Below are 286,145 nucleotides of genomic sequence, written 5' to 3'. Positions count from 1 at the left end.
CCGTATGTTTCAGTTTTGTTTCGACCATTACAACAGTCACCCAGTTTCGTGAACGCCAATTCTCATCCAATTGTTATTTGTTTATTTCTCATGTGCTCTTTTAAGTTTGAACTTAACTGTATTTTTTTAACTGTAATATTTAATGGCATCATATAGTTTGATAACTATGATTTCTTGTTTTGTTTTAGATTCAAATGAAATGAACCCATAATGGGTGAAAAAAAGCAAAGGAATATTTTGCATTTCTTTAGCAATGTAAAAGATAATGTTACTAATGATAATAGTAACAACAACAATATGTGTACTTCACTTAACCGTGAGCTGATCAATGAATCAGAGCCTCCACAATCCTCATCAGGCACCATTAGGAAGAACATTCGAACTGGAGGTGGAAAGAAAAAAAAACTCAAAGTATCAAGAAAATATGATTCGAACTACTTGAAATTTGGATTTATTCAAGAACCTGGTAGTGAGCTGGATCCACGACCGCTTTGTGTTGTGTGTTCTGAGAGTTTAGTAAATGATGCCATGACACCTTTGAAACTCAAAAAACACTTCCAATTAAAACACCCAGATTTAGCTAAGAAACCGCTGGAATATTTTCAAAGAATGCATGAAAATATGCAAAAGCAAGTAATTCCTTTAACAAAAATGACCGTTGAAGATAAGTCCTTAGTAAAGGCTTCTTATCTGACAGCACTTCAGATCGCAAAAAATAAAAAGTCGTATACGATTGCAGAAGAATTAATTAAGCCTTGCATGTTACAAGCCTGTGAAGAGGTTTTGGGAAAGCAGGCTGTCCAGAAACTGAAAATAATTCCTATGTCCGCTAACACTGACAAGCACAGAATTGAAGACATGGCTGAAGATATTGAAAATCAAGTTATAGAAATGGTGAAAAACTCACCATTTTATTCAATTCAACTTGATGAATCAACAGACATAAGTAACAAGGTTCTTCTCCTTTGTTTTGTGAGGGTTGAGTGTGAAGGAGAGTTACAGGAAGAACTACTTTGTTCACTCAACTTGCCAGGTAGAACAACTAGCTCTGAGATTTTTGAAGCACTTAATAGTTATTTCCTGGAACATGGAATTGAATGGAAAAAATGTATTGGGATATGTACAGACGGTGCCTCAAATATGACTGGACATCTTTCAGAAATTGTTGCAAAGGTAAAAAATGTTGGTCACCCAGACATTTTGTCTACACACTGCGTTATACATTGTGAACAACTTGTGGCAAAAAAAATGTCCCCAGAACTACACGAAGTGTTATCAGATGTTATTAAAATTATAAATGAAATTCAACACAAGGCACCCAATTCTCGAATGTTCGAGGAAATTTTTGAAGAAATAGGTTCTGAGTGTACTCACCTTCACACTGAGGTGAGATGGCTGTTAAAGGGCAAAATACTAACCCGACTGTTTGCTCTACACAAAGAAGTCAAATCATTTTTCCAGCAGCAAAATAATCTGAAATTTCAAAAACTCTTGTCCAATGATGAGTGGGTAGCCAAGCTTGCATACCTGGCAGATATTTTTTCGCAGTTAAGTGATCTAAACATATCTTTGCAAGGACAACTTAAGGATATATTCACACTACGAGGTAAAATTGATGCGTTTCAAGAGAAAATATTACTGTGGCAAATGCGGTTGGCTGAAGAAGATCTGCAGATGTTCTTAAATTTTGATGACTATATGAGAGAGAAAGATGTCAATCGGCAGGTGGTAACCATTGTTCAACAGCACTTGCAATCACTCACAGAATCTTTTGGTCGTTATTTTCCAAAGAAAGAAGATCCCAGACATGGCAATATGTGGATAATAGATCCATTTGCAGCAAAAATTGAAGATTGCAATTTAAGCATGAATGAAAAAGAAAGTCTCATTGACTTATCATCCAATGACCGTCTCAAAGCTAAATTCCAATCACCCATATCAAAATCTCATTTTTGGCTCTCTGTAAAAAGTGAATACCCATTGCTGAGTGAAAAAGCAATGAAAATTTTGATTCAATTTTCAACAACATATTTATGTGAAAAGACATTTTCATCTGTCACAGCAATTAAAACTCAGTACAGTTCTTGGCTTGAAATAAAAATGGCTCTCCGTCTTGTAGTAACATCATTGGAGCCAAAAATCCATAAACTTATTTTAAACAAGCAGGAACAAATATCATACTAAAATGTGTAATACTTAAATAAGCTTCAATTATTTTGTAATAATTAACTTTAATAATTTTGTTACAATTAGACAACCTTTAAAGATTTTGTTATGATTAAATAAGCATTTACTACTTTGTCATAAATAAGCATTTATAATGTTATATTAAATAGGTGCATTTCATATTAATAAAATGGAAGTTCTCTGATAATTATTTTACAAATGTACGTATCTTTTTAAAACAATCATTAGTGATCCACAGGATTTAAAATTATGAATTTAGTGGTGTGAAAGATTGGCAACCACTGACGTTGAGGACTCCAATCCATCTCGGCATATATTACTCTATCTGAGCTGGAGGCAGATGTTGGTTCCACCAGAAAAAAAAGATGTCTCAACAATTAGTACAGAAAAAATAACCTTTGTTGTCATTTTTTTTATTGTGAGCACAATGGCATACATTAAAAATGAAATTCTGTTGCCTCCTCTCAAAAGAAGGTATATATCTACCTATACACATAACATATATATAGAGAGAGAGAAGGAGTGGGGGGGAGCGCAACATTATCATACTTCCAGCAGATAAAGGTAATGCCACAGTAGTAATGAAAAAAAAAAAGACTACGAAATAAAACTGGCAGACCTACTACAAGACTCCACATTCTAACCCATAAACACTGACCCAACCACATATCTAGAAAAAATAAGAAAATCATAACCAGCAACATTAGCAAAGAGATCCAACAGAAGATCATCCCAAGAGAAAAATCTTCCAGATGCCCCAAATTATACGGCCTCTCCAAAATACACAAAGGCATACCTCTTAAGACCCACAGTCAGCTCCATAGGAGCACCACTACAAAACCTGGCCAAATACCTAGCAAAACAGCTACAGCCCCATGCTGAAGCAGCAGCTTCACATGTACAAAACTCATACCGCTTCTTAGAAATGATCAAAAATCTACATGGAACAAAGAGACCTGCTAGTAAGTTTTGATGTTTCACTATCACCCAAGTCCCAGTGAAAGAAACCCTACAAATCATCAAATACAAACCACCCAAGCACCTCATAGAACTAACTGAACACTGCTTAACCAACACATATTTCATATACAAAGGACAAAGATACAAGCAGATCGAAGGAGCCCCCATGGGATTGCCACTGTCACCCGTTATTGCAAATCTGTTCATGGAAGAATTCGAATCCAGAGCCCTGGCAAATGCCACTCACAAACCCAAACTATGGCTAAGATACATTGATGACACATTTTTTATTTGGCCCCATGGAAAAGAAAACCTAAATAATTTCCTAACACAACAATACATCCCCCAAAATCAAATTCACCATGGAAACGGAAACAAACAACTACCATTCCTAGATGTACTAATCTACAAAAAGACAGATGGCACACTAGGACACACCATATACGAGAAGAAAACACACATCAACTGCTACCTAAACACTCAGTACCACCACCACCCAGCACAAATAAACTCCTTAGCCAAAACACTAATTACCAGAACCAAATGCCTGGCAGACAAGGCACACATAAAGACTGAAATATGCACCCTGACCAAAATACTGATAGCTAATGGCTCCCACAAAAACAAAATCACGTGATCCACAAAAACACACTGAAACACAATAGGGACCAGAAAATGAACAAACCTATGGAACAGCTGTCCTGCCCTACATAAGAGAAACAAAAGACAAAATCAGCAAAATACTATGCAGGCATCACATCAAGACTGCCTTCAAAATGGACAAAAAAATAGCAGCCATCCTAAGAAACCCCAAAGACCGAGAAAACCAAGGCATATATGAAGTACCCTGTGCATCATGCCCTGCCATACATAGGACAAACCAACAGAAGGATAAGTACCCGCCTTGAAGAACACAAGAATGCAATAAAAAAGCTGGAACACACTTCCTCACTAGTCCAACATACAAAAGCCACAGGTCATAGCATCGACTTCAATGGCACCAAAACCCTAGCTACTATAGAAAACCCAGGCTACAGAATCATCAGAGAAACCATAGAAATTGATAAAAGACCTAATAGTATGAATAGAAGAGATGACTCCACCAGACTATCAATCATCTAGAAGCCTGCACTCACAAACAAAAAAATCTCTATACCACAATCCAGGCAAGCACCTGGACACAAACAAACCCCTCCTAATACCTCCAGCCCAAACATGCCCCAGCCAGCTACCCCAATAAAACCTAGCTTCCTAATAAATATCGGCCATTCACAAGAAACCAAGCTGCACTAAGAAACCCCAATGCACAAAACACAATGTTGCCAACCAATCAAGAACCCAGCAACTCGAAGACCAATAAAAACAGACCTAGACTCCCAGCCAATCAAGATGAGGAAAAAGCCATTCAAATAAAGCAGAAAGCCAGCACCAAATTCAAACAAAAAATGCTGCTAAGCCTGACACACAGGATTAAAAAGAACCCACTAAACAAGCCTGAGGATGGCAGATGAGATTCTGCTGAAACGTCACAATTAAAAAAGCACAAATATTAAGATGTGAGAAAATACCTGAAGAAACCTAAATACCATACATGTAAATTCCCATGAAAACATAAGAAAACACACACACGTGTATGTATGTATTTATATACACTGCTCAAAAAAATAAAGGGAACACTTAAACAACACAATGTAACTCCAAGTCAATCACATTTCTGTGAAATCAAATTGTCCACTTAGGTAGCAACACAAACAGATCCCCCCGATACCTCCAGTTCAAACACACCCCAACCAGGCACCCAGATGAAACCTAGCTTCCTAACAAATGATAACTGTCCATTTACTCGGAGCCAAGCTGCACTAAAAGCCTCCAATACCGGAACACAATGTTGCCAGCCAATCAAGACACACAAAAAGCCACAAAACAGACAGAACATATTAGAAACACCAATCAAGCAGAACACAGCAAACTCCAAGACCAATAAACACAGACCAATACTCTCAACCAATCAGGATGAAGAAAAAACCATTCTGGCACAGCAGTAGGCTAGCCCCAAATTTAAAACTGAAACAACTGTAAAAGTCTGACTCACAGATGAACACAATACAGAAGCCTGATGATGGCAGATGAGATTCTGCCGAAACATTGCTACAACTTTAAAAGCACAACTATAATGACGTGGGAAAATACCCGAACAAAGCTGAATACCATACATGTAAGTACCTGCGAAAACTTAAGAAAACAAACATATATATGTATATGCATATGCATATGTATATGTATATGTACATACACTGATCTCTTGTCTATTTTGAATACATAAGGGAAAGGAAACTTAAATATTCACAAGGTTGATACTATATGGAACAAAACTGACAATCTAGATGTTCTGCTTCAGACAAGTCTCCAGAAGGTAACAAGGATAAAAATGTGAAGAGGATGTATAGCATCCCAGACAGTACTGCTGACCTGTACCATCATCCTCTGGGTCAGACAAAGGGGACAGAAGGATAGTTCTTTTTTTGAAGCTATTAACATCTGGGGAAGTATTGAATAAAATCCCTTTCAGATTGAAGCTACTTATGTAATCCTCTCGTCAGGTGACTTACATGTTTGATTATGCTGGGAAAGCCCTATAAATGGTATCCCTGGGCAGGGATTTACTTGATTCCTCCTTGCCTTTGAACCTTATGCATCCACATAGATGAAAATTCCCTGCATTGGAAGAACAGTGAAGAAGAAAGGGAAATTTGAAGTTTTCCCCTGGCAAAGGAGGCATTCTCATGTACCACCAACAGTCTGTCCACTCCATAAATGGGGATAGATAATGTTTTCAGAAAACAATTTTTTTCCATAAGAGGAGCTCTAAAAGCAAGGAATTGAGGGATTGAAATAATTCAAGAAAAAAGTTACTTCTTGGGTGAAATGTTCTTTCATCTGTTTGTCCTTGATGTGGCCAGGATGAAGCCTTCCATCAGAGCCATCACCTGGGGACTAGATTCTGCTCCAGCCTTCTGGAGACAGCTCTCCAACTCTGGGATCTGGATGCCCATGCTCTTAATACTTTAGTTTGGGTGACGATCTCCATGAAGATCTCATGAACCTAAAATAGCAGCCAAGAGAAAAAGATAACATTACTGCCCCAACTTTATAGTCCTGGGATGGTGAACCTATGGCACTCGTGCCACAGATGGCATGCAGAGCCATTTGTGTGGGCACACGTGTCTCAGCCAAACTTACCCGCGTGCCTCCCAGGTGATTTTTGGCCCGTTTGAAGCTGTTTTCAGTCTCCCAGAGGCTCGAGGGAAGCCTCTGCAGCCTTGGGAGGTCAAAAAATGGGCCTGTTTTTCAGCTTCCTAAGGCTGCAGAGGCTTCCCTCGAGCCTCCGAGATGGCGAAAACGGCCTCAAACAGGCTGAAAATCAGCTGGAAGGCATGTGCATGTGCAGTGCAGGTAAGGAGGTGGGGCAGGGATGTGCATGCATGCGCAGGGAGGGGCAGGGTGCATTGCATTGTGGGTGCTGGCACGCGTGCCCTTTCAGCACACCACAACAAAAAGGTTCGCCATCACTTATAGTCCCTCTGGAAGAAGGATCTTGGCTTTCTACATGTTCTTGGAAACCATTAGTTGAAGGACGTTGGGATTATTTAAATAACAAGGACAAAATTGTATTAAAACATCCTGATTATATAAAAGTGCAATGATTTTAAAGAACCTTGGTGGTGCAGTGGTTAGAGTGCTGTACTGCAGGCCACTTCTGCTATCAGCTGTCAGCAGTTTGGCTGTTCAAATCTCACCAGGCTCAAGGTTGACTCAGTCTTCCATCCTTCTAAGGTAAGTAAAATGAGGACCCAGATTGTTGGGGGCAATATGCTGACTCTGTAAAACGGCTTAGAGGGTGCTGTAAAGCACTATAAAGCAGTATATAAGTCTTAAGTGCTATTATTATTGCTAATTAAGAATTATTTTTATAATCTCACCTGATGACTTTGCTTCTTCATCTGCTTCATGCCGCCTTCCGCCAGGGTGATTTCCTGGGAGCTAGTCTTTGCTCTACCTTACCATAACTGGCCCTCGAACTCGGGGCAGGATGGCCACGGACCGCTGCAGGACTACCAAGTCCAACACCTGAAGTTTTGTGTGGGCTTGGCTCAGCCACTGATCATAAAGATGGTGGAGTTGACTGCATATTTCTTGGGAGTCCCTCTATCCCCTCGTAACAGTTCTCTGAAAGGGCAACGATGGACAATGCAATGTGTGGCTGCTGCTTTCAGAATGTTCTGCCGGGTTCATAGTGCTTGCCCAACCAAAGGCTCTTCTGAATCTGCAAACCAACTTTCATTGATGGGAGCAGAGTAGAACGTGCACCCATGGCATGAGATTGTAAGCAAAAAATTTATTTTGCGGAAAAAGTGGCACACAAAGATCTCTCTCAAAGCGTTTATCCAACCAATGTCCACTGGTGGGTTTCATAGAGCAGGGGTCGCCAACCTTTTGTAGCTCAGGTACTACCAAACTCATAATTTTAAATCCTTCAGACCACTAATATGAACATTGAGTGACAGTGGCGTGCTGACATTGATGGGAGAGAGAGAGAGAGAGAGAGATCCGATCTAACCTTGGAGGGCTGGTGGTGATATCCTCTCTCTCTCTCCCTCCCTCCCTCCCTCTCTCATTGTCTCTCTCTCTCTCATTGTCTCTCTCTCACTCACACACACAGGTCCCTCACACACACACACACCCTTCAAGGCAGCCACATTCCTAACCTCTTTTCAGCTCCGTTATCAGGGAGAGAGAGAGGGTATCCTGCGATCCCAAATAAAGAACAATAGATCAGTAGGAAATGGGGTGGGGGATTTTCCTGCAAACTTTTGGGGATTTTCCCAGGGTCTCTGCAGAAAAACAGAAGCAGCCTGGATTAATTACTTTGGGGAATGCTTTGTGGGTGACATTTCTCTGTGGACCACCAAAATTTTCTCGCAGATCACCAGTGGTCCCTGGCCCACTGGTTGGTGACTACTGTCATAGTGCATTTCCTATAGTTTACAAGCCAGAGTCAGAAGGTATTTCCTCATCTCCCTTGACAGTAATTCCTTCCTGTTTTACGCTGTAGAAAGTTAGCACCCGCCCCTCTCCTAGAAGAATGAAATATTCTAGAAAATATTAAAAAGGCAGAATATTACATTTCCCTGGATGAGAAGGAAACATATCTTTAAAGCAGTTTCCTGCAGCTCCCTGCCCCCCTTCAGCTCCAGGTTGATGGGATTAAGACATGGCCCTCAGGAAATGATAGGCATGATATGGCATCTGGGAAGATTGCATTAGTCAGCAGGATTCAACCAAACTTAGCACACAGACAACCTACAAAGCTAGCTATGACCTCTGACAGCAACCAATCAGGATACTCTTCCTGTGCCCCAGGAAGTTCAAACCCAGAGAGGGCATAAAACCCAGGGACTCTCAGCATCTCTTCCCTTTTCGCTCAGGAGCTCCAAGGCAGTTGGCCCTGTTCGTCAATAAACCTTCTTTCCAAGCAACTTCCATGAATCCAGTGTCTTTTTCCCATTTGGAACGGAACCCAGAAGGATGTTTCTTCCAATCCTTTCTTGCCACAGTTGTTAAGCGAATAATAGCAGTTAGTAATACAGTTAAGTGAATCTAGTTTCCCCATTGATTTTGCTTGTCAGGTGTTCTGACCCAAACCGTGTTCCAAGGAAACAAACACGAAACAGAGGTAACAGCAAAACCTTTTTAATGATTCTTTACGAATTCCTTCACGGTTAAAAGGCTGTTTCAAATTAATTATCTCTGATAAGAACGAGCCTTGCCAAGGTTGTGCAAAGCTGCCAAGAACACTAGATAAAGTTACTAAGAAATATTTCAAACACAAAGAGTCTCCAAACACCAACCAAGACATTCCGAACATCCACAAGGTTTGAGTGCAAAAACTTCTTTGCTTCCTGCAAAGAACTCCAGTTTCTCAGCTGGCTTTTATCTCTTGAGGGAAGGGCCATTACCTTGCAGCCTTACTCCCAAGTCTCCCATGCTGATGCAGCTGCTCTTTCCTTCGAGCAATCTGCATGCACGTGCACTGGACACAGGCTCCTGGAGGACCTCTTCATCACTGCCGCCAGCCTCCACAATCTCCGAAGGCAGCACTCCACTCCCTGATGGTCCTGGCCCCATCCCTGCATCACACACAGGCCCCTCATCTGTGTCCTTGCTCTCCGAGACCTCAGCCATCTGGACCTGCTGTCGGCAAACCAAAACACCAGGTCACAAAAAGTGATCATATGACCCCAGGACACTGCACCTGGCATAAATATATGCCAGTTGTCAAGCAACCAAATTTTGATCACATGACCATAGGGATGTTGTAATGGTTGTGTGAAAAACAGTCAAAGTCACTTTTTTCAGTGCCATTGTAAACATGATCACTAAATGAATGATTGTAACTTGAGAACTACCTGTAAAATCTTGATTCTCATGGCAACACGAAGCCACAATGGAATTTACTAATATGTGGTTTTGTATCGTATAAGAATGCATCCAGTAATGCCTTACTTGGTAAATCATGCTTAAAGAAACTCTGGGCTCAGGGAGAAATTCTGAAGAATATTTACCAAAATCAAGATTTAACATTTAAGGTAGAACAACAGAGTTGGAAGGGACCTTCTATCTAATCTAACTCCTGCTCAAGCAGGAAACTCTATACCATCTCAGACAAATGGTTGTCCAATCTTCTTGAAAACCTCCAATGTTGGAGCACCCACAACTTCTGGAGGTAAGCCGTTCCACTGATTGAATTGTTCTGTCAGATAATATCTCCTTATTTCTAAGGAGGGTCTCCATCCGTTACTACTTCTCCTACCCTCAGGTTGAACCCTTTTCTTTATGGAGAGGGTTAGGGCAGTTGAGAAAATGCGGATGTTGGCAAAGAACTTTCTCTGGCCTCGCCTAAAGTGAACCCCTGACATCACAGGACTCTGAAACTTCCTACTTCAACTGCTTTTGTGATATTTGGAATATTCTGGAAGGAGAAGGTTTGAAGGGGTGGAGCTAACAGTTACTCCCTGCTTGTGGGGAACATATAATGTAGAAAAACAATGCTGTACTTCTAGTAAAACAGTCCAGTAATCCCATGTGACTCTCCCCAAGAGGACTTTTCCAGTTTTTGTACTGAAGATACTACGAAAGTTTTATTGAGGAACAGCCCCTGGTCTGAGGGGATAAAAGATGGTGGCTGTGGCATCCGGTGTGTAAAGATGTGGGAGAGCAAACAGGAGATCCTGAAGGAGGAAACAAAAAATACTGAAGGAAATCATGTTGCTAAATGAAAAAAATGCCAAATAACCAAGTTTGAAAACAAAATTTCCCTCAGGAAACAGAAAACTGAAGAAACTGAGATGGCAATTTCCCCTCAGTGAGCAAAATACAGGAGCAGTTTTATAAAGGAATTTGATAAGAAACATCCATATGAAGGGGAATTAAATAGAGTTAAAAATGAACTTCATAAAGTATGAAATTAAGACAAGATTAAACCGAAAGAGTTTTTTTTTTAGAATCCTAGACCATCTACACAAAATGCATCCATGTTTTCTTCGAAATAACCACAAATTGGTGCCTGGCAAATTTGATTTCCATTGCGGACAACTGAACTATATACCTTTCTTAGTTTCCAGAAAGTTTACTATGCAAGCAAAACTAAACGGATACTTCTGAAAGCAAGATAGAACCCAGTGTAAATAAATCTAAATGGAAGACCAAATGGAAGACCCAACCGTATTGACCAGGGGTAGTCAACCTTTTTATACCTACCGCCCACTTTTGTACCTGTTAGTAGTAAAGTTTTCTCTAACCGCCCACCGGTTCAATAGTAATGGTGATTTATAAAGTAGGGGACAAAACCCCTACCACCCACCATGAAAACTGGAACACCCACTAGTGGGCGGTAGGTACCAAGTTGACTACCATTGGTATTGACTGAAGAGATTGATGACAATCATAGCATTTCCTTATGTTACGAAGCGCTTCGCTGTCAGAAAGACCTTCTTTGTTCTGTTCTTGATCTCCTTCATTGGATCCTCAGACACTAATACCTTGTGAGGCTTTTTTATGTCACTTTTTTTTCAGAGGTTTTATATATCTCAATCAGGTTCCATGCCCTGCTGCCTTTTTCTAATTAATTCTTTTAACATTCTCAAACATTTCATCCATTTTCAGAGGGGTTCAAGACTCATCACTCCTACAATGCTCGACTGGACCTTTGTGCTCCATTTCTTCAATCTCAAAAATATCTGTGGTTTCCTCACTTAACAGTATTCGTTCCTTTTTCATTATATCCTTCACTCTTTGCATTCCATGTAGGAGTTTCATCCCATTTTGTATTGGCTCATATTCACCTCCATGCATTGAAATGTAACATTCTGCTTATTTACTGTATACTTTGTGCATCTTTAGAGACCCTGAAATTGATCATATAACTTTATCCCTGTATTTGCATTCAATATCTATCTTTCATACCCTTACCTGCCCCACCATTTACTTACTTTGGGGGGGGGGAATAAGGTTGCCCCCTCTCCCCCATTCATTTAAAAGTTCCTCAGATCAGGCTTTCACAGCACCATTCAAATGTTCATCCTAATTCTTGGGAGGTGTAGCATATCACTAAAATAAACAAGAACATTTGTGGCTCTGGGTTGAAATGAGGGATCCTTGATGCTTTCTGAGCTTGGTTGTTTTCTTGCAAATGGTTCATTACCCAAACTAGGTAACATCATCAGTGCTAGTCTGCACGAAAACAACCAAGCTTGGAGTGCACCAAGGTAGAATATTATTGCCTGTATGCATGTCACAACTGAAGACTCAAAACTATACTGTACATTTATCAACTTGGTTACCACTTCAATCACCTAAGTAAAGTAGGTGAGGTCAATAACTTCCTACTACTGATATGTAGTCTGTTGTTTGTATCCAGTATTATTTCTCTTTCTAATCCATATCTTTCAAACTAGGGTAATAGTTTTACCTGAAGCTCTTTCCACCCTGTATGCAATGTAGGGTTTCTTAATAATGTGGATCCCTTTATGGCAAGCTGATCATTTTGAGTATACTGTAGCTCTTTTAATATTTTTATAGGACTCCCTCCTATGGGAATTCTTTATGAGACATAAGAGTACTGGAGAAAATACTTATCAAATCCCTAACATTTCATTATGAAACCTTTATTATGAGAATTCTGAGGGCCTCAATTTATTACTTTACAAATTCAGAGTATACAGTAGCATTGATACCCAAAGCAAATGATTGATAGGAGTTGCCCTTTCACAAACGGATGGCAACGCAGAAATGACCAAATTCAAAAGAAAAAAAATTAACCACAAAGCCAGGTGGTTAAATCGTTCACCCAGACAATTCCTGTCTTATCACAATATTTACCATCAATATCTAGTTGAATTGACATTTTTCTGGAAAAGTAGAATGATACATTGAACTGAGCTATAACTATATATATATATATATTTTAAATTTGATCATTAAACTTGATAATTTGAAACCAAAGAAAATTGCAGAATGGGCTGGAGAATGAGGACAAATGGAAGGAAATTAAAAGCGATATGATGCAAGCAAGAAAAAAACTGAAAGAGGAAAGCAAGATTAAATTTTAAGCTGCAGAATGTGATCAATTTGTCAGTAAGGTTTTCCTTGATTCACTGACTTTTTAAAGCGTGTAAGCCAAAAGTTGAGTTGTAAAGGAATTCCTCTTTCAATTTTCACTTGAAAGCACTCATGGTGTTCCATTTGCCTCAGTCATTGCAACAGAAAGAATAAGACAGTGCAGTCCAATAATTTTAATTTTTCCTTGATCAACTTTCCCATCCTCCACAGCATTTTAAATCATGTACACCACCCAGAATTCTTTACCAACAGTAGTAGTAAGATTTACAAAGGCTTATTTGGGGAAAGCTGCATTTGAAAAACTTGCCTCACAAGCAAAAAAAACCAACAGGGTGTTTTTTTAAAAAAGATAATTCCACATTTCTCTTCTAGAGCTTTGGGAACTTGAATTAAAAGCAAGTCCTGGACAAAAATAAGCAGGCAGCACAACACTGATATATTAAAAATGACTGTGTAAAGCAGGGGACTGTGGCCTGTTTAGAACCGGGCTGCACAAGTGGTGAGATGCGTGCCGCGCTTCATTCATGCGAGTGGCAGGCAGTTGCGCTCACATGTATAACTCTACTTGCATGAGTGGCAGGCACCTGTGCTTGACTGCAAAGCTCCACTTGCACAAATGGAGCTGTGTGCATGCCTGCCACTTGCATGGAACTATACCCTTTTACCCCGCCCCCACCCCCCCGCAATGCTGGGCAGACAAAAAGGTTGGGGACCACTGCTGTAAAGTCACAATAAAGGTAAATGTTCCCCTCACACATGCGTGCTAGTAGTTTCCGGCTCTTGGGGGCGGTGCTCATCTCCATTACAAAGCCGAAGAGCCGGCGCTGTCTGAAGACGTCTCCATGGTCATGTGGTCAGCATGACTAAATGCCAAAGGCACACGGAACGCTGTTACCTTCCCACGAAAGTGGTCCCTATTTTTCTACTTGCATTTTTTACATGCTTTCGAACTGCTAGGTTGGCAGAAGCTGGGACAAGTAACGGGAGCTCACTCCGTTACGCGACGCTAGGGATTCGAACTGCCGAACTTTCCAATCGACAAGCTCAGCGTCACAATATGGAGATATTAAAAAACATGGAGATATTTAAAAAAAAAACCCACCACTGCCCAACAAATCAGATATAGTTTTAACTATAATGATGGGGATTTTTTTGGCCAAAGTTAATTTGAGGTCACTAGTTATTCAATTAAAAACACAAATACATGTACTGGAAGGAATTTTCTGCCACATTTTGAGCAAAGAATCCTGGCCTACCATGTTGAATCCTTCTTGGCAACAGATTGGCCAAATAAAAATTGATCCTTGATTATTTACATATCTTTCCACTGAATTCATGGAATCTCTTAAAATGAAGCATTAGGCGATCACTGGAACTCTTCCCACCTTTCAGTCCATATTACAGTTTAATATGATTCTTCCCCATCTACGCTCTACAATTTAATACGATTCTTCCCCTATCTACATTCCCTGATGTGATGCAAGACTTTTGCTAGGACTGAAGGTTATTGTGAGATATGGGACTGTTTGCATCGATTTTCACTTCCGGGAATTGCTTGATGCTATTTTAAGCTGGGATACTTCTGCGCATAAAATATGTAGCTGTCCTCTGTTGGAATTCAACCTTTTAAGACTATCAGTGAGATTCACTGCCAAGACTAAGCGCTTTCACTTCTTATTTTGAGGCAAGTAGAAAGAACAGTAGGAGGTATTGAAAATTTATCTTAAATCAGGGCTGTCAAACTGGATTTCTTTGAGGGCTGGATCAGTATTGTAGTTCTCCACTGGCCAGGGGAGATGGAACAGATGCCTCCTGCAGCACCCTGCCAGCCGAAACAGAGCACTGGTGTGTGTGTGTGTGCGCGCGCATTCCCCCCCCCCCATGCCCTGTTTTCGGTCTGGATGGTCTCCTGCACTTTGATGGCCAAAACGAGGCATGGGGGAGCCCACAGGTGCACCTTAACCCTGTTTTGGCTGCCAGAGGCAGCGTGGACCACTCCTTTGTTATTTTAGGACAACCCCACGAGCCAGATTTAAGCACCCCGTGGGCTGAATCTGTCCGACGGGCCTTGAGTTTGACACCCCGATCTAGATGGTAATCGTGGCCGTGTGATCTAAATTCTATGGTGTTTTTTTAAAAATGCGATTCCTGTTCAGCACAGGTTAAAAGGGACAGGCATTCAATCACATGGCCACGGTCCTCATTTTGTCATTTTTAAACTCCAACTTCTAAACACCCCTGGATAGATGTGAAAGGCAGGATCCCACATCCAACAATATCCATCCCGCCCGATCTTACAGGCTGCACGTTGCACTTTAAACTCAGTCCTTGGGCGCATTAGAGAGTTCTTCCCCTCCATGAACCCGCTGATGCAGTTTAAAGTCTGAACTGTTACTGAATCGCTTGGCACACAGGGAACATCGATACGGTTTGCTTCCCGTGTGGATTTTTTGATGCGCTTTCAGGTTCATGCTGTACCGGAATGTCAGCCCACAGTCAGGACATTTATATGGTTTCTCCCCCGTGTGAATTCTTTGATGGGTCTTCATATTCACGCTGTGAGTGAAGCTCTTCCCGCATTCCGAACACTTAAAGGGTTTCTCTCCCGTGTGGGTTTTTTGATGTGTTTTCAGATTCATGTTGTAGCTGAAAGTCATTCCGCATTCGGCACATTTATACGGCTTCTCCCCCGTGTGGATTCGCTGGTGTGATTTCAGGTTCATGTTGTAGCGGAAATTCTTCCCACACTCGGAACATTTGTATGGCTTCTCACCCGTGTGCATCTTTTGATGTGACTTCAGGTTTGTGAAGTTCTTTCCACACTCTAAGCACTTATAGGTTTTATCTCCTAAATGGGCTCTCTGCGGTTTAGGAAGGCTTACCCGCTCACTTAAGCCACCTCCAAAGTCAAGGGATTTCGGAGGTTTTTCTCTACTGTGGCTTGTATTTTTCATTTCTTCGTTACAATCTTCTAGTTTTGGAATTTGAGAGAAGTCAGCCTCTTCAAAAGGGACAGCTTTCTCTCCCCACTTCTGTTTTTCTTCAGACTTCAGTTTATCCTGTTTACTGCTTTTTCCATCATCTGAATGAAATCAATAAGAAGAATCAGAGAAAACTTTACTCTCAACCTTGGAAGAGCTGTTAGATGCAAAGAGACAATGCCTTCAACCAAAATGATACTTAACCACATGATGACTTGAGTTTTATGTTTGCGCAGACACTATGGTTTGTAAATCATTATTTTATACCTTCAACAGTTTAGAACTGTGGCTTATTCTTTAAACCATCACAAAATAAATCCAAAATGACTTGGCACAAACACTGACATGATGTGCATATATACAAACCAAAAGTTAGTATCAACAATGAAGCTGATCTGACCGAAGCCATCTTGACAGCTTCAGCGTTGGGATTTTGTCAGTATATTCATGAACTGGAATGGAGTTTAGTAACAAGGTCAGCCAATGAATAGGCATAGCAACTAAGTCAGCCAACGAGGACTGTTTTGGAAAGTGAAACTAGCAGTAGCCTAGGCTGGAAACTGAAACTAAAAGAAGTTTAGGCATGACTATATGTTAAGCTCTGCAACTCTGCAGCTATGTTGAGCTCTGAGTCAGTCTATTGAAGATGAAACTAAACTTGCTTGCGTGCTGAAGACTGGAGCTCTGCTCTGAACTTGCAACATGTTTCTGTTTGAGTTTTGCTCCATGTTGGAGAAATCTACAACTGGTTTGTACAATCTACTTATGTTTATAAAGATGTTAAATGAAGCATCAGCCATCTGTGTTTATTTTTCTGGCGCTGAATTATTGCTGCAAAACTCTCAAAAGATTTGAGATAGCTGGAATTTTGTAGCCAAAACAAAATACTTTCTCTTGGGAACCAAGGACGTTCTCACACCTGGTCAGAGAAAGGCGGAGTCATGTCACCAGGCAACCAGACAGTGCCGTGATTGGACCATGTGATTGATTGTTTTCAGAAAGTGACAAATGTTTACTTTTAATTAGGTGAAAACTGCGAGAACCTTCAGAGTCGGTTTTCTCCAGATCTGTGCCAATATTTAGAATAGAATAGAATAACAGAGTTGGAAGGGAGCTTGGAGGTCTTCTAGTCCAACCCCCTTGCTTAGGCAGGAAACCCTACACCACTTCAGACAAATGGTTATCCAACATCTTTTTAAAAGCTTTTAGAGCTGGAGCATTCAGAACTTCTGGAGGCAAGTTGTTCCACTGATTAACTATTCTAACTGTCAGGAAATTTCTCCTTAGTTCTAAGCTGCTTCTCTCCTTGATTAGTTTCCACCTATTGCTTTTTGTCCTCCCCTCAGGTACTTTGGAGAATAGTTTGACTCCCTCTTCTTTGTGGCAGCCCCTGAGATACTGGAAAACTGCTATCATGTCTCCCCTGGTCCTTCTTTTCATTAAACTAGACATACCCAGTTCCTGCAAGCGTTTTCCATATGTTTCAGCCTCCAGTCCCCTAATCATCTTGGTTGCTCTTCTCTGCACTCTTTCTAGAGTCTCAACATCTTTTATACATCATGGCGACCAAAACTGAATGCCGTATTCCAAGTGTGGCCTTTCTAAGGCCTTATAAAGTGGAATTAACACTTCACGTGATCTTGATTCTATCCCTCTGTTTATGCAGCCTAGAACTGTGTTGGCTTTTTTGGCAGCTGCTGCACATGGCTGGCTCATATTTAAATGATTGTCCACTAAGACTCCGAGATCCCTCTCACAGTTACTACTATTGAGCAAGGTACCACATAGACTGTACCTGTGCATTTGATTTTTCTTGCCTAAAAGTAGAACCTTACTTTTTTCACCCCTGAATTTCATTTTGTTAAATAGCGCCCAATGTTCAAGTCTGTCAAGATCCTTCTGCATCTTAAGCCTATCTTCTGGCTATTCCTGCCAGCTTGGTATGATATGTACAATATGATATTGTACAGGAGGAGTCTTCAAACTTGACAGCTTTTAGACTTGTGGACTTCAACTCCCAGAATTCCTCCTCCAGTCATGTTAGCTCAGGAATTCTGGGAGTTGAAGTCCACAAGTCTTAAACTTGCCAAGTTCGAAGACCCTTGTACAGCTTGGTACAATATGATATATCCAATAAAGCTATTCTTTGAGGAATCCACCTGCCTCGGAGTTTTGCTTGCTATGGGTCTGTTACTTGGAACCCTGACAGTTTGTTTAGGTGGGCATAGTGTGGTTTGTGAATCCACCTGATCATAATTTATTCAGCAAACGTGGCTAAGCAAACCATGGCTTAGTGCTATGTGTGAACCCATGACTGAAGACTTACCTGCTAATCTGTCTTCTTGAGAATCCTTGATAGATGAATCCTCAGTTACTTCCTGCCATGACGTGAATTTAGTTTGGGGCACTGAAACGAAGTACCAAGAAAAGAAAAGAAACAAACAAAATTACTTCAGGAGCATTTTACAGTACCAAACCATTATGGCTTTAAATTTGGCCCTTTGCTTAATTACAAGTTAAAACACGAATGGCAAGTATTTGTAGTTCTTACACACCAAAGAGCAACTAGGTTAGCTGGAGAGTTTGAAGGTTCCTATAGAAAACACACAGGTAATCTTGGACAAGGAGCTTGGCAGTCAGTATGAATTAAGCTATTGTTGGTTTTTATTTATTTCTATCCTGCCTTTATTATTTGAGTAGCTAACACCCTTGAAGAATATGACTAGAATATGAAGAGCTAACACCCATGAAGATAGGCTCAAAATCCAGATGGAATTTTTACAGACTTGAACACTGGGCCCTATCTAACAAAATGAAATTCAATGTAGAGAAAAGTAAAGTCCTACACAGAGGCAAGAAAAACCAAAAGTACACATATTGTCAGCTGGTGCTCTGTTCAAAATCCAAGAAAAAAATACTTAGACTCTTGTAATTAGAGAAAAGATATCTTTTACTGGAAGTCAAGTGGTAGCAACAAGAGAATTCTGAATCTGAGGAAATAGGCATGTACATCACATATATCAAGGGATTGAAATGTTCCCACCCCCAATAGTTCAAATGGTCTTCCAATTAAAAGTTGTGAACCTCATCATGTGGACATCTTCAGGTGGTGATAATTAGTTGACCTTGGCTTACTCAGATAAAGGTTTGCAGTTGCGCAGAGAAGAGAAAGCTAAGCAAGAAACAGAAACCCACCCCAGTTTATACAATATTAGTTAGTAACACCTCCAGCCCACTTCCCATACTTTTCCCCCTTCCACCCCCCCGTTACTCATGACAGCGAGAAAGAAGCAAAGCAAAGGAAGAAGATCTTGAAAGCTGACACATATAGATTGGGTGAAATCAGGTTTAATAGCAGTAACTGTGAGAGGGATTTTGGAGTCTTAGTGGACAACCAGCTAAATATGAGCCAGCAATATGCAGCAGCAGCCAAAAAAGCCCATGCAATGCTAAGTTGCATTAACAGAGGGATACAATCGAGATCAAGTGAGGTACTAATACCACTCTATAAAGCCTTAGTAAGACCACACCTCGAGTACTGCATCCAGTTTTGGTCACCACACTATGAAAAAGATGTTGAGACTCTAGAAAAAGTACAGAGAAGAGCAATGTGTGAATAGAGAATAAGGGACGTGATGGCTCAGTGGCTAAGACGCTGAGTTTGTCGATCAGAAAAGCCAGCAGTTTGGTGACCTTTGCGTAACGGAGTGAGCTCCTGTTACTTGTCCCAACTTCTGCCAACTTAGCAATTCAAAAGCATGTAAAAAAATACAAGTAGAAAAATAAGGACCACTTTGGTGGGAAGGTAACAGCGTTCCGTCCGCCTTCGGTGTTTAGTCATGCCAACCAGATGACCACGGAGACGTCTTCGGACAGTACTGGCTCTTTGGCTTTGTAACCGAGATGAGCACTGCCCCCTAGAGCCGGAAACGACTAGCACGTATGTGCAAGGGGAACTTTTACCTAATACTCTGTCCTCTTCCTATTTTCCCCACAACAACAATTACTGGCTCAAACTCACCCAGCCCGCTTTCATGCCTTGGCAGGACTAGAACTCACGGTTTCCCAGTTTCTAACGTGTTACCTTAACCATTAGGCCAAATTGGCTTTCTATTCTCACTGCCTTCCACGCTCGGGCACAGGGGTCTTCAAACTTGATAGCTTTAAGACTTGGGGACCTCAACTCCCAGAATTCCTCCTCCAGTCATGTTAGGTCAGGAATTCTGGGAGTTGAAGTCCACAAGTCTTAAACTTGCCAAGTTTGGAGACCTCTGGTTTACCACAATGGATGGCAGTCATTTCTGATTTCTGGTTATCGTAACCAAGACAAAAACTTACCCAGAGATGGCACCATCCCGTAATTCTCCTCTAGAGTGTCCATCTGGTTTGGATCTAATGGAGTCCTTTCCTCCGTAGCCACTTTGCTAAAAGGCCCTGAGCCCTGAAAGAAGAGGGAAACCTGTTATTCTATTAGCCAACATTTTCTCAGTGGCCTTTAAATTTCTTAGCGGAGAGAAGGTGACAGGACTAATACATCATGCAAAGCCAAAACACGATTCTTTTACTTAATACAAAGGCAAGGCAAGAGGAATTTGTTGAACACCTGACAAAGTTGTTCAGATTCCTTTCCAGTTGGGACCTGTGGGTGTCACAGGTCCATTAGGGAAGGGGTCACCAACCCCCAGTTGGTGGACCGACACTGGCTGTGAGCATGCCAGCAACCGGGCCCCCGCAAACAAGATTGGCAGATAATCAGAGTTGGAAGGGACCTTGTAGGTCATCTAGTCCAACTGCCTGACCAAGCAGCAGACCCTACACCATTTCTGACAAATGGCAGTCCAATCTCTTCTTGAAAGTCTCAACTGATGGCGCTCCCACAACTTCCGAGGGCAAGCTGTTCCATTGGTTGATTGTTCTGTCAGAAAGTTTCTCCTTATTTCCAGGTTAAATCTCTCCTTGTTCAGTTTCCACCCATTGTTCCTTGTCTTGCTTTCGGGTGCTTTAGAAAATAGCTTGACCCCTTCCTCTCTGTGGCAGACCATCAAATATTGGAAGACTGCTATCCTGTCTCCCCCGGTCCTTCTCTTCCCTAGACTGGCCATGCCCAGTTCCTGTAATCATTCTTCGTATGTTTTAGTCTCCAGTCCCCTCATCTTCTCTGCACTCTTTCTAGAGTCTCAACATCTTTTTTTATAGTGTGGTGACCAAAACTGGAGGCAGTACTCTAGGTGTGGTCTTACTAAGGCTTTATAGAATGGTATTAGGACCTCACTTGATCTTGATTGTATCCCTCTGTTAATACAACTTTGGATTGCATTAGCTTTTTTGGCTGCTGCTTGCTGCACACTGCTGGCTCATATTTAGCTGGTTGTCCACTAAGACTCCAAGATCCCTCTCACAATTACTGCTATTGAGCCTGGTTTCACCGAATCTGTAGGTGTACTTTTGGGTTTTCTTGCCTAAGTGTAGGACTTTACTTTACTACTCTACATACATTTTCTCTACATACACATCTCTATATACAAGAGAAATCCCCATCAGTGGTATGCAGGCAGCATGCAAAGCCATGCCTCCCTTCCTGTCTGTGGAAAAACCTTTCTCCACGGAACCGGTCTCTGGTACCAAAAGGTAGGAGGCTGCTGCGTTAAGGACTGGAGACTAAAACATACGAAGAACAGTTGCGGGAACTGGGCCTGGCTAGTCTAGCGAAGAGAAGTAGTAGTGGGGACATGATAGCAGTGTTCCAATATCTCAGGGGCTGCCACAAAGAAGAGGGAGTCAAACTATTTTTCTAAAGCACCTGTAGGCCAGACAAGGAATAATGGATGGAAACTGAACAAGGAAAAATTTAACCTGGAAATAAGGAGAAACTTTCTGACAGTGAGAACAATCAACCTATGGAATAGAAGTTGCCTTCAGAAGTTGTGGGAGCTTCATCATTGGAAGCTTTCAAGAGGAGACTGGACAGCCATCTGTCAGAAATGGTATAGGGCAGTGATGGAGAACCTTTTGGGCCCCGAGTGTTGGTATGATACCCAAAATGCAAGGGGCTCCCTCATGTATGCCTATGCCCCCCCACGCATGCGACCTGCCCCCTGCGCCTGCACAGCAGAGACATGAAGGCCAGTTAGCCAGTGGAAAGCGCATGTGCATGCATGGTGGAGCTGAGCCATTTGTGCCGGCACACGAGCTGCAGGCAAACTTACCTCACTGCGCATGCGTGTACCTCACAGCTGATTTTCGGCCAGTTTGAGGCCTTTTTTGGACTCCCAGGGGCTTGAGGAAGACCTCTGCAGACTTTTCAGGCCGAAAACTAGGCCCGTTTCGTCACTTCCTGTTTTTCTGGAAATGATGAAATGGGCCTAATTTTCATCCTGAAAAGCCTGCAAGAGTCTTCCTCAAGCCTCTGGGAGGCTGAAAAAGGCTTCAAACCGGCCGAAAATCATCTGTGAGGTGTAGTGCAGATAAGGGGGCTGCAGCAGCATGGGGAATTGTGTGTGCATGCATAGGGGGCGTGCATTACTTTCTGGGTGCTGGCACGCAAGCATGATCGTGCAAGCACACGCACAATTTTTGGCACAGGAGCCCAAAAAGGTTAGGCACCACTGATCCAAGTGATGCTGTTGCTGCCCTCTTGCAGTGCTTGGAGGCTATGGGGGTCTGGATGGGGAACAAGAGATTTGTAAAGAACAAAAGTCCAGTCAAAGGTTTTTGCAAAGTGGCTTGTTCCTCAAGCTGTTTTTGTTTGATAGCCAAGTTTCTGTCATTCTGATGAAAGCTACCCATCCTGCGGACACCTTTACTCACGCGCTTCCCTGCACAATCCTTGTCTTACCTGATCTGACTGCAGAGAAGCAGTGCCTCTCCCACTCTCAACGGCCCCGTGGTTTTCTGTAGGTTAAAAAACAAAGACAGATTTTACACTTTGTATCTTTTCTCATGGGATCGTGAGAAAAGGCGATTGACTCAATGAGACACCATCCGCTGATCTTTACCTAGAGAAGTGGCCTTATCATTCAGGATTTTCTCAAATGGCAACCTTGGATTCGCGGTGGCTGATAAACTGTCCGGGTCAGGAAACTCTGAGGCAGGTCTGGCCAGCATCCCTTGCGCCTGGAACCAGGAAGAAGAATCCATGCAAAGGAAATTACTCATCATTTTTGTGGGTTCAACAACTTGTTCAGTTGTTTTAAGTTAGTAACAGGTTGTTAAGTGAATCTGACTTCCCCCTTGAGGTTGTTGGTCAGAAGGTCACAAAAGGCCATCACATGACCCCGGTGTCAACTCATAAAATATTTCTATGGTCTTTTTAGAGTTGCCAACAGAAAGGGAGATGGGAGCAGTGGGCAGCTTGCATCCCATAAATGTTTTCAAAGATAGTTTCTAGGTGACCGAAATTTCTGCTGCACAAAATTCTAACTGGAGAGCATGATTGATGACTCTTGGCTATGGATGTGTCCTATTGGAGAATATGAATTAATGATACACCCAGGGGGTGAGGGAAAACCAGGGTCAAGGGTGACAATGAATGATGTATCTCAGAGTTGGCTACACCCAGGCAGCGCCGGCATGTGTACTCCTAATAAATCTAAGTTTTGGAAATTTGGCTAGAGACTCATGATTTAAATGGGGGGTAACTGCCGGAGCCCTGACAGCTAGCCGACTCTGAGACACATCAGTCCCTGACACCCAGGACTCTACAATTATCATGAGTCGCTTGCCAAGTGCTTGAATTTTGATCACGTGACTGTGCGAAATGCTACAACCGTCGAGTGTGAAAAAATGGTCATAAGTCAGTTTTTTCAGTGCCGTTGTAACTTCAAACGGTTTCTAAGCAAACTGTTGTAAGTCAAGGACTACCTAAGTAACAGGTATGTAGAAATAAATGACTGAATTAATTCATTAATGCTGGAACATGGCAATGAGAAATCACTTCCTTTTTGTGGTCAATAAAACTACATGGATATGACAGCAAGATCTTCATGGGATAGCATCTAATTGAACCTGGCTGATTTTGAAAAAGGTAAGCAAGGCCCAATCTGGCTAGGACCTAAGGGGTGGGCCATTATACAAACCAAATCAATTAGCCAACCACCACCAGGGTATCTCAATCCTCATCTTTTAACAACCTCATAATCCCTCGCGGGGTGGAGTCTGGGCAATTGAATGGAACTAGCAGTGTTTTAGTGGCTGGATGCCCTTCCTGTCACCAATGCAGAGTTTTGTTCAGCAGATAATATTCTCAATAAGCCCAGAGAGAGAAATATCACCTCTACCTAGGATCAAACTCACAACCTCCTGATTGTGAGGTGAGAGCTCCACCTTTAGGCCACTGCACTACTTGAATGTTCCTCTGAATATGAGATCTAATTTAATATTTCAATATTTTATTTACTATTTCAGTCTTTCAGCAGTCCACTTTGACCCCTCTTCACCAATTTCTTTACGTGATTCCTGCCAAGACGTTGACAGTTTTCTTAAAATACTGGTGAACTGTGTTCCTCAAACATATAAAGGTTTATGGTACAGGTAGTCCTCGACTTACGATAACTGAGCTGAAATTTTCTGTTGCTAAGCGAGATCGTTAAGTGAGTTTTGCCCCATTTTACGATCTTTCTTACTACAGTTGTTAAGTGAATTTGGCTTCCGTACTGACTTGTCAGAAGGTCGCAAAAGAGGAATCACATGACCCTGGGACATGCCAACTGTCATAAATATGAGTCAGTTGCCAAGTGTCCGAATTTTGATCATGTAGTGGTGGGGATGCCGTTGCGATGGTTGTAAATGTGAAAAACAATGTCACTTTTTCCAGTGATGTTGTAACTTCGAGCGGTCACTAAAGAAACTGTTGTAAGTTGAGGACTAGCTGTATTTCTGTTCTTGCTGGCAACTGCCCAGACTCTTTTAGAGCTTGGGAAGAATTCTTAATAATGATTTCTATGAATTGTACGCTTGATAGCTCAGTGTGTGAGGTGATCCAAGCAATCACACTTCGTTTGATAAACTGTAGTTAAGCAAACCCTGCTGTAGTTTAATAACGTGTGAATAGAGAATGTGTGAATAGAGAATAAGGGACGTTGTGGCTCAGTGGCTAAGAAGCTGAGCTTGTTGATCAGAAAGGTCGGCAGTTCGAATCCCTAGCACCGCGTCGTTAAGTATGAAAAATGGTCATAAGGCCCTTTTTTTTTCAGTGTTGTAACTTTGAACAGTCATTAACCGAAATGTTGTAAGACAAGCACTAATCTGTACTAACAGAACTGAGGAGATGCCATAACCAATCACCTTGGCCTCATTTTCATTTCCTGGTTTTAATTTATTTATTTTCTGCCTTTATTATTTTCATAAATAACAAAATATATCTAATACGGGGTGGCTAAGTGGCTAAGATGCTGAGCTTGTCAGTCAGAAAGGTTGGCAGTTCAAATCCCTAACGCCGCGGAGTGAGCTCTCATTACTGGTAACAGCTTCTGCCAACCTAGCAGTTCGAAAGCATGTAAAAAATGCAAGTAGAAAAATAGGGACTACTTTGGTGGGAAGGTAACAGCGTTCTGTGCGTCATTGGTGTTTAGTCATGCCAACCATGACATGGAGACGTCTTCGGACAGCAGCGGCTCTTCAGCTTTGTAACGGAGATGAGCATCGCCCCCAAGAGCCGGGAACAACTAGCACATGTGTATGAGGGGAACCTTTACCTTTACTTACACACACACACACACATATATGTGTATGTCTGTGCGTGCGTGTTGTATATATAGAAAATATGACTTTAGCAACAGTAGTCAATATCTGGAATGATTTACCCGAATCCGTCGTTACAGCCTCAAACCCTCACAACTTTAATCTCAAACTGTCTACCATGGACCTCACCCCATTCCTAAGAGGTCCTTAGGGACGTGCATAAGTGCACCAGTGTGCCTACTGTCCATTTTACTGTCCCCGTTTAACTGTAGTTATGTCAGCTACATGACCACGGAGACGTCTTCAGACAGCGCTGGCTCTGTAACGGAGATAAGCACCGCCCCCTAGAGCCGGAAACAAGTAGCACGTATGTGCGAGGGGAACCTTTACCTTTAGAAAATGTCCACTTGCTCAAGATTTCTGCCATCCTGGAATTGGCTATCCCTTTCTTGGGTAAAATCCAGAAAAGGACGGCTTTTTGGATTGCTTTCCAAAACCGAACCAACAGTTTAGGAAACCCGACGATAATGCACTTACTTGTGCGCCCTCTATCTCGCTCAGAAGGAATCCTTCCGCCAAGGCGACGGCCTCCGAGCTGGTCTCCGGCCCGCACTCTCGAACCCAGTTCCCCATCTCTGGTGGTAAAATTTTCAGGAACTGCTCCAGAATCACCAGATCCAAGATCTGAGCTTTCGTATGCCTTTTGGGCTTCAGCCATTTGTGGCAAAGGTCGTGAATCCGGCTCCAGACTTCCCGAGGCCCTTCTGCTTCTTGGTAACAAAACTCCCTGAACCGTTTGTGCTGTTCTGACCAGCAAGTGTGCACCCCGCGCAGGATATTCTGCACTTTCTTCCCCCAGAATTCTGCCCCGTTTGCAACATCCAGGACATCGAGGCTCCTTCCAGCTTCCAGGCTGGTCAAATCCTGGTCTTCCATCTCTGAATTCAACCCCAAACAGGTTAGAAGATCACGCTGCTGGACAGCCAAGTTTCTTCCGGAGATTCAGATGGTTGAAACTCTTCAGCCTTAGAACTTGCAAGAAAAGAGATAAGATGTGGATTGTCATTTTTTTTTTTTACTGTGAACACATTGGCCCGCATTAAAAATGAAATTTTGTTGCCTGCACTTAAAAGAAAAAGCATATATCTTATCCATACCCATCTGTAACACACATATACACATGCTATATACATATAAGGGGATGCGGTGGCTCAGTGGCTAAGATCAGAAAGGTCAGCAGTTCAGCGGTTCGAATTCCTAGCGCCGCGTAACGGAGTGAGTTCCCGTTACTTGTCCCAGCTTCTGCCAACCTAGCAGTTTGAAAGCATGTAAAAACGCAAGTAGAAAAATAGGGACCACTTTGGTGGGAAGATAACAGCGTTCCATGCGCCTTTGGTGTTTAGTCATGCCGGCCACATAACCACGGAGACGTCTCCGGACAGCACTGGCTCTTTGGCTTTGTAACAGAGATGAGCACTGCCCCCTAGAGCCAGAAGCAACTAGCACATGTGTGCAAGGGTAACCTTTACCTATATACATACACACACACATATGTATATGTGTGCGTGCGCCTGCATGTTGTATATATCAAAACTATGACTTCAGCAACAGAGTGGTAAACACCTGGAATGCCCTACCCGAATCCATTGTTACAGCCTCAACCCTTCGCAGCTTCAACCTCAAATTGTCTACCTTGGACTTCACCCCCTTCCTAAGAGGTCCTTGGGGGGGGGAGTGCATAAGCGCACCAGCGTGCCTACCGTCCCTGTCCACATTTATCTTATTTACTTCCTTTGTTCCTGTTTATGTTCATACCTATACTTGTTATCTTGTACATGTTTGACAAACAAATTATATACACCACACACACACACACATTAATCACTGTCAATTTTGAATATGTAGCAGAAAGAGGAAACTTGGAGAGTTCACAAGGTTGATGCTATATATAGAATACTGGGGAAGGGGAGATGGGTCAGACGCCTCCTGCTGGCCAAAATGGGATGCAGGGGGGCCTCGCATAGCTCCCCGCATTCCGTTTTCGTCCAAGATGACCAAAATGGGGTACGGGGGGATGTGCAAGGGCCCCCGCACTCTTTTTGGGCTGCCAGAGCTACGGTGGATTGGTCCTTTGCTATTTCCAGGCGGGCCTCCAGTTTGACATCCCCAGTATAGGGTTTCCTGCCTCAGCAGGAGGTTGGATTAGAAGACCTCCAAGGTCCCTTCCAACTCTGTTATTGTATTCCAGGGGTGTCAAACTCAATTTCATCAAGGGCCACATCATGGTTGTGTTTGACCTTGGGGAGGGGGTTGGCAGTTTGGGCGTGGCCAGGATGCACAGGGCCAGCTCAACGCCACTCGTTTGGGGCGCACCTGTGTGATGACTCGGGGTGTGGCACAAAAGCAACACAGTCAAATAAGCAATAAGAGTCCCTTTATTATCTCCAACTTTGCCCCCAATGTCCAGGTTACCTTTGGATGGAGAAAAACTCTCCCAGGAACAGCCTTTAACCATAGAAAATTCAGTCCAAAACAAGGTACATAAAAACTGTAACTAAAAATCCAAACAAACCAAGCCGAAGTAATTAACTTGACAGGGCAGGAGAAGGAATTTCAGACTTGAAAGCACCGCAGAACTCAGTTGGGAAAACGCCAGGAACAGATAAGCTACAACGATACCAGATAAATTCACGTTTGCTCCCAACCACTTGCTGTGCACAGCTTCCTCTTTTATACACTGTATTCCCAGCTGCAGCTAATGAAGGGAATCAGGGCCCTTTCCTCCCCCATAAGCCACGCAACTCACATTGCTCCCTTCTCTGTTCCTCCCTGCGTGCCCTAGGACAGGGGTCCCCAACCACCGGGCCGCGGACCGGTACCGGGCCGTGGAGCACTCTCTACCGGGCCGCAAAGATTTTTTTTTTAAAAAATGGCGGCTTTCTTCACCTTCGGTGAATGCTGCTGGGATCGGGGATCAAGGACACAAATGAAAGAAGGGGAGGGAGGAAGCAACCGAAGCCTGTCCTTCTCTCTGGGTCAGCTCTCTCAGTCGCTCTCTCGCTCCTCCACCAGCCCAGGAAGAAACTGCTTCAAAGAAGCGGGGGGGGGCTTTTCCTGTCGCCGCAGCGCCTCCGAAGCGCCCGTTTCTCCCCCACCCCCACCCCGCCCGCCCGCCCGCCGCGCGCGCGCGCGGGGTTCAACCCAGTGCTCCGTTCTGCCTGCCTGCCTGCCTTCGTTAATGGTTGAATCGGAACAGCTTCGGCTGAGTAAAAGAGGCGAATAGTTATTATTCTCAGCCGAAGCTGCTCCCAAACAACCAGAAACTAAGGCAGGCAGGCAGAACGGACACTGTGGATTGAAGGCGCAGGCGGCGGGCGGTGGGGGTGAAACGGGCGCCGGAATAGCTGCGGCGACAGGAAACCCCCCCCCGCTTCTTTGAAGCAGTTTCTTCCTGGGCTGGTGGAGCAGCGAGAGAGCGAAGCCTCCTTCTCTTCTCTCTCCCCCCCCGGTCCTTGCAAAAAATTTCTGCTTGAAACCGGTCCCTGGTACAAAAAAGGTTGGGGACCACTGCCCTAGGATGAAGAGGGAGTGGGCCTGGTTCTTCCTCTGAACTCCCTCTCCCTTGTTCTACCTCTCTCTTGCTCTGCCCAGCCGGACTTGCCCTTCCCCAGTTTCCTCCACAGCCAATGGAGCCATACTCCCACTCCCTGTCAGCTGTTCGGCTTCCCCTTCGGAGTCAGATTCTGACAGCGGCATGACAATCTGTGGCCGCCCAAGTGCATCTGCCACTGAAAACAGGCTCCCAAACTCCATTTTTGCTGGCAGAGGCACCGCGGGCCAGTCTTTAGCTGTTTCCAGGGTGGCCCCCACAGGCCAGATCTAGGCACCCCATGGGCTGCATCTGGCCCGTGAGCCTTGAGTTTGACACTGCTGTTCTATTCTACATGGAACGAAACTGTGACTGAATCTAGATGTGCTTTGGATACCACGAAGACGACAGTAACAAGGAAAACAGGTCGTGAAGAGGAGGTGTAGCATCCAGGCAATCCTGCGGTCCCTGCTCAAGCATCATTTTTATGCCATGTCCCGGACAGAAGGAAGTGAACTACCCATAACGTTTTCTGCCGTCCTCACCACTCTCTCCACCGCCTTCTTGTCTGAAGCAAAATTACATTGCCGAGATTCAATGGTATTTTTTAAAATCAGGCAGCCGGATTAGTTTCTCCCAGGGGATTTGTAGACTATGGTGTTACAGCAGCAGCAAACTGGTCATAAGTCACCTTTTTTCAGTGATGCTGTAACTTCAGTCACTAAATGAACAGTTGTAAGCCAAAGACTACCTAGGGCTAGCCAAATCAGATCTCCTTTCCACTCTTTTTAACCCATTCCATCCTTCTTTCTGAGGTTAGTAAATTGAGGGCCCAGATTGTTGAGGGCAAGATGCTGGCTCTGTAAAAACCACTTAGAGAGCGCTGTAAAGGACTGTGAAGCAATAGATAATTCTAACCTAGGGGTCTTTAAATTTGACAGCTTTAAGACTTCTGGACTTCAACTCCTCCAGTCATGTTAACTCAGGAATTCTGGGAGTTGAAGTCCACTAATCTTAAACTTGCAAAGTTTGAAGACCTTTGGTCTAAGTGCTATTGCTAATGATCTATCACTTGTCGTACTCTGTACTATGACCATGATTTATCATTTGTTGCTTGTATGTACACTGAGAGACAAATTGCAATGGAGACAAATTTCTTGTGTGTCTAATCACACTTGGCCAAAAATGAATTATACTCTTTTCTATTATATTCTATTTTCTATTCTATTCCATTCCATCTATTCCATTTCCATTCTTCTACTTCTATTCTTCCATTCCATCCTATCCCTATTATTCTATTCTATATTCTATTCCATCTATTCTATCCCTATTTCTATTCTTCCATTCCATCCTATCCCTATTCTATTCTATATTCTATTTCATTCTATTCTATTCCATTCCAGCTATTCTATTTCTATTCTTCCATTTCTAATTCTATTTCTACTCTTCCATTCCATTCCATCTATTCTATTTCTATTCTATTTCTAATTCTATTTCTATTCTTCATTCCATTCCATCCTATCCCTATTATTCTATTCTGTATTCTATTTCATTCTATTCTATTCCATCTACTCTATTCCTATTTCTATTCTTTCATTCCACCCTATTCTATTCAACATTCTATTTCATTCTATTCTATTTTTATTCTTTTATTTCTATTTCTATTCTTCCATTCCATTCCATCCTATCCCTATCATTCTATTCTATATTCTATTTCATTCTATTATATTCCATCTATTCTATTCCTATTTCTATTCTTTCATTCCATCCTAACCCTATTCTATTCTACATTCTATTCCATTCCATTCCATCTATTCTATTCCTATTCTTCCATTTCTAATTCTACTTCTATTCTTCCATTCCATTCCAATCCCTATTATTCTATTCTATATTCTATTTCATTCTATTCTATTCCATCTATTCTATTTCTATTCTTCCATTTCTAATTCTATTCTTCCATTCCATCCCATCCTATCCCTATTATTCTATTCTATATTCTATTCTATTCCATTCCATCTATTCTATTTCTATTCTTCCATTTCTAATTCTACTTCTATTCTTCCATGCCATTCCATCCTATCCCTGTTATTCTATTTTATATTCTATTTCATTCTATTCTATTCCATTCCATCCATTCTATTTCTATTTTTCCATATCTAATTCTACTTCTATTCTTCCATGCCATTCCATCCTATCCCTATTATTCTATATTCCAGTGATGGCTAACCTTTTCCACTTTTGCAGCCAAAGGTGCGCTCCCATCCCTGCACCCACGATGCAATGCGCGTGCGACTCCCCCGCCACCCCCACATACGACCCCCTGCACGCCACGCCTCTGTGCATGCACACGCAACCCCCCACACGCCACATGCCTCTGCACATGCGTGTGCATCTCCCACATGTACGTCTCCCCCCACGCATGCGTGGCAGATAATCAGCTGGCTAGCGGGGGGAGCGTGCCCACCTGCGCAGTGGGGCTCTTCCGGGCGACCTCTCACGTGCCAGCAGAAGTGGCTCTGTGTGGCACTTCCGGCACACTTGGCATAGGTTCGCCATCTCGGCTATATTCTAGTTTGGAAGCAGATAGATCCCACCAACTATTGGAAGAATAAGTGGAGAACGCCTTTGTCCAGGATATGCACCCTGGAGGTGCGTTCCATTCTTCCACCTACGGGGCGGGCATTAAAAGGAGCGTCCTCTCTGGGGCTCCAACACCCAGCCGCCCACCTCCGTGGCCCTTCTCCACCTTCACCTTCCACCCAGAGTTCTAGCCAAATTAAACCACAACACCTCTGGGGGGTTTATCCCCACCCACCCTGAATTTTTTGCCTTTGCTTCCTTCCTAAGGCCTTAAGTCCTGAGCCCTTAAGTCTTCCTCCAAGAAGGGGAACAAGAAAATTAAAACATTGTGGAGGTGGGGAGGAAAAAGACCAGCACTCACCTCCCACAACAGGCCCAGTTTTGGCTTTTTTCTTTTTTTTAGCAATCACAATTCTTTGCCCATACTTGGTTTCCCCCGCTCCCTTGAATACCCCCAAGAAAAGGATTTTTTTTTAAAAAAAACAAACACGTTCATCCTACGAGCAAAAAAATAAAATAAAACCCATGCAAAATGTTTGCGTATTTTGCAAAAAAAACAAAACCAACCCACCTCCCTTGTGGATCCCATCCCTTCTAAATCCGGGGGATTCCACCAACCCCACCATACTGGATCCTTGTATGTAAAGGGAAGGGGGGATCGCTTGTGGAAGGGCGGCGGGAATCTCCCTTGGAAAGATCCCAACGGATCCCAATGGTGGTGGTTCTCCCATTTTTTTAAAAGGGGAGATTCTGCCCCCCACCTCCTCCCAAATCTCTCTCTCTTCTCGCCTTCTCTTTCCAAGGAAGCAGGGGGAAAATCAGAAATCAAGGATCTACTTACTCTCTCTGGGAGGGGCCTGGGAGGGGACGACACGGGAGGGGAGGGAAATAAATAGAAATCGGGAGGGGCCGAAAGCAAGGACACGAGCCCCCGTGGAAAGCGTGGAGAGGGGATCCGCGGTGCAAAAGATGGGAGAGGAAAGGAAGGAAGTGCCTATGGTGGTGGGGGGGTTGAAAAGAGGAAGCGAGGGAGCCAGCCACGTGGGAAGCTGCGGCAAAGCGGCTCCTCCGGGGACAATGGGAGTTGTAGTGCAAGCCTCGGAAGGGGTGGATGGGTCCAGGGTTGTGGGGAGGGGGCGCGCGATCATTGCACCCGTTTGCAATCCTGCAAGAGCTGAGCGTTGCAAAGAAGGGACTCACCTGAGGCACGGATCTCCTATCGCGGGGAGGGTGGGGGAAGGCAGTGACGGAGGCTTCCCTTTGTGCTCCGCTTCCCAGAAAGAGGAGGAGGAGGAGCCAATCCGGGTGGGGCGGGTCGAGAAGAGGGAGGCGGGCCAATGAGAGGAGGCCTGGACGGGCAGGCGGCGCGGGGGGGGCGTTGTTTGCAAGGAGGAGGGAGAGAGTAAATGGGGTTGCAAAATCCGGACGGCCGCCAGAGGGCAGCCCAAGCCGGGCTATGAAAAGGATGCGCTGTTGGGCGGCTGTGGTGCAATGGTGTCTTTGCAGCGGGGCTCCCAAGCCGTACAAACCTCGGGGAAAGAATGAAAGGGGTTGCTTGGCTGCCCCCTGGTGGCTGCCGGGGTATGCATCGGTGTGTGTGTGTGTACACACACCCACACACCCACACACCCTGCATCCTTCAGCTGGATGGTCATCTCGGGTTTATTTAAAGCAGGGGTTGCCAACCTTTTGGACCTCAGCTACCACCAAACTCATAATTTAAAATCCCAGGGACCACTAACTAGTTCTGTGGGTGTGGCCTAATTTGTGGGTGTGGTGTGGTCATGTAACTGGCTGGGCATGGCTTGTATATAAATATTATAAATATTTATATAAATATTGATTTTTTTTAATAAAAAAAGAGCAACTTTTACCCAAAATCACGCAAAGCAGGCAACCAGACTGAGTTGCTCACAGAATCATTCAGTGATCTATCTATCTGCCATCGGCTAGCTCAGTCTGTCACATAAAATTTGCTTGCCGTGAGTCTGCACTGAATCATAGAACCTTCAGTCCTAAGACAGGTTCGGCTGTGCTTAAAAGCAGAGCCGAAGATCTAAAGACTAGCTAGAAAGCAAGAAATCCAACCATTTCCTGCTTTCTAACTAATCTAAATCTCCCAGCACAGCAGAACAGCTGATGGTCAGAAAAAGGAAAAATAGCAATTTAGCAGGCAAGTTTGCGAGGTAAAGAGTGAATGGGCGGGGAGGGTTCCCACGGGCTATGTGGGCGGCACAGCCTTGTGTTTCTGCGCAGCCTGGATTAATTGCTTTGGGGGGGGGTGCTCTGGGGGTGAGATTTCTCTGAGACCCACCAAAAATTTTCTCATGGCCCACCGGTTGGCGACTGCTGATTTAAACCAAGGGTCTTCGAACTTGACCGCTTTAAGACTTGTGGACTTCAACTCCCAGAATTCCCAAGCTCACATGACTTGGAGGAGGAATTCTGGGAGTTGAAGTCCACAAATCTAAAAGCAGTCACATTCGAAGACCCTTGATTTTAAAGCAAGGGTCCCCAAACTTGGCAACTAGATAGAAGAGATTAGCATAGAATAGAAATATTGGAATGGAATAGAATTCTTTATTGGCCAAGTGTGATTGGACACACAAGGAATTTGTCTTGCTGCAAATGCTCTCAGTGCACATCAAAGAAAAGATATATTCATCAAGAGTCAAGAATCATCAGGTACAACGCTTAATAATAGTCATAGGGTACAATAAGCAATCAAATCATAGGAAATGGGAATGGAATGGAAAAGGGAATAGGATAGGACAGAATAGGAAATAGAATGGAATAGAAAAGGGAATAGGGAATAGAATAGAATAGGAAGTAGAATAGAATAGAAAAGGGAATAGGGAATAGGGAATAGAATAAAATGGGGAATAGAATAGAAATAGAATAGAATAGAATTCTTTTATTGGCCAAGTGTGATTGCGCATACAAGGAATTTGTCTTGGTGCAAATGCTCTCAATGTACATAAAAGAAAAGATACTTTAGTCAAGAATCATAAGGTTCAATATATTTTCTGGAATATATTCCTTCTTAGAGAGCAGGAATTCTCCCTTGTGATGAAATCATAACCGTACCTCTAACGGCCTTTGGAGGAATGCAAAAAGAGGAAGAAACAAACTTTTAAAATTTGTAAAGGAATATTATCTTTATTGCCATTTCCTGTGGTAAACTTGTGGTGCGGTTGTATTTATTGTGCCAGGCATATAAATGTGTGTCTGTGTGAGAATATGGGCAGGTACTCCCCAACTTAACAGCAGTTCATTTAGTGACCAAAAGTTAACAACAGCTCTGAAAAAAAAGTGACTTATGGCCATTTTTCACACTCATGATCCCCAGGGTCACGGGATCAGAATTCAGACGCTGGGCAAGTGACTCATATTTATGACAGCTGCCGTGTCCTGGGGCCATGGGATCCCCCTTTTGTGACCTGACCGGAAAAATCAACGGGGAAAGCCAGATTTACTTAACAAGTGTAGTGGTTCACTTAACAATTATGGAAGAAAGGTCGCAAGATAGGGGGGAAATTCACTTAACAACCATCTCGCTTAGCGGCAGAAATTTTGGGGCTCAAACGGTGGTCATAAGTCGAGGACTCCCTGGCTGAACTCAACTAGGTGGTCTGGGATTTTGTCATCCTTGCAAAAACTGGGGAGCTGGACCTGCAACACCCCAAAAAAACCCACCAAGGAAACCCAATGAAAAAACAGTCCACGGGGAGAAAAGACCATTAAAACCCCATGATTTATGGGAGAGCACCCTGAGGCCCAACTTCGACACTGGTAGCCCCGAAGGATCCCTCTCTTCATACTCTACATAAATGACCTCTGTGATCATATTAAGAGCAACTGCGTTCTCTTCGCCGATGATGTAAAGCTGTTCAACACCACCAACAATACTGCTACCCTTCAAAAAGACCTCAACAAATAAATGCTCTGTCTTACATATTGGCAAAAAGAAAAAAAAGAAAAGAAAAAAAGGAGAAAATAAAATACAAGCTGAATAGTCAAGACCTTGTTGATGATCCAAACTCTGTCAAGGACCTTGGAGTACTCATCTCTAATGATCTAAGTGCTAGAGCCCACTGTAAATACATAGCCAAAAAGGCATTAATCCTGCGTAGCTTTTCCTCTGGTAATATCACACTACTAACTAGAGCATACAAAACATTTGCTAGACCAATACTCGAATACAGCTCATCAGTCTGGAATCCGCATTATGTATCTGATATTAACACAGTTGAGAAAGTCACAGAAATATTTCACAAGAAGAGTTCTCCTCTCCTCTCCTCATTGCAGAATACCTTATGCCACCAGACTTGAAATTCTAGACCTAGAAAACCTAGAACTATGCTGCCTTCGGTCCGATCTAAGTATAGCATATAAAATCATACATTGCAATGACTTACCTGTCAATGAATACTTCAGCTTCAACCATAACAACACAAGAGCAAACAATAGATACAAACTCAAGGTTAATCGCACCAAACTTGATTGCAGGAAATACGACTTCAGCAATAGAGTGGTCAATGTCTGGAATACTCTCCCTGACTCTGTGGTTTCTCACCCAAACCCCAAAAACTTTAACCTGCTTAGACTGTCTACTATTGACCTCACCTCTTTCCTAAGAGGTCTGTAGGGGGCGTGCAATAAGCGCACCAAGGTGCCTACCGTCCCTGTCCTATTGTTTCTTTTATTTTTCTTATATGTATCCATTTCATGTATTCATAACTATGTTTATACTTACACCTGTTATCTTATAATCACTTGACATAAAATAAATAAAATAATAAAATAAAAAGGATCGCGGACGGGATGCAAATAAAATGGGGCAGCGAGTCGCTCACTTGGCGCAACTGGTGGGCGGGATCCACCAGGTGGCGCTGCCCAGCAAGCGAGCGTTATGCTTCCCATCGATGGGGGGGCATCATTCGAGAGGCCTCTCTAGGAACAATGAGTTTTTTCTGTTAAGATTACCTGCAGAAGAATGCGCAGGCGCGATTCTGCTCTTCAATTCCTTAAGGAGGAGGGCGGAGCGCGCGTCCTTTCCCAACTGGAGAGCTCGGAAATACAGGTGGGTGGGAAGAGCCTGGAGCTGGGGACGCTAAGGCTTAATTACGTCCCCAGAAGAATGCGCAGGCGCAAACGTGCTCCCCAACCCTTAGTGGCGAGAGCGGAGCTGCGAGGGGAAGGCGGAGCGCGCGTTCTTCTCCAGGTGCGGTGGGTGGAGCTTTGGAATCCCTGGTCGAATGGGAGGAGTCTTTGGAGCTGGGATTCTACTTTAACCCTTTAGATGCCTGCAGAAGAGTGCGCAGGCGCGAACAAGCTCTCAACGGTGGAAGCGAGAGCCGTTGCGAAGCGGGCGGAGCTTGGAATCCCGGGCGGGGTGGGAGGAGCCTGGAGCGCGGGCGCCGGAGGATCCCTTGCAACCCGTTGAAGGTTTCAGGTGAGGCGATTCTTCTCCGGATCCTCCTTCCCCTCCTCCTCCTCTTTAAGGTTGGGGGTCTTTTAGATTAGGATGCTTTTATTCCCCCCCCCCAGAATAAAAGGCTGGGGGGAAGGGAGGAGAGCCAGGCAGAGCTCCTTGGGACTGCTCCCCCTCTATCCCCATCCCACCCCATGACCCCGTTTCCCACCCTGGGAGGGGAGGGGTCCTGGCGGGTGGAGAGCCTGGCCCGCAGAAAGGAAGACAACCCCATCCCCCAGAAGTGGCTGTCCATGGTTTTTCCTGTCCAAAAACCTTCATTTGGGGGTGCTGGAAATAAAGCCAGAGGGGTTTGGGGGTGAAGGTGCTGGAGGAAAAGCCAGAGGGGTTTGGGATGTGTCCCCCCCACCCTGCTCCAGGACCCAAGCTAAGTGCCAGCATTGGAGGTATCTCCAGCTTGGAAGCTCTGGGAATTAATCTGCCCTTTGCAAAGTTACCCAGGTGCTGAAGTAAAGAAAAACTCTCCAGGACAATGACTTTGCTTGTCCTAAGAAATACAAGTAATCCTCCTCGAATTACAACCATTTGTTATAGTGACTGTTCAAGGTTACAACAACAGCCCCCCCCCCAAAAGAAAAATGCTTGACAACTGGCATGTATTCATGACAGCTGCAGAGTCCCTGGGTTACACCCGATCCCCTTTTGCCACCTTCTGACAAGCAAAGTCAATGGAGGGACGCCAGATTCACTTAACAACTGTGTAACTGACATAAAACAAAGGCAGTGATTCACTTAACCACTGTGGCAAGCAAGGTTGCAAAGTGGGGCAAAACTGTCTTCCTTAGCAACAGAGGTTTTTTTGACTCAATTGTGGTCGTAAATCATGACCTACCTGTACTTTCTTTTTGAAAAGTGATTGTGTGTGTTTTGTTTGTATGTGCTTTTAAGAGCAGTGTGTCAGGATTCCAGCAATCGCCCTAATTAAATCATGATTCTTGAACCAACCTTCAGAAAATTTCAAAGGATTCATTAGAGGCAACATACTGGCACTGCCCTGTATGAAGCCATCTCTGGCATATGTAATTTACAGTCACCTGTGACCCTGTTTCCCCCCTCCCCCCAGGTGTCTTGTAAACTATGGTATAGCATAGTGGTGGCCAACCTTTTTGGGCTCGCGTGCCAGCACCCAGAAGGCAATGCGTGCACCCCCTCATGACCCTGTGCATGCGTGCACAATCTCCCCCCTCCCACCATCCCCTTACCTGCACTGCGCCTCACAGCTGATTTTTCAGCTGATTTTTCAGCTGATTTGAGGCCTTTTTCGGCCTCCCAGAGGCTTAAAAAAACCTGCAGGCTTTTCAGGATGAATAATAGGCCTGTTTCGTCACTTCCAGTATTACAGGAAGTGACAAAATGAGGCCTATTATTCATCCTGAAAAGCCTGCAGAAAGTTTTTTTAAGCCTCTGACAGGCCAAAAAAGGCCTCAAACCAGCAGAAAAAAATCAGCTGTGAGGTGCGCGCATGCGCAGTATGGTAAGTTTGCCTGCGGCTCGTGTGCCAGCAAAATGGCTCTGTGTGCCATAGGTTTGCTGTCATGGGTATAGCACGTTCACAGGCTGGGTGTCATCATTCACGTTCTCCAATTAAATATATTTGGAGCAAACCTCTGGTAGCTTAGTTACAATCTTTTAAAGATAAGAGTTGGAATATACTTTTGTTTTCAACTGCTCTTCCTGATTTCGTTCCTCCCCCCCTTCTTTTGGCAACTACTAAAACAAGCATAGGAATGTTTTATGAGTTGACACACCGTCTTCTCAGTCTTCCCTTCAATGAATTTGGACAAGGACATCCTATCGAAGTCTACGAAGGCAGCTCTCTTTTTTTCCTGACTTTTTCTTTCCTTTTGTTCCTTTCCCTTAGCTTGAAAACTGAAAGCATTTTCATTTTTTTGGCTGGAAGGATTCTTATCGTTGGAGGCTCAAAGTTCCACATCTCCCAAAATGGCTCACAGTGCCTCTTCTTGCCATTCTGCTCCTTTGACTGAAAGTCCTTTTGCAAATCCAGGACAGACTTCGGACGGATGTGAACCAGTCTCTCGGTACACCCCAAAAACCACGTCACAAGACCCAGAAGGATACGGATCCCATGTTGCTTTGCATAGGTCTACTGAGAAGTTCTGGAGAAGAACGAGGAAGGACAACGTCCTGGAAGGAAGAACCATCAGATGGGCTGGAAAACATCAACTTTGCCAGGAGTTCTACAAAGAAACCGAGGCTCCCCGAGAACTTTGCAGTCGGTTACACCATATTTATCGTCGATGGCTGAAGCCAGAGAAACACACAAAAACTCAGATGTTGGACTTGGTGGTCCTGGAGCAGTTCCTGGCCATCCTGCCTTCAGAGATGGAGAGGTGGGTGCGGGAGTGTGGAGCAGAGACCAGTTCCCAGGCGGTGGCCCTCGCGGAAGGCTTCCTCCTGAGCCAGGCGGAGGAGAAGAAGCTGGCAGAAATGCAGGTGAGACAAAAAAATCATTGTGTAGCTAATCCTTGACTTAGCAACAGTTCACTTAGTGACCATCCAAAGTTACAACAGCATTGGAAAAAAATGACTTACGACCGTTATGAATGTTGACTCAGCCTTCCATCCTTCTGAGGTCGGTCCAATGAGGACCCATATTGTTGAGGGGCAAGATGCTGACTCTGTAAACTGCTTAGAGAGGGCTGTAAAAGCACTGTGAAGCAGTATATACCATAATTTTTGCACTATAAGATGCTCCAGAACTTAAGACACACCTAGCTTCTCATAATACTGCTGATCAGCTCTTCCTGGCGGCGGGGATCATCTCAACCATTTGCCGCTGCCTTGAACAACTGATTGGTAGTATTCCAGGAGGCTGATCCAACCGCCAATCAGCTGCTTGGCAGCGAAGGCTCCAGCGGTCCCTGACGGGGTTGAGAAGCTTCAGTGGTGAAGTGGGTATGTCTAGTTTCATGAAAAGGACTACGGGTGACATGATAGCACTCTTCCAACATCTTAGGGGCTGCCACAAAGAAGAGGGAGACAAGCTATTCTCCAAAGCACTTGAGGGCAGGATAAGAAACAATGGGTGGAAACTAATCAAGGAGAGAGGCAACTTAGAACTAGGGAGAAATTTCCTGATTGTGAGAACAATTAATCAGTGGAACAATTTGCCTCCAGAAGTTGTGAATGCTCCAATACGGGAAGTTTTTAAGGAGAGGTTTTACAACCGTTTGTCTGAAATGGTGTAGGGTTTCCTGCCTGAGCAGGGGTTGGACTCCAAGGTCCCTTCAAATGTTGTTCTAGTCTACCTGTATGTGAGAAGCCCTCTCTTTTTAGAGAGAACCTGGTTGCAGTGGACCTTAAAATCCTCGTCCTTTTTTTCCCTTTGGACAGGTTCAGGATCCCTTCATGGAAGTGGGTGCAAAAAAGCCCCGAGCACACACAGACCTGTCACCTCTCTCTCAGGAACTGGCCTTTGAAGGGATCTCCCAAGAGGATCCAGCTCAGATCACATCCGAAGGTAATAAATTAGGTTCTTCATTCGTTAAATGTTTATATTGCTGTACTCCACCAGGAACCGTAACAGGGTGCAGCTGAAAATGAACATATTACAGAACGTTATCCATTCATTGATCATTTTGGTTCAGCTTGGAACCTTAGTCCAATGTTTCTCCAGGGTCCCAATAAGCAAATCCTTAACCAACAAAGGCCCCTTTGAGCTGCTAGCATTCCCAGGCAGAGATGCCCCCTTTCAAGGCATGTAACATCATCTCTCCCAATGAGACATTGAGCACCCTGATCCAGCCAATCAACTCCCACCAAACTCCCAAATAGCAACAGCAATAGCACTTGGACTTATATACCGCTTCATAGTGCTTTACAGCCCCCTCTAAGCGGTTTACAGAGTCAGCCTATTGCCCCCAACAATCTGGGTCCTCATTTTACCCACCTGGGAAGGAGAGATGGCTGAGTCAACCTTGAGCCGGTGAGGATCGAACTCCTGGCTGCGGGCAGAGTTAGTCTGGAAAAAAAAAATTGAACCACCACGCCACCAAATGAATCGGATAAGGCAAGATTGTAAGTCCCGTCTAACGGAAATCGTACTGTTCAGCACCTGCGCACTTCCTTGAAGTCCTGGGAAAATCCTCACCGACTCAAGGTTGACTCAGTCTTCCATCCTTTAGAGGTTGGTAAAATGAGGAGCCAGGATCGAACTCTTGGCTGTGGGCAGAGTTAGCCTGCAATAATTTCTAACCACCACGCCACCACAGCTCCAAATATAAGGCAAGAGTATAAGTCCCGTCTAATGGAAATCGTACTGTTCCTCAGCTGCCCAATTCCTTGATGTCCTGGGAAAAAGTGAATGCAAGACACAATCTTAAAATCTCTATTTCAGTAGACTCTTAAGTCCAGACTTAAGGAACCTTAATTCTTCATATCTTCACGGGGCCTTCCGTGGATTGACAGAGCCCTTCCATCTCATGACCAGTAAAGTACCTCCAAGCCTAACTCTTCAGCCTCTCTATTTCACTCCTCACCACCTGTTACTCAGTTAATCAGAGAGGTTGGGCCTCTGGCCACAGTCTCGCATCCCCAGATCAGTGTATGCATATTTATTGCGATGGTGGCACAGTGGTTAGAATGCAGTATTGCAGGCTAATTCTGCCAACTGTCCACAGTTCAATCCTGAGCAGCTCAAGGTTGACTCACCCTTCCACCCTTCCGAGGTGCGTAAAATGAGGACCCAGGTTGTTGGGGGCAAAGTTGCTGACTCTCTAAATCACTTAGAGAGGGCTATCAAAGCACTATGAAGCAGTAGAGAAGTATTAAGTGCTATTGGTAGTGCTATTGCTAACACCACAGTTGCAACCTAAATTTCTAAGCAAGACAGTTGTTAAGCGAGTTTTGCCCCATTTTATGACTTTCCTTGTGACCGTTGTTAAGTGTCCATGGAGACTCTCAGTCATCCAGGTAATAGTTGTCCCAAAATTGTATCTGCCTCTTGAAAAAGCAACTTTGGGACAGTTGGGAAGTGAATTACTTCCGTTCTTAAGTTGGCAACATGGTTGTCAAGGGGATCTGGTTTCCCCACTGGCTTTGCTTGTTGGAAAGTTGTATGATCTCAGGACACCGTTGAATGTCATAAATGCATGGCAGTTGCTGAGCATCTGAATTTTGATCACATGACCATAGGATACTGCAACTGTCGTAAGTGTGAATAATGATCATCATTATTTTTACCTGCCGTTGTAACTTCAAACACTAAACGGTACAGGTTTTCCTTGTTCTTATTCCTCCTGGATCCTATGTGGATACAGATTACACCCAGGTCTTTATTTTTTATTATCCCTCTGGTGTTCCCTATCAGCCCACTCCCCAATATTGAACTTGGAATTAATATTTTTAACCTTGGGTTGTTCATACCATGTACAGTTCTACTGTCAGGATTCCGGTAGTTACCCCAATTATATCCTGAGTCTCGAGCCAAACTTCCAAAACTTCAAAAGGATTTATTGGGAGTTTAAATGTCCGGCACTGCCTGGGTGTAGCCAACTCTGAGACACATCATTCACTGTCACCCTTGACCCTGGTTTCCCCCCTGCCCCCCAGGTGTATCATAATTCATATTCTCCAATGGGACACATCCATAGCCAAGAGTCATCAGTCATGCTCTCCAGTTAGAATTTTGCTTGGCAGAAATGTCAGTCACCTAGTTACTATCTTTGAAAACTATTTATGGACTGCACTTTTGGTTTCCAAGCTGCCACACAGCTCCCCGCTCCCTTTCTGTTGGCAACTCTAAAAAGACCATAGAAATATTTTGTGAGTTGACATCTAACTTGCTTCCCATGATGCTCAGTGTGCAGCATAAAACTGTTGGGGAAGATTATTGGGGGGCAATATGCTGACTCTTTAACCTGCTTAGCAAGGGCTGTAAAATACTATGAAGTGGTATATAAGTCGAGGTGCTATTGATATTACTTACTTGCACCCTCACTGGTGTGAAAAAAATGCTCCTTTTATTTTTTTGGGTATAATTTTTCTCAAGAATGCAGTAGGAATGTTTTCAAAATGCCTTCCTCCATTTTTGTCTTCTTAGGAAATGGAGCAACCCTGCGGTTTCCTGCAAAAATGCCTCTGCTTTGTGGTGGACCTGAAACTGCTGTGGTCATTCCAACTCAGGTAGGAGGGATCAAGCTCATGTAAAGTGTTAGTACCAATTTATAATGCCTTGGTAAGACCTACAACTTGGAATATTGAATCCAGTTTTGATCGCTGCAATATAAAAAAGATGTTGAGAGTCTGGAAAGAGAACACAGAAGAGCGATGAAGATGATTAGAGGACTAGAGGCTAAAATATATGAAAAATGGTTGCAGGATTTGGGTATGTCTAGTTTAATGAAAAGAAGGACTTGGGGTGACATGATAGCAGTGTTCCAATATCTAAGGGGCTGCCACAAAAAAGAGGGAGCTGTTGTACAAAGCACCTGAAGGTAGGACAAGAAGCAATGAATGGAAACTAATCAAGGAGAGAAGCAATCTAGAACAGGGGTCTCCAACCTTAGCAACTTTAAGACTTGTGGACTTCAACTCCCAGAATTCCTCAGCCAGGAAAGCTGGCTGAGGAATTCTGGGAGTTGAAGTCCACAAGTCTTAAAGTTGCTAAGGTTGGAGACCCCTGATCTAGAACTAAGGAGGAATTTCCTTAACAGTGAGGAAAATTAACTAGTGGAATAGCTTTTCTTTAGATTTTGTGGGAGCTCCATTGCTGGAGGTTTTTAAGAAGAGACTGGACAACCAGTTCTCTGAAATGGTAAAGGGCCTCCTGCAGTAGTGTGGAGCTATAATTATTTATTTGTATAAATAGATTAGATACCACCCACTTCACTCTCAAGAGTGACCTTGGGTGATTTTCAGATGGTACAGGTAATCCTCAACTTACGACCTCAACTACAACTTGGAACTTTACATTAAGAGAGATGGGTTTGTTTGTTTTTTGTTGTTAATTTCAGAATTGTATGACATTTGAAGATATAGCCGTATTTTTTTCGGAAGAGGAGTGGGCCCTGCTGAATCATGACCAAAAATTGCTGTACAGGGAGATCACGTTGGAAAATGCAAGGAACATTACCTGCCTAGGTAAGAGTTCTTTTTCTACTTTTCTGGTCAGACGTAACCAGCTTACCCGTTTCTGAGAAAATGCTGGTCTGTTCCTTTCCTACAGTGAATGCCCTTAACAGCATTGAGACCCTCACCAGATCAGGCAGGCAGGGCTAAAACTCTTCATGCTGTTTCTTCTCAATAGAAGGGAACAAACACACACACACACCCCTTATTGAGTTTCTCTTTTGGGTAGGGAGTGCCTTCCATTTTTCTGGAATTCAGAAACCCTAATAGGTCCGAATTCCATGCATCACATGAAGTGTTAATACCACTTTATAATGCCTTGATAAGACCACACTTAGAATACTGCATCCAGTTTTGGTCAGCATGATATAAAATAATGTTGAGACTCTAGAAAGACTGCAGAAAAGAGCAACAAAGATGGTTAGGGAACTGGAGGCTAAAACATGCTGGAATTAGGTATGTCTAGTTGAATGAATGAAAAGAAAGACGAGGGCTGATATGATAGTAATGTTCCAATATTTGAGGGTTTGCCACAAAGAAGAGGGAGTCAAGCTCAGAGGGAGCTGCTGCCGGTTCGCACCGGTTCAAGTGAACCGGTTGTTAAGATTCAGCGCAGTTCACTGAACTGGCAAATCCCACCACTGGCTGGCCCCATCCCGCTCGTTTGACCTTGAGCTGGCCAGAATCGAACTTCTGGCAGTCAGCAGAGTTAGCCTGCAATACTGCATTCTAACCATTGTGCCACCATGGCTCATAAGTTCAGAATTACATGTAACCCTAATAGGCCCAAATTTCATGCATCGCATGAAGTGTTGATACCACTTTAAAATGCCTTGATAAGGCCACACATAGAATACTGCATCCAGTTTTGATCACCACGATATCAAATAATCTTGAGGCTCTAGAAAGATTGCAGAGAAGAGCAACAAAGATGGTTAGGGGACTGGAGGCTAAAACATGCTGGAATTAGATATGTCTAAGTTTAATGAAAAGAAAGACTAGGGCTGACATGATAGTAATGTTCCAATATTTGAAGGTTTGCCACAAAGAAGAGGGAGTCAAGCTCAGAGGGAGCTGTTGCCGGTTCGCACCGGTTCAAGCGAACTGGTTGGTTATAAAATTCAGCGCAGTTCGGTGAACTGGCAAGTTCCACCACTGGCTGGCCCCTCCCGCTCATTTGACCTTGAGCCGGTCAGAATCGAACTACTGGCAGTCAACAGAATTAGCCTGCAATACTGCATTCTAACCATTGTGCCACCATGGCTCATAAGTTCAGAATTACATGTAATGTTCAAATATAGGATGTGACAATAGAGCATGATCCCTGAGGGTACCTTACCTTGGGGCTAGAGCATCTCATGAAACTCACCTCTTTGTTTCTTCTTTTTGTCTCAATCAGGTGAATGGTGGGAGAAAGAGGACTCTAAGAAGGAGATGGTAGAGAACTTGCCAATAGTCAAAAATGAAATTGGAGAAACGATGTTCCAATGTCAACGGGGAGTTCAAAGTCCTGAGGAAAACCACCTAAACGGAGAGCCAGTTAAAGCCCTCGCTTTTCATCAGGCAGATAACAATGTGCTCCTGGCTGAAAAAAATCACCAAGAAACCGGAATGTGTCCAGGGTGTGGAAAAATATTGAAGGAGGAATCAGGATTGTGTGGAAATTGCAGAAGGCATCCTGTCGAGGCACAACCTGAAAATAGGGAATGGGCCTTTCCTCTTATTTTAAATCAAAATATATTGTTTGGGGGAAAATTATATAAAGGTGTGAAATGTGATGAGACCTTCAGCCAGAGTAGCCATCTCAGTAACCATCAAAAGATTCAGGTCTGCAGGAATCCATATCAATGCATGGATTGTGGGAAGAGCTTCCATCAGAAAAGTCAGCTTATGACTCATGAAAGGATCCACCGAGGAGAGAAACCACATGCCTGCACAGAGTGTGGAAAGAGCTTCATTAGGAGAAGTTACCTGACTTCCCACAGGAGAATCCACAGCGGGGAGAAACCCTATCAATGTACGGAGTGTGGGAAGTGCTTCTCTCAGAGAAGCCACCTTGCCTCCCATAAGAGGATCCACACAGGGGAGAAACCGTATCAGTGCCTGGAGTGCGGAAAGTGCTTCAGAGAAATAAGTCGCCTCACTTCCCATAAAAGGATCCACACCGGAGAGAAGCCCTATAAATGTATGGAGTGTGGGAAGAGTTTTAGTGTGAGCTGTTCCCTGACATCCCATATGAGGATCCACCGAGGAGAGAAACCCTATCAATGCGTGGAGTGTGGGAAGTGCTTCAGTCAGAGCAGTTACCTGAGTTCCCACAGGAGAAGCCACAGAGGGGAGAAACCCTATCCATGTACGGAGTGCGGGAAGTGCTTCTGTCGCAAAAGTGAGCTTACTTGCCATCAGAGGATCCACACAGGGGAGAAACCGTATCAGTGCCTGGAGTGCGGGAAGAGATTCAGTGTTGCAAGTTACCTCACTTCCCATAAAAAGATCCACACCGGAGAGAAGCCATACCAATGTCTGGAGTGCGGGAAGAGTTTTAGGGTAAACAGTTCCCTTACATCCCATAAAAGGACTCACACAGGGGAGAAGCCATACAAATGTACGGACTGTGGAAAGAGCTTCACTGTAAGCAGTTCCCTTAATTCTCATAAAAGGATCCACACGGGGGAGAAACCGTACCACTGTGTGGAATGTGGAAAGAGTTTTAGAAAGAGTAGTTCTGTGACTTCCCATAGAAGGATCCACACAGGAGAAAGCATATGAGTGTACGGACTGTGGAAAGTGTCAACTCATAAAATATTTCTGTGGTCTTTTTAGAGTTGCCAACAGGAGTGGGGAGGAGTGTGGCAGCTTGAAACCGAAATTGCAGTCCATAAATAGTTTTCAAAGATAGTAACTAGGTGATTGAAGTTTCTGCCGTGCAAAATTCTAACTGGGGAACATAATTGATGTCTCTTGGCTATGATGTGTCTCATTGGAAAATATGAATTATGATACACTCGGGATGGGTGAAAAGCAGGGTCAAAGGTGACAATGAATGATGTGTTTCAGAGTCGGCTACACTCAGGCAATGCCGGACATGTTAACTCACAATAAATCCTTTTGAAGTTTCGGAAGTTGGGCTCGAGACTCATGATTTAATTGGAGTAACTGCCGCAATCCTGACAGAAAGAACTTCAGAGACCCCAGTTCTGAGGTTATGATCCCCGTACAGAAATCCTCTTTATGGGCCAAGTGCGATTGGACACAAAAGGAATTTGTCTTTTTTCATACAAGGAATGTCATGAAAATGGATTGTGGGCTAAAATGAGCTGGTATGGCTGAAGGAAGGAAGATGAGGAATTATCGCCCCATATCCCTCTATCAGGGAGATGGGTGGTTAAGAAATTGGATGGATGGATGGATAGATATATCTTTCCATTTCATTTTATAAGATTTAAGATGATAAGAAATATGGATGAGCTCAACTAGCAGTTCTTGGAAGAGTTACAACTAATTGAGTCTGTCGTTTGTACCTCATTAATTGTCTGGTTTGGCCAGGACAGGTACAGACTTCAGTGGACAGTTAGGACTGCAGAAAAAGCAATCACAACCAGCCTGCCTTCCATTGAGGATCTGTACACTGCATGAACTAGAAAAAGAGCTGAGAAAATACCTGTAGGCTCCTCACAGCCTGGACATAATCAATTTTATCCCCCCCTCTCCAAGGATGCTGCTATAGGGCATTGCATACCAAAACATCCAGACAAAGATAATTTTGTCCTTCCTCCCCCATGCCATCACACTTTATTTCCACAGCACTGTCTTATTTTTCATTTTTTCTCATCTTTCCAATTATCTTCTCCTATTGGTTTCTTAGGATTTTGTCAGTTGTTTGTAACTTATGATTAATGATTGTTACTATGATTTGTGATCTATGACCTATTCATTGCTTTTTATATGTACACTGTGAGCTTACGCACTAGAGACAGTTCTGTTGTACTCTACTCTACTCCCATTCCCATTATCCTGTCCCAGGTGTTGGCAATCTTAAAACACTCAGAGCCACAAAGGTACTAAGCGGAAGCCCCCTGTTCAATTCTGGAGCCAACTGGAAGTCTGGTTTCCCCTTCATAGAAACTACTACTAGTACAGAGTCCTTTTTCCTCTGCTGATTGGAAATCTGGTTCCCCCACCACCATAGAGTCTCTTCCTAGCATGACATCCTTTTTCCTCTACCTGTCCTAACCGAAAGCCCTATCAGTTGTGCCATAGAGTCTCCTGGCGTGGCGTGCCATGCTTTCCTCTCCCTAACCGGAAGTTCCTCTCAAAATTTTGGCACCAACTGGTGACGGAGCCACAGCAGTGGCATGAAAGAGCCACATGCGACTAGAGCTGCGGGTTGCCGACCTTTGTTCTGTCCTATCCTACCCTACCCTATCATTATTGACAAATACCTATAAACCTGTTCATTACTAGAAAAAGTAGGTGTAGGGAATAAGATGGTGGATCCAAATTACTGTAAGGTCTTGGAAGAGCTATAGGTTATTACAGACAAGTACCCATACATCTGATCACTAGAGGCAGTAAATGGAGGGATAGTAGGACTTGGTACCATCTGTCGTCTCTCAGTATCTTTCTCATCTCTTTCTCACTCATTGCTCTCATCTCTTTCATCTCTCATTGCTATCTTTCTCATCTCTCTCACATCTCTCCTCAGTATCTCTCATCATCGCTCTCTCTGTATCTCATCTCTTTGTCATTGCTCTCATCTCAGTATCTCTCATCTCTTTCTCTCTCATCGCTCGCTCTCATCTCTCATCTCATCTCTGTATCTCTCTCTCTCATCTGTCTCATCACTTTCATATTTCTCTCTCCCGTCTCACTCTCATCTCTCTCAGCTGGGCCAGCCAGTGTTTTGGGGCAGAGAGGAAGTTGCGCGTCTCCCAGTTGCGCAGCACCAACAAGGGCCAGAAGAAACGCCCGCGAGACCCAACAAGAGATGAAGCTTCACTCCCGCTGTGGAATATGGAGCGAATCTCCATATGGAGCGAATCTCCCTTCTCGGGTGAGGCAAGGAGTGATTGTGAGGGGTCATCCTGCAGCAGGTCCTCCAGCTGGGTGCACAACAGACCACCAAAATTTTCTCACAGACCACCAGTGGTCCACAGAGCACCGCTTGGTGACCTCTGATCTAATCCAGCCCCTGTCCAAGCAGGGGACCTTACACCATTTCTGACAAATGGCAGTCCAATCTCTTACTGAAAGCCTCCAGTGATGAAGCTCCCACACCTTCTGAAGGCAAGCTGTTTCACTGGTTGATTGTTCTCACTGTCAGAAAATTCCTCCTTTTTTCCAGGTTAAATCTCTCCTTGTTCAGTTTCCATCCATTGTTCCTTGTCTGGCCTACAAGTGCTTTAGACAATAGCTTGACCCCTTCCTCTCTGTGGCAGACCCTCAAATATTGGAAGACTGCTATCATGTCTCCCCTGGTCCTTCTCTTTACTAAACTAGCCAAGCCCAGTTCCTGCAACCATCTGTATGTTTTAGTCTCCAGTCCCCTAATCATCCTGGTTGCTCTTTTCTGCCCTTTTGCTAGAATCTCAACATCTTTTTTTATAGTGAGTAGAGTACTGGATGCAGTACTCTAGGTGTGGTCTTACTAAGGCTTTATCGAGTGGTATTAATACCTCAATTGATCTTGATTGTATCCCTCTGTTAATGTAATTTAGGATTTTTGGTTTTTTGGCCTTCTCTGTTTGTATATGCCTTGTATGGTATAGAATCTCAAGACATTCATTTGATTTAGTACTTAGAGCCTTGAAAGCACAGTGGTTAAGAGTGCAATTCTGGTGACAGCCAGTTGCCTGCAATTTGGCAAATTGAACCTCACCAGGCTCACTGGTTGACCCAGCCTTCCATCCTTCCATCTCTTCCATTCCTTCCTGGGTAAAATGAGGAACCAGATTGTTGAGGGCAATAGTCTGACTCTGTAAAAGAGAGAGCTGGTATCCAGCAGGTGGCATTCAGCAGGTTCTGACCAGTTCTGGAGAACCAGTAGTGGAAATTTGGAGTTGTTCGGAGAACTGGCAAATACCACGCTCCGCCCCCATCTATTCCCTGCCTCCTGAGTCCCAGCTGGTTGGCTGAATCTTCTTGTGTTGCCCTGCCCAGAACGGAGCTGGAAAGCAGGTTAGCAGGATGGGGAGGGAATGGAGATTTTGCAGTATCCTTCCCCTGCCACGCCCACCAAGCCGTGCCATGCCTACCAAGTCACACCTATAGAATTGGTAGTCAAAAATTTTTGAATCCCACCACTGGGCAGGCTTTATTTATTAATGTAAATCGTGGACTACCTGTACAGGGTGTTATCAGGACAGTCTATAAACCCCCATGTTCTTTCTCTAGCCTGCTAGTTCCTGCCCACACCCACCCCAGGTGATACAGCTGTCAACCATACATAGCTGCCAATCAAACAGCAATATGATCCCTAGTTGCACAGAGGCCTTATTGTGATGGTGGCGCAGTGGTTAGAATGCAGTATTGCATGCTGCCGACTGTCAGCAGTTCGATCCTGACTGGGTCGAGGTTGATTCAGCAACCATCCTTCCATGGTGGGTAAAATGAGGAGCCAGATTGTTGGGGGAAACGTGCTGATTCTGTAAACTGCTTAGAGAGGGCTGTAAAAGCACTATGAAGAAGTATATAAGTCCTAAGTGATATTGCTATAGCTAACATTGAGCAGGCAGGGGAACAGGAAGAGAGACCAGACTGGGACCGGATCCTGTGCTGGCTGGAGTAAATATTTAGCTTACGAATTAAGGGCTGTCCCCTTAAGGGAATGCTTCATGGGAAATGTAGTTTTATGTCACACAGTCACATCTGTATTCCTGATTGGCCACTGGGTTAGTCTTTAGAGGATGGGGGAGTGGAGACAAATTGGCGATGTGCAGGAATGCATTTGTCTGCATGAATTCCAGCACTGAGAGGGAGCTTTCTTCTGCTCCTGCACAATGGGGATATCATTTTTTTGCTCCCAAGCCATAGGCCCGTGATGGTGAACCTATGGCACATATGCCACAAGTGGCATGCAGAGCCATTTGTGCCAGCATGCAAGCTGCAGACAAACTTACCTCACTGCACATGCACGTGCATCACAGCTGATTTTTTGAGTTGGTTTGAGGCCTTTTTGGCCTCCCAGAGGCTTGCAGAAAGCCTCTGCAAGGCTTTTCAGGACGATAGGCCCGTTTCGCTCACTTCCTGTAATACCAGAAGTGACAAAATGGGCCTATAATTCGTCCTGAAAAGCCTTGCAGAGGCTTTTTCCAAGCCTCTGGGAGGCCGAAGGCCACAAACCAGCAGAAAAATCAGTTGTGAATCACAGTGCAGATAAGGAGGTGGGGATTGCACATACATGTGCAGGGGGCGTGGGGGGCACGGATTACATTCTGGGTGCTGGCATGTGAGTGCGTGCGCGCTCACCTGGCGCACGTACAAAAGTTGTCCAGTTGATCTGTGTCTTACAACCACGATGGAATTTCCTCCATTGCAGGAGAATGGCAAAGAAGAAAACTAAATATGCAAGAGAACTGGTAGAGCTGTCGAACCTCAATATTTCTTTAATAAATAGGAGGTAGTATATATATATACATTTTTGCAACCCTAGGTTCTAAGTAAATTCTAAACAGGAGAGCCAATATGTAGATAAATGCAAATTAAGTACTCTTTTTGGAGAGATCAAGTGACCCAGAGGCCAACAATGAAAGAGAAAGAATTGGAAGTCTCCTGTTTGACCATGAAGCTGGACTAGAAGACCTTCAAGGTCCTTCCAACTCTACTACTCAGACCTGGTAGGTGGAAATGTGCAAATTCAGTATTCCTATGCAAGGAAAGACTAAAGTGCCAAGTCCTACTAATCGTCCCTCCATCTACTGCCTCTAGTGATTGGATGTATAGCTACTTGTCTCTAATAACCTGTATCTCTTCCAAGAGCTTACAGTAATTTTGATCCTGTCCACCATCTTATTCCCTACATCTATCTACTTCCTCTAGCAATGAACAGGTTTATAGGTATTTGTCAATAATGATAAGGTAGGATAGGACAGGACAGAATAATGGGTAGGATAGGACAGGACAGAATAAAGGTAGGCAACCCGCAGCTCTGGAGTCGAATGTGGCTCTTTCATCCCTCTACTGTGGCTCCCTGTTGCTGATCCGCACCACAATTTTGAGAGGAACTTCCGGTTAGGGAGGGAGCAGCATGCCAGGATGAGACTCTACAGCAAGAGGTGGGCTTTCCGGTTAGCTCCACAATTGTGGAGGATAGGACAGGACAGAATAAAGGTAGGCAACCCGCAGCTCTGGAGTCGAATGTGGCTCTTTCATCCCTCTACTGTGGCTCCCTGTTGCTGATCCGCACCACAATTTTGAGAGGAACTTCCGGTTAGGGAGGGAGCAGCATGCCAGGATGAGACTCTACAGCAAGAGGTGGGCTTTCCGGTTAGCTCCACAATTGATAGGGCTTTCAGTTAGGACAGGTAGAGGAAAAAGGATGCGGTGCTAGGAAGAGACTCTATAGTGGGGGAACCAGATTTCCAGTCGGCAGAGGAAAAAGGAGACCACAGTAGGATGACTTTCTATGGAGGGAGAACTGGACTTCCGGTTGGCTCCAGAATTGAATATAGGGCTTCCAGTTAGAACCTTTATGTTTAAGATTGCCAACCTCTGGGACAGGATACTGGGAATGGGAATAGGAATGGGAGTAGAGTAGAATAGAGTAGAACAGAACAGAACTGTCTCTGGTGCATAAGCTCACAGTACATATAAAAAGCAATGAATAGGTCATAGATCACAAATCAAACTTACAATCATTAATCATAAGTTACAAACAACTGATAAATTGTAGGACACCAATAGGAGAAGATAATTGGAAAGATGAGAAAAATGAAAAAAGACAGTGCTGTGGAAATGAAGTGTGATGGCCTGGGGGAGGAAGGAGAAAACTATCTGGTTGTTTTGGTATGCAAAGCCCTATAGCAGCATTCTGAGGGGTGAAGATGAAATTGATTATGTCCAGGTTGTGAGGCCCCTATAAGTACTTTTTCAGCTCTCTTTCTGGTTCATGCAGCATACAGATCCTCAATGGAAGGCAGGCTGGTTGCGATGTTTTTCTGCAATCCTAACTGTCCGTTGAAGTCTGTACCTGTCCTGTTTGGTTGCCATGCCAAACCAGACAATTCATGAGGGACAAACGACAGACTCAATTAGTTGTAACTCTTCCAAGAACTTTCAGTTGATCTCATCCACCATCTTAAATCTTATAAAATGAAATGGAAAGATATATCCATCTATCTAATTTCTTAAGTGCCCATCTCCCTGATAGAGGGGTACGGTGCGATAATTCCTCGTTTTCCTTCCTTCAGCCATACCAGTTCATTTCAGCCCACGATCCACTTCCATGACATTTCCTTGTGTGAAAAAAGACAAATTCCTTTTGTGTCCAATCGCACTTGGCCAATAAACAGGATTTCTGTACAAGGATCATAACCTCAGAACTGGGGTCTCTGAAATTCTTTCCACAGTCCGTGCACTCATATAGTTTCTCCTGTGTGGATCTTTCTGTGGGAAGTTACAGAACAACTCTTTCTAAAGCTCTTTCCACATTCCACACAGTGGTACGGTTTCTCCCCCGTGTGGATCCTTTTATGAGAACTAAGGGAACTGCTTACAGCGAAGCTCTTTCCACAGTCCGTACATTTGTATGGCTTTTCCCCCGTGTGGGTCCTTTTATGGTATGTAAGGGAACTACTGATGCTAAAACTCTTCCCGCACTCCAGACATTGGTATGGCTTCTGTCCAGTGTGTATCCTTTTATGGGAAGTGAGGTAACTTGCATCACTGAAGCTCTTTCCGCACTCTAGGCACTGATACGGTTTCTCCCCTGTGTGGATCCTCTGATGGGAAGTAAGCCGGCTTTTGCGACAGAAGCGCTTCCCGCACTCCGTACATTGATAGGGTTTCTCCCCTCTGTGGCTTCTCCTGTGGGAACTCAGGTAACGGCTCTGACTGAAGCTCTTCCCACACTCCACGCATTGATAGGGTTTCTCTCCTCGGTGGATCCTTTCATGAGTCAAAAGCTGACTTTTCTGATGGAAACTCTTTCCGCAATCCATGCATTGATATGGATTCCCGCAGACCTGAATCTTTTGATGGTTACTTAGATGGCTACTCTGGCTGAAGCTCTCATCACATTCCACACCTTTATATAATTTTTCCCCAAACAATATATTTTGATTTAAAATAAGAGGAAAGGCCCATTCCCTATTTTCAGGTTGTGCCTCGACAGGATGCCTTCTGCAATTTCCACACAATCCTGATTCCTCCTTTAATATTTTTCCACACGCTGGACATATTCTGGTTTCTTGGTGATTTTTTTCAGCCAGGAGCACATTGTTATCTGCATGATGAAAAGCGAGGGCTTTCTCTGGCTCTCCGTTTAGCTGGTTTTCCTCAGGACTTCTGACTCCTTGTTGACATTGGAACATCCTTTCTCCAATTTCATTTTTGACTATTGGCAAGTTCTCTACCATCTCCTTCTTAGAGTCCTCTTTCTCCCACCATTCACCTGATTGAGACAAAAAGAAGAAACAAAGAGGTGAGTTTCATGAGATGCTCTAGCCCCAAGGTAAGGTACCCTCAGGGATCATGCTCCATTGTCACATCCTATATTTGAACATTACATGTAATTCTGAACTTATGAGCCATGGTGGCACAATGGTTAGAATGCAGTATTGCAGGCTAATTCTGTTGACTGCCAGTAGTTCGATTCTGACCGGCTCAAGGTCAAATGAGCGGGAGGGGCCAGCCAGTGGTGGAACTTGCCAGTTCACCGAACTGCGCTGAATCTTATAACCAACCAGTTCGCTTGAACCGGTGCGAACCGGCAACAGCTCCCTCTGAGCTTGACTCCCTCTTCTTTGTGGCAAACCTTCAAATATTGGAACATTACTATCATGTCAGCCCTAGTCTTTCTTTTCATTAAACTTAGACATATCTAATTCCAGCATGTTTTAGCCTCCAGTCCCCTAACCATCTTTGTTGCTCTTCTCTGCAATCTTTCTAGAGCCTCAAGATTATTTGATATCGTGGTGATCAAAACTGGATGCAGTATTTTATGTGTGGCCTTATCAAGGCATTATAAAGTGGTATTAACACTTCATGCGATGCATGAAATTTGGGCCTATTAGGGTTGCTGAATTCCAGAAAAATGGAAGGCACTCCCTACCCAAAAGAGAAACTCAATAAGGGGTGTGTGTGTGTGTGTTTGCTCCCTTCTATTGAGAAGAAACAGCATGAAGAGTTTTAGCTCTGCCTGCTTGATCTGGTGAGGGTCTCAATGCTGTTAAGGGCATTCACTGTAGGAAAGGAACAAACCACCATTTTCTCAGAAACGGGTAAGCTGATTATGTCTGACCAGAAAAGTAGAAAAAGAACTCTTACCTAGGCAGGTCACGTTCGTTGCATTTTCCAACATGATCTCCCTGTACAGCAATTTTTGGTCTGGATTCAGCAGGGCCCACTCCTCTTCCGAAAAGAATACAGCTATATCTTCAAATGACATACGATTCTGAAATGTAAAAAAAAAAGAAAAACCCATCCCTCTTAATGTAAAGTTCCAAGTTGAGGTTGTAGGTTGAAGATTACCTGTACCATCTGAAAATCGCCAAAGGTCACTCTGAGTGAGATGGGTGGTATCTAAGCTTGATAAATAAATACAAATAAATAATTATAGCTCCGAATTCATGCAGGAGGCCCTTTACCATTTCAGAGAAATGGTTGTCCAGTCTCTTCTTAAAAACCTCTAGCGATGGAGCTCCTATAAAATCTAAAGAAAAGCTATTCCACTAGTTAATTTTCCTCAGTGTTAAGGAAATTCCTCCTTAGTTCTAGATTGCTTCTCTCCTTGATTAACTTCCATTCTTTGCGTCTTGTCCTGCCCTCAGGTGCTGTGGAGAATAGCCTGACCCCCTCTTTTTTGTGACAGCCCCTGAAATATTGGAACATGGATATCATGTCACCCCCTAGTTTTTCTTTTCATTAAACTAGACACCGAATTTCTGCAACCGTTCTTTATATGTTTTAGCCTCCAGTTCCCTAATCATCTTCATTGCTCTTCTCTGCACTCTTTCCAGACTCTCAACATCTTTTTTTATATTGCAGTGATCAAAACTGGATTCAATATTCCAAGTTGTAGGTCTTACCAAGGCATTATAAAGTGGTACTAACACTTTACGTGAGCTTGATCCCTCCTACCTGAGTTGGAATGACCACAGCAGTTTCAGTTCCACCATAAAGCAGAGGCGTTTTTTCAATAATCTTCAGGGTTGCTCCATTCCCTGATAAGACAAAAATGGAGGAAGGCATTTTGAAAACATTCCTGCTGCATTCTCAAGCAAAATTATACAAAAAAAATAAATAAATAAAAGGAGCATTTTTTCCACATCAGTGAGACTTCAAGTAAGTAATATCAATAGCACCTAGACTTATGTACCATTTCATAGTGTTTTACAGCCCTCGCTAAGTGGGTTAAAGAGTCAGCATCTTGCCCCCAATAATCTTCCCCAACAGTTTTATGTTGCACATTGAACATCATGGGAAGCTAGGTAGATGGCAACTCATAAAATATTTCTATGATCTTTTGAGAGTTGCCAACAGAAAGGGAGGGCGGAGCAGTGTGGAAGCTTGGAAACCGAAAGTGTAGTTCATGAATAGTTTTCAAAGATAGTAACTAGGTGACTGGCGGGGGGGACGGAAACCAGGGTTAAGAGTGACAATGAATTATGTGCTATGGATGTGTCCCATTGGAGAATATGAATTATGATACACCCGGGGGGCAGGGGGGAAACCAGGGTCAAGGGTGACAGTGAATGATGTGTCTCAGAGTTGGCTACACCCAGGCAGTGCTGGACATTTAAACTCCCAATAAGTCTTTTTGAAGTTTTGGAAGTTTGGCTCTAGAATCAGGATTTAATTGGGGCAATTGCCGGAATCCTGACAGTAGAGCTGTACATGGTATAAATGACCCAAGGTCAAAAATATTAATTCCAAGTTCCATATTGGGGAGGGGGCCGATAGGGAACACCAGAGGGATAGTAAAAAATAATGACCTGGGTGTAATCTGTATCCACATAGGATCCAGGAGGAATGAGAACAAGGAAAACCTGTACTTTTAGTGTTTGAAGTTCAACAGCAGGTAAAAATAATGGCCATTTTTCACACTTGTGACCGTTGCAGTACCCCATGGTCATTAACCTTAGACTGTCTACTATTGACCTCACCCCTTTTTCTAAGAGGTCTGTAGGGGGCGTGCATAAATGCACCAACATGCCTACCGTCCCTGTCCTATTGTTTCTTTTATTTTTTTAATTTTTTTTATATATATCCGTGTATTCATAACTATGCTTTTACTTATACCTATTATCTTGTAAGCAATTGACAAAAATAAATAAATAAATAAATAAATAAATAAAAATGTGACCGAAATTCAGATGCTGGGAAACTGCCATGTATTTATGACATTCAACAGTGTCCTGAGATCATGCAACTTTCCAACAAGCAAAGCCAACGGGGAAGCCAGATCCCCTTAACAACCATGTTGCCAACTTAAGAACGGCAGTAATTCACTTCCCAACTGTCGCAAAGTTGCTTTTTCAAGAGGCAGCCGCAATTTTGGGACAACTATTACCTGGATGACTGAGCGTTTCCCATGGACACTTAACAACGGTGGCAAGGAAAGTCATAAAATGGGGCAAAACTCGCTTAACAACTGTCTTGCTTAGAAATGTAGGGTGCAACTGTGGTGTTAGCAATAGCACTACCAATAGCACTTAATACTTATCTACTGCTTCATAGTGCTTTAACAGCCCTCTCTAAGTGGTTTAGAGAGTCAACAACTTTGCCCCCAACAACCTGGGTCCTCATTTTACGCACCTCGGAAGGGTGGAAGGCTGAGTCAACCTTGAGCTGCTCAGGATTGAACTGCGGACAGTTGGCAGAATTAGCCTGCAATACTGCATTCTAACCACTGCGCCACCATCGCAATAAAGATGCATACACTGATCTGGGGATGCGAGACTGTGGCCAGAGGCCCAACCTCTCTGATTAACTGAGTAACAGGTGGTGAGGAGTGAAATAGAGAGGCTAAAGAGTTAGGCTTGGAGGTACTTTACTCTTCATGAGAGAGAAGGGCTCCTGTTAATTCACGAAAGGCCCGTGAAGATATGAAGAATTAAGGTTCCTTAAGTCTGGACTTAAGAGTCTACTGAAATAGAGATTTTAAGGTTGTATCTTGCATTCACTTTTTTCCCAGGACATCAAGGAATTGGGCAGCTGAGGAACAGTACGATTTCCATTAGACGGGACTTATACTCTTGCCTTATATTTGGAGCTGTGGTGGCGTGGTGGTTAGAAATTATTGCAGGCTAACTCTGCCCACAGCCAAGAGTTCGATCCTGGCTCCTCATTTTACCGACCTCTAAAGGATGGAAGGCTGAGTGAACCTTGAGCTGGTGAGGATTTTCCCAGGACTTCAAGGAAGTGGGCAGGTGCTGAACAGTACGATTTCCATTAGACGGGACTTACAATCCTGCCTTATCCAATTCATTTGGTGGCGTGGTGGTTCAATTTTTTTTCCAGACTAACTCTGCCCGCAGCCAGGAGTTCGATCCTCACCGGCTCAAGGTTGACTCAGCCATCCATCCTTCCGAGGTGGGTAAAATGAGGACCCAGATTGTTGGGGGCAATTGGCTGACTCTGTAAACCGCTTAGAGGGGGCTGTAAAGCACTATAAAGCGGTATATAAGTCCAAGTGCTATTGCTGTTGCTATTTGGGAGTTTGGTGGGAGTTGATTGGCTGGATCAGGGTGCTCAATGTCTCATTGGGAGAGATGATGTTACATGCCTTGAAAGGGGGCATCTCTGCCTGGGAATGCTAGCAGCTCAAAGGTGCCTTTGTTGGTTAAGGATTTGCTTATTGGGACCCTGGAGAAACATTGGACTAAGCTTACAAGCTGAACCAACGTGTTCATTCAATGAATAACATATGTTTCTTTTCAGTTGCACCCTGTTAGGGTTCCTTGTGGAGTACAGCAATATCAACATTTAACAAGTGAAGAACCTAATTTATTACCTTCGGATGTGATCTGAGCTGGATCCTCTTGGGAGATCCCTCCAAAGGCCAGTTCCTGAGAGGGAGATGCCACGTCTCTCTGTGCTCTGGGCTTTTTTGCACCCACTTCCATGAAGGGATCCTGAACCTGTCCAAAGAAAAAGAGGGAAGAGGATTTTAAGGTCTACTACAACCAGGTTCTCTCTAAAAAGAGAGGGCTTCTCACATATAGGTAGAATAGAACAACATTGGAAGGGACCTTGGAGTCCAACCCCTGCTCAGGCAGGAAACCGTGCACCATTTCAGACAAACGGTTATAAAACCTCTCCTTAAAAACTTCCAGTGTTGGAGCATTCACAAATTCCAGAGGCAAGTTTTCCCTCTGGTTAATTGTTTTCATTGTCAGGAAATTTCTCCTTAGTTCTAAGTTGCTTCTCTCCTTGATTTGTTTCCACGCATTGCTTCTTGTCCTACCCTCGGGTGCTTTGGAGAATAGCCTGACTCCCTCTTCTTTGCGGCAGCCCGTGAGATATTGGAACACTGCTACCATGTCTCCCCTAATTCCTTCTCTTCACTAGACAAGACATACCCAGTTCCTGCAAGCATTTTCTATATGTTTCAGCCTTCCGTCCCCTAATCGTCTTTGTTGCTCTTCTTGGCACTCTTTCTACCTCACGGCGATCAAAACTGGATGTCGTATACCAAGTGTGGCTTTTCCAAGGCATTATAAAGTGGTATTAAGTAGTTGTCCGTGACTTACAATGACAATTGAGCTCAAAATTCCCATGGCTAATCGAGATGTCCGCTAAGTGAGTTTTGCTCCATTTCACGATGTTTCTCGCCAGAGTTGTTAAGTGAATCACTGCAGTTGTTAACTTAGTGATCTGTTTGTTAAATGAATCTGGCTTCCCCACTGAACTTGGCTTGTCGGAAGTTCGCGAAAAGAGATGACAGAATCCTAGGACACCATAACCGTCATAAATTGGAGCCAGTGACCGAGCATCTGAATTTTGATCACCTGACCTGGCAATGCAACAATGGTCGTAAGTGTGAAAAATGATCAAGTCACTTTTCCCCAGCGTGCTGTTATAGCTATGAACGATCACTAAACGAAAGGTTGTAAGTCAAGGATTTCTACCCTGGGAAATCAGTAGGAAGGGCCACTAAGAATAAACTCAACGATGGAAGGATTTTTAGTAATTATAAGAAAAATCTTATTGGTTCCCAGAGTTACTGTCAGGGCTCCAACAAATCCACCCTCATTCAAACCAAAATTCTCTATCCACATCTCAGGGAAAAGTAAATTAGTTTATTAGGAGTGGCCATGTTGGCGCGTGGCTGGGTGTAGCCGATACTGAATTACATCATACATTTCCCCCTTGATCCTGGTCTTTCCCCCACCCCCTGGATGTGACTTCTCCAATGGGACACATCCATCTCCAAGAGTCATCCATCATGCTCTCCAATAACCTTCTTATGCTCTGACAACTTTGGGCTGCCAAAGTGATTATCTAGGCATTTCAGGAATGCCTTGTTTTCCCCCACTCCAGTGGTGGTATTCAACCGGTTCGCACCGGATCAGGCGAACCGGTAGCAAGAATTTGGTGTGGGTCGTCGAACCGGTAGTAAGTTCTGGCTGGTCACGCTCATGATCTGGTTGCCCTCCCGCACAATGCTCACTTACCCGCCACTTGACATTCGCCTAAGGTATTTCTTTTTTCTCCCCCTCCCGACAAACAGCTGTGTATAGATCAGCTGTGCCGGGATTCCCCTTGCTGAGGCCCAGGAAAGCAAAAAATGAAGGGAGGAGCTTAGCCCCCTCTCCATTTTTTTGCCTTCCAGAGCCCCAGAGGAGGCTTAGGGGAACAAAAACGCCTCCCCAGAGGCTTCTTTGAGGCTAGGAAGCTCTCAAAATGGAGCTTGGAGTGGTGCTGCGCACCCTTCCCATGCTCTATTTTTTTCCTTCCTGAGCCTCCGAAGAGCTTTAGGGGAGCAAAAAGCCACCCCCCCTCCCCGAGGCTCCTTTGAGGTTAGGAAGCTCCCAATCTGTGCGATGTGGTCGGATCCAGCTCGCAGGGCCGTCCTGGAAAATGTAAGGGGCCGTCCTGCATCGCTTCAGACCAGCCTTCCCAATGGGAAGAGGAAACATGCCAGCAGTTTGGGGAGTGGGGTCAAGCTGGCCACACCCACCCAGTCAGCCACACTCAGCTATCCCTGCCTACCCAGTTGGCCACATCCACCCAGTCACCCCCTTCCCCACCCCCAAGGTCAACCATAGCCCTGAGGCGGCCCTCAATGAAATTGAGTTTGACACTCCTGCAAGAGAGCTTAGACTTACCGTATTTTTTTGCTCTCTAAGACACACTTCAACATATAGACTTGAAGCCAGAGATCTTTTTATTGGGTATCTTGCCAGAAGGATACAGTAGAGAATTGTCATATTTGATTATTAATATTTTTAACAGCAGCTAGAATTGTCTTTGCTCAAAATTGGAAAAGTGAAAAAAACCTCGATAGAAGAGGTGATAAAAAAATAATAATGGAATGTGCAGTAATGAGTAGACTGACATTGACAATTAGAGCAAGAAGAAAAATAATATTATAAAATACAAATTTACATAATATGAATTTTAATTTAAGGTTAGGAGAGAAAGATTGTTAATATTGTGCACAAGAGATATGTAGCAACCGACACACACTGTGCAATGGAAAGATGGTTTTATTTGATGTTTTGTGTTTGTGTTTGTCTGTTTGTTGTCAAAATAAAAAATTCTTTTTTTAAAAAAAAAATACACTTCCCCCTCCAAAAAAGTGGGTGGAAATGCCCATGCGTCTTACGGAGCTAATACTGCCGGGGGGAGGGGGGAGAAGGGGAGGGTTTGGTGCAACAGCTGCATTCTCTATCGATACCTCTCAACCCCGTCAGGGACCTTGGAGCTGATTGGCAGTTGGATCAGCCTCCCGAAATACCACCAATCAGCTGTTCCAGGCAGGAGCGAACGGTGGAGACAATCCCTGCTGCCTAGAACAACTGATCAGTGGCTGCATTTGTTTTTCTTGATTTCCTCCCCAAAATCTAGGTGCGTCTTACGTTCCGGAGCATCTTATAGTGCAAAAAAATACAGTATATACCTCTTCACAGGACTTTTACAGCCCTCTCTAAGTGGTTTACAGAGTCAGCATCTTGCCCCTCAACAATATGGGTCCTCATTTGACCGGTCTCAGAAGGATGGAAGGCTGAGTCAACCTTCATAACGGTCGTAAGTCATTTTTTTCAATGCTGTTGTAACTTTGGATGGTCACTAAGTGAACTGTTGCTAAGTCAAGGATTAGCTACACAATGATTTTTTTGTCTCACCTGCATTTCTGCCAGCTTCTTCTCCTCCGCCTGGCTCAGGAGGAAGCCTTCCGCGAGGGCCACCGCCTGGGAACTGGTCTCTGCTCCACACTCCCGCACCCACCTCTCCATCTCTGGGGGCAGGATGGCCAGGAACTGCTCCAGGACCACCAAGTCCAACATCTGAGTTTTTGTGTGTTTCTCTGGCTTCAGCCATCGATGATAAAGACGGTATAACCGACTGCAAAGTTCTCGGGGTGCCTCAGTTTCTTCGTAGTACTCCTGGCAAAGTTGATGTCTTCCAGCCCATCTGGCGGTTCTTCCTTCCAGGATGTTGTCCTTCCTCGTTCTTCTCCAGAACCTCTCAGTAGACGCATGCAAGGCAACACGGGATCCATTTCCTTCTGGGTCTCGTGAGGCAGTTTTTGGGGTGTACCGAGAGGCTGGTTCACACCCGTCCAAAGTCTGTCCTGCATTTGCAAAAGGACTTTCAGTCAAAGGAGCAGAATGGCAAGAAGAGGCACCATGAGCCATTTTGGGAGATGTGGGACTTTGAGCCTCCAACGATAAGAATCCTTCCAGACAAAAATAAAAATGTTTTCAGTTTTCAAGCTAAGGAAAGGGAACACAAGGAAAGAAAAAGTGAGAAAAAGAGAGAGCTGCCTCTGTAGGTTGTCCTTGTCCTAAAACAGGGGTCGCCAATTTTTTGGATCTCAGGGACCACCAAACTCATACTTTTAAATCCCGAGGACCACTAATACAATTTTTAAAAAAAGCTAATATATTTAATATAATTTTTTGTTAATTATAAATTTTATATGTGTGTGTGTGTGTATCTTTGGTTATTCGGGTTTTCTCCCACGTAAAATTGGAAGTATCTAGGCGATGTTTCGATGAAGTCTCATTCATCATCTTCAGGCTTGTGTCTTCGGCTTTGTGCTTCTCGGAGTAATGTGAGCTTACAAATACCCACGAAAACCTCAGAAAACAAATACACACACACACACACACACACACACTTACTTATTTAATTATAACAAAAATGTAAATGCTTAATTATAACAAAATAAAACGTTCTGGGCTGGAAGCCTTCCTCCACCTGGCACCTTCCAAACAGACAGAAGAGCGGGTGGTGTGTGTGTGTGTGTGTGTGTGTGTGTGTGAGCTGAGGGACCTCGGGGCAACTGCCGCTGGGAGAAGCAGAGGCAAAAAGGGGGCTTTGCTCTCCTTGAGGGGCAGCACCCCTTGGCCACCACTCCAGGGGCTTCTCAGCAGGCATCTGCCTGCTGAAGGACTGCTGTCCTTATTGATTAATTGGGGAAAGGGAGGGGGAGAAAGTGGGAGCTCCTTTCAGATCGGGGGAGGGGGGGCAGGATTGAGAGGCTCAGATCTGCAGCTGAGGAAAAGCTGGGGGGGGGGGTGTTCTTCCAGCCTCACCTGGAGACAGGCAAGGAAAGCTGTCCCTGGGGGCACTTCGCTGCCAAACCCAGCCATAGCAAGTGATTATTTGGGGGCGGGGGAGGGGAGAGAGAGAGAAAGAGAGAGAGAGAGAGAAAGAGAAAGCATCTCTAGCATTACCCGGGGAGGAAAGGAGGTGAAATAAAACTCACTCTTTCACTGAGACGTACAAAACGCCAATCTACCCTGTTCCAGGAGTTCTTCGAAATCATCAAACTTGCAGTTCCTGTGCCTCCTGTGGGGATGCTGCAATGGTCGTAAGTGGGGAAAATGTTCACAATTCACTTTTTTTCAGGGCTATTGTAACTATGAACAGTCACTAAACTAATGGTTGTAATTCGAGGACTACCTGTATTTCTTATGGCAAACAAAGCCATTGTGCCGGAGAGTCTTTCTTTACTTCAACACCCAGGTAACTTTGCAAAGGGCAGATAATTCCCAGATCTTCCAAGCTGGAGATGCCTCAGCTCAGGGCCAAGGAGGGGAAAGAAGGGAGAAAGAGCTTGCACAGAACAGAACTGTTTATTTACAAAGTAGCTGATAACCCGGCGTTGCCCGGCTATTTATTTATTCTAATCCTCTATTAGACAGGAAAAGCCCTGATTTCGGTGACAATCCAGAACAAATGTTATTTCTAATGTTGGAATTTTCCCCGGAGAGAGGGGGGGGGAGAGGGAGAGAGAGCCCCCTTGTGGAGTACTCTGAAGCCATTACCATGGCAACTCCACAGCACTGTGCAGTAGAAGCCATTTTAAGGCAGTACGGTAGAAGCCATTTTAGGGCACAACAGGCTGTATTTTAAGAGAACACAAGAATACACACACCCCCAGGGGGTGTTAGGGGTGTCTTACCCCCCCCCCCCAGTATTTGTTTCCAGAGAGTTAAGTCATCTATGTACCAAGTGTGGTTGGAAATTGCCCAAGGCGGTCCAGAATTATGCTGGAACACACACACACGCACACACCAAATAATTAAAAATTATGTATGTATGTAAAAGTAGAAACTGACATGCTGCAATCTCCAGAACTTAAAATTACATTTAATGTACTTACTGAGCTTTCATCAGCCTCTGCTGACATAGTCAGAGTATTAAGCTACCATTACAGAGATGTTTGCCTTTATATAACATTAACCAATTTAGCCCTCGCAAGTGTGATAGGCCCTTTCAACTGCCTCCCATCCATAATTAGTTCTGCTGTGTTTACCTCCATCATGTTGGTCAAAGGAAGCTTATCTCTTGTTATTGTTTCCTCCTGTGCCTGACCCAGTCTGGAATGTTTATCTCTAGGAGGTGAGGTTAACAGCTAGCTATCATAATTTGTTGTTTTGCTTGAGACCAAGTTCCTCTGTATTTGGACAGGCCTGGCTATGCCTTCGTAGGGTGAGTCCACATGCCCAAAGATGGGGGGGGGTGTTGCCCAATGGGAGCAGGGACAGAGATACACACATATACATATAATTATACATACAGTACTGCAAGCTACTTCTGCAGCCAGCTGCCTAGAGTTTGGCAGTTCAAATCCCACCAGGCTCAAGGTTGACTCAGCCTTCTGAGGTGGGTAAAATGAGGACCCAGATTGTTGGGGGCAATATGCCGACTCTGTAAACCACTTAGAGACGGCTGTAAAAGCAATGTAAAGTGGTATATAAGTGGAATTGCTATTGCTGTATAGTTTCTGCTGAGGGTAGATCCTTTTATGAGAAGATGACCATTCTGAGCAAAGCTCTTTCCACAATTCCCTGAAGTGCTATTGCTATAGATACATATACATATACACACACATATATAAAACATAATATGTAATACAATATAATATAAAAATAATAACATAATATAATAATAATAATAATAATAATAATAATAATAATAATAATAATAATAATAATAATAATAATAATAATAATAATAATAATAATAATAATAATATAGAAGATAACTTTTTCCTCCAGCAACCCCACCCCAAAATATCCTCTGGGTTTTTCTCCAGCACTCCCAGCACCCCAAAACGAAGGCATTGGATAGGAAAAACCATGGACAGCCACTTCTGGCGGGGGTGCGGGTTGTCTTCCTTCCTGCAGGCCAGGCTCCCCCCACCACCACTCGCCAGCCAGGACCCCTCCCTCCCCAGGGTGGGAAAGGGGGTCATGGGGTGGAGCGGGGGATAGAGGGGGAGCAGTCCCAAGATTGCACATTGGGGGGGGGGGCATTGGACGCTTCCTCCTTCCAGGGAGGCCAGCGATGAAAGGGCTTTGGAAGCCCCGCGGGGCGTCTGCCAAGAGGGCCCCGCCTCCTAGGGGTCTGCTCTGCAAGGGGGGAAAGGCGACCCTGAGCTGAACCGGACGGAGCTCTGCCTGGCTCTCCTCCCTTCCCCCCAGCCTTTTATTCTTGGGGGGGCATAAAAGCATCCAAATCTAAAAGACCCCCAACCTTAAAGAGGAGGAGGAGGGGAAGGAGGATCCGGAGAAGAATCACCTCACCTGGAACCCTCAATGGGTTGCAAGGGATCCTCCGGCGGCCCCCGTTCCAGGCTCCTCCCACCCCGCCCGGGATTCCAAGCTCCGCCCGCTTCGCAACGGCTCTGCTTCCACCGTTGGAGAGCTGGTTCGCGCCTGCGCACTCTTCTGCAGGCAATCTAAAGGGTTAAAGTACAATCCCAGCTCCAAAGGCTCCTCCCATTCGACCAGGGATTCCAAAGCTCCACCCACCACACCTGGAGAAGAACGCGCGCTCCGCCTTTCCTCTCGCAGCTCCGCTCTCGCCACTAAGGGTTGGGGAGTACGTTTGCGCCTGCGCATTCTTCTGGGGACGTAACAAGCCTTAGCGTCCCCAGAGTCAGGCTCCTCCCACGCACACCAGTATCTACGAGGTCACCGCCCCACCGACCTGGGAAAGGACGCCCTCTTCCCACTTAGGGGGTTAGAGAGCAGGTTCGCGCCTGCGCATTCTTTTGCAGGCAATAGAAGGGTTAAAGAGAAAAAAGAGGGGCCTAGAGGGGCCTCTTGAGTGGTGGGCCCATCCCTCGCGGTGGAAAGCGTAGCACTTGCCCGCTGGTTAGCGCCACCTGGTGGATCCCGCCCGCCAGTTGCGCCAAGAGAGCGACTCGCTGTCCCGTTTTATTTGCACCCAGTCCGCGATCCGTTCAGTTTCAGATCCCGAAATCGGGCCTCGCTCTAGTTTTGCGTTTGCGGTCGGTGGGCAAAAGGGATCCCTCGGGGCTGCCAGCGTGGAAGATGGTCCTCAGGGCGCTCTCCCATAACGTTTCTTTTTAAAATGGTCTTTTCTTCCCTTGGACTGTTTTTTCATTGGGTTTTCTTGGTGGGTTTTTTGGGGGTGTTGCAGGTCCAGCTCCCCAGTTTTTGCAAGGCTGACAAAATCCCAGACCTCCTAGTTGAGTTCAGCCAGGGAGTCCTCGACTTATGTCCACTGTTTTGTGGCCCAAATTTTCTGCCGCTACGGTTGTTAAGTGAATTTTCCCCTATCTTGCGACCTTTCTTCCATAGTTGTTAAGTGAATCACTACAATTGTTCAGTGAGTAACCCCGGCTGTTAAATGAATCTGGCTTTTCCCGTTGATTTTGCCGGTCAGGAGGTGCAAAAGGGGGATCGCGTGGCCCCAGGACACGGCAGCCATCATAAATATGAGTCACTTGCCCAGCGTCTGAATTCTGATCCCGTGACCCTGGGGATCATGAGTGCGAAAAATGGCCATAAGTCACTTTTTTTTCAGAGCCGTTAACTTTTGGTCACTAAATGAACTGCTGTTAAGTTGAGGACTACCTGCCCACGTTCTCACATAGACGCACCTTTATACTCCTGGCACAATAAACACAAACACAAATACATCACAAGTTTACCACAGGAAATGGCAATAAATATTCCTTTACAAATTTTAAAAGTTTGTTTCTTCCTCTTTTTGCACTCCTCCAAAGGCCGTTAGAGGTACGGTTATGATTTCATCACAAGGGAGAATTCCTGCTCTCTAAGAAAATATATTGAACCTTACGATTCTTGACTCTTGATGAATGTATCTTTTCTTTTATGTACACCGAGAGTATTTGCACCAAGACAAATTCCTTGTATGTGCAATCACACTTGGCCAATAAAAGAATTCTATTCTATTCCATTTACATTTCTATTCTATTTCTATTCTATTCTATTCCCTATTTTATTCTATTCCCTATTCCCTTCTATTCTATTCCATTCCATTCTATTTTATTTCCTATTCCTGTTTCTATTCTATTCTATTTCCTATTCTGTCCTGTCCTATACCCTTTTCCATTCCATTCTATTCTATTTTCTATGATTTGATTGCTTATTGTACCCTATGACTATTATTAAGCGTTGTACCTGATGATTCTTGATTCTTGATGAATGTATCTTTTCTTTTATGTGCACTAAGAGCATTTGCAGCAAGACAAATTCCTGGTGTGTCCAATCACACTTGGCCAATAAACAATTCAATTCAATTCTATTCTATTCTAATTTCAATCCAATATTTCTATTCTATGCTATTCTGTCCTGTCCTGTCCTGTTCTATTCTATTCCATTCCATTTCATTCCAATATTTCTACTCTATTCTATTCTATTCTATTCTACTCTACTCTACTCTACTCTACTCTACTCTACTCTACTCTACTCTACTCTACTCTACTGTATTCTATTCTGTGCTGTGCTGTTCTGTTCTGTTCTATTCTATTTCATTCCAATATTTCTATTCTATGCTATTCTGTCCTGTCCTGTCCTGTTCTATTCTATTCCATTCCATTTCATTCCAATATTTCTATTCTATTCTATTCTATTCTATTCTATTCTATTCTATTCTATTCTATTCTATTCTATTCTATTCTATTCTATTCTATTACATTCTATTCTATTCTATTCTATTCTACTCTACTCTACTGTATTCTACTCTATTCTATTCTGTGCTGTGCTGTGCTGTGCTGTGCTGTTCTGTTCTGTTCTATTCTATTTCATTCCAATATTTCTATTCTATGCTATTCTGTCCTGTCCTGTTGTTCTATTCCATTCTATTCCATTCCAATATTTCTATTCTATTCTATTCTATTCTATTCTATTCTATTCTATTCTATTCTATTCTATTCTATTCTATTCTATTCTATTCTACTCTACTCTACTCTACTCTACTCTACTCTACTCTATTCTAAAAAAGTGTGTGAGTCTATTGGTAAAATCATGAGACAAAAATAAAAAATGGTTGTAAGAACTCGGTTTGGCTAGTCTGGAGGAAAGAAGGACCCTAAGGGGAACACGAGAGCAGTGTTCCAGTATTTGAGGGTGTGAGATTTAAAAACATTCCAAATCTTATTTTATGCTCACTAATTTGACAGACAACTCTGATGTACAAACATAGAAAGTTTATTAAAAATGCATTTGCAAAGGCAGGCCTTCCCAGAGTGGATTGAGATCATGAAGCGCAAAATCCAATATTCAAACCATACATTTTATATCCTCTACACCAGTGGTCCCCAACCTTTTTTATGCCGCGGCCCGGTACCGGCATCAGCTGGGCGCCGCCATCTTGTTTTGATGAAAAAGTGCTTCCGGTGAGCTCACCGGAAGCACTTTTTCATCAAAACAAGATGGCAGCGCCCAGCAAACCAGCGGCCCGGTAGGATTTGTTCCACGGACCGGTACCGGTCCGTGGACCGGTGGTTGGGGACCCCTGCTCTACACAATGCACGCCACGCCTAAGAAGCCCTCCCCACTCCCCTCACTATCATTACGTCATACTATAACCGTGATGGCGAACCTATGGCACGCGTGTCAGAGGTGGCACGCAGAGCCCTCTCTGCGGGCACACGAGCCATCACCCCAACTCAGCTCTGCCCCGCACGTATGCGCGCCTCCTGCTGGCCAGGAGGGGCCTTTGCCGTGCATGTGTGGGGGCAGAGCGTATCTGGGAGATGCATGCACATGCGCGGGGACAGGATGCATGTGCAGGGATGCATGGGGGTGGGGTACATGCGCAGAGGGTGTGCATGCATGTGTGGAGGGTGGGGTGCATGCACAGGGATGCGCACACATTGCATTTGGGGGTTTTGCGCGCATGCAGACGTACTTTGTGCACTCGGTGCTGAAAACGCTAGCTTTCACTGCCCTATACTATTTGAAACAGGAGTCCAGTCTTTTCTTAAAAACCTCCAGTGATGAAACACCCACAACTTCTGAAGGCAAGCTGTTCCACTGGTTAAATGTTCTCAGTTTGGAAAAATCTCCTTAATTCCAGGTTGCTTCTCTCCTTAATTACTTTCCATGCATTATTTCTTGTCTTCCTTTCTGGTGATTTGAAAAATAAGTGGAACCCCTCTTCTTTGTGGCAACCCCTCAAATACTGAAACGCTGCTACCATGTCCACCCCTAGTCCTTCTTTTCTCTAGACTAGCCATACCCAATTCCTGCAACCATTCTTCGGTATGTTTTAGGCTTCAGGCCTTCAGTCATCCTAGATCAGTGGTGGCTAATCTTTTTGGGCTCCTGTGCCAAAAATTGTACATGCACTTGCGCACGCGCGTGCCAGCGCCCCCCCCCCAGCCCCTCTGCATGAGCGCGCAATCCCCCCACACCACCGCCTTACTTGCACTGTGCCTCAGAGCTGATTTTCCGCCTCCCAGAGGCTTGAAAAAAGCCTCTGCAGGCTTTGCAGGCCGAATATTACGCCCGTTTCATCACTTCTGGTATTTCCGGAAATACAGGAAGTGACAAAATGGGCCTATTATTCGTCCTGCAAAGCCTGCAGAGGCTTTTTTTCAAGCCTCTGGGAGGCCGAAAAAGGCCTCAAACCAGCAAAAAATCAGCTGGAGGCACGTGCATGCAAAGTGGGGTAAGTTTGCCTGCGGCTCACGTGCTGGCACAAATGGCTGTGCATGCCACCTGTGGCACACGTGCCATAGGTTCGCCATCACAGCCCTAGATGCTCTTTCCAAAGGAAATCAACGTTGATTTCCTTTCAGATCGACTGATCTGATCTCCTGGATTCCCAAGAATTCTCAAGCGTCTTCTCCAACACCACAATTTGAAACCCAACAGTGCTTTTTCAGAAGGCAACTAGACTTTTTTGGTTTTCTTTTGAAGACGTTTTGCTTCTCATCCAAGAAGCTTCTTCAGGATCGTGGGGAAAGGAAGGATTTCTACTTCTTGCAGACAGATGGTCGTTTGCATCCTTTTCAGAGGGTCGTTGAAGTTCTTGGAGGTTTATTTTATGTTTTTATGTTTATTTATTAGAATTGGTCAAACAAAAATGAGAACAAGAATAAAAGAATAAAAATACAATGACAGGGACAATAGGCATGAGAGCCGATAAGAGAGAGATGAGAGAGAGAGAGATGAGAAAGAGGGAAATGAGAGATGAGGGAGATACATACACAGAGAGAGAGAGAGAGATATGAAAGAGATGAAAGATAAAGAGAAATAGAGATACACACACAGAGAGAGATGAAAGATACAGAGAGATGAGAGAAAGATGAGATACACAGAGATGAGATACACAGATACACAGAGAGATGAGAGAGAGAGATACAGAGAAAGATACACACAGAGATGAGAGATGAGATAGAAAGAGAGATACACAGAGAAATGAGAGATTTTATACGTACATACATACATACATACATACATACATACATGATGAGGGAGATAGAAAGAGATAGAGAAAGATGAGAGAAAGATGAGAGGGAGAGATATAGAGAGAGATACAGGGAGAGAGAGAGAGAAAGAGAGAGATGCGAGTGGCTGCACGGGATTTAAATTATGAATTTAGTAGTCCCTGAGGTCCGAAAGGTTGGGGACCCCTGGACTAGAAGACCTCCAATATCCACCCCCCCCCCCAACTCTGTTCAAGGAAGCCTCCTTTTACTGCTTACCCCAGTTTCCTTCCAAAAGGGGGATTCCCTTCTAAAACTGCTGGTTCGCATCCCCTCCCCTCGTCCCGTCCCTGGGCTCCGTCCCCTCCCTCTCTCTCCCGTTTCTTTGACTGCCTCGGGGTTGGACTAGAAGACCTCCAAGGTCCCTCCCAACTCTGCCATTCTGTTAAAGAGCGATTCCCTCCTAACTTTACTGCTCCGCATCCCTTTCCCTCCCCTCCTCTCGTCCCGTCCCTGGGCATCGTCCCCTCCCTCCCCCCCCCCCGTTTCTCTAGCTGCCTGGGCCAAAGAAGCAACGGCCTCCCTGCCCAACTGACCCTCCCACCCGGGACCGATTCCCCCATGGCAAAAGGAAGGGGGGCAGGCAGGGGAACCCTCGAAGGGTCAACGCTCCCCGCTCTGCAGAGAATGGGAGGAGCCATAAGCGCTTCCGGCTTGGGCTCTGCAAACTCCTGGCGGGGATCGTTCCGGGGAGGGGGATCCACGTGCGTGGCCGGGAAGGAAGGGAGGCCGGCGGCGATTGCGGATCTTTTCCTGCCCGCATCTCTCGGGGAGCAGAGTCCGGGCGAGGAAGAAACCGCCTCTTTTCTATTGAGAGCCAGGTTAAAAAGCTTCTTCTTCCTTCCTCCCTCCCTTCCTAACTTCCTTTTCCTTCGTTCGTTCTTTCCTCCCTCCTTCCTTCCTTCCTTTTCCTTCCTCCCTCCCTCCCTTTTCCTCCCTCCCTCCTTCCTTCCAGGGAATGCCAGGACAGATGAGCCTTCAATGCAGCTTCTTGGGGCGCTGCTAAGATCGCTGCTGCCGTCCCCACTTTCTCCAGGGGGAGATGATTCTTATTCTCCTTTCTTTTTTGCCGGCCCTTCCTGACCGTTTCCCGTCGCTTCCTTTGTTCTGCCGCCGTTTCAGATCCAGGAGGCTCGGAGTTAAAGGGCTGCGAAACCGGCGGGGAGAAAAGGGGGCGATCCCTCCCAGGCGCTGCATTTTCGGGGAGCTGCTCAAGACGAGCCCCCTCCGGAGAGAGCATCGGCTCAAGGCTCCTCCTGAGGCCCATCCATCTCTTCGTCCGCCTTTCTTTCCTCCCGGAATTCGGTTCCATCCTTCAATTGAAATGAGTTTTTTTAAAGTCTTCTGTGCATTGAAAAAGATGCTGCCCTTTGTTTCTCAACCTTGGAAACTTTATCACATGTGGGCTTCAACTCCCATAAGTGTGTTGAAGTCCACAGATCTTACAGCTGCCAAGATTGAGAAACGTTGCTGTCAGCCAGGGGTGAGGAAGTTATGGCTCTTTTATGACTGGTGGACTTCAAGTCCCAGAATTCCCCAGCCAGCTGACTCAGGTATTCTGGGAGTTGAAGTCCAGGGGCATTATCTCAACTTGGCACCTTAGATTTGTGGGCTTCCAGCTCTGAGAATTCCCACGATTTCTTGTAGTCTCCACTTGATTATCTCATAAGGAAGGTTGAGAAAGTTGTAGCATCCGGGTGAGGAAGTTATGGGCTCTTTTATGACTGCAGACTTCAAATACCATACTTCCCTGTCCTAGTTGGCTCTATTCTTTTGGGATTCTGTAAGTCCAGGTCATGTATTCACAACCTATGTATCCCACTTATGTCCCAGCTGTGAAAAAAATTTGTACAATGATTCTATAAATAAGGAAGTGAACATTATAACAACATAGAATAACAGAGTTGGTGATTTAATGCACACATTCATGGCTGAGATAATCTGCCTCTGAATCCAGTCCCTGGTTCTTCCACACCTTTCGGTTTTCCTCTCACCCAGGATGAACTTCTGTGTGTTGTTGCTGTGGCTGCAAAGGACTCACCTAAAGAGGTTCCCTAGTTAATCTAGAAATAGGCTAAAATCAGCCTTTTGCACTGGATGCTCAAGAATATCCTTAGGATGTTTGATAGCCAATGATTCCTTTGCTGTTTGTTCCCCACTCCTAGACCCTTTCATGGCCATGGCTTCATCTCCCGGAACCCCAGTTCTTTGTAGTAGAGGATCAACAGCAGCTGAGCTTCCAATGCAGGTAGGAGGATTCTTCCCTCCCCTCATGTGCCAATCTCCCAATAACAGAATATCACAATTGGAAGGGATTTAAGATCTTCTAGTCCATCCCCCTGTTTCAAGCAGGAGACCCTATACTCTTTCAGACAAGTGGCTGTCCAGTCTCCCCTTAAAAACCTCTGAAGGCAAACTGTTCCATTGGCTAATTGTTCTCACTGTCAGGAAGTTTCTCCTTAATTCCAGGTTGCCTTTATCCACCATTAGTTTCCATCCACTGTTTCTTCTCCTGCCTTCTGGTGCTTTGGAAAATAAGTTGAGCCCCTCTTGTTTGTGGAAACCCCTCAAATATTGAAACACTGCTATTGTGTCTCCCCTGGTCCTTCTTTTCTCTAGACTGGCCATATCCAGTTCCTGCAACCGTTTTTTCTGTCATTTAGTCTCAAAGCCTTTAATCCTTGGTTGCTGTTTGCACTTTTTCCAAAGTCTCCACATCTTTTTTGTAATGTGGTAACCAAAACTGAACTTGGTATTCCAGGTGTGGTCTTTACTCTGGGTTTTTTTAAAAGCAGTGAACATGAAAGCCCAAAGTAAAAAGTAAAGTCCAAGCTTGGCTTTTGTAGAGAGCGCAGCAGCTGCCCAGATGAAGTTGGAGACTCTGACATAGACTTGGAGAGTTTTATATAAACATAAATATACTTAACATTGAAATTTATAGCAGTCTTTGTCACCATCCAGAAAAGGAAGAACATAAGATAGTCAGGAAAACAGAGGAACATCGTGAGGTAAATCTAAGCTTAGCATCATGCAGAACACAGAGAGGGAAAAAAGGAGGGAAAAAAGGGAAACGCCCCCTTTCTACTTACAGCAACCAATCATAGCGTAGATTGGATCCTGCATGAGTCAGCACTCTCACTAATCAGATAGACTTTACTCTTTCAGCTACCAAATTCAATATCCTACATGCTCCTTTGCCCTACTTGGAAGCTGTGGAGGTTTTTCATTAAGAAGAAGACTTGCATATAATTCATTAAGGTGTTCATTGTTAGGAATATTCATGGAATACATTGTTTTTTTTCTCCCTTCCCTGTGTCAGGATTTGGTATCTTTTGAGGATGTAGCTGTGTTTTTCTCCGTGGAGGAGTGGGCCCTGCTGGATTCTGAGCAAAAAGCCCTGTACCGAGAGGTCATGCTGGAAAACAAGAGGAACATGGCTTCCTTAGGTAAGGGATTCTGTTACTGTAGTGTAAAATATTTTTTTTAAATTAATGCATGTGCAATCCTCCAGCATTATTATTCCTGTTTTGTTGCTGTATTCTTCTCTAAAGTGCTGGTTTTCTAATTTGCAAGCTATTTATCTGAGGTTTTCATCCTTTTCTATGAAGCCTGGCTTTCTTCACAAATGGACAGTAAGGAGAGTATTGGCCTTCACAATTCCCTCTCTCCCTTTTGTGAAGAATCAAATTCAATCTTGCACATGCTGTGCAGGAAGGGAAGAAATAACCAAGTGGAATAGGTTAAACACAAAGATGGAGTATATAAACCACAGTTTAATACAATATTGTAAATAAAAGACTTTCAAATACTGTGCTCTCTTCTCTCCCTCTTTCTCTCTCCCTCTCCCCCCCCGCCCTCCAGGACAAGATACAATCCTTTTCTATCAACTCTTTCTTAAGCTAGAAGTGTCTTCCCAAGGAAAGCGACCAAGCTCTACTCTGGCTCAACATGGAGGTAAGACACAAAGGAAAAGTATCAATTTGGACTTGAAAATGAAAATAATTGAAGCCCATGAAGAGAGGAAGAAGGTAAAGACCTTAGGAGAAGGAGGAGGACTGGCCTATGCACAATCCTTAAGGGTAAAGAAAAGATAAAAGAGGTGATTAAATCCGCTCCAGGAGCCGATGCCATAATCACGAGAAATACGACAGGCCTCTTTTCAAAAACAGAACAGATCCTTGTGCTTTGGATTGACAATCAGATCCCAAAAAGAAGTCCCATTAGTCTTCATCCTATTCAGGGAAAGGCACGGAGCATTTTTGAAACACTAGAGCGAGCAGCGGGTGAGAAGTATAATGAGACCTTTGGAGCCAGTCGTGGCTGGTTTGCACCATTCCGAAAACGATTTAATTACTATAACTTACGAACAACAGGTAAAGCTGTGTGTGCTGATGAAGCTGCCCAAAATTTTACAGACCAACTGGATGAAATTTTACTGTAAATATATATTTACAGTGTGTGTACATACATACATACATACATACATACATACATACATACATACGTGTGTATGTGAGTAATATTAATTTATATCAAGTTTAAGTCGGCTTCTCTGACTTCATTTCAATACCTATTGACCAACTCCCTGACAGGTTTTTTCCCCCTGGTCTGAAAGGGTGGTGGACGTGAGCAGCTCACATAAAAGACTTAATTTGTTTGATGTATGCAGTAGATAACAGTGTCCTACTTTACATTTCTACGCCTATTTAGTCTGATAAAATGGCCTTAAATCTCCACACTCTCTCCATGAAGTTTCTCATCCTAGTCTGTTTTCGATCCTGCCTCTCGCACTTGTTTTTTAGAACTTGCTTTCATTTTTTTGCTTTTGGTCTATATTATAGACTGATGACACTTAAGAGCCCGATAAGAATCCACGTGTTTAACACAAGGATTTATGCTCCTTGCAGTTATCTGATTGGAAAGAGTGCTTATGACCAAATGACTGCAAGGATTATCAATCCTTCCATCCTCCACCGTTCAATCAGAACTGAAGAAGCTTCTTGGATGAGAAGGGAAACATGTTCAAGGAAAAATTCCAGTTTCCTTTAGGAAAAAATCCTTTGGGATAAAGAGGAATGAACACCCCAGAGTGAGAACCAGTTTTTTTTCAAGAAAAAACCTCTTCATAGAGATTGTTAAGCCTGGATTCCCCAACGGGTGTTAAGGAAAACAAACTAAACAGAACGTGCAGTGAAGTCAGATAGGAAGACAGGTAAATGTGTGAGATAAGTTTTCTAGTTAACACGCAGTAAAAATACAGATACGCTTGTGCTATCAAAAATATAGTTTATTCCATTTAAGAATTATAGCATAGTCAAAATAAACGGTCCATTAGTCATATATCAATTTCAGTCAAGTCTTGTCGGGGATACTCTATTTGCAAAGTCCGTGTTGAATAGCCAATGTCAGTACACTTACAATAAATCAGTCCAATCTTTATCTTCTCTCCGTTGAGAAATATCAACACTCCTTTTTCTCTCCCCGTTTCAGCAAAAACGCAGTCATCAATCCATCCAGTAATTAGGGATCAGTAAGCCAGAGAGAGAGAGAGCTGCAATTGCCTCGCTTCTTATATAGTGCTTTTACAACCACACCCTTAATTACATTCTTGCAGTTAAAGTTACACACACTTTAACTAACAAACCATGATACCATATTTATTATTTTTTACCCAAACCAGTTAGGGTAAACAATGTTATCCCTAACAGAGATGAGGATGAACCTCATTTCCCAGGTCGAAGGACCTCAACATTTCTACCTTCTCAGATTGAAATTGAACCAATAGGTTCTCCATCATCAAGTCTATTGTTTATTAGTTAGGACTGAGTATTTGTATTTTTACACTATTGTTTGTATAGTTTTTATCCTTTTAATATAATAAGGCATCAAGGGATTCCCTATGGCAAGCTGGAGGCCAATAAATGTAATGAATAAATGAACAAATGAATGAATGAAGGCCTCTCTTAAGTGTCCCTTCTGCTTCCTTTGAGCTAAATCTGAAGCAGTAGAGCTGATGGTTCTCCCCCCATAAAATTTAAATGATCTTATCCAAGATTTTCACATTTTCATTTTGTACCACCGAGGACAAGAGAGAGCCGAAGGTCAAATCTTATATCAACTTAATCCTAAGCATCGCACCATGTGTCAGTAACAGACCCAAAAGAATCAAAACTCTGAGGTTTGATGATTCCTCAAAGTATAGATTTATTAGGCAAGTCCTATTGGCACAGCTGGTAAAAAGTCTCTGACTCCGAAGGCCCAGAGGTTTTCCCCACCCAATTCAAAGTTCTTCCCCCCAGTCCACTCATCCATCACATGGTCCAATCAGGTCGCAGTCTGAGTCCAGCTGTTTTCCTCATGTGCCTCACCAGGTGCTGATGAGAACATCCTTGGTTCCCAGGGAAAAGAATTCTATGTTAGCTACACATGCCCAGCTATCTCTATTCCCCCCTCCCATTCCCACAGCTCTACCCAGCCTCGCTGAGCCAACCCAGAACACGATACAAAATGGCTTTAGGAATGACACCATGTTTTGAACCAAAGTGATTTTGGAGGAAGTTTGATACTGTTCAAATACAGCAATGGTGCTTGAACCCTTTCGCACCTAAGTTTGTGTTAACTTTTCTTTTTTTATTGTCACAAGCAGGTGACGGTTGGCAGATGGAGGATTCTGGCCAAGGGGCAGCTGTACCTTTACCAACAGACAAAAAGGAAGTTGCAGAAAAGATGTATGGAAAGCAAAGTTTTAAGCAAAACCAGCTAATGGGGGAGCTGGAGAATTGCTCTGGTTTACCTTGTCCAGATACCAATGTCTTACTGGACACTGATGATTGCCATGAAAAACAAGTGTGTTCAAGGTATGGGAAAACACTCTATGATGAATCTGGATTATGTGACTGTGGTGAAAGCCCTGCTGGAGAGAAACAAGATGAAAGCAGGCAACACTCCAGAAGGAACCTTCCTCCTACTTTACATGAAAGAATACAAGGAGGAGGGAAACCATACAAATGTACGAAGTGTGCAGAAAACTTCGGTACAAGCCACTCCCTTGCATTGCATAAAAAGATTCACAAAGCAGAGGATCCACACAAATGTCTGGATTGTGGAAGGACCTTCAGGCAGAAAAATCATCTTAATTCACATAAGAAGGTCCATGAAGAGAGGAAGCAAGATCAGTGCATTAATAGGGGAAACAGCTTTGGAAGCAGCGCCTCCCTTATTTCCCATCAAAGCCTCCACAGAGAGAAGTTGCATCAACTCAGGGAGTGTAGAACGAGGATTACTCAGAGGAAGAAACTGAATTTCCAGAAAAAAAGCTCCACTGTGAAGAAATCATATAAATGCCTTGAATGTGGGAATTGCTTCCGCTATGCGAGTGTCCTCACTTGCCATAATAGGACCCATACAGGGGAAAAGCCGTATCATTGCACAGTGTGTGGAAAGAGCTTCAATGCAAAAAGTAGCTATGTCATACATAGCAGAATCCACACAGGAGAGAAACCATACAAATGCCTGGAGTGTGGAAAGAGCTTCAGGAAAAAAGATTATCTTAAGTCACACGAGAGGATCCACACAGGAGAAAAACCATTTCAATGCATGGAATGTGGAAAGAGCTTCAAAGCAAGATATGGATATATTTTACACAGCAGAATCCACACGGGGGAAAAACCATTTCAATGCCTGCAATGTGGAAAACGCTTTTCCCGTTCTGATAGCTTTCGTGCCCACGAATGGACCCACACAGGGGAGAAACCATACAAATGCCTGGAGTGTGGAAAGAGCTTCTGTAAATCCAGCATCTTAACTTCCCATCAAAGTATGCACAGAGGAGGGAAACCAAATCAATGCACCGAGTGTGGGAGGTGCTTCAGTCAAAAAAGTCATCTTAATACCCATAAAAGAATTCACACAGGTGAAAAGCCCTATAAGTGCACCGAGTGTGACAAATGCTTCACCAATTCATGGGGCCTCACTTGCCACAAAAGGCTCCATACTGAGGATAAACCATATGAATGCCACATGTGTGGAAAGAGCTTCAGTGCAAAACAAAGCTATATCGTACATAGCAGAACCCACACTGAGGAGAAACCCTATGAATGCTTGGAGTGTGGAAAAACTTTCAGCACAAGCAGCAGATTAACCTTACATAATAGGATCCACACCAGAGAGAAACCCTATGAATGCGTAGAGTGTGGAAAATGCTTCAAGACCTCCAATGCCCTTACTTCCCATAAGAGGATCCACACAGGGGAGAAACCCTATGAATGCTTGGAGTGTGGAAAAAGCTTTCGCAACACCTCGAATCTAGCCTTACATAATAGGATGCATAAAGGGGAAAAAGCTTATAAATGCCTGCACTGTGAAAAGAGGTTCAGTCAAAAAGGCCAACTTAAGCTACATGAGAGGATCCACACAGGGGAAAAACCATTTCAATGCATGGATTGTGGAAAAAGCTTCCGTCGTTCTGCAACCCTTACTGCCCATCACAGAAGCCACACAGGGGAGAAGCCCTTTCAATGCCTGCAGTGTGGAAAGCACTTTGCTAGTTCTGGTGGATTTCATGCCCACAAACAGACCCACACAGGGGAGAAACCATACAAATGCCTGGAGTGTGGAAAGAGCTTCAGTCAAAAAGGTCAACTTAAGTCACACGAGGGGATCCACACGGGGGAAAAACCATTTCAGTGCCTGGAGTGTGGAAAGAGCTTCAGTCAAAAAGGTCAACTTAAGTCACACGAGAGGATCCACACGGGAGAAAAACCATTTCAATGCATGGAGTGTGGAAAGAGCTTCAGTCAAAAAAATAATCTTAATTCACACGGGAGGATACACAGGGGAGAAAAACCATACAAATGCCTGGAATGTGGAAAGAGCTTCAGTCAAAAAGGTCAACTTAAGTCACATGAGAGGATCCACACAGCAAAAAAACCATTATAATGCATGGAGTGTGGAAAGAGCTTTGGTCAAAAAGGTGAACTTAAGTCACATGAGAGCATCCACACAGGAGAAAAACCATTTCATTGAATGGAGTGTGGAAAGAGCTTCCGTTTCCCTGCATCCCTCACTGACCATCACAGAATCCACGTGGGGGAGAAGCCCTTTCAATGTGTGGAGTGTGGAAACAGTTGCAGCAGCAGTTTAAGCTTACATAATAGGATCCATACAGGGGAAAAGCCCTATCATTGCAAGGTGTGCAAAAAGAGTTTCGCACACAAAGGCAATTTCAATTTACGTAAGAGGATCCATGCTGGAGAGAAGCCATATAAACGTGCAGAGGGTGGAAAATGCTTCAGGATCTCCAATGTCCTTACTTCCCATAAGAGGATTCACACAGGGGAGAAACCCTATAAATGCCTGGAGTGTGGAAAAAGCTATAATGATAGTGGCAGTCTTACCTCCCACAATAAAATCCACATGGGAGAAACCATTTAAATGCATCAAGTGTGGGAAGAGTTTCAAAGATGGCAGGAATCTTATGCTGCATAAAATAATCCACACAGGGGAGAAGTCCTATCAGTGTGTGGAGCGTGGAAAGAAATGCAGAACTGGGAGTGATCTTAATCAACATAAGAAGTCATACAGTAGGAAAAAACGTGAATTGGTTCCTGTTCTCAAAATTTGCTTCATGAATTCATGAATTTGGATATTAGATCTTTGTGCTAGAGTAGAGTAGAATAAGATTAGAAACAATAAGATTAGAAATGGAATAGAATATAGAAATAGGAATGGGGATGGGAAGGGAATTATCTCATTGGTCAAGTGTAATTGGACATACATGGCCTGTGTCTCCAATGGATACGTTCTCAAGTGTACGTAACATACAACAAATGATCAACTTTTGTCAATGTGAATAGCAAAGGAAGGGGGGGATTTGGGAACTAACACATCCAGATGTCTGTGAAGATTCTCAGTCATATAGGCTGCGGTTCTCCCTCAGTCATATAGGCTGCGGTTCTCTCTTTCTTCTTGAATAAGAAGCGAAATGTCTTCAAGGAGAAACAAAGTCCAGTTGACTTTTGAAAAAAAGCACCTTTGGGATAACACCTTCAGACAACATAAGTCTGCAGAAAGCTGGCTTAGAATCTAGAGATAATGCTGAAAGATTTCAAGAGGAAACATTGCAATCTAAGTGGTGAGGTCCAGACCTGGTGGTGTTGACTCCCCACATTTCCCTAAAATTGGAAGGAATCAAGCAGTGGATCTACTATACCCATGTGAAGAAAATCAGGCCAGGACAAAGAGAAGCAGGATCTCCAGTGAGCTCTTCACTGGGAGAAAGTGACGGAAGAGAATGAACTCTTGGATTACTAAGACTCGAGAGTTGTGTCAAAAGTTATAACTGGAGGGATGGCGCTGTGTGTCTGCACCACCTTTAACCTTGGTTGTGTTTAACTGATTTCTAGTCTGACATACAATATTGATTGTGCTTGATTTTTATGAATGCCCTAAATTATGAAGCGGCTTAAGGCTTAGCTTTCACATCTCAAATACAGGCTCTTTCTGGTGGGTAAATTGGACAATTCAGGGAACCAGCTTCAGAAAATACAGGTGGCCCTTGACTTATGACCACAATTAAGCCCCAAATTTCCATGGCCGAGCAAGACAGTTTTTAAGTGAGTTTTGTGCCATTGTACAAGTTTTGCCTCAGTTGTTCGGTTAGTAACATGGTTGTTAAGTGAATCTGGTTTCCCCACTGACTTTGCCTGTCTGAAGGTCCCAAACGGGGATCCCTGGGATACTCCAAGTATCAAAAATATAGGCCAGTTGCCAAGTGTCCGAATTTTAGTCACATGACACAGGGATGCTGCGGTTGTGTGGAAAAAAATCATAAATCATGTTTTTCAGTGCTGTTGTAACTATGGTGGTCTCTCATGAATGAAGACACTGAGGCAGTCGTCTTGAAGCCAAATCGGGATGAGAGCCCAGGGCAAGCTCTGACACCCTCTTTTATTAGAAGCAATCTTTGTTAACGTTTGCAATTTTTGTTAGTGTGTTGTTACAAACTCATTACATCACACAAAATACCATATGAGAATACAAAGCTGTAAAGTTTAAGTTTGCTACAATTCTGGGTAAGAAGTGGCAACATTTCGACCTTGTCCTCGCCTCGTGTTACAAACAACTACCAGAAGGCCGTTGTCCTTGCTACGCGCGAGGAAACAGATAACAATTCCCACATCTCCTCTGTTTTTTTTTTTTAAAAGACAGGGAGTGTTTTAGTTCCAACAGCAGCCTTTGTTAGGCACGTAGGCAAGAGTGCTGTGTATGCTGATGTTATCCATATGCGTTCAGGACTTCTTCGACCATCACAAACATCTTGTCCTCGTCTGGGTCATCACAGGTTGGCTCTCCCATTTCTTCTTCGGATGGCAGTGGTTAGTTATTTGTTGATTCTAGAGAGCCATTACCTGTGCAGTGGCTTTTTCTCAGCCAAAAGGGATAAACTGTTAGAAATAGTGTGTACAAAGATAGGTAATACACAAGGCAATATAATACATCCCGCAGCAATCATACCAATAAGCGCTACAATAGCTTGCAAACCAGGTAATTTTGGGAACCAGGATCCAAACATGTCTCTAAAATCAGGACCATTCCATGTTTGTACAGGTACATGTGCAATCTTGATCATTCTATCAGTAATTTGTTGAATAACTTTTCCACTATCATCTATTTCAATACAACAATTACTAAGGTTAAATTTTCCACACACTCTTCCTTCTTTGGCAAGAAGATAATCTAAAGCCAAACGATTTTTCATGATATATGTTCTAGACAATGCACTTTCTTTAGCTAGTGTTTTCAAAGCAAGAGAAGTTTCATTGGTTATAATTTCTAATACAGCTTGCAACCTTATAATTCTATTGAGCATATATATGTGGGGGTATGGTACCCCTTGTTTCAGGTAAGTGAGTGTACAAGCAAATAGGATTACATTTGTTAGTGGTACATGAAGTAGAGCTTGATTTAACAGTGATATTAATATTTTGAGGGCCTCTTACTTGAGCAGAGTCAATAGGTGGGGTGTATCAGTAGTTGTAAACAGTGGTGGCCCCCACATTAGTCCCGGACACCTTTTGGAAGAGATATTTCCTTTCCTGTAGATAAGATCTTTGCCAGCTGTGTGAGCCGCAGGTGACTCCTGCAGCGTCGTTAGGACCTTGACCTTTGTTGATGGCAAAACAAGCATCAAAACACAGAGAAGTGTTGGTATCCCCAGTGACATTATGGGCAATGTACCCATTTTTTGCTTGACTGGTAGAGAACATTGAGGCAAGGTCAGAGCTGGATCCTCCTTTGTAGGCATAGACATACAGTGAGGCGGTGATGGGCCCCACAGCCTTTGGTTCGTAGCATTGGATACCTTGTTTGGTGTAGCATCGTGCATATTGAGTGTTGTTATGCAGACAAGGGGAGACCGTGTGGAGTTGCACTCAGGCTTCAAAGTATGATAGATCAGGGTGGACTGGGTCTTTGTTCCGCTGCGAGTAGTTTTGATGCAGGCATCGCAGGAGGATGGGGTGGCTGTTGTATTGGCAGGAATGATGTGGAAACCCAGGAAGCAAATGATGAATGCAGCGGGCAGCTTCATGATGCTGATGTAGGCAAGGCTGGTTTGGGTAGAAAAGGCCTTCGTGTCGTCCAGGGACCCAGATGGTGTTGTTGTTGTAGGAAACAGCAGCGTACCCTGCGTCCCCAGGTTATAAGTTCAGCAGGACCTTTCCACTGAGGATCTGGAAGCTGATACCGTTGGTCTGAGTTCAGGATGAGGCGAGGCGAAATGACGTGATGCTGCTGTGCATGGGGGATCCGGACTCATTGAGGAAGTTAAGAGTAAACAAGCAAACATTCAATGCATTCTGGAGTCCTGGCAACCCTGTGACATTTTTAAATTTGAATTTAAACTGTCTGGCCAAGGCTTTTTATTTTGATGAAAATAACTATGACTGTCCCAGGGTGTTTGTTGTGAAAGAATCATGCAAGAGATGGCGCTGTCTGCGGTTGCAGCTGCAGCTGCCGCATCAACCATATCATTGCCTTCCTGGAGAATTCCTGGGAAGGGTTGGTGGCTGCGAATGTGTGCTACAAAGAGCGGGTGCTGGTGCTGTGCAACAAGGTGTTGCAATGTAACAAAAAGAGAGAGAAGATTTTTAGAGACAGAGACTGAAGTGAAGGATAGGCAGTAGTTGAAAGCATTTTATGCGTATGGAGTTAGTACTTGCGATGAAATCAATCTGTGTTCTCTGGAAAGGCCAGCCCATCAGGGTCGCCCTCCCATTTCTTTTTCCTTGCTACTTTCTTGTTTACTTTCAAACATACTTTGCATTCACAGAAACCACCTTCACCCCTTCTCAGTTTCCCAACTCATCTTTCTCTTTTTCCTCAGGTTTCCAATCCTAACAACTCACATTTCTGCGCAGACCATGAAGGAAGGGAGGGAGCCCTTTTATGACCTCCCCTGCTCCTATCATGACTGCAAATCCTGATTTCCTCTTTCCTTCTTCAACCCTGCTTGACCCATCCACCTACTTGCAACAAACAATCATGGTCCTCAGTTCCCACGATTCTGCAAGCCTTTAGATAGTCCGAGAGGAAGCCCCCTCGGGCAGATAGAGGCTGCAGAATCCTCTTTCAATCCTCATTTGCATTTTCAACAATCAGTTTTAACAGACTAAGAGATTTTTTAGGAGTGTTGAGGAAGATGTATCCATTCTAAGATAAGGAGGTTGCTAGTGTGCTGAGACTTTTGGGTTAATACAGCAGTAGGTAAGGAGGGGTGTATTGAGCAAGATTAAGGAAATAGGAGCATTGTTGTGACATCGGTTGACCCACCTTTTCTGCATAATGTGCTATATGTCCTGGGTGATTTTTAATTGATGATCTGTAATGGTAATTTTATCCCCTGGAGTGGTTCCTCCCTTTAACACATCAAACAGGGGTTGAGCATGTGTGTAGTGATGCCAAAATAGGGACGGGTCCAATTAATAGCCCCTAGATATTGTTGTAATTGTACGAGGGATGTCTACACAATGGCATCACGTGTGGATGGACTGAAACTTGTATATCAAAATTTAAAAAAGAAAAGCAAGGCGGGGAAAGGTGTCCTAGGCACTCTTTTCCAATATTTTACAAGGAGAAGCAAGGGAGAAAGGAAGAGATGAGAGGCCTTAAGCAAAAGTTCTCTAGAGATAATAGACAAATTCCACTGAAAAAGGGATTTCAGAAAGGCACACAAAACCGCACTTCTACACCTGCATCCAGAAATAACCATAGAAAACTGGAAACAACATGCAATTCAAAATGTGACAAAACACTCAGTATAATCTAGTGAAACCTTTGCCAAGAAAAGGAGTACTGTAATGAAACAATGATTTAAGACATGGGATGTGGGGGTGGGGAACAATCCCGGAAAGCATAAGTGTTTCCACAAAGGCATGATATCTAACCGAAAGGGGTAAAATGTTCAAGACATAAATGATTGTCAACATCAATGATTAGACTATGTTATCCCAGCGAAACCTTTTGTGAAATGAGAGACCTGAAGTAGGAGAAGGGGGAACACTGCAATGAAATAATGATCTTATAATATGTGATGTGGTTTAACTGAAATGCACCAAATGTTCAAGACACAAATGAACATCAACACTAATGAATAACAATACTGCACAATTTCAGAATGCACCAGATAGAATCCCAGTGCAAATTATGTGTTCTATATTAAGTATTACAAATATAGGGGAAAGAGTTAAAGGCATCACACTCCATTCAGTGCACAGGAGAAGTTTTTCTTCAAAGAAGAAAGATAAATGGATAGCTGGAAATAGAACAAAGAATAACAAACTATGATTCGAATTGAGAGGAGATAAACAAAATAAAACCGAGAAAATTCAAAAGAGAGGAGAAGCTATGTAGAAAATTGAAAATGCCAATAAGATGCCAATGGTATGCAAAATGCCAATGGTATGCAAAATGCCAATGGTATGCAAAATGAACACGAATCTGAATCTGTGTCTGTACCAAGAGTTTTGACCTGGGACTAAGCAACTTTCAGAAAAGAGATTTTTATGCTTTTATGTTTTGTGTTTCTGTGTATCCATGTTCTGCATGTCTTTAAAAATTAACAAAGTTTGTTAAAAAAAAGAGAGAGAGAGAGGGCTGAGAGTTTTGAGGAAGGATAGAGCAGATCGGGAACCACAGAGATTCCTTTGAGAAGGGCATGAGGGTGAGATTGTAAGAGCAGTTTTATCGGAGAAGAAGGAGGCAGAAGGAGGAAGCTGTGTGCTGACAGAGATGGGGAAAGGATATGAACACATCTTCTGTCATTGATAATTCATACACAGTGGATGGTATATGGGCAGCCTTGGGAGAGAGGGCTAGCTGCCGGCCCCTCTACTGTCGAGCATCTCTGCTGGCGGAGGGCTTTGCTGCCCCCCGCCGGGCTTGACATTGTGATTTAAAATGACCAGGCTTCCCACAATTGTAACAATTATCAGATGGTTTATTACCTCTGGTGATAGCTGCAGCCATCATTTCGGAAGTGTCTAAAGAGGCTTTACTGAGGGGTTTTCAAGAGAGCCCCCTCTTTTAAAAAGGAAAAATTTCGTTTGGTTGATTCTCTTAGTTCCTCAATGTGCAATTTCTGGTCCCGAGAGAATCCTCCACCCATACTCACGAGGGATCCACAGCGATCGCCTGCGATCGAATCAGGGATGAGGTATACCAAGGCTATGCCAGCCGATGAGTATGGATGGTCAAAGACGTACCACCTACGCAGATGATCACGTCGGGGTCACCAGTTATGGTGGTCTCTCATGAATGAAGACACTGAGGCAGTCGTCTTGAAGCCAAATCGGGATGAGAGCCCAGGGCAAGCTCTGACACCCTCTTTTATTAGAAGCAATCTTTGTTAACGTTTGCAATTTTTTGTTAGTGTGTTGTTACAAACTCATTACATCACACAAAATACCATATGAGAATACAAAGCTGTAAAGTTTAAGTTTGCTACAATTCTGGGTAAGTGGCAACATTTCGACCTTGTCCCTCGCCTCGTGTTACAAACAACTACCAGAAGGCCCGTTGTCCTTGCCTTGCGCGAGGAAACAGATAGCAATTCCCACAGTAACTTCGAACCGTCGCTGAAGAAATGATTGTAAGTTGAGGACTAATCATAAAGCAGCAATTGATTATTTGTTATTAAGGCAGTGAAGGAGTATATGAGTCAAACTAATATTGGTTATTTGCTTTGAATGTGAATTGCTTATGCTACTATATAATTGTTCCTGATTAAACCAATATTTGCTTCTGATACGATATATTGCTAGAAATCATGTGTTATGAATTGAGCTTTGTTATTGGCTCCTGCTTATATTATCATATCCTGTCAGAAATTGTTAGGAATTAATTCTAGTGTCAACTCAAAAACATTTCTCTGGTCTTTTAGAGTGGACAGCAGAAAGGGAGTGGGGGAAGTAGTGCATTCCTAAAATGCTTTCATAGATTAATGGCGAGGCCACAGAAGCTTCTGGGGCGCAAGATTATTTTATTACTGGAGAGCATGATTGATGACTCTTGGCTATGGGTGTGTCCCATTGGAGAATATACATCCAAGGGGTGGGGGGAAGACCAGGGTCAAGGGTGAAATGAATGATGCAGAGTCGGCTGCATCCAGGTAACACAGGCATATTCACTCCTAATAAATCTTGTTTGTTTGTTTTGACTCTGAGAGATGTGGCTAGAGACTCATGTTTTGAATTTGGGTGGATGCCAGAGCCCTGACATCTAGCTGAGTGAATTGTAGCCTTAATGAATGGTTAGCATTAGTACAAAGTTTCTTATCTTGTTTCTGTCTCTCGCTTCTGTCCTTGGCTTCAAAGCTAGCCACATCCTTGAAAATATAGAAGAAACTGTTACCCAGGAATATCAGGAACCCAAATAGGGAGTTTCCTGCCTCATAGATTCTGAATCCTGAAACCATTTTCTGCTGAATAAACAACTTGGCCAGGGAGGGAAACCTCCCCTATAGGAACGCTCCATAGATAAGGTGGGCAGAGACAGGGACATGTACAAAAGAAGCTTTGAAGACCACATTGTCTCTCATTGGGTAAATTTTGATTCTAACGGGGTTATAATGTGTATAATACTCTGAACCACCCTTGCAGGGTGTGACTATTCCTTACATGCATTTTGACTGTATTTTGTTTTGGATATAGTTTTGTCACCCAGCTTTTGCTTTGGCCATAAATAAAAGCTGATGTTTTTTGCAAACCCTCGTCTTGAGTCTCACTCTCTTTGGCATCTCAGTGGCTCAGGGAAACTTCTGGGACCTTATAGCAGAATCATGAACGTAAAGAAAGTTTTGTTTCAGTCTAACTGACCATTGTCAATTCACTGAAACCCACCTTGGAAAACATAAGGAAGGAATTTCTTCACATCAAATAGGTCAGGGCCTAGACTAGGGGGTCTCCAAACCCGGCGATTTCAAGGCTTGTGGACTTCAACTCCCAGAATTCCTCTGGCACATATGTTGCCATACAGGCAGGGGAGTTCTAGGAGTTGAAGTTAAAAGTTGCCAAGTTTGGAGACCCTTGGCCTAGACTTATAGAATTATGGTCTGTTTTTATTTATAGTGCCTTCCTGCTGTAAGGTATTTCAACGTCCAGCACATGGGAAATGGAGAAAAGAATTAGGGTCTATATTTCCTTGCTCTTCCAAAAAAGGATTACAAGCATTACGAGACTCCAGAATCTTCTAAATAAAAACTTAAAAACTCAAAATGTACTATGGGAGAAGGGACAAGGCCCAAATAGGAGATATTTGAACACCTTGAAAAAGAAGTAGGCTGTAAATAGGAAATATCATGGAAAGATGTGCTGTATTACTACCAAAGCGACATTTACAAACACATTGAGGTTTCTCTGTGCACACATTAGGATAGACTTAAATCACTTAGTTGAGCTCTGTATTACATATTCAGGAAGGCTAAGGTGTGAGTGTAAAACAGGCAGGAATTACTGTAAAGGGAGATGAGAAAATTCCTTCTGACTTGTAAACTGGGTGGTAAATGCTGTGTAAAGCCCTCCAGTGAGTGTTGGTGGGGTACAAAGGCTTTCAGGGAGATTTCCTTGTGTTACTTTTTCTGTGGAATAAAGTTTTTCCTTACAATCTTGGCTTCAAACGTGTTCAATTTGAGGTTGGGCACATCTGGCAAAGCGCCTGGAGCAGGAAAGGGGAGGAAAACCAAAAGTGCCTTTGAGTTCAGAAGGATCTCTTCCCTTCTTTCAGCCATTTTGGAAGCGCAATTCTTGAGGGGGAAATGGGGAATCCTCCAGGAACCCCCTCTCTGCAAGTTAGAAGCAGGCTTCATTAGGCTTGGAGACGTTTGACTATAGGAGAAGAAGCAATGCACTCGCTGCCCAGGATGGGGGGGGGGAGATGGGCAAGCAGGGGGACCCCCGAGTGGGCGGCGCTCTCCGCCCTTTAGGAGAATGGGAGGAGCTGGACGGAGAGGGGAGGAGCTATAAGCACTTCTTGCTTCGGCTGTCCAAAGTCCTGGTGGTGGATCCGCGTGCATGGCCGGGAGGGAAGGAAGCGAGGCCAGCTGAGCTCCGAGGAAAGCGGATCTTTTGCTGTGCGCAACTCTTGGAACGAAGAACAGCCGCCTTTCCCTGAGGGCGCCAGGTAAGAAGCTCCTTCCTTCCCTCCTTCCTTCCTTTTCCCCACCTGGCAATCCTGGAGGAAAATACTTGGCTGGGGGCGTTCCGGGGAGGGGGATCCACGCGTGGCGATTGTGGGTCTTTTCTTTATTTTCTTTATTTTCTTTGGTTTGTCAATTGCTTACAACATAATAGATATAAGTAAAAACATAGTTATGAATATATGGATACATATAAGAAAAATAAAAGAAACAATAGGACAGGGATGGTAGGCACGTTGGTGCGCTAATGCACGCCCCCTGCAGACCTCTTAGGAAAGGGCTGAGGTCAATGGTAGACAGTCTAAGGTTAAAGTTTTTGGGGTTTGGGGAAGAAACCACAGAGTCAGGTAGAGTATTCCAGACATTGACCACTCTGTTGCTCTTGGGAAGCGGAGTCCGGTGGAGGAAGAAAGCCGCCTCTTTCCTATGGAGCACCAGGTGAGAAGCTCCTTCCTTCCTTCTTCCCTCCCTCCTTCCTTCCCTCCCTTCTATCCTTCCTCCTTCCCTCCCTCCATCCCTTCTATCCTCCCTCCCTTCTATCCTCCCTCCCTCCTTCCTTCCCTTTTCCCACCTGGGGAAATGCCTGGACAGGTGAGCCTTCAAGGCAGCTTCTTGGAGTGCGCCTAAGATCGCTCCTGCAGCCCCCACTTTCTCCTGGGGGAGATGATTCTCCCTTCCGATAGTTTCCTGTCACTTTCTTTTCCCCTCTGGGGCTGTTTCAGGTCCAGAAGGCTCAGGGTTGAATGGCTGCTAAAGTGGCCAGAGGGAAAGGGGGCGATCCCTCCCAGGCGCTGCTGTTTCGGGGAGTTGCTCTGGATGAGCCCCCTCCGGAGAGAGCATCAGGCCCTTTAATCCTCAGGATGGACTTTCTCTGAGTTTCTTTCATTCCTGAATTCACTGTTTCATTTAACTGTGTTTTTTAAGCCTTGTGTGCATTTAAAAAGGTGTTGCCCTTTGCCTGTAGACCAGCGTGTCCCAACCATGGCAACTTTTAAGATATGTGGAGACTAACTACCAGAATTCCCCATGGGAGTTGAAGCCCAGATATCTTCAAGCTGCCAAGGCTAAAGAAATATTGCTCTAGTCCAGGGGTGGGGAATGAGGGCCCCTTTTATCACTGGTGGACTTCCACTCCCAGAGATCCTGAGCCAGCTGTGTCAGGAGTTCTGGGAGTTGAAATCCACCAGTCCTAAAAGGGGCCATACTTCCCCACTTTTTTTTTTTTTTTTAAACAAGTTTTATTGATTTTCAAAACACACAAGTCATCATTATCCATTACATGTTTAAACCTTTTTTCATTATAAATTTAACAAGTCAGATAAACTATAATTCTGTTTTAAACCATTTCGGAAGAGCCATACATACTTCCCCACTTTTGTTCTAGGCTATTCCAAAGGGAAAGTCCCAGCTGGGAAAAAAGAGTTTTTGTCATCTTCCCTGATTCTCTGATAAGGGAGGGTGGACATCTAGATTCTTCCACTGAAATGGCTGAAAGAAAGGAAATCTGTCCTGAGTGAAGGGAAGGGTGACAGAGAAACCACAACAGGCTTGCTAAAAGTAAATATACAAATATTGGTTGGAGGTGCAAGAAAGAGGTTGGAACAAAAAAACATATGTGGGGGGATTGTGATAGTGCACAAAAAATATGGGAAATTGTGTTTAGAGAAATTAGAGCACTTTTGAATATAAATTTAGATATCTCACCGAGAATTGTATTGCTGTTGGTGGTGGAAAAACAGGATATAAATGAAACAAAAAAGGAATTGATTGTAAATTTGATAATGGCAGCTAGATTAGTGATGGCTAAATATTGGGGATGTAATTGGGATATTGAAAGAAATGGTATAATGAAATTTGGAGTATGGCCACAAATAATAACTTAACAACATAAATTAAATTTTAAAAAGGGATGATTAAAGCAAACAATTATAATGAAATATGGGGTGATTTTTATAAAAACAATGTTGGTGGAAGGCAAAGGGAATAAACCTACTCAAGAATATATGTTGTTTTGGAGGGGATAAGGACACAATTGGAATATATTGTATATCTTTTAGTTGTTATAGAAGAAAAAAATATAAGAAAAAAATGCCTCCGTGGGTGGGGTTGCACTGTAATATTTGTATTCTTCATTTTACCTATCTGGCAAGGATGGAAGGCTGAGCCAACCTTGAGCCTGATGGGATTTGAACTGGAAAACTGGCCTGCAGTACAGCACTCTAACCACTGCACCACGGAGGCTCTTAAATTATGTGAATTTAGTAGCTGGAACAGTAGAGTTTGTACAAGGAGTCAGAACACATTACACCTGATTGGTTGGAGGGAGCTTTCTCCTGCATGAGGCAAACTATGCTGTGATTGGTCAATATGAGTGTAAAGTGTTTCCCGCCTTTTTTCCTCTGTGTGTTCTGTAATTTTACCTCAGGATGCTCATCTTAGCCTGATTATCTTGTTTATTGTAAGTATTGATGTAAACATATCAATTTTACTGCAAACATATTAATTTTACTGTAAATATATATATAGTGTGTGTATATACCATATATATATATATAGATATTAATGTATAAAACATTAATTTATATAAAGTTTGTGTCAGTATCTCTGACTTCATTTGAGTACCTACTGAGCAATTCCCTGACAGGTTTTTCCCCCGTCTGAAAGGGTGGTGGATGTGAGCAGCTCAGATAAAAGACTTAATTTGTTCGATGTATCAATAGATAAAAGTGTTCTTCTCTACATTTCTACTCCTACTTAGTCTGATAAAATGGCCTAAAACCTCCACACTGCCTCCATGTCTCCCATCCTAACCTGTTTCTGATCCTGCCTCTCGCACTTGTTTTTTAGAAGTTCCTTTCATTTTGTTGTTTTTTGGTCTACAATGACGACACTTAAGAGCCAGATAAGAATACACGGGTTTATCAGAAGGATTTATACTCCTTGCAGTCATCTGAAGTAAAACAAGACAAGACATCCGATGTTCACCTTTTAGCTTATAGTTTAGCTCATCGTATAGTTTCAGATAATAAGGGGGAGTTGGGAGGGCTTTTTAGGCGTGGTATGCATGGTGCAGGGGGTATAAATGTATTAGTTTGAAAATAGGACTTTGTTCTCCTTGTACTCAATCCACTTGGGAAGGGTCTTGGAGGCCGTGCTTGCAACCGCTTTCTTTTCTAAACGTTTGAAATTGTGAACCAGACATGTCTTCGTATTGTGCGTATAAATTTATTAGGGGTCTTACAACTCACACAGGCATCTTAGAAACAAGTAAAGTAATAACTAGCAGTCAGCACGGGTGTGTTAAAAACAGATCATGCCAAACCAATCTTATTTCATTGTTCAACATAGTGACAAAATTAGTTGATCAGCAAAATACCGTGGACATAATATATTTAAATTTCACCAAGTCATTCAACAAAGTAGACCATAACCTACTTCTTAATAAACTAGAAAAAAGTGGAATAGATAGCACCACCAGTAGATGGACTCGCAACTGGCTGACAAACCATACTCAACGAATAGTCCTTAATGGGTCTAAATCTACATGGAGAGAAGTAAGCAGTGAGGTGCCACAAGGTTCTGTCTTAGGCCCAGTACTCTTCAATATCTTCATTAACAATGTAGATGAGGGAATAGAAGGGGAACTTACCAAATTTGCAGATGATACTAAGCTGGCAGGAATAGCTAACACCCAAGAAGATAGGCTCAAGATCCAGATGGCTCTTAACAGACAAGAACACTGGGCCATGTCTAACAAAATGAAATTCAATGTAGAGAAAAGTAAAGTCCTACACTTAGGCAAGAAAAACCAAAAGGACACATATAGACTGGGTGAAACCAGGCTCAATAGCAGTAACTGTGACAGGGATCTTGGAGTCTTAGTGGACAACCAGCTAAATAAGAGCCAGCCGCGTGCAGCAGCAGTCAAAAAAGCTAATGCAATCCTAAGTTGTATTAACAGAGGGATACAATCAAAATCAAGGGAGGTACTAATACCACTCTATAAAGCCTTAGTAAGACCACATCTAGAGTACTGCATCCAGGTTTGGTCACCACATTATAACAAGGATGTTGAGGCTCTAGAAAAAGTGCAGAGGAGAGCAACCAGGATGATGAGGGGACTGGAGACTAAAATATATGAAAAATGGTTGCAGGAACTGGACATGGCTAGTCTAGTGAAGAGAAGGACCAGGGGAGACATGATAGTAGTGTCCCAATATTTGAGGGGCTCCAACAGAGATGAAGGGGTCAAGCTATTTTCTAAAGCGCCTGTAGGCCAGACAAGGAATAATGGATGGAAACTGAACAAGGAGAGATTTAGCCTGGAAATAAGGAGAAACTTTCTGACAGTGAGAACAATCAACCAATGGAACAGCTTGCCCTAGGAGGTTGTGGGAGCGCCATTACTTGAGACTTTCAAGAAGAGATTGAACTGCCATCTGTCACAAATGGTGTAGGGTCACCCACTTGCTGGGTGTGTGTGTTGGACTTGTAACTAGATGATCCCCAAGGTCCCTCCCAACTCTTATTCTGTTAAAGAGTGATTCCCTCCTAACTTTGCTGCTCCGCATCGCTTTGCCTTCCTTCCTCCCGTCCCTGGGCCTTGTCCCCTCCCTCTTCCCCCTGTTTCTCTGACTGCCCGGGGAGAAGCAGCTCTGGACTCCCTGCCCAGCTGACCCTCCCACCCGGGACCGATTCCCCCGCGTGGGCGGCGCTTCCCGCCCTGCGGAGAATGGGAGGAGCTATACGCGTTTCCGGCTTGGGCCCTGCAAATTTCTGGCTGGGGTCGTTCCGGGGAGGTGGATCCACTTGCGCGGCAGGGAAGGAAGGAAGCGTGTCCAGCGGCGATCGCGGATCCTTTCCTGCCCGCATCTCTAGGGGACCGGAGGCGAGGCGAGAAAGAGCCGCCTCATTCTTATCGAGAGCCAGGTAAAAGGCTTCTTCCTTCCCTCCTCCCTCCTTTTTCCTTCCTTTCTTCCAAATGCCGGGACAGGTGAGCCTTCCAGGCAGCTTCTTGGGGCGCTGCTAATATCGCTGCTGCCGTCCCCACTTCCTCCTGGGGGAAATGATTCTTATTCTCCTTTCTTTTCTGCCGGCCCTTCCTGACCGTTTCCCGTCGCTTCCTTTGCCCTGGGGCCGTTTCAGATCCAGGAGGCTCGGAGTTGAAGGGCTGCGACACCGGCGGGGAGAAAAGGGGGGCGATCCCTCCCAGGCGCTGCTGTTTCGGGGAGCTGCTCAAGACGAGCCCCCTCCGGAGAGGGCATCGGCTCAAGGCTCCTCCGGACGCCCTTCCATCTCTTCGCCCGCCTTTCTTTCCTTGTTCAATTGAACTGCATTTACAAAGCCTTTTAGGGCATTTAAAAAGGCGTCGCTCTTTCCTGTGGGCCATTGTTTCTCAACCTGGGCAACCTTGTGTTTTGTGGGCTTCAACTCCCAGAATTCCCCACGTGTGTTGAACTCCACATATCTTAACACCTCACAAGATTAAAAAACGCGACTGTAACCCAGGGGTGAGGAAGTTACGTCCCTTTTATGACTGGTGGACTTCAAGTCCCAGAATTCCTCAGCCAGCTGGCTCAAGTATTCTGGGAGTTGAAGTCCAGCCGTCAAAAAAAGGCCAGTAGTTCCTCACTTCAAGTCCCAGCTGTAAAAGAAGAGTTTTTGTAGTCTTCCTTGATTGTCTCATAAGGGAAGGTGAACATTATAGCAACGTAGAATAACAGAGTTGGTGCTTTAATGCACACATTCATGGCTGAGATAATCTGCCTCTGAATCCAATAGCTGGTTCTTCCACACCTTTCGGTTTTCCTTTCACCCAGAATGAGCTTCTGTGTGTTGTTGCTGTGGCTGCAAAGGACTCACATAAAGGGGTTCCCTAGTTAATCTAGAAACAGGCTAAAATCAGCCTTTTGCACTGGATGTTCAAGAATATCCTGAGGATGTTTGATAGCCAATTATTCCTTTGCTGTTTTTTCCCCCCACTCCTAGACCCTCTCATGGCCATGGCTTCATCTCCCAGAACCCCAATTCTTTGTAGTGGAGGATCAACAGCAGCTGAGCTTCCAACGCAGGTAGGAGGATTCTCCCCTCCCCTCCCCTCATGTGCCAATCTCCCAATAACAGAATATCACAATTGGAAGGGATCTTGGAGATCTTCTAGTCCATCCCCCTGTTTCAAGCAGGAGACCCTATAGCCTTTCAGACAAGTGGGTGTCCAGTCTCTCCTTAAAAACCTCCAGCCCATAACTTCTGAAAGCAAACTGTTCCATTAGCTAATTGTTCTCACTGTCAGGAAATTTCTCCTTAATTCCAGGTTGCCTTTCTCCACAATTAGTTAACATCCATTGTTTTCTCCTGCCTTCTGGTGCTTTGGAAAATAAGTTGAGCCTCCTCTTCTTTGTGGAAACCCCTCAAATATTGAAACACTGCTATTGTGTCTCCCCTGGTCCTTCTTTTCTCTAGACTGGCCACATCCAGTTCCTGCAACTGTTTTTTGTGTCATTTAGTCTCAAAGCCTTTAATCCTTGGTTACTGTTTTGCACTTTTTCCAAAGTCTCCACATCTTTTTTTGTAATGTGGTGACCAAAACTGAACTTGGTATTCCAGGTGTGGTCTTTACTCTGGGTTTTTTTAAAGCGGTGAACATGAAAGCCCAAAGTAAAAAGTAAAGTCCAAGCATGGCTTTTGTAGAGAGTGCAGTAGCTGCCCAGATGAAGTTGGAGACACTGACATAGGCTTGTAGACTTTTATATAAACATAAATATATTTAACATGAAAAATTTACAGCAGCCTTTGTCACCATCCAGAAAAGGAAGAATGTAAGATAGTCAGGAAAACAGAGGAACATCCTGAGGTAAATCTAAACTTAGCATCACGCAGAACACAGAGAGAAGAGGAGGGGAAAAAGGAGGGAAAAAAGGGAAACGCCCCCTTTCTACTTACAGCAACCAATCATAGCGTAGATTGCATCCTGCATGAGTCAGCACCCTCTAACTCAGCAGTTGGCCAACGGTGGGCCGTGAGAAAATTTTGGTGGGCCGCAAAGCAATCTCACCCCCAGAGCACCCCCACAAAGCAATTAATGCAGGCTGCGCAGAAACACAAGGCTGCGCAGCCCACATGGTCCGTGGGAACCCTCCCTGCCCTCTCACTCTTTACCCGGTAAACTTGCCTGCTAAATTCCTATTTTTCCTTTTTCCGACCATCATCTGTTCTGCTGTGCCGAGAGATTTAGATTAACTAGGAAGCAGGAAATGGTTGGATTTCTTGATTTCTAGCTAGTCTTTAGATCTTCAGCGCAGCACAGCCGAACCTCCCTTAGGACTGAAGGTTTGCTTGCAAGCAAATTCAGTGCAGACTCACGGCAAGCAAATTTGAGAGACTGAGCTCGCCGATGGCATATAGCTAGATCACTGAATGATTTTGTGAGCAACTCAATCTGCCTGCTTTGCCTGATTTTGGGTAAAATTTGCTCTTTTTAAAAATAAAGAATCCAATATTTACGTGCATGGTGTGTTGTGAGTTAATTTTGTGAGTTTGCTTGCAAGCAAATTTTATGTCACAGACTGAGCTAGCCAATGGCAGACAGATAGATCTCTGAATGAATCTGTGATTCTGTGAGCAACTCAATCTGCCTGCCTGCTTTGCCTGATTTTGGGTAAAAGTTGCTCTTTTTTATAAAAAATTCAATATTTATATAAATATTTATAATATTTACATACAAGCCATGCCCAGCCAGTCACATGACCACCAAGCCACACCCACAAATTAGGCCATGCCCACAGAACCGGTTAGTGGTCCCTGGGATCTAAAATTATGAGTTTGGTGGTCCGTGAGGTCCAAAAGGTTGGCGACCCCTGCTCTAACTAATCAGTTACAAATGTGTTCCGGCCTATTGTATACTTTACCCTTCCAGCTACTAAATTCAATATGCTACATGCTCTTTGGCCTTCTTGGAAGCTGTGGAGGTTTTTCATTAAGAAGACTCGCATGTAATTAATTGAAGTGTTCATTGTTAGGAATCTTCATGGAATATGTTGGTTTTTTCCCCTCCCTGTATCAGAATTTCGTATCATTTGAGGATGTAGCTGTGTTTTTCTCCATGGAGGAGTGGGCCCTGTTGGATTCTGAGCAAAAAGCCCTGTACCGGGAGGTCATGCTGGAAAACAAGAGGAACGTGGCCTCCTTAGGTAAGGTATTCTGTTATGATACTGTAGTACAATATATAGTACTAGCCTTCACAATTTACTCCCTCCCTTTTGTTAAGAATCAGATTCAATCTTGCACATGCTGTGCCGGAAGGGAACAAATAACCAAGTGGAACAGGTTAAACACAAAGACTGAGAATATAAACCACAGTTTAATACAGTACTGTAAATAAAAGAGTTTCAAATACTGTGCACTATATTGCTGCTAGCAGCTACCATTGCTATGCTTTTGTCAAGGGAAAGAAATGATCGACAGAGAAGAAAGACATATTCCTGCATTACAGTACTTCCTCCCCACACCATAACATTGATTTTACTAAACAGCTCTGAGCCACCCTCTCTCTCTCTCTCTCCCCAGGACAAGATACTGTCCTTTTCCATCAACTCTTTCTTAGGCTAGAAGTGTCTTCCCAAGGAAAGCAACCAAGCTCTACTCCGGCTCAACATGGAGGTAAGAAACAAAGGAAAAGTATCAATTTGGACTTGAAAATGAAAATAATTAAAGCCCATGAGGAGGGGAAGAAGGTAAAGACCTTAGAAAAAGGAGGAGGACTGGCTTGTTCCACCATATGCATGATCCTTAAGGGTAAAGAAAAGATAAAAGAGGCAATTAAATTAGCTCCAGGAGCCGATGCCATAATCACGAGAAATAGGACAGGCCTCCTTTCAAAAACAGAACAGCTCCTTGTGCTTTGGATTGACAATCCGATCCCAAAGAGAAGTCCCATTAGTCTTCATCTGATTCAGGAAGAGGCATGGAGCATTTTTGAAACACTAGAGCGAGCAGCGGGTGAGGAGTACAATGAGACCTTTGGAGCCAGTCGTGGCTGGTTTGCGCAATTCCGAAAATGATTTAATTACTATAACTTATGAACAACAGGTAAAGCTGTGTGTGCTGTTGAAGCTGCCCATACTTTCCAGACCAACTGGAGTAAATTTAAATATATATTTACAGTATGACTCTCTCTCTGATATAAAATACATTATATAAAGTTTTTGTCAGCAGCTCTGACTTCATTTCGATACCTACTGAGCAATTCCCTGACAATTTTTCCCCCCCTGGTCTGAAAAGGTGATGGACATGAGCAACTCATATAAAAGACTTAATTTGTATGCACTAGATCAGTGATCCCCAACCTTTCTTATGCCGCGGCCCGGTATCCCCAACCTTTTTTATGGCGCGGCATCAGCTGGGCGCCGCCATCTTTTTTTGATGAAAAAGTGCTTCCGGTGAGCTTTCTACCCGGAAAACCTCACCGGAAGCACTTTTTCATCAAAAAGATGGCGGCGCCCAGCAAACCAGCGGCCCGGTAGGACTTGTTCCACGGACCGGTACCGGTCCGCGGACCGGTGGTTGGGGACCCCTGCACTAGATGGACTCGTAACTGGCTGACAAACCATACTCAACGAGTAGTCCTTAATGGGTCTAAGTCTACATGTATTCCCTCCATGTAGACTTAGACCTTGTGAAGTGCCACAAGGTTCTCTCTTAGGCCCAGTACTCTTCAATATCTTCATTAACAACTTAGATGAGGGAATAGAAGGGGAACTTACCAGATTTGCAGATGATACTAAGCTGGCAGGAAGAGCTAACACCCAAGAAGACAGGCTCAAGATCCAGATGGATCTTGACAGACTAGAACACTGGGCCGTATCTAACAAAATGAAATTCAATGTAGAGAAAAGTAAAGTCCTACACTTAGGCAAGAAAAATCAAAAGTACACATATAGACTGGGTGAAACCAGGCTCAATAGCAGTAACTGTGAGAGGGATCTTGGAGTCTTAGTGAACAACCAGCTAAATATGAGCCAGCAGTATGTAGCAGCAGCCAAAAAAGCTAATGCAACCCTAAATTGCATTAACAGAGGGATACAATCAAGACCAAGTGAGATACTAATACCACTCTATAAAGCCTTAGTAAGACCACACCGAGAGTACTGCATCCAGTTTTGGTCACCACATTATAAAAAGGATGTTGAGGCTCTAGAAAAAGTACAGAGAGGAGCAACCAGCACAATTAGGGGACTGGAGTCTAAGGCATATGAACAACGGTTGCAGGAACTGGGGATGGCTAGTCTAGTGAAGAGAAGGACCAGGGGAGACATGATAGCAGTCTTCCAATATTTGAAGGGCTTCCGCAGAGAGGAAGGGGCCAAGCTATTTTCTAAAGTACCTGGAGGCCAGACAAGGAATAATGGATGGAAACTGAACGAGAGATTTAACCTGGAAATTAAGCAAAACTTTCTGACAGATCAACCAATGGAACTGCTTGCCCTCGGAAGTTGTGGGAGTGTCATCACTTGAGAAAAAAGTGATTCAACTGCCATTTTTCAGAAATGGTGTAGGGTCTCCTGCTTGGGCTGGGGGTTGGACTAGATCAGCTACAAGGTTTCTTCCACCTCTGATTATCTGTTATTTTTTATTGCACTACAGTTTGTGTTAACTTTTCTTTTTTTATTGTTGCAACCAGGTGACAGATGGGAGATGGAGGATTCTGGCCAAGAGGCAACAGCACCTTTGCCAAAAGACAAAAAGGAAGAAAAGAGATATGGAAAGCAAAGTTCGGAGCACAACCAGTTAACGGGGGAGCTTGAGAATTGTTCTAGTTTACCATGTCCAGATATAAATGTCTTACTGGACGCAGATGATTGCCATGAAAATGAAGTGTGTTCAAAGTGTGGGAAAACACTCCAAGGTGGATCTGGATTATGTGACTGTTTTCAAAGCGGTGCTGGAGAGAAACAAGATGAAAGCAGCCAACACTCGAAAAGGAGCCTTCCTCCTCCTTTACATGAAAGAATAAAAGAAGGAGAGAAACCATACAAATATACGGAGTGTGCAGAAAGCTTCGGTATAAGCCGCTCTCTTTCATTGCATAAGAAGATTCACAAAGCAGAGGATCCACAGAAATTGTATAAATGCCTTGAATGTGGAAAGAGCTTCCGCTTTGCGAGTGTCCTCACTTGCCATAATAGGACCCATACAGGGGAAAAACCGTATCATTGCACGGTGTGTGGAAAGAGCTTCAGGCAGAAAGATCATCTTAAGTCACATGAGAGGATCCACACGGGAGAAAAACCATTTAAATGCATGGAGTGTGGAAAGAGGTTCAATGCAAAAAGTAGCTATATCGTACATAGCAGAATCCACACAGGGGAGAAACCATACAAATGCCTGCAATGTGGAAAGCGCTTTTCCCGTTCTGATAGGTTTCGTGCCCACAAACGGACCCACACAGGGGAGAAACCGTACAAATGCCTGGAGTGTGGAAAGAGCTTCTGTACATCCAGCATCTTAACTTCCCATCAAAGTATGCACAGAGGAGGGAAACCAAATCAATGCACCAAGTGTGGGAAGTGCTTCAGTCAAAAAAGTCACCTTAATACCCATAAAAGAATTCACACAGGTGAAAAGCCCTATAAGTGCACCATGTGTGACAAATGTTTCACCAATTCTTGGGGTCTCACTTGCCACAAAAGGCTCCATACTGGGGAGAAACCATATGAATGTCGCACATGTGGAAAGAGCTTCAGTACAAAACAAAGCTGTATCATACATAGCAGAACCCACACTGAGGAGAAACCCTATGAATGCTTGGAGTGTGGAAAAAGTTTCAGCACAAGCAGCAGATTAACCTTACATAATAGGATACATACAGGGGAAAAGCCGTATCATTGCATGGTGTGCGGAAAGAGCTTCGCACGCAACGGCAATTTCAGTTTACATAAGAGGATTCACACTGGAGAGAAGCCGTATAAATGCACACAGTGTGGGAAATGCTTCACGACCTCCAATGCCCTTACTTCCCATAAGAGGATCCACACAGGGGAGAAACCCTATGAATGCTTGGAGTGTGGAAAAAGCTTTAGCAACACCTCTTCTCTAACCATACATAAGAGGATGCATAAAGGGGAAAAACCTTATAAATGCCTACACTGTGAAAAGAGGTTCAGTGAAAAAGGTCATCTTAAGTTACATGATATGATCCACACGGGGGAAAAACCATTTCAATGTATGGAGTGTGGAAAGAGCTTCTATAACTCTACAAACCTTACTGCTCATCACAGAAGCCACACAGGGGAGAAGCCTTTTCAATGCCTGCAGTGTGGAAAGCGCTTTGCCAGTTCTGGTGGCTTTCATGCCCACAAACAGACCCACACAGGGGAGAAACCATACAAATGCCTGGAGTGTGGAAAGAGCTTCAGTCAAAAAGGTCAACTTAAGTCACACAAGAGGATCCACACGGGAGAAAAACCATTTCAATGCATGGAGTGTGGAAAAAGCTTCAATGCAAAAAGTAGTTATATCGTACATAGCAGAATCCACACGGGGGAGAAACCATACAAATGCTTGGAGTGTGGAAGGAGCTTCAGTCAAAAAGGTCAACTTAAGTCACATGAGAGGATCCACACGGGAGAAAAACCATTTAAATGCATGGAGTGTGGAAAGAGGTTCAATGCAAAAAGTAGCTATATCGTACATAGCAGAATCCACACGGGGGAGAAACCATACAAATGCCTGGAGTGTGGAAAGAGCTTCAGTCAAAAAGCTCGTCTTAAGTCACACGAGAGGATCCACACGGGAGAAAAACCATTTCAATGCATGGAGTGTGGAAAGAGCTTCAATGCAAAAAGTAGCTATATCATACATAGCAGAATCCACATAGGGGAGAAACCCTTTCAATGTGTGCAGTGCGGAAAGAGCTTCAGTCAAAAAGGTCATCTTAAGTCACACGAGAGGATCCACACGGGAGAAAAACCATTTCAATGCATGGAGTGTGGAAAGCGCTTTGCCCGTTCTGATACCTTTCGTGCCCATGAACGGATCCACACAGGGGACAAACCATACAAATGCCTGGAGTGTGGAAAGAGCTTCTGTACATCCAGCATCTTAACTTCCCATCAACGTATCCATAGAGGAGGGAAACCTAATCAATGCACCGAGTGTGGAAAATGCTTCAGTCAGATAAGTCACCTTAATATCCATAAAAGAATCCACACAGGTGAAAAGCCCTATAAGTGCACCGAGTGTGACAAATATTTCGCCAATTCTGGGGCCCTTGCTTGCCACAAAAAGCTCCATACTGGGAAGAAAACGTATGAATGCCGCACATATGGAAAGTGCAAAAAAAAGCTGTAACTTATATACTTACTCCACACTGGGGAGAAACCCCATGAATGCTTGGAGTGTGGAAAAAGTTTCAGCACAAGGGGCAGTTTAAGCTTACATAATAGGATCCATACAGGTGAAAAGCCGTATCATTGCACGGTGTGCGGAAAGTGCTTCAGCCGCAATGGCAATTTCAATTTATATGACAGGATTCACACTGGAGAGAAGCCCTATAAATGCCTTGAGTGTGGAAAATGTTATAATGACAGTAGCAGTTTTACCTCCCAAAATAGAATCCTCACAGGGGAGAAACTGTTTAAATGCATCGAGTGTGGGAAAAGTTTCAAAGATGGCAAGAAACTAATGCTGCATAAAAGAATCCACACACGGGAGAAGCCCTATCAGTTTGTGGAGTGTGGAAAGAATTTCAGAACCAGAAGTGACTTTTAATTAACATAAGAAGACACACAGCAAGAAAAAAATGATATGAATTGGTTTGTGTTGCTTCTCAAAATTTGCTTCAATGCCCATAGATGTTTTGCACGAGTTCTGTAGAAGTGCATGGAGTAGGGCTTCCAAAGCAGCAGAAACGTCTTGATCCATTAAAAAGAACAGTTCCCTTGTAGAACTAGGAATTAACTTTTCGATAGTAGATCTTTGTGCTGGAGTAGAGTAGAATAAGATTAGAAACAATAACAATAGAAATGGAATAGAATATAGAAATAGGAATGGGGGTGGGAAGGGAATTCTCTCATTGGCCAAGGGAGATTGGATATACAAGGCCTGTGTCTCCAATGCATATGCTCTCAAGTGTACACAACATACAACAAACGATCAACTTTTGTCAATGCGAACAGCAAAGGGAGGGAGGGATTTGGGAACTAACACTTCCGGATGTCTATGGAGGTTCTCAGTCATCCAGGCTGCAGTTCTCCCAAAGGTGCTTTTAACAAGGCAACTGGACTTTTTATTTCCTTGAGGAGATTTCCCTTCTCACCCAAGAAGTTTCTTCAATTCTCTTTCTTCTTTATGAGAAGTGAAATGTCTTCAAGGAGAAACAAAGTCCAGTTGACTTTAAAAAAAAAATACTGGTTTTTAAGACAAACATAGACAAAACATAAAAACATCAAGCCATCTTCCATATATATACATACAGTGTGTCGGTTTACAAATTGTTTTGTGCTTCCATTTCGTAGTCTTCATTTACAATTACATTGTATATATTCTCACATTTTCAATCAAATATTAAATACATTAATATTGTTAATCATTTGACTATACTTTTATTCATTCATGTTTTACGAAATAATCCATATTTTACTGAATTTGTTTTATGACAGTTCATATGATAATCTCAAATCTATCCTACAATCATTCATATGATAATCTCAAATCGATCCTACAATCATTTTGTAGATATAATAATAAAAGAATACATCTTTATATATTTATTATTTTCTAAGAATCTACATATTTCATTACCATATTTTATTGTCTAACCATTGATAGAATAGATCCCAAATTTTATAAAATTGTTTATCATCTTGTTCTCTGATTTCAAATGTCAATCTACTCATTTCAGCACATTCCAATATTTTCTTAATGATTTCCTCCTGTAATGGTATTTTCTCATTTTTCCAGTTTTTGGCAAATACAATCCGAGCCGCTGTTAATACATTCACAATCAGGTATATCAATTCTTTACTATATATTTCAGGTAAACTTCCCAATAAAAATATCTGGTTTCAAGTCTATATGCTTTTTTGTCATTTTTTCCAATCACGTGTGGATTTTAGTCCAATATTTTTTGGCATCCACACAAGTCCACCACATATGGTAATATGAGCCAGGTATCTGATGACATTTCCAACATTTTTCAGATTTGTTCTTGAACATTCTTGCTATTCTTATCGGGGGGAAATGCCACCTGTAAAACATCTTATACAAATTCTCTTTATATGCTGTTGACATTGTCATTTTATAATTTTGAGACCACAATTTTTGCCATTTCTCTAGATCAATCCCATATCCAAAATTCTTCCCCCAAGCAATCATAGTTTCTTTAACTTGTTCTTCTTCTAGTTTAATTTCTAATAAATATCCATACAATTTTTTAATCACCTTTTCATCAGTACCTGTCAAAATCTTATCGAAGTCAGTCAGTTTATCATAGAAGCCTGTTTAGAATTTTTGTCATACCTTGAATGTATTTGCGCATATGAAAACCAATTCATCTTTATACCTTGTTCCTCTAGTTTTTGCATAGATTTAAGTTCACCCTTTTCATTCAATATTTCAATATTTCACCATATGTATTATCCTATAATATATTTTTATATATTATAGGATAAGAAAATGCTTCAATAGCTGATAGCCAGACTGGAATTTTCAAATAACATTGCCTTTTAGTCTTCTCCCAGTTTAACCACAGAGACTCCCGTATATAATGTCTTCTAAAATATCCCTGTGTTTTAGTTCGTTTCTACCATAGAAAAGCATGCCACCCCAACAACAGATCATGTCCTTCTAATATCAACAATCTAGTATTTCTTAATGTTATCCATTCCTTAACCCACATCAAATTTGTAGCTTGGTAATACAACTCCCAATTAGGCAAACCAAATCCTCCTCTTATTCTAGCATCTTGCAAAAGTTTTTACTTTATTCTCGCTTTCTTACCTTGCCATATATATTTCAACACAATTTTATTTAAATCTTCAAAATAATCTTTTCCAAGCCTAACTGGAATTGTTTGGAACAAATATAAAATTCTGGGTAGTATATTCATCTTGACTGTTAATATTCTTCCTATTAATGACAGTTGTAAATTTTCCCATTTCTCCAAATCTAGCACTATCTGCTGCTTAAGTTTGATATAATTATTCTCTTTTAGTGTACTACATCTTGCTGTCAAATGTATCCCCAAGTACTTGATCTTATTCGTGACCTGAATTTTCAATACATCCGCCAGTTCTTCCTTTTGTCTTGATAGCATATTCTTTGTCAAGATCTTTGTTTTATCTTTATTTTCAAACCAGCCACCTGTCCACATACCTCTATCTTTTCTATCAATTTTGATGCTGTTTCTAGTGGGTCTTCTAAAATGAAAACCAGATCATCTGCAAACGCTTGCAACTTAAATTCTTCCTTTTTAATTTTCATCCCTTTTATAACCTTTTCTTCTCTAATATTTCTGTTTAACACTTCCAATGTTAACACAAACAACAAAGGTGATAGTGGGCACCCTTGTCTTGTTCCTTTTCTTATATCAATAGAGTCTGTCAGTTCTCCCTCTATCATTACCTTTGCCGTTTGGTTATGATATATAGCTTCTATTGCTTGAATAAATTTTTTACCAAAGCCCATCTGTTCCAGCTGTAATAACATGAATCACCAATTCACATTATCAAATGCCTTCTGTGCATCTAAAAATATCAAAGCCATTTGTTTTTCAGGGTGTGCCTCGTAGTATTCCAAAGTATCCAAGATTACTCTCATATTGTCTTTAATTTGTCTCTTTGGCAGAAATCCATTTTGATCAGGATGGATAAAATTGTTTAAGTATTTTTAAGTCTTTCTGTCAGTATTGAAGCGAAAATTTTATAATCTGTGTTTAGTAAGGAAATAGGTCTATAGTTCTTGATTTGTAATGGATCGGCCTCCTCTTTTGGGACAAGTGTAATATAAGTTTCTGACCATGATTTGGGTATCTTTTTCTTTAACATAACTTCATTCATAACTTCTAGCAATGGAAGGTTCAACGATTCTTGAAATGTTTTATAAAATTCTGCCGGAAGTCCATCTGGGCCTGGTGCCTTTCCATTGTTTTGCTTCTTAAGTGGTTCAGTTAACTCCATCATTGTTTCAATCTCTTTAGGTATCTGGGGTAGATTAGCATTCTGTAAGTACTGAAGATGACTAGAAGGGAGTCTCTAACCTAAAATATAAAGTCAAAAAGGAAAGAAAGAATAGGTGGAAGAAAAAAAACACCAGCCCAGTTTTAAAATATAAAATCATGTGTAAAAAATCCAGCAATCAACATCAAATTCCACCAGAAGAAATGATTATTGAAAAAATCTCAAAATGCGCAGAAATTGATAAATTGACTTTGGCGCTAAAAAACAAAGACACTTCACTATACTGTGATAGCTGGAATTGTTGGTATAATTGGATTGACCAAAGATAAATTATATATCATAAGGCATAAGAGAAAAGTATTAATCCACAATAATGAGGTAGCGATATAAGTAAAGAATAGGTGTGGTTACATGACACAAGTTAAGGTTATGGGAAAAAAAAGATCTTGCAAACTGTAAAAATAAGAATGCTTTTAACCTTGTAACCTCCTTTTTTCTTTCTTCCTTTTTTCTTTTTCTTTCCTTTCTCAAAATTCTTTCCCTCTCTTCTCCTCCTCTTTCCTTTTGTTTCTTTCTTTTGCTTATTTGTGTGTGTACTGTGGTTGGTTTTAATTGTAAAAATTAATAAACTATATTTAAAAAATAATAATCCAGCAATCAGAAAAAAAAATAAAAAAATATTACTTTGACTTCCTGTTTAAAAACGCCGCTTAATCACTTCTGTCAAAACTTTTACAGTTTCTTTTCCTTAGGGTGTTCTTTCAAATCTTAAAGTAAAGAAAAAATTGTCACCAAGCTGGCACACTTTCTCTTTCCGTTCTCTTTCATTTCGGAGCTGTCCCAACTTCAGCAGCTTTAATGGCTGCCTCTTTGCCACTGGCAAAAAGAGCTTCTCCTGGATCTACCAGGGACTTTGCGGTGTCCCTGGGATCTACAGGATGCGCTCTTTACATTCACCGTCTCTTCAGGACGGTTTAGATCCGTTTGGACTGTCCAGGAGCAAAGACATCGGCAGCGATCTCAGACCTCCGAGATCGCATGCTGTATCGTCGTGACGCCAGCTCCGCCCTCCCAAAAGCTGTTTACGTCCAGTTGACTTTTGTAGAAAAGCACCTTTGGGATAACACCTTCAGGCAACATAAGGCTGCAGAAAGCTGGCTTAGAGACTAGAAAAGATGCTGAAAGATTTCAAGAGGAAACATTACACTCTAAATGGTGAGGTCCAAACCTGGTGGTGTTGACTCCCCATATTTCCCTAATGCTGGAAGGAATCAAGCAGTGGATCTACTACACCCATGTGGTGAAAGTCAGGCCAGAACAAAGAGAAGCAGGACCTCCAGTGAGCTCTTCACTGGGAGAAAGTGATGGAAGAGAATGAACTCTTAGATTAATAAGAGACTCGAGAGTTCTGTCAAAAGTTATAACTGGAGGGATGGCGCTGTGTGTCTGCATCACCTTTAACCTTGGTTGTATTTAACTGATTTCTAGTTTGAGATACAATATCGATTGTAGCTTGATTTTTATGAATGCCCCAACTTATGCAGCAGCTTAAGGCTTAGCTTTCACATCTCAGATACAGGCTCTTTTGGTGGGTAAATTGGACAATTCAGGAACCAGCTTCAGAAAATACAGGTGGCCCTTGACTTATGACCACAAATTAACCCCAAATTTCCATGGCTAAGCAAGACAGTTAAGTGAGTTTTGTGCCATTTTACAAGTTTTGCCACAGTAGTTTAGTTAGTAACATGGTCGTGAAGTGAATCTGGTTTCCCCTTTGACTTTGCTTATTTGAAGGTCTCAAATGGTGATCGCATGATCCTGTTATTAAGGCACAATCATGAATGTTAAAAATGTGTTTTTTCAGTCTAACCGACAATTGCCCATTCCTTGAAACCAGTCTTGGAAAACACAGGGAAGGAATTTGGTAACATCAAAATAGGGAAGCGTCTAGACTAACGTATTTTAAGACTTGTGGACTTCAACTCCCAGAATTCCTCTGGCCCAAATTGTGCACAAATACACAAGTAGGACCAATTTGCACCTGTACAACCATAAAAAGTATGCGGTTAGAAAAACAGAAAGCGTCACGGAAAGCTAAGCAACATTTATGGAAGTGTTGAGGTTTCCTTTTGAACAAGTTAGGATGGCTTTAAATAGCTTGGCTGAGGTCCGGATGGCATGTATGTAGGAAGGCGAAGATGTTAGTGTAAAGCAGGAATTACTGTAAAGGGCGGTGAAGAAATTCCTTCTGACTCTGAAAAGTGTAAACTGGCAAATGCGGTGTAAAGCCCTCCAGTGGGCGTTGGTGGGGTACAAAGGCTTCGAGGGAGATTTCCTTGTGTTACTTTTTCTGCCGAATAAAGTTTTTGCTTACAATCTTGTCTTCAGTGTGTTCAATTTGAGGCTGAGCACATCTGGCAAAGTGCCTGGAGAATGAAAGGTGAGGAAAACCAAAAGTGCCTTTGAGTTCAGAAGGATCTCTTCCCTTCTTTCAGCCATTTTGGAAGCGCAATTCCTGAGGGGGAAATGGGGAATCCGCCAGGATCCTCTTCTCTGCAAACTGAAAGCAGCTTTATTAGGCTTGGAGCTGTTTTAAGTGGGAGAAATATTTTTTAGATGTCGTTGACTTACAAGCACAAGTGAGCCCCAAATTTTTGTTGTTAAGTGAGACGTTAAGTCAATTTTGCTCCATTTTGTGAGCTTTCTTTCCTCAGTTAAGTGAATCACCTGAGTTGTTAAATTAGGAACATGGTTGTTAAGTGAATCAGGTTTTCCCTTTGGTGTTGCTTGTCGTAAGGTCGCAAAACGGGATCCCCTGACCCCGGGACGCCACAACGGTTATAAATGTGAGTCAGTTCTCAGGTGTCTGAATTTGGATCACGTGACCATGGGGATGCTGTAATGGTCGTAAGTGCGAAAAATGGACATGTTACTTTTTTCAATGCCGTTGTAACTTCCATCACTAAACGAATGGCTGTAAGTCGAGGCTGCCTATACGGTTTAGTCATTTTTCTTCTGAAATTCACAGACTTTTAAATATTTCCCGCCTCAGGACTTTTAGATAGTTAAATATATTAAATATTTCTTAGCTCAGAGGTTTTCTTCAGCTTCAGAGGGAGAAAGTTAATGGGTCTCCCTTATGGATCATCAGGGGGTCCTTTGGTTCCGCATTTATTGGGGATAATATTGGAAAAAAGCAGATTCTGTGGGGATTTTTCCCCCCTTTCTCTTTATTCTCCTCTTTGGGGGCAAGGGAGCCACTTCTAAGTTGTGTCGCTGTTCGCCATGTCCCACTGACCCTTCAAATACAGGCAATCCTCAACTTACAACCACAATTCAGTCCAAAATTTCTGTTGCTAAGTGAGACATTTGTGAAGTGAGTTTGATCCCATTTTATGCTATTTCTTGCTGGGGTTGTTAAACGAATCACTGTAGTTGTTACAGTTGTTGACCAAATCTGGCTCCCCCATTCACTTTGTTTGTCTGGAGCTTCCTGTGATCCTGGGACATGGCAACCATCATAAATATGAGTCAGGTGTCAAGTGGCAGCATTTGTATCACGTGACCATGGGGATGCTGCACCTGTCTTTAGTGGGAGAAAGTTCACGTTTTTTCAGTGCCTTTGTAGCTTTGTGCACTAACCCAATGGCCGTAAATTAAGGACTACTTGTAAGGCAGCCACTGATTGTTATTCTGGCACAATCATGAATGTCAGTCATTGAAGGGAATAGGTTGTAAGTTGGGGACGATGCTAAGGGGATAAGAGAAGCTCCTTTTCCTGCCAACCTTTGTCCCCTCCCTCTCTCCCCTTTCTCTGACTGCCCGAGTGTTGGACTAGAAGACCTCCAAGGTCCCTCACACCTCTGTTATTCTGTTAAAGGGCAATTCCCTCCTAACTTTAATGCTCCCCTTCCCCTTCCTGCTCCCGTCCCTGGGCCTCGCCCCCTCCCTCTTCCCCCTGGTTCTCTGGCTGCCTTATTGTTATAAGGAAAAAGAAGCCTTTCCCTTTAAGGAAAGGCAGAACTCTTTCCCTTTGGGAATTCAAATTTCCCAGATGGGAGATTTACTGCAAAGTGATTGGAAGTCAGCTGCATTGGAGGGGGTGGGGAGGGGGAATGGGCAGGCAGGGATACCCGAGTGGGCGGCGCTCTCCGCCCTGTACAGAGTGGGAGGAGCTATAAGCGCTTCCGGCTTGGGCTCTGCACACTCCTGGGGAGGGTCATTGCGGGGAGTGGGATCCACATGCGTGGCCGGGAAGTAAGGAAGCCGAGTCCGCCCGAGGAAGAGAGCCGCCTCTTTCCTATTGGCGTGCCAGGTAAAAACCTACCAACCTACCTACCTTCCTTCCTTCCTGGGAAATGCCGGGACAGGTGAGCCTTCCAGGCGGCTTCATGGGGCGCTGACCGTTTCCCGTCGCTTCCTTTGAATTCCTCCCGGAATTTGCTTCCATCGTTCAACTGAACTGAGTTTTTAAAGCCTTTTAGTGCATTTAAAGAGGCGTCGCCCTTTTCCTGTGGGCCATTGTTTCTCAACCTTGGCAACTGTGGGAATAACTCTGACTCCAGTATTGAGTAATGATTAATCTAAGACCTTATACATACATGTCTGCCTAAAGGTCACCTAGATAAAACAAGGAAATTAAAAGTAAACACCAGAAACAATCATGCAGCTCAGACAATTGTAAATAATTCCATGTATTATGTTTAATTATTATCCACAATGTGAATGCTTACTATGTGTAAAATTCTCAATAAAAAGGGAGCACTAGAAATTGCTCTAGACTCCCATCCCGAGTTCACTCGCTTGTGTCTCATCCTTTCCATGGGAGTCCACCACAAGTGGTGACCCCGACGTGATCCACTGCGGGTGGTACGTGTCCGGACCTCTGTGTTTCCTCGCCTGGAATAGGTAAAGTACGTACTTAACTATTGCTGGACAATAGGATTTTTTCAGGGAGCATGGGGGGGAAACTTTCTCAGCCACAGGAACGGCATGTTAGTGAGCTGCTGAGGTTAGTCAGGACAAACTTCTTTATCTTTAAACCCTCTGGTGGGGGGGAGCAAATAGTTCTTTCAAAAGGTAATGTGAGAGAGCTCCTGCAAGAGATCTGGTGGCTATGTCCCTGGTATCCAGAGAAGGGATCTTTAAAGTTAGACACGTGGAGGAGAATTGGAACTATCCTTCATGAAGAGCCACGGGCAACAGCTGAAATTTTGATATATTGGAAGGTTGTTATGACTGCTTTAGAGACACAGCAGCAACCTCTTTTAAAAACTTTAGTTGAACCTCCTCCTTATGAAGGAGTTGTGTTGCACCCCCCAATTTCTAAATTGGAATACGCCTCCTCAACCCCAACAGCGCTTACGCCTGTAGAGGAGAAAATCCAATCACAAACGGGGAAAGTTCAAGCAATGATGCATCAGGCTTTCAATGAAGGGAAATTAGAGCCTGACGAGATTACCCAGATGAATTTGTTTCCAGTTAATAGGCAAATAAATGCTCAAGGTAATCTGCAAACTGAATGGATTCCGATTCCTTTAGCTGTTCTTAGGGAAATTAAAAAAGCAGTTAAAGATTATGGTATTCAAAGTCCTTTTACTAAGGGGCTTCTGACAAGTTTGGCTACTTCACGCATGATTCCTAGTGACTGGAAAGATTTAATGAGAATGATATTGAGTTCTACTCAGTATGTGGTCTTTGACTCAGAATACCAAAGAGAAGCTATCACTAGGGGAAGGAATTCAGGGGGGGCTGTATACGCCAGACCAAATCTATGGGGCAGGCTTGTTTGAATCCACTGTTGATCAAGGTGCTAATTTGCCTGATCACGTATTTCCAGTGGTTATGGCAGCTGTCCTTGGGGCATTGTCCCGCATCCAGGATGTGGGAACCCCAGCACAGTCTTTTTCTCAAATTAAGCAAACAGCATCTGAGTCTTATAATGATTTTGTGGAAAGGCTGCAATTGGCTATTACCAGACAAATATCTAATGAAGAAGCAGCAAAGGAACTTTTGCTGAGATTAGCAGTTGAAAATGCAAAGTATTTTACAGCCTTTGGTGGCTAGAGGTGAGGTTACTCTGGCTGATTTGTTAAAGGCATGTGCAGTGGTGGGTTCTCAGGCTTACAATATGGAGACTTTGGCTATGGCATTACAAAAAGGGATGAAACCTACAGGAAATTGTTTTAATTGTGGGAAGCCTGGCCATTTTAAAGCTCAGTGCTGTGCCCCTGGGGGGGGAATGGCATTTAACAAAAATAAAAATAGGGACATCCGCCCGAAGTCAGTCTGTCCAAAATGCAAAAAAGGGTTTCATTGGGCAAATCAATGTCGCTCTGATCAGAACCAAAATCCGGGAAACTAAATTTGGGGCGTGCAGCTAGCCCCGCACCCAAGGCTGTCACAAAAGCATCGCCTGCAATTACTGGGAGTGCAGGTTTGAGTTTAAAAATGTTGAACTCAATTGATGTGACTTTTCCTAATCAAGTGTACATTGAGGACACTCATTTGCATGGGCCACTGCCAGAAAAAACAGTGGGATTGGTACTTCCCAGGTCTTCTGCATCAGAAAAAGGGTTTTTTTTTATTCCAGGGGTTATTGATCAAGATTATAAAGGGGTTATTAAGATACAATTGTACACTGATACTCCTACATCATTAATGGCCGGTGAATCTATTGCCCAGTTATTATTGCTTCCATACATTCCTATAAATCCTTTAATTGGGATCCCACGAACTGGCGGTTTTGGGTCCACTGAAATGGCCAGTTCTCCAGTTGCTGCAGAATTGCTAACACTGACAAAAAATTTGACTACAGACCAACCAAAAATGACAATTGAAATTCAAGAAAAATCATTTTCTGGCCTTATAGATTCCGGAGCAGATGTCTCTGTGATACGCCAAAAGGAATGGCCAAATGAATGGGCGCTTGAGGACTCTCCGGCTGTTCGTGGAGTGGGTGGTATGCAGTTTGCAAGAAGTAGTGTATATTGGTTGAAGGCATTGCATAGAGAAACTGGTGAGACTGCAAGGATTCAACCTCTTGTGTTGCCCTTGCATATAAACTTGTGGGGTAAAGAGTTGCTGTCTCAATTTCGCACAAAAATTGTTATTGGATAATGGAAAAATTGCAATTGTTAACCTCTCAGCCAGTCTGGATTGACCAATGGCCACTTCCAAAGGAAAAGCTTATAGCTTTACATCAATTGGTAGCTGAGCAGCTACAATTAGAACACATTGAGCCAATTTCTAGTCCATATAACACTCCTTCATATAAAAACAAAAACGGGGGAAGTGGATGGATATGGCTTGCCTTACATACAAAACATTCTTAATATTACATTATATACTTAAAATTTTCTCAACATGACAGCTGCTACGGCAGCCAATAGGCATTTTGCTTCCTCCCCTTCTGCAGGTACGCCAAGACCGAAAGTTTGGTATAGGAGACTACCAGATCCAACGTGGAGAGGACCTGTCCCGCTGATAACTTGGGGCAGAGGATACGCTGCTGTTGAAGATGAGGGGACAGTTGTTTGGGTTCCTGCTCGCTGTGTGTGTCCTTATCATCAGCCAAAGGGGCAAGGGGGTGGATTTGGGGGAATGGAAAAGAAACACGTTGATCCAGGACATGGGGAAGCTAGCAAACCTTCATAATAAAACTGATTGTTGGATATGTATGCACATGCCAACTCACAAAACATCAGGGCTTCCAATGGTTGCAGTACCTCTGGCCGAAGGTGACTGGTATAAGGGACAATGTTATGGTTGTTCGGGGACGTGGTCTAGCAGTTGGACTAAAAGTAACATAAATACCTTACACCTTGGAAGCCGGATCCAAGAGGTGGCAGGTATCTGCTGGACCCACAATGAGACAGTAGAGAATATGACTTACTTGGGGACATATCCGTTTTGCAACAAAACAATTGTTATTAGCAATGGAAGTCGGTTTTATTCTAATGATATGAAAACTAAAAATCTCACTTACTTTGTACATAACATTTCTCGATATGATATCACATCTTTGATCAATGAAAATAGGTGTCCATATATTCCTGCCACATGTTGTCCCACCACGAGAGAAAACCAGTTGTACAGATGTGCGAATGGGAAATACGCACCATCATCCACTTATTTAGCTATGTTAATGGAATCCTTTGCAAAATTAATCTATGCTGAACCAAATACGGTTGGTCATCTCCTGGGAGCAAATCTATGGTTGCTGTGTGGACGGATGGCCTATGATCGCATGCCAGCACGATGGAAAGGAGTCTGCACCTTTGGGAAAGTAATCCCATCTCATTTCATTCAAAAATCATTGGGGACTGCTCATATCCAGTATTGGGTAATGATTAGTCTAAGACCTTATACATACATGTCTGCCTAAAGGTCACCTAGATAAGCAAGGAAATTAAAAGCAAACACCAAAAACAATTAAGCAGCTCAGACAATTGTAAACAATTCTATGTACTATATCTAATTATTGTAATCCACAATGTGAATGCTTACTATGTGTAAAATTCTCAATAAAAAGGGAGCACTAGAAATTGCTCTAGACTCCCATCCCAAGTTCACTCGCTTGTGTCTCATCCTTTCCATGGGAGTCCACCACAAACCAGATGATTAGGGGACTGGAGACTAAAATATATGAAAAACGGTTGCAGGAACTGGGCATGGCTAGTCTAGTGAAGAGAAGGGGAGAAATGATAGCAGTCTTCCAATATTTGAGGGGCTGCCACAGAGAGGAAGGGGTCAAGCTATTTTCTAAAGTGCCTGTAGGCCAGACAAGGAATAATGGATGGAAACTGAACAAGGAGAGATTTAGCCTGGAAATAAGGAGAAACTTCTGACAGTGAGAACAATCAACCAATGGAACAGAAGTTGCCTTCGGAAGTTTTAGGAGCGCCATCACTGGAGACTTTCAAGAAGAGATTGAACTGCCATCGGTCACAAATGGTGTAGGGTCACCCACTTGGGGGTTGGGTTGGACTTGTCACTAGATGACCTCCAAGGTCCCTCCCAACTCTTATTCTGTTAAAGAGTGATTCCCCCCTAACTTTGCTGCTCCGCATCGCTTTGCCTTCCCTCCTCCCGTCCCTGGTCCTTGTCCCCTCCCTCTTCCCCCTGTTTCTCTGATTGTCCGGGGAGAAGCAGCCCTGGACTCCCTGCCCAGCTGACCCTCCCACCCGGGACCGATTCCCCCGGAACAGAAGGTAGGACCGATTCCCCGAGTGGGCGGCGCTCCCCGCCGTGCAGAGAATGGGAGGAGCTATACGCGTTTCCGCCTTGGGCCCTGCAAATTCCTGGCTGGGGTCGTTCCGGGGAGGGGGATCCACGTGCGTTGGCCGGGAAGGAAGGAAGCGTGGCCGGCGGCGATCGCGGATCCTTTCCTGCCCGCATCTCTGGGGACCGGAGGCGAGGCGAGAAAGAGCCGCCTCATTCTTATCGAGAGCCAGGTAAAAGCTTCTTCCCTCCCTCCTCCCTCCCTTTTCCTTCCTTCCTTCCTGGGAAATGCCGGGACAGGGGAGCCTTCCAGGCAGCTTCTTGGGGCGCTGCTAAGATCGCTGCTGCCGTCCCCACTTCCTCCTGGGGGAGATGATTCTTATTCTCCTTTCTTTTCTGCCGGCCCTTCCTGACCGTTTCCCGTCGCTTCCTTTGCTCTGGCGCCGTTTCAGATCCAGGAGGCTCGGAGTTGAAGGGCTGCGAAACCGGCGGGGAGAAAAGGGGGGCGATCCCTCCCTGGAGCTGCTGTTTCGGGGAGCTGCTCAAGACGAGCCCCCTCCGGAGAGAGCATCGGCTCATGGCTCTTCCGGACGCCCTTCCATCTCTTCGCCCGCCTTCCTTTCCTCGTTCCCATCGTTCAATTGAACTGCATTTACAAAGCCTTGTAGTGCATTTAAAAAGGCGTCGCTCTTTCCCTGTGGGCCATTGTTTCTCAACCTGGGCAACCTTGTGTTTTGTGGGCTTCCATTCACAGAATTCCCCACGTGTGTTGAAGTCCACATATCTTAACAGCTCCCAAGATTGAGAAACGTTGCTGTCATCCAGGGATGAGGATGTTACGGCCCTATTATGACTGGTTGACTTCAAGTCCCAGAATTCCTCAGCCAGCTGGCTCAAGTATTCTGGGAGTTAAAGTCCAGCAGTCATAAAAGGCCTGTAGTTCCCCATTTCAAGTCCCAGCTGTGAAAAAAAATATTTTGAAGTCTTCCTTGATTCTCTCATAAGGGAAGGTGAACATTATAGCAACATAGCAACAGAGTTGGTGCTTTAATGCACACATTCATGGCTGAGATAATCTGCCTCTGACTCCAATCCCTGGTCCTTCCACACCTTTCAGTTTTCCTCTCACCCAGAATGAGCTTCTATGAGTTCTAGCTATGGCTGCAAAGGACTCTCATGAAGGGGTTCCCTAGTTAATCTAGAAATAGGCTAAAATCAGCCTTTTGCACTGGATGTTCAAGAATATCCTTAGGATGTTTGATAGCCAATTATTCCTTTGCTGTTTGTTCCCCTCTCCTAGACCCTCTCATGGCCATGGCTTCATCTCCCGGAACCCCAGTTCTTTGTAGTGGAGGATCAACAGTGGCTGAGCTTCCAACAGAGGTAGGAGATCTTCTAGTCCATCCCCCTGTTTCAAGCAGGAGACCCTATACCCTTTCAGACAAGTGGCTGTCCAGTCTCTCCTTAAAAACCCCCAGCCCAAAACTTCTGAAGGCAAACCCTTCCATTTGTTAATTGTTCTCACTTTCAGTAAGTTTCTCCTTAATTTTAGGTTGCCTTTATCCACCATTAGTTTCCATCCATTGTTTTCTCCTGCTTTCTGGTGCTTTGGAAAATAAGTTGAGTCCCCTCTTCTTTGTGGAAACCCCTCAAATATTGGAACACTGCTATTGTGTCTCCCCTGGTCCTTCTTTTCTCTAGACTGGCCATATCCAGTTCCTGCAACTGTTTTTTGTGTCATTTAGTCTCAAAGCCTTTAATCCTTGGTTACTGTTTGCACTTTTTCCAAAGTCTCCACATCTTTTTTTGTAATGTGGTGACCAAAACTGAACTTGGTATTCCAGGTGTGGTCTTTACTCTGGTTTTTTTTAAAGCGGTGAACATGAAAGCCCAAAGTAAAAAGTAAAGTCCAAGCATGGCTTTTATAGAGAGCGCAGTAGCTGCCCAGATGAAGTTGGAGATACTAACATAGGCTTGTAGATTTTATATAAACATAAATATATTTAACATGAAAAATTTACAGCAGCCTTTGTCACCATCCAGAAAAGGAAGGACGTAAGATAGTCAGGAAAACAGAGGAACATCGTGAGGTAAATCTAAACTTAGCATCACGCAGAACACAGAGAGAAGAGGAGGGGAAAAAGAGAAACGCCCCCTTTCTACTTACAGCAACCAATCGTAGCGTAGATTATATCCTGCATGAGTCAGCACCCTCTAACTCAGCAGTCGGCCAACAGTGGGCCGCGAGAAAATTTTGGTGGGCCGCAAAGCAATCTCACCCCCAGAGCACCCCCACAAAGCATTTAATGCAGGCTGCGCAGAAACACAAGGCTGCGCAGCCCACATGGTCTGTGGGAACCCTCCATGCCCTTTCACTCTTTACCCGGTAAACTTGCCTGCTAAATTCCTATTTTTCCTTTTTCCGACCCTCAGCTGTTCTGCTGTGCCGAGAGATTTAGATTAACTAGGAAGCAGGAAATGGTTGGATTTCTTGATTTCTAGCTAGTCTTTAGATCTTCGGCGCAGCACAGCCGAACTCTTCCTTAGGACTGAAGGTTTGCTTGCAAGCAAATTCAGTGCAGACTCACGGCAAGCAAATTTGAGAGACTGAGCTTGCCGATGGCAGATAGCTAGATCACTGAATTATTTTGTGAGCAACTCAATCTGCCTGCTTTCCCTGATTTTGGGTAAAATTTGCTCTTTTTTAAAATAAAGAATTCAATATTTACATGCATGGTGTGTTGTGAGTTAATTTTGTGAGTTTGCTTGCAAGCAAATTTTATGTCACAGACTGAGCTAGCCAATGGCAGACAGATAGATCTCTGAATGAATCTGTGATTCTGTGAGCAACTCAATCTGCCTGCCTGCTTTGCCTGATTTTGGGTAAAAGTTGCTCTTTTTTATAAAAAATTCAATATTTATATAAATATTTATAATATTTACATACAAGCCATGCCCAGCCAGTCACATGACCACCAAGCCACACCTACAAATTAGGCCATGCCCACAGAACCGGTTAGTGGTCCCTGGGATCTAAAATTATGAGTTTGGTGGTCCCTGAGGTCCAAAAGGTTGGCGACCCCTGCTCTAACTAATCAGTTACAAATGTGTTCCGGCCTATTGTATACTTTACCCTTCCAGCTACTAAATTCAATATGCTACATGCTCTTTGGCCTTCTTGGAAGCTGTGGAGGTTTTTCATTAAGAAGAAGACTTGCATGTAATTCATTGAAGTGTTCATTGTTAGGAATCTTCATGGAATATGTTGTTTTTTTTCCCCTCCCTGTATCAGAATTTCGTATCATTTGAGGATGTAGCTGTGTTTTTCTCCATGGAGGAGTGGGCCCTGTTGGATTCTGAGCAAAAAGCCCTGTACCGGGAGGTCATGCTGGAAAACAAGAGGAACGTGGCCTCCTTAGGTAAGGGATTATGTTACGATACTGTAGTGCAATATATAGTACTAGCCTTCACAATTTACTCCCTCCCTTTTGTTAAGAATCAGATTCAATCTTGCACATGCTGTGCCGGAAGGGAACAAATAACCAAGTGGAACAGGTTAAACACAAAGACTGAGAATATAAACCACAGTTTAATACAGTACTGTAAATAAAAGAGTTTCAAATACTGTGCACTATATTGCTGCTAGCAGCGACCATTGCTATGCTTTTGTCAAGGGAAAGAAATGATCGACAGAGAAGAAAGACATATTCCTGCATTACAGTACTTCCTCCCCACACCATAGCATTGATCTTACTGAACAGCTCTGAGCCACCCTCTCTCTCTCTCTCCCCAGGACAAGATACTGTCCTTTTCCATCAACTCTTTCTTAGGCTAGAAGTGTCTTCCCAAGGAAAGCAACCAAGCTCTACTCCGGCTCAACATGGAGGTAAGAAACAAAGGAAAAGTATCAATTTGGACTTGAAAATGAAAATAACTAAAGCCCATGAAGAGGGGAAGAAGGTAAAGACCTTAGGAGGAGGAGGAGGACTGGCTTGTTCCACCATATGCACGGATAAGGATAAGGGTAAAGAAAAGATAAAAGAGGCGATTAAATTAGCTTCAGGAGACGATGCCATAATCACGAGAAATACGACAGGCCTCTTTTCAAAAACAGAACAGCTCCTTGTGCTTTGGATTGATGATCCGATCCCAAAAAGAAGTCCCGTTAGTCTTCATCCGATTTAGGGAAGCATTTTAACGCAGCAGCGGGTGAAGAGTACCGTGACACCTTTGGAGCCAGTCATGGCTGGTTTGCGCGATCCTGAAAACGATAATTACTGTAACTTACGAACAACAAGTAAAGCTGGGTGTGCTGATGAAGCTGTCCAAAACTTTCCAGACCAACTGTAGTAAATATAAATATATATTTACAGTATGACTCTCTCTCTCTCTGATATAAAATACATTAATTTATATAAAGTTTTTGTCAGCAGCTCTGACTTCATTTCGATACCTACTGAGCAATTCCCTGACAATTTTCCCCCCCTGGTCTGAAAGGGTGATGGACATGAGCAACTCATATAAAAGACTTAATTTGTATGCACTAGATCAGTGATCCCCAACCTTTCTTATGCCGCGGCCCGGTATCCCCAACCTTTTTTGGCACGGCCTGGTACTGGCATCAGCTGGGCACCGCCATCTTTTGATGAAAAGTGCTTCCGGTGAGCTTTCTACCGGAAAAGCTCACCAGAAGCACTTTTTCATCAAAAAAAGATGGCGGCACCGAGCAAACCAGCAGCCCGGTAGGACTTGTTCCATGGACCGGTACCGGTCCGTGGACCGGTGGTTGGGGACCCCTGCACTAGATGGACTCGTAACTGGCTGACAAACCATACTCAACGAGTAGTCCTTAATGGGTCTAAGTCTACATGTATTCCCTCCATGTAGACTTAGATCTTGTGAGGTGCCACAAGGTTCTGTCTTAGGCCCAGTACTCTTCAATATCTTCATTAACAACTTAGATGAGGGAATAGAAGGGGAACTTACCAAATTTGCAGATGATACTAAGCTGGCAGGAAGAGCTAACACCCAAGAAGACAGGCTCAAGATCCAGATGGATCTTGACAGACTAGAACACTGGGCCGTATCTAACAAAATGAAATTCAATGTAGAGAAAAGTAAAGTCCTACACTTAGGCAAGAAAAACCAAAAGTACACATATAGACAGGCTCAATAGCAGTAACTGTGAGAGGGATCTTGGAGTCTTAGTGAACAACCAGCTAAATATGAGCCAGCAGTATGTAGCAGCAGCCAAAAAAGCTAATGCAACCCTAAATTGCATTAACAGAGGGATACAATCAAGACCAAGTGAGATACTAATACCACTATATAAAACCTTAGTAAGACCACATCTAGAGTACTGCATCCAGTTTTGGTCACCACGTTATAAAAAGAATGTTGAGGCTCTAGAAAAAGTACAGAGGAGAGCAACCAGCACAATTAGGGGACTGGAGACTAAGGCATATGAACAACGGTTGCAGGAATTGGGGATGGCTAGTCTAGTGAAGAGAAGGACCAGGGGAGACATGATAGCAGTCTTCCAATATTTGAAGGGCTTCCGCAGAGAGGAAGGGGCCAAGCTATTTTCTAAAGTACCTGTAGGCCAGACAAGGAATAATGGATGGAAACTGAACAAGGAGAGATTTAACCTGGAAATTAAGCAAAACTTTCTGACAGAACAATCAACCAATGGAACTGCTTGCCCTCGGAAGTTGTGGGAGTGTCATCACTTGAGACTTTCACAAAGAGATTCAACTGCCATTTTTCAGAAATGGTGTAGGGTCTCCTGCTTGGGCTGGGGGTTGGACTAGATCAGCTACAAGGTTTCTTCCAACTCTGATTATCTGTTATTTTTTATCTGCTTTTGCACTACAGTTTGTGTTAACATTTCTTTTTTTATTGTTGCAACTAGGTGACAGATGGGAGATGGAGGATTCTGGCCAAGAGGCAACAGCACCTTTGCCAAAAGACAAAAAGGAAGAAAAGAGATATGGAAAGCAAAGTTCGGAGCACAACCAGTTAACGGGGGAGCTTGAGAATTGTTCTAGTTTACCATGTCCAGATATAAATGTCTTACTGGACACCGATGATGGCCATGAAAAAGAAGTGTGTTCAAAGTGTGGGAAAACACTCCAAGATGAATCTGGATTATGTGACTGTTGCCAAAGCCCTGCTGGAGAGAAACAAGATGAAAGCAGCCAACACTTCAGGAGGAGCCTGCCTCTTCCTTTACATGAAAGAATAAAAGGAGAGAAACCATACAAATATACGGAGTGTGCAGAAAGCTTCGGTATAAGCCGCTCTCTTTCATTGCATAAGAAGATTCACAAAGCAGAGGATCCACACAAATGCACAGATCCACAGAAATCATATAAATGCCTTGAATGTGGAAAGAGCTTCCGCTTTGTGAGTGTCCTCACTTGCCATAATAGGACCCATACAGGGGAAAAGCCGTATCATTGCACGGTGTGTGGAAAGAGCTTCAGGCAGAAAGATCATCTTAAGTCACATGAGAGGATCCACACGGGAGAAAAACCATTTAAATGCATGGAGTGTGGAAAGAGGTTCAATGCAAAATGTAGCTATATCATACATAGCAGAATCCACACAGGGGAGAAACCATACAAATGCCTGGAGTGTGGAAAGAGCTTCAGTCAAAAAGGTCGTCTTAAGTCACACGAGAGGATCCACACGGGAGAAAAACCATTTCAATGCATGGAGTGTGGAAAGCGCTTTGCCCGTTCTGATACCTTTCGTGCCCACGAACGGATCCACACGGGACAAACCATACAAATGCCTGGAGTGTGGAAAGAGCTTCTGTACATCCAGCATCTTAACTTCCCATCAACGTATCCATAGAGGAGGGAAACCTAATCAATGCACCGAGTGTGGAAAATGCTTCAGTTAGATAAGTCACCTTAATATCCATAAAAGAATCCACACAGGTGAAAAGCCCTATAAGTGCACCGAGTGTGACAAATATTTCGCCAATTCTGGGGCCCTTGCTTGCCACAAAAAGCTCCATACTGGGAAGAAAACGTATGAATGCCGCACATATGGAAAGTGCAAAAAAAAGCTGTAACTTATATAGCAGAGTCCACACTGGGGAGAAACCCCATGAATGCTTGGAGTGTGGAAAAAGTTTCAACAGAAGGGGCAGTTTAAGCTTACATAATAGGATCCATACAGGTGAAAAGCCGTATCATTGCACGATGTGCGGAAAGTGCTTCAGCCGCAATGGCAATTTCAATTTATATGACAGGATTCACACTGGAGAGAAGCCGTATAAATGCCTTGAGTGTGGAAAATGTTATAATGACAGTAGCAGTTTTACCTCCCAGAATAGAATCCACACGGGAGAAACCGTTTAAATGCATCGAGTGTGGAAAAAGTTTCAAAGATGGCAAGAAACTAATGCTGCATAAAAGAATCCACACACGGGAGAAGCCCTATGAGTTTGTGGAGTGTGGAAAGAATTTCAGAACCAGAAGTGACTTTTAATTAACATAAGAAGACACACAGCAAGAAAAAAATGATATGAATTGGTTTGTGTTGCTTCTCAAAATTTGCTTCAATGCCCATAGATGTTTTGCACAAGTTCTGTAGAAATACATGGAGTAGGGCTTCCAAAGCAGCAGAAACGTCTTGATCCATTAAAAAGAACAGTCCCCTTGTAGAACTAGGAATTAACTTTTGGATAGTAGATCTTTGTGCTGGAGTAGAGTAGAATAAGATTAGAAACAATAACAATAGAAATGGAATAGAATATAGAAATAGGAATGGGGGTGGGAAGGGAATTCTCTCATTGGCCAAGGGAGATTGGATATACAAGGCCTGTGTCTCCAATGCATACGCTCTCAAGTGTACACAACATACAACAAATGATCAACTTTTGTCAATGCGAACAGCAAAGGGAGGGAGGGATTTGGGAACTAACACTTCCGGATGTCTATGGAGGTTCTCAGTCATCCAGGCTGCAGTTCTCCCAAAGGTGCTTTTAACAAGGCAACTGGACTTTTTATTTCCTTGAGGAGATTTCTCTTCTCACCGAAGAAGTTTCTTCAATTCTCTTTCTTCTTGAATTAGAAGTGAAATGTCTTCAAGGAGAAACAAAGTCCAGTTGACTTTTTTAAAAAAATATTGGTTTTTAAGACAAATGTAGACAAACAAAACATAAAAACATCAAGCCATCTTCCACATATATACATACAGTGTGTCGGTTTACAAATTGTTTTGTGCTTCCATTTCGTAGTCTTCAATTACAATTACATTGTATATATTCTCATATTTTCAATCAAATATTAAATACATTGATATCATTGTTAATCATTTGACTATACTTTTATTCATCCATGTTTTACGAAATAATCCATATTTTACTGAATTTGTTTTATGACAGTTCATATGATAATCTCAAATCTATCCTACAATCATTTTGTAGATATAATAAAAGAATACATCTTTATATATTTATTATTTTCTAAGAATCTACATATTTCATTACCATGTTTTATTGTCTAACCATTGATAGAATAGATCCCAAATTTTATAAAATTGTTTATCATTTTGTTCTCTGATTTCAAATGTCAATCTACTCATTTCACACATTCCAATATTTTCTTAATGATTTCCTCCTGTAATGGCATTTTCTCATTTTTCCAGTTTTTGGCAAATACAATCCTAGCCGCTGTTAATACATTTACAATCAGATATATAAATTCTTTACTATATATTTCAGGTAAAATTCCCAATAAAAATATCTCTGGTTTCAAGTCTATATGCTTTTTTGTCATTTTTTCCAACCACGTGTGGATTTTAGTCCAATATTTTTTGGCATCCGCACAAGTTCACCACATATGGTAATATGAGCCAGGTATCTGATGACATTTCCAACATTTTTCAGATTTGTTCTTGAACATTCTTGCTATTCTTGTAGGGGGAAAATGCCACCTGTAAAACATCTTATACAAATTCTTTATATGCTGTTGACATAGAAGCCTGTTTTAGAATCTTTGTCATACCTTGAGTGTATTTGCGCATATGAAAACCAATTCATCTTTATACCTTGTTCCTCTAGTTTTTGCATAGATTTAAGTTCACCCTTTTCATTCAATATTTCACCATATATATTATCCTATATTTTTATATATTATAGGATAAGAAAATGCTTCAATAGTCGATAGCCAGACTGGAATTTTCAAATAACATTGCCTTTTAGTCTTTTCCCAGTTTAACTACAGAGACTCCCGTATATAATGTCTTCTAAAATACCCCTGTGTTTTAGTTCCTTTATACCAGTGGTCCCCAACCTTTTTTCTACCAGGGACCAGTTTCAAGCACAAACACTTTTTCAAGGACCGGGGGAGAATCCGAGTTTGGTGGTTTGCTTGCAGACGTTTCATTACCTGACTAGGTAACATCTGATGTTGTTACCTAGTCGGGTAATAAAACGTCTGCCAGCAAACCACCAAGTTCAGGGAGCGCCTGGCCATGCCTCCCTCAGCCCCATCCCTCAGGTGTCTCCCTCCCTCCCTCAGGTGTCTGCCTCATTCCTCTCTCAGTCGCTCTCTCGCTGCTCCACCAGCCCAGGAAGAAACTGCTTCAAAGAAGTCGGGGGTGGCTGGCTTTTCCTGTCGCTGCAGCTCCTCCGAAGCGTCCGTTTACCCCCCCCCGCCCAGCCGCCCGCGGTTCAATCCACAGTGCTCCGTTCTGCCTGCCTGCCTGCCTTCTTCGTTTGGAGCAGCTTCGGCTGATAAAAGAGCGAATAGTTATTCTCAGCCGAAGCTGCTCCGAAACGAAGAAGGCAGGCAGAACGGGGCACTGAATTGAACTGCGCGCGGGTGGGTGGGGTGGGGGTGGACGGGCGCTTCGGAGGAGCTGCAGCGACAGGAAAAGCCACCACCACCACCCCCGGCTTCTTTGAAGCAGTTTCTTCCTGGGCTGGTGGAGGAGCGAGAGAGCGACTGAGAGTGGAACAGGTGGGAGGAAACTGAAGCCGCTGAGCCAGAGAGCAGGGACAGGCTTCGGTTGCTTCCTCCCTCCCCTTCTTTCATTTGTGTCCTTGATCCCCGATCCCAGCAGCATTCACCGAAGGCGAAGAAAGCCGCCATTTTTTAAAAAAAATTTTCTTTGCGGCCCGGTAAAGAGTGCTCCACGGACCGGTACCGGTCCGCAGCCCGGTGGTTGAGGACCCCTGCTTTATACCATAGAAAAGCATGCCACCCCAACAACAGATCATGTCCTTCTAATATCAACAATCTAGTATTTCTTAATGTTATCCATTCCTTAACCCACATCAAATTTGTAGCTTGGTAATACAACTCCCAATTAGGCAAACCAAATCCTCCTCTTATTCTGGCATCTTGCAAAAGTTTTAATTTTATTCTCGCTTTCTTACCTTGCCGTATATATTTCAACACAATTTTATTTAAATCTTCAAAATAATCTTTTCCAAGCCTAACTGGAATTGTTTGGAACAAATATAAAATTCTGGGTAGTATATTCATCTTGACTGTTGATATTCTCCCTATTAATGACAGTTGTAAATTTTCCCATTTCTCCAAATCTAGCGCTATCTGCTGCTTAAGTTTGATATAATTATTCTCTTTTAGTGTACTACATCTTGCTGTCAAATGTATCCCCAAGTACTTGATCTTATTCGCGACCTGAATTTTCAATACATCCGCCAGTTCTTCCTTTTGTTTTGATAGCATATTCTAACTTAAAACTTAAAAAAATGGAAGAAAAGAGATTGATACACCAACTAATGGATGAGAAAGATGTCTTACAACATGAGATAGAGAAGAAAAAAGATATCATTTACAACTATTTTCAAAGATTATATAAAAAGGAGGAAGTTAATGAAGATAAAATAAGAACTTATTTAGAGGAGACGAATGACAAGGTAATTGGAGAGGAATGGATAGAGTTATTGAATAAAGATATTACATGGTCTGAATTGAAGTCAGCAATGGAGAATCAAAGTAATAACAAATCTCCAGGACCAGATGGGATTCGGCAGAACTATATAAAGCAATATTGGAACTAGTAGGACCACTGATGCTGGAAGTGTTTAATGAGGTACTTCTGGCAGCCAAGATGCCGGACTCGTGGAGGGGCGCTGATTTCGCTAATCCCGAAGGAGGATGCAGATCATAGATACATCAACAACTATAGACCGATTTCACTTTTAAATGCGATTATAAATTGTTTACTTCTATCATAGCTAATAGAGTAAAACAAGCTTTAAATCCACATATACATGAAGATCAAAATGGATTTCTTCCGTCCCGACAAATAAAGAACAATTTAAGAACCGTTATCGATGTCCTAGAATATTATGAAGCCCACCCGGAGAAACAATCCGCACTCATGTTTTTAGATGCTGAGAAAGCATTTGATAACTTAAATTGGCACTTTTTAATTCAAAAAATTTACAATATGAGTCTTGGTACCAAATTTGAAAACATTATAACAACTATTTACAACACACAACAGGCTAATATACTAATCAATGGCGAACAAACAGATCCAATAAATATAGAAAAAGGTGTCAGACAGGGCTGCCCTCTCTCACCTCTTCTTTTCATTTTTGCCCTAGAATCACTCTTAACACGGGTTAGACAAAACTCTGAAATTAGAGGAGTGAGGGTCAAATCAGAAGAATATAAACTACAAGCGTTTGCTGACGATATGGTTTTCTTTTTGGAGGAACCCATGGAAAAAGGTTATAATCTAATAAAAGAATTAGAACTTGGCACAGTGGCAGGATTAAAAATTAATACAAAAAAGACGAAATTAATGACCAAAAATTTAACAGAAAACCAGAAGAAAGAATTAGAAACAATGATGGGGATACAGGTAACAAAAAGGGTCAAATATTTAGGAATATGGTTAACACCACAAGGTAAATCACTCAAAGAGAACAATTATGATAAACTACTTCAACAAACAAAGAAAGATTTAGAATCCTGGAATAAGTTGCAGCTTTCCTTATTGGGCAGGATTGCCTCGATTAAAATGAATATATTACCAAAATTTCTTTATTTATTCCAGACAATCCCAATTAAGTTGTCAAAAATTTTTTTGAAGAATTAAATAAGATCACACTTAAATTTATTTGGCAGGGGAAAAACCCAGGATCAATGTAAAGGCCTTACAAGATGCGAAAAGTAGAGGGTCTAGCCCTTCCAAATTGGGAATTATATTCTTCGGCAGCTATCTTATTATGGATAAAAGACTGGGTGAACTTACTTAACAAAAGAATTTTAGCATTAGAAGGGCATGACCTCCAGAGAGGGTGGCATGCCTTCTTATGGGAAGTGGGGAAACCCAAGCAGTCTTACTTTCATAGACACCTCATTAGGGACTCATTATTAATTAATTGGAAAAAATATGCAAAAAACACTATCTAAAAATTCCGATCTGGCTATCAACAATGGAGGCAATGGTACATCCCAATAATTTGGACATAACAAAAATGATTAAATATAAAGATTTATTAGATCCATAAGAGAAATTAAAAAACTTCGACAAGAACTACAGGAACAGGGATTTAAAATTGATCAGTGGTTATATATACAAATCCATAGCAGATACAAACAAGATATAAAAGACTTTGGAATTTATAACAAACTGCAGTATTTAGATAAAATTTTTCTAGGATCAAACAAAAAGAACATATCCAAATTCTATAAATACTTACTGGAAGTAGAATTAGAACAAGAGATAGTCAAAGGGAACATGATAGCCTGGAGCAGGAATGTCGGAAGAAGTATTACATTATCAGAATGGGAAAAGATTTGGAACAGAAATATTAAGATTACAAAATCGGCAGCATATAAAGAAAATACATACAAAATGTTTTATAGATGGCACTTGCCCCTTCGAGGTTGGCGAAAATGAACCCAAACACGAGTCCAAAATGCTGGAAATGTAAAAGCATAGAAGGAACCTACTTTCATATGTGGTGGTCTTGCAAAGAAACCCAGAAATATTGGCAAAAAATCAGAAAATGGTTGGAGGAGATAACCAAAGAACAAATCGAATACAAACCAGAGTTCTTCCCTACTAGGGATCTCTGATAAACATTTACCCAAAAAGATGAAATATGTAACAATTCATATCCTAACTGCAGCCAGATTAGCGTTTGCCCAGTGTTGGAAATCACCCTATGCACCTACAGAACAAATGGTCATCCAGAAAATATGTGATTGTGCAGAAATGGATAAATTAACTATAGCACTTAAAAACAAAGAGGCTTCAACATTTTACGATAATTGGAACTCTTGGTATAATTGGTTAGTCCAGAGATAAACTGCTTAATGGACAATGGGTAATTTAAGCATAGATTTCGATAAGATGTGTGTATTCAAATTAAGGTAGGAGAATTGGATCTTGCAGACTGTCAAAAAGGATATTGTCTGTTTTTAAACGCATCTTTTTTTTTTTCTTTTTCTCTTTCTCTTCCTTTGTTTCTTTCTTTCTTTTACATCTCCTCTTCTCTTTTCTTTCCAGTTTGTAAGACCGAGTGTTCTTTTTTTTTTTTCCTTTTGTGTATGTAATGTCGATATGTTTTTAATTGTAAATTTAATAAAATTTATTTAAAAAAAAAAAAAAAAAAGAATCTTTGTCATACCTTGAGTGTATTTGCGCATATGAAAACCAATTCATCTTTATACCTTGTTCCTCTAGTTTTTGCATAGATTTAAGTTCACCCTTTTCATTCAATATTTCACCATATATATTATCCTATATTTTTATATATTATAGGATAAGAAAATGCTTCAATAGTCGATAGCCAGACTGGAATTTTCAAATAACATTGCCTTTTAGTCTTTTCCCAGTTTAACTACAGAGACTCCCGTATATAATGTCTTCTAAAATACCCCTGTGTTTTAGTTCCTTTATACCAGTGGTCCCCAACCTTTTTTTCTACCAGGGACCAGTTTCAAGCACAAACACTTTTTCAAGGACCGGGGGGAGAATCCGAGTTTGGTGGTTTGCTTGCAGACGTTTCATTACCTGACTAGGTAACATCTGATGTTGTTACCTAGTGGGTAATAAAACGTCTGCCAGCAAACTCACCAAGTTCAAGGAGCGCCTGGCCATGCCTCCCTCAGCCCCATCCCTCAGGTGTCTCCCTCCCTCCCTCAGGTGTCTGCCTCATTCCTCTCTCAGTCGCTCTCTCGCTGCTCCACCAGCCCAGGAAGAAACTGCTTCAAAGAGTCGGGGGGTGGCTGGCTTTCCTGTCGCTGCAGCTCCTCCGAAGCGTCCGTTTACCCCACCCCGCCCAGCGCCCGCGGTTCAATCCACAGTGCTCCGTTCTGCCTGCCTGCCTGCCTTCTTCGTTTGGAGCAGCTTCGGCTGATAAAAGAGGCGAATAGTTATTCTCAGCTGAAGCTGCATCCGAAGCAAGAAGGCAGGCAGAACGGGCACTGAATTGAACTGCGCGGGTGGGTGGGGTGGGGTGGACGGGCGCTTCGGAGGAGCTGCAGCGACAGGAAAAGCCACCACCACCACCCCCGGCTTCTTTGAAGCAGTTTCTTCCTGGGCTGGTGGAGGAGCCGAGAGCGACTGAGAGTGGAATGAGGTGGGAGGAAACTGAAGCCGCTGAGCCAGAGAGCAGGACAGGCTTCGGTTGCTTCCTCCCTCCCTTCTTTCATTTGTGTCCTTGATCCCCGATCCCAGCAGCATTCACCGAAGGCGAAAAGCCGCCATTTTTTTTTAAAAAAATTTTCTTTGCGGCCCGGTAAAGAGTGCTCACGGACCGGTGCACGGTCCGCAGCCCGGTGGTTGAGGACCCCTGCTTTACTACCATAGAAAAGCATGCCACCCCAACAACAGATCATGTCCTTCTAATATCAACAATCTAGTATTTCTTAATGTTATCCATTCCTTAACCCACATCAAATTTGTAGCTTGGTAATACAACTCCCAATTAGGCAAACCAAATCCTCCTCTTATTCTGGCATCTTGCAAAAGTTTTAACTTTATTCTCGCTTTCTTACCTTGCCGTATATATTTCAACACAATTTTATTTAAATCTTCAAAATAATCTTTTCCAAGCCTAACTGGAATTGTTTGGAACAAATATAAAATTCTGGGTAGTATATTCATCTTGACTGTTGATATTCTCCCTATTAATGACAGTTGTAAATTTTCCCATTTCTCCAAATCTAGCGCTATCTGCTGCTTAAGTTTGATATAATTATTCTCTTTTAGTGTACTACATCTTGCTGTCAAATGTATCCCCAAGTACTTGATCTTATTCGCGACCTGAATTTTCAATACATCCGCCAGTTCTTCCTTTTGTTTTGATAGCATATTCTTTGTCAAGATCTTTGTTTTATCTTTATTTTCAAACCAGCCACCTGTCCATATACCTCTATCTTTTCTATCAATTTTGATGCTGTTTCTAATGGGTCTTCTAAAACAGGGGTCCTCAAACACCGGGCCGCGGACCGGTCCCGGTCCGTGGAGCACTCTTTACCGGGCCGCAAATAAAAAATAAATAAAAAAAATGGCGGCTTTCTTCGCCTTCGGTGAATGCTGCTGGGATCAGGTATCAAGGACACAAATGAGAGAAGGGGAAGGAGGAAGCAACCAAAGCCTGTCCTGCTCTCCGGCTTCGGTTTCCTCCCACCTCGTTCCTCTCTCAGTCGCTCTCTCGCTGCTCCACCAGCCCAGGAAGAAACTGCTTCAAAGAAGCCGGCGGGGGTGGCTTTTCCTGTCACCGCAGTTCCTCCGAAGCGCCCGTTCAGCCCCACCCCCACCCCGCCCGCCCACCTGCGCTTCAATCCAGTGCTCCGTTCTGCCTGCCTGCCTGCCTGCCTGCCTTCGTTAATGGTTGATTCGGAACAGCTTCGGCTGAGTAAAAGAGGCGAATAGGCAGGCAGGCAGGCAGGCAGAACGCACTGGATTGAAGCGCGCAGGCCGGCGGGTGGGCTGAACGGGCGCTTCGGAGGAGCTGCGGCGACAGAAAAGCCACCCCCACACGGCTTCTTTGAAGCAGTTTCTTCCTGGCCTGGTGGAGCAGCGAGAGGACGACTGAGAGAGTAACGAGGGCGGGAGGAAACCGGCCCCCGGTCCTTGAAAAAGTGTTTCTGCTTGAAACCGGTCCCTGGTACAAAAAGGTTGGGGACCACTGTTCTAAAATGAAAACCAGATCATCTGCAAATGCTTACAACTTAAATTCTTCCTTTTTAATTTTCATTCCTTTTATAACCTTTTCTTCTCTAATATTTCTGTTTAACACTTCCAATGTTAACACAAACAACAAAGGTGATAGTGGGCACCCTTGTCTTGTTCCTTTTCTTATATCAATAGAGTCTGTCAGTTCTCCCTCTATCATTACCTTTGCCGTTTGGTTATGATATATAGCTTCTATTGCTTGAATAAATTTTTTACCAAAGCCCATCTGTTCCAGCTGTAATAACATGAATCACCAATTCACATTATCAAATGCCTTCTGTGCATCTAAAAATATCAAAGCCATTTGTTTTTCAGGGTGTGCCTCGTAGTATTCCAAAGTGTCCAAGATTACGCTCGTATTGTCTTTAATTTGTCTCTTTGGCAGAAATCCATTTTGATCAGGAGGGATAAAATTGTTTAAGTATTTTTAAGTCTTTCTGTCAATATTGAAGCAAAAATTTTATAATCTGTGTTTAGTAAGGAAATAGGTCGATAATTCTTCATTTGTAATGGATCGACCTCCTTTTTTGGGAGAAGTGTAATATAAGTTTCTGACCATGATTTGGGTATCTTCTTCTTTAACACAACTTCATTCATAACTTCTAGCAATGGAAGGTTCAATGATTCTTGTAATGTTTTATAAAATTATGCCGGAAGTCCATCTGGGCCTGGTGCCTTTCCATTGTTTTGCTTCTTAAGTGCTTCAGTTAACTCCATCATCGTTATATTGCTTTCTAACATTGTTTCAATCTCTTTAGGTATCTGGGGTAGATTAGCATTCTGTAAGTACTGAAGATGACTAGAAGGGAGTCTCTAGCCTAAAATATAAAGTCAAAAAGGAAAGAAATAATAGATAGAAGAAGAAAAAACCAGCCCAGTTTTAAAATATAAAATCATGTGTAAAAAATCCAGCAATCAGAAAAAAAAAAATTACTTTGACTTCCTGTTTAAAATCGCCGCTTAATCACTTCTGTCAAAACTTTTACAGATTCTTTCTTTTCCTTAGGGCAGAGGTGGGCAACTATGGCCCCTTTATGACTTGTGGACTTCAACTACCAAAATTCCTGAGCTAGCATGGCTTGCTCAGGAATTCTGGGAGTTGAAGTCCATAATTCATAAAGGGCCATAGTTGCCCACCCCTGCCTTAGGGTGTCCTTTCAAATCTTAAAGAAAAAATTCTCACCAAACCGGCACACTTTCTCTTTCCGTTCTCTTTCGTTTCGGAGCTGTCCCAACTTCAGCAGCTTTAATGGCTGCCTCTTTGCCACTGGCAAAAAAGAGCTCCTGATCTACCAGGGACTTTGCGGTGTCCCTGGGATCGACAGGATGCGCTCTTTACATTCACCGTCTCTTCAGGACGGTTTAGATCCGTTTGGACTGTCCAGGAGCAAAGACATCGGCAGCGATCTCAGACCTCCGAGATCGCATGCTGTATCGTCGTGATGCCAGCTCCGCCCTCTCAAAAGCTGTTTACATCCAATTGACTTTTATAGAAAAGCACCTTTGGGATAACACCTTCAGGCAACATAAGGCTGCAGAAAGCTGGCTTAGAGTCTAGAAAAGATGCTGAAAGATTTCAAGAGGAAACATTACAATCTAAGTGGTGAGGTCCAGACCTGGTGGTGTTGACTCCCCATATTTCCCTAATGCTGGAAGGAATCAAGCAGTGGATCTACTACACCCATGTGGAGAAAGTCAGGCCAGAACAAAGAGAAGCAGGATCTCCAGTGAGCTCTTCACTGGGAGAAAGTGACGGAAGAGAATGAACTATTGGATTAATAAGAGACTCGAGAGTTGTGTCAAAAGTGATAACTGGAGGGATGGCGCTGTGTGTCTGCACCACCTTTAACCTTGGTTGTATTTAACTGATTTCTAGTCTGAGATACGATATCGATTGTGTTTGATTTTTATGAATGCCCCAACTTATGCAGCAGCTTAAGGCTTAGCTTTCACATCTCAGATACAGGCTCTTTTTGGTGTGTAAATTGGACAATTCAGGGAACCAGCTTCAGAAAATACAGGTGGCCCTTGACTTATGACCACAAATTAACCCCAAATTTCCATGGCTAAGCAAGACAGTTAAGTGAGTTTTGTGCCATTTTACAAGTTTTGCCACAGTAGTTTAGCTAGTAACATGGTCGTGAAGTAATTCTGGTTTCCCCTTCGACTTTGCTTATTTGACGGTCTCAAATGGTGATCACATGATCCTGTTATTAAGGCACAATCATGAATGTTAAAAATGTGTTTTTTCAGTCTAACCGACAATTGCCCATTCATTGAAACCAGTCTCGGAAAACACAGGGAAGGAATTTGGTAACATCAAAATAGGAGCGCCTAGACTAGGGGTCTCCAAATGTATTTTAAGACTTGTGGACTTCAATTCCCAGAATTCCTCTGGCCCAAATTGTGCACAAATACACAAGTAGGACCAATTTGCACCTGTACAACCATAAAAAGTATGCGGTTAGAAAAACAGAAAGCGTCACGGAAAGCTAAGCAACATTTATGGAAGTGTTGAGGTTTCCTTTTGAACAAGTTAGGATGGCTTTAAATAGCTTGGCTGAGGTTTGGATGACAAGTATGTAGGAAGGCAAAGATGTTAGTGTAAAGCAGGAATTACTGTAAAGGGCGGTGAAGAAATTCCTTCTAACTCTGAAAAGTGTAAACTGGCAAATGCGGTGTAAAGCCCTCCAGTGGGCGTTGGTGGGGTACAAAGGCTTTGAGGGAGATTTCCTTGTGTTACTTTTTCTGCCGAATAAAGTTTTTGCTTACAATCTTGTCTTCAGTGTGTTCAATTTGAGGCTGGGCACATCTAGCAAAGCGCCTGGAGCAGGAAAGGTGAGGAAAACCAAAAGGGCCTTTGAGTTCACAAGGATTTCTTCCCTTCTTTCAGCCATTTTGGAAGCGCAATTCCTGAGGGGGAAATGGGGAATCCGCCAGGATCCTCTTCTCTGCAAACTGGAAGCAGCTTTATTAGGCTTGGAGCTGTTTTAAGTGGGAGAAATATTTTGTAGATGTAGTTGACTTACAAGCACAAGTGAGCCCCACATTTTTGTGGTTAAGTGAGATGTTAAGTCAATTTTGCGCCATTTTGTGACCTTTCTTTCCTTAGTTAAGTGAATCACTTGAGTTGTTAAATTAGGAACATGGTTGTTAAATGAATCAGGTTTTCCCTTTGGTGTTGCTTGTCGTAAGGTCGCAAAACAGGATCCCCTGACCCCGGAACACCACAACGGTTATAAATGTGAGTCAGTTCCCAGGTGTCTGAATTTGGATCGCGTGACCATGGGGATGCTGCAACGGTTGTAAGTGCGAAAAACGGACATAAGTCACTTTTTTCAATGCCATTGTAACTTCGGTCACTCAACAATTGACTGTAAGTCGAGGCTGCCTGTACGGTTTAGTCATTTTGCTTCTGAAATTCACAGACTTTTAAATATTTCCCGCCTCAGGACTTTTAGAAAGTTAATTAAATATTTCTTAGCTCTGAGAATTTCTTCAGCTTCAGAGGGAGAAAGTTAATGGGTCTCCCTTATGGATCATCAGGGGGTCCTTTGGTTCCGCATTTATTGGGGGTAATATTGGAAAAAAGCAGATTCTGTGGGGATTTCCCCCCCTTTCTCTTTATTCTCCTCTTTAGGGGCAAGGGAGCCACTTCTAAGTTTTGTCACTGTTCGCCATGCCCCATCGACCCTTCAGATACAGGCAATCCTCAACTTACAACCACAATTCAGTCCAAAATTTCTGTTGCTAAGTGAGACATTTGTGAAGTGAGTTTGATCCCATTTTATGCTATTTCTTGCTGGGGTTGTTAAACGAATCACTGTGGTTGTTACAGTCGTTGACCAAATCAGGCTCCCCCATTCACTTTGTTTGTCTGGAGCTTCCTGTGATCCTGGGACATGGCAACCATCATAAATATGAGTCAGGTGTCAAGTGGCAGCATTTGTATCATGTGACCATGGGGAGGCTGCACCTGTCTTTAGTGGGAGAAAGTTCACGTTTTTCAGTGCCTTTGTAGCTTTGTGCACTAACCCAATGGCTGTAAATTAAGGACTACTTGTAAGGCAGCCAGTGATTGTTATTCTGGCACAATCATGAATGTCAGTCATTGAAGGGAATAGGTTGTAAGTTGGGGACGATGCTAAGTGGATAAGAGAAGCTCCTTTTCCTGCCAACCTTTGTCCCCTCCCTCTCTCCCCTTTCTCTGACTGCCCGAATGTTGGACTAGAAGACCTCCAAGGTCCCTCACACCTCTGTTATTCTGTTAAAGGGCAATTCCCTCCTAACTTTAATGCTCTGCATCCTTTTCCCCTTCCTGCTCCCGTCCCTGGGCCTCGCCCCCTCCCTCTTCCCCCTGGTTCTCTGGCTGCCTTATTGTTATAAGGAAAAAGAAGCCTTTCCCTTTAAGGAAAGGCAGAACTCTTTTGGGAATTCAAATTTCCCAGCTGGGAGATTTACTGCAAAGTGATTGGAGGTCAGCTGCATTGGAGGGGGTGGGGAGGGGGAATGGGCAGGCAGGGATACCCGAGTGGGCGGCGCTCTCCGCCCTGTAGAGAGTGGGAGGAGCTGTAAGCGCTTCCGGCTTGGGCTCTGCACACTCCTGGGGAGGGTCGTTGCGGGGAGGGGGATCCACATGCGTGGCCGGGAAGGAAGGAAGCCGAGTCCGCCCGAGGAAGAGAGCCGCCTCTTTCCTATTGGCTGCCAGGTAAAAACCTACCAACCTACCTACCTTCCTTCCTTCCTGGGAAATGCCGGGACAGGTGAGCCTTCCAGGCGGCTTCATGGGGCGCTGACCGTTTCCCGTCGCTTCCTTTGAATTCCTCCCGGAATTCGCTTCCATCGTTCAACTGAACTGAGTTTTTAAAGCCGTTTAGTGCATTTAAAGAGGCGTCGCTCTTTTCCTGGGGGCCATTGTTTCTCAACCTTGGCAACCTTGTGATTTGTGGGCTTCCACTCCCAGAATTTCCCACGTGTATTGAAGTCCACATATATTAACAGCTGCCAAGATTGAGAAACGTTGCTGTCATCCAGGGGTGAGGAAGTTATGGCTCTTTTATGACTGGTGGACTTCAAGTCCCAGAATTCCTCAGTCAGCTGGCTCAGGGACTCCGGGATTGAAGTCCAGCTGTCATAAAATGCCCTAGTTCCCCACTTGTTTCCCAGCTGTGAAAAAAGAGTTTTGCAGTCTTCCTCGATTCTGTCATAAGGGAAGGTGAACATTATAGCAACATAGAATAACAGAGTTGGTGCATTAATGCACACATTCACGGCTGGGATAATCTGCCTCTGACTCCAATCCCTGGTCCTTCCACACCTTTCAGTTTTCCTCTCACCCAGAATGAGCTTCTATGAGTTCTAGCTATGGCTGCAAAGGACTCACCACCTAAAGGGGTTCCCTAGTTAGCCCAGAAATAGGCTAAAATCAGCATTTTGCACTGGATGCTCAAGAATATCTTAGGATGTTTGATAGCCAATGATTCCTTTGCTGCTTTGTTTCCACTCCTAGACCCTTTCATAGCCATGTCTTCATCTCCTGGAATCTCAGTTCTTTGTAGTGGTGGATCAACAGCAGCTGAGCTTCCAATGCAGGTAGGAGGATTCTCCCCTCCCCAGATGTAACAATCTCCCAATCACAGAATATCACAATATGAAGGGATCTTAGGGATCTTCTAGTCCATCCCTCTGTTTCAAGCAGGAGACCCTATAACCTTTCAGACAAGTGGCTGTCCAGTCTCTCCTTAAAAAACCCCAGCCCAAAACTTCTGAAGGCAAACCCTTCCATTAGTTAATTGTTCTCACTTTCAGGAAGTTTCTCCTTTATTTTAGGTTGCCTTTCTCCATTATTAGTTTCCATCCATTGTTTCTTCTCCTGCCTTCTGGTGCTTTGGAAAATAAGTTGAGCCCTGCTTGTTTGGGGCAGCCCCTCAAATATTGAAACACTGCTATTGTGTCTCCTCTGGTCCTTCTTCCATTTCCTGCAACCATTTTTCATATGTTTTAGTCTCCAGGCCTTTAACAATCTTAGTTGCTCTTTTCTGCACTTCTTCCAAACTCTGAACATCTTTTTTGTAATCTGGTGACCAAAACTGAATGCAGTATTCCAGGTGTGGCCTTACTAAGGTTTTATAAAGCAGTAATAATACTAAGGTGAAAAGAAAAGTCCAAGCTTGGCTTTTGTAGAGAGCGCAGCAGCTACCCAGATGAAGTTGGAGACACTGACATAGACTTGGAGAGTTTTATATAAACATAAATATATTTTACATGGAAATTTACAGCAGTCTTTGTCACCATCCAGAAAAGGAAGAACATAAGATAGTCAGGAAAACAGAGGAACATCCTGAGGTAAATCTAAAGATGTAGAACACAAAGAGGGAAAAAAGGGAAATGCCCCCTTTCTACTTAGAGCAACCAATCATAGCGTAGATTGCATCCTGCATGAGCCCGCACTCTCTCACTAATCAGTTAGACTTTACTCTTTCAGCTACCAAATTCAATATCCTACATGCTCCTTTGCCCTACTTGGAAGCTCTGGAGGTTTTTCATTAAGAAGACGACTTGCATATAATTCATTAAAGTGTTCATTGTTAGGAATGTTCATGGAATACGTTGTGGTTTTTTTCCCCCCCTCCCTGTGTCAGGATTTGGTATCATTTGAGGATGTAGCTGTGTTTTTCTCTGTGGAGGAGTGGGCCCTGCTGGATTCTGAGCAAAAAGCCCTGTACCAAGAAGTCATGCTGGAAAACAAGAGGAACATGGCCTCATTAGGTAAGGGATTCTGTTACTGTAGTGCAAAATATTTTTTTAATTAATGCACGTCAACTCCTCCAGCATTATTATTATTATTTTGTTGGTGTATTCTTCTCTAAAGTGCTGATTTTCAAATTTGCAAGCTATTTATCTGAGGTTTTCATGCTTTTCTATGAAGCCTGGCTTTTCTTCACAAATGGACAGTAAGGAGAGTACTGGCCTTCACAATTCCCTCTCTCCCTTTTGTTAAGAATCAAATTCAATCTTGCACATGCTGTGCAGGAAGGGAACAAATAACTAAGTGGAACAGGTTAAACACAAAGATGGAGTATATAAACCACAGTTTAATACAGTACTGTAAATAAAAGACTTTCAAGTACTGTGCTCTATATTGCTGCTAGCAGCGACCATTGCTATGCTTTTGTCAAGGGAAAGTAATAGTCGACACAGAAGAAAGACACATTATTGCCCTACAATACTTCCTCCCTGAAGCATAACATTGATTTTACTAAACAGCTCTGAGCCAGCCTCTCTCTCTCTCTCTCTCCAGGACAAAATACTGTCCTTTTCCATCAACTCTTTCTTAGGCTAGAAGTGTCTTCCCAAGGAAAGCAACCAAGCTCTACTCCGGCTCAACATGGAGGTAAGAAACAAAGGAAAAGTATCAATTTGGACTTGAAAATGAAAATAATTAAAGCCCATGAGAGGGGAAGAAGGTAAAGACCTTAGAAAAAGGAGGAGGACTGGCTTGTTCCACCATATGCACGATCCTTAAGGGTAAAGAAAAGATAAAAGAGGTGATTAAATTAGCTCCAGGAGCCGATGCCATAATCACGAGAAATAGGACAGACCTCTTTTCAAAAAACAGAACAGCTCCTTGTGCTTTGGATTGAGAATCAGATCCCAAAAAGAAGTCCCGTTAGTCTTCATCTGATTCAGGGAAAGGCACGGAGCGTTTTTGAAACGCTAAAGCAAGCAGCGGGTGAGGAGTACAATGAGACCTTTGGAGCCAGTCTTGGCTGGTTTGTGCCATTCTGAAAACGATTTAATTACTATAACTTATGAACAACAGGTAAAGCTGTGTGTGCTGATGAAGCTGCCCAACACTTTCCAGACAACTGGATGAAGTTTTCCTGTAAATATATATTTACAGTGTGTGTGCATACATATATATATATATATGTAACATTAATTTACAGTATATCAAGATACCAAGCATAGCATCATATGTCAGGGTTAGAAGTAACTGACTCAAAAGAATCAAAACTCTGAGGTTTGATGATTCCTCAAAATATAAATTTATTCACCAAGTCCTATTGGCACAGCTGGTGATAAGCCAACTCTGAAGGTCCAGAGGTTTTCCCCACCCAATTCAAAGTTCTTCCCCCCAGTCCACTCATCCATCACATGGTCCAATCAGATCACAGTCTGAGTCCAGCTGTTTTCCTCCCGTGCCTCACCAGGTGCTGATGAGAAGGTCCTTTGTTCCCAGGGGAAAGAATTCTATTTTGGCTACATATGCCCAGTTATCTCTACTCCCCCCTCCCATTCCCACAGCTCTGCCCAGCCTCGCTGTGCCAACCCTGAACACGATCCAAAATGGCTTTAGGATTGACACCATGTTTTGAACCAATGTGATTTGGGAGGAAGTTTGGTACTGTTCAAATACAGCAGTGGTACTTGATCCCTTTTGCACCTGAGTTTGTGTTAACTTTTCTTTTTCTATTGTTGCAAGCAGGTGATGGATGGGAGATGGAGGATTCTGGCCAAGAGGCAGCCACACCTTTGCCAAAAGAGAAAAAGGAAGAAAAGATATATGGAAAGCAAAGTACTGAGCAAAACCAGTTAATGGAGGAGCTGGAGAATTGCTCTTGTTTACCTTGTCCAGATACCAATGTGCTATTGGACACTGATGATTGCCATGAAAAAGAAGTGCGTTCAAGGTGTGGGAAAACACTCCAAGATGAATCTGGATTATGTGACTGTTGCCAAAGCCCTGCTGGAGAGAAACAAGATGAAAGCAGCCAACACTTCAGGAGGAGCCTTCCTCTTCCTTTACATGAAAGAATAAAAGAAGGAGGGAAACCGTACAAATGTACGGAGTGTGCAGAAAGCTTCCATACAAGCCGCTCTCTAGCTTTACATAAAAAGATTCACAAAGCAGAGGATCCACACAAATGTCTGGATTGTGGAAGGACCTTCAGACAGAAAAATCATCTTAATTCACATAAGATGATCCAGGAAGAGAGGAAGCAACATCAATACCTTAATAGGGAAAACAGCTTCGGAAGCAGCGCCTCCCATACTTTCCATCAAAGCCTCCACAGAGAGGAGACGTTGCATCAGCTCAGGGAGGGTAGAATGAGGATTATTCAGAGCAAGGAACTGAATTCTCGGGAAAAAAGCCCCACTGGGAAGAAATCATATAAATGCCTAGAATGTGGGAAGAGCTTCAGTCAAAAAAATCATCTTAAGTCACATGAAAGGATCCACACAGGAGAAAAAACATTTCAATGCACGGAGTGTGGAAAGAGCTTCAATGCAAAAAGTAGCTATGTCGTACATAGCAGAATCCACACAGGGGAGAAACCCTTTCAATGCCTGCAATGTGGAAAGAGCTTTTCTAGTAGCTTTCATGCCCACGAACAGACCCACACAGGTGAAAAGCCCTATAAGTGTGCCGAGTGTGACAAATGTTTCACAAATTTGGGGGCCCTCATTTGCCACAAAAGGCTCCATTCTGGGGAGAAACCCTATCAATGCTTCGAGTGTGGAAAAAGTTTCAGCAGAAGCGGCACTTTAACCATACATCATAGGATCCATACAGGGGAAAAGCCATATGATTGCACGGTGTGTGGAAAGAGCTTCGCACACAAAGGCCATTTCAATTTACATAAGAGCATCCACACCGGAGAGAAACCGTATAAATGCACAGAGTGTGGAAAATGCTTCAGGCTCTCCAATGCCCTTACTTCCCATAAGAGGATCCACACAGGGGAGAAACCCTATGAATGCTTTGAGTGTGGAAAAAGTTTCAGCAGAAAGGACACTTTAACCATACATAATAGGATCCATACAGGGGAAAAGCCATATGATTGCACCGTGTGCGGAAAGAGCTTCGTACACAAAGGCCATTTCAATTTACATAAGAGCATCCACACCGGAAGGAAGCTGTATAAATGCACAGAGTGTGGCAAATGCTTCAGGCTCTCCAATGCCCTTACTTCCCATAAGAGGATCCACACAGGGGAGAAACACTATGAATGCCTGGAGTGTGGAAAGAGTTTCAGTCAAAAAAATCATCTTAAGTCACACGAGAGGATGCACATGGGAGAAAAACCATTTCACTGCATGGAGTGTGGAATGCGCTTTGCCCATTCTGGTGGCCTTCATGCCCACAAACAGACCCACACAGGGGAGAAACCATACAAATGCCTGGAGTGCGGAAAGAGCTTCCGTAAATCCGGCCACCTAACTTCCCACAGAAGAATCCACAGTGGAGAGAAACCATATCAATGCTCTGAGTGTGGGAAGAGCTTCAGTCAGACAAGTAAACTTACTGTCCATAAAAGGATCCACACAGGTGAAAAGCCTTATAAATGTCCTGAATGTGACAAACGCTTCACTAATTCGGGGAATCTCTCTCGCCACAAAAGGCTCCACAAAGTGGAGAAACCATATGAATGCTGTATGTGTGAAATGAGCTTCAATGAAAAATATAGCTATATCATACATAGCAGGACCCACACTGGGGAGAAACCATATCAATGTCAGGAGTGTGGAAAATGCTTCAGTGATTCTGGAGCACTCAGCATCCACACAAGGATTCATACAGGGGAGAAACCCTATAAGTGCATCGAGTGTGGCATGAGTTTCAGAACAAGTGGTCACCTTGGTATCCACAAGAGGACCCACACTGGGGAGAAACCATATAGATGTCATGAGTGCGGAAAAAGCTTTAGTCAAACACATTCACTCAAGAAACATAGAAGGCTTCACTCGGGAGAAACCCTATAAATGACTGGAGTGTGGAAAATGTTATGATAGTGGCAGTCTTGCCTCCCACAATGGGATCCACACAGGAGAAGCAGTTTAAATGCATTGAGTGTGGAAAGAGTTTCAAAGATGGCAGGAATCTTATGCTGCATAAAAGAATCCACACACGGTAGAAGCCATATCAGTGCGTGGAATGTGGAAAGAAATTCAGAACCGGGAGTGTTTTTAATTGCCATAAGAAGACGCACAGCAGGAACAAATAATGTGAATTGGTTTGTGTTGATTCTCAAAATTTGCTTCATGCCTATAGACGTTTTGCAGGAGATTCTGGAGAAATGCATGGAGCATGGGAAGGGCTTCTGAAGCAGTAGAAATGTCTTGATCCATTAAAAAGAACAGTTCCCTTGTAGAACTAGGAATTAAATTTCGTTTATTAGATTTTTGTGCTGGAGTAGAGTAGAATAAGACTAGAAACAATAGGAATAGAAATTGAATAGAATATAGAAATAGAACTGGGGATGGGAAGGGAATTCTCTCATTGGCCAAGGGAGATTGGATATACAAGGCCTGTGTCTCCAATGCATACGCTCTCAAGTGTACATAACATACATATATCTGTATTCAGGAAGGCTAAGATGTGAGTATAAAACAGGCAGGAATTGCTGTAAAGGGAGATGAGAAAATTCTTTCTGACTCTGAAACGTGTAAACTATGTGGCAATCGCTGTGTAAAGCCCTCCAGTGGGTGTTGGTGGGGTACAAAGGCTTTGAGGGAGATTTTCTTGTGTTACTTTTTCTGCGGAATAAAGTTTTTCCTTACAATCTTGTCTTCAATGTGTTCAATTTGAAGCTGAGCACATGTGGCAAAGCGCCTGGAACAGGAAAGGTGAGGAAAACCAAAAGTGCCTTTGAGTTCAGAAGGATCTCTTCCCTTCTTTCAGCCACTTTGGAAGCACAATTCTTGAGGGGGAAATGGGGAATCCGCCAGGATCCTCCTCTGCAAACTAGAAGCAGGCTTTGTTAGGCTTGGAGTTGTTGAACTAAAAAATATTTTGTAGAGGTAATTGACTTACAAGCGAGCCACCAACTTTTGTTGTTAAGTGAGATGTTTAATAAATTGATTTTTGTTCAATTTTGTGACCTTTCTTCCTATGGTTAAGTGAATCTGGCTTCCCCATTGACGCTTGTGGGAAGGTCGCAGGAGGAGATCACGTGACCCCTGGACTTCACAAGGGTCATAAATGCCATTCAGTTCCTAGGTGCCTCAATTTGGATCACATGACCAGGGGGATTCTGTCAACAGTCGTTAACAAGAAGGACGGACATCAGTCAATTTTTTTTTTGGGGGGGGGGGGTGTTGCAGCTTCCAAAGGCCACTAAATGATGGTTGTTGTGGAGGACTATTATTATAAAGCAGCCATTATTCGTTATTATGGCACAATTGTGAATGTTCTTCATTTGAGGAGACAGGTGAGTTGATAAGCGCCCTGTTAGACTCAGTGGAGAAAGGCAGCCTCCTTTTCCTGCCTACTACTCCACTTTCCTTCCAAAAGGGGGGATTCCCATCTAAATGAGCTGCTTCGAATCCCCTCCCCTCCCCTGGTCCCTGGGCTTCCTCCCCTCCCTCTCCCGCCTGTTTCTCTCGTTGCCTGGGGCAAAGCAGCCCTGGACTCGCTGCCCAGCTGCCCATCCCAACCAGGACCGTTGGGGAGAATGGGCAGGCAGGGGGACCCCCGAGTGGGCGGCGCTCTCCGCCCTTTAGAGAATGGGAGGAGCTATAAGTGCTTCCATCTTAGGCTCTGCAAACGCTTAGCTGGGGTTACTCCCGGAAGGGGGAATCCTCGTGCGTGGCCGGCGGGGCTGCGAGGAAAGCGGATCTTTTGCATCTCTTGGACCGAGGAGCAAAGCCGCCTTTCCCTGGGGGCGCCAGGTAATAGGCTCCTCCCTCCCGCCCTCCTTACTTCCCTTTTCCCACCTGGGGAAATGCCTGGACAGGTGAGCCTTCAAGGCGAAGGTGACCCTTCTTGGGGCGCCCCTAAGATCGCTCCTGCCGTCCCCACTTTCTCCTGGGGGAGATGATTCTGCCGGCCCTTCCCGATCGTTTCCCGGCACTTTCTCTTTCCCCTCTGGGGCTGTTTCAGGTCCGGAAGGCTCGGGGTTGAATGGCTGCTTAAAGCGGCCGGAGGGAAAGGGGGCGATCCCTCCCAGGCGCTGCTGTTTCTGGAGAGAGCATCGGGTCAAGGCTCCTTCCGATGCCCTTTCATCCTCAGGATGGATTTTGCCTGAGTTTCTTTCGTCCCTGAATTCCTTTTCATTGTTTCATTTAACGGTGTTTTTAAAGCCTTGTCTGCATTTAAAGAGGTATCATCCTTTTCCTGTGGGCCATTGTTTCTCAACCGTGGCAACTTGATGACATGTTCCTGAGTCAGCTGTGTCAGGAGTTCTGGGAGTTGAAGTCCACCAGTCCTAAAAGGGGCCATACTTCCTCACTTTTGCTCTAGGCTATTCCAAAGGGAAAGTCCCAGCTGGGAAAAAAGAGTTTTTGTCATCTTCCCTGATTATCTGATAAGGGAGGGTGGACATCCGGATTCTGATGACCAAGATTCTTCCACTGAAATGGCTGAAAGAAAGAAAATCTGTCCTGAGTGAAGGGAAGGGTGACAGAGAAACCACAACAGGCTTGCTAAAAGTAAGTTATACCAATATTGGTTGGAGGTGCAAGAAAGAGGTTGGAACAAAAAAACATATGTGCGGGGATTGTGATAGTGCACAAAAAATATGGGACACTGTGCTTAGAGAAATTAGAGCACTTTTGAATATAAATTTAGATATCTCACCGAGAATTGTATTACTGTTGGTGGTGGAAAAACAGGATATAAATGAAACAAAAAAGGAATTGATTGTAAATTTGGTAATGGCAGCTAGATTGGTGATGGCTAAATATTGGGGACAAAATAGGGATATTCAAAGAAATGAGTGGTATAGTGACATTTGGAGTATGGCAACAAATAATAAATTAACAACAACAAAAATAAATGTAAAAAAGGGATGATTAAAGCAAACAATTATAATGAAGTATGGGGGATTTTATAAAAACCTGATAAAGATATTGTTATAAAGAAAAAGAAGCCTTGCCCTTTAAGGAAAGGCAGAACTCTTTCCCTTTGTAAATTCAAATTTCCCAGCTGGCAGATTTACTGCAAAATGATTGGAGGTCAGCTGCATTGGAAGCTGGAATCAGTTTATTGTTAATAGGAAGGCAGGTAAGAAGAGATCAGAATAGCATTCCTGTGAGTAGTCTACTTCAGGGGTCCCAACCACCGGTCCGCGGACCGTACCGGTCCGTGGAACAAGTCCTACCGGGCCGCTGGCTTGCTGGCGCCGCCATCTTGTTTGATGAAAAAGTGCTTCCGGTGAGGTTTTCTGGGTAGAAAGCTCACCGGAAGCACTTTTCATCAAACAAGATGGCGGCGCCCAGCTGATGTCGGTACCGGGCGCGCCATAAAAAGGTTGGGGATACCGGGCGCGGCGTAAAAAGGTTGGGGATCACTGGTCTACTTCATTGTAAGTTAAACCCCTTTTTATAACATTCAAGACCTTTTTTGATTTGTATGTGAACCCTTTAAAGTCTTTTGATTAGTTTGTTGGTTTGTTATGGCATTTAAATCCTGTCTCTTGAGATTGGGATCTTCCATCCTGGGATCTGGGTAGAAGGCAAATAAGTAATTGTTTTATGGTCCAATCTCTGTTTTTCCCTGGCCCTTTGTAGCAGCTGGTTCTTTATAATTAATCAGTTTGCATTTTGTTGCAACATCCTGAGCTTTCTCTCATGCCTTTGGTTTGCTACCATGGTTTAAATCTTTTTCTTCCTGCCATGCCTTTTTTTATTACTGTAAGTGTCTCCTTTTCTCAAGTGTCTAAGGTTCTTCATTTCTTTTCCATTGGGTGTTTGCTTTTGCTGTTTTTCACAAGTTTTATAGTTTGCCATCTATTTGATTTCTATGGGAAGGGATCTTAGCTAACTTATAGGCTTTTTCTCTGTATCCCATGTGTGTAATTTTATCCTTCCTTTGTTGTGGAGAATAGGCTGGCTTCAGCTTTTTAATGGCCCTATTGACAAGGGTGGGGGCTGAATCCCTGCTTGAGTTTCCACTTCTTTCTTTTAGGGGGGATTTTCCTGCCCCTTTAATATTTTAAAATTTCTTTTCTTTTCCTAGGAGAGGAGTGAATCACAACTTCCAACACAGTGTTGGTGGAAGACAAAGGGAATAAACCTATTCAAAAATATATGTTGTTTTGGAGGAAGATAAGGGCACAGTTGGAATATATTGTATATCTTTTAATTGTTATAGAAGAAAAAATGTAGGGAAAAAAAGGTCTCCGGGTGTACTGTAATATTTGTATTTTTTCTTTTTCTTCCTTTTTTTGAATTTCGGTGTACATGTACATGTATAGTTGATTTACCAGCACACTTAGGACCAAAATTTCTGTTACTAAGCCAGGCAGTTGTTAAGTGAGTTTTGCCCTCTTTTATGACCTTACTTGCCTCAGTTGTTACCTGAACCTCTGCAGTTGTTGAGTTAGTAACAGCTGTTGAGTTAGTGATGGTGAAGGGAATCTGGCTTTTCTATTGACTTTGCTTGCCAGATGGTGGCAACAGGTGATCACATGACCACAAGATGCTGTGACAGTTATAAATAGGAGTCAGTAGCCAAGCACCTGAATTTTGATGGTGTGAGTGTGGGGATGCTGCAACTCTTGTGTGAAAAGTGGTCATGAATCACTTTTTTCAGCTTTGTTGTAACTTCAAATGGTCACTAAAGGAATGGCAGTAATTCAAGGACTACCAGTATATGTGTGACTCAGAGAATTGGACTCTGCCGCTTTTGTTGGTGCCAAGCCAGACCAAGAACTCCTGATTAACAACTCAGCACAACTCCCTGGATATGGGAGGAGGTCAAGCTCTGTGGTCCTTTAATGCACACATACATGGCTGAGATAATCTGCCTCAGAATCCAGTCCCTGGTCCTTCCACACCTTTCAGTTTTCCTCTCACCCAGGACAAGCTTCTGTGTGTTGTTGCTGTGGCTGCAAAATTAACCCAGTGTTGCATTCGACCAACATATCCAAGATCCAGCCCATCAGTGGACAATGTCTTCAAAGAAAAAAAAAACCAAGAAAGTCCAGTTGCCTCCTGAAAAAACACCTTTGGGGCAACCATGGCCTGGATGACGGGACATTCTGGTTTTTCTTCAAAGAGCTGAAGAAGCTTCTTGGATGAGAAGTGAAACCAGAGGTGGTATTTAGCAGGTTCTGACCAGTTCTGTACAACCGGTAGCGGAAATTTTGAGTAGTTCAGAATACCAGCTCAGACTGGCCCCGCCCCCTTCTATTCTCTACCTCCCAAGTCTCAGCTGATCGGCTGAAACTTCTTTTGTTGCCCTGCACAGGAGAACAGAGCTGGAAAGCAGATTAGTGGGGTGGGGAGGGAATGGGATTTTGCACAGTAAACTTCCCCTGAAGTGGGGTGGGAATGGAGATTTTACGGTATCCTTCCCCTGCCACATCCACTAAGCCACACTCACCAAGCCATGCCCACAGAACTGGTAGTAAAAAAGTTTGAATCCCACAGCTGAGTGAAACATCTTCAAAGAAAAACCAGAAAGTCCAGGACTTCCGGTGGCGTTTCCGTCGAAGACTGATCAGAGACCGCAATTGTGCATGGCTTTGATCTGTGTTTACCTTGTTGGAGGGGTCCCTGCGGGACCAGAACCATCTTACCCACCTCAGAGGGGTGGGGGAAGAAGGGGAGACTGCCAGCTGGTTCAAGGGGAGCTGCATCTTCCCTCCCAAGCTAGGTATTAACTCTACTGGAAGACAAGCTGAAACGGCAGTTTAATGGCTACCCTGAAGACAGAAAGCTACCAGGACCTAAGTATGCACTGGGGTGATGAAGTGGTGAGCGACGTGTAACCAGATAAAAGAACTATTTTTTTTCTCAATAACCCCGAGAAGCAGAAAGAAAGAGCCCTCACTTAAGAGTATTACAGCGGTGAACAGAAAATAAGAGGAAATATAAGGTAAACAAAATTGGATTATAAAAAGCTACAACAAAATTAGAGACTAAACTTGGAATAATATATATAATTTGGTATTAATTAGACATTGGACAAAATGCTGGCCTGGAATTGACTATATTTAAGACAGCTAATAGTGGAAATGGTTCAAATTAACATTAATGTAATTGAAAAGAGAAAAGAAAAGAATTTTGAAAAGTAGAAAGTGATACAGAGCACCATTTAATAGTTAAAGATTTTTTAGTCATGATTTTATGGAAAATTACTGGTCTTATAATTGTTATAAGATAAAAGACTAACAAAATAACAAGAACCCCAGAATTTAAAAAAAGGGGGAGAAATTGTAAGAGGATAAATGAATGCAATATCCTGTGATTGTTGGATGTTGATTGTGATAAAGAGACAGAAGAGATTAATAAGGGCAATAGAGACAAAAGGAGACCTTTGGCAAGGATCGGAACAAAAGGCTTTGAATTTTAATAACTCAATTGATTTTTAAAAAATGGAAGAAATAAGCAAAGACTTTAAGTCGGAATTGTAAACTGTGAGAGGAATGCTGAAAGAAAGAAGGGATTTACTGGATATGCTGACAAAATAAATAATGGCGATGCAGTCCGTAGCAGAACAAAGGAATTTCAAAGAGGAGGAGTTAAAGGAAGAGGAAAGTGACTCAGACAAACATGGAAAACAAGAGATATTGCTAAAAGACATTAAAGGAACTAAAACTATGACGATGACAGAGTTAACAAATAAAAGAGAAAACGGTCCCAGGATTAAACAAAAGAAGAAATTTTACAAGAAGAAACTTCAAAAAAGACAACAGGAAAGGGTGGGGGAGAAGATGGGTGATTGGCAGATGGAAATAAAAAGGAAAGATCGGGAAAACTTAGAAGAGGGAAAGTTAGTTGAAACCAAGAGAAATGACAAGGCCGAGAAATTTAGAGATAAGGGTTAGATAAGATATAAAAGGGGGATGCCACATGGGAATGTATTTGGGTATTTTATATTAGAAATTTAAAATGGGGAGATTTGAAATTCAAAATTTATTGGGAATTACCCTACGAGTATTATATAACTATATAGGAGAAGAGTGAAGATGAATTATGTTATAATTAAAAGTAGGGGAATGAAATTTTATTTAAATTACGGGTAAAATTTGGTTATGTGAAAATAAAGAAAAAATATGAAATGGTTATATGAATAGTGTTGGAATAAATACAAGATACAGTATATTGTAGGTTGAGGAATATGCCATGTGGATCCTAAATACATTAATTTTACTCTAATTTTACTTTTTTTTTTAGTGTTTATTATATATTGGTCTTGAGTTAATTAATGAAGACAATAATGTATAAGGTAAAATGAAATAGACGGTAAGCTGAAAATGGAAATAATAGGGGATAAGGAATTGAAAATAAATGTGAGGAAATAATTTTGATATTCAATTAATGAATTAAAATATGAAATGGAAATTTAATTGAAAAATAGTAGAGTGGATAATAATTTGATGTAATATTAAATAAAATTGAAAATGTAAGTATAATTATGTATAAATGTTGTAATCTGGAATCACGTTACTCACATGAAGAGGTGTAAAAAACAAAAATAAAAGACTTTTATTAAAAAAAACCCAGAAAGTCCAGTTGCCGCTTGAAAACACCACTTTTGGTAAGTGCTTTATGCTGGCTATGCTTTAAATTCTAATAAACCTCTGAATCCTAAAGGGAGGCTTTTGTGGGCTGCTGTCTGTTCAATTTTTATTAAGTGCAGCTATGCTCATGATTCCGTTTTTTTCTCCTGACAACCATATCTAGTTCTATCTGAGTTTGATCTGATTGGAATACAACCATAAAATACAGGAAAGTTGCATGCAGGATTCAAAAATAGGAAAAAGTTGAAAGAAACAGCTTTCTGAGGGTAAAGTGGCAGGGGTGAGCTTCAAAAATTTTAGCAAGGGATTCTCTGCCAGGTTGCTGGATGGGCGGGGCCATGGTGGGTGTGGCCTAGTCGGCTTCCTGAACCATGATTGTGTGTGTGGGGGGTGGCGTTTTTGCCCTCCCCAGGCTCCGGAGGCTGTCTGGAAGCCAAGAATGGGACCACTTCCAAACTTCCGGGAGCCCTGTTTTTCGCCCTCCCTTAGCCTCCGCATGTTCCCTGCACTTACCTGCATCCAAAACAGGCCACGTGGGGACTCCTGGGAGGGGCGGGGTGGGCAGGGCCAGCCAGGAGTGGAATTTGGGCGTACAGAATCTTAGCTAGGGCCTCTCCTGAACCCCCAGCAGCCACCCTGTAATGTGGCAAATATTTAGTGTGACGTCCCCTTACACTTTGCTCCTCTAAACCTAATTGGACTGGAACCTCACATGCTGTCATTGCAATCACCTGTGTATGAGTCCTACTGTTAAATGACTGCTGTCTATCTTTTGCAGCAAGTTTGTGCAAGACACATTTACTTATTTATTGTAAGGCACTCAAGAGTTATTGGAACTTAGCTCTGCTTATTCCTTCAGGGTGATTTGCATTATTTGAATGATTAGTCTGAGTCTAACTAATCAACTATAATTGTGTCCTGGCCTATTGTAAACTTTACTCTTCCAGCTACTAAATTCAATATGGTACGTGTTCATTTGCCCTATTGGAAGCTGGAGGTTTTTCATTAAGAAGAAGACTTGCATGTAATTCATTGAAGTGTTCATTGTTAGGAATATTCATGGAATTTGTTGTTGTTTTTTTCCCCTCCCTTTGTCAGGATTTGGTATCATTTGAGGATGTAGCTGTGTTTTTCCCCATGGAGGAGTGGGCCCTGCTGGATTCTGAGCAAAAAGCCCTGTACCGAGAGGTCATGCTGGAAAACAAGAGGAACAAGGCCTCCTTAGGTAAGGGATTCTGTTAAGATATTTAAACTTTTAGGAGCCAAAGGTCAAATGTTTTATAATCTTAATAGCAAGCATAGCATCATGTTTGAAACAAATGGGAGTTTGGAAGAATATTGATACTGTTCAAATACAGCAATGGTGCTTAATCGCTTTTGCACTAAATGTTGTGTTAACTTTTATTTCTTTTTTTCTGTTGCAAGCAGGTGATGGATGGGAGATGGAGGATTCTGGCCAAGAGGCCGCAGCATCTTCGCTAAAAGACAAAAAGGAAGTTGCAGAAAAGATGTATGGAAAGCAAAGTTCAGAGGAAAACCAGTTAACAGGGGAGCTGGAGAACTGCTGTGGTTTACCATGTGCAGATACCAATGTCTTACTGGACACAGATGATAGCAATGAAAAAGAAGTGTGTTCAAGGTGTGGGAAAACACTCTGTGATGAATCTGGATCCTGTGACTGTTGCCAAAGCCCTGCTGGAGAGAAACAAGATGAAAGCAGGCAACACCCCAGAAGGAGCCTTCCTCCTCCTTTACATGAAAGAATAAATGAAGGAGGGAACCCATACAAATGTACAGAGTGTGCAGAAAGCTTCGGTACAAGCTGCTTCCTTTCATTGCATAAAAAGATTCACAAAGCAGAGGATCCACACATATGTCTGGATTGTGGAAGGACCTTCAGGCAGAAAAACCATCTTAATTCACATCAGAGGGTCCACAAAGAAAAGAAACATCATCAATGCATCCCCTGTGCAAAGACCTTCGGAAGCAGCGCCTCCCTTACTTCCCATCAAAGCCTCCACAGAGAGGAGAGGTTGCACGAACTCCGGGAGGGTAGAACAAGGTTTACTCAGAGCAAGGAACCGAATTCCCGGAAAAAAAGCCCCACTGGGAAGAAATCATGTAAATGCCTGGAATGTGGGAAGAGCTTCTGCTCTGCAAGTGACCTCACTTACCATAAGAGGATCCATACAGGGGAAAAGCCATATTATTGCACAGTGTGTGGAAAGAGCTTTGCACAAAAAAGCAATTTCAATTTACATAAGAGAATCCACACTGGAGAGAAGCCGTATAAATGCACAGAGTGTGGGAAATGCTTCAGTGCCCCTTGTACACTTTCTTCCCATAAGAGGATTCATACAGGGGACAAACCCTATAAATGCTTGGAGTGTGGAAAAAGTTTCAGCAGAAGCGGCACTTTAACCATACATCATAGGGTCCACACAGGGGAAAAGCCATATCATTGCACGGTGTGTGGAAAGAGTTTTGCACATAAAGACAAATTAAATTTACATAACAGGATACACACTGGAGAGAAGCCGTATAAATGTGTAGAGTGTGGAAAATGCTTCAGTGTCCGATGTAATCTTGCTTCCCATAAGAGGATCCACACAGGGGAGAAACCCTATGAATGCCTGGAGTGTGGAAAAAGCTTCAACAGACGTGATACACTAATTTTACATAATAGGATGCATAAAGGGGAGAAACCTTATAAATGCCTGAACTGTGGAAAGAGCTTCAGTCAAAAAGTTCATCTTAAGTCACATGAGATGATCCACACGGGAGAAAAACCATTTCAATGCATGGAGTGTGGAAAGAGCTTCCAATGCTCTGCACACCTTACTGCCCATCATAGAATCCACACAGGGGAGAAGCCCTTTCAATGCCTCCAGTGTGGAAAGCGCTTTGCCAGTTCTGGTAGCCTTCATGCCCACAACCGGACCCACACAGGGGAGAAACCATACAAATGCCTGGAGTGTGGAAAGAGCTTCCGTAAATCCGGCCACCTAACTTCCCACAGAAGAATCCACAGTGGAGAGAAACCATATCAATGCACCAAGTGTGGGAAGCGCTTCAGTCAAGGAAGTAATCTTACTCTCCATAAAAGGACTCACACGGGTGAAAAGCCCTATAAATGCATCGAGTGTGACAAACGCTTCGCCAGTTCAGGTTCCCTCACTTGCCACAAAAGGTTCCACACTGGGGAGAAACCATATGAATGCCGGATGTGTGGAAAGAGCTTTAATGAAAAAAGTAGGTATATCATACATAGCAGGACCCACACTGGGGAGAAACCATATCCATGCCAGGAGTGTGGAAAATGCTTCACTGAGTCTGGAGCACTGAGGATCCACACAAGGATCCACACAGGGGAGAAACCCTATCAGTGCACGGAATGTGGCATGAGTTTCAGGAGAAGTGGTTGCCTTGGTAAGCACAAGAGAATCCACACTGGGGAGAAACCGTATACATGTCATGAGTGCGGAAAAAGCTTTAGACGTAATAATTCACTCAGGAGCCATAGAAGGCTTCACTCAGGGGAGCAACCCTATAAATGCCTGGAGTGTGGAAAATGTTATAGGGAGAGTGGCCAGCTTACCTCCCACAATAGGATCCACACAGGAGAGAAGCCATTTAAATGCATTGAGTGTGGAAAGAGTTTCAAAGATGGCAGGAATCTTACACGCCATAAAAAAATCCACATAGGAGGAGCCCTATCAGTGTGTGGAGTGTGGAAAGAAATTCAGAACCTGGAGTAATTTTAATTTCCATAAGAAGACACATAGCAGGAAAAGATGATGTAAGGCGTAAACATCAAGATTGGTGGGGAGGGGGTGGACCTGCCTCACGCACCCCTTACCCACTTACCTGAGGACTGCCACAGTCAGACCTCCCATACCCTGACACCTGTTGCGCTGCTGCCCGACTTTTGCAACCGGTTACGGCAGCTTGCACGCACGATGCTGCGTAGCTCATTTCTCCAGTGCTGCTCTTCACAGCAGAATGCCACAAGGCTCATCGTGCTGGTTCCGCTGTTCAAGCATGCAATAGCACAATGCACAACGCAGAAGATACCGAGTAGCAGCCGTGATAGGTGTTGGGGCAGTGGAGGCGTAGCTGCTGTAGTCCTTGGGTAAGTGGGTAAGTCCTGGTGCTTATTTTGGAGTAGAAAAGAATATAAGACTGGGTCTTATTTTGGGGGAAACACAGTATGTAAAACTAAAACATTTTGCTTTGATGTTATTACTGAACCAAGGAATCAGAAGCTGTTTCCTTTTTCCTTTCCACATTTCCCCCTTTTCTCATAGAGATAGACATAGAGGTACAGAGAGAGGGGAGAGATTTCCTTGGCTTACTTTTTCTGCACAATAAAGTTTTTGCTTTCAACCTTCTCTTCCATGTGTTCCGTTTGAAGCCTTGACATATCTGGTAACGGACTCAGCATTGGGGTAGGAAAGGTGCCATTCAACCCAATGAAACAGCTTGCCCTCGGAAGTTGTGGGAGCGCCATCACTTGAGACTTTCAAGGAGAGATTGGACTGCCCTTTGTCAGAAATGGTGTAGGGTCTCCCGCTTGGGGGTGGGTTGGATTAGATGACCTCCAAGGTCCCCCCCAACTCTGATTATCTGTTATCTGTTAAGGTAACGAAAAGCAAAAGGGTCTTTTTGTTCGGGGAGATCTTTTTCCTTCCTTCAACCACACTGGAAGTGCAGTTCTTGAGGAGGAAATGGCGAATATGCCAGAATCCCTGCAAAGGTCAAGCAGGCTCTATATCAGGGGGTGAAACTCATGGTGTCACATGACATTGGGAATTATCAGGAGTTTTTTCCCCTTTGCTAAACCGGGCAGGGGGCCGGTCCAACACGTGATGCATCCAGCCCACCAGCTGTGAGGCGTTTTGTTTTTTTTTGCCTCCTGGGCCTCAGGGAAGCCTCCAGGGAGCAAACACGGGTTAGGGTGTCTTGAAGAAAAAACAAAGTCCAGTTGATTTTTGAAGAAAAGCACCTTTGGGACAACACCTTCAGGCAACATAAGGCTGCAGAAAGCTGGCTTAGACTAGAGAAGATGTTGAAAGATTTCAAGAGGAAACATTGCAATCTAAGTGGTGAGGTCCAGACCTGGTGGTGTTGGCTCCGCACATTTCACTAATGTTGGAAGGAATCGAGCAGTGGATCTACTACTACACCCATGTGGAGAAAGTCAGGCCAGAACAAAGAGAAGCAGGATCTCCAGTGAGCTCTTCACTGGGAGAAATTGACGGAAGAGAATGAACTAATGAACAAATACAAGACTCAAGAGTTGTGTCAAAAGTGATAACTGGAGGGATGGCGCTGTGGGTCTGCACCATCTTTAACCTTGGTTGTGTTTAGCTGATTTCTAGTCTGACATACGATATCGATTGTGCTTGATTTTTATGAATGCCCTAAATTGTGAAGCGGCTTAAGGCTTAGCTTACACATCTCAGATACAGGCTCTTTTTGGTGGGTAAATTGGACAATTCAGGGAACCAGCTTCAGAAAACACAGGTGGCCCTTGACTTATGACCACAATTAAGCCCCACATTTCCATGGCCAAGCAAGACAGTTGTTAAGTGAGTTTTGTGCCATTTTACAAGTTTTGCCACCGTTGTTTGATTAGTAACATGGTTGTGAAGTGAATCTGGTCTCCCATTTGACTTTGCTTGTCTGAAGGTCTCAAACAGGGATCCCATAACCCTGGGATACTCCAACTATCAAAAATACAGGCCAGTTGCCAGGTGTCCGAATTTTGATCACATGACACAGGGATGCTTCAACGGTTGTGTGAAAAAAATCATAAATCATAAATGCGACTCAGTTCTCAGGTGTCTCAAATTGGATCACGTGACCAGGGGGATTGTGCAACGGTCTTTAACGTGAGCGATGGACATCAGTCAAATTTTGGAGGGCCGTTGCAGCTTCAGCGGCCACTAAATGAATGGTTAAGTCGAGGACTACTTGTGAGGCAGCCATTATTCGTTACTATGGCACAAATTGTGAATGTTCTTCATTTGAGGAGACCTGTTGTTAGTTGAGGACTGGCATGTTAGACTCAGTGGAGAAGGCAGCCTCCTTTTCCTACCTACTTCAGTTTCCTTCCAAAAGGGGGGATTCCCTTCTAAAAGTACTGGTTCGCATCCCCTCCCCTCCTCCCGTTTCTCTGACTGCCTAGGGGTTGAACTAGAAGAGCTCCAAGGTCCCTCCCAACTAGCAATTCCCTCCTAACTTTGGTGCTCCGCATCCTCTTCCCTCCTCCCTTCCCTGGACTTCCTCCCCTCCCTCTCCCGCCTGTTTCTCTCACTTGCCTGGGTCAAAAGAAGCAATGGATTCACTCCCCAGCTGCCCATCCCACCCACCCAGGAAGGGGGGGAGAGGGGGAATGGGCAGGCAGGGGGACCCCTGAATGGGCAGCGCTCCCTGCCCTGTACAGAATGGGAGGAGCTATAAGCGCTTCCGGCTCGGGATGTGCAAACTCCTGGCTGGGGACGTTCCGGGGAGGGGGATCCACGTGCGTTGGCCGGGAAGGAAGGAAGCGTGGCCGGCGGGGCTGCGAGGAAAGCGGCGCTTTTGCATCTCTTGGAAGGAGGAACAGAGCCGCCTTTCCCTGCGGGCGCCAGGAAAGAAGCTCCTTCCTTCCTTTTCCCCACCTGGCAATCCCGAAGGGAAAATACTTGGCTGGGAGCGTTCCGGGGAGGGGGATCCACGTGCGGCGAGCGCGGATCTTTTCCTGCGCGCATCTCTCGGGGAGCGGAGTCCGGTGGAGGAAGAGAGCCGCCTCTTTCCTTTCGAGCGCCAGGTGAGAAGCTCCTTCCTTCCTTCCTTCCTTTTCTTGAAACAGATTAATCAGAGTTGGAAGGGACCTTGGAGGTTATCTAGTCCAACCCCCTCCCCCCCCCAAGCAGGAGACCCTACACCATTTCTGACAGATGAGAGTCCAATCTCCTCTTGAGTCTGAAGTGATACAGCTCCCACAATTTCCGAGGGCAACTTCTGTTCCACTGGTTGATAGTTCTCACTTTCAGAAAGTTCCTCCTAATTTCCAGGTTAAATCTCTCCTTGTTCAGATTCCATCTATTATTCATTTCTTCCTCCCTCCCTCCTTCCTTCCTGGGAAATTCCAGGACAGGTGAGCCTTCAAGGCATCTTCTTAGGGCGCTGCTAAGATCGCTGCTGCCGTCCCCACTTTCTCCTGGGGGAGATGATTCTTATTCTCCTTTCTTTTCTGCCGGCCCTTCCTGACCGTTTCCCGTCGCTTCCTTTGCTCTGGGGCCGTTTCAGATCCAGGAGGCTCGGAGTTGAAGGGCTGCAAAACCGGCGGGGAGAAAAGGGGGCGATCCCTCCCTGGAGCTGCTGTTTCGGGGAGCTGCTCAAGATGAGCCCCTTCCGGAAAGAGCATCAGCTCAAGGCTCCTCCTGAAGCCCTTCCATCTCTTCGGCCGCCTTCCTTTCCTCCTGGAATTTGTGATCATTGCTCAATTTAACAGCATTTTGTGTGCATTCAAAGAGGCGTCGCCCTTTTCCTGTGGGCCATTGTTTCTCAACCTGGGCAACCTTGTGATTTATGGGATTCAACTCCCAGAATTTCCCAGGTGTGTTGAAGTCCACATATCTCAACAGCTGCCAAGATTGAGAAACCTTGCTGTAAGCCAGGGGTGAGGAAGTTACTGTCCTTTTACAACTGTTGGACTTCAAGCCTCAGAATTCCTCAGCCAGCTGGCTCACATATTCTGGGAGTTGAAGTCCAGCTGTCATAAAAGGCCTGAGGTCCTTTTCTCTAGGCTAGCCATATCCAGTTCCTGCAATCGTTTTTCTGTGTCATTTAGTCTCAAAGCCTTTAATCCGTAGTTGCTCTTTAGAAGTTGCTTTCATTTTGTTGTTTTTTGGTCTATACCGATGACAAGAGCCTGATAAAAATCCACGGGTTTATCATAAGGATTTATACTCCTTGCAGTCATCTGTTCGGAAAGAGTCAGAACTGAAGAAGCTTCTTGGATGAGAAGAGAAACTTGTTGAAGGAAAAAATAAAGTCTAGTTGCCTTTAGAAAAATCCCCTTTGGGATAAAGAGGAATGAACACCCCAAAGTGAGAACCAGTTTTTTTTTTCCAAGGAAAAACCTCTTTATGGAGATGAGGCTGAAGCTCATTTCCCAGGTCCAAGGACGTCAACATTTCTACCTTCTCAGATTGAAATTAAACCAATAGGTTCTCCATCATCAAGTCTATTGTCTTTTACTTAGAACTGAGTATTTGTATTTGTACACTATTGTTTATATATATTTTTATCCTTTTAATATAATAAGGCATCAAGGGTTTGCCTATGGCAAGCTGGAGGCCAATAAATGTAATGAATAAATGAACAAATGAATGAATGAAGTTTTCTCTTTTAAGTGTCCCTTCTGCTTCCTTTGAGCTAAATCTGAAGCAGTAGAGCTGATGGCTCTCACCCCATAAAATTTAAATGATCTTAGCCAAGATTTTCACGTTTTCATTTTGTACCGTTAAGGAAAAAAGAGACACAAAGGTCAAATTATATTCAATTTAATACCAAGCATAGCATCATGTTTTGAACAAATGGGAGTTTGGGCAAATATTGACACTGTTTGAATACAGCAGTGGTGCCTCGTGCCTTTTGCACCAAAATTTCTGTTAACTTTTCTTTTTTTATTGTTGCCAGCAGGCGACAGATGGGGGATGGAGGATTCTGGCCAAGAAGCAGCAGCTTTGCCAAAAGAAAAAAAGGAAGTTGCAGAAAAAATGTATGGAAAGCAAAGTTCAGAGGAAAACGAGTTAACAGGGGAGCTGGAGAATTGCTCTGGTTTACCTTGTCCAGATACCAGTGTCTTATTGGACCCAGATAATTGCCATGAAAAACAAATGTGTTCAAGGTGTGGGAAAACACTCTGTGATGAAGCAGGATTATGTGACTGTGGTGAAAGCCCTGCTGGAGAGAAACAAGATGAAAGCAGGCAACACCCCAGAAGGAGCCTTCCTCCTCCTTTACATGAAAGAATAAAAGAAGGAGGGAAACCATACAAATGTACGGAGTGTGCAGAAAGCTTCGGTACAAGCCGCTCTCTTGCATTGCATAAAAAGATTCACAATGCAGAGGATCCACATAAATGTATGGATTGTGGAAGGACCTTCAGGCAGAAAAACCATCTTAATTCACACAAGAGGGTCCACAAAGAGAAACAGCAGCATCAAAGCTTCCCCTGTGGAAAGACCTTCAGAAGCAGCGTCTCCCTTATTTCCCATCAAAGCCTCCACAGACAGGAAAAGTTGCACCAACACAGGGAGGGTAGAACAAGGTTTACTCAGAGCAAGGAACCGAATTCCCGGAAAAAAAGCCCCACTGGGAAGAAATCATGTAAATGCCTGGAATGTGGGAAGAGCTTTCGCTCTGCAAGTGACCTCACTTGCCATAAGAGGATCCATACAGGGGAAAAGCCGTATCATTGCACGGTGTGTGGAAAAAGCTTTGCACAAAAGGGCAATTTCAATTTACATAAGAGGATCCACACTGGAGAGAAGCCGTATAAATGCACAGAGTGTGGAAAATGCTTCGGTGCCTCAGGTACTCTTACTTGCCATAAGAGGATCCACACAGGGGAGAAACCCTATGAATGCCTGGAGTGTGGAAAAAGTTTCAGCAGAATTGGTGCTCTAACCTTACATAATAGGATGCATAAAGGGGAGAAACCTTATAAATGTCTGCATTGTGGAAAAAACTTTAGTCAAAAAGTTCATCTTAAGTCACACGAGATGATCCACATGGGGGAAAAACCATTTGAATGCATGGAGTGTGGAAAGAGCTTCCATTGTTCTGCAACCCTTACTGCCCATCACAGAATCCACACGGGGGAGAAGCCCTTTCAATGCCTGCAGTGTGGAAGGCGCTTTTCCACTTCTGGTGGCCTTGATGCCCACAAACGGACCCACACAGGGGAGAAACCGTACAAATGCCTGGAGTGTGGAAAGAGCTTCCGTAAATCCAGCCACCTAACTTCCCACAGAAGAATCCACACTGGAGAGAAACCGTATCAATGTGCCCAGTGTGGGAAGCGGTTCACTCAAACAAGTTATCTTACTGTCCATAAAAGGACCCACACAGGTGAAAAGCCTCATAAGTGCTCTGAATGTGACAAACGCTTCACTGATTTAGGGAATCTCTATCGTCACAAAAAGCTCCACAGTGGGGTGAAACCATTTGAATGCCGCACGTGTGGAAAGAGCTTCAATACAAAAAATAGCTATGACATACATAGCAGGACCCACACTGGGGAGAAACCCTATCAGTGCCCCGAGTGTGGAAAACGCTTCAGTGATTCTCGAGAACTGAGGATCCATACAAGGATTCACACAGGGGAAAAACCCTTTAAGTGCACTGAGTGTGGCATGAGTTTCAGGAGAAGTGGTTACCTTTGTACCCACAAGAGGATCCACACTGGGGAGAAACCATATACATGTTATGAGTGCGGAAAAAGCTTTAAGCAAAATAATTCACTCAGGAGCCATAGAAGGCTTCACTCAGGGGAGAAACCCTATAAATGCCTGGAGTGTGGAAAATGTTATAATGATAGTGTAAGTCTTACCTCCCACAATAGGATCCACACAGGGGAAAAACCATTTAAATGCATCGAGTGTGGAAAGAGTTTCAAAGACAGCACAAGTCTTACACTCCATAAACGAATCCACACAGGGGAGAAGCCCTATCAGTGTGTGGAGTGTGGAAAGAAATGCAGAACCAGGAGTGACCTTAATCGCCATAAGAAGATGCACAGCAGGAACAAATGATGTGAATTGGTTTGTGTTTCTTCTAAACATTTGCTTCATGTCCATAGAGGTTTTGCAGGAGATTCTGGAGAAATGCATGGAGCATGGGAAGGGCTTCCAAAGCAGCAGAAATGTCTTGATCCACTAAAAAGAAGAGTCCCCTTGTAGAACTAGGAATTAACTTTCGTTTATTAGATCTTTGTGCTGGAGTAGAGTAGAGTAGAGTAGAATAAGATTAGAAACAACAAGAATAGAAATGGAATAGAATATAGAAATAGAAATGGGGATGGAAAGGGAACTCTCCAATTGGCCAAGTGAGATTGGACATACAAGGCCTGTGTCTCCAATGCATACGCTCACAAGTGTACATAACATACAACAAATGATCAACTTTTGTCAATGCGAACAGCAAAGGGAGGAAGGGATTTGGGAACTAACACATCCGGATGTCTATGGAGATTGTCAGTCATCCAGTCTGTGGTTCCTCCCAAAGGTACTTTTATCAAAAGGCAACTGGACTTTTTTTTTCCCCTTGAGGGGATTTCCCTTCTCATCCAAGAAGTTTCTTCAGTTCTGTTTCTTCTTCAATGAGAAGTGAAATGTCTTCAAGAAGAAACAAAGTCCAGTTGACTTTTGAAAAGAAGCACTTTTGGGAGAACACCTTCAAGACAAGATGGGGACCGCCACAATGTAAAAAAGATGTTGAGACTGTAGAAAGAGTGCAGAGAATAGCAACAAAGATGATTAGGAGACGGGAGGCTAAAACAAATGAAGAATGGTTACAGGAAGTGGGTATGTCTTGTCTAGTGAAGAGAAGGACTAGGGGAGACATGATAGCAGTCTTCCAGTATCTCATGGGCTGCCAGAAAGAAGAGGGAGTCAAGCTATTCTCCAAAGCACCTGAGGGGAAGACAAGAACCAATGGGTGGAAACTAATCAAGGAGAGAAGCAGCTTAGCACGAAGGAGAAATTTCCTGCCACTTAGAACAATTAATCAGTTGAACAACTTGCCTCCAGAATTTGTGAATGCTCCAACACTGGAAGTTTTTAAAAAGATGTTGGATAACGATTTGTCTGAAGTGGTGTAGGGTTTCTTGAATAGGCAGGAAGACCACCAAGGTCCCTTCCAACTCTGTTATTCTATTCTATTCTACAACATCAGGGTGCAGAAAGCTGGTTTAGGGCAGGCTACTTCAATTTACAAGTTCAAATCTCACCAGACTGAAGGTTGGCTCAACCTTCCATCCTTCCGAGATGGATAAAGTGAGGACCCAAATTGTTGGGACAATATGCTGACTCTATAAACTGCTTACAGAGGGGTGTAAAGTACTGTAAAGAGGTATATAAGTCTATTTCTATTGCAATCTAAGTGGTGAGGTCCAGACCTTGCGGTGTTGACTCCCCACGTTTCCCTAATGTTGGAAGGAATCAAGCAGTGGATCTACTACACCCATGTGGAGAAAGTCAGGCCAGAACAAAGAGTAGCAGGATCTCCAGTGAGCTCTTCACTGGGAGAAAGTGATGGAAGAGAATGAACTAATGAACAAATACAAGACTCAAGAGTTGTGTCAAAAGTGATAACTGGAGGAATGGCACTGTGTGTCTGCACCACCTTTAACCTTGGTTGTGTTTAACTAATTTCTAGTCTGAGATACGATATTGATTGTGCTTGATTTTTATTAATGCCCTAAATTATGCAGTAGCTTAAGGCTTAGCTTACACATCTCAGATACAGGCTCTTTTTGGTGGGTAAATTGGACAAATCAGAGAACCAGCTTCAGAAAATACAGGTGGCCCTTGACTTATGACCACAATTAAGCCCCAAATTTCTATGGCTAAGCAAGACAGTTGTTAAGTGAGTTTTGTGCCATTTTACAAGTTTTGCCACAGTTGTTTGGTTAGTAACATGGTTGTGAAGTGAATCTGGTCTCCCATTTGACTTTGCTTGTCTGAAGGTCTTAAATGGGGATCCCATGACCCTGGGATACTCCAACTATCAAAAATACAGGCCAGTGGCCAAGTGTCTGGATTTTGGTCACACGACACAGGGAATGCTGCAACGGTTGTGTGAAAAAAATCAAATGTTTTTCAGTGCCGTTGTAACTTTGAACGGTCACTGAAGAAATGATTGTAGGTTGGAGACTAATTGTAAAGCAGCAATTGATTATTTCTGACTAAGGCAGAATCATGAATGTGAAAAAAGTTTGGTTTCAATCTGAATGACAATTGTCCATTCATTGAAACCCGTCTGGGAAAACATAGGGAAGGAATTTCGTAACATCAACATTGGACAGCGCCTAGACTAACGTATTTTAAGACTTGTGGACTTCAACTCCCAGAATTCCTCTGGCACACATGTTACTATGCTAGCTGGGGGATTCTGGGAGTTGAAGTCTATGAGTCTTAAAAGTTGCCAAGTTTACAAGCACTGTCTTAGACTTATGGAATTTTGGAATTATGGTCTTGTTTCTTGTGCCTTCTTTCTGTAAAGTATTTCAATGTCCAATACATTGAAAATGGAGAAAGAATTATAGTCCATATTTCCTTGCTCTTCCAAAAAAGGATTACAAGCATTATGAGACTCCAGAATCTTCTAAATAAAAACTTAAAAACTCAAGATGGACTATGGGAGGAGGCAAAAGGCCCAAATAGGAGAGATTTAAACACCTTGAAAAAGAAGTAGGCTGTAAATAGGAAACATCATGGAAAGCTATGCTGTATTACTACCAAAACGACATTTACAAACGCATTGAGGTTTCTCTGTGCACACATTAGGATAGATTTAAATCGCTTGGCGGAGCTCTGTGTTACATATACCGGTATGCAAGAATGCTAAGATGTGAGTGTAAAACAGGCAGGAATTGCTGTAAAGGGAGATGAGAAAATTCTGACTCTGAAACTTGTAAACTGTGTGGCAATCGCTGTGTAAAGCCCTCCAGTGGGCGTTGCTGGGGTACAAAGGCTTTGAGGGAGATTTCCTTGTGTTACTTTTTCAGTGGAATAAAGTTTTTGCTTACAATCTTGTCTTCACTGTGTTCAATTTGAGGCTGGGCACATCTGGCAAAGCGCCTGGAGCAGGAAGTGAGGAAAACCAAAAGTGCCTTTGAGTTCAGAAGATTTTTTTTCCTTCTTTCAGCCATTTTGGAAGTGCAATTCTTGAGTGGGAAATGGGGAATCCTCCAGGATCCTCTTCTCTGCAAACTGGAAGCAGCTTCATTAGGCTTGGAGCCGCTTTAAATGGGAGAAATATTTTTAAGAGGTAATTGACTTATGACCCCAAGTGAAGCACCAACTTTTGTTGTTAAGTGAGATGCTTGGTAAAGTGAATTTTGCTCCATTTCGTGACCTTTCTTGCTACAGTTGTTAAGCGAATCACTGTTAAATTAGCAACACGGTTGTTAAGTGAATCTAGTTTCCCCATTGACGTTGCTTGTCGGAAGGTCACAAAAGGTGATCACGTGACCCCTGGATTCTGCAAAGGTCATAAATGCGATTCAGTTCCCATGTGCCTCAATTTGGATCATGTGACAAGGGGGATTCTACAAGGGTCTTTAGTGCAAATGAAAGACATCAGTCACTTTTTTGGGGGGGGCGCCGTTGCAGCTTCCAAGGGCCGCTAAACGATGGTCATTAAGTTGAGGATTACTTGTGAGGCAGCCATTCGTTGTTATGGCACAAATCGTGAATGAGACAGGTTAGTTGACAACTGCCCTGTTAGACTCAGTGGAGAAGGCAGCCTCCTTTTCCTGCCTACTCCACTTTCCTTCAAAAGGGGGTTCCCTCCTAACTTTGCTGCTCGGCATCCCTTTCCTTCCCCTCCTCCCCTCCCTGGGCTCCGTCCACTCCCTCTCTCTCCCCTTTCTCTGAGCCAAAGAAGCAACGGACTCCCGGCCCAGTTCATCATCCCACCCAGGAGGACCCCCGAGTGGGCGGCGCTCTCCGCGGTGTAGAGAATGGGAGGAGCTGGACGGAGAGGGGAGGAGCTATAAGCGCTTCCCAGATTGGGCTCTGCAAGCTCCTGGCTGGGGTCCTTCCGGGGAGGGTATCCACGTGCGCGGAAGGGAAGGAAGGAAGCGTGTCCAGCGGCGATCGCGGATCCTTTCCTGCCCGCATCTCTTGGAGAGTGAATTCCAGTCGAGGAAGAAGCCGCGTGTTTCCTATTGAGAGCCAGGTAGAAAGTTCCTCCCTCCCTTTTCCTTCCTTCCTTCCTTCCTTCCTTCCTTCCTTCCTTCCTTCCTTCCTTCCTTCCTTCCTTCGAAATGCCGGGACAGGTGAGCCTTCAAGGCAGCTTCTTGGGGTGCTGCTATGATCGCTGCTGCCGTCCCAACTTCCTCCTGGGGGAGATGATTCTTATTCTTTTTTTCCCGGCTCTTCCTGACCGTTTCCCGTCGCTTCCTTTGCTCTGGGGCCGTTTCACATCCAGGAGGCTCGGAGTTGAAGGGCTGCGAAACCGGCAGGGAGAAAAGGGGGCGATCCCTCCCAGGCGCTGCTGTTTCGGGGAGCTGCTGAAGACGAGCCCCCCCCCCCGGAGAGAGCATCAGCTCAAGGCTCCTCCGGACGCCCTTCCATCTCTTCGCCCGCCTTCCTTTCCTCCCGGAATTCGCTTCCATCGTTCAATTGAACTGCATTTACAAAGCCTTTTAGTGCATTTAAAAAGGCATCGCTCTTTTCCTGTGGGCCATTGTTTCTCAACCTGGGCAACCTTGTGATTTATGGGCTTCCACTCCCAGAATTTCCCACGTGTGTTGAAATCCACATATCTCAACAGCTGCCAAGTTTGAGAAACGTTGCTGTCATCCAGGGGTGAGGAAGTTATGGCCCTTTTATGACTGGTGGACTTCAAGTCCCAGAATTCTTCAGCCAGCTGGCTCACGTATTCTGGGAGTCGAAGTCCAGGCATTATCAAAGGCCCTTAGTTCCCCACTTGTGTCCCAGCTGTGAAAAAAGATTTTGTAGTCTTCCTTGATTATCTCATAAGGGAAGGTGCACATTATAGCAACATAGAATAACAGAGTTGGTGATTTAATGCACACATTCATGGCTGAGATAATCTGACTCTGAATCTAATCCCTGGTCCTTCCACACCTTTCAGTTTTCCTCTCACCCAGAATGAGCTTCTGTGTGTTGTTGCTGTGGCTGCAAAGGACTCACCTAAAGGGGTTCCCTAGTTAATCTAGAAATAGGCTAAAATCAGCCTTTTGCACTGGATGCTCAAGAATATCCTTAGGATGTTTGATAGCCAATTATTCCTTTGCTGTTTGTTCCCCTCTCCTAGACCCTCTCATGGCCATGGCTTCATCTCCCAGAACCCCAGTTCTTTGTAATGGAGGATCAACAGCAGCTGAGCTTCCAACGGAGGTAGGAGGATTTTCCTCTCACCTCCCCAGATGTGCCAATCTCCCAATAACAGACTAACACAATTGGAAGGGATTTTGGAGATCTTCTAGTCCATCCCCCTGTTTCAAGCAGGAGACCCTATAACCTTTCACACAAGTGGCTGTCCAGTTTCTCCTTAAAAATCTCCAGCCCAAAACTTCTGAATTCCAGGTTGCCTTTCTCCACGATTAGTTTCCATCCATTGTTTCTTCTCGTGCCTTTTGATGCTTTGGAAAATAAGTTGAGCCCCCACGTTTGTGGAAACCCCTCAAATATTGAAACACTGCTATTGTGTCTCCCTTGGTCCTTCTTTTCTCTGGACTGGCCATATCCAGTTCCTGCATAAGATAGTCAGGAACACAGGAACATCATGAGGTAAATCTAAAACAACTGTCAGCGTTCCAGAAAACTTCAACTCCAACAAATAGCTCCTTTTATTAAGAGTAGTAAAATGGTACATCTGGGAAATCCCGAATGTGAAAATTATGGGTTTCCCTGCAATAAGTAAAAAATTACAAATCTACCCCTTGTACCCCTCATGGCATCAACATGCCCCAATCACCATCCATCCCAACTTCAGACGTCCTCTCAATCACTCCTCAGCCAGGTGCAGAAATAACATGACCTTGACTTAGAAGAAGAATGCTATTATGTCTAACCACATAGCTCCAAGAAATTATCCCCTCCCATATTCCCAGGCTCAAGAATGTGGAAGCGTCTGGTGCTAATATGGCTTCCAAAGCTGACAGCATCAAGCAGAACAGAGAGAAGGGAAAAAGGAGGGGGGAAAGGAAACACCCCCTTTATACTTGCAGCAACCAATCTTAGTGTAGATGTGGCCTTACTAAGGTCTAATAAAGCAGTGCTAATATTAATCCCAAAGTGAAAAGAAAAGGCCAAGCTTTACTTCTGTACAGAAATTAAATGTTGAACCCCACTTTCCTTGATTCGTTTTGATTCATCCGCTCAGTGCTGTGGGTAAAATTAACCCAGTGTTGCGTTGGGCTAATGTATCCAAAGGTCAAGCCCGTCAATGGACAACACAAAGTAATTTGGGGTTGCTGCTCCTGTGGAATCGTCCAAACCAATAAAACATTAACTAGAGGTATTTCTAGCCAGAGGCACTTTGCTTAAACGTTCTCCAGAGAAAATGTTCTGTCAAGGAAATTCTACTGCAGTTGTCCAGATAAAGTTGGAGACACTGACTTGTAGTCCTTTATATACAAATGACATGCAAATTTACAGCAGTCTTTGTCACCATCCAGAAAAGGAAGAACATATGATAGTCAGGAAAACAGAGGAACATCCTGAGGTAAATCCAAAGCATCATGCAGAACACAGAGTGGGGAAAAAGGAGGGAAAAAAGGGAAACGCCTCCTTTCCACTGACAACAACCAATCATAGGGTAGATTGCATCTTGCATGAGTGAGCACTCTCTAATCAATTACAATTGTGTAATTGCCTATTTTAGACTTTACTGTTCCAGCAACTAAATTCAATATCCTATATGCTTGTTTGCCCTACTTGGAAACTGTGGAAGTTTTTCATTAAGAAGAAAAGTCACATGTAATTGACTGGAGTGTTCATTGTTAGGAATATTCATGGAAAGAGTTGTGTTTTTTCCCCTTCCCTGTGTCAGGATTTGGTATCATTTGAGGATGTAGCTGTGTTTTTCTCCGTGGAGGAGTGAGCCCTGCTGGATTCTGAGCAAAAAGCTCTGTACGGAGAGGTCATGCTGGAAAACAAGAGGAACGTGGTCTCATTAGGTAAGGGATTCTGTTAAGGTATTTAAATTTAGTAGCCAAAGGTCAAATATTCAAATATCATCTTAATAGCAAGCATAGCATCATGTTTGGAACAAATGGGAGTTTGGAAGAAGTTTGATACCCTTCAAATACAGCAATGGTGCTTGATTACTTTCGCACTAAAGGTTGTGCTAACTTTTCTTTTTTTATTGTTGCAACCAGGTGACAGATGGGAGACGGAGGTTTCTGGCCAAGATGCAGCAACGCCTTTGCCAAAAGACAAAAAGGAAGTTGCAGAAAAGACGTATGGAAAGCAAAGTTTGGAGGAAAACCAGTTAACGGGGGAGCTGGAGAATTGCTCTGGAGTATTTGGTATTAAGGGAGAATCCTGATTGTTCATAGTTCTATAGAAATACGTTGTAAGTTGAGGACTCCCCTGTCAGAATAAGGCCTGCAGACAGACTCCCTTTTCCTGACAACAGGAGGAGTTTTGAAGGAGGAGATTGGACAACCCTTTGCCTGTGATGGTACTACAGGGTTTCCAGCCTGAGCAGGGGGTTGGACTAGAAGACCTCCAAGGTCCCGCCCAGCTCTGTTATTCTGTAATTCCCTCCTAACTTTGCTGCTCCACATCCCCTTCCTTTCCCTCCTCCTGTCCCTGGGCGTCGTCCCCTCCCTCTCCCCCCTGTTTCTCTGACCGCCTTGGGAGAAGCAGCCCTGGACCCCCTGTCCAGCTGACCCTCCCAATGGGGAATGCTTCTCCCGGGCAGATGGAGTGGGGGCGGACAGGGGAAGTCCCGAGTGGGTGGCGCCTTCGGCCCTTTCGGGAATGGGAGGAATTGGATGGGGAGGGGAGGAAGTATAAACATTTCCTGCTTGGGCTCTGCAAAGTCCTGGCTGGGACCCTCCTGAGAAGGGGAATCCATGGGCGGTGGCAGGAAGGAAGGAAGGGAGCATGGCTGCTGCAAAGAAAGCAGATCGTGGATCTGTTCCTGCGCGTATCTCTTGAGCGGAGTCCGGACGAAGAACAGAGCCACCTGTTTCCTTTTGAGCGCCATGTAAGAAGCTCCCTCCCTCCCTCCCTTCTTCCTTCCTTCCCTTTTCCCACCTGGGGAAATGCCTGGACAGGTGAGCCTTCAAGGCAGCTTCTTGGGGCGCTGCTAAGATCGTGCCTGCAGTCCCCACTTTCTCCTGGGGGTGATGATTCTGCCGGCCTCTCCCGATTGTTTCCGGCCACTTTTTCCCCTCTGGGGCTCTTTCAGGCCCAGAAGGCTCGGGGTTGAATGGCTACTAAAGCAGCCGGAGGGAAAGGGGGCGATCCCTCCCAGGCGCTGCTGTTTCGGGAAGTTGCTCAAGACAAGCCCCCGCCGGAGAGAGCATCGGGTCAAGGCTCCTCCTGACGCCCTTCCATCTCTTCGCCCGCCTTTCTTTCCTCCTGGAATTCAGTTCCATCTTCCCTGATTATCTGATAAGGGAGGATGAACATTGTACATAGAATAACAGAGTTGGAGGGTCCTTGGAGGTCTTCTAGTCCAACCCCCTGCTTAAGGAAGAGGAGTCTATGCCCTTTCAGACAGGAAGCTGCCCAGTCGCTTCTTAAGAGCCTCCAGTGAGGGAGCACCTTAGTCAGGATTCTGGTGATCAATCGATTCTTCCCTTGAAAGGGCTGAAATAAAGGACCCATGTCCCATATCTGGGGTAGGGCGATAGAGAAACTCACCAATCTTAGCTCAGCATGAATTCTTTGGTGCCTTCCTTACTGCATCTCCTGTCAATCAAAGAGCTGCATTTCCTACTGATGTCACCTAAACATAAAAGCATTAAAGAAACCCTTCTAGGTCTTTCCCAGCCCTTGTCCAAATCTGTAGTCCTCGACTTATGATCACAATCGAGCCCAAAAGGTCTGTTGCTTGGCGAGAGAGTTGCTCAGCGAGTTTTGCCCCCTTTTACGATCTTTCTTGCTTCAGTCGTTAAGTGCACCACGCTGCAGTTCTTGAGTTGGTAACACCAACAGTGGTGAAGGGAATCTGTTTTCTCTATTGACTTCACTTGTCGGAAGGTTGCAAAAGGGGATCAATGACCCTGGGACAGGGCAACCATCACAAATAGGAGCCAGTTGCCCAGGGTCTGAATTTAGATCAGGGCACTGTGGGGAGGCTGCAACGGCCGTGTGAAAAGCTGTCAGGGGTCATTTTTTTCAGTGCTGTGGTCACTAAATGAATGGCTATAATTCAAGGACTTCCTCTATATGTGAGAGAGAATTGGACTCTGCCTCTTTTGTTGGTGCCAGGCCAGATCAAGTACTCCTGATTAACAACTCAGCACAACTCCCTGGATATGGGAGGGGATCTGCTTGAGGCCTCCAGAGTCAAGCTCTGTGGTCCTTTAATGCACACATTCATGGCTGAGATAATCTGCCTTTGAATCCAGTCCCTGGTCCTTCCACACCTTTCAGTTTCCCTCTCATCCTACATGCTCCTTTGCCCTACTTGGAAACTGTGTAGGTTTTTTTTTATTAAGAAGAAGACTCGCATGTAATTTACTGAAGTGTTCATTGTTAGCAATATTAATGGAATACGTTGTGGGTTTTTTCCCCCCTCCCTGTGTCAGGATTTGGTATCATTTGAGGATGCAGCTGTGTTTTTCCCATGAGGAAGGAGTCCGTGGATTAAGCAAGAGCCTGACACCTAGAGAGGGGGGGGTCGGGGGGGGGGGGGGGGGGGGTGGGGGGGTGGGGGGGGGGTGTTGTAGGTTAAAGATGTAATAGTTATTGAAAGCTGGAAAAGAGTGTACAAGGAGTAGAACACACAGTTACACGGTGGACGCCCCCATGAGGCAACGTGGTCAATATAGGTAAAGGGTTTCCCTTTTTTCCTCTGTGTGTTCTATTCTCAGGATTCTTGTCTATTTGTAAATATTGATGTAAAATATATTGTTATAAACATTTCATTTTTACATACAAATGGAGGCAAATAGATTCTACCTATTGTAGGAAGTTTGAGTCAGCTTCCTTCTGGATTCTAAGCAAAAAGCCTGATACCTAGAGATCATGCTGGAAAACAAGAGTAACATGGCCTCCTTAGGTTTGGGCTCCTGTTAGTTAAATGGCCTTAAATTCACAGTTATTTAGTATGCCTGGTTATAGTGCCTGAGTTTGTACAAGAGAGTCAGAAGTCCTCAGTTACAGCTGATTGGTTATAATGATGACACTTAAGAGCCCGATAAGAATCCATGGGTTTATCACGAGATTTATGCTCCTTGCAGTCATCTGGTCGGAAGTGCTTACAACCAAATGCCTGCAAGGAACATCAATCCTTCCATCTTCCACCATTCAATCAGAACTGAAGAAGCTTCTTGGATGAGAAGGGAAACATGTTCAAGGAAAAAGAAAGTCCAGCTGCCTTTAGAAAAAGCCCTTTGAGAGAAAGAGGAATGAACACCCCAGAGTGAGAACTAGTTTTTTTTTTTCAAGGAAATGCCCCTTCATGGAGAAGAGGTTAAAGCTTATTTCCCAGGTCCAAGGATCTCAACATTTCTACCTTCTCAGATTGAAATTAAACCAACGGGTTCTCCATCATCAAGTCTATTGTCTTTTACTTAGGACTGAGTATTTATATTTTTACACGATTTTATTGTTTATATAGTTTTTATCCTTTTAATATAATAAGGCATCAAGGGTTTCCCTATGGCAAGCTGGAGGCCAATAAATGTAATGAATGAATGAATGAAGGCCTCTTTTAAGTGTCCCTTTTGCTTCCTAAAAGCTAAATCTGAAACAGTAGAGCTGATGGTTCTCACCCCATAAAATTTAAATGATCTTAGCCAAAATTTTCACGTTTTCATTTTGTACCATTAAGGAAAAAACAGACACAAAGGTTAAATTTTATGTCAACTTAATACCAAGCATAGCATCATGTTTTGAACAAATGGGAGTTTGGAAGAATATTGATACTGTTTGAAAACAGCAATGATGCTTGATGCCTTTTTCACCTAAGTTTCTGTTAACTTTTCTTTTCTTTTTTCTGTTGCAAGCAGGTGATGGATGGGAGATGGAGGATTCTGGCCAAGAGGCAGCAGCAACTTTGCCAAAAGACAAAATGGAAGAAAAGTTCATTAATTCCAACATGGAACAAGATTAAAAAGAATCATTATACTAAAATACCGAACTGGTTGTCAACTATGGAAGCACAAATCTACCCAAATGCAATGGATCTGGGGAAAAAGAGGAATTATGAAGACTTATTAGACACACAAGGAAGATTAAAAATGAGACAAGAATTACAGCAACAAAATATAAAGATAGATTGGTGGCCATACATGCAAATTCAGGTGAGATACAAAAAGGACAAAGAACAATTTGGTTTCTGCATGGAAAAGCATCAATTAGATAAAATTCTACAAGAAATGGAAAAGAAAATGATCTAAAGAATATATAATTTTCTGCTAGATTTTAAAATGGAAGAGGAGGTGGTCAAAGAGACGATGGTGGTCAAAGAACATTAGGCTGGGTGAAACCAGCTCAATAGCAGTAACTGTGAGAGGGATCTTGGAGTCTTAGTGGATAACCAGCTAAATATGAGCCAGCCGTGTGCAGCAGCAGCCAAAAAAGCTAATGCAATCCTAAATTGTATTAACAGAGGGATACAATCAAGATCAAGGGAAGTACTAATACTACTCTATAAAGCCTTAGTAAGACCACACCTAGAGTACTGCATCCAGTTTTGTTCAAGTTATAAAAAAGATGTTGAGACTGTAGAAAAAGTGCAGAGAAGAGCAACCAAGGTGATTAGGGGACAGGAGACTAAAACATACAACGAACGGTTGCAGGAATTGGGCTTGGCTAGTCTAGTAAAGAGAAGGACCAGGGGAGACATGATAGCAGTCTTCCAATATTTGAGGGCTGCCACAGGGAGGAAGGGGTCAAGCTATTTTCTAAAGCTCCTGTAGGCCAGACAAGGAATAATGGATGGAAACTGAACAAAGAGAGATTTAACCTGGAAACAAGGAGAAACTTTCTGACAGTGAGAACAATCAACCAATGGAACAGCTTGCCCTCGGAAGTTGTGGGAGCACCATCACTTGAGACTTTCAAGAAGAGATTGTACTGCCATTTGTCAGAAATGGTGTAGGGTCTCCTGCTTGGGAGGGGGGTTGGACTAGATGACCTCCAAGGTACCTTCTAACTCTGATTATCTGTTAATCTGTTAAAAACATCTGCAAGGATTTCGTACGCACAACTCTGGAAAGAAAAAAAGGTCCCACGAGAAGGCATGGTTATATATATATATATATATTGTATAGAGATGGACAGGCTAACAATGAAAATAAAAGACAGAAAAGATTCAATTTACCATAGGGCCTGGTATGCCTGGTATGAGTGGTTTAGAAATAAAAATAAAATAAAATAGCAATTAGGAAAAGAAGGAGGGAATATGTAAATATTTAAATATACCATAGAGAAGATTGATATGTAAAGATAAAAGATATTGATTTATAGCAAGAGTAAGATGTAATGGTAAAGGAATAAGTAAATACATATACTGAAAAATGTAAGGAGATGACTTAAAGATGACGATGTTGATAACAATGTATAAAGTTTTATTTTATGTTTTTTAAAATTTGAAAACTTAATAAAGTTTATTTACAAATATTAATAATACCAAGCATAGCATCATGTTTTGAACAAATGGGAATTTGGAAGAATATTGATAGTTTGAAAACAGCAATGGTGTTTGATGTCTTTTGCACCTAAATTTGTGTTAATTTTTCTTGTTTTCTGTTGCAACCAGGTGACAGATGGGAGATGGAGGATTCTGGCCAAGAGGCAGCAGCACTCTTGGCCAGAAAGGAAGAAAAAGGAAGACAAAAAGGAAGAAAAAATGTATGGAAAGCAATGTTTGGAGTAAAACCAGTTAACGGGGGAGCTGGAGAATTGCTGTGGTTTACCTTGTCCAGATACCAATGTCTTATTGGACACCGATGATTTCCATGAAAAACAAGTGTGTTCAAGGTGTGGGAAAACACTCTGTGATGAATCTGGATTATGTGACTGTGGTGAAAGCCCTGCTGGAGAGAAACAAGATGAAAGCAGGCAACACTCCAGAAGGAACCTTCCTCCTACTTTACATGAACGAATACAAGGAGGGAAACCGTAAAAAATGTACAGAGTGTGCGGAAAGCCGCTCTCTTGCTTCGCATAGAAAGATTCACAAAGCAGAGGAGCCACACAAATGTCTGGATTGTGGAAGGACCTTTAGTCAGAAAAATCATCTTAATTCACATCAGAGGGTCCACGAAGAGAAGCAGCAGCATCAACGCATCCCCTGTAGAAAGACCTTCAGAAGCAGCGCCTCCCTTACTTCCCATCAAAACCTCCACAGAGAGGAGAAGTTGGATCAATGCAGGGAGGGTAGAATGAGTTTGAGCTTCCTGAGTTGGCGCAAAAAGAACATTCTTTGTTGTGCTTTTTTTGATGACGTTTTTGATGTTAGGTGTCCATTTTAGGTCATCGTTGATGTTAGGTGTCCATTTAGGTGACATCGTAGAACCTAGAAATTTGAAAGTCTCTACTGTTGATACGGTGTTGTCTAGTATTGTAAGAGGTGGTAGCATGGGAGGGTTTCTCCTAAAGTCTACCACCATTTCTACGGGTTTGAGTGTGTTCAGTTCCAGATTGTTCCGGTCATACCACAAGGCAAGTTGTACAACCTCCTGTCTGTATGCGGATTCATCGTTCTCTCGAATGAGACCAATCACCGATGTGTCATCTGCAAACTTCAGTATTTTAACAAATGGATCATTTGAGATGCAGTCATTGGTATATATGGAGAAGAGAAGTGGAGAAAGCACCCAGCCTTGGGGGGGGGGGGGCTGTGCTGATTGTCCAGGTATCAGATGTGATTCTGCCTAGCTTCACCTGCTGCTTCCTGTCTGTTAGGAATCTAGAGGATTTCATGACCCTGGGACACCACAACGATCATAAATGCGAATCAGTCCCCAAGGGTCCGGATTTTGATCACATGACCATGGCAATGCTTGAATAGTCGTAAGTGCAAAAAACAGTCGTAACTCACTTTTTTCAGTGCTGTTATAACTTTGAATGGTCCCTAAATGAAATGTAAGTCAAGGACCGTCTGTCCTGCATAGAAGTAGTTTTTCTTCTGAACTTCAAATACTTTTAAATGGAGGGATTAAATATTTCCCCGCTCAGATTTTTTAAACATTTTTTACCTCAGGCATTTTAAATCATTAAATATTTCCTAGCTCGGAGGTTTTCTTCCACTTCAAAATGGAAGTGTTAGTGGGACTCTCTTACGGAGAAATAAATGGTTCTGCGTTTATCTTTATTCTCTTTTGGGGTAAGAAACTTTGGACTGAATTGTGGTTGTCTAATACATCTCAAAGTTGCCTTGCTCTCAGACGGACCCCATGGACCCTTCAGACACAGGTTGTCCTCCACTTACAACCGCCGTTCTCTCCAAAATTTCTGTTGCTAAGTGGGACATTTAGTAAGTGAATTTTTGTGCCATTTGAGGATATTTCTTGCCAGGGTTGTTGCGTGAATCATCACAGTTGTTAAGTTAGTAACACAGTTGTTCAGCAAATCTGGCTCCCCCATTTCTTCTCTGAAGGTCGCCAAAGACGATCCCATGACCCGGGGACACTGCAACTGTCATAAATGCAAGTCGGTTGCCAAGCGGCTGAATTTTGACCACCTGACCATGGGGATGCTGCCACTGGCCTTCTTGAGTGGGAAAAACCATCCTAAATCACTTTTTTTGATGCCCTTTGGAACTTCAAACTAAACAGACAGTTCTGAGTCCAGGACTGCTTGCAAAGGAGCAATGGAGTATTTGTTATTAAGGGAGAATCCTGATTGTTCATCGTTCTATGGAAATACACACAACCTTCTACAATGCTATTACAAATCTGGGACTGGAACAACTAGTAACCAACAACACTAGACTAAACAACTGCCTCGATCTCATCTTCTGCAATAGTTTGAATTTAATTTACGGAATACAAACTAAAGAACCCTTTTCCAGCAGTGACCACAATATGATTGACTTTTGTCTCAACATACGTCCACACAAAAATCACCACACTGATGTAATCCCCAATTGTAACTTCAAAAAAGGCAACTATGATCTTATAGACAACGATCTCTCATCCCTTGATTGGCAATCTCTATTCACTGGATGCAATACTGTTGAAGACCATTACAACATATTTTTACTTGAAGTCAAAAGAGTCATCAAACTATATGTACCAACAACAACTCCCAAAACAAAACAAAAAGCAGATTACCCATAACAATAAGGAAACTTCAATCCAAAAAGAGATCACTCTGGCGGAAAAACAAATCTGGTCACGTTGCCAATTTCAAAAGCCGATACAAAAATTTATGCCACCAGATAAAGACCGAATGCACCAATTATCACATTAAACAAGAGGAAAACCTTCTAAGCACCAATTCCACCCGTGCTTTTTACAATTTTGTAAACAACAAACTAAAAGACTCAAGGTCCATCCCTCCCTTGATAGGACCTGATGGTAAAGTCTGCAACGACACCATTAAAGCCAACATCTTTAACACATTCTTCGGCTCAGTATTTGTAAACAGCAATGGATCATGCCCAGTATTTCCTAGCCGTACCACAGATAACAACAATGATCTAATACATATTGATTTCACAGAAGACAATGTTGAAAAAGCACTATGCAATCTAAAACCATCTCTATCTATTGGACCGGATGGAATATGTGCCTACTTCTTAAAAAAGCTATCCACTGCCATAGCCAAACCTCTAAGCATAATCTTTGAAAAATCTTTCAGGACCAGCTCCTTGCCTAACCTATGGTCACAAGCCACAGTCATCCCCATCTTCAAAAAGGAGACCCAAGCCTAGTTGAAAATTACAGGCCAATCTCCTTATGCTGCGTCACCTGTAAAGTCATGGAATCAATTATTAACCAATCCATCATCCTCCACTTAGAGACAAATAACCTACTCTCCAATAAACAATTTGGTTTCAGAAAAAAACTATCCTGCAATCTGCAACTCTTACACTGCAAAAACATATGGACGACACAACTCGACCAGGGCAAAGCAATAGACGCAATCTACATAGACTTCTGTAAAGCCTTTGATTCAGTGGTACACGACAAACTACTCCTAAAAATAAAATCCTATGGTATCTCTGGACAACTGAATAACTGGATAGAAGCATTCCTGTCAAACAGACAACAAATGGTCAAAATTGGGAGCGTCCTATCAAATTCTGTACCTGTCAATAGTGGTGTCCCCCAAGGCAGTGTTCTAGGACCAACTCTCTTCATACTCTACATAAATGACCTCTGTGGTCATATTAAGAGCAATTGTGTTCTCTTCGCTGATGATGTAAAGCTGTTCAATACCACAGACAATACTGCTACCCTACAAAAAGATCTTGACTATGTATCAGAATGGTCAAACAAATGGCAACTTCAAATCTCAACAAATAAATGCTCTGTCTTACATATTGGCAAAAAAAAATCAGAAAATAAAATACAAGCTGAATAGTCAAGATCTTGTTGATGACCCAAGCTCTGTAAAGGACCTTGGAATACTCACCTCTAATGATCTAAGTGCTAGAGCCCACTGCAACTACATAGCCAAAAAGGCATTAAGAGTTGTTAACCTAATCCTACGTAGCTTTTTCTCTGGCAATATCACACTACTAACCAGAGCATACAAAACATTTGCTAGACCAATACTCGAATACAGTTCATCAGTCTGGAACCCACATTACGTATCTGATATTAGCACAATTGAGAAAGTCCAGAAATATTTCACAAGAAGAGTTCTCCACTCCTCTACTCGTTGTAGAATACCTTATGCCACCAGACTTGAAATTCTAGAACTAGAAAACCTTGAATTACGCCGTCTTCGGTCTGATTTAAGCATGGTATATAAAATCATACATTGCAATGTCCTACCTTTCAATGAATACTTCAGCTTCAACCATAACAACACAAGAGCACACAATAGATACAAACTCAAAGTTAACCGCACCAAACTTGATTGCAGGAAATACGACTTCAGCAATAGAGTGGTCAATGTCTGGAATACTCTACCCGACTCTGTAGTTTCTTCCCCAAACCCCAAAAACTTTAACCTTAGACTGTCTACTATTGACCTCACCCCTTTCCTAAGAGGTCTGTAGGGGGCGTGCATAAGCGCACCAACGTGCCTACCGTCCCTGTCCTATTGTTTCTCTTATTCTTTTATTTTTCTTATATGTACCCATTTCATGTATTCACAACTATGTATACACTTATACTTATTATCTTGTAAACAATTGGCAAATCAAATAAATAAATAAAATAAAAATAAATAAAGTTGAGGACTCCCCTGTCAGAATAAGTGCATGCAGACAGACTCTTTCCTGACAACAGGAGGAGTTTTGAAGGAGGAGATCGGACAACCCTTTGCCTGTGGTGGTACTACAGGGTTTTCAGCCTGAGCAGGGGGTTGGACTCCATGGTCCCCTCCCCACCCTGTTATTCTGTAATTCCCTCCTAACTTTGCTGCTCCGCATCCCCTTCCCTTCCCTCCTCCCGTCCCTGGGCGTCGTCCCCTCCCTCTCCCCCAGTTTCTCTGACCGCCTTGGGAGAAGCAGCCCTGGACTCCCTGCCCAGCTGACCCTCCCACTGGGGACCGATTCCCCGGGCAGATGGAGGGGGGCAGACAGGGGAAGTCCTGAGTGGGCGGCGCCTTCGGCCCTTTCGACAATGGGAGGAGCTGGACGGGGAGGGGAAAGAAGTGTAAACCTTTCCTGCTTGGGCTCTGCGAAGTCCTGGCTGGGGCTCTCCCGAGAAGGGGGATCCACGGGCGGGGAGGGAGGGAGGGAGCGTAGCCGGCGGGGCTGCGAGGAAAGCGGATCGTGGATCTGTTCCTGCGCGCAACTCTTGGGAAGCGGAGTCCGGGAGAGGAACAAAGCCGCCTGTTTCCTTTTGAGCGCCAGGTAAGAACCTCCTCCTTCCTTTCTCCCTCCCTTCCTTCCTCCCCTTTTCCCACCTGGGGAAATGCCCGGACAGGTGAGCCTTCCAGGCAGCTTCTTGGGGCGCCCCTATGATCGCTCCTGCAGTCCCCACTTTCTCCTGGGGGAGATGATTCTGCCGGCCCTTCCCGATCGTTTCCCGGCACTTTCTCTTTCCCCTCTGGGGCTGTTTCAGGTCCGGAAGGCTCGGGGTTGAATGGCTGCTAAAGCGGCCGGAGGGAAAGGGGGCGATCCCTCCCAGGAGCTGCTGTTTCTGGAGAGAGCATCGGGTCAAGGCTCCTTCCGATGCCCTTTAATAGAATAGAGTGGAATAGAATAGAATAGAATAGAATAGAATAGAATAGAATAGAATAGAATTCTTTATTGACCAAGTGTGACTGGACACACAAGGGATTTTTCTTGGTGCAAATACTCTCAGTATACATAAAAGAAAAGATACATTCGTCCAGAATAATAAGATACAACACTTAGTGATAGTCATAGGGTACAATAAGCAATCAAATCATACTAGGAAACAGTCAATATAAATTGTAAGGATGCAAGTGACAAAGTTACAGTCATACAGGGAGGGGATGGGTGATAAGGAGTGATGAGAAGATTCACAGTAACAGTAGTGCAGACTCCTCAGGATTGTCTTTGCCCCAGTTTTTTTCATTCCTGAATTCCTTTTCACTGTTTAATTTAACGGTGTTTTTAAACTCTTGTGTGCATTTAAACAGGTATGTCATCCTTTTCCTATAGGCCAGCGAGTCTCAACCTTGGTGACTTTTAAGATATGTGGACTGCAACTCCCAGAATTCTCCAGCCAGCAGAGGATAGCTCTCTGGGGAATTCTGGGATTTGAAAACTGCTAAAGTTGAGAAACATTGCTGCAGGCTATTCCAAAGGGCAAATCCCACCTGTGAAAATAGTTTTTGTTTCTCCTGGGATGATCTGATGGGGAGGGTGAACATTATGCCGGTCAGGATTCTGGTGACCAAGAGTGCAGAGAAGAGCAACAAAGATGATTTGGGGACTGGAGGCTAAAACATATGAAGAACTGGGTAAGAACTGGGTATTTGCAGGAACTGGGTATTTCTAGTGTCAGGAGAAAAACCTCATTATGAGCATAGTGGCACTTGTAAGAAATTGAACAGACAAGCACACCATAAGGTATCTCCCTTAGGGTCCTTTATTAAGGATAATAATTTATTAAAGATCCTAAGTGGTTTATTAAATTTCAAATTATAACAAACAGCAAGTACTTAGACAAAAATCAGTTGTTGGCCCCAACTCACATGTACCACAAGCAACAAGACTCTCAAAATTCTGCCACATTGTCACAGCAAATGAGGCAGTTTTCTCTTCCTTTAACCACAGTGTCACAACATTATTTTTACATGCATTACAAGTTGATAGTTCCTCTTTTCCCTCGATCTTGCCTCACCTCATCCTGCAAACTCAGTTACCAACAATATTGAGACATACTGTTTCAATATATTTGCAGGTTAAACAAGTATGCTTTTTTAATAAAAATAAATTATATACTTATAAAAAGTATGCTACTTTTTTATAGACACATTATCATTGAACACCATGATTTAAAACAGATTACACAGATTAATATTGAGTGCAATAAACCTTGCCAAAGAAATATCAGGTTCAATAGGCATCTATCAAGAAGCAAAGGCCTAAGTTATGATTAGTTTCCCCTCATGCTAATTCTGGGGTCTTTAAACTTGACAGCTTTAAGACTTGTGGACTTCAACTCCCAGAATTCCTCCTCTGGTCATGTTAGCTCAGGAATTCTGGAAGTCCACAAGTCTTCAAGTTTGAAGATCCTTGTGCTAGTTTAATGAAAAAAAGGACTAGGGATGACATGATAGCAATATTCCAGTATTTCAGGGGCTGCCACAAGGAAGAGGGGGTCAACCTACTCTCCAAGAGCACCTGAAGGTAGGATAAAATGCAATGGATGGAAACTAATCAAGGACAAAAGCAACTTAGAACTAAGGAGAAATTTCCTAACAGTTAGAACAATTAACCTGTGGAACAATTTGCCTCCAGAAGTTGTGAATGCTCCAACACTGGAGGTGTCAAGCTTGGTGGTGCTTTAATGTGCAAATTCATGGCTGAGATAATCTGCCTCTGAATCCAATCCCTGATCTTTCCACACCTTTCAGTTTTCCTCCCACCCAGTGTTAGCAGCTTCTGTGTGTTTTTGCTGTGGCTGCAAAGGACTCAAATAAACTGATTCCCTAGTTAGCATCAAGTTATGTAGAATCGCCCTTCTGCACTGTAGCTTCAAGAATAGGGCTGGATGTTGGATAACCAATTATTCCTTTGCTCTTCTTCCCCCCCCACTCCTAGACCTTTTCATTGTTTAATTTAACTGTGTTTTTAAAGCCTTGTGTGCATTTAAAAAGGTATTGCCCTTTGCTTGTGGGCCATTGTTTCTCAACTGTAAAAAATGCATAGTGGTGTTTTATGAGTTGACAGTAGGAGGATTTTCCCGTCCTCTCGCCAGATGTGCCAATCTCCCAATAACAGAATATCACAATTGGAAGGGATCTTGGAGATCTTCTAGAGGGGGGGGGGGGGGGGGGGGGGGGGGGGGGGGGGGGGGGGGTTGTTTGGGGGGGGGGGGGGGGGGGGGGGGTTAGGTTTTTTTTGGGTTTTGTTTTTTTTTAAAGGGGGGGGGTTTTTTTGGGGGGGTTTCTAGTCCATCTCCATTTCAAGCAGGAGACTCTATAGCCTTTCAGACAAGTGGCCGTCCAGTCTCCTTAAAACCTTCAGCCCACGACTCTTGAAGGCAAACAGTTCCATTGGTTCATTGTTCTCACTGTCAGGAAGTGTCTCCTTAATTCCAGGTTGCCTTTCTCCACCATTAAGTGTCCATCCACAGTTTCTTCTCCTGCCTTCTGGTGTTTGGGAAAATAAGTTGAGCCCCTCTTGTTTGGGGCAGTCACAGAAATAATGGAACACTGCTATCGTTTCTCCCCCAGTCCTTCTTTTCTCTAGACTGGCCAAATCCAGTAACTGCAACTGTTTTACAAATGTTTTAGTCTCCAGACCTTTAATTATCTTAGTTGCTCTTCTCTGTACTTCTTCCAAAATCTGAACATCTTTTTTGTAACGTGGTGACCAAAAGTGAATGCAGTATTCCAGGTGTGGCCTTACTAAGATTTTATAAAGCAGCACTAATACTAAGCCCAAGGTGAAAAGAAAAGTCCAAGCTTGACTTTTGCACAGAAGTTAAATGTTGAACCCCACTTCCCTTGATGTGGCATGATTCAACGGGTCACCGCAGTGGGTAAAATTGGTGTTGGGTTTGGCCAACTTACCCAAAGTCTAGCTCATCAGCGGAAAGCAAAGTAATTTGGGGTTGCTGCTCCTGTGGAATCAGCCAAACCAATAAAACATTAACTAGAGTTATCTCTAGCCAGAGGCATTTTGTTTCTGTAAACTTTCTGTCAAGAAATTGCAAGCAGTTGTCAAGATGAAGTCAGAGACACGTAATCTGAACTTGTAGACCTTTATATAAATATATTTAAAATGCAAATTTACAGCAGTCTTTGTCACCATCCACAAAAGGAAGAACATAAGATAGTCAGGAAAACAGAGGAACATCCTGAGGTAAATCTAAAGCATCATGCAGAACACAGAGAGGGAAAAAAGGGAAACGCCCCCTTTCTACTTACAGTAACAAATTATAGCTTAGATTGCATCCTGTATAATCAGTTACAATTGTGTTCTGGCCTATTGTAGACTTTACTGTTCCAGCTACTAAATTTAATATCTTACATGCTCGTTTGCCCTACTTGGAAACTGTGGAGGTTTTTCATTAAGAAGACTCGTATGTAATCCATTGGAGTGTTCATTGTTAGGAATATTCATGAAATTTGTTGTGTTTTTTTCCCCTCCCTGTGTCAGGATTTGGTATCATTTGAGGATGTAGTTGTGTTTTTCTCCGTGGAGGAGTGGGCCCTGCTGGACTCTGAGCAAAAAGCCTTATATCAAGAGGTCATGCTGGAAAACAAGAGGAACGTGGCCTCCTTAGGTAAGGGATTCTGTTACAATACTGTAGTGCAAAATATTTTTTTAAAATTAATGCATGTGAAGTCCTCCAGCATTATTGTTTGGTTTTTGGTGCCATATTCTCTAAACTGGGGATTTTCAAATTTGCAAGCTATTTATCTCAGGTTTTCATGCTTTTCTATGAAGCCTGGCTTTTCTTCAGAAATGGACAGTATGGAGAATGTTGGCCTTCACAATTCACTCTCTCCTGTTTGTTAAGAATCAGATGCAATCCTGCACATGCTGTGCATGAAGGGAAAAAAGAACAAAGATGTATTTATTAGAAAATTTATATTGCTGCCTATTTGCACATGGCGACTCCAAGCGGCTTACAGGGGTATAAAACATCATATTAAAAAAATTAAAAAAATAAAAGAAAATAATAAAATAGCCCCACTCCCCTCACCCCGGTGAAAGCAGAAGAAAAATAGAAAGTCCAGTTGCCTTTAGAAATAGCATCTTTGAGATAAAGATGAATGAACAGAGTGAGAATCAGTTTTTTTTCAAGGGAAAACCTCTTCAAGGAGATGAGGCAAGCTGGGAGGCCAATAAATGGAATGAAGGAACGAACGAACGAACGAATGAATGAACCAATGAATGAGCGAATATAGGACCATTTTAAGTGTCCCTTAGAACTAAATCTGAAGCGGAAGAAGTGATGGTTGACCCACCCCTACCCCAAAGTTTAAATGATCTTATCCAAAATTTTCAGGTTTTCATTCTGTATCATGAAGGACAAGCATACCACCATGCTTTGAACTAATGGGAGTTTGCAGGAAGTTTGATACTGTTCAAATCTCAGCAATGGTGTTTGATCCCTTTCGCACTAAAGTTTGTGTTAACTTTTCATTTCTTGTTTTCTGCTGCAAGCAGGTGATGGATGGGAGATGGAGGATTCTTGGGCGGTGGCAGCAGCACTTTTGCCAAAAGAGAAAAAGGAAGTTGCGGAAAAGATGTATGGAAAGCAAAGTTCTGAGGAAAACCAGTTAATGGGGGAGCTGGAGAATTGCTCTAGTTTACCATGTGCAAATACCAGTCTCTTATTGGACACAGATGGTTGCCATGAAAAGGAAATGTGTTCAACCTATGAGAAAATACTCTGTGGTGAATCTGGATTATGTGACTGTGACGAAAGCCCTGCTGGAGAGAAACAAGATGAAAGCAGGCAACAGTGCAGAAGGAACTTTCCTCCTCCTTTACATGGAAGAATAAAAGGAAAAACGTACAAATGTATAGAGTGTGCAGAAAGCTTCGGTACAAGTCGCTCTCTTGCTTCACATAAAAAGATTCACAAAGCAGAGGAGCCACACAAATGTCTGGATTGTGGAAGGACCTTCAGGCAGAAAAATCATCTTAATTCACATAAGAGGGTCCATGAAGACAAGAAGCAGCATCAATGCATCCCCTGTGGAAAGACCTTTGGAAGCAGCGCCTCCCTTATTTCCCATCAAAGCCTCCACAGAGAGAAGTTGTTTCAACTCAGGAAGGGTAGAACGAGGATTACTCGCATCAAGGAACCGAATTCCCAGAAAAAAAGCCCCACTTGGAAGAAGTCATGTAAATGCCTGGAATGTGGGAAGAGCTTCCGCTCTGCAAGTGACCTCACTTGCCATAATAGGATCCATACAGGGGAAAAGCCGTATCATTGCATGGTGTGTGGAAAGAGCTTCACCCAAAAACGCCATTTCAATTTACATAAGAGGATCCACACTGGAGAGAAGCCCTTTCAATGCCTGCAGTGTGGAAAGTGCTTTGTCAGTTCTGGTGGCCTTTATGCCCACAAACGGACCCACACAGGGGAGAAACCATACAAATGCCTGGAGTGTGGAAAGAGCTTCCGTAACTCCAGCTATCTAACTTCCCATAGAAGAATCCACAGTGGAGAGAAACCATATCAATGCACTGAGTGTGGGAAATGCTTCACTAAGCCATATAGTCTTACTGTCCATAAAAGGACCCACACAGGTGAAAAGCCTTATAAGTGCACTGAATGTGACAAATCCTTCACGAATTCGGGATATCTCTCTCGCCACAAAAGGCTCCACACTGGAGAGAAACCATATGAGTGCCACACATGTGGAAAGAGCTTCAATACAAAAGATAGGTATATCATACATAGCAGGACCCACACTGGGGAGAAACCATATCAGTGCCAGGAGTGTGGAAAACGCTTCAGTGATTCTCAAGAACTGACGATCCATAAAAGGATTCACACAGGGGAGAAACCCTTCAAGTGCACAGAGTGTGGCATGAGTTTCAGGAAAAGTAGTTACCTTGGTATCCACAAGAGGATCCACACTGGGGAGAAACCATATACATGTCATGAGTGTGGAAAAAGCTTTAGTCAAACTAGTTCACTCAGGAACCATAGAATGCTTCACTCAGGGGAGAAACCCTATAAATGCCTGGAGTGTGGAAAATGTTTTCGTGTGAGTGGGCAGCTTATCTCCCACAATAGGATCCACACAGGGGAGAAACCATTTAAATGTATTGACTGTGGAAAGAGTTTCAAAGACTGCACGAATCTTACGCTACATAAAAGAATCCACACGGGAAAAGCCCTATCAGTTTGTGGAATGTGGAAAGAAATTCAGAACTGGGAGTAACATTAATTGCCATAAGAAGACACACATCAGGAAAAAATGATATGAACTGGTTCAGGGTGATTTTCAAAATTTGCTTCATGTTCACAGATATTTTGCAGGAGATTCTGGAGAAATGCATGGTGTGTAGGAAGGGCTTCCGAAGCAGCAGAAATGTCTTGATCCACTAAAAAGAAGAGTTCCCTTGTAGAACTAGGAATTAACTTTCGTTTATTAGATCTTTGTGCTGGAGTAGAATAGAATAAGATTACAAACAGTAAGAATAGAAATGGAATTGAATGTAGAAATAGAAATGGGGATGGGAAGGGAATTCTCTCATTGGCTAAGTAAGATTGGACATAGAAGGCATTCTCAAGTGTACATAACATACAACAAGTTATTAAATTTTGTCAATGCGAACAGCAAAGGGAGGAAGGGATTTGGGAACTAACACGTCTGGATGTCTATGTAGGTTCTCAGTCATCCAGGCTGCGGTTCTCCCAAAAGTACTTTTATCAAAAGGCAACTGGACTTTTTTTTCCCCTTGAGGAGATTTCCCTTCTCATCCAAGAAGTTTCTTCAGTTCTCTTTCTGGAATGAGAAGCAAAATGTCTTCAAGGAGAAACAAAGTCCAGTTGACTTTTGGAAAAAAAACACCTTCAGGCAACATAAGGCTGCAGAAAGCTGGCTTGGAGTCTAGAGAAGTTGCTGAAAGATTTCAAGAGGAAACATTGAAATCTAAGTGGTGAGGTCCAGACCTGGTGGTGTTGACTCCCCACATTTCCCTAATGTTGGAAGGAATCAAGCAGTGGATCTACTACACCCATGTGGAGAAAGTCAGGCCAGAACAAAGAGAAGCAGGATCTCCAGTGAGCTCTTCACTGGGAGAAAGTGACGGAAGAGAATAAACTCTTGGATCACTAAGACTCGAGAGTTGTGTCAACAGTTATAACTGGAGGGATGGTGCTGTGTGTCTGCACCACCTTTAACCTTGGTTGTGTTTAACTGATTTCTAGTCTTGAGATACAATATTGATTTTTATTAATGCCCCAACTTATGCAGCAGCTTAAGGCTTAGCTTTCACATCTCAGATACAGGCTCTTTTTGGTGGGTAAATTGGACAATTCAGGGAACCAGCTTCAGAAAATACAGGTGGCCCTTGACTTATGACCACAATTAAACATTTCCATGGCTAAGCAAGACAGTTGTTAAGTGAGTTTTGTGCCATTTTACAAGTTTTTACACAGTTGGTCGGTTAGTAACATGGTTGTTAAGTGAATCTGGTTTCCCATTTGACTTTGCTTGTCTGAAGGTCTGAAACGGTGATCCCATGACCCTGGGATACTCCAACTATCAAAAATACAGGCCAGTTGCCAAGTGTCCGAATTTGGTCACATTACACAGGGATGCTGCAACAGTTGTGTGAAAAAATTCATAAATCATGTTTTTCAGTGCTATTGTGACTTCAACAATTCACTGAAGAAACGATTATAAGTTGAGGACTAAATGTGAAGCAGCAATTGATTATTTGTTACTAAGGGAGTGAAGGAGTATATGAATCAAACTAATAAAGGCTATTTGCTTTATGAATTGCTTATGCTACTATAATTGTTCCTGAGTAAACCAATATTTGCTTCTGATACAATATACTGCTAGAAATCATGTGTTATGAATTGAGCTTTGTTATTGGCTCCTGCTTATCCTGTCAGAAATTAATTGTAAGGAATTAATTCTAGTGTCAACTCAAAAACATTTCTCTGGTCTTTTAGAGTTGACAGCAGAGAGGGAGTGGGGGATGTAGTGCATTCCTAAAATGCTTTCATAGATTAATGGCTAGGCCACCAAAGCTTCCAGTCGATTATTACTGGAGAGCATGATTGATGACTCTTGGCTGTGGATGTGTCCCATTGGAGAATATACATCCAAGGGGTGAGGGGGGCAGATCAAGGTCAAGGGTGAAATGAATGATGTGTCTCAGACTCAGCTGCATCCAGGTAACACCAGCATGTTCACTCCTAATAAATCTTGGTGGTGTTTTTTTATTCCCCTAAGAGATGCGGCTAGAGACTCATGATTTGAATGGGGGTGGATGCCTGAGTCCTGACATCTAGCTGAGTAAATTGTAGCCTTGATACTAGTTAGCATTAATTGTAGCCTTGATGCAAAATTTCTTATCTTGCTTAGCTTGGCTTCAAAGCTAGCCACATCCTTGAAAATAGAGAAGAAACTGTTTTTACCCAGGAATATCAGGAACCCGAATAGGGAGTTTCCTGCCTCATAGATTCTGAATCCTGAAACCATTTTCTGCTGAATAAACAACTTGGCCAGGGAGGGAAACCTCCCCTATAGGAGTGTTCCATAGATAAGGTGGGCAGAGACAGGGACGTGAACAAAGGATGCTTTAAAGACCACATTGTCTCTCATTGGGTAAACTTTGATTCTAACGGGGTTATAATGTGCATAATACTCTGAGCCACCCTTGCAGGGTGTGGCTATTCCTTACATACATTTTGACTGTATTTTGTTTTGGATATAGTTTTGTCACACAGCTTTTGCTCTGGCCATAAATAAAAGCTGATATTTTTTGCAAACCTCATCTCGAGTCTCACTCTCTTTGGCATCTCAGTGGCTCAGGGAAACTTCTGGGACCTTATAGCAGAATCATGAACGTAAAGAACGTTTTGTTTCAGTCTAACTGACCATTGTCAATTCACTGAAACCCACCTTGGAAAACATAAGGAAGGAATTTCTTCACATCAAATAGGTCAGGGCCTAGACTAGGGGGTCTCCAAACCTGGCGATTTAAAAGCTTGTGGACTTCAACTCCCAGAATTCCTCTGGCACATATGTTGCCATACAGGCAAGGGGAGTTCTAGGAGTTGAAGTTAAAAGTTGCAAAGTTTGGAGACCCTTGGCTTAGACTTATAGAATTATGGTCTGTTGTTATTTATAGTGCCTCCCTGCTGTAAAGTATTTCAATGTCCAGCACATGGGAAATGGAGAAAAGACTTATGGTCCATATTTCCTTGCTCTTCCAAAAAAGGATTACAAGTATTATGAGACTCCAGAATCTGCTAAATAAAAACTTAAAAACTCAAAATGTACTATGGGAGAAAGGAAAAGGCCCAAATAGGAGAGATTTGAACACCTTGAAAAAGAAGTAGGCTGTAAATACGAAATATCATGGAAAGATGTGCTGTATTACTACCAAAGCGACATTTACAAACGCATTGAGGTTTCTCTGTGCACACATTAGGATAGACTTATATTGCTTGGTTGAGCTCTGTATTACATATATCGGTATTCAGGAAGGCTAAGATGTGAGTGTAAAACAGGCAGAAATTACTGTAAAGGGGGATGAAGAAATTCCTTCTGACTTGTAAACTGTGGCAATCGCTGTGTAAAGCCCTCCAGTGGGTGTTGGTGGGGTACAAAGGGTTTGAGGGAGATTTCCTTGTGTTACTTTTTCAGTGGAATAAAGTTTTGCTTACAATCTTGTCTTCAGTGTGTTCAATTTGAGGCTGAGCACATCTGGCAAAGCACCTGGAGCAGGAAAGGGGCGGAAAACCAAAAATGCCTTTGAGTTCAGAAGGATCTCTTTCCTCCTCTCAGCCATTTTGGAAGCGCAATTCTTGAGGGGGAAATGGGGAATCCGCCAGGATCCTCCTCTCTGCAAACTGGAAGCAGCTTCATTAGGCTTGGAGGTGTTTTAAGTGGGAGAAATATTTTGTAGATGTAGTTGACTTACAAGCACAAGTGAGCCCCAAATTTTTGTTGTTAAGTGAGACATTAGATCAATTTTGCTCCATTTGTGACCTTTCTTGCCTCAGTTGTTAAGTGAATCACCTCAGTTGTTAAATTAGGAACATGGTTGTTAAATGAATCAGGTTTTCCCTTTGGTGTTGCTTGTCATAGGTCACAAAAGGGGACCCCCTGACCTTAGGACACCACAAAGGTCATAAATGTGAGTCAGTTCCCAGGTGTCTAAATTTGGATCACGTGACCATGGGGGTGCTGCAACGGTCGTAAGTGCGAAAAATGATCATAAATCACTTTTTTCAATGCCATTGTAACTTGGGTCACTCAACAAATGGCTGTAAGTCGAGGCTGCCTGTACGGTTTAGTTGTTTTTCTTCTGAAATTCAGACTTTTAAATATTTCCCACCTCAGGCCTTTTAGATAGTTAAATATATTAAATATTTCTTGGCTCCGAGGTTTTCTTCAGCTTCAGAGGGAGAAAGTTAATGGGTCTCCCTTATGGATCATCAGGGGGTCCTTTGGCTCCACATTTATTGGGGGTAATGTTGGAAAAAAGCAGATTCTGTGGGGGTTTTTTCCCCCTTTCTCTTTATTCTCCTCTTTTGGGGCAAGGGAGGCACCTCTACTTTGTGTCGCTCTTCGACATGCCCCATCGACCCTTCAAATACAGGCAATCCTCGACTTACGACCACAATTCAGTCCAAAATTTCTGTTGCTGAGACATTTGTGGAGTTTGGTCCCATTTCATGCTATTTCTTGCCGGGGTTGTTAAGCAAATCACTGCAGTTGTTACAGTCGTAGAGGAAATCTGTCTCCCCCATTCACTTTGCTTGTCCGGAGCTTCCTGTGATCCTGGGACATGGCAACTGTCATAAATATGAGTCAGGTGTCAAGTGGCTGGATTTTGAAGACGTCCTGCACCTGTCTTGAGTGCGAAAATGTCACTTTTTTCAGTGCCTTTGGAGCTCCGGCCACTGATCCAATGGCCGTAAGTCATGGACTACTTGTAAGGTAGCCATTGATTGTTATTCTGGCACAATCACGACTGTTAGTCATTGAAGGTGAGGTTGTAAGGTGAGGACTATGCTAAGTGGGTAAGAGAAGCTCCTTTTCCTGCCGAACTTTGCCCCCTCCCTCTCTCCCCTTTCTCTGACTGCTTGGGGGTTGGACTAGAAGACCTCCAAGGTCCCTCACACCTCTGTTATTCTGTTAAAGGGCAACTCGCTCCTTCACTTTAATGCTCCGCATCCCCTTCCTGCTCCCGTCCCCTCCCTCTTCCCCTGGTTCTCTGGCTGCTTGGGGCGAAGCAGCCCTGGACTCCCTGCCCAGCTGACCATCCCACGCAGGACCGATTTCCCCCGGGTCTTTAGTGCGAGAAAGTCACTGTCTTCAGTGCCCATCCCGCCCAGGACCGGTGGGAGGGGGGAAGTGGTAATGGGTAGGCAGGGAGACCCCTGAGTGGGCGGCGCTCTCCGCCCTGTACAGAATGGGAGGAGCTATGAGCGCTTCCGGCTTGGGCTCTGCAAACTCCTGGTGAGGGTCGTTCCGGGGAGGGGGATCCACATGCGTGGCCGGGAAGGAAGGAAGCCGAGTCCGCCCGAGGAAGAGAGCCGCCTCTTTCCTATTGAATGCCAGGTAAAAACCTTCATTCCTTCCTGGGAAATGCCGGGACAGGTGAGCCTTCAATGCAGCTTCTTGGGGCGCTGACCGTTTCCCGTCGCTTCCTTTGAATTCCTCCCGGAATTCGCTTCCATCGTTCAACTGAACTGAGTTTTTAAAGCCGTTTAGTGCATTTAAAGAGGCGTCGCCCTTTTCCTGTGGGCCATTGTTTCTCAACCTTGGCAACCTTATGATTTGTGGGCTTCAACTCCCATAAGTGTGTTGAAGTCCACAGATCTTACAGCTCCCAAGATTGAGAAACGTTGCTGTCAGCCAGGGGTGAGGAAGTTATGGCTCTTTTATGACTGGTGGACTGCAAGTTCCAGAATTCCTCAGTCAGCTTACTCGGGTATTCTGGGACTTGAAGTCCAGCCATTATAAAAGGCCAGTAGTTCCCCACTTCAAGTCCCAGCTGTGAAAAAAAAAGATTTTGTAGTCTTTTGTAGCTAAAATCAGCCTTTTGCACTGGATGCTCAAGAATATCCTTAGGATGTTAGATAACCAATCATTCCTTTGCTGTTTTTCCCCCACTTCTAGACCCTCTCGTGGCCATGGCTTCAACTCCTGGAACCTCAGTTCTTTGTAGTGGAGGATCAACAGCGGCTGAGCTTCCAACGCAGGTAAGAGGATTCTCCTCTCCCCTCCCCAGATGTGCCAATCTCCCAATAACTGAGTATCACAATTGGAAGGGATCCTGGAGATCTTCTAGTCTGTCCCATTTCAAGCAGGAGACTCTATACCCTTTCAGACAAGTGGGTGTCCAGTCTCACCTTTAAAATCTCCAGCCACAACTTCTGAAGGCAAACCCTTCCATTAGTTAATTGTTCTCACTGTCAGGAAGTTTCTCCTTAATTCCAGGTTGCCTTTCTCCACCATTAGTTTCCATCCGTTGTTTCTTCTCCTGCCTTCTGGTGCCTTGGAAAATAAGTTGAGCCCCTCTTGTTTGGGTAAGCCCCAGAAATACTAGAACACTGATATCACGTCTCCCTTGGTCCTTCTTTTCTCTGAACTGGCCATATCCAGTTCCTTCTTAAGATAGTCAGGAACACAGGAACATCATGAGGTAAATCTAAAACATATATCAGTGTTCCAGAAAACCTCAACTCCAACAAATAACTCTGAGACAGACAACTTCTCAAAAGTTCCTTTTATTAGAGTAGTAAACTGGCACATCTGGGAAATCCCAAATGTGAAAATTATGGGTTTCCCTGCAATAAGTAAAAAATTATAAATCTACCCCTTGTGCCCCTCATGGCATCACATGCCCCAATCACCATCTATCCCAACTTCAGACATCCTCTCAATCACTCCTCAGCCAGGTGCAGAAATAACATGACCTTGACTTAGAAGAAGAATGCTGTTATGTCTAACCACATAGCTCCAAGAAATTATCCCCTCCCATTTTCCCAGGCTCAAGAATGTGGCAGGGTGGAAGCGTCTGGTGCTAATATGGCTTCCAAAGCTGACAGCATCATGCAGAACACAGAGAAGGGAAAAAGGAGGAGGGAAAGGAAACACCCGCTTTATACTTACAGCAACCAATTGTAGCGTAGATTGCATCTTGCCTGAGTCAGCTCTCTAACTAATCAGTTACAATTGTGTCCCGGCCTATTGTAGACTTTACCCTTCCAGCTACTAAATTCCATATCCTACATGCTCCTTTGCCTTACTTGGAAACTGTGGAGGTTTTTCATTAAGAAGAAAAGTCACATGTAATTGATTGGAGTGTTCATTGTTAGGAATGTTCATGGAATACGTTGTGGTTTTTTTGCCTTCCCTGTGTCAGGATTTGGTATCGTTTGAGGATGTAGCTGTGTTTTTCTCCGTGGAGGAGTGGGCTCTCCTGGATTCTGAGCAAAAAGCCCTGTACCAAGAGGTCATGCTGGAAAACAAGAGGAACGTGGCCTCATTAGGTAAGGGATTTAAATTTAGTAGCCAAAGGTCAAATGTTCAATCATCTTAACAGCAAGCATAGCATCATGTTTGGAACAAATGGGAGTTTGGAAGAAGTTTGATACCCTTCAAATACAGCATGGTGCTTGATTGCTTTCGCACTAAAGGTTGTGCTAACTTTTCTTTTTTTATTGTTGCAACCAGGTGACAGATGGGAGATGGAGGTTTCTGGCCAAGAGGCAGCAGCACCTTTGCCAAAAGACAAAAAGGAAGTTGCAGAAAAGATGTATGGAAAACAAAGTTTGAAGCAAAACCAGCTAACAGGGGAGCTGGAGAATTGCTCTCGTTTACCTTGTCTGGCTATCAATGTCTTATTGGACACAGATGATTGCCATGAAAAACAAGTGTGTTCAAGGTGTGGAAAAAGACTCTGTGATGAATCTGGATCATGTGACTGTGGTGAAAGCCCTGCTGGAGAGAAACAAGATGAAAGCAGGCAACACCCCAGAAGGAGCCTTCCTCCTCCTTTACATGAAAGAATAGAAGAAGGAGGGAAACCATACAAATGTACAGAGTGTGCAGAAAGCTTCGGTACAAGCCGCTCTCTTGCTTCACATAAAAAGATTCACAAAGCAGGGGAGCCACACAAATGTCTGGATTGCGGAAGGACCTTCAGACAGAAAAATCACCTTAATTCACACAGGAGGGTCCACGAAGAGAAGCAGCAGCATCAATGCATCCCCTGTGGAAAGTCCTTTGGAAGCAGCACCTCCCTTACTTCCCACCAAAGCGTCCACAGAGAGGAGAAGTTGCATCAATGCAGGGAGGGTAGAATGAGGTTTACTCAGAGCAAGGAACTGAATTCCCAGAAAAAAAGCCCCACTGGGAAGAAATCATATAAATGCCTAGAATGTGGGAAGAGCTTCCGCTCTGCAAGTGACCTCACTTGCCATAATAGGATCCATACAGGGGAAAAGCCGTATCATTGCATGGTGTGTGGAAAGAGCTTCGCACAAAAAAGCAATTTCAATTTACATAAGAGGATCCACACTGGAGAGAAGCCGTATAAATGCACAGTGTGTGGAAAATGCTTCAGTGCCCGATGTAATCTTACTTCCCATAAGAGGATCCACACAGGGCAGAAACCCTATGAATGCCTGGAATGTGGAAAAAGCTTTAGCGGAAGCGGTGCTCTAACCTTACATAATAGGATGCATAAAGGGGAGAAACCTTATCAATGCCTGAACTGTGGAAAAAGGTTCAGTCAAAAAGTTAATCTTAAGTCACACGAGATGATCCACACGGGAGAAAAACCGTATCAATGCACCAATTGTGGGAAGAGCTTCAGTAATCCATATACTCTTACTGTCCATAAAAGGTCCCACACAGGTGAAAAGCCTTATAAGTGCCCTGAATGTGACAAATGCTTCACTGATTCGGGGAATCTCTCTCGTCACAAAAGGCTCCACACTGGAGAGAAACCATATGAATGCCACACGTGTGGAAAGAGCTTCAGTGCAAAAAATATCTATGTCATACATAGCAGGACCCACACTGGGGAGAAACCGTATCAATGCCAGGAGTGTGGAAAACGCTTCAGTCATTCTGGAGCACTGACGATCCATAAAAGGATCCACACAGGGGAGAAACCCTATAAGTGCACGGAGTGTGGCATGAGTTTCAGGACAAGTGGTTGCTTTGTTATCCACAAGAGGATCCACACTGGGGAGAAACCATATACATGTCATGAGTGCAGAAAAAGCTTTAATCAAAATAATTCACTCAGGAGCCATAGAAGGCTTCACTCAGGGGAGAAACCCTATAAATGCCTGGAGTGTGGAAAATGTTTTCGTGTGAGTGGCCAGCTTACCTCCCACAATAGGATCCACACAGGGGAGAAACCCTATAAATGCTTAGAGTGTGGAAAATGTTATAATGATAGTTCCAGTCTTACCTACCACAATAGGATCCACACTGGGGAGAAACCGTTTAAATGCATCGAGTGCGGAAATACTTTCAAAGACGGCAGGAATCTTATGCTCCATAAAAGAATCCACACGGGGGAGAAGCCATATTAATGTGTGGAGTGTGGAAAGAAATGCAGAACCAGTAGTGACTTTAATTGCCGTAAGAATACGCTCAGCAGGAAAAAAACGATGTGAATTGGTTTGTGTTGATTCTCAAAATTTGCTTCATGCCCATAGAAATTATGCAGGAGATTCTGGAAAAATGCATGGAGTATGGGAAGAGTTTCCGAAGCAGCAGAAACATCTTGATCCATTAAAAAGAAGAGTTCCCTTGTAGAACTAGGAATTAATTTTTGGATATTAGATCTTTGTGCTAGAGTAGAATAGAATAAGATTACAAACAGTAAGAATAGAAATGGAATAGAATATAGAAATGGGGATGGGAAGGGAATTCTCTCATTGGCCAAATGAGATTGGACATACGCCAGATGGCAGTGGAGATTGTCAGTCATCCAGTCTGCGGTTCCTCCCAAAGGTACTTTTATCAAAAGGCAACTGGAATTTTTTTTTTCCCTTGAGGGGATTTCCCTTCTCATCCAAGAAGTTTCTTCACTTCTTCACGATTGGGAGTTTTTTCACTTCTTCACGATTGGGAGAACACCTTCAAGACAAGGTGGGGACCGCCACAATGTAAAAAAGATGTTGAGACTGTAGAAAGAGTGCAGAGAATAGCAACAAAATACATTAGGGGACTGGAGGCTAAAACAAATGGTTGCAAGAATGGTTGCAGGAAGTGGGTATGTCTAGGCTAATGAAAAGAAAGGGTAGGGGAGACATGATAGCAGTGTTCCAATATCTGAGGGGCTGCCACAAAGAAGAGGGAGTCAAGCTATTCTTCAAAGCACCTGAAGGGAGGACAAGAAGCAATGGGTGGAAACTAATCAAGGAGAGAAGCAGCTTAGAAGTAAGGAGAAATGTCCTGACAGAACAATTTATCAATGGAACAACCTGCCCCCAGAAGTTGTGAATGCTCCCACACTGGTAGTTCTTAAGAAGAGTTTGGCAATCATTTGTCTGAAGTGGTGTAAGATTTCCTTCCTAGGCAGGAGATTGGACTAGAAGACCTCCAAGGTCCCTTCCAACTCTGTTACTGTGCTCTGCTCTGCTCTGCTCTACAGTATAGAGAAAATGCTGAAATATTTCAAGAGGAAACATTGCCACTGTTAGAGTACAGTACTGCAGGCTGCTACTGCTTGCTGGCTGCCTGCAATTTGGCAGTTCAAATCTCACCAGGCTCAAGGTTGACTCAACCTTCCATCCTTCCGAGGTAGGTAAAATTGAAGCAGAATGGAAAATTACCAGAAAAGTATTCTTATAATTAGCAGAAGTTTCTTAGCAAATATTATGGAAGTTGCTTAATACAATATTGTGTAAACCACGAAATTACTAAACCAAAGAACTAGACATGTTCCTGTAAACAAGGGTGGTTATGGAAAATAACTGAAGGTGTAAGATAAGTGTTATATGCTGAAGTGTGTAAAATGACTAATTAGATTTACTTCTCCTTTCTATAGTACATATGATATGGTATAGCTTGATAAGACAAACGCCCCGGGCTAGGCTGAGGCTGTGAGCTGTATAAAAGTAACACCTCAGGAAAAGCCGGGGGGTTCAGAATTTGCCATGCTAATGCTCTGAACCTTTTGCGCAAATAAACCTGTATTCTCCTACCCTTCGTGGTCTTGTGTCCTGATTTGGAAACAGGATCTGCTGCAACATTTATGGTGACCCAGATGGGACACAAGGGGCCCTGAGGCCCACTGAAGGGTCCACCCCGGGTGCCAGTGCTTCGGTGAGTTGAAGGGAACATCCTAGGCGCCATCAGTCCTTTGAATCCGAGGGACATCCCGATACTGCTGTGTTCTGGCGACAGCGGTTGACACCTCCAAGAACCACTGGTGAAAGGTAAGGAGACCAGGACATCTTCCAGCCGGCCAGTGGAGAAGGAACACGCCTGCAGGCATCCGGCTAGTATTGGACTTGGGAAGCAATCCCTCCCTGTAAGCAGGGACGGAGGAGAGGACTGATCACCCTCTCTTAAGCAAAGGTGGGAGGACTTGTCAGGAATGATTCAGGTGAGCGGCTACTGCGGTTCCCATTGATGACTGAGTGTCCAGCACCGTGGGCTAGTAGAAAGTGAGTGGCGTCCGCAGTTCCCATCGGAGACCGTGTGCACCCAGCTCCCTGGGTCGGACGTGAATGTGTGGAAATCCCTGGTGTTACCAAGAGAGGAAGGACCCCATACCTTCTTCTAACGCCTCTTCCCAATTGTCTTGTCTGGTGACCTGGGTGGCTCATGGGAGGTGGAGAAAGTGTGCCCCTAACCCCATTGGGGTGTATGCTAAAACATTTTAAGGAAGCATATGAATCTCAGGACTATGGTCTTAAGTGGAGTAGACATAAACTGCAGGTGTTTTGTGAGGGAGAGTGGCCAACATTTGGAGTGGGGTGGCCAGCCATAGGTACTTTAGACACCTCTATAGCAGTACAGGTTCATCAGTTAGTATTCCATCCTACACTAGGACACCCAGACCAAGCTCCTTACATAGATGTCTGGCTCGACCTATTAAACCACCCTCCCCCATGGCTTAGAAAATTCAAAATACAACGGTGCAGGCTCCTAGTGTCACGAACTTTACCATTGACCAAACTAAAGAAGTCCACCCCAGTCATGCCTAGCTGCCCAGAAGAACTACCGCATCCACCCCCATACGTACCCCCTCTTGGCTTAAGAAGGATGTCAGATGAGGGAGAATCCTCTGGGGCATCAGGATTAATAGCTCAACTAGACCGGATATCCCCCTTCATGAAAAGCCCCGGGGATCCACCAGATGCGATAGATCGATCGGCCCAAGCCGATCTTTCGCCCCCAGGGACCTCTGCCCAGGGAGAACCCCAGGTTGGCCCCCAAGTAGACCCTAAACAAGAGGCTGAACCAGTGGCAGCAAGGACAAGATACAAAACAGAACAAACGTCCCTGACAGCACCGCTTAGGCAGGTTGACCACCTGGTAACAGATCATGAGGACCCCACAGCATTGGTCACCTTACCACTGTTCCAACATGTACCATTCACTACGTCAGATTTACTTAACTGGAAACTACACTATGGCCCCTTTAGTGAAAAACCTACAGAAGTAGCAGATTTAGTGAAAACTATAGTGGACACACACAATCCCACTTGGATGGATCTCCAACAACTAATGGGGACTCTTTAATCCAGAAGAAAGGGAAAAGATTAAGAATGTAGTAACTGAGATATTAAAGCCTAATGTCAGGGCAGATGGGAATCTAGCAGCATATGTTGAGGCTCACTTCCCATCCCAAGACCCTAAATGGAATCCTTACAACCATATGGACCATTTACGAGACTACCAGTCAATAGTTGTGCGAGCCATCCGTTTGGCAGGAAAGCCTACAGTGAAAACCCTACATGTCAAAGCCTACATGTCAAAACCCTCCCTGGTGTTGCAGGAGCCCACCGAAAGCCCTGAAGCATTTTATGCCCGTCTTATTGACGCTTACTGCATGTATACTCCCATAGATCCCACTGATCCGGTGAATGCCCGAATGTTGACAATGGCATTTATCTCACAAAGTGCCACAGACATACGCTGTAAATTACAAAGACTTGAGGGAGCACTAGGTAAGCCCATGAGCGAGCTAATGGAGGTGACGCGGAAGGTTTTTGTAAACAGGGAAAAAGAGGAAGAGTGGAAGAAAGATAAAAAATTATAAAGAAAAGCTGAATTAATGGCGGCAGCTATGATGTGGACCGCAAAGGATAGAGGAGGCAGCCGAGCAAGGGGCAACAGATCAGGGTTAGGACGTAACCAGTGTGCTATTTGTAAGAAGGAGGGACACTGGAAGGGTGAGTGTCTGGAAAGGAACAAAGAAGAGAGGCCAGATGGAAGAAGAAGAGGGAATTTCCGAGGAGGCCTCCGAGGACCCCCGAGAGGAAGCCGGGGAGGGCAAGGTTACAGGAAAGGATTTGAAAGAACCCCTCTCATAGGCTTGGCAGAGGTGGAAGAATGGGACTGAAACCGACCAGGTTCAGATTGCCTCCCAGAACCTATGGTCTGGCTAAATGTAGGAGGCAAACCTATTACCTTCCTAGTAGACACTGGAGCCACACGGTCAGTCCTAACCCAGCCCCTAACCCAGCCCTCCCCCCCACACCATTAATATCCAGGAGGCAACAGGAAGTATTTTACAGCGTCCCTCTTTGGAGCCCCTCGTGTGCACAACTAAAGGACAAACCATAACACATCAATTTGTGTATATGCCAGACTGTCCTATCCCACTCCTGGGGAGGGATTTGTTGTGCAAACTTCGAGCTCAGATCTCCTTTGAAGAGGATGGAACAATGACACTGGGATATGGGAAGATAAACGTAACAATACGCAGAGAAGAAGAGTGGAGGTTCATGGTGGCCAGGGACAAGGAACGGAGAGATGAGGATGAATGGAAGCAATTCAATGTTCCACATTTGTGGGCTGAGGATAACCCCCCCAGGCTTTGCCAGTCACCACCCTCCCATCATAGTGGAAGAGCTACCAATGAAAGCGCCTGTCAGAATCCGACAACGGGCATACCCCAGGCATATTATCCAAGCAATTCAAGAAATTATTGATCTATACTTGAGATACCATATTCTGGTGCCCACCGAATCCAAATGGAATACCCCAATATTGCCCATTCCAAAGGGGGAAGGTAGGTTTAGGCCAGTTCAAGACCTCAGGGTCGTTAATTTGGCCACTGTAACCATCCATCCGGTGGTCCCAAATCCATATGTCATTTTAGGCTTGATCCCCCAGACTGCTAGGTCATTCTCAGTCATAGATTTAAAGAATGCTTTCTTTACAATACCTATACATGAGAGCAGTCAGCACTTATTTGCATTTGAGTGGGAAAACCCTTTAACTGGTCGGAAGCAACAGTATACATGGACCAGATTGCCCCAAGGGTTTAAAAACTCACCTACCCTTTTTGGGGCTGCCTTAGCTAAAGACCTAGAAGCTTTGACTATACCCCTTCCTGATGTGGTGTTGGAGTATGTGGATGATCTGTTGATTACTGGACACACAAAAGATACCTGCTGGAAAAACACACACGAGTTGTTACACCTATTGCAAGACCTGGGATATAAGGCCTCTAAGAAAAAAGCACAGTTGGTTTTAGAAAAGGTCCGATATTTGGGTTATGATATAGAACAGGGGAAACGTACCTTAGGTCAGGGTCCCCAACCGCCGGTCCGCGGACCGGTACCGTCCGCGGAACAAGTCTTACCGGGCCGCTGGTTGCTGGCGCTGCCATCTTTTTGATAAAAAGTGCTTCCGGTGAGCTTTTCCGGGTAGAAAGCTCACCGGAAGCACTTTTCGTCAAAAAGATGGCGGCGCCAGTTGATGCGATACCGGCGGGCGCCAGCTGATGCCGGTACCGGGCCGCGGCATAAAAAAGGTTGGGGATCACTGCCTTAGGTCATGAACGTAAAGAGGCTATATGTCAGCTCCCGACACCTAACAACAGGAGAGACTTGAGAGGGTTTTTGCGAGCCGCAGGTTTTTGTCGTATCTGGATCCCTAATTTCAGCCTCATTGCGAAACCCCTTTATGAAGCTACCAAAGGGCAAGATAAGGAGCCGCTACATTGGGGAACACAGGAAGCCACTAGTTTCCGATTGCTCAAGCAAGCGCTGTTGCAAGCCCCCAGTCTAGGCCTCCCGGATTTGGATAAACCATTTTTATTATTTGTGGATACTAAACAGAATGTAGCAGTAGTTGTCCTCACCCAGACCATGGGAACATGGCATCGCCCTGTAGCTTATCTCTCTAAACAGCTGGATAAGGTTGCAAAAGATGGCCTGTGTGCCTTAAGGCTGTAGCTGGGACGGCTATCTTAACTCAGGAAGCAAGTAAACTGACTTTTGGACAACAGCTTGACATTTATACTCCCCATGCCCTTAAAGCAGTTCTGGAAACGAAGGGCCATTTGTGGCTAACCAACCCCCGAATGTTGAAGTACCAAGGCTTAATCACTCATAATCCTATGATTAATATTATACAATCCACTGCATTAAATCCTGCTACCTTATTGCCTGAACCAATTTCAGAAGCCACTCACGATTGTATCCAAACAATAGAGGAAACATATGCCAGCCGCCCTGACATGACTGATGTACCCCTTCCTTCTCCGGATTACACCCTATATACGGACGGTGCCAGCTTCATACAGGAAGGAATTAGATTGGCAGGGTATGCAGTAGTTACTTTGGATGATGTTTGGGAAGCAGAACCCCTCCCTTCAGGCACGAGTGCACAGTTGGCTGAAGTACATGCATTAACTAGAGCTTTAGAGCTGGCAAAAGGCAAATGTGTCAACATATATACAGACTCTAAATATGCTTTCCTCACGGTTCAAGTCCATGGTGCCTTATATAAGGAAAGAGGACTTATCACCGCAGGAGGCAAGGATATTAAGTATGGCCCCCCAATATTACGCCTCTTCGAAAGTGTACGGGCCCCACAGAAGGTTGCAGTCATGCACTGCCGAGGACATCAAAAAGTGGCCTCCGATATACAAAAAGGCAACGATAAAGCAGATAGATTGGCATGAGAGGCAGCTCAAAGGGCTCCAACAATACAAGCACAGTACCTCAGGGGTCCCCAACCACCGGGCCGCGGACCGGTACCGGGCCGTGGAGCACTCTTTACCGGGCCGCAAAGAAAAAAAATTTAAAAAAATGGTGGCTTTCTTCGCCTTCGGTGAATGCTGCTGGGATCGGGGATCAAGGACACAAATGAAAGAAGGGGAGGGAGGAAGCAACCGAAGCCTGTCCTGCTCTCTGGCTCATCTCTCTCAGTCGCTCTGTTGCTCCTCCACCAGCACAGGAAGAAACTGCTTCAAAGAAGCCGGGGGTGGCTTTTCCTGTCGCCGCAGCTTCCCGAGCGCCCATTTCACCCCACCCCGCCCGCCCGCTCGCTCGCGGTTCAATCCACAGTGCTCCGTTCTGCCTGCCTGCCTGTCTGGTTGTTTGGGAGCAGCTTCGGCTGAGAATAATAACTATTCGCCTCTTTTTATCAGCGAAGCTGCTCCGAAACGAAGAAGGCAGGCAGGCAGGCAGGTAGAACGGAGCACTGTGGATTGAACTGCGAGCGGGCGGGCGGGCGGGCGGGGTGGGGTGAAACGGGCGCTTGGGAAGCTGTGGCGACAGGAAAGCCACCCCCCACCCCGGCTTCTTTGAAGCAGTTTCTTCCTGGGCTGCTGTAGGAGCGATAGAGTGACTGAGAGAGGAACGAGGCAGACACCTGAGGGAGGGAGGGAGGCAGACACCTGAGGGATGGGGCTGAGGGAGGCAGGGCCGAGGCGCTCCCTGAACTTGGTGGTTTGCTGGCAGACGTTTATTACCCGACTAGGTAACAACATCAGATGTTACCTAGTCAGGTAATGAAACGTCTGCAAGCAAACTACCAAACTCGATTCTCCCCCGGTCCTTGAAAAAATGTTTCTGCTTGAAACCGGTCCCTGGTACAAAAAAGGTTGGGGACCACTGCAGTACCTTACTGTATGGATGCCACACAAACACCACCAACCACATTACTCCCAGGAAGACATGAACCAAATTGAAGCACTTGAGGCTCAGCTGGAAGGAGGCTGGTGGATCCTACCAGACAACCGAGTTTTCGTGCCGGGGCATATGGCTTGGGACATAGTACAGCAAGTACACAAGCAGCTGCACCTAGGGAAAACTGCTTTAGCAAAGGCTTTGCAAAGGGAAGTTTATATTAACAAAATACACAGCATTGCAGCAAACGTCTGTGCCAGGTGTGAGATTTGTGCAGCTAATAACCCTACACAAGGGCCCCAACCACCACCAGGCCATCAACCAAGGGGCAGTTACCCGTTTGATTCTCTGATGATCGACTTCACAGATATGCCCCCCTCTGGCCGCTACAATGCACTACTAGTCATTGTATGTACCTATACAGGATGGCCTGAGTGTATCCCTACCTGCACAAAGAAGGCTACTGAAGTTGCCAGGGCACTACTCCACATCATAATCCCCAGATATGGCCTGCCTTCTAGAATTTCATCGGATAATGGTCCTGAGTTCATCCACAAGGCCACTCAGCAACTTGCTAAAATATTGGGTATTACTTGGAAGCTCCATTGTAGCTTCCATGGCCCCTCTGGAGGCAGGGTTGAGGGGGTTAATAGAACTATTAAGGAAAAACTGCCCAAACATGTCAGGAGACCCACCTTAAATGGCCAGATGCTTTGAGTTTGGCTCTGGTTGCTGTCAGATGTGCTCCTCAGAGAGGTGTCTCACTTTCACCATTTGAATTATTATATGGCCGGGTCCCCAATCTACTTCGTCTAAATATTCAGAATACTGTACAGATTTCTGATACAATTAGAATGCAACAAGTCCAAGCTCTTAATACGATAGTTCAAAGATTACAACAATATGTATTAACCTGTAAACCCCATGTCTTAGTGACCTCCCCACATAACATACATCCAGGACAGGAGGTCTGGGTTAAAGATTGGAAAAGGGAGGTATTGAGCCCAAAGTGGAAAGGGCCGTATACTGTTGTTATGTGTTCTCCCCTTGCTGTTAAGGTGGCTGAAATAAAACCGTGGATTCACTGGTCTCGAGTAAAGTTGGCTGCACCTACCCAGTGGAAAGTAGAACCCCACCTGATTCATCCATTAAAGGTAACTCTCCAAAGAACTATGAGGGATATCTCCCCTTCTGGTGACACTCCAGAAGCTGTCCTTCTACGAACGGGAGACTAAGAGAAACAGACCCCTGCAGGTGTTAACCCGGAAGCTAACACCCAACACATGGGTCTCCCCTGGAAACTTAGATCGCAAGTCAAACATACTTAAGGATTGCAGTTTTTTACAAAGGGGGAAATTGGTGGTGGTGGGAGACATACCTCACTGCAATATGGAGGCTAATCAAAGGATGCGGGAGACCGCATGCATCCGCAGAGGCCTTATGCCCTCTATCTGGATTGTAACCATCCTGTTAGTAATAAGTGGTGTCCTTAACTCCCTGTACTTATATGAGATGCTAGTGGTTAGGAAAGGTAATACAGACAAGGAAATACCCCTCGACGAGGATGCAGTTGATGAGTGGTATTCACCAGACCCCACTAACCTGGAGGAACCCCAAGACCTGGAGGAGGGCCAGGATAAGGGAAAGGAAATCAGGCCATGTGATATGTGTTTTATGGTACTACCCACTGGAAGACATTTTACTTATAGTGGAACCATTTTTCCTAATTGTTCCACTACTAATCTCCCTCAGTGTGAGCATGAGGGAACTAGATATTGGCAGTGCGTATACAACAACACCATAAGGTGTCATCTTCTGCGCACTCCCTGGGTGCCAATTAGACATGTCCGCATACCCCAAAGTACAATAGGTAATGAAGGTCCCCCTAAAGGAAAAGCATTTACAGAACTACCTACATGTGCTCAATGCCTAACTACGGAAGGGGTTCTACATGCCAGGATTGGGAAGCCAGAATCATGTACTCATTTCCATTTATCCTCCTGTGCATATGGTAAAAGGCAACAAAAGACATATAAAAGGTGCAACGGGACGGAAGAAGTTTTATGTTATAAAGATGATCTCCCGCCTACCTTTCACATAAAAAGTGAAAAGCGAGCTGAAAGGTCAAGTGGTTCAGCTACTAAAAGTCCCTTATGCCCCAACAATTGCACAGTATGTATCAAATCTGTGTTGAAAGTGAGGACAGTTACCACAACTTTGGTGTACCATACCCATTATAGGTGTCAGACAAAAGCCACTCCTTGTTGCTATAAAGGAACCTGGTACTCTATCTATGACCAAAAGAATGAATGTTATGACCCCAAGATTAATCTAGCACAAACATGGTTGGTAGCTAGAAGTAGAGGCTCGAGTAGTGGCCTGGTCATCTCCCAGACACAGATATTGTCAGCCACTAGCCCAGGTACTATTTCATTTGATGTCTGCAAAGTGGCCCAGTGGCCCACTTCCTGCGGGTCGTTATCATGGCACAGAACGTATACTCGATCTGATGTTTATATTTGCCCTTATACACACCCACTCCCAGGAGGGGCTGGGAAGGGGAACTGTAGAAAACATGGACGAGGGACTCTGTCCAACCTGGGATTGTGTTGTATGGGCCACTTATGCATCAAATAAAGGCAAGGGGAACTTATCTCCAGATAAACAGGGTACCTCCACCCAAAAACTGTATGCCATATCAATGTAATAATGTCAACATTACTATCCCTAACCCTCAGCAATGGATTTCCAGATATGGGTCAACAATGGGAATTAGATTGATTAGATTAGATTGATAGATTAAGTTGATATCGAGTTTCAACCATCCCAGCAGGCTCGCAATTTATTCCTGGAATTGGCCTCTACCATAGCATATACCTTAAATGTTATTAGCTGCTACATATGTGGGGGTACTAAAATGGGGGATCAATGGTCATGGACTGCCCAGGAATGGAATTACTCAGTCAACTATAATTTAACGGCCATGCTAAGACATCAGCCCCAGTCCAGGTGGGAACTGGATAATCCCATTGTAGCCCAATGGTGTTTGGCAAACTCACAGGGGGAGGGACCGTCAATAGGGGAAACAGACTGTCTAGAAGTACATGAATGGAACCAATCCACCAAGTCTTGGGAGTACTGGCCAAATAATACAAACCAATTCTGGTCAAATTATTCCTTGGAAAACATTACTGAGGCACCTCCCGGTGTACCCTGGATTTATGGCATTGTGGCTTATAGTACTCTGCCCTCGAAATGGAAAGGAGCATGTACTTTAGGTGTCATTAATCCTGCCTTCTTTATGTTACCACTCAATCTGCCCCAAGTAGTAAAAGCTGACCACTGGCAAAGTAGACAACTAAAGGCAGATAATAAGATAGGGCAGTGATCCCCAACCTTTTTTATGGCGCGCCCGGTATCCCCAACCTTTTTATGGCGCGGCCCGGTACTGGCATAGCTGGGCGCCGCCATCTTTTGATGAAAAAGTGCTTCCGGTGAGCTTTCTACCCGGAAAAGCTCACCGGAAGCACTTTTTCATCAAAAGATGGCGGCGCCACAAGTCAGCGGCCCGGTAGGACTTTTTCCACGGACCGTACCGGTCCGCGGACCGGTGGTTGGGGACCCCCGAGATAGGGGATTGGAGTGATGATGAGTAGCCTCTCCACTGGATCATCCAATATTATTACTCCACCATTTGGGCCGCTGATGGCAGTTATGGCTATCACACCCCAATATATATGCTAAACCGCATTATCAGGTTACAAGCTGTTGTAGAATTGATTGCAAATGAAATGGCTCAATCTCTATGCACACTAGCAATCCAGCAGAAAAAGTTTAGAGATGCAATATACCAAAATCGTCTGGCCCTAGATTTTCTCCTAGCCACTGAAGGAGGAGTGTGCAAAATTCAACTTTACAAATTGCTGTCTGGAATTCGATGATGTTGGTGAAATCATTGAGCAATGCACTAGACGTATAGAAAACCTTGCACATGTACCTGTCCAAAAGTGGGATGGGTTTGAATTTGGCGAGATCTTTGGCTCTTGGTTCCCTAAATTACCTGGTCTCCAAGCCATAGTTGCACTTATGGGAATGATAGCAGCAGGATGTGTTATTCTACCATGTATTCTCCCCATCTTTGTACGAACAATCTCTAACAGTCTTTCTATGCTAGTAGGAAAAAAAGCAGCAGCTAAGGCTATGGTTTTGTGGGAATATGAGAAGTTAAGCACAGTAGAAGATATCTCTCCCATCTGTGAAACTCCACAATAATCTAAGGCAGGGGTCCTCAACCACCGGGCCGCGGACCGGTACCGGGCCGTGGAGCACTCTCTACCGGGCCGCAAAGAATTTTTTTAAAAAAATGGCGGCTTTCTTCACCTTCGGTGAATGCTGCTGGGATCGGGGATCAAGGACACAAATGAAAGAAGGGGAGGGAGGAAGCAACCGAAGCCTGTCCTTCTCTCTGGGTCAGCTCTCTCAGTCGCTCTCTCGCTCTTCCACCAGCACAGGAAGAAACTGCTTCAAAGAAGCGGGGGAGTGGCTTTTCCTGTCGCCGCAGCTTCCCGGCGCCCGTTTCTCCCCACCCCCACCCCGTCCGCGGTTCAACCCAGTGCTCCGTTCTGCCTGCCTGCCTGCCTTCGTTAATGGTTGAATCGGAACAGCTTCGGCTGAGTAAAAGAGGCGAATAGTTATTATTCTCAGCCGAAGCTGCTCCCAAACAACCAGAAACTAAGGCAGGCAGGCAGGCAGCACGGGACACTGTGGATTGAAGCGCGCGTGCGGGTGGGAGTGGGGGTGAAACGGGCGCTTCGGAATAGCTGCGGCGACAGGAAAAGCCCCCCCGCTTCTTTGAAGCAGTTTCTTCCTTGGATGGTGGAGCAGCGAGAGAGCGAAGCCTCCTTCTCTTCTCTCCCCCGCCCGGTCCTTGCAAAAATTTTCTGCTTGAAACCGGTCCCTGGTACAAAAAGGTTGGGGACCACTGATCTAAGGATTCAGGTGTAGTTTCAAAGGGGGGAATGAAGCAGAATGGAAAATTACCAGAAAAGTATTCTTATAATTAGCAGAAGTTTCTTAGCAAATATTATGGAAGTTGCTTAATACAATATTGTGTAAACCACAAAATTACTAAACCAAAGAACTAGACACGTTCCTGTAAACAAGGGTGGGTATGGAAAATAACTGAGGGTGTAAGATAAGTACGTATATGCTGAAGTGTGTAAAATGACTAATTAGATTTACTTCTCCTTTCTATAGTACATATGATATGGTATAGCTTGATAAGAGAAATGTCCCGGGCTAGGCTGAGGCTGTGAGCTGTATAAAAGTAACACCTCAGGAAGAGCCGGGGGTCCTAATGCTCTGAACCTTTTGCGCAAATAAACCTGTATTCTCCTACCCTTCATGGTCTCGTGTCCTGATATGGAAACAGGATCTGCTGCAACAAAATGAGGACCCAAATTGTTGGGGACAATATGCTGACTCTATAAATTGCTTAGAGAGGGCTGTAAAGCACTGTAAACAGGTGTATAAGTCTATTGCTATTGCAATCTAAATGGTGAAAGGTCCAGACCTGGCGGTGTTGACTCCCCACTTTTCCCTAATTTTGGAAGGAATCAAGCAGTGGATCTACTACACCCATGTGGAGAAAGTCAGGCCAGAAAAAAGAGAAGAGCTCCAGTGAGCTCTTCGCTGGGAGAAAGTGACAGAAGAGAATGAACTATTGGATTTTTCAGTCTGACAATTGCCAATTCATTGAAACCCACCTTGGAAAACATAGGGAAGGAATTTCTTAACATCAAAATAGGTTAGCGCCTAGACTAGGGATGACCAAACCTGGCAATTTTAAGGCTTGTGGACTTCAACCCTCAGAATTCCTCTGGCACACATGCCGGCTGGGGAATTCTGGGAGTTGAAGCCTACAAGTCTGAAAGTTGTCAATTTTGGAGACCCCTGGCCTCGACTTATGGAATTATGACGTGGTTTCTTTTAGTGCCTTCCTCTTGTAAAGTTTTTTTTATATCCAACACACTGGAAATGGGGAAGAATTATGGTGAATAGTTCCTTGCTTTTCACAAAAAGGATTACAAGCATTGTGAAATACCAGAATCTTCACAATAAAATCTCAAAAGGGGAAAGATGGCGAAGAGGCCTAAGATTCCTTGGAGAAGGCTCAGGTTTCCCAGGGAACAAGGCCGGATGCACAGTATGCCCTCTGGCAATTGGCGGGCCAGACTCTCATCAGGGGTGGTGAATCTTGCTCCTTTTTTGACTTGTGGACTTCAACTGCCAGAATTCCTGAATCAGCTATGCCGGCTCTGGAATTCTGGAAATTGGAAGTCCACAAACTATAAACGGGCCAAGGTTCCCCACCCCAGGTCTAAATAGAAGGATCCCTGGAGATTCAATTAACAGGTTACATTTAGAATAAAGGTATAAAGGCTTCAGCTTACTGAACCAGAGGCCCAAATGTACTATGGGAGAAGGCAAAAGGCACAAATGGGAGAGATTTGAACACCTCGAAAAAGGAGAAGTATGCTGTAAATTGGAAGAATCAAGGAAAGCTATGCTATGTTACTGCCAAAGTGACATTTACAAACATGTTGAGGTTTCTCTGTGCACACATTAGGACAGATTAAAAATAGCTTGGCTGAGCTCTGTGTTACATATACAGGTATGCAGGAAGGCAAAGATGTTAGTGTAAAACAGTCAGGAATTGCTGTAAAGGGAGAAGAGGAAATTCCTCATGACTCTGACTTGTAAACTCTGTGGCAAATGCCATTTAACGCCCTCCAGTGGTCATTGGTGAGGTAAAAAAGCTTTGAGGGACATTTCCTTGTGTTACTTTTTCTGTGGAATAAAGTTTTTGCTTACAATCTTCTCTTCAATGGGTTCAATTTGAGACATTGGCATATCTGGCAAAGTGCCTGGAGCAGGAAAGGTGAGGAAAACCAAAAGTGCCTTTGAGTTCAGAAGATCTTTTTCCTTCTTTCAGCCCCTCTGGAAGTGCAATTTTGAGGGGAAATGGGGAATAAGCCAGGAACCCCCTCTGCAAACTGGAAGCAGGCTTCATTAGGCTTGCAGCTGTTGAACTAAAAGGTATTTCGTAGAGATAATTGATTTAACGACCACAAGTGAGCCATCAACTTTTGTTAAGTGAGACGTTTGGTAAAGTGAATTTTGCTCCATTTTGTGACCTTTCTTGCTACGGTTGTTAAGTGAATCTGGTTTCCCCATTGACGTTGCTTGTGGGAAGGTCGCAAGAGATCACGTGACCCCCTGGACTCTACAAGGGTCTATTGAAAGGCTTGGAAAATGCCTTTCTTCTGAGGATTTGATTTTCCTGCTGGGAGAGCTCCGGTGCAAGGATACAGACAACTGCTTGAAAGCTGGATCTTTTTATTTTCAGGCAGGCAAGAGATAGCAAGAAGTCTGCGTTCCTGGGGCTAGCTAGCTTTGTATGATAGGCCCCTGATTTTTATACTTTTTTTCTCCTTTTGTGTGTGAGTGCTTGTGTTTGTATTTCTTAATGTTTTAAATCCTGTCAGGGGTTGTCTTCATTTCCGCCGGAGGGTAAACTCCAGCGGGGTGGTTTGATTGGATTATCAGTTTCGTCCTAATGTTTTCTTATATTTGTTTTGTGGCAATCTCCTGTCTGTCTCCTTTGCAATATATTTTGTGTCTTTTGTCTGTTTGTTTTGCTGATTTGGCATGTCTTGTGTTTGTAAGGGTTTTCTTTTCTTGTTTCCCTAGTTTTCTTAATTATTTGGGCTTTCGTCTAAGGGGCTTCTTTAATACCTTTTATTTGATTTCTTTTCCTATGCAAGTTTGTTTTATGGCTGGCTTGATGTTCCCTTTGGGCTTTTCCTGCTTGGGTGACACCACTGTCCTCGTGAAGTTCCCTTTCCACAGGTCATAAATGCAATTCAGTTCCCAGGTGAAGGAAAAATATAATAAGTTACTCTTTTATAATAGTGTTTTATGTGTTGTTAAGCTAGAACATTCCTCTTACTCCTTTTGTTACACCCTACCCTAACCCCCACCCTAACCCCCAAAGTGTATTCAGTTAAAAGTATGTGATATCTTGTCACAATTTTCTTGGAAAACAGGAACATCCACCCAGGACCAGATAACAAGTAAATAAGATAAGGGATATCCTCCCAAGGTGAACCTCAGAAGTAAAACAAGATAAGGTATCCAATGCATAGAAAACAATCTCATGTTGACCCTTTAGTTTATAGTTTAGCTCATCGTATAGTTTCAGATAATAAGGGGGAGTTGGGAGAGCTTCTTAGGCGTGGTGTGCATTGTGCAGGGGGTATAAATGTATTAGTTTGAAAATAGGATTTTGCTCTCCTTGTACTCAATCCACTTGGGAAGGGTCTTGGAGGCGACGCTTGCAACCGCTTTCTTTTATTTGGTTCAATAAATGCTTGAAATTGTGAACCAGACTTGTCTTCGTATTGTGAGTATAAATTTATTGGGGGTTCTTACATCTCACACAGGCATCTTAGAAACAAGTAATAACTAGCAGTCCCCACGGGTTTGTTAAAAACAAATCATGCCAAACCAATCTTATTTCATTCTTCAACATAGTGACTAAACTAGTTGACCAGCGAAATACCATGGACATAATATAGATTTCAGCAAGGCATTCCACAAAGTAGACCACAACCTACTTCTTAGCTAGAAAAAAGTGGAATAGATAGCACCACCACTAGATGGACTCGCAATTGGATGACAAACCGTACTCAACAAGTAGTCCTTAATGGGTCTAAGTCTACATGGAGGGAAGTAAGCCATGGGGTGCCACAAGGTTCTGTCTTAGGCCCAGTATTCTTCAATATCTTCATTAACGACTTAGATGAGGGGATAGAAGGGGAACTTACCAAATTTGCAGATGATACTAAGCTGGGAGGAATAGCTAACACCCAAGAAGATAGGCTCAAGATCCAGATGGATCTTGACAGACTAGAACACTGGGCCGTATCTAACAAAATGAAATTTAACGTAGAGAAAAGTAAAGTCATACACTTAGGCAAGAAAAACCAAAAGTACACATATAAACTGGGTGAAACCAGGCTCAATAGCAGTAACTGTGAGAGGGATCTTGGAGTCTTAGTGGACAACCAGCTAAATATGAGCCAGCAGTTTGCAGCAGCCATCAAAAAAGCTAATGCAACCCTACTGCATCCAGTTTTGGACACCACATTATAAAAAAAGATGTTGAGGCTCTAGAAAAAGTACAGAGAAGAGCAACCAGGATGATTAGGGGACTGGAGACTAAAACATGAAGAATGGTTACAGGAACTGGGCCTGGCCTGTTGAGGGAAGAGAAGGACCAGGGGAGACATGATAGCAGTCTCCCAATATTTGAGGGGCTGCCACGGAGCTATTTTCTAAAGCGCCTGTAGGCTAGACAAGGAATAATGGATGGAAACTGAACAAGGAGAGATTTAACTTAGAAATAAGGAGAAACGTTCTGACAGTGAGAACAATCAACCAAGGGAACCGCTTGACCTTGGAAGCGCCATCAGTTGAGGCTTTCAAGAAGGGATTGGGCTGCCAACTGTCAGAAATGGTGTAGGGTCTCTTGCTTGGGGTGTGTGGACTACTAGATGACCTACAAGATCCTTTCCAACTCTGCTTATCTGTTAAAGAGCTATTACCTCCTAAGTTTGGCGCTCCACATCCCTTTCCTTCCCCTCCTCCCCTCCCTGGGCTCTGTCCCCTCCCTCTCTCCCGTTTCTCTGATTGCCTGGGGAGAAGCAGCCCGGGACTCCCTGCCCAGCTGACGCTCCCATCCGGGACCGATTCCCCCGGGGCAGAAGGAAGGGGGCAGCCCTGCGGAGAATGGGAGGAGCTATAAGCGCTTCCGGCTTGGGCTCTGCAAATTTCTGACTGGGGTCGTTCCGTGGTGGGGGATCCGCGTGCGTTGGCCGGGAAGGAAGGAAGCGTGTCCAGCGGCGATCACGGATCCTTTCCTGCCCGCATCTCTAGGGGACCGGAGGCGAGGCGAGAAAGAGAGCCGCCTCATTCTTATTGAGAGCCAGGTAAAAAGCTGCTTCTTCCTTCCCTCCTTCCTTCATTCCTCCCTCCCTTTTCCTTCCTTCTTTCCTGGGAAATGCTGGGACAGGAGACCCTTCAAGGCAGCTTCTTGGGGCGCTGTTAAGATCGCTGCTGCCGTCCCCACTTCTTTCTTTCTTTGTCTTTCTTTCTTTCTTTCCTTCTTTCTTTCCTTCCTTCTTTCCTTCCTTCCTTCCCGCCCTCCCTTCTTTCCTGGGAAATGCCGGGACAGATGAGCCTTCCAGGCAGCTTCTTGGGGCGCTGCTAAGATCGCTGCTGCCGTCCCCACTTTCTCCTGGGGGAGATGATTCTTATTCTCCTTTCTTTTCTGCCGGCCCTTCCTGACCGTTTCCCGTCGCTTCCTTTGCTCTGGGGCCGTTTCACATCCAGGAGGCTCGGAGTTGAAGGGCTGCGAAACCGGCGGGGAGAAAAGGGGGCGATCCCTCCCTGGAGCTGCTGTTTCGGGGAGCTGCTCAAGACGAGCCCCCTCCGGAGAGAGCATCGGCTCAAGGCTCCTCCGGACGCCCTTCCATCTCTTCGCCCGCCTTTCTTTCCTCCCGGAATTCGCTTCCATCGTCCAATTGAACTGAATTTGGGGTGCATTTAAAGAGGCGTCGCACTTTCCTGTGGGCCATAGTTTCTCAACCTGGGCAACCTTGTGATTTTTGGCTTTAACTCCCAGAATTTCCCACGTGTGTTGAAATCCACATATCTTAACAGCTCCCAAGATGTAACCCAGGGGTGCGGAAGTTACGGACCTTTCAGGTATTCTGGGAGTTGAAGTCCAGCCGTCAAAAAAGGCCAGTAGTTCCTCACTTCAAGTCCCAGCTGTAAAAGAAGAGTTTTTGTAATCTTCCTTTAGTATCTCATAAGGGAAGGTGAACATTATAGCAACAGAGAATAACAGATTTCTGCCTTTAATGCACACATACATAGCTGAGATAATCTGCCTCTGAATCCAATTCCTGGTCCTTCCACACCTTTCGGTTTTCCTCTCACCCAGAATGAGATTCTGTGTGTTGTTGCTGTGGCTGCAAAGGACTCACATAAAGGGGTTCCCTAGTTAATCTAGAAATAGGCTAAAATCAGCCTTTTGCACTGGATGTTCAAGAATGTTCTTAAGATGTTTGATAGCCAATTATTCCTTTGCTGTTTTTTCCCCCACTCCTAGACCTTCTCATGGCCCTGTCTTTATCTCCCGGAACCCCAGTTATTTGTAGTAGAGGATCAACAGTGGCTGAGCTTCCAACGCAGGTAGGAGGATTTTCCCCTCCCCTCATGTGCCAATCTCCCAATAACAGAATAACACAATCGGAAGGGATCTTGGAGATCTTCTAGTCCATCCCCCTGTTTCAAGCAGGAGACCCTATAGCCTTTCAGACAAGTGGGTGTCCAGTCTCTCCTTAGAAACCTCCAGCCCATAACTTCTGAAAGCAAACTGTTCCATTAGCTAGGAAATTTCTCCTTAATTCCAGGTTGCCTTTCTCCACAATTAGTTAACATCCATTGTTTCTCCTGCCTTCTGGTGCTTTTGAAAATAAGTTGAGCCCCTCTTGTTTGTGGAAACCCCTCAAATATTGAAACACTGCTATTGTGTCTCCCCTGGTCCTTCTTTTACCTAGACTAGCCATATCCAGTTCCTGCAACTGTTTTTCGTGTCATTTAGTCTCATAGCCTTTAATCCTTGGTTGGTCTTTGCACTTTTCCCAAAGTCTCCACATTTCTTTTTGTAATGTGGTGACCAAAACTGAACTCTGTATTCCAGGTGTGGTCTTTACTCTGGTTGTTGTTTTTTTGTGAAAGTTTTATTTGGATTTTCACAAAACATAATACAAATAAAATATCTTTTTTGAGAGCAGCATGATTCCAGGTTATCACATCTCCATACAGACATAATCTCAGTTACATATTAATCTTTATATTCTATTTCATATCTTGACACTATTTTATCATTTTCTCAATAATTTTTCCCTTCCCTTACTTTCCTCAACCTTATTTCTGATTATCTCATTGCTTTCTAATTCAATTACATAGCTTTTTCTAAATTTCTATATCTTTCTAATCATTATATTTGTACTTGTCAGCCTTCAAGATTTTCTCCCTTTGCTTTGCATCTTTCGGCTGTCATAAGTAACAGGGGGAGGAGGGGGGAAAATTATGGGAAGTGAGCTGGAGGTGTTACAAACAGAATTGTATAAATTGTGGGGGGGAATACATTCTTGCTTAGGTTTCTATTCCTTGCTCTCTCTTCTATGCTATGCGCAGCTGCAAACCTTTATCAAAGTATGCCAAGGTCAATGGACAGAAGCCTCACCACCATCTGGAGATGTCCACATGATGATATTCACTACTTTTAATTGGAAGAACCATTTGAACTATTGGGGGTGGGAACATTGCCATTACTTTGTATATGTGATTTACGCACCCATTTTCTCAGATTCAGAATTTTTTTGTTGCTACCACTTGATTTCCAGTAAAAGATATCTTTTCTCTAATTAAAAGAGTAAGTATTTCTTTCTTGGATTTTGAATGGAGCACCGGCTGACAGTACTTTTTTCTGTCCTGCTTACAACTTCATACATTCTTTTTCCAGGGGAAAAAAACCAAAAACAATTCCCTCCCCTTCCAGGCATTAAAAAGCAAGGTTTCCCCTGTGATTACCAAATAGAGTTTATCACCTTTATATCTTATAGTTGTTATCCATTCAAATCTCATTTAACGTTTAATTTATACATTATGCAATTATAATTATATACTCTGCATTTTTTTAAAGTGGTGAACATGAAAGCCCAAAGTAAAAAGTAAAGTCCAAGCTTGGCTTTTGTAGAGAGCACAGCTGCTGCCCAGATGAAGTTGGAGACACTGACATAGACTTGGAGAGTTTTATATAAACATATATTTAACATGGAAATTTACAGCAGTCTTTGTCACCATCCACAAAAGGAAGAACGTAAGATAGTCAGGAAAACAGAAAAAACATCCTGAGGTAAATCTAAAGCATCATGCAGAACAAAGAGAGGGGAAAAAGGCGGGGGAAAAGAGAAACGCCCCCTTTCAGCAGCCAATCGTAGCATAGATTGCATCCTGCATGAGTCAGCACCCTCTAACTAATCAGTTACGATTGTGTTCCGGCCTATTGTAGACTTTACTGTTCCAGTTACTAAATTGTCCTACATGGTCTTTGCCCTACTTGGAAGCTGTGGAGGTTTTTCATTAAGAAGAAGACTCGCATGTAATTCATTGAAGTGTTCATTGTTAAGAATATTCATGGAATATGTTGTCCTTTTCCCCCCTGTCTCTGTGTCAGGATTTGGTATCATTTGAGGATGTAGCTGTGTTTTTCTCCGTGGAGGAGTGGGCTCTGCTGGATTCTGAGCAAAAAGCCCTGTACCAAGAGGTCATGCTGGAAAACAAGAGGAACGTGGCCTCATTAGGTAAGGGATTTAAATTTAGTAGCCAAAGGTCAAATGTTCAATCATCTTAATAGCAAGCATAGCATCATGTTTAGAACAAATGGGAGTTTAGAAGAAGTTTGATACCCTTCAAATAGAGCAATTGTGCTTGATTGCTTTCGCACTAAAGGTTGTGCTAACTTTTCTTTTTTTATTGTTGCAACCAGGTGACAGATGGGAGATGGAGGTTTCTGGCCAAGAGGCAGCAGCACCTTTGCCAAAAGACAAAAAGGAAGTTGCAGAAAAGATGTATGGAAAGCAAAGTTTGAAGCAAAACCAGCTAACAGGGGAGTTGGAGAATTGCTCTGGTTTACCTTGTCCAGATACCAATGTCTTATTGGACACCGATGATTGCCATGAAAAACAAGTGTGTTCAAGGTGTGGAAAAAGACTCTGTGATGAATCTGGATTATGTGACTGTGGTGAAAGCCCTGCTGGAGAGAAACAAGATGAAAGCAGGCAACACCCCAGAAGGAGCCTTCCTCCTCCTTTACATGAAAGAATAGAAGGAGGGAAACCATACAAATGTACAGAGTGTGCAGAAAGCTTCAGTACAAGCCGCTCTCTTGCTTCACATAAAAAGATTCACAAAGCAGGGGAGCCACACAAATGTCTAGATTGTGGAAGGACCTTCAGACAGAAAAAGCACCTTAATTCACACAGGAGGGTCCACAAAGAGAAGCAGCAGCATCAATGCATCCCCTGTGGAAAGTCCTTTGGAAGCAGCACCTCCCTTACTTCCCACCAAAGCGTCCACATAGAGAAGTTGCATCAACACAGGGAGGGTAGAATGAGGTTTACTCAGAGCAAGGAACCGAATTCCTGGAAAAAAATCCCCACTGGGAAGAAATCATATAAATGCCTAGAATGTGGGAAGAACTTCCGCTCTGCAAGTGACCTCACTTGCCATAATAGGATCCATACAGGGGAAAGGCCGTATCATTGCACGGTGTGTGGAAAGAGCTTTGCAAAAAAAAGCAATTTCAATTTACATAAGAGGATCCACACAGGAGAGAAGCCGTATAAATGCACAGAGTGTGGAAAATGCTTCAGTGCCCGATGTAATCTTACTTCCCATAAGAGGATCCATACAGGGGAGAAACCCTATGAATGCCTGGAATGTGGAAAAAGCTTTAGCCAACGCTGCACTCTAACCTTACATAATAGAATGCATAAAGGGGAGAAACCTTATCAATGCCTGAACTGTGGAAAAAGGTTCAGTCAAAAAGTTAATCTTAAGTCACACGAGATGATCCACACGGGAGAAAAACCGTATCAATGCACCAATTGTGGGAAGAGCTTCAGTAATCCATATAATCTTACTGTCCATAAAAGGTCCCACACAGGTGAAAAGCCTTATAAGTGCCCTGAATGTGACAAATGCTTCACTGATTCGGGGAATCTCTCTCGTCACAAAAGGCTCCACACTGGAGAGAAACCATATGAATGTCACACATGTGGAAAGAGCTTCAGTGCAAAAAATGTCTATGTCATACATAGCAGGACCCACACTGGAGAGAAACCTTATCAGTGCCAGGAGTGTGGAAAACTCTTCAGTCATTCTGGAGCACTGACGATCCATAAAAGGATTCACACAGGGGAGAAACCCTATAAGTGCCAGGAGTGTGGCATGAGTTTCAGTAGAAGTGGTGTCCTTGGTATCCACAAGAGGATTCACACAGGGGAGAAACCCTATAAGTGCCAGGAGTGTGGCATGAGTTTCAGTAGAAGTGGTGTCCTTGATATCCACAAGAGGATTCACACAGGGGAGAAACCATATACATGTCATGAGTGCAGAAAAAGCTTTAATCAAAATAAGTCACTCATTTTCCATAGAAGGCTTCACTCAGGGGAGAAACCCTATAAATGCCTGGAGTGTGGAAAATGTTTTCGTGTGAGTGGCCAGCTTACCTCCCACAATAGGATCCACACAGGGGAGAAACCCTATAAATGCTTAGAGTGTGGAAAATGTTATAATGATAGTGCCAGTCTTACCTACCACAATAGGATCCACACTGGGGAGAAACCGTATCAATGCACCGAGTGTGGGAAGCGTTTCAGTCAAGCAAGTTATCTTACTGTCCATAAAAGGACCCACACAGGTGAAAAGCCTTACAAATGTCCTGAATGTGACAAACACTTCACTAATTTAGCGTCTCTCTCTCGTCACAAGAGGATCCACACTGGGGAGAAACCCTATAAGTGCCAGGAGTGTGGCATGAGTTTCAGTAGAAGTAGTGTCCTTGGTAACCATAAGAGGATTCACACAGGGGAGAAACCCTATAAGTGCATGGAGTGTGGCATGAATTTCAGGACAAGTTATTACCTTGGTATCCACAGGAGGATCCACACAGGGGAGGAACTGTATACATGTCACGAGTGCGGAAAAAGCTTTAAACATAATGATTCACTCAGGATCCATAGAAGGCTTCACTCAGGGGAGAAACCCTATAAATGCCTGGAGTGTGGAAAATGTTTTCATGTAAGTGGCCACCTTACCTCCCACAATAGGATCCACACAGGGGAGAAACCCTATAAATGCTTAGAGTGTGGAAAATGTTATAAAAATAATGCCAGTCTTACCTATCACAATAGGATCCACACAGGGGAGAAACCCTATAAATGCCTGGAGTGTGGAAAATGTTTTCGTGTGAGTGGCCAGCTTACCTCCCACAATAGGATCCACACAGGGGAGAAACCCTATAAATGCCTGGAGTGTGGAAAATGTTTTCGTGTGAGTTGCCAGCTTACCTCCCACAATAGGATCCACACAGGGGAGAAACCCTATAAATGCTTAGAGTGTGGAAAATGTTTTCGTGTGAGTGGCCAGCTTACCTCCCACAATAGAATCCACACAGGGGAGAAACCCTATAAATGCTTAGAGTGTGGAAAGACTTTCAAAGACAGCAGGAATCTTATGCTCCATAAAAGAATCCACACAGGGGAGAAGCCATATTAATGTGTGGAGTGTGGAAAGAAATGCAGAACCAGGAGTGACCTTAATCGCCAGAAGACACACAGCAGGAAAAAAAATGATGCGAATTGGTTCGTGTTGATTCTCAAAATTTGCTTCATGCCCATAGAAATTATGCAGGAGATTCTGGAGAAATGCATGGAGCATGGGAAGAGCTTCCAAAGCAGCAGAAACATCTTGATCCATTACAAAGAAGAGTTCCCTTGTAGAACTAGGAATTAACTTTTGGATATTAGATCTTTGTGCTAGAGTAGAATAGAATAAGATTACAAACAGTAAGAATAGAAATGGAATTGAATGTAGAAATGGGGATGGGAAGGGAATTCTCTCATTGGCCAAGGAGATTGGACATACAAGGCCTGTGTCTCCAATGCATACGCTCACAAGTGTACAGAACATACAACAAATGATCAACTTTTGTCAATGCGAACAGTAAAGGGAGGGAGGGATTTGGGAACTAACACTTCCGGATGGCTATGGAGATTGTCAGTCATCCAGGCTGCGCTTTCCCCCCAAAGGTGGTTTTATCAAAAGGCAACTGGACTTTTTTTTTCCCCTTGAGGGGATTTCCATTCTCATCCAAGAAGTTTCTTCACTTCTGTTTCTTCTTCAATGAGAAGCAAAATGTTTTCAAGAAGAAACAAAGTGGTTGACTTTTGAAAAAAAGCACGATTGGGAGAACACCTTCAAGACAAGGTGGGGACCGCCACAATGTAAAAAAGATGTTGAGACTGTAGAAAGAGTGCAGAGAATAGCAACAAACATAATTAGGGGACGGGAGGCTAAAACAAATGAAGAATGGTTGCAGGAAGTGGGTATGTCTAGTCTAATGAAAAGAAAGGGTAGGGGAGACAGGATAGTAGCGTTCCAATATCTCAGGGGCTGCCACAAAGAAGAGGGAGTCAAGCTATTCTCCAAAGCACCTGAGGGGAAGACAAGAAGCAATGGGTGGAAACTAATCAAGGAGAGAAGCAACTTAGAACTAAGGAGAAATGTCCTGAGAGAACAATTTATCAATGGAACAACTTGCCCCCAGAAGTTATGAATGCTCCCACACTGGTAGTTCTTAAGAAGAGTTTGGCAATCATTTGTCTGAAGTGGTGTAGAATTTCCTTCCTAGGCAGGGGATTGGACTAGAAGACCTCCAAGACCTCCCTTCCAACTCCTTCCGAGGTAGGTAAAATGAGGACCCAAATTGTTGGGGACAATATGCTGACTCGATAAATTGCTTAGAGAGGGCTGTAAAGCACTGTAAAGAGGTATAAAAGTCTATTGCTATTGCAATCTAAATGGTGAAAGGTCCAGACCTGGCGGTGTTGACTTCCCACATTTCCCTAAAATTGGAAGGAATCGAGCAGTGGATCTACTACACCCATGTGGAGAAAGTCAGGCCAGAAGAAAGAGAAGCACGATCTCCAGTGAGCTCTTCACTGGGAGAAAGTGACGGAAGAGAATGAACTAATGAACAAATACAAGACTCGAGAGTTGTGTCAAAAGTGATAACTGGAGGGATGGCGCTGTGTGTCTGCACCACCTTTAACCTTGGTTGTGTTTAACTGATTTCTAGTCTGAGATACGATATTGATTGTGCTTGATTTTTATGAATGCCCTAAATTATGAAGCGGCTTAAGGCTTAGCTTTCACATCTCAAATACAGGCTCTTTCTGGTGGGTAAATTGGACAATTCGGGAACCAGCTTCAGAAAATACAGGTGGCCCTTGACTTATCACAATTAAGCCCCACATTTCAGGCCAGTTGCCAAGTGTCTGAATTTTGATCACATGACACAGGGATGCTGCAACAGTTGTGTGAAACAATTCATAAATCATTTTTTTCAGTGCCATTGTAACTTCAACCATTCACTGAAGAAATGACTGTAAGTTGAGGACTAATCATAAAGCAGCAACTGATTGCTATTAAGGCACAATTATGAATGATAATGTGTTTTTTCAGTCTAACTGACAATTGCCCATTCCAGTCTTGGAAAACACAGGGAAGGAATTTGGTAACATCAAAATAGGGGAGCGCCTAGACTAGGGGTCTCCAAATGTATTTTAAGACTTGTGGTCTTCAATTCCCAGAATTCCTCTGGCCCACATTGTTCACAAATACCGATTTGCACCTGTACAACCCTAAAAAGAACTATGCAGTTAGGAAAATAGGAAGTACCGTGGAAAGCTAAGCGACATTTATGGAAGTGTTGAGATTTCCCTGTGAACAAATTAGGATGGTTTTAAAGAGCTTGGCTTAGCTCTGGATTACACAAACACAGGAAGGCTAAGATGTGAGTGTAAAACAGGCAGGAATTGCTGTAAAGGGAGATGAGAAAATTCCTTCTGATTCTGAAACGAGTAAACTGTGTGGCAAATGCTGTGTAAAGCCCTCCAGTGGGCGTTGGTGGGGTACAAAGGCTTTTGGGAGATTTTCTTGTGTTACTTTTTCTGCGGAATAAAGTTTTTCCTTACAATCTTGTCTTCAATGTGTTCAATTTGAGGCTGGGCACATCTGGCAAAGCGCCTGGAGCAGGAAAGGTGAGGAAAACCAAAAGTGCCTTTGACTTCAGAAGGATCTCTTTCCTCCTTTCAGCCATTTTGGAAGTTCAATTCTTGAGTGGGAAATGGGGAATCCACCAGGATCCTCCTCTCTGCATTAGGCTTGGAGCCGTTTGAGTATAGGAGAAGGTAGAGATTAGGGGTAATTGACTTATGACCACAAGTGAACCACCAACTTTTGTTGTTAAGTGAAACGTTTGGTATAGTGAATTTTGCTCCATTTTGTGACCTTTCTGGCTACAGTTGTTAAGTGAATCTGGTTTCCCCATTGACGTTGCTTGTGGGAAGGTCGCAAGAGGAGATTGCGTGACCCCTGGACTCTACAAGGGTCATAAATGCAATTCAGTTCCCAGGTGCCTCGATTTGGATCACGTGACCAGGGGGAGTCTACAACGGTCTTTAGCGCAAGTGACAGACATAAGTCCATTTTGGCGGGTGGTTGCAGCTTCCAAGGGCCACTAAATGATGGTCATTAACTTGAGGACTACTTGCTAAGCAGCCATTATTCGTTATGGCACAATCGTGAATGTTGGCCATTTGAGGAGACATCTTGTTAGTTGGGGACTGCCTTGTTAGACTCAGTGGAGAGGGCAGCCTCCTTTTCCTGCCTACTCCAGTTTCCTTCCAAAAGGGGGATTCCCTTCTAACTCTGCTGCTCTGCATCTCCTTCCCTTCCCTTCTTTCTTCCTTAGCTCCGTCCCCTCCCTCTCCCCCTGTTTCTCCGGCTGCCTGGGCCAGCTGACCATCCCACCCAGGGGGAGTGATGGGTAGGCAGGGGGACCCCCCTACGGGGCGGCGCTCTCTGTCCGGGAGAAAATGGGAGGAGCTGGACGGAGAGGGGAGGAGCTATAAACGCTTCCGGCTTGGCTTCTGCAAACTTCTTCTGAGGAGGGGAATCCACATGCCTGGCCGGGAAGGAAGGAAGCGTGGCCGGCGGCGATCGCGGATCGTTTGCTGCACGCACCTCTCGAGAAGCGGCGTCTGGGCGGGGAAGAAGCCGCATGTTTCCTATTGAGAGCCAGGTAAAAAGCTCTTTCTTTTCTTTCTTTCTTTCCTTCCTTCCTTCCCCTTTCTTTCTTTCTTTCTTTCTTTCTTTCTTTCTTTCTTTCTTTCTTTCTTTCTTTCTTTCTTTCTTTCTTTCTCTCCTTCCTCCCTCCCTCCCTCCCTCCTTTCTTCCTGGGAAATGCCGGGACAGGTGAGCCTTCCAGGCAACTTCTTGGGGCGCTGCTAAGATCGCTGCTGCCGTCCCCACTTCCTCCTGGGGGAGTTTGCAATTCCCAGAATACATGAGCCAGCTGGCCAGTCACTCCTGTCCTTCCTCTTGCGGCGGCGGCTGCTCTTCTGGGACGCCCAAGCCGGCCAGGCGCTCCGGAGCACAGATGCGCCGTGGGCTGGAGCCGCGCAAGAGCCCCACTCAGGCGGAGAGGATGGTTGGGGGGAGGGAAGCCCCGGCCCGCCCGTCCTGGCCCACAGCTCTGCCCCTCAGCTGCTTCCAGGCGAGCTGCCTGCATGGCTGTTGACCACCCAGCCAGCAAATGCTCGCGGAAGGAACGCCGGGGTAAGAGTCGCGCTCCCTTGGCAGAAGTGTGTGTGTGCGTGTGCGCGCGCGTGTCTCTCTGCTGGCTTGCTCTGGGTGGCGGGCTGGAGAGGGGCGCTTCCTCCCGGCCACCGTTGGGGCGAAGCTCTCCCACCTGCTGGCTCCCCAACCGAGGAACACCGGCGCCCCTTCTTCCCCTCGAGGCGGCATTCCCCACCCAACTTTCCCTCCCTGTCCAGGGCTGTGCAATGGGGGAGTCGGTGGGGAGGTCCCGCCACCCCGATAGAGACGGGGGGGGGCGGGCAGGGAGACGCGAGGAGCCCCGAAAGGCCAGGCTGGGCCAGCGGAAAAGAAACCGGCCAACTGGTTTGCGCATGCGCATGATTATCCGAAACCAGAAGAGCATGTGTGTTGTTGTTTTTTCCTGTTTCCGGCTCGCGGACGCGTTCCCGTTTTTTTAGCGCGCGGTGCCAAAAAAAAAAAGTTGGCCGTCACTGTTGTAGTCCATCCCCTTGCTTCAAGCAGGAGAACCCTATACCAGTGACGCCTGGCCTTTTAGAGACCGAGTGCCCTCAAACTGCAACCCAAAACACACTTTATTATTGCAAAGTGCCAACCCAGCAATTTAACCTGAATAATGAGGTTTTGATACCTAAAATGATAAACAAGGCAGAGTTCACCTAATTTTTCTAAGAAAAACGTGATAAATGCACTTTCATGCCCCTTCATTCCCCCCCCCCCCATTTTTAAATATTACATTTAACCAGAAAAAGAAAACAAATTGTAATATCGTTTTGTTGCAGCAGATCCTGTTTCCAAATCAGGACACAAGACCACAAGAAGGGTAGCAGAATACAGGTTTATTTGCGCAAATGGTTCAGAGCATTAGCATGGCAAATTCTGAACCCCCCCACACACACCCGCTCTTCCTGAGGTGTCATTTTTATACATCTCACAGCCTCAGCCTAGCCCAGGGCGTTTCTCTTATGAAGCTATACTGTAGCAGCAAATCGTGTTTCCAAAACAGGACTCAAGACCACAATAAAGGTGGAAAAAAACAGGTTTATTTGCGCAAAGCATTCAGAGCATTAGCATGGCAAATTCTGAACCCCCAGCTGCACCTGGGATGGTTCCTTTATACCCACTGTGACCTCAGCATAGGTCTGGGCGTTCATCTTCAGCATATTTACCAATTATGGTTTAACTGTTACACGGTTATGATAAAGGAAGAGCAAAACATCCTGTCTCTAGAGGAAGTGGAAAGAGAATATGATATGCATTTCTTCTTACTCTTTTATCTTACACCACCAGTAATTTTCCATGTCCACCCTTGTGTTCAGTTCAGCAACAGTTCAGTTTTATTTCATCTAAAAGCATTCTCTAAATATATGCAGCAAGCTAGAACTAAGGCAACTGTGACCTTTGGCCTGGGATATGTGCTATAACCTTATAGTACTATTTTATATGTCTCATTGGTCCTGCTTCAATACCATATCATATGTGCTATAGAAAGGAGAAGTAAGTCTTCTTAGTCATTCGTGCTTATCTTACACCATCCGTTATTTTCCATACCAACTCTTGTTTACAGGAACATATTAAGTTCAGTACATTTGTGGTTTTTACAGTATCATACGTTACAGGATCATATTAAGCAACTTCTAATACTTGCGAGCAGAAGCTACGAAGCTTCTGCTAATTATGAAAACTCTTTTCTGGTAATTTTCCACTCTGCTTCAATTTCTCTTCCCCCCCTCTCTATTTCTCTCTCTCTTTCTCCCTCTTTCCCTCTCTCTTTCCCTCCCTCTCTTTCTCTGTGTCTCTGTTTCTCTCACACTCTTTCCCTCCCTCCCTCTTTCTTTCTATCTCTCTTTCCCCCTTTCTCTTCCCCGTCTCTCTTTGTTTCTCTTTCCCTCCCTCCCTCTTTCTGTCTCTCTTTTCCTCCCTCTCTTTCTCTCTCTTTGTTTCTCTTTCCCTCCCTCCCTCTTTCTGTCTCTCTTTCCCTCTCTCTCTTTATCTGTATCTGTTTCTCTCTCACACTCTTTTCCTCCCTCCCCCTTTCTATCTCTTTCCCCGTCTCTTTCTCTTTCCCTCGCTTTCCCTCCTACTCTCTCTTTCCCTCTCCCTGTCTGTCTCTCTGTTTCTCTTTCCCTCCTACCCTCTCTCTTTCTATCTCTCCCCCTCTCTCCTCTCTTTCTCTTTTTCTGTCCCTCTCTTTCCCTCCCTCCCTCTCTTTCTCTGTCTCAGTTTCTCTTTCTGTCTCCTTTTCCTCTCACTCTCTTCCCCCTCTTTCCCTCCCTCTCCCCCTCTCTTTCTCTGTCTCTCTCATCTATCTATCCATTAATGCTCTCCTGCCCAGCTTCACATGTGAATCCAATCACTCGGGCTGTGGAGGCTGGCAGGAAAAACCAAGCATCGGAGATATGTTAGGGATAACATTGTTTACCCAAACCAGTTAGGGTAAACAATGTTATCCCTAACATTCTCCCCTTTTGGGTAATAATAATAATATTACAATAATATAACCATTTACACCTTTAAATCATAATTGTCACAACTCTCTTTAAATTTTACAACACCTTGTGCTTTTGTAAACTAGTCTGCAATATTTTCTTCCGTCATGCAGTACTCAAGTTTAATTAGTTCATTTTTAACAGATTCTCTAACATTTAAGTATCTTAGATCAGTATGCTTTGATCTAGTCTTTACAGCAATATTAGTAGCTAATTGTATAGCTGCCTGGTTGTCTTCGTACACAATAATAGATTCTTTAACAGTTATACCCATGTCTAATAATAACTGTTTGTACAGAATTAAGTCAGTGCATAGTAATGACAGACATGAAAATTCTGCTTCCATCGTTGATAAGCTAATATGCTGTTGTCTGATTGACCTCCACCCTATTAGTGTCTTACCTAATAATATAGCCATCCCAGATGTTGATTTTCTAGTGTTTATGTCAGTTGCAAAACTTGCATCTGCATAGGCACTAAGATTCAAATCACCTTTTGGCTCTAGATACAATGCATGGTGCATTGTTCCTTTAAGATATCTTAAAATTCTCTTTAATGCTTGCCAATGACATTGATGTGGATCATTATTAAATCGTGCCAGCTGATTAACACTATAAGCTATATCTGGCCTTGACCAATTGCTTATATATGATAAGCTACCAATCAAAGATTGATATATGGTCTTATCAAATTTGGGACTTTGAGTTTGAATTTTGCAAATTTCCTGACTCATTGGAGTCTTTGCAGGCTTACAAAGTTCCATTTTATACAATTTAATTAATTGGCAAATTTTATCCTCTTGAGATATCTTAAATCCTTTTGTTGTTTTGTTAATTGTCAATCCTAGATACTTTTTAATTTCACCTAAATGCTTTAATTTTATCCTTTTGGCTAATAATGAAATAATCTCAGTGGCTTCATTATTGGTCTTAGTAATCAAAGCAATATCATCTGTAAATAATAACAATAATGACACCGTTCCATTATTTTCTCTTTTAAATAAACATGGATCTGCTAAACCAGATTTAAACCCTATATTGTTTAATTCTTTCACAATATATTGGTTCCATTCATAGCCAGATTGTTTCAATCCATATAAACTCTTCTTGAGTTTCCAACAATCATTGCTATTTACTTTATTATCATTTATACAAATTGGTTTTTTCAAATATATTGTATGCTGCAATGGTGCATGTAGATATGCAGTTTCTACGTCTAAATGGTTAACAATATAATTATTCTTAGCTGCCCATACTAAAGCTGCTCTTAAAGTTGTAGCCTTAAGATTTGGTGCAAATACCTCATCATAATCAAATGTATTTTGATTAAATCCTTGTGCTACTAATCTAGCTTTATAAGTTACTTTCCCATTATTTCCAGTCTTTACTTTAAATATCCATTTGCACCCAATGGATTTTTCTCCTGGAGGTAATTTGGTATCTTCATAAACCTTCATTTCCTTTAATGAATTTAACTCTTTTTCCATTGCTTTTTGCCAATTCTCCTGATCCTTAGCAGGATACATCTTAAGTTCATCTATGCTAGTAGGAACTTTATTTACTTGGCAAACAATACTTGCCTGATATCTTTCAGGTGGTTTGGTTATACGAGTTGTGCGTCTAGGTATAACAGGACTTACAGGTGGACTTTCCTTTATTTCCTGTTCTTGACTATCTATCTCTTCTTGATCAATTATTTCCTCTTGATCTGGTTCTATTTGCTCTTCATGGACTTCTTCTTTAATTGGACTTTTCTTATAACTAATTTTTTCTTTCTGCCTCTTATAGGGTTCTATAATAACATCATTATCTGAATCCTGCTCTAATTTATTCCATCCTATATGTTCTAGGAATTGTGCACTAGCACTACAGTATACTCTAGATATACCTGGTTCCCAGAATCTATAAGATCTATGGTTTGCTTGATATCCAACAAAAATTAATCTTTTAGCTCTTTGTTGTCCTTTGTGCCTGAGTTGTGTAGGGATATGCACCCATGCTGGTGCACCAAATGTGTGAATATAACTCAAATCAGGTTTCTTACCATGCCACAAAGTGAATGGTAATTCACCTGTTTTTGAATTAACAACATTGTTTAATATGTGATTACCACACATTATACCTTCTCCCCACAAATTGTCAGGTAATCCAGAATCAGATAACATTGTTCTTCCCATTGATTGCAGTGTTTGGCCTCGTCTCTCTATAAATGCATTATGTTGAGGCCTATATGGTGCAGACTTTTTATGTTGAATACCTGCCATTCTAAGTCTATTCTGGAATTTATTGTTTGTAAATTCCGTACCATTATCTGTTATAACAGTTAATAATTTCCTTTTAGTTTTCCGTTCTGCAAATTTTAACCAATTAAAGAAATTTGTATACGTTTCAGTTTTTCTCTTCATTAGAAAACAGAAGCCATACCTAGAATAGTGGTCCATTATGCTTAATATGTATCTAGCACCACCTACACTTGGCTTTTTAGGACCTATTATATCGGCAAATACTACCTCTAAAGGCTCTTTGGTAGTAAAACCATCAACTCTATTTGCCGGTATAACTTTGCTTTTGTTTTGATTACAAGCAGAACATTGCAAATACTTATTACAAGGTTTTAAACGTATTCCTTTAGATAGTTGAACAGTTCTCTTAATCATTTTAAAATTTAAATGACCTAACCTTCGGTGTAACAAGTGAATACATTCATTATGAGGTTTCTTATTTTCATAAACCGTGTTAGCCACATCTAAACCATTATCATTTAATACATATAAGTCACCTCTTAAAGATGCAGTAATTTTCTTACCTTCTTTTTCAATTAAACAAGTATCTTCCTTAAAGGTAATTATGTATCCTAATCTAACCAACATTCTAACAGAAAGCAAATTAAATTTAAGTTGAGGTACATATAACATTTTTATGTTCTCATTTATACTAGAACAATGAGCAATACCTTCACCTTTTGCCTTCATTTTCCATCCATTTGCCAATGAGATGCTGTGAACTCATGGACATTTTTACAATTTTTTTGTTATCATTTGTAATACAGTGGGACGCACCACTGTCAACCACCCATAAATTATTATTTACAACTCCATTACTATACATTGCTAACTCATAATTCTTATTTCTTCTTTGTTGGCTTACAGCATTCTGGCTTGCATTCTGGCACTTTGGTTTCTTACAAAATCTTGCCAAATGTCCTCTCCCTCCACAATTAAAACACTTTTTAATTGCGTATGCAGTAGGAGATTCATTATTTTCCTTTTGAGGTTGCTCCCTCCTTAACTGATCTCTTTCAAGCCTTCTTCTGGCCTCTTCAATCAATCTGCCAGTGATATCAGTTAAAGTTAGGCTTTCTTTAGGCAATATTTCAAGGGAAGTTACGTAGTCATCAAAACTTTTGTCTAATGAAGATAGAATTATGTAGACCTGGTGTAGCTCAGAGAAAATTAACTCCTTCTCATGAAGTTCTTGGAAAATGCTTTTCATAGTATTCAAATGACTCAGCATATCACCATTCTTTTGGAGATGCGTCCGGAAAAGCTTCCGTGTTAGATTTATGTGAGCACTGTTAAGCCTGGATTCCCCAACGGGTGTTAAGGAAAACAAACTAAACAGAATGTGCAGCGAAGTCAGATAGGAAGACAGGTAAATGTGTGAGATAAGTTTTCTAGTTAACACGCAGTAAAAATACAGATACGCTTGTGCTATCAAAAATTATAATTTATTCCATTTAAGAATTATAGCATAGTCATTATAAACAGTCCATTAGTCAAATACCAAATTCAGTCAAGTCTTGTCGAGGATACTCTAATTGCAAAGTCCGTGTCAAATAGCCAGTGTCAGTACACATATAATAAATCTGTCCAAAACTTATCTTCTCTCCGTTGAGAAATATCTTCAAAGTAATCCAACACTTCTTCTCCTCCCCGATCCAGCAAGAATGCAGTCTTCAATAAGCCAGCCAGTAAGAGCCAGAGAGTGCCTTGCTGCTTATATAGTACTTTTACAGCTGCACCCTTAATTACATTTCTTTAGCTTAAAGTCACATACACTTTATGTGACAAACCATGATTCATCATTTTATTATCTTTACCCAAAACAGTTAGGGTAAAACAATGTTATCCCTAACAAGCACCAACGTTATCTCGAACATAAATCCTCCTCAGTTTTTGCCAACACCCAACAGCAGTTTGCTCTTCGCGTATATGAACAAGTTGTTGATCAGAGAGTGTTAGTCCTATGATGCAAAGAGCTTGTTCATTTTTCTGTTTAAAGTCTTCTATCTTTTGACTATCTTCCTCATCTTCAGGATCCCATTCTTCTACGTTTGGTGGGTTTTCAATTATGTTCCACAGACCTTCTCTTCGTAGAAGTAGACTACATTTCATAGACCATGAAGCATAGTTTGTTCCATCCAGCTTGGATATAAGGGACAAACTTTGTAGACTGACTTGTGCCATGTTTCACTATATGGATATAAAACTATAATTGATAAAACACAGCTGTCTGTTTACTGTAACGTGTAACAACACAAAATCTCACTTTTTACATAAACCTGTTTTTATCCTAGTTAAACTGACTTTGCAGTCTCTCTGGGCCCATAACCAGTGTTAAGCCTGGATTCCCCAACGGGTGTTAAGGAAAACAAACTAAACAGAACGTGCAGCGAAGTCAGATAGGAAGACAGGTAAATGTGTGAGATAAGTTTTCTAGTTAACACGCAGTAAAAATACAGATACACTTGTGCTATCAAAACTATAGTTTATTCCATTTAAGAATTATAGCATAGTCATAATAAACGGTCCATTAGTCATATATCAATTTCAGTCAAGTTTTGTCGAGGATACACTTTTTGCAAAGTCCGTGTTGAATAGCCAATGTCAGTGCACTTACAATAAATCAGTCCAATCTTTATCTTAAAAAATAATAAATGGGTAAAAAAAATGGGTAAAAATAATAAATATGGTATCATGGTTTGTTAGTTAAAGTGTGTGTAACTTTAACAGTAAGAATGTAATTAAGGGTGTGGTTGTAAAAGCACTATATAAGAAGCGAGGTAATTGCAGCTCGTTCTCTCTGGCTTAATTGATGGATTGATGACTGCGTTCTTGCTAGAAAAGAGTGTTGATTTTTCTCAACGGAGAGAAGATAAAGATTGGACTGATTTATTGTAAGTGTACTGACATTGGCTATTCAACACGGACTTTGCAAAAAGTGTATCCTCGACAAAACTTGACTGAAATTGATATATGACTAATGGACCGTTTATTATGACTATGCTATAATTCTTAAATGGAATAAACTATAGTTTTGATAGCACAAGTGTATCTGTATTTTTACTGCGTGTTAACTAGAAAACTTATCTCACACATTTACCTGTCTTCCTATCTGACTTCGCTGCACGTTCTGTTTAGTTTGTTTTCCTTATCCTACATGCTCCTTTGCCCTACTTGGAAGCTGTGCAGGTTTTTCATTACGAAAAAGACTTGCATGTAATTCATTGAAGTGTTCATTGTTAGGAATATTCATGGAATATGTTGTGTTTTTTACCACTCCCTGTGTCAGGATTTGGTATCATTTGAGGATGAAGCTGTGTTTTTCTCCGTGGAGGAGTGGGCCCTGCTGGATTCTGAGCAAAAAAACCTGTACTGAGAGGTCATGCTGAAAAACAAGAAGAACAAGGTCTCCTTAAGTAAGGGATTCTGTTATGATAATGTAGTGCACAATATTTTTTTTAATTAATGCACATGAAGTCCTCCAGCATTATTATTTGGTTTTTGTTGCTGTATTCTTCTCTAAACTGCTTGTTGAGGTAATTCCCCATTAGGAGAATGAGCGCACACAGGGAGACGTAGTGAGAGTAGTGAAGAATAACACACAGCACACAGCCACACTGTATAGTAAAATGTAGGTTTTTACTTCCAGTAAAACGGTTAAGCAAAATTTAACAAAACAGTCCAAGTCATTCACGGTTAAAGCAGTCAGTTTTCAGTCCAGGTATAATCCAATAACAAAGTCCAGTATCAAAAACAGTTCAATAAAAGACTCACATCAAACCAAGACCAACGATAATCAGCAAGTCAATGCAGGAACGGCAACACTCCAGAAAAGAACATCCCAGGTTTCTAGCTCCATCTTATGGCCGTTTGAGGAACCACACCCAATTACCATTTTAGCATTCCCTTAAAGAGACAGTATTAAAATGTCTATCCTGGTTTATATATTTTCCAACCCAACTGTTAGGTGACTTAGATTCCTAACATTCTCCCCTTTGGATAGGACAATATATACAACCTTACATTCTAAGTCCATAATCCTCACAGAAGCCTTATGCTTTACAGATTTAACATCTGCGATGTTATTTTCTGACATACAGTATTCCAGCTTAATCATCTTACTTTGCACACATTGTCTCACATTTAAATATCTTAAATCTGTGTGTTTCGTTCTTGTCTTTACAGCAAGATTTGAAGCCATTTGTATTGCTGATTGGTTGTCTTCATAAACAACAATAGAATCTGTTACATCAATTCCCATGTCAATAGTTGCTTATAATAAACTAAATCTGTACATAATGAAGACAAACATGAGAATTCAGCCTCCATTGTTGACAAACTTAAATGTTTCTGTCGAATAGACCTCCATCCAATCAACACCTTTCCGAATAATACTACAGTACCCAATGTAGATTTACGTGTATTTATGTCTGTAGCAAAACTTGCATCGGCATATGCAGTTAGACTTAGTTCATCCTTAGGCTCCAAATACAATGCGTAATGCATTGTTTGTTTCAGATATCTTAACACACGCTTAGCAGCTTGCCAGTGCCTTTCAGTTGGCTCAGCGTTAAACCTCGCTAATTGGTTAACTGTATTCTATTCTATATCTGGCCTTGACCAATTACTGAGATAAGATAAACTACCAATCAAGAACTGATAAATGTCTTTATCAAAAATAGGACTTTGAACATCACTATGGCTAAACTCCTGGATCATTGGTGTCTTAGCCGGCTTACAAAGGTCCATTTTAAAATTCTTTAGTAATTGGTTAATTTTATCTGCCTCTGAGATTTTGTATCCTCCCCTAGTTCTATCTATCTTTAAACCAAGATATTGTTTAATTTCACCTAACTGTTTTATTTTAAATTTCTTGTCTAATAGTGAAATTATATCAGTAGCTTCTTGTTCAGTTTTGGTGATTAATGCTATGTCATCAGTGAACAATAGCAACAATGAAACTACACCATCACTTTCCTTTTTAAACAAACATGGATCAGCCATGCCAGCTACAAAACCTGTCTTAGTTAATTCCTTAACTATACACTGGTTCCACTCATATCCTGATTGCTTCAAGCCATAAAGACTCTTTTTCAATCTCCAGAAATCAGTTGTATTATCGTTCTTTATACCTAAAGGTTTCTTTAAATGAATAGTCTGTTGCTCTAAGGATGATTAGCAACAGTCAATGCAGGAACGGCAACACTCTCCAGAAAAGGACAGAACAACCCAGGTTTCTAGCTCCATCTTATGGCTGTTTGAGGAACCACACCCAATTGCAATTTTAGCATTCCCTTAAAGAGACAGTATTAAAATGTCTGTCCTGGTTTATATATTTTTCCAACCCAACTGTTAGGTGACTTACATTCCTAACACTGCTGATTTTCAAATTTGCAAGATTATTTATCTGAGGTTTTCATGCTTTTGTATGAAGCCTGGCTTTTCTTCACAAATGGACAGTATGGAGAGTATTGGCCTTCACAATTCACTCTCTCTCATTTGTTAGGAATCAGATGCAATCCTGCGCATGCTGTGCATGAAGGGAAAAAAGAACAAAGACTTATTTATTAGAAAATTTATATTGCTGCCTATTCGCACATGGCTACTCAGACATGATATTCTTCCAATTAAAATCGGAATTCCGATTTTTTTGGGAATCGCCCCCCTTTCCCCCCCTTCTTCTCCTCCTTCCCCTCCCCTCGGAGGCCCCAAGTCAGGAGTTGCTACCGCTGGCACAGCTCTGCGTGGCTCCAGTCCTGTGTTGCCTCGGGAAGGAAAGGCAAAAAGGAAGAGCCGCGGCGGCGCTTTGCAACGGCAGCAGCGGCTCCTGGTTTTGCCTTTCCTTCCCGAGGCAACGCGGACTGGAGCCGCACGGAGCCGTGCCGGCGGTAGCAACTCCTGACAGCCCCAGCCGGATACCTGAGCGGAGCCCGGGCAGGGCGGTGCGAGCGGAGCCCGGGCGGGGTGAGCGGAGCCCGGGCGGACGAGCGGAGCCCGGGCGGGCGAGCGGAGCCCGCTGAGCGACAGGAAAAGGGAGCTGGGCAGCGATTTCTTGGCGCGCGGTGGGGGGGTCTCTTTTGGCCGGCCCCGATTTTTTTTTCAGAGGGGAATATCATGCCTGCTACTCAAAGCGTCTTACAGGGGTATAAAACATATTAAAAAATTAAAATGAATAAAAGAAAATAATAAAATAGCCCCACTCCCCTCACCCCGGTGACCGCAGAAGGAAAAAAGAAAAGTCCAGTTGCCTTTAGAAAGAGCATCTTTGGGATAAAGATCAATGAACAGAGTGAGAATCAGTTTTGGGTTTTTTTGAAAATTTTATTTGGGTTTTCACAAAAAAAAAAAAAAAAACATAATACAAATAAAACATCTTTTTTTTAAAATAGCATGGTCCTGGGTTATCGCTTCTTCATACAGACACAAACTCAATTTCATGCTCATTTTTGTGTTCTATTCCATATCTTATTACTGTTTTACATTTTCTACATAGTTTTTCCCCTCTTTGAATTTTCTCAACTTTATTTTGATTATCTCATCTCAATTCAAATCACTATATTTATACTTTTGTCTGTCCTGTTTCAATTTCATATTATCTTTTCTCAAACAAATTTTTCCCTGTAGTTATTAATTGGAGTATGACACCTTTATATCTTTTAATTTTATCCATTCAACTCTTATTTAAGCTTCAATGTATACCTTTAAGATTATAACATTCAATATAATACATAATTTCCAATCAAATTCTACTTGGTACATTCTTAAAATACACACTATATTCTTAAAAGAAGGTTATATATATATGTAAATAAAGCACTCATTCCATTCCAATTCAATTCTATCATTAATATTCATTAAAATCTTAACATCTTTAACATTTCTTTTCAATTAAATATCATACTTCCTTGGGAACACTTATAAACTTTCCATAATTAATTCCCCCCCCCCATATTTCACTTATATTTTATAAATCATTAATAATTAAAATGTTCCCATCCTTTCCTAATTTAATTCTCCCATTCATTTTATTTCATTTATTAACATTCCACTAGATTACAAATATTTTATCCATCATTTTAATCATATTTTCTAAAATTAATTATATTTGTAATATAACAATACTATCTTGTGTACCTTTGCAGAATCCCTTTTACAATGAAGTTTTCACCCATTATCTCTAAACAGGCTTATACTTTCAATTCTTATACCTTTTCCCTGTTTCTCTATATCTTGTTTCTGTCCTTTATAACTTCTTTTCCTTTCCTTCTTTCCCCTCTCCTTCTTCCTCCCCTTTTTACCCCCTTGTCTCTCTACTTCTAATTCTCTCTTCTGTAATCCCCTCTTCTGTTGCTTTCTAATATTATACTTATGTTTCAAACTATTCCTTTTTTTGGTTGTTTTTTTCAAATCTTAAACTTTTCAGTCTCTTTCCCCCCTTTCCTTTTTTTCCCCCACATAAAATTACTTGATCATTAAAGATGGCTTCTTCTTTGTCCCAATCTTCTTGTTCTGCAAGTTTTTTTCAAAGGAAAACCTCTTCAACGAGATGAGGCAAGCTGGGAGGCCAATAAATTGAAGGAAGGAACTAACAAAAGAATGAATGAATGAATGAGCGAATATAGGACCATTTTAAGTATCCCTTGGAACTAAATCTGAAGCGGAAGAGGTGATGGTTGACCCACCCCTACCCCAAAGTTTAAATGATCTTATCCAAAATGTTCAGGTTTTCATTCTGTATCATGGAGGACAAGCATACCACCATGCTTTGAACCAATGGGAGTTTGCAGGAAGTTTGATACTGTTCAAATCTCAGCAATGGTGTTTGATCCTTTTCACATTAAAGTTTGTTAACTTTTCTTTTCTTGTTTTCTGTTGCAAGCAGGTGACGGAAGGGAGATGGAGGTTTCTGGCCAAGAGGCAGCAGCACCTTTGCCAAAAGAGAAAAAGGAAGTTGCAGAAAAGATGTATGGAAAGCAAAGTTCTGAGGAAAACCAGTTAATGGGGGAGCTGGATAATTGCTCTAGTTTACCATGTGCAAATACCAGTCTCTTATTGGACACAGATGATTGCCATGAAAAGGAAATGTGTTCAACCTATGAGAAAATACTCTGTGGTGAATCTGGATTATGTCACTGGGGCGAAAGCCCTGCTGGAGAGAAACAAGATGAAAGCAAGCAACAGTGCAGAACGAACTTTCCTCCTCCCTTACATGAAAGAATAAAAGGAAAAACGTACAAATGTACAGAGTGTGCAGAAAGCTTCGGTACAAGCCACTCTCTTGCTTCACATAAAAAGATTCACAAAGCAGAGGAGCCACACAAATGTCTGGATTGTGGAAGGACCTTCAGGCAGAAAAATCATCTTAATTCACATAAGAGGGTCCATGAAGACAAGAAGCAGCATCAATGCATCCCCTGTGGAAAGACCTTTGGAAGCAGCGCCTCCCTTATTTCCCATCAAAGCCTCCACAGAGAGAGGTTGTTTCAACTCAGGAAGGGCAGAACGAGGATTACTCGCATCAAGGAACCGAATTCCCAGAAAAAAAGCCCCACTGGGAAGAAATCATGTAAATGCCTGGAATGTGGGAAGAGCTTCCGCTTTGCAAGTGACCTCACTTGCCATAATAGGATCCATACAGGGGAAAAGCCGTATCATTGCATGGTGTGTGGAAAGAGCTTCACCCAAAAAGGCCATTTCAATGTACATAAGATGATCCACACTGGAGAGAAGCCCTTTCAATGCCTGCAGTGTGGAAAGTGCTTTGTCAGTTCTGGTGGCCTTAATGCCCACAAACTGACCCACACAGGGGAGAAACCATACAAATGTCTGGAGTGTGGAAAGAGCTTCCGTAACTCCAGCTATCTAACTTCCCATAGAAGAATCCATAGTGGAGAGAAACCGTATCAATGCACTGAGTGTGGGAAATGCTTCACTAAGCCATATTGTCTTACTGTCCATAAAAGGACCCACACAGGTGAAAAGCCTTATAAGTGCACTGAATGTGACAAATGCTTCACTGATTCGGGGAATCTCTCTCGTCACAAAAGGCTCCACACTGGAGAGAAACCATACGAATGCCGCACGTGTGGAAAGAGCTTCAGTGAAAAAAAGAAGTATATTGTGCATAGCAGGACCCACACTGGGGAGAAACCATATCAGTGCCAGGAGTGTGGAAAACGCTTCAGTGATTCTGGAGCACTGATGATCCATAAAAGGATTCACACAGGGGAGAAACCCTATAAGTGCACAGAGTGTGGCATGAGTTTCAGGAAAAGTGGTTGCCTTGGTATCCACAAGAGGATCCACACTGGAGAGAAACCGTATAAATGTCATGAGTGTGGAAAAAGCTTTAGTCAAAGTAGTTCACTCAGGAGCCATAGAAGAGTTCACTCAGGGGAAAAACCCTATAAATGCCTGGAGTGTGGAAAATGTTTTCATATGAGTGGCCAGCTTACCTCCCACAATAGGATCCATACAGGGGAGAAACCATTTAAATGTATCGACTGTGGAAAGAGTTTCAAAGACTGCATGAATCTTACGTACCATAAAAGAATCCACACAGGGGAGAAACCGTTTAAATGTATCGAGTGTGGAAAGAGTTTCAAACACCGTATGAGTTTTACAGTCCATAAAAGAATCCACACAGGGGAGAAGCCGTATAAATGCACAGAGTGTGGAAAATGCTTCAGTGCCTCAAGTAATCTTAATTCCCATAAGAGGATTCACACAGGGGAGAAACCCTATGAATGCTTGGAGTGTGGAAAAAGTTTCAATAGACATGATACACTAATTTTACATAATAAGATGCATAAAGGGGAGAAACCATATAAATGCCTGCAATGTGGAAAAAGCTTCAGTCAAAAAGTTCATCTTAAGTCGCACGAAAGGATCCACACGGGGGAAAAGCCATTTCAATGCAAGCAGTGTGGAAAAAGCTTCCATTGCTCTTCAACCCTTACTTCCCATCTCAGAATCCACACGGGGGAAAAGCCCTTTCAATGCTTGGAGTGTGGAAAGCGCTTTTCCCATTCTGGTGACCTTCATGCCCACGAACGGACCCACACAGGGGAGAAACCATACAAATGCCTGGAGTGTGGAAAGAGCTTCCGTAAATCCAGCCACCTAACTTCCCACAGAAGAATCCACAGTGGAGAGAAACCATATCAATGCACCAAGTGTGGGAAGCACTTCAGTCAAGCAAGTAATCTTACTCTCCATAAAAGGACCCACACGGGTGAAAAGCCTTATAAATGCACTGAATGTGACAAATGCTTCACTAATTCGGGGAATCTCTCTCGCCACAAAAGGCTCCACAAAGTGGAGAAACCATACAAATGCCTGGAGTGTGGAAAGAGCTTCCGTAAATCCAGCCACCTAACTTCCCATAGAAGAATCCACAGTGGAGAGAAACCGTATCAGTGCACCGAGTGTGGGAAGAGCTTCAGTCAAACAAGTCACCTTAATATCCATAAAAGGATCCACACAGATGAATAGCCTTATAAGTGCTCCGAATGTGACAAACACTTCACCAAATCAGGGCCCCTCACTTGCCACAAATGGCTCCACATTGGGGAGAAACCATATGAATGCCGCATGTGTGGAAAGAGCATCAATGGGGAAAAAAAGTATATTGTACATAGCAGGACTCACACTGGGGAGAAACCTTATCATGCCAGCAGTGTGGAAAATGCTTCAGGGATTCTTGACAACTGACGATCCGTAAAAGGATTCACACAGGGGAGAAACCCTGTAAGTGTACGGAATGTGGCATGAGTTTCAGAAAAAGGAGTAACCTTGGTATCCACAAGAGGATCCACACTGGGGAGAAACCGTATACATGTCATGAGTGTGGAAATAGCTTTAGTCAAAAATAATCAAGAACCATAGAAGGCTTCACTAAGGGAGGAAAACTTAAAAATTCCTGGAGTGGGGAGAATGTTATAATGATAGTGGTAGTTTTACCTCCCACATGATGCTCCACACAGGAGAGAAACCGTTTAAATGCATCAACTGTGGAAAGAGTTTCCGACCCAGCGGTAATCTTACGCTCTATAAAAGAATCCACACGGGGAGAAGCTGTATCAGTGTGTGCAGTGTAGAAGGAAATTCGGAAGCTGTAGTGACTTTAATCGAAATTAGAAGATGCATATCAGGAATAGAGATTAATTGGTTTGTGTTGATTCTCAATATTTGCTTCTTGCCCAGGACAATCTGTAGAAATGCGTGGTGAATGAGAAAGGGCTTCCAAAGCAGTAGAAGGTTTTTGATCCATTAAAAATAAGAGTTTCCTTATATAAGTAGGAGTTAACTTTTGGATACAGTGTTTCCCACAAAATAAGAATTTTTGGGGCGCTCAAAAATAAGCCCTCAGGCTTATTTTGGGGGAAACTGAAGTGAGTTATTACAGTGAGTAATTGTAAAGCAGCAATTAATTGTCACTCTTAACAATCGTGAATGTGAAGAATGTGTTTTTTCAGTCTGACAATTGCCAATTCATTGAAACCCACCTTGGAAAACATAGGGAAGGAATGTCTTAACATCAAAATAGGTTAGCGCCTAGACTAGGAATCACCAAACCTGGCAATTTTAAGGTTTGTGGACTTCAACCCTCAGAATTCCTCTGGCACACATGCCGGCTGGGGAATTCTGGGAGTTGAAGCCTACAAGTCTGAAAGTTGTCAATTTTGGAGACCCCTGGCCTCGACTTATGGAATTATGACGTGGTTTTTTTTAGTGCCTTCCTCTTGTAAAGTTTTTTTTATATCCAACACACTGGAAATGGGGAAGAATTATGGTGAATAGTTCCTTGCTTTTCACAAAAAGAATTACAAGCATTGTGAAATACCAGAATCTTCACAATAAAATCTCAAAAGGGGAAAGATGGCAAGAGGCCTAAGATTCCTTGAGGCTCAGGTTCCCAGGGAACAAGGCCGGATGCACAGTATGCCCTCTGGCAATTGGCAGGCCAGAGTCTCATCAGGGGTGGTGAATCTTGCTCCTTTTTTGACTTGTGGACTTCAACTGCCAGAATTCCTGAATCAGCCATGCCGGCTCTGGAATTCTGGAAATTGAAGTCCACAAACTATAAACGGGCCAAGGTTCCCCACCCCAGGTCTAAATAGAAGGATCCCTGGAGATTCAATTAACAGGTTACATTTAGAATAAAGGTGTAAAGGCTTCAGCTTACTGAACCAGAGGCCCAAATGTACTATGGGAGAAGGCAAAAGGCACAAATGGGAGAGATTTGAACACCTCGAAAAAGGAGAAGTATGCTGTAAATTGGAAGAATCAAGGAAAGCTATGCTATATTACTGCCAAAGTGACATTTACAAACATGTTGAGGTTTCTCTGTGCACACATTAGGACAGATTAAAAATAGCTTGGCTGAGCTCTGTGTTACATATACAGGTATGCAGGAAGGCAAAGATGTTAGTGTAAAACAGTCAGGAATTGCTGTAAAGGGAGAAGAGGAAATTCCTCATGACTCTGACTTGTAAACTCTGTGGCAAATGCCATCTAAAGCCCTCCAGTGGTCATTGGTGAGGTAAAAAAGCTTTGAGGGAGATTTCCTTGTGTTACTTTTTCTGTGGAATAAAGTTTTTGCTTACAATCTTCTCTTCAATGGGTTCAATTTGAGACATTGGCATATCTGGCAAAGTGCCTGGAGCAGGAAAGGTGAGGAAAACCAAAAGTGCCTTTGAGTTCAGAAGATCTTTTTCCTTCTTTCAGCCCCTCTGGAAGTGCAATTTTTGAGGGGGAAATGGGGAATAAGCCAGGAACCCCCCTCTGTAAACTGGAAGCAGGCTTCATTAGGCTTGCAGCTGTTGAACTAAAAGGTATTTCGTAGAGATAATTGATTTAACGACCACAAGTGAGCCATCAACTTTTGTTGTTAAGTGAGACGTTTGGTAAAGTGAATTTTGCTCCATTTTGTGACCTTTCTTGCTACGGTTGTTAAGTGAATCTGGTTTCCCCATTGACGTTGCTTGTGGGAAGGTCGCAAGAGATCACGTGACCCCCTGGACTCTACAAGGGTCTATTGAAAGGCTTGGAAAATGCCTTTCTTCTGAGGATTTGATTTTCCTGCTGGGAGAGCTCCGGTGCAAGGATACAGACAACTGCTTGAAAGCTGGATCTTTTTATTTTCAGGCAGGTGAGAGATGCAAGAAGTCTGCGTTCCTGGGGCTAGCTAGCTTTGTATGATAAGCCCCTGATTTTTATACTTTTTTTCTCCTTTTGTGTGTGAGTGCTTGTGTTTGTATTTCTTAATGTTTTAAATCGGGGGTGTCCAACCTTTCACCTTCCCTGGGCCATATTAGAAGATGAAAATTTGGTTTGGGCCGCACATAATTAAATTAAATAATAAATTAAATTAAATTAAATTAAATTAAATTAAATTAAATTAAATTAAATTAAATTAAATTAAATAATTAAATTAAATTAAATTAAATTAAATTATTATTTATTATTAATTATTTATTAAAAATTATTTTTTTTTATTTTATAATTTTCCGGCCAAATTTTGTGGGGTGGGGGGGAGGGGGGGAAAGAAAGCTCGCCTGCCTCGCGCCTACCTCTCCTCCTGCAAATGCAGCAGCGGTGGCGGCGGCGGCGGGGGCAGAAGCAGCAGCGGTGGCGGCGGGGGCAGAAGCAGCGGTGGTGGCGGCGGGGGGGGCAGAAGCGGCAGCGGCGGGGGCAGAAGCAGCAGCGGCGGCGGGGGGGCAGAAGCAGCGGCGGCGGGGGCAGAAGCGGCAGCGGCGGGGGCAGAAGCAGCAGCGGTGGCAGCAGCGGCGGCAACAGCAGGAGGTGGCGGGGCGGGACTTTTGGACTGCGGCTGCCCGCCTTTTCTGTCGCTCGCCTCGCCCCGCCTCGCACCTGCCTCTCCTCCTCACTGGATCTTTCATGAAGGTTGGGGTGGGCGTTGGGCCGCATTACGAGGCGACCTGGGCCGCATGCGGCCCGTGGGCCGCGGGTTGGACAAGCCTGTTTTAAATCCTGTCAGGGGTTGTCTTCATTTCCGCCGGAGGGTAAACTCCGCGGGGTGGTTTGATTGGATTATCAGTTTCGTCCTAATGTTTTCTTATATTTGTTTTGTGGCAATCTCCTGTCTGTCTTTTTTGCAATATATTTTGTGTCTTTTGTCTGTTTGTTTTGCTGATTTGGCATGTCTTGTGTTTGTAAGGGTTTTCTTTTCTTGTTTCCCTAGTTTTCTTAATTATTTGGGCTTTCGTCTAAGGGGCTTCTTTAATACCTTTTATTTGATTTCTTTTCCTATGCAAGTTTGTTTTATGGCTGGCTTGATGTTCCCTTTGGGCTTTTCCTGCTTGGGTGACACCACTGTCCTCGTGAAGTTCCCTTTCCACAGGTCATAAATGCAATTCAGTTCCCAGGTGAAGGAAAAATATAATAAGTTACTCTTTTATAATAGTGTTTTATGTGTTGTTAAGCTAGAACATTCCTCTTACTCCTTTTGTTACACCCTACCCTAACCCCCACCCTAACCCCCAAAGTGTATTCAGTTAAAAGTATGTGATAGATTGTCACAATTTTCTTGGAAAACAGGAACATCCACCCAGGACCAGATAACAAGTAAATAAGATAAGGGATATCCTCCCAAGGTGAACCTCAGAAGTAAAACAAGATAAGATATCCAATGCATAGAAAACAATCTCATGTTGACCCTTTAGTTTATAGTTTAGCTCATCGTATTGTAGCAGAAATTCTTGCTTCCAAATCAGGACACAAGACCACGAAAGGTTGGAGAGTACAGGTTTTATTTGCGCAAAGTGTTCAGAGCATTAATATGACAAATTCTGAACCCCCAGTTCTTCCTGAGACAATATTTTTATACTCTATGACCTCAGTTCCAACCTGGGTGTTCCTTTTACTACATTTTACCAAATAAGGATAACATTTAAACAACACAGTGTAACTTCAAGTCAATCACACTTCTGTGAAATCAAACTGTACACTTAGGTAGCAACACTGATTGACAATCAATTTCACATGCTGTTGTGCAAATGGAATAGACAACAGGTGGAAAGCATAGGAAGTTAGCAACACATCCCCAATAAAGAAGTGATTCTGCAGGTGGTGACCACAGACCACTTCTCATTTCCTATGCTTTCTGGCTGATGGTTTGGTCACTTTTGAATGCTGGTGATGCTTTCACTCTAGTGGTAGCATGAGACAGAGTCTACAACCTACACAAGTGGCTCAGGTAGTGCAGCTCATCCAGGATGGCACATCAATGTGAGCTGTGGCAAGAAGGTTTGCTGTGTCTGTCAGCGTGGTGTCCAGAGTATGGAGGAGGAGATGCTACCAGGAGACAGGCCAGTACATCAGGAGATGTAGAGGAGGCCGTAGGAGGGTAACAACCCAGCATCAGGACTGCTACCTCCGCCTTTGTGCAAGGAGGGACAGGAGTAGTACTACCAGAGCCCTGCAAAATGACATCCAGCGGGCCACAAATGTGCATGTGGCTGCTCAAAAGGTCAGAAACAGACTCCATGAGGGTGGTATGAAGGCCCGACGTCCACAGGTGGGGGTTGTGCTTACAGCCCAACACCATGCAGGACGTTTGGCATTTGCCAGAGAACACCAAGATTGGCAAATTCGCCACTGGCGCCCTGTGCTCTTCACAGATGAAAGCAGGTTCACACTGAGCACATGTGACAGACGTGACAGGGTCTGGAGATGCCGTGGAGAACGTTCTGCTGCCTGTAACATCCTCCAGCATGACCGGTTTGGCAGTGGGTCAGTAATGGTGTGGGGTGGAATTTCTTTAGGGGGCCGCACAGCCCTCCATGTGCTTGCCAGAGGTAGTCTGACTGCCATTAGGTACCGAGATGAGATCCTCAGATCCCTGTGAGACCATATGCTGGTGCAGTTGGCCCTGGGTTCCTCCTAATGCACAACAATGCTAGACCTCATGTGGCTGGAATGTGTCAGCAGTACCTGCAAGACGACGGCATTGATGCTATGGACTGGCCCACCCGTTCCCCAGACCTGAATCCAATTGAGCACATCATGTCTTGCTCCATCCACCAATGCCACGCTGCACCACAGACTGTCCAGGAGTTGGGGGATGCTTTAGTCCAGGTGTGGGAGGAGATCCCTCAGGAGACCATCCGCCACCTCATCAGGAGCATGCCCAGGCGTTGTAGGGAGGTCATACAGGCACGTGGAGGCCACACACACTACTGAGCCTCATTTTGACTTGTTTTAAGGACATTACATCAAAGTTGGATCAGCCTGTAGTGTTTTTTTTCCACTTTAATTTTGAGTGTAACTCCAAATCCAGACCTCCATGGGTTGCTAAATTTGATTTCCATTGATAATTTTTGTGTGATTTTGTCAGCACATTCAACTATGTAATGAACAAAGTATTTAATGAGAATATTTCATTCATGCAGATCTAGGATGTCTTATTTTTGTGTTCCCTTTATTTTTATTTTTTGTAAATTTTATTTGAGTTTTCACAGAGAAAAAAAATACAAATAAAACATCTTTTTTGAAAGTAGCGTAATCCCAGGTTACATTTCTTCGTACAGACACAAATTCAGGTTCATGCTCATTTTTGTATTCTATTCCATATCTTATTACTATTTTACATTTCCTGCATAGCTTCTCCCCTCTTTTAATTTCCCCCAATTTTATTTTAATTATCTCATCTCAATTCAAATCATTGTATTTATATTTTTTGTCTGTCCTGTTTCTATTATCTATTATCTTTTCTCATTAAACAAAATTTCTCCTGTAGTTACTGATGACGCCTTTATATCTTTTCCCTAAAGTTGTAACATTCAATATAATACATAACTTCCATTCGGATTCTGCTTGGTACATTCTTAAAATACACACTGTATTCTTAAAAAAAGAAAAAATTATAAATTCATTCCAATTCAATTCTATCATTAATATTAATATTCATTAAAGTCTTAACATCTTTAACATTACTTTTCAATTAAATATCATACTTCTATGGGAACAATTATAAGCTTTCCATAGTTAATCCCTCCCCTTCACTTATATTTTATAAAACATTAACTAATTAAAATGTTCCCATTCCTTCCTAATTCAATTTTCTCATTTATTTTATTTCACTTATTTTATTCACAAACATTTCACTAAATTACACTAACTATTTTATCCCTCATTTTAATCATACGTTGTTTCCAATTTTCTAAAGTTATTTCTATTACTAATATAACAATACAATCTTATGTACCTTTACAGAATCCCTTTTTCAGTTAGATTTTCACCCATTATCTCTAAATAAGTCCTGTTTCTCTATATCTTGCTCCGGTCCTTTGTAACTTCTTTTCCTTTCCTTCTTCCCTCTCTTCTTCTCTTTCCCCCTTTTACCCCTTTGTCTCTCTACCTCTATTTCTCTCTTCTGTATTCCCCTTTTCTGTTGCTTTCCAGTATTATACTTATTTTTTGAATTATTTCTCTTTTCTTTGGTTGTTTTTTTAAGTCTTAAATTCTCCATTCTTTTTCCCCCCTTTCCTTTTTCTTCCCCACATAAAATTGCTTGTTCATTTAAGATGGCTTCTTCTTTGTCCCAGTCTTCTTGTTTTGCAGTCATTTCTTGTTGTTTCTCATAGTTCCAAATCTCCATTTCTAAGAATTGAAAAACAAAGCCAAAAGAACCCTTCCCTTCTTGTGCATTTTCTTTGTACTTTTTAAGTTCCATTTTCAATTCATCCAGAAGTGGTACCATTGTATAAATTTTTAAACAACCACCTGATTGATTTTAGTCATTCAAATATAATAACCAAGAATCCAAAGATCACCAAATAATCCAAATACACGGAAGCTGTTTCTTTTTTGCTCTTTTTTTTCACTTTCTCTTCCTGGGGTTACTATTTAGTTGCAAAGTTTCAGTTAAAATGTATCTTTTAGTCTTCCAGTTTGAAGGGCTATGGCGACAGACAGAAATCCACAATCGTGCACGGTTTCTGTCTGGGCTCGCCACTGGAGCGCCCCGAGCCGGCTGGTTTTGGGGCTAAGCCACCCTGTAGAGGTGGTGAAGAGGGGGGGAGTCCGCCAGCAGGGTTGAGGAGAGCCGCATCTCTCCTCCTCAGCTGGCCATTACTCCCTTTCCAGAAGGCGGTTGCAGCGGTGTTCAGAAATGGCCACCACAAAGAAGAACTCGACTGGAAAAGAATGTGCAGGAGGAAGATAAGAAGTGAAAGTTTTGGCTGACCGGGTTAAATTGTAAAAGCAACAACCAAGGTACCCTGGAATTTAAACTTACAAAAAATAACATCACTCCGAAAGAAGAGTCAGGAGCAGCGAAGGAAAGTGAAAAGGGAAAGGTTTGGCTTTTTTTCTTCTTCTCTCTCCTTCCCTATACTGACAACTAAGAGACTTAAATAAGAAATCGGAAAAATCCGCTTTGACATCAATAGGCAATTAAGCTGAAAATAAAACAAAATGCCAAAGGGATAATAAAGATTTCTGGACATTAAAAACTTTCTTTTTCATAAGCAGGGAGGGAGAGAAAAAGAATAAGGGCAGGATCTGGAAGAGGGAGGAGACTGCCTGGAATTAAAAAGAATCTACAGTGTTCCCTATATTTTTTTGAGCAGTGTACTTAGATTTCAGCAAGGCATTCGACAAAGTAGACCACAACCTACTTCTTAGCTAGAAAAAAGTGGAATAGATAGCACCACCACTAGATGGACTTACAATTGGCTGACAAACTGTACTCAAGGAGTAGTCCTTAATGGGTCTAAGTCTACCTGGAGGGAAGTAAGCAGTGGGGTGCCATAAGGTTCCGTCTTAGGCCCAGTACTCTTCAATATCTTCATTAACGACTTAGATGAGGGAATAGAAGGGGAACTTAGCAAATTTGCAGATGATACTATTGAAAGTTGTCAAAATGCCTTTCTTTCGAGGATTCAATTTTCCTGCTGGGAGAGCTCTGGCACAAGGATATGGACAACTGCTTGAAAGCTGGATCTTTTTATTTTTCAGGAAGGCGGAGAACAGCGAGAAGTCTGCGTTCCTGGGCTAGCTAGCTTCTTACGGTAAGCCCCTGGTTTTTTATACCCTTTTCTCCCTTTGTAAGTTGATTTTGTGTGAATGTTTGTATTTGTGCCTAATGTTTCAAATCCTGTTTGAGTTTGTCTTTATTTCCGTCGGAGGGCAAACTCCACGGGGTGCAGAAGGCAAACTCCGTGGGGTGGCCAGATTGTATTATTGGTTTTCTGTAATCTCTTTTAGCTTTAAGATAGTTGGGATAAAGTCTTCAGACAACATAAGGCTGGAGAAAGCTGGCTTAGAGTCTAGAGAAGATGCTGAAAGATTTCAAGAGGAAACATTGCAATCTAAGTGGTGAGGTTCAGACCTGGTGATGTTTACTCCCCATATTTCCCTGATGTTGGAAGGAATCAAGCAGACCCATGTGGAGGATCTACTACACCCATGTGGAGAGTGAGGCCAGAACAAAGAGAAGCAGGATCTCCAGTGAGCTCTTCACTGGGAGAAAGTGACAGAAGAGAATGAACTAATGAACAAATACAAGACTCGAGAGTTGTGTCAAAAGTGATAACTGGAGGGATGGCGCTGTGTGTCTGCACCACCTTTAACCTTGGTTGTGTTTAACTGATTTCTAGTCTGACATACAATATTGATTGTGCTTGATTTTTATGAATGCCCTAAATTATGAAATGGCTTAAGGCTTAGCTTTCACATCTCAAATACAGGCTCTTTCTGGTGGGTAAATTGGAGAATTCAGGGAACCAGCTTCAGAAAATACAGGTGGCCCTTGACTTATGACCACAATTAAGCCCCAAATTTCCATGGCCAAGCAAGACAGTTATTAAGTGAGTTTTGTGCCATTTTACAAGTTTTGCCTCAGTTGTTCAGTTAGTAACATGGTTGTTAAGTGAATCTGGTTTCCCCACTGACTTTGCCTGTCTGAAGGTCCCAAACGGGGATCCCTGGGATACTCCAAGTATCAAAAATATAGGCCAGTTGCCAAGTGTCCGAATTTTAGTCACATGACACAGGGATGCTGCAACGGTTGTATGGAAAAATTCATAATTTTTTTCAGTGCCATTGTAACTTTGAATGGTGACTGAAGAAATGATTGTAAGTTGAGGACTAATTGTAAAGCAGCAATTGATTATTTGTTATTACGGCACAATCATGAATGTTAAAAATGTGTTTTTCAGTCTAACTGACAATTGCCCATTCATTGAAACTCACCTTGGAAAACAAAGGGAAGGAATCTGGTAACTTCCATCAGCACCTAGACTAGGGATCTCCAAATGTATTTTAAGACTTATAGACTTCAAATCCCAGAATTCTTCTGGTATACATTGTGCACAAATACACAAATGGGACCGATTTGCACCTGTGCAACCCTAAAAAGTGCGCAGTTAGAAAAACAGGAAGTATCGTGGAAAGCTAAGTGACATTTATGGAAGTGTTGCGGTTTCCCTGTATAGACAACGTTAGGATAGCTTTCAATAGCTTGGCTGAGCTCTGGATGACATGTATGCGGGAAGGCTAAGATGTGAATGTAAAACAGGCAGGAATTGCTATAAAGGGAGATGAGAGAATATCTCATGACTCTGAAATGTGTAAACTGTGTGGCAAATGCTGTGTAAAGCCCTCCAGTGGGTGTTGGTGGGGTACAAAGGCTTTGAGGGAGATTTCCTTGTGTTACTTTTTCTGCGGAATAAAGTTTTTGCTTCCAATCTTGTCTTCAACATGTTCAATTTGAGGCTGAGCACATCTGGCAAAGTGCCTGGAACAGGAAAGGTGAGGAAAACCAAAAGTGCCTTTGACTTCAGAAGGATCTCTTTCCTCCTTTCAGCCATTTTGAAAGCGCAATTCTTGAGGGGGAAATGGGGAATCCGCCAGGATCCTCCTCTCTGCAAACTGGAAGCAGCTTCATTAGGCTCAGAGCTGTTTTAAGTGGTAGAAATATTTTGTAGATGTAGTTGACTTACAAGCACAAGTGAGGCACAAATTTTTGTTGTTAAGTGAGACATTAGATCAATTTTGCTCCATTTTGTGACCTGTCTTGCCTCAGTTAAGTGAATCACCTGAGTTGTTAAATTAGGAACATGGTTGTTAAGTGAATCAGGTTTTCCCTTTGGTGTTGCTTGTCGTAAGGTCGCAAAAGGGGATCCCCTAACCCCGGGACACCACAACGGTCATAAATGTGAGTCAGTTCCCAGGTGTCTGAATTTGGATCACATGTCCATGGGGTTGCTGCACCAGTCGTGTGAAAAACGAACATAAGTCACTTATTTCAATGTCGTCGTAACTTCGGTCACTCAACGAATAGCTATAAGTCAAGGCTGCCTGTACGGTTTAGTCATTTTTCTTCTGAAATTCATAGACTTTTAAATATTTCCCATCTCAGGGCTTTTAGATAGTTAAATATATTAAATATTTTTTGGCTCTTAGGTTTTCTTCAGCTTCAGAGGGAGAAAGTTAGTGGGTCTCCCTTATGGATCATCAGGGGGTTCCTTTGGTTCTGCATTTATTGAGGGTAATATTGGAAAAAAGCAGATTATGTGGGGATTTTTTTCCCTTTTCTCTTTATTCTCCTCTTTTGGGGGAAGGGAGCCACTTCTAAGTTGTGTCGCTGTTCGACATGCCCCATCAATCCTTCCCCTCCTTCTCCCCCCTGTTTTTCTGGCTGCCTGGGGCTAAGCAGCCCTGGACTCCCTACCCAACAGACCCTCCCACCCGGGACCGATTCCCCCGGGGCAGAAGGTAGGCGGCAGGCACGGGGACACCCGAATGAGCGTCTCTTCCCGCCCTGTCGAGAATGAGAGGAGCTAGACGGAGACGGGAGGAACTATAAGCGCTTCCGGCTTGGGATGTCCAAACTCCTGGCGGGGGTCCTTCCGGGGAGGGCGATCCAGGTTTGTGGGCGGGAAGGAGGGAGGTATGGCCGGTGGCGCTCGTGGGTCCTTTCTTGCACGCATCTCTCGTGAAGCGGAGTCCGGGCGTGGAAGAGAGCTGCCTCTTTCCTATTGAAAGCCAGGTAAAAAGATCCCTCCTTCCTCCCTGCATTTTTCTTTCTTTCTTTCTTTCTTTCTTTCTTTCTTTCTTTCTTTCTTTCTTTCTTTCTTTCTTTCTTTTCTTTCTTTTCTTTCTTTCTTTCTTTCTTTCCTCCCCCCCTTCCTTCCTCCCTCCCTCCCTCCTTTCTGGGAAATTCCGGGACAGGTGAGCCTTCAAGGCAGCTTCTTGGGGCGCTGCTAAGGTCGCTGCTGCCATCCCCACTTCTTTCTTTTTCTTTCTTTCTTTCCCTTTCCCTTTCTTTTCCTTTCTTTTTCTTTCGTTCTTCCTTTTTTTTCTTTCTTTCTTTCTTTCTTTCTTTCTTTCTTTCTTTCTTTCTTTCTTTCTTTCTTTCTTTCTTTCTTTCTTCCTTCCTTCCTTCCTTCCTTCCTTCCTTCCTTCCTTCCTTCCTTCCTTCCTTCCTTCCTTCCCTCCCTCCCTCCCTCCCTCCCTCCCTCCCTTCTTTCCTGGGAAATGCCGGGACAGATGAGCCTTCCAGGCAGCTTCTTGGGGCGCTGCTAAGATCGCTGCTGCCGTCCCCACTTCCTCCTGGGGGAGATGATTCTTATTCTCCTTTCTTTTCTGCCGGCCCTTCCTGACCGTTTCCCGTCGCTTCCTTTGCTCTGGGGCCGTTTCACATCCAGGAGGCTCGGAGTTGAAGGGCTGCGAAACCGGCGGGGAGAAAAGGGGGCGATCCCTGCCAGGCGCTGCTGTTTCGGGGAGCTGCTCAAGACGAGCCCCCTCCGGAGAGAGCATCGGCTCAAGGCTCCTACTGACGCCCTTCCATCCCTTCGCCCGCCTTTCTTTCCTCGTTCCCATCATTCAATTGAACTGAATTTGGGGTGCATTTAAAGAGGCGTCGCTCTTTTCCTGTGGGCCATTGTTTCTCAACCTGGGCAACCTTGTGATTTGTGGGCTTCAATTCCCATAATTTCCCACGTGTGTTGAAGTCCACATAGCTCAACAGCTGACAAGATTGAGAAACTTGCTGTCATCCAGGGGTGAGGAAGTTACGGCCCTTTTATGACTGGTGGACTTCAAGTCCCAGAATTCCTCAGCCAGCTGGCTCAGGGACTCTGGGAGTTGAAGTCCAGCCATCAAAAAAGGCCAGTAGTTCCCCACTTCAAGTCCCAGCTGTGAAAAAAATATTTTGTAGACTTTTGTAGCTAAAATCAGCCTCAAGAATATCCTTAGGATGTTAGATAACCAATTATTCCTTTGCTGTTTTCCCCCCACTCCTAGACCCTCTCATGGCCATGGCTTCATCTCACGGAACTTCAATTCTTTGTAATGGAGGATCAACAGCAGCTGAGCTTCCAACGCAGGTAGGAGGATTCTCCCCTCCCCTCCCCAGATGTGCCAATCTCCCAATAACAGAATATCACAATTGGAAGGGATCTTGGAGATCTTCTAGTCCATCCCCGTTTCAAGCAGGAGACTCTATAGACTTTCAGACAAGTGGGTGTCCAATCTCCTTAAACACCTGCAGCCCACAACTTCAGAAGGCAACCTGTTCCATTAGTTAATTGTTCTCACTGTCATGAAGTTTCTCCTTAATTCCAGGTTGTCTTTCTCCACTGATGGATTTCAAAGACCAGTCATTGTGCAGGGTGCCAAGATGTCTGACTGCATGGGCAGTTTTTATTACATTTATAGGGTTTTTATAAGAAGGCAAAGGCAACATAGATACAGCATCTGGATTAGAGAATAGATCCCACGTGGGTGAAACCTCTCAACCACATTGGTACAACCTCCCAACCAATCCTTAAGACTAGTGGTGATGTTAGTAAAATGAAGTCACCTATAAGTGCGGAAAGTCTGGGACTTTCCATCTTCACCAAGATATAGGAAATGAGAGCATGCCAGGAGCCAAGAGGCCCCTATAAGTCTAGGACGCTGCGGTGTGCTGCTAGCATCACCTGCAGGATCTCAATTGCTACTACACTCCACGATTAGTTTCCATCCATTGTTTCTTTTCCTGCCTTCAGGGGCTTTGGAAAATAAGTTGAGCCCTTCTTGTTTGGGGCAGCCCCTCAAATATTGAATCACTGCTATCATGTCTCCCCTGTTCCTTCTTCCATTTCCTTCAACCGTTTTAGTCTCCAGCCTTTAATTATCTTAGTTGCACTTCTTCCAAACTCTGAACATCTTTTTTGTAATGTGGTGACCAAAAGTGAATGTAGTATTACAGGTGTGGCCTTACTAAGATTTTATAATGCAGTACTAATACCAAGCCCAAGGTGAAAGGAGAAATGCATGGTTGACTTTTGCACAGAAATGTTGAACCCAACTTCTCTTGATTCGGCATGATTCATCGGGTCACCGCAGTGGGTAAAATTGGTGTTGGGTTTGGCCAACTTACCCAAAGTCTATCTCCGTGATGGTGAACATATGGCACACGTGCCAGAAGTGGCACACACAGCCATTTCTGATGGCATGTGACAGGTTGCCCGGAAGAGCCCCACTGCGCATGCGCCCCCCCACCAGCCAGCTGATTGTATCTGTCGCACATGTGCAGGGGGCAGGGCATGCAGAGGATTGTGTGTGCATGCGCAGGGGTATGAGGGGTGTACGCGCATCATGGGTCCATGCGCACCCACTTTCAGCATGCAACGTGGAAAAAGTTAGCCACCACTAGTCTAGCTCATCAACGGAAAGCAAAGTAATTTGGGGTTGCTGTTCCTGTGGAATCGGCCAAATGAATAAAAAATTAACTAGAGTTATCTCTAGGCAGAGGCACTTTGTTTCTCTAAATGTTCTCCAGAAGAGATGTTCTGTCAAGGAATTGCAAGCAGCTGTCAAGATAAAGTTGAAGACACGTCATCTGGACTTGTACTCCTTTATATAAATATATTTAACATGCAAATTTACAGCAGTCTTTGTCACCATCCAGAAAAGGAACAATGTAAGATAGTCAGGAAAACAGAGGAACATCATGAGGTAAATCTAAAGCATCATGCAGAACACAGGGGAAAAAGGCGGGAAAAAAGAGAAACGCCCCCTTTATACTTTCAGCAACCAATCATAGCATAGATTGCATCCTGCATGAGTCAGCACCCTCTAACTAATCAGTTACAATTGTGTTCTGGCCTATTGTAGACTTTACTCTTTCAGCTACCAAATTCAATATCCTGCATGCTATTTGTCCTACTTGGAAGCTGTGGAGGTTTTTCATTAAGAAGAAGACTCGCATGTAATTCATTGAAGTGTTCATTGTTAGGAATAGTCATGGAATATGTTGTCCTTTTCCCCCCTGTCTCTGTGTCAGGATTTGGTATCATTTGAGGATGTAGCTGTGTTTTTCTCCGTGGAGGAGTGGGCTCTGCTGAATTCTGAGCAAAAAGCCCTGTACCAAGAGGTCATGCTGGAAAACAAGAGAAACGTGGCCTCCTTAGGTAAGGGATTCTGTTACTGTAGTGTAAAATAATTTTTTAAAACTTAATGCACGTCAACTCCTCCAGCACTATTATTTGTTTTTTGTTGCTGTATTCTTCTCTAAGGTGCTGATTTTCAAATTTTCAAGCTATTTATCTGAGGTTTTCATCCTTTTCTATGAAGCCTGGCTTTTCTTCACAAATGGACAGTAACTATTCACTTCACTATTCACTCTCTTCCGTTTGTTAAGAATCAAGTTCAATCTTGCACATGCTGTGCAGGAAGGGAAGAAATAGCCAAGTTGAACAGGTTAAACACAAAAATGGAGTACATAAACCACAGTTTAATACACTACTGTAAATAAAAGATTGTCAAATACTGTGCACTACATTGCTGCTAGCAGTGACCATTGCTATGCTTTTGTCAAGGGAAAGAAATGGTTGACAGAGAAGAAAGACACATTATTGCCCTACAATACTTCCTCCCTGAACCATAACATTTATCTTACTAAACAGCTCTGAGCCAGCCTCTCTCTCTATCATGCCCCTGTTAGAGTCTGAATCCAAGGAGGAAGGCGAACAACTGACAGGGAGTGGGAGTGTGGCTCCATTGGCTGTGGAGGAGGCTGGGGAAGGGCAAAGTCCTGCTGGGCAAAGCAGCGGAGAGATGGAACAAGGGAGAGGGAGTTCAGAGGGAGACTCAGGCCCACCACCTCTTCATCCTAAGGCACGCAGGGAAGAACGGAGAAGAGAGCAACATGGGTTGCATGGCTTACAGGGGAGGAAAGGTTCCTGATTCCCTTCATTAACCACATCTGGGAATGAAAGTTTAAAAGGACTGAATGTTGACTGTGACACCTGCTGGGAGCAAATGTGACTTTATCTTGTGTTGACTTTGCTTATCTGTGTTCCTGGCGTCTTCCCAACCATATGTGTTTTGCCGTGCCTTCACATCTGGAATTCTGGCTCCTGCCCTGCCCAACTAATTACCTCATTTTGGCTTGAATGGACTTATAATTACCATTTGTGTTGGCCATGTTTTGGACTTGATTTGTTGTAATCAAAGGCTGTTCCTGGAAGAGTTTTTCTGCAGCCAGAAGGTAACCTGGACATTTGGGGCAAAGCTGGAGCTAATAAAGGGACTCATTGATTATCTGACTGTGTTGTCTTTGTCCAATGCCCCAGGTCATAACTCTCTCTCCCTCCCTCCCTCTCTCTCCCCCCCTCTCTCTCTTTCTCTACAGTCCTTTTCCATCAACTCTTTCTTAGGCTAGAAGTGTCTTCCCAAGGAAAGCGACCAAGCTCTACTCCAGCTCAACATGGAGGTAAGGAACAAAGGATCAATTTGGACTTGAAAATAAAAATAATTAAAGCCCATGAAGAGGGGAAGAAGCTAAAGACCTTAGAAGAAGGAGGAACAGTGGCCTGCTCCACCATATGCACGATCCTTAAGGGTAAAGAAAAGATAAAAGAGGCAATTAAACTCCAGGAACTGATGCCATAATCATGAGAAATAGGACAGGCCTCCTTTGAAAAACAGAACAGCTCCTTGTGCTTTGGATTGAGGATCAGATCCCAAAAAGAAGTCCCGTTAGTCTTCATCTGATTCAGGGAAAGGCACGGAGCGTTTTTTAAACACTAAAGCGAGCAGCGGGTGAGGAGTACAATGAAACCTTTGGAGCCAGTCGTGGCTGGTTTCCACCATTCCAAAAACGATTTAATTATTATAATTTACGAACAACAGGCAAAAATCTGTGTGTGCTAATGAAGTTGCCCAGCACTTTCCAGATCAGCTGGATGAAATTTGACTGTAAATATATATTTACAGTGTATGTAACATTAATTTATATCAAAATTATGTCAGCACCTCTTGACTTCATTTGGATACCTACTGAGCAATTCCCTGACAGGTTTTTCCCCCTGGTCTGAAAGGGTGGTGGATGTGAGCAGCTCCGATAAAAGACTTAATTTGTTCGATGTATGCAATAGATAAGAGTGTCCTCTACATTTCTACTCCTACTTAGTCTGATAAAATGGCCTTAAATCTCCACACTCTCTCCATGAAGTTTCCCATCCTAGCCTGTTTCCCATCCTGCTTCTCGCACTTGTTTTTTAGAAGTTGCATTCATTTTGTTGTTTTTTGGTCTATAATGACTATATGACACTTAAGAGCCCAATAATAATCCACAGGTTTAACACAAGGATTTATATTCCTTGCAGTCATCTGGTCGGGAAGTGCTTACGACCAGATGACTGCAAGGAATATCAATCCTTCCATCCTCCACCATTCAATCAAAACTGAAGAAACTTCTTGGATGAGAAGAGAAACATGTTCAAGGAAAAAAGAAAGTCCAGTTGCCTTAAGAAAAAGCCCCTTTGGGATAAGGAGGAATGAATACCCCAGAGTGAGAACCAGTTTTTTTCAAGGAAAAACCTCTTCATGGAGATGAGGCTGAAGCTCATTTCTCAGGTCCAAGAACCTTAACATTTTACCTTCTCAGATTGAAATTAAACCAATAGGTTCGCCATCATCAAGCCTATTGTCTTTTAGTTAGGACTGTATTTTTACACTATTGTTTATATAGTTTTTATCCATTTAATGTACTGTAATAAAGCATCAAGGGTTTCCCTATGACAAGCTGGAAGCTGATAAATTTAAATGAAAGAATGAATGAAGGCCTATTTTCAGGGTCCCTTTTGTTTCCCTTGAACTAAATCTGAAGCAGTATAGCTGATGAGTCTCGCCGCATAAATTTTCAATGATCTTAGCCAATATTTTCACGTTTTCATTTTGTGCCATTGAGGAATAAAGAGACACAAAGATCAAATTTTAGATCAACTTAATACCAAGCATAGCATCATGTTTTGAACAAATGGAAGTTTGGAAGAATATTGATAATATTTGAACATAGCAATGGCGCTTGATCCCTTTTGCACCTAAGTTTCTGTTAACTTTTCTTTTTTTTCTGTTGCAAGCAGGTGACGGATGGGAGATGGAGGATTCTGGCCAAGAGGCAGCAGCACCTTTGCCAAAAGACAAAAAGGAAGAAAAGATATATGGAAAGCAATGTTCGGAGCAAAACCAGCTAACGGGGGAGCTAGAGAATTGCTCTGGTTTACCACGTGCAGATATCAATGTCTTATTGGACTCAGATGATTGCCATGAAAAACAAGTGTGTTCAAGGTGTGGAAAAAGACTCTGTAATGAATCTGGATCATCTGACTGTGGCAAAAGCCCTGCTGGAGAGAAACAAGATGAAAGCAGCCAACACTCCAGAAGGAGCCTTCCTCCTCCTTTACACGAAAGAATAAAAGAAGTCGGGAAACCGTACAAATGTATAAAGTGTGCAGAAACCTTCGGTACAAGCTGCTCTCTTGCTTTACATGAAAAAATTCACAAAGCAGAGGGGCCACACAAATGTCTGGATTGTGGAAGGACCTTCAGACAGAAAAACCATCTTAATTCACATCAGAAGGTCCATGAAGACAGGAAGGAGCATCAGTACATCCCCTGTGGAAAGACCTTCGGAAGCAGCGCCTCCCTTACTTCCCATCAAAGCCTCCACAGAGAGGAGAGTTTGCATCAATGCAGGGAGGGTGGAACGAGGTTTACTCAGAGCAAGGAACTGAATTCCCAAGAAAAAAGCCCCACTGGGAATAAATCGTATAAATGCCTAGAATGTGGGAAGAGCTTCCGCTCTCCAAGTGACCTGACTTGCCATAATAGGACCCATACAGGGGAAAAGCCATATCATTGTAAGGTGTGTGGAAAGAGCTTCACCCGAAAAAGTTCTTTCAATTTACATAAGAGGATCCACACCGGAGAGAAGCCCTTTCAATGCCTGCAGTGTGGAAAGCGCTTTGCCCGTTCTGATAGGCTTCATGTCCATGAACAAACCCACACAGGGGAGAAACCGTACAAATGCCTGGAATGTAAGAAGTGCTTCAGTAATCCATATAGTCTTACTGTGCATAAAAGGACCCACACAGGTGAAAAGCCTTATAAGTGCAACGAATGTGACAAATGCTTCATCAGTTCGAGTTCCCTCACTCGTCACAAAAGGCTCCACACTGGAGAGAAACCATACGAATGCCGCATGTGTGGAAAGAGCTTCAGTGAAAAAAAAAAGTATATCATACATAGCAGGACTCACACTGGGGAAAAACCTTATCAATGCCAGGAGTGTGGAAAACGCTTCAGTCATTCTGGAGCACTGACGATCCATAAAAGGATTCACACAGGGGAGAAACCCTATAAGTGCACAGAGTGTGGCATGAGTTTCAGGACAAGTGATTACCTTGGTAGCCACAAGAGGATCCACACTGGGGAGAAACCGTATACATGTCATGTGTGTGGAAAAACCTTTAGTCAAAGTAGTTCACTCACTTATCACAAAACCCTCCACACTGGAGAGAAACCCTATAAATGCCTGGAGTGTGGAAAATGTTTTCGTGTGAGTGGCCAGCTTACTTCCCACAATAGGATCCACACAGGGGAGAAACCCTATAAATGCTTAGAGTGTGGAAAATGTTATACGCAGAGTGTCCAGCTTACCTCCCACAATAGGATCCACACAGGGGAGAAACCATTTAAATGCATCGATTGTGGAAAGAGTTTCAAAGATGGCAGGAATCTTGCGCTCCATAAAAGAATCCACACACGGTAGAAGCCATATCAGTGTGTGGAATGTGGAAAGAAATTCAGAACCGGGAGTGTTTTTAATTGCCATAAGAAGACGTACAGAGAAAACAAAGATTTTGACAAAAAACATGTTATTGAGACAAAGAGAAGAGTTGGCAGACCTATTGAAAATTCAAGTTACGAATAAAGTTAAATACTTGGGGATAATTTTGACTTCAAGATGTATTACATTGAAAGAGAATAACTATATTAAACTTAAACAGCAGATAGCATCCGACTTGAAAAAGTGGGAAAATCTACAATTGTCTTTGATAGGTAGAATTTCAACAATTAAAATGAATATTCTACCTAGAATTTTATATTTGTTTCAAACAATACCAATCAAGCTAAGTAAGGACTATTTTGAAGAATTAAATAAAATTGTGTTGAAATACATATGGCAAGGTAAGAAAGCGAGAATAAAATTAAAACTTTTACAGGATGCTAGAATTAGAGGAGGATTTGGCCTTCCTAACTGGGAGTTGTATTATCAAGTTGCAAACTTAATGTGGGCTCAAGAATGGATAACATTAAGAAAGACTAGATTATTGACATTGGAAGGACATGACTTATTGTTGGGTTGGCACGCTTTTTGTGGTATAAAGGAACTAAATCGCAGGGCTATTTTAGAAGGCACTATATACGGGAATCGTTATGGTTGAATTGGGAGAAAATTAAGAAACAATGTTATTTGAAAATTCCAGTTTGGTTATCAACTATCGAAGCATTTTCCTATCCTATAGTTTATAAGAAGGAACAAACAGTTAGATATGGGGAAATATTGGATGAAAAGGGTGAACTTAAAACGATGCAAAAGTTAGAAGAACAAGATATAAAGATGAGTTGGTTTTCATATGCGCAAATACACTCAAGGTATCTTAAAGATTCTAAAACAGAAGGATTTTATGATAAATTGACTGACTTAGATAAGATTTTGACAGGTTCTGATGAAAAGGTGATTAAAAAACTATATAGTCATTTGTTGGAAATTAAACTAGAGGAAGAACAAGTTAAAGAAACAATGATTGCTTGGGGGAAAAACTTTGGATATGGGATTGATTTGGAGAAATGGCAAAAATTGTGGCCTCAAAATTATAAAATGACAATGTCAGTAGCATATAAAGAAAACTTGTATAAGATGTTTTACAGGTGGCATTTTCCCCCGACAAGAATAGCAAGAATGTTCAAGAACAAATCTGAAAAATGCTGGAAATGTCATCAGACTCCTAGCTCATATTACCACATGTGGTGGACTTGTGAGGATGCAAAAAAATATTGGACTAAAATTCGCATGTGGTTGGAAAAAATGACAAAGGAACATATAGATTTGAAACCAGAGATTTTTTATTGGGAATCTTACCTGATACATTTAATAAAAATTTAAAGTACCTGATTGTAAATGTATTAACAGCGGCTAGGATTGTATTTGCTAAAAATTGGAAAAGTGAGAAAATACCATTAGAGGAAGAAATCATTAAGAAAATATTGAACTGTGCTGAAATGAGTAGATTGACATTTGAAATTAGAGAGCAAGAAGATAAGCAATTTTATGAAATTTGGGATCTTTTTTACCAATGGTTAGATAATGCAATATAATAATAGAATACTTAGAAACTTAGGAAATAATGAATATATATATTTCTTTTTTTTTTCTTTTTTTTTTTCTTGGCTTTGATAACATTTTTAGAATATTTCACTACGATAGACTTGGTATGATTTTATGATTCGTAATAAGATAAGCTAAATAAATTATAGTTATCTCGTTTAAGTATGAATTACTAAAATCAGTTAAATGATTGTTTAATAACAATATTAGGATATACAATTGTTGATTGATAATATGAGTTACTATGTAATATAACTACTATGATGGATATGAAATAGATGCACAAAAAGGAGTGATAAACCAACCGATGCACTGTCTGTAAATATATGAAGAATAATGATGTTTTTATGTCATGTCTTATGTTGTTTGTGTTTTTGTTTGTTGTTAAAATCAATAAAAAAACCTTTAAAAAAAAAAGAAGACGCACAGCAGGAAAAAACCAATGTGAATTGGTTTGTGTTGATTCTCAAAATTTGCTTCATGCCCATAGAAGTTTTGCAGGAGATTCTGGAGAAATGCATGGAGCATGGGAAAGGCTTCCGAAGCAGCAGAAATATCTTGATCCATTACAAAGAAGAGTTCCCTTGTAGAACTAGGAATTAACTTTTGGATATTAGATCTTTGTGCTAGAGTAGAGTAGAATAAGATTAGAAACAATAAGAATAGAAACAGAATAGAATATAGGAATAGGGATGGGAATTCTCTCATTGCCCAAATGAGATTGGACATACAAGGCCTGTGTCTCCATCCACCCTCAAGTGTACATAACATACAACAAATGATCAACTTTTGTCAATGCGAACAGCAAAGGGAGGGAGGGAGGGATTTGGGAACTAACATATCCGGATGTCTATGGAGATTCTCAGTCATCCAGGCTGCGGTTCTCCCAAAGGTGCTTTGATCAAAAGACAACTGGACTTTTTTATTTCCTTGAGAAGATTTCCCTTCTCATCCAAGAAGTTTCTCCAGTTCTGTTTTTTCTTGAATGAGAAGCGAAATGTCTTCAAGGAGAAACAAAGTCCAGTAGAAAAACAGGAAGCATCACGGAAAGCTAAGCGACATTTATGGAAGTGTTGAGGTTTCCCTGTGAACACGTTGGGATGGCTTCAAATAGCTTGGCTGAGCTCTGGATGACACGTATGCAGTAAGACTAAGATGTGAGTGTAAAACAGACAGGACTTGCTGTAAGGGAGATAAGAGAATATCCCATGACTCTGAAACGTGTAAACTGTGTGGCAAATGCGGTGTAAAGCCCTCCAGTGGACGTTGGTGGGGTGCAAAGGCTTTGAGGGAAATTTTCTTGTGTCACTTTTTCTGCGGAATAAAGTTTTTGCTTACAGTCTTGTCTTCAGTGTGTTCAGTGTGAGGCTGGGCACATCTGGCAAAGTGCCTGGAGCAGGAAAGGTGAGGAAAACCAAAAGTGCCTTTGAGTTCAGATTGATCTCTTCCCTTCTTTCAGTTTTCTTCAGCTTCAGAGGGAGAAAGTTAATGGGTCTCCCTTGTGGATCATCAGGGGGTCCTTTGGCTCCCCATTTATTAGGGATAATATTGGAAAAAAGCAGATTTTGTGGGGGGGTTTCCCACTTTTCTCTTTATTCTCCTCTTTTGGAGCACTAAGTTGTGTCACACTTCGACATGCCCCATCGACCCTTCAAATACAGGCAATCCTCGACTTATGACCACAATTCAGTCCAAAATTTCTTTTGCTACGTGAGACATTTGTAAAGTGAGTTTGGTCCCATTTTGGCTATTTTTTTGCTGTGGTTGTTAAGCAAATCACAGCAGTTGTTACAGTCGCTGAGCAAATCTGGTTCCCTTTGACTTTGCTTGTCTGGAGCTTCCTGTGATCCTAGGTCATGGAAATCATCATAAATATGAGTCAGGTGTCAAGTGGCTGAATTTTGATCACGTGACCATGGGGAGGCTGCACCTGTCTTTAGTGCGAGAAAGTTCATGTTTTTCAGTGCCTTTGTAGCTTTGGCCACTAATCCAATGGCCTTAAGTCAAGGACTACTTGTAAGGCAGCCACTGATTGTTATTCTGGCACAGTCATGAATGTTAGTCATTGAAGGGAATAGGTTGTAAGTTGAGGACTATGCTAAGTGGATAAGAGAAGCTCCTTTTCCTGCTGAACTTTGTCCTCTCCCTCTCTCCCCTTTCTCTGACTGCCTGGGGGTTGGACTAGGAGACCTCCAAGGTCCCTCACACCTGTCTTATTCTGTTAAAGGGCAATTCCCTCCTAACTTTAATGCCCCGCACCCCCTTCCCCTTCCTGCTCCCGTCCCTGGGCCTCGTCCCCTCCCTCTTCCTCCTGGTTCTCTGGCTGCCTTATTGTTATAAGGAAAAAGAAGCCTTTCCCTTTAAGAAAAGGCAGAACTCTTTCCCTTTGGGAATTCAAATTTCCCAGCTGGGAGATTTACTGCAAAATGATTGGAGGTCAGCTGCATTGGAAGCTGGAATCAGTTTATTGTTAATAGGAAGGCAGGTAAGAAGAGATCAGAATAGCATTCCTGTGAGTAGTCTATTTCATTGTAAGTTAAACCCCTTTTTATACCCTTCAGGTCCTTTTTTCATTTGTATGTGAACCCTTTAAAGCAGGGGTGTCAAACTCAAATTCATCGGGGGCCGCATCAGCAGTTTGGTCCCCATCAAAGGGCCGGTGTATCTGTAGGTCTATGTGTCCACTCTTTATTATCATAAATTAATGTCACTGCATTCAATTATTACTGTTTTTTGTAATAATGTAAGTAATAACTAGCTCTGAAAGCAGAAACATAGTCAGAATAATGACAAGTAGATATTCAAATGTACAATTATTGTACAATGTATTGAAAAATGTTTTTTGGTAACAAACATTAATTTTTTTTTAAACATACAAATATTGCCAAACACTGTTTATTAAACATATGGAAAACACAAGGCATTACCTTTTTTTTAACTTTACTGACTAGATGGCTGACATCGTTTTCCTAAGGTCAGTCCATCGATGTTTGGCGTTAGGTCTTGTGCTGTAGCAATCCACAAAACAGCATGGAGGTTATCATCAGTGATGCGTGATCTGCCCCCTCCATTTACTTTACTTACCTTTTACTTCTTTCTTTCTTTTACTTCTTTCTTCTTGCTCCTCTCCATGGCGTCCGCGCGCTCCTCTGATCCCTGGAGATGTCGGGCGGACGTCACGTGATGACGTCACGTCCGACACCCAGGGAGCAGTGCGGGGCAGGAAGAAGTCGGGCCAGGTCCCGGAAGGTAAGTAATATTTTTTTTTTTTTTAACTTGAGCCATTTTTAAAATGAATTTACTCCGTGCAGGCACGGAGTAAATTCATTGAAGAAAAAAAAGGGGGAGGCTGCAAGGCTGGCGGCGGCACCGCGGGCCATCAGACGAGATCTGGCGGGCCGGATTTGGCCCACGGGCCTTGTGTTTGACACCCCTGCTTTAAAGTCTTTTGATTTGTATGTTTGTTTTTTATGGCGTTTAAATCCTGTCTCTTGAGATTGGGATCTTCCATCCTGGGATCTGGATAGAAGGCAAATAAGTAATTGTTTTATAGTCCAATCTCTGTTTTTCCCTGGCCCTTTGTAGCAGCTGGTTCTTTATAATTAATCAGTTTGCATTTTGTTGCAACATCCTGAGCTTTCTCTTATGCCTTTGGTTTGCTACCATGGTTTAAATCTTTTTCTTCCTGCCATGCCTTTTTTATTACTGTAAGTGTCTCCTTTTCTCAAGTGTCTAAGGTTCTTCATTTCTTTTCCATTGGGTGTTTGTTTTTGCTGTTTTATGGTTTTCTATGGGAAGGGATCTTAGCTAATTTGTAGACTTTTTCTCTGTATCCCATGTGTGTAATTTTATCCTTCCTTTGTTGTGGAGAATAGGCTGGGTTCAGCTTTTTAATGGCCCTATTGACAATGTTGGTGGAAGGCAAAGGGAATAAACGTACTCAAGATTATATGTTGTTTTGGAGGGGATAAGGGCACAATTGGAATATATTGTATATCTTTTAGTTGTTATAGAAGAAGAAATATAAGAAAAAATGCCTCCGTAGGTAGGGTTGCACTGTAATATTTGTAGTCTTCATTTTACCTATCTGGCAAGGATGGAAGGCTGAGTCAACCTTGAGCCTGGTGGGATTTGAACTGCCAAATTGCAGGCAGCCTATTATCAGCAGAAGTGGCCAGCAGTACAGCACTCTAACCACTGTGCCATATTTGAATTTAGTAGCTGGAACAATGGAGATGTACAAGGAGTCAGAATATACCATTACAGCCGATTGGTTGGAGGGAGCTTTCTCCTGCATGAGGCAATCTATGCTGTGATTGGTTAATGTGAGTGTAAAGGGGGAGTTTCCTTGTTTCCCGCCTTTTTTCCTCTGTGTTCTGTAATTTTACCTCAGGATGCTCATCTTAGCCTGATTATCTTGTTTATTGTAAATATTGATGTAAACATATCAATTTTACTGTAAACATTAATTTTACTGTAAATATATATTTACAGTGTGTGTGTATACCATATATATAAATATATTAATGTATAAAACACTAATTTATATAATGTTTGTGTCAGCATCTCTGACTTCATTTGGATATCTACTGAGCAATTCCCTGACAGGTTTTTCCCCCTGGTCTGAAAGGGTGGTGGATGTGAGCAGCTCAGATAAAAGACTTAATTTGTTCGATGTATCAATAGATAAAAGTGTCCTTCTCTACGTTTCTACTCCTACTTAGTCTGATAAAATGGCCTAAAACCTCCACACAGCCTCCATGACTGTCTCCCATCCTAGCCTGTTTCTGATCCTGCCTCTCACACTTGTTTTTTAGAAGTTGCTTTCATTTTGTTGTTTTTTGGTCTACAATGACGACACTTAAGAGCCCGAGAAGAATCCACAGGTTTATCAGAAGGATTTATACTCCTTGCAGTTATCTGAAATAAAACAAGACAAGACATCCGATGTTGACCCTTCAGCTTATAATTTAGCTCATAGTATAATTTCAGATAATAAGGGGGAGTTGGGAGGGCTTTATAGGCGTGGCGTGCATTGTGCAAGGGGTATAAATGTATTAGTTTGAAAATAGGATTTTGTTCTCCTTGTACTCAATCCACTTGGGAAGGGTCTTGGAGGCCGCACTTGCAACCGCTTTCTTTTCTAAACGTTTTAAATTGTGAACCAGACTTGATAGCAGTGTCCCAATATTTGAGGGGCTGCCACAGAGCTATTTTCTAAAGCACCCGAAGGCCAGACAAGGAATAATGGGTGGAAACTGAACAAGGAGAGATTTAACCTAGAAATAAGGAGAAACGTTCTGATAGTGAGAACAATCAACCAAGGGAACCGCTTGACCTCGGAAGCACCATCAGTTGAGGCTTTCAAGAAGAGATTGGGCTGCCAACTGTCAGAAATGGTGTAGGGTCTCTTGCTTGAGGGGTGATGGACTAGATGACCTACAAGACCCCTTCCAACTGATTATCTGTTAAAGAGCTATTACCTCCTAACTTTGGTGCTCCGCATCCCTTTCCTTCCCCTCCTTGGGCTCCGTCCCCTCCCTCTCTCCCGTTTCTCTGATTGCCTGGGGAGAAGCAGCCCTGGACTCCCTGCCCAGCTGACGCTCCCACCCGGGACAGATTCCTCCATGGCAGAAGGAAGGGGGCAGGCAGGGGGAGCCCCGAGTGGGCGGCGCTCCCCGCCCTGCGGAGAATTGGAGGACCTATACGCGTTTCCGGCTTGGGCCCTGCAAATTCCTGGCTGGGGTCGTTCCGTGGTGGGGGATCCACTTGCGCGGCAGGGAAGGAAGGAAGCGTGTCCAGCGGCGATCGCGGATCCTTTCCTGCCCGCATCTCTAGGGGACCGGAGGCGAGGCGAGAAAGAGCCGCCTCATTCTTATTGAGAGCCAGGTAAAAAGCTTCTTCTTCCTTCCCTCCTTCCTTCATTCCTCCCTCCCTTTTCCTTCCTTCTTTCCTTGGAAATCCGGGACAGGAGACCCTTCAAGGCAGCTTCTTAGGGCGCTGCTAAGATCGCTGCTGCCGTCCCCACTTTCTCCTGGGGGAGATGATTCTTATTCTCCTTTCTTTTCTGCCGGCCCTTCCTGACCGTTTCCCGTCGCTTCCTTTGCTCTGGGGCCGTTTCAGATCCAGGAGGCTCGGAGTTGAAGGGCTGCGAAACCGGCGGGGAGAAAAGGGGGCGATCCCTCCCTGGAGCTGCTGTTTCGGGGAGCTGCTCAAGACGAGCCCCCTCCGGAGAGAGCATCGGCTCAAGGCTCCTCCTGAGGCCCTTCCATCTCTTCGCCCGCCTTCCTTTCCTCGTTCCCATCATTCAATTGAACTGAATTTGGGGTGCATTTAAAGAGGCGTCGCACTTTCCTGTGGGCCATTGTTTCTCAACCTGGGCAACCTTGTGATTTGTGGGCTTCCACTCCCAGAATTTCCCACGTGTGTTGAAATCCACATATCTTAACAGCTCACAAGATAGAAAAACGTTGCTGTCATCCAGGGGTGAGGAAGTTACGGCCCTTTTATGACTGGTGGACTTCAAATTCCAGAATTCCTCAGCCAGCTGGCTCAGGTATTCTGGGAGTTGAAGTCCAGCCGTCAAAAAAGGCCAGTAGTTCCTCACTTCAAGTCCCAGCTGTAAAAGAAGAGTTTTTGTAATCTTCCTTGAGTATCTCATAAGGGAAGGTGAACATTATAGCAACATAGAATAACAGATTTGGTCCTTTAATGCACACATTCATGGCTGAGATAATCTGCCTCTGAATCCAGTCCCTGGTCCTTCCACACCTTTCAGTTTTCCTCTCATGCAGGATGAGCTTCTGTGTGTTGTTGCTGTGGCTCCAAAGGACTCACATAAAGGGGTTCCCTAGTTAGCCTAGAAACAGGCTAAAATCAGCCTTTTGCACTGGATGCTCAAGAATGTCCTTAAGATGTTTGATAGCCAATTATTCCTTTGCTGTTTTTTCCCCTACTCCTAGACCCTCTCATGGCCCTGTCTTTATCTCCCGGAACCCCAGTTATTTGTAATGGAGGATCAACAGCAGCTGAGCTTCCAACCCAGGTAGGAGGATTCTCCCCTCCCCTCCCCAGATGTGCCAATCTCCCAATAACAGAATAAGACAATCGGAAGGGATCTCAGATCTTCTAGTCCATCCCCCTGTTTCAAGCAGGAGACCCTATACCCTTTCAGACAAGTGGGTGTCCAGTCTCTCCTTAAAAATCTCCAGCCCACAATTTCAGAAGGGAAACTGTTCTATTACTTAATTGTTCTCACTGGTCAGGAAGTTTCTACTTAATACCAGGTTGCCTTTATCCACCATTAGTTTCCATCCCTTGTTTTCTTCTGCCTTCTGGTGCTTTGGAAAATAAGTTGAGCCCCTCTTGTTTGTGGAAACCCCTCAAATATTGAAACACTGCTATTGTGTCTCCCCTGGTCCTTCTTTTACCTAGACTGGCCATATCCAGTTCCTGCAACTGTTTTTCGTGTCATTTAGTCTCATAGCCTTTAATCCTTGGTTGGTCTTTGCACTTTTCCCAAAGTCTCCACATTTCTTTTTGTAATGTGGTGACCAAAATTGAACTCAGTATTCCAGGTGTGGTCTTTACTCTGGGTTTTTTTTTTTTTTTTTTGTAAAAGTTTTATTTGGATTTTCACAAAACATAATACAAATAAAATATCTTTTTTGAGAGCAGCATGATTCCAGGTTGTCACATCTCCATACAGACATAATCTCAGTTACATATTCATCTTTATATTCTATTTCATATCTTGACACTATTTTATCATTTTCTCAATAATTTTTCCCTTCCTTTACTTTCCTCAACCTTATTTCTGATTCCTTTCTAATTCAATTACATAGCTTTTTCTAAATTTCTAGATCTTTCTAATCATTATATTTGTACTTTTGTCTGTCCTGCTTATAATTTCATACATTCTTTTTCCATCATCGTCCTGAAAGGGAAAAGAATGCTTCCAGGCATTTAAAAGCAAGGTTTCCCCTGTGATTACCAAATAGAGTTTATCACCTTTATATCTTATAGTTGTTATCCATTCAAATCTCATTTAACATTTAATTTATACATTATACAATTATAATTATATACTCTGCATTTTTTTAAATGGTGAACATAAAAGCCCAAAATAAAAAGTAAAGTCCAAGCTTGGCTTTTGTAGAGAGCGCAGCTGCTGCCCAGATGAAGTTGGAGACACTGACATAGACTTGGAGACTTTTATATAAACATAAATATATTTAACATGGAAATTTACAGCAGTCTTCGTCACCATCCACAAAAGTAAGAACATAAGATAATCAGAAAAACAGAGGAACATCATGAGGTAAATCTAAAGCATCATGCAGAACACAGAGAGGAAAAAAAGGGAAAAAAGGGAAACGCCCCCTTTCTACTTACAGCAACTAATCGTAGGGCAGATTGCATCCTGCATTAGTCAGCATTCTCTAACTAATCCGCTACAATTGTAGACTTTACTGTTCCAGCTACTAAATTCAATATCCTACATGCTCCTTTGCCCTACTTGGAAATTGTGAGGGGTTTTCATTAAGAAGACTCGCATGTAATTCATTGGAGTGTTCCTTGTTAGGAATATTCATGGAATATGTTGTCCTTTCCCCCCTGTCTCTGTGTCAGGATTTGGTATCATTTGAGGATGTTGCTGTGTTTTTCTCCATGGAGGAGTGGGCCCTGTTGGATTCTGAGCAAAAAGCCCTGTACCGGGAGGTCATGCTGGAAAACAAGAGGAACGTGGCCTCCTTAGGTAAGGGATTCTGTTACTGTAGTGTAAAATATTTTTTTTTAATTAATGCATGTGAAGTCCTCCAGAATTATTATTCCTGTTTTGTTGGTGTATTCTTCTCTAAAGTGCTGATTTTCAAATTTGCAAGCTATTTATCTGAGGTTTTCATCCTTTTCTATGAAACCTGGCTTTTCTTCACAAATGGACAGTAAGGAGAGTATTGGCCTTCACAATTCACTCTTTCCCGTTTGTTAAGAATCAGATTCAATCTTGCACATGCTGTGCAGGAAGGGAACAAATAACCAAGTGGAACAGGTTAAACACAAAGATGGAGTATATAAACCACAGTTTAATACACTACTGTAAATAAAAGACTTTCAAATACTGTACACCATATTGCTGCTAGCAGCGACCATTGCTATGCTTTTGTCAAGGGAAAGAAATGAGAAGGAAGACACATTATTGCCCTACAATACTTCCTCCCCAAATCATAACATTGATCTTACTAAAGAGCTCTGAGCCAGCCTCCCCCCCCCCTCTCTCTGTAAGAAACAGGGGAAAATTATCAAAATGAAAATAATTAAAGCCAATGAAGAGGGGAAGAAGGCAAAGATCATAGGAGAAGAAGGAGGACTGGCTTGTTCCACCATATACACAATCCTTAAGGGTAAAGAAAAGATAAAAGAGGCAATTAAACTTTAGGAACTGATGCCATAATCACAAGAAATAGGACAGGCCTCATTTGAAAAACAGAACAGCTCCTTGTGCTTTGGATTGACGATGACATCCCGAAAAGAAGTCCCATTAGTCTTCATCTGATTCAGGGAAAGGCACAGAGCGTTTTTGAAACACTAAAGCGAGCAGCAGGTGAGGAGTACAATGAGACCTTTGGAGCCAGTCGTGGCTGGTTTGCGCAAGACCGAAAACGATTTAATTACTATAACTTACGAACAACAGGTAAAAAGCTGTGTGTGCTGATCAAGCTGCCCAACACTTTCCAGATCAATTGGATGAAATTTTTCTGTAAATATATATTTACAGTGTGTGTGCATACAAACATACATACATGTAACATTAATTTATATCAAGTTTGTGTCAGCATTTCTGACTTCATTTGGATACCTACTGAGAAATTCCCTGACAGGTCCCCCCCCCCTCCTCTGAAAGGGTGGATGTGAACAGTTCAGATAAAATGAGCATTTCAGATAAAAGACTTAATTTGTTCTATGTATGCAGTAGATAAGAGTGTCCTTCTCTACATTTCTACTCCTACTTAGTCTGATAAAATGGCCTTAAATCTCCACACTCTCTCCATGAAGTTTCCCATCCTAGCCTGTTTCTGATCATTCCTGTCCCACTTGTTTTTTAGAAGTTGCTTTCATTTTTTTGCTTTTGGTCTATAATGATGACACTTAAGAGCTTGAAAAGAATCCATGGGTTTAGCACAAGGATTTATACTCCTTGCAGTCATCTGGTCGGAAAGAGTCAGAACTGAAGAAGCTTCTTCGATGAGAAGAGAAACTTGTTCAAGGAAACAAGAAAGTTCATCTGACTTTAGAAAAAGCCCCTTTGGGATAAAGAGGAATGAACATCCCAGAGTGAGAACCAATTTTTTTCAAGGAAAAAACCCTTCATGGAGACGAGGCTGAAGCTCATCTCCCAGGTCCAATTAAACCAATAGGTTCTCCATCATCAAATTTATTATCTTTTAGTTAGGACTGAGTATTTGTATTTTTACACTATTTTATTGTTTATATAGTTTTTATCCTTTTAATATAATAAGGCATCAAGGGTTTCCCTATGGCAACCTGGAGGCCAATAAATGTAATGAATAAATAAACAAATGAATGAATGAAGGCCTCTTTTAAGTGTCCCTTCTGCTTCCTTTGAGCTAAATCTGAAGCAGTAATGCTGATGGTTCTCGCCCATTAAATTTCAAATGATCTTAGCCAATATTTTCACATTTTCATTTTGTACCACCGAGGACAAGAGAGAGCCAAAGGTAAAATCTTATATCAACTTAATCCCAAGCATAGCACCATTTGTGAGGGTTTGAAGTAACAGACCCAAAAGACTCAAATCTCTGAGGTTTGATGATTCCTTAAAGTATAGATTTATTAGGCAAGTCCTTTTGGCACAGCTGCTGAAAAGTCAACTCTGAAGGTCCAGAGGTTTTTCCCACCCAATTCAAAATTCAAAGTTCTTCCCCCTAGTCCACTCATCCATCACATGGTCCAATCAGGTCACAGTCTGAGTCCAGCTGTTTTCCTCCCGTGCCTCACCAGGTGCTGATGAGAAGGTCCTTCCTTCCCAAGGAAAAAAAAATTCCTTTTTTGGCTACACATGCCCAGCCATCTCTACTCCCCTCTTCCATTCTCATAGCCCTACCCAGCCTTGCTGTGCCAACCCTGAACACGATCCAAAATGACTAGGATTGACACCATGTTTTGAACCAATGCAATTTTGGAGGCAGTTTGATTCTGTTCAAATACAGCAATGGTGCTTGAACCCTTTCGCACCTAACTTTGTGTTAACTTTTCTTTTTTTATTGTTGCAAGCAGTTGACAGATGGGAGATGGAGGATTCTGGCCAAGAGGCAGCAGCACCTTTGCCAAAAGAGAAAAAGGAAGAAAAGATATATGAAAAGCAAAGTTCTGAGCAAAATCAGTTAATGGGAGAGGTAGAGAATTGCTTTGGTTTACCTTGTCCAGAAACCAATGTCTTATTGGAAGCAGATGATTGCCATGAAAAGGAAGTGTGTTCAAGGTGTGGGAAAACACTCTGTGATGAATCTGGAAGATGTGACTGTGGCAAAAGCCCTGCTGGAGAGAAACAAGATGAAAGCAGGCAACACTCCAGAAGGAACCTTCCTCCTCCCTTACATGAAAGAATACAAGAAGGAGGGAAACCATACAAATGTACAGAGTGTACAGAAATGTTCAGTACAAGCCACTGTCTTGCATTGCATAAGAAGATTCACAAAGCAGTGGATCCACACAAATGTCTCGATTGTGGAAGGACCTTCAGTCAGAAATGTGATCTTTCTTCACATAAGAAGATCCACGAAGAGACGAAGCAACATCTGTACATTAATAGGGAAAACAGTTTCAGAAGCAGCACCTCCCTTACTTCACATCAAAGCCTCCACAGAGAGGAGAGGTTGGATCAACTCAGGGAGGGTAGAACGAGGATTACCCACAGCAAGGGACTGAATTCCCAGGAGAAAAGTCCCACTGGGGAAAAATCATATAAATGCCTAGAATGTGGGAAGAGCTTCTGCTCTGCAAGGGACCTCACTCACCATAATAGGATCCATACAGGGGAAGAGCCATATCATTGCACGGTGTGTGGAAAGAGCTTCGCACGCAGAGGGTATTTCAATTCACATAAGAGGATCCACACTGGAGAGAAGCCATATAAATGCACAGAGTGTGGAAAATGCTTCACGACCTCTAATGCTCTTTCTTCCCATAAGAGGATCCATACAGGGGACAAACCCTATAAATGCTTGGAGTGTGGAAAAAGTTTCAGCAGAAGCAGCATTTTAACCTTACATAATAGGATCCATACAGGGGAAAAGCCATATGATTGTACGGTGTGTGGAAAGAGCTTCGCACACAAAGGCCATTTCAATTTACATAAGAGCATCCACACTGGAGAGAAGCCGTATAAATGCACAGAGTGTGGAAAATGCTTCAGGCTCTCCAATGCCCTTACTTCCCATAAGAAGATCCACACAGGGGAGAAACCCTATGAATGCCTGGAGTGTGGAAATAGCTTTAGCAGAAGAGGTGCTCTAACCGTACATAATAGGCTGCATAAAGGGGAGAAACCTTATAAATGCCTGCAGTGCGGAAAGAACTTCAGTGAAAAAGGTCATCTTAAGTCACATGAGAGGATCCACACGGGGGAAAAACCATTTCAATGCATGGAGTGTGGAAAGAGCTTCCGTTGCTCTTCAACCCTTACTTCTCATCACAGAATCCACACAGGGGAGAAACCCTTTCAATGTCTGCAGTGTGGAAAACGCTTTGCCCAGTCTGGTGGCCTTCATGTCCATGAACGGAGCCACACAGGGGAGGAACCATACAAATGCCTGGAGTGTGGAAAGAGCTTTCGTAGATCCAGCCACCTAACTTACCATAGAAATATACATACTGGAGAGAAACCATATCAATGCACCAAGTGTGGGAAGAGCTTCAGTAATTCACGTAGTCTTACTCTCCATAAAAGGACCCACACAGGTGAAAAGCCTTGTAAGTGCACTGAATGTGACAAATGTTTCACCAATTCAGGGCATCTCTCTCGCCACAAAAGGCTCCACACTGGGGAGAAACCATTTGAATGCCGTATGTGTGGAAGGAGTTTCAAAACAAAATATAGCTATATCAAACATAGCAGGACCCACACTGGGGAGAAACCATATCAGTGCCAGGAGTGTGGAAAACGCTTCAATGATTCTGGAGCACTGACGATCCACAAGAGGATTCACACAGGGGAGAAACCGTATAAGTGCACAGAGTGTGGCATGAGTTTCAGAACAAGTGGTTGCCTTGGTATCCACAAGAGGATCCACACTGGGGAGAAACCATATACATGTCATGAGTGCGGAAAAAGCTTTAGACGTAATAATTCACTCAGGATGCATAGAAGGCTTCACTCAGGGGAGAAACCCTATAAATGCCTGGAGTGTGGAAAATGTTATAATGATGGTAGTAGTCTTACCTCCCACAATAGGATCCACACAGGAGAGAAACCGTTTAAATGCATTGAGTGTGGAAAGAATTTCAAAGATGGCAAGAATCTTATCCTGCATAAAAGAATCCACACAGGGGAGAAGCCCGATTAGTGTGTGGAGTGTGGAAAGAAATGCAGAACCGGGAGTGACTTTAATCAACAAAAGACACATAGCAGGAAAAAATTATGTGAATTCGTTTGTTTTGATTCTCAAAATTTGCTTAATGTCCACAGACGTTTTGCAGGAGAATTCTGGAGAAATGCATGGAGTATGGGAAGAGCTTCCGAAGCAGCAGAAACATCTTGATCCATTAAAAAGAAGAGTTCCCTTGTAGAACTAGGAATTAACTTTTGTTTGTTTGATCTCTGCTAGAGTAGAGTAGAATAATATTAGAAGCAATAAGAATAGAAATGGAATAGAATATAGAAATAGAAATGGGGATGGGCAGGAAATTCTCATTGGCCAAGTGAGATTGGTCATACAAGGCATGTGTCTCCAATGCATACGTTCTCAAGTGTACATAACATACAACAAATGATCAACTTTTGTCAATGCAAACAGCAAAGGGAGGGAGGGATTTGGGAACTAACACATCTGGATGTCTATGGAGATTCTCAGTCATCCAGGCTCTGGTTTTCCCAAAGGTGCTTTTATCAAAAGGCAACTGGACTTTTTTATTTCCTTGAGAAGATTTCCCTTCTTATCCAAGAAGTTTCTTCAGTTCTCTTTCTTCTTGAATGAGAAGTGAAATGTCTTCAAGAAGAAACAAATCCAGTTGACTTTTTTTAAAAAGCGCCTTTGGGATAACATTTTCAGACAAAATAAGGCTGTAGAAAGCTGGCTTAGAGTCTAGAGAAGATGCTGAAATATTTCAAGAGGAAACATTGCAATCTAAGTGGTGAGGTCCAGACCTGGTGGTGTTGACTCCCCACATTTCCCTAAAGTTGGAAGGAATCAAGCAGTGGATCTATTACACCCATGTGGAGAAAGTCAGGCTAGAACAGGGGGGGCCCGGGACGTTCACCGCCCAAATCCGCTGCGCCCCGAGGGGTTCTTTGGTGGCTGGTCTCCCGTTTGCCGGGGAGCCCCGCTGGGGGGGTGCACCAGGGGTACAGCCGCGCGCTCTCTCCCCCGGGAGGGCCCCCCAGGGGCCCCCCGGTTGCCCCTAACAAAGAGAAGCAGGATCTCCAGTGAGCTCTTCACTGGGAGAAAGTGACGGAAGAGAATGAACTAATAGACTTGAGAGTTGTGTCAAAAGGAATAACTGGAGGGATGGCACTGGTCTGCACCACCTTTAACCTTAGTTGTGTTTAATTGATTTCTTGTCTTGAGATACAATATTGATTATGCTTGATTTTTATTAATGTCCCAACTTATGAAGCGGCTTAAGGTTTAGCTTACACATCTCAAATACAGGCTCCTTTTGGTGGGTAAATTGGACAATTCAGGCAACCAGCTCCAGAAAATACAGGTGGCCCTTGACTTATGACCACAATTAAGCCCCAAATTTCCATGGCCAAGCAAGTCAGTTAAGTGAGTTTTGTGCTATTGTACAAGTTTTGCCACAGTTGTTCAGTTAGTAACAGTTGTTAAGTGAATTGGGTTTCCCCATTGACTTTGCTTGTCTGAAGGTCTCAAATGGTGATCACATGACACTATTATTAAGGCACAATCATGAATGTTAAGAATGTGTTTTTTCAGTCTAACCGACAATTGCCAATTCATTGAAACCGGATTTGGAAAACAGGGAAGGAATTTGGTAACATCAAAATAGGTCAGCGCCTAGACTAGGAGTCCCTAAACGTATTTTAAGACTTGTGGACTTCAACTCCCAGATTTCCTCTGGCACACATGTTACCATGCTGGCTGGGGGATTCTGGGAATTGAACTCTACAACTCTTAAAAGTTGCCCATTTTGGAGAGCCCTGGCCTAGACTTATGGAATTATTGTCTGTGGCTGTTTCTAATGCCTTCGTACTGTAAAGTCTTTAAGTGTCCAATACATTGAAAATGGAGAAAGAATTATAGTCAATATTTCCTTGCTCTTCAAGAAAAGGATTACAAGCATTGTGAGACATCTGAATATTTGCAATAAAAGTTAAACTCTCAGAAGGGGGAAGATGGCAAAGAGGCCGAAGATTCCTTGGAAAAGGCTCAGGTTTCCCAGGGAACAGGGCCGGATGCACGTTAATTTGCAGTCCCTGTGGTAAAGACAAAGATATATTGAAGCCAGGAGTGAATGTGCAATGCTATTCCTTTAGTACCTCTCCCTTGCTTCGAGCCACAAACCTTACGGCCTGTTTGGAATTGCAGGAAGGGGCCAGGATCCCCTCCTCTCTTCAGCAACTTCTCTGTTAGCTCAAAAGGAACTAATTTGCAAACAAGGGGAGGGGCCAGGTATTCCCCCTCTATCCCTGTCTTCCTCCAGTTACAAACCCTTTCCAAATGCAATGGGAAAGTTTCAGAAATCTTGGTGGTATTTCTAAAAGGAAAACTGATTTTCCTCTGCTCATTCCAACAGAAAGGCTTCGCATTTCTTATGCTCTCGGTTGCTTCGAATAGGCAATAAAAAGAGGCCCCTGCAGTTCTTTAGCCTGTTTATTGGGGGTTATAAATCATTATTGAAGGACCATCTTCAAAGCAACGGAGCACATTCCTCGCCCCCCCAAGACACAAGACTGATTCAAGCAAGCTTTTTGAACAAAGGAATGCAAGGAGCAATTTCTTTTTGCTTAAAAGCCTAAAGATTCTTCATCTTCTCCTCTCTTTACTAAAAAAATTAAAAGCATAACACGGCCACAGTGCATGCAACTTACTGAAGTCCTGTATTTCTCTAATGAATTTCCCTTCCAGTTTAATCGGCTGACACTCAACTATTAGCTTACAGCACCATCTGAAGTAAGCAATAAATTCCTTTGGATTGTAAATTCCTTTGGGCAATCAGCAAATTCCATAGCCACGAGGCTCATCCTCCCCTAAAGAGAGAAATCAGACCAAGGCAAAGCAGCCTACAGCACTATCTAGTGGTCAAGTAGAAATTTCACAGACAATTCAAAAAAAAAATTTCCTTATTCTTTTTTTTAAAAAACTGGTCTAGCTCCACCTCATGTCCAGTAATGAAGTTGCAGGAAGTTTCCTAAATTTAATCAGTAAATTCTATTTTATGTAACTCTTATGGAAATTCCTAGTAACTTAATTCAAGGGTCCAGCACTACCTGCAACCCAACCTGTGCTTCGCAACAGTGTCTTCCAGACCTAGCAAATACTACTAACAGGCAACTTTGTGTTCTGCGCCAAAGTCTTTCAGACTTCGCAACGCACCCTATACCACCACTTGTGTAGCAAGCAACACTAACAGGCAAATTTGCATTCTGCGCCAACATCTTTCAGACTTTTGCAACACAACCTATAGCGCCAACTTGTGTAGCAACACTAACAGGCAAATTTGTGCTTTGCGCCAACATCTTTCAGACTTCGCAACACGCCCTAAAAGCAGCCAAATTGTGTACTGTGTTAGCATCGCCCAGACCCTGCAGCGCCCCTACGTGCTCAAGTACTAAGCAGAAACTCCTATGTTCTGCCACCTGTGTGCAGTGCACCCTACTGGAAAAAAGGGAATTACACAAAAAAACCACTAAATTTTCCCAAATTCTCCTTTGCCAGTTTGAAGCATGGCAACTGCTTCAGCCATGACAGATGCCTCTGATGTACCAGAGGACTCGAACCCTCCAAACACCCTCGAAGTAAACGTGGAACCTGGTTCCCAAAACCCAAGAGGCAGCTGGACTTCAGAAAGCCTACGACCTTAGACGGCATAGGAAGCTTACTCCACCTGTGGTGGCACGCTTCAGAGAGGATTGGGACGGGCAGTATCGCTGTCATGCAGACACATGGACGGAGCTGGTAAAGATCTGCGATACCCCCAAAGGCAAGTTGCCCCTCGAGAGCCTCTTCCTAATTCAGAAGGAGATAGAGGAGGATCTCGCACGATGGAGAGACAGTGAAAGTAAGCTTAAATACATACAGTCGAGCCTGGAAGACCCAGAGCTCCAAGAACACATTCATTCCTTTGAGGAGGCGAACAAAGAACACGAAGACTGTGTTCGAGAAGGGAAAAACTCCCTCCAGGCCACGATCTTCAATGTGCCACAGGGGGAAGAAGTATCAAGAGAGAGGACCACATCCGACATAGGTCTTCAATCAAAGCAGCTTCTTCCCACCATTCAAAGAAAGCCTCCTCCTTCCACCCCAAGCCTGCTAGATCTCAAGCAGTTTCCAGCATCTCATGGCAATTCTCTGCTGCTGGCTCTCACCATCCTTCCACAGTATCCTCCCATCGCAGCAGCGCATCTAAGGCTCCAAAGCAGCAAGTGACACCGATCGAGCTATAGAAGCTGAGATAGAAGTGGCGGTAGCAGAGGCAGATTTACCTATAATGACAGAGGTGATATGGCATAAAGCCCAAGTGGAGTTGCTTGAACATCAAAGAGATACAGCAGCAAAAACAATGTGGGCCACAGCATTGCGGAAGGTTGCCAACAATGCCTCCTTCAACTTCAACCTCGAAGAGTTGGAAGAAGAGAGCCCAGACACACGGGTCAAGGCCTAAGTGGATGAGCAACACTCGCTACAAAACACACAAGTGGAACCACCTCAGTTACTTAGAAGTCTCCCACAACCAGGCACACATGGGAGTGAATCTCAACCACAGACTCTAAACGTACGTATGTCGTACGACCTAATGTCCGAGATTCTCTTCCCAGAATTAGCAAACCTACCCCAACATCTCACGGCCTGTTGGGCAAGCAACTTAGCCCACCAGTGATCACAACGACTTCTCAACAAGTTGACATGCAACCAACCATAATTGCCACACTCAATCCACAGGCAAAAGAGTTCTTGCCACAACTGCAAGACAACTCTAATGCGGAGCATGGAACCTACACCTGACCTCAAGAGGTACTACCTGCATATGTGGGGATGGATAACAACCTCATAAAGTACTCTGAGGAGAACCAGGTACTGTCCACAACACATGCCCTCGAGCCAGAACACTATGCCTACGAGGACATCATACGAAGAGATGACCTGCCCTCACAGAGAAGTAACAGAGAACCGTCACTAAGGTGTGGAAGGTTAGACTTAGCAGCTAGTGGTGTGTACAAATTCAATGACAAGCCAGGCAGAGAATACCTACTATGGAAGAACATTTTCACAAGTACCGCTCAATGTGAGCAGCTGCTTCCTGGCGAAGAACTTAAATTTCTGTTGGCATGGCTAGGACCACAGTCTAGTTACATGGTGAAACACATTTACACAGGCATACTTAACAACCCAGGCACCACTCTAAAATGAGCATGGGATGCTTTGGACCGGAAATATGGTGATGACACATTGATGGAATACTCGCTCCTAGAATGACTTAACAGTTTCCCGTGTATTACCATCCACAAAACTCGAAGACTGGAGGAATTTCCCAACATCCTTACGGAGCTGCAAACAGCCAGAGAATGTTCTAACTTACCAGGACTGGCTTGCCTTCATCTCTTCATAACACAAGAAGTAATCATTGCCAAACTCCCAAAATAAATATTGGAACAATGGATTGTTTTGTCTGATGCCTTTCTGGTTGCAAACCGCAAAAGAGAACAACCTTTTGCCCTTCTCCAAGAATTTGTTCTCCAGCAAACAGTCCTGCAACAGCTGTAGAAACCTTTGCCTCAGATGCAGATTTCACCCAACTAACAAAGAACACAACCAAAACTCTGCACCTCTCCAGAGTCTACTGCACATCACTAGAGATCATCACCACGCGACAACACATAAGACCGAGGTCGCAACCTCCATAAAGAGTTTGGGAGAGCACTCATCAGACACAACCCAATCTAGATCTCCAACTACAAAGAGAGTTGAGTTTTGTCCTTTGCACAACACTTGACAGTCGCTGAACAGGTGCCAAGCGTTTGCATGGAAACCTCTGCACCAAAGAAAGGATTTATTACGGGAGTTCAGATTCTGCTACAAATGTTGCGAATCTTCTAAGCACATGCCCAAAGACTGCACAGCCAAGGTGCAATGTCATCTATGCAACAGCAACAAGCACCCAGCCGCTCTGCATCCAGACTCCGAGCCATCACAGTAGACAACACATCACCCTCCTATGGCTAAGGAGCCTCAACGTGCTACAGAAGCACACCCAGAGCCTGTGGTAAGTGTCAATTGCATGGCGGTGTGCAATAACACACCAGCCCCTCGCTCATGTCATCAGATCTGCTTAGCCAATGTCTACCCTGAGGGACGCCCAGAAGAAGCAGTGAAGATGTATGTAACACTGGATCCTCAGAGCGATCGCTCGCTGGCCAGGTCTGCATTCTTCGACCTCTTTGATGTTCAGAAGGAAGAGGTGCACTTCACGATCTCAACGTGCATCGCACCACAAAGCACGGCAGGGAGGAAAGCTACTGGACTATGCATAGAGTCATTAGATGGGAGTTCCCAATTCCCACTGCCGCTTGTGTTAGAATGGGATGGGATACCAGACGACCACAGCAAGATTGCAACGCCAGAGGTAGAAAGCAGCATACCTCACCTGCCACACGTGGCCCATCACATTCCCACCTTAAATCCTGAAGCCAAGATTTTGCTCTTGTTAGGAATAGATGCCCCCGATGCTTTAGCTCACATTGAAGTAGTTAGAGGCCTGAGAGGCACCCCTTTTGCCTTCAAGACTGAGCTGGGTTGGGGAATCTCAGGAATAGTCTGTGTCGATCGGATGCAGGCCCAAGCCCAGGCAAATGCCTTTGCACCATCCATTCCAACAGTCTTCCGACCTCCTTTGGCACCATCGAAAACAAGAATACCAGTCCACCCTAAAAGACTGCCGGCAACCAGAAGACTTTCACTAAGAAACCCTAAACGGCCGCCAGTGACCACCAGACTTTCGCTAAGACACTCTACATGGGCAGATGTCTTCGCAACATCCATTTCAACTGCCTGTCAACACCCCTTAGAACCATTGGAAGCAAGAGTACCTGTCTACCCTAAACGGCTGCCAGAGGCGACCAGCAGACTTTCACCAAGAAGCTCTACACCAGACCAGTCAACGACCTAGTGTTGCTGCGGAGAAAGGCTGAACTTGAAGATTGAACCTTAAGCTTTGCATGCTTTGCTTTGTTTGATGCTTTATTACTATTTACTGTTTCTCTTAGTTATACAGCTAACTGTTTATCTTAGTTATATAGTTAACTGCTATTCAGTTAGTATTACTGTTTACGGTTTATCTTAGTTATATAGTTAATTGCTCTTTAGTTAGTAGTGGAATTTATAATTCCAGGCAGGGAGTGTGCTGTCCAGACAGTTTAGAGTTAATGGGATTTGGGATAGTTAGGAATTGAGAGCTGTCCCCTTAAGGGAATGCATCATGGTAAATGTAGTTAAGGTATCCTGGGAAATGTAGTTCATGTCATGTGGTCACATCTGTAACCCTGATTGGTCACTGAATTGACCCTGAACACAGCCTCATGGTAGCATCTCTACCCCCTGCTTCTACGATATGGGATGAAAGGGATAAGAAATAACCATCTTTTTAACCAGAAACTCAGATATGCAAAGGATTGGACATTAAGAAGAATCTCGTCATAACTGAGTTGTTGAGGATGCCTGATGAACCAATAAAAAAGAATTTGTATGGATGCTTTGTGGAGTTTATCTATCTGTCTTTGTACAGGACAGAACAGTCTCCCTTCTGGATCATCAGGGGGTCCTTTGGCTCAGCATTTATGTGGGATAATATTGGAAAAAAGCAGATTCTGTGGGGTTTCCCCCCCCCTTTTCTCTTTATTCTCTTTTGGCGCAAGGGAGCCACCTCTAAGTTGTGTTGCTCTTCGACATGCCCCATTGACATTTGAAATACAGGCAATCCTAGATTTACGACCACAATTCAATCCAAACTTTTTGTTGCTAAGTGAGACATTTGTGGAGTCTGGTCCCACTTTACACTATTTTTTACTGTGGTTGTTAAGCAAATCACTGCAGTTGTTACAGTCGTTGAGCAAATCTGGTTCCCTATTGACTTGTCCGGAGCTTCCTGTGATCCTGGGTCATGGAAATCATCATAAATATGAGTCAGGTGTCAAGTGGCTGGATTTGGATCAGGTGACCATGGGGAGGCTGCACCCATCTTTAGTATGAGAAACTTCACTTTTTTCAGTGCCTTTGTAGCTTCGGCCACTGATCCAATGGCCATAAGTTGAGGACCACTTGTAAGGCAGCCATTGATTGTTATTCTGGCACAATCATGACTGTTAGTCATTGAAGGGAATAGGTTGTAAGTTGAGGACTATGCTAAGTGGATAAGAGAAGCTCCTTTTCCTGCCAAAGGTCCCTCACACCTGCGTTATTCTATTTATTTATTTATTTATTTATTTATTTTGCCAAGCGATTTTAAGATAACAGGTATAAGTATAAACATAGTTATGAATACATGAAATGGATACATATAAGAAAAATAAAAAAGAAACAATAAGACAGGAATGGTAGGCACATTGGTGCGCTTATGCACCCCCCCCCCCTGTAAGGGCAATTCTCTCCTTCACTTTAATGCTCCGCATTCACTTCCCCTTCCTGCTCCCGCCTGTTGAGGTAATTCCCCGTTAGGAGAATGAGCGCATACAGGGTGACATAGTGAGAGAAGTGAAGAATAACACACACACAGCACACAGATACACTGTACAGTAAATGTAGGTTTTTACTTCCAATAAATGTTTAAGCACAGTCCAAGATAAGCAGTCCAAGTCATTCACGGGTAAAGCAGTCAGTTTTCAGTTCAGGGATAATCCAAATATCAAAGTCCAGTATCAAAAACAGTTCAGTAACAGACTTATATCAACGATCAGTAACAGTCATTAGGAGGAACAGCAACTCTCTCCAACAGAAGGGAACAGAAACTCACTGAGACTAAACAACCCAGGTTTCTGGCTCCATCTTATGGCCATTTGCGGAACCACACCCAATTACAGTTTTATCATTTTCTTAAAGCCATAGTATTAAAATGTCTATCCTAGTTTATATATTTCCAACCCAAATAACTGTTAGGTGACTTACATTCCTAATGCTGTCGCTGGGTCTCGTCCCCTCCCTCTCCCCAGTTTCTCTGACTGCCTGGGGCGAAGCAGCCCTGGACTCCCTGCCCAGCTGACCTTCCCACCCAGGACCGATTCCCCTGGGGCAGAAGGAAGGGGGCAGTCAGGGAGACCCCAGCTCTCCACCCGGTAGAGAATGGGAGGAGCTATAAGCGCTTCCGGCTAGGGCTCCGGCTGGGGTCCTTCTGGGGAGGGGGAGCCACGTTCATGGCTGGGAAGGAAGGAAGCATGGGCGGTGGCGATCGCAGATCCTTTCCTGCAGGCATCTCTTGGAAAGCAGAGTCCAGGCGAGGAAGAAACCGCATGTTTCCTGTTGAGAGCCAAGTAAAAAGCTTCCTTCCTTTTCCTTCCTTCCTTCCTTCTTCCCTCCCTCCCTCCCTCCCTCTCTCCTTCCTTCCTGGGAAATGCCGGGACAGGTGAGCCTTCAAGGCAGCTTCTTGGGGTGCTGCTAAGATCACTGCTGCCGTCCCCACTTTCTCCTGGGGGAGATTATTATTATTCTCCTTTCTTTTTTGCCAGCCCTTCCTGACCGTTTCCCGTTGCTTCCTTTGCTCTGGGGCCATTTCAGATCCAGGAGGCTCGGAGTTCAATGGCTGCAAAAGCGGTGGGGAGAAAAGGGGGGTGATCCAGGCTCTGCTGTTTCGGGGAGCTGCTCAAGACAAGCCCCCTCCTGACGCCCTTCCATCTCTTCGCCCGCCTTTCTTTCCTCCCAGAATTCGGTTCCATCGTTCAATTGAACTGCATTTTGGGTGCATTTAAAAAGATGTCGCCCTTTTCCTGTGGGCCATTGTGTCTCAACCTTGGGAACCTTGTGATTTATGGGCTTCCACTCCCAGAATTTCCCACGGGTGTTGAAGTCCACATATCTTAACAGCTGCCAGGCTGAAGAAATGTTGCTCTTGTCCAGGGGTGGGAAACTAGGGCCCTTTTAAGACTGCTGTGAGCCAGCTGTGTCGGGAATTCCGGCGGTTGAAGTCCACCAGTCATAAAAGGTCTCCAGTTTCCCACTTTTGCTGTATGCTATTCACAAGGGAAAGTCGCAGCTGGGAAAAAAGAGTTATTGTCATCTTCCCTGATTATCTGATAGGGGAAGGTTGACATTGTAGAAACATAGAATAACAGAGTGGGAAGGGACCTTGGAGGTGTTCTAGTCCAGCCTTTTGCACTGTACGTTCAAGAATATCCTTAGGATGTTTGATAGCCAATTATTACTTTGCTGTTTGTTTCCACTCCTAGACCCTCTCATGGCCATGTCTTCATCTCCTGGAACCTCAGTTCTTTGTAGTGGAGGATCAACGGTGGGTGAGCTTCCAACGCAGGTAAGAGGATTCTCCCCTCACCTCCCCAGATGTGCCAATTCCCCAATAACATAATATCACAATTGGAAGGGATCTTGGAGATCTTCTAGTCTTCTAGACTTCCAATTTGTGCCTTCTTACAAACTGCATTTTTCTTGGCAAGAGATCTAGCTTGTCATAGGTCTTTCTTTCTCTTCCTTCCTTTCTCTTCCTTTCTCTCCCCCTTCTCTCTCATTTGTTTCCCTCTCTTTTCCCTCTCTCTTATTCTCTTCCTCCAGCTCTTTCATTGCTCTCCCTCTCTCTTCCCCCTTCTTTCTCAATTGTTTCTCTCTCTTTTCCTTTCTCTCATTCTCTCCCTCCATCATTTTCTCATTTCTCTCTCTTTCTCCCCTTTTCTCTCTCTTATCTCTTTCGCACACACAAAGTGAAATACTTCCTGGGCCGGGATCACGGTGGCGGCGAAGACAGAAACTCCTCCCGCTGCTGGCACTCTGCAGTGAGCTGAGTAGCCGGCTGCGCAGAGCAGGAGAGCCCGCTGCGTAGAGGAGCTGGAGCTCTTCCCTCCCTGCATCTGGCGCCGGCGGCTGGTGCTCCTCCCTATTCCTCTCCTTCCTGAGCTGATTGCGGCTGGTGCTGAGCTGCCTGTGAAGGTCGTGGAATCACAAAAAGCAGCCGGTCGCAGACAGTGCGGAGAAAATGGTAGGGGCACTTCAGCCATGCAGTTCTACAGAGAGGCTCGTGCCTTCTTGAGGCGGAGAGCAGATTGTGTGACAGGGTCAGTAGGAAGCCACAGGAGATGGGTCAAAGAGCCACATGGGGCTCTCAGGCCCCAGATTGCCAACATCCATCCTAAATAAGTGGGTAAGTCCTGGTGCTTATTTTGGAGTTGAAAAGAATATAAGACTGGGTCTTATTTTCAGAGAAACACAGTATGTACAACTAAAAATTTTTGCTTTAATGTTATTACTGAACCAAAGGGAGTCGGAAGTCATTGCCTTTTTCCTTTCCACATTTTCCCCTTCCTCTTTCTCTACCCTTCTTTTTGCTTCTGTATTTTTTTTTGGATGTAATAAAATTGTTAT

At 43.3% G+C, this 286,145-nt stretch overlaps 12 protein-coding genes, 3 long non-coding RNA genes and 2 pseudogenes across 29 annotated transcripts in view; 15 read left to right on the top strand and 2 right to left on the bottom strand.

Annotated features, from left to right (window-relative positions):
• LOC113425945 (uncharacterized) overlaps window positions 1-2,371 on the top strand; it is a 5,517-nt gene extending 3,146 nt beyond the window's left edge. Inside the window, exon 2 of the long non-coding RNA XR_015747197.1 lies at window positions 189-2,371. This is a non-coding gene — a long non-coding RNA (uncharacterized LOC113425945). The remainder of the gene's footprint in view (window positions 1-188) is intronic.
• Window positions 2,372-12,986: 10,615 nt separating this feature from the next.
• LOC113425948 (uncharacterized) lies at window positions 12,987-36,795 on the bottom strand. 4 transcript variants are annotated; one of them, XM_087953693.1, is made up of 7 exons: window positions 36,640-36,795; window positions 26,022-26,516; window positions 22,802-22,919; window positions 22,642-22,697; window positions 20,145-20,247; window positions 18,133-18,213; window positions 12,987-15,907 (listed from the first exon to the last, which is right to left on the bottom strand). In XM_087953693.1, the coding sequence occupies exons 2-7, from the start codon at window positions 26,418-26,420 to the stop codon at window positions 15,147-15,149; spliced, it is 1,518 nt and encodes a 505-aa protein (XP_087809819.1). In that variant the 5' UTR covers window positions 26,421-26,516; window positions 36,640-36,795; the 3' UTR covers window positions 12,987-15,146. The 4 variants fall into 4 exon arrangements, with proteins under 4 accessions (XP_087809819.1, XP_087809821.1, XP_026544042.1 ...); XM_087953695.1 differs by having other exon boundaries at window positions 26,022-26,509; window positions 36,640-36,778; XM_026688257.2 differs by lacking the exon at window positions 36,640-36,795 and adding an exon at window positions 32,854-32,934.
• On the top strand, window positions 36,654-47,358 carry LOC113429886 (uncharacterized). 2 transcript variants are annotated; one of them, XM_087953642.1, is made up of 6 exons: window positions 36,654-36,736; window positions 39,009-39,601; window positions 40,502-40,628; window positions 43,209-43,291; window positions 44,122-44,248; window positions 45,636-47,358. In XM_087953642.1, the coding sequence occupies exons 2-6, from the start codon at window positions 39,089-39,091 to the stop codon at window positions 47,003-47,005; spliced, it is 2,220 nt and encodes a 739-aa protein (XP_087809768.1). In that variant the 5' UTR covers window positions 36,654-36,736; window positions 39,009-39,088; the 3' UTR covers window positions 47,006-47,358. The 2 variants fall into 2 exon arrangements, with proteins under 2 accessions (XP_087809768.1, XP_087809767.1); XM_087953641.1 differs by lacking the exon at window positions 36,654-36,736 and adding an exon at window positions 36,846-37,108.
• A 5,713-nt stretch (window positions 47,359-53,071) lies between these two features.
• LOC113429887 (zinc finger protein 197-like) lies at window positions 53,072-67,048 on the bottom strand. 4 transcript variants are annotated; one of them, XM_087953661.1, is made up of 7 exons: window positions 64,532-64,678; window positions 64,335-64,428; window positions 62,746-63,336; window positions 59,409-59,535; window positions 56,534-56,616; window positions 55,721-55,847; window positions 53,072-54,845 (listed from the first exon to the last, which is right to left on the bottom strand). In XM_087953661.1, exons 3-7 carry the CDS (start codon window positions 63,256-63,258, stop codon window positions 53,812-53,814), a joined length of 1,884 nt encoding a protein of 627 aa, XP_087809787.1. In that variant the 5' UTR covers window positions 63,259-63,336; window positions 64,335-64,428; window positions 64,532-64,678; the 3' UTR covers window positions 53,072-53,811. The 4 variants fall into 4 exon arrangements, with proteins under 4 accessions (XP_087809787.1, XP_087809788.1, XP_087809789.1 ...); XM_087953662.1 differs by lacking the exons at window positions 64,335-64,428; window positions 64,532-64,678 and adding an exon at window positions 66,661-67,048; XM_087953663.1 differs by lacking the exons at window positions 64,335-64,428; window positions 64,532-64,678 and adding an exon at window positions 66,661-67,048 and having other exon boundaries at window positions 62,746-63,299.
• A 5,488-nt stretch (window positions 67,049-72,536) lies between these two features.
• On the top strand, window positions 72,537-105,599 carry LOC113431592 (uncharacterized). 4 transcript variants are annotated; one of them, XM_087953598.1, is made up of 5 exons: window positions 72,537-72,664; window positions 96,523-96,605; window positions 98,597-98,723; window positions 99,100-99,192; window positions 101,213-105,599. In XM_087953598.1, the coding sequence occupies exons 2-5, from the start codon at window positions 96,531-96,533 to the stop codon at window positions 103,879-103,881; spliced, it is 2,964 nt and encodes a 987-aa protein (XP_087809724.1). In that variant the 5' UTR covers window positions 72,537-72,664; window positions 96,523-96,530; the 3' UTR covers window positions 103,882-105,599. The 4 variants fall into 4 exon arrangements, with proteins under 4 accessions (XP_087809724.1, XP_087809726.1, XP_087809727.1 ...); XM_087953600.1 differs by lacking the exon at window positions 72,537-72,664 and adding an exon at window positions 90,392-90,518; XM_087953599.1 differs by lacking the exon at window positions 72,537-72,664 and adding an exon at window positions 95,243-95,463.
• On the top strand, window positions 72,586-82,698 carry LOC113428425 (uncharacterized; annotated as a pseudogene). Its single transcript, XR_015747175.1, has 5 exons — window positions 72,586-72,664; window positions 74,009-74,091; window positions 75,163-75,289; window positions 75,705-75,797; window positions 78,490-82,698. The product of XR_015747175.1 is annotated as an uncharacterized LOC113428425 (transcript).
• Window positions 90,403-144,998, top strand: LOC113431525 (uncharacterized). Its single transcript, XM_087953611.1, has 5 exons — window positions 90,403-90,518; window positions 118,231-118,313; window positions 139,763-139,889; window positions 140,422-140,514; window positions 141,607-144,998. Exons 2-5 carry the CDS (start codon window positions 118,239-118,241, stop codon window positions 143,886-143,888), a joined length of 2,577 nt encoding a protein of 858 aa, XP_087809737.1. The 5' UTR covers window positions 90,403-90,518; window positions 118,231-118,238; the 3' UTR covers window positions 143,889-144,998.
• Window positions 144,999-145,883: 885 nt separating this feature from the next.
• On the top strand, window positions 145,884-155,983 carry LOC113428374 (uncharacterized). Its single transcript, XM_087953606.1, is given in 4 exon segments — window positions 145,884-146,555; window positions 152,693-152,819; window positions 153,023-155,297; window positions 155,299-155,983. Coding segments are annotated over 4 exon segments (2,592 nt in total). The 5' UTR covers window positions 145,884-146,459; the 3' UTR covers window positions 155,393-155,983.
• Window positions 155,984-159,997: 4,014 nt separating this feature from the next.
• Window positions 159,998-163,562, top strand: LOC148131891 (uncharacterized). The gene has a single exon (XM_087953652.1). It carries the CDS (start codon window positions 160,303-160,305, stop codon window positions 162,403-162,405), a length of 2,103 nt encoding a protein of 700 aa, XP_087809778.1. The 5' UTR covers window positions 159,998-160,302; the 3' UTR covers window positions 162,406-163,562.
• Window positions 163,563-166,020: 2,458 nt separating this feature from the next.
• LOC113428377 (uncharacterized) lies at window positions 166,021-169,837 on the top strand. Its single transcript, XR_003372953.2, has 4 exons — window positions 166,021-166,555; window positions 167,660-167,742; window positions 169,400-169,526; window positions 169,728-169,837. It is a non-coding gene; the product is annotated as an uncharacterized LOC113428377 (long non-coding RNA).
• A 69-nt stretch (window positions 169,838-169,906) lies between these two features.
• On the top strand, window positions 169,907-187,836 carry LOC113428757 (uncharacterized). Its single transcript, XM_087953667.1, is given in 4 exon segments — window positions 169,907-170,633; window positions 184,460-184,586; window positions 185,477-187,157; window positions 187,159-187,836. Coding segments are annotated over 4 exon segments (1,911 nt in total). The 5' UTR covers window positions 169,907-170,621; the 3' UTR covers window positions 187,250-187,836.
• On the top strand, window positions 171,895-175,072 carry LOC148131890 (uncharacterized). Its single transcript, XR_015747195.1, has 3 exons — window positions 171,895-172,164; window positions 172,512-172,588; window positions 173,541-175,072. It is a non-coding gene; the product is annotated as an uncharacterized LOC148131890 (long non-coding RNA).
• LOC113428675 (uncharacterized) lies at window positions 180,407-197,033 on the top strand. Its single transcript, XM_087953647.1, is given in 4 exon segments — window positions 180,407-180,511; window positions 193,141-193,223; window positions 194,390-194,516; window positions 194,701-197,033. Coding segments are annotated over 3 exon segments (2,154 nt in total). The 5' UTR covers window positions 180,407-180,511; window positions 193,141-193,154; the 3' UTR covers window positions 196,659-197,033.
• Window positions 192,366-275,622, top strand: LOC148131889 (uncharacterized). Its single transcript, XM_087953610.1, has 5 exons — window positions 192,366-192,579; window positions 252,732-252,814; window positions 254,758-254,884; window positions 256,108-256,188; window positions 272,449-275,622. The coding sequence occupies exons 1-5, from the start codon at window positions 192,573-192,575 to the stop codon at window positions 274,734-274,736; spliced, it is 2,586 nt and encodes an 861-aa protein (XP_087809736.1). The 5' UTR covers window positions 192,366-192,572; the 3' UTR covers window positions 274,737-275,622.
• LOC113431527 (uncharacterized) lies at window positions 213,852-223,683 on the top strand. Of its 3 annotated transcripts, XM_087953596.1 has the most exons (5): window positions 213,937-214,138; window positions 215,323-215,405; window positions 217,459-217,585; window positions 217,771-220,596; window positions 223,373-223,683. In XM_087953596.1, the coding sequence occupies exons 2-4, from the start codon at window positions 215,331-215,333 to the stop codon at window positions 220,560-220,562; spliced, it is 2,994 nt and encodes a 997-aa protein (XP_087809722.1). In that variant the 5' UTR covers window positions 213,937-214,138; window positions 215,323-215,330; the 3' UTR covers window positions 220,563-220,596; window positions 223,373-223,683. The 3 variants fall into 3 exon arrangements, with proteins under 3 accessions (XP_087809721.1, XP_087809723.1, XP_087809722.1); XM_087953595.1 differs by lacking the exon at window positions 223,373-223,683 and having other exon boundaries at window positions 213,852-214,138; window positions 217,771-221,736; XM_087953597.1 differs by lacking the exons at window positions 215,323-215,405; window positions 223,373-223,683 and having other exon boundaries at window positions 213,934-214,138; window positions 217,771-221,736.
• Window positions 224,347-241,583, top strand: LOC113429893 (uncharacterized). The gene is made up of 2 exons (XM_087953604.1): window positions 224,347-224,687; window positions 237,340-241,583. Exons 1-2 carry the CDS (start codon window positions 224,639-224,641, stop codon window positions 239,949-239,951), a joined length of 2,661 nt encoding a protein of 886 aa, XP_087809730.1. The 5' UTR covers window positions 224,347-224,638; the 3' UTR covers window positions 239,952-241,583.
• Window positions 252,741-259,707, top strand: LOC113428024 (uncharacterized; annotated as a pseudogene). Its single transcript, XR_015747183.1, has 2 exons — window positions 252,741-252,814; window positions 257,843-259,707. The product of XR_015747183.1 is annotated as an uncharacterized LOC113428024 (transcript).
• Window positions 275,623-286,145: the final 10,523 nt, after the last annotated feature.

The sequence above is a fragment of the Notechis scutatus genome, chromosome 2, assembly GCF_049901735.1.
Source record: "Notechis scutatus isolate UNSWTSFEM ecotype Mainland chromosome 2, rNotScu1.2, whole genome shotgun sequence".
Classification (NCBI taxonomy): Eukaryota; Metazoa; Chordata; class Lepidosauria; order Squamata; family Elapidae; genus Notechis; species Notechis scutatus.
The sequence above is the reverse complement of the archived record's forward strand: the minus strand, read 5'-3'. Positions and strand labels throughout refer to the sequence as shown.

Coding starts and splice junctions, on each gene's coding strand:
- LOC113425948 (XM_087953693.1), bottom strand. CDS start 26,420: ATGGAAGACCAGGATTTGACCAGCCTGGAAGCTGGAAGGAGCCTCGAT. Junction 20,248..22,641: donor CTTCTCTGCAGTCAGATCAG/GTAAGACAAGGA, acceptor CTCTTCTTTCAG/GGCTCAGGGCCTTTTAGCAA. Junction 18,214..20,144: donor CGGGATGGTGCCATCTCTGG/GTAAGTTTTTGT, acceptor ACTTCGTTTCAG/TGCCCCAAACTAAATTCACG.
- LOC113429886 (XM_087953642.1), top strand. CDS start 39,089: ATGGCTCACAGTGCCTCTTCTTGCCATTCTGCTCCTTTGACTGAAAGT. Junction 40,629..43,208: donor AGCTCAGATCACATCCGAAG/GTAATAAATTAG, acceptor TTGTCTTCTTAG/GAAATGGAGCAACCCTGCGG. Junction 44,249..45,635: donor AAGGAACATTACCTGCCTAG/GTAAGAGTTCTT, acceptor TGTCTCAATCAG/GTGAATGGTGGGAGAAAGAG.
- LOC113429887 (XM_087953660.1), bottom strand. CDS start 64,559: ATGGCTTTGTTTGCCATAAGAAATACAG. Junction 59,536..62,745: donor AGAAGCTGGCAGAAATGCAG/GTGAGACAAAAA, acceptor TTCTTTGGACAG/GTTCAGGATCCCTTCATGGA. Junction 56,617..59,408: donor AGCTCAGATCACATCCGAAG/GTAATAAATTAG, acceptor TTGTCTTATCAG/GGAATGGAGCAACCCTGAAG.
- LOC113431592 (XM_087953598.1), top strand. CDS start 96,531: ATGGCCATGGCTTCATCTCCCAGAACCCCAATTCTTTGTAGTGGAGGA. Junction 96,606..98,596: donor CAGCTGAGCTTCCAACGCAG/GTAGGAGGATTC, acceptor TCCCTGTATCAG/AATTTCGTATCATTTGAGGA. Junction 99,193..101,212: donor TACTCCGGCTCAACATGGAG/GTAAGAAACAAA, acceptor TGTTGCAACCAG/GTGACAGATGGGAGATGGAG.
- LOC113431525 (XM_087953611.1), top strand. CDS start 118,239: ATGGCCATGGCTTCATCTCCCGGAACCCCAGTTCTTTGTAGTGGAGGA. Junction 118,314..139,762: donor TGGCTGAGCTTCCAACAGAG/GTAGGAGATCTT, acceptor TCCCTGTGTCAG/GATTTGGTATCATTTGAGGA. Junction 139,890..140,421: donor GAGGAACATGGCCTCATTAG/GTAAGGGATTCT, acceptor CTCTCTCTCCAG/GACAAAATACTGTCCTTTTC.
- LOC148131891 (XM_087953652.1), top strand. CDS start 160,303: ATGGAGGATTCTGGCCAAGAAGCAGCAGCTTTGCCAAAAGAAAAAAAG.
- LOC148131889 (XM_087953610.1), top strand. Junction 252,815..254,757: donor CAGCTGAGCTTCCAACGCAG/GTAGGAGGATTC, acceptor TCTCTGTGTCAG/GATTTGGTATCATTTGAGGA. Junction 256,189..272,448: donor TACTCCAGCTCAACATGGAG/GTAAGGAACAAA, acceptor TGTTGCAAGCAG/TTGACAGATGGGAGATGGAG.
- LOC113431527 (XM_087953596.1), top strand. CDS start 215,331: ATGGCCCTGTCTTTATCTCCCGGAACCCCAGTTATTTGTAGTAGAGGA. Junction 215,406..217,458: donor TGGCTGAGCTTCCAACGCAG/GTAGGAGGATTT, acceptor TCTCTGTGTCAG/GATTTGGTATCATTTGAGGA. Junction 217,586..217,770: donor GAGGAACGTGGCCTCATTAG/GTAAGGGATTTA, acceptor TGTTGCAACCAG/GTGACAGATGGGAGATGGAG.
- LOC113429893 (XM_087953604.1), top strand. CDS start 224,639: ATGGCTGTTGACCACCCAGCCAGCAAATGCTCGCGGAAGGAACGCCGG. Junction 224,688..237,339: donor CTCGCGGAAGGAACGCCGGG/GTAAGAGTCGCG, acceptor TGTTGCAAGCAG/GTGACGGAAGGGAGATGGAG.